Source organism: Hemicordylus capensis, chromosome 1, assembly GCF_027244095.1.
Source record: "Hemicordylus capensis ecotype Gifberg chromosome 1, rHemCap1.1.pri, whole genome shotgun sequence".
Classification (NCBI taxonomy): domain Eukaryota; kingdom Metazoa; phylum Chordata; class Lepidosauria; order Squamata; family Cordylidae; genus Hemicordylus; species Hemicordylus capensis.
This window is the reverse complement of record NC_069657.1, coordinates 153,236,549-153,498,269: the sequence shown is the minus strand read 5'-3', so window position 1 is coordinate 153,498,269 and position 261,721 is coordinate 153,236,549. Positions and strand designations below refer to the sequence as shown.

The following is a 261,721-nucleotide window of genomic DNA, read 5'->3' as shown; positions in this document are numbered from 1 at the left end:
AATTGCGCCGCCCCCGCCTATCGCCCTCCCGCCCAACCAGCTGCCCAAACCCAAGTTACCCACTGCAGCCCGTGGCAATCGGCCAGAAACAAAAAAAGAAAAAGGAAAAAAAAACCTCCAAGAAGAGGTGAAGGGCTTACAAAAACAGCTCCTCCCTGGGGTTAGCCTCTGCCCAGACTGCCGGTATGGACGCGAAGGACGCCTATTGCGTCATTAGCATCCATTGCAACAGTCTGGGCAGCAGCATAGCATAGAGAGGAGCTCTTTTTGCGAGCTCCTCACTTCCTCTTTGCAAACAGCTCTGGAAACTAGAACAACAATTAGAAAAAAATGTTACACTAAGCACTACAACAGAACCCTAACAAGACAAATAGTGACCAATAGTAACACCAAGCACAACACACAACCCAAACACAACACTACACAACAGATATACACAGCTTAGAACAGCGGCCACTGCCGGTCCCCACAATTCCCCCCCCCAAGAAAAAAATGATCACAACCAGTCCCCTACCCACAGCCAGGGGCAGGGGGGCCAAAAACCCGTTATTTGCGCACGTACCCACAGACTGGCAGAACAAAATGAGGGAGAAGGAAGAGCGGGGGGGGGAAGGGAGGTAAGAAGGAGAGACACAGGGACAAGGGAGAGGGGAGGGGGGGAAATGACGGAGGAGAGACAGACAGGGAGAAAGAAAGAAAAAACACCAGGGACACAAACAAACACAACAACAACAAAAAGAAAAAGAGATGAAGAACGCATAAAGGGGGGGGGAGGCTAGCGCCCATTATTATAATGGGCTTAAAAATACTAGTGCTGAAATAACAGGCGGGGAGGGCCAAGGAAACTGAAAGTGCTGAAAATCATTTGTCATAATGCTGAGGTATTTAAAATTCATGCAAGAAAGAAGCATGACCCTGTATGTGAAAGATTTCTGGACAATTATGCCGTAACAGGCTGTGCAGAAATTCAGATAACTTGCCCCACCCTTATGATCTCAGGTTGAAAATCCACAACTGTACACAGTTCAATGCAGGAGTGGTTCAGTTCTACTAGGGAGTGCATGGCTGGCAGTATGCAAGTCTCCCAGGAAAAGGCAAACACCTTCTCCACCATGCAGAAACCCTTATGACATACTTGCTGTGCTGGCAATAACCCAGGTAGACCTTGCATCCCTGTGGTTCACTGGGGCTGAAGCAATTTGCACATGTGTGCACTCTGAAAATTGGAGGCACTGAACCAACATACTCAGTCACCTAACTTGAAATCTTGTAGATGTTCCCCAAATCAAAATAGGTTTTATCCCAGGCAAGTAGGAGGACTGCTGCTGTGTGTTTGAAAAGAATGGATGTTAAAACTATCAAACATCTGTACATTGCACCCTACCTTTCAAGGCGTGCCATGTTTCTTGACCCACTGCTGTACCTCGTCTTATGTTATGTAAGCAGAGGAGTGTGCTACTAGAAGTAGAATGGAATGTTCCTCCCTTTTTGTTTTTTGTGTTTCAGTAAATTTACTCAGGAATAGGAACCACAGAGAACCTTTTGTGCAAATGTGTTTGAGAGGAAGAGCAGCAGCAGCAACAAACTTGAATCTAGGCCATTTCCTTCTGGCTTCAAGCAGTGCACTTCCACTCTTGGGGCCAAATGTGGGTTGTCACTTATGGCTTCTCATTTTCTCTATTGTTCCTGTCCTATTCCTGGCCTGTATACACTGCAGAAATGCAGTGGAGGAATAATGGAAGTCAGCCATACCACAACAATGAACTGCAAGAGAGGCGGTCCAGTGTAGACACACCTTGAGATTCCTGAATCTTACACAATCTGCTTCAGCCCCATTATACTCCCCTAAGTTTTATGGTGCCTTGGTGCAGCCTTCTCTCCTATCCTTTTCCCTTTCAGATCCTCCACTGGCTACTTGAGCTGCTTGTAGCCCTTCTAAGCAGAGCTATATGTCCCTTCAGCAGCAAATATGTTCCTCAATCTGTGTTGCCAAAATGACACATTTACACAAAAGTATTAGCTTTGCTGCACCTGCCAGTTATCTTCTAGATTTGTTCCCTTAAGACTGTTTTCCCCCTAGTTGGACTTACTCCCAATTTCAGAGCCTACTTCCAGAAGAAAATGATTTAAAACCACTTGGGAAGACATCTAAAGTGGAGAATCAGCACATAGAATAGGGGTTAAGCACCCTCCCTACACATTTCCCCTGCAATTTCTTCCTACCCCCATAATTACCTTACAAGCAAAATACGGGATGGAGAACCTGTATTTTTCTTGTAACATAATGTTGTCCTTTCCTCAGCTGTGTTTGTGAGTGTGTTTGGGTTCCTATTTCTCTTCTTGTCTGCTGTAACTCTGGGCCAAGCATTACCGCAAGCCATTACAGAACAGCCAAACCCTCTGATCTCCACCTCAGCTTGAAGCACTTTGGGGCCTGGTGAAGCCCTTACCAAAGCTCAGCAACATCCTCCATACCATTCATAAACTCTCTACCATTCCTGATCTAAGAACCTCCATGCTGCTGCTTCACTCTCTGTCACTTGACTTCCGCTGCACTCTTTCTTTTGGCAACTGCAACAAAAGTGATACAGTTGCTCCTCAAAGGGCCTCTGAACACATCCACATAATGTGAATTGCTCCACAGAAAAGACCAGAGAGTAGCAGTCAAAAAGTATAAGCAGTTCTCTGTTATAGAACCACAGAGCTGGAAGCAGGTACGGGCAATCCATTCCAATTCCCCTATCCATTCCAATCCACCACTGGTCTACACGAAGCAGACCACAGGGGGTTATTGTCAGTGCTAGTTGGCGCAGTGCAGATATCTGGAGGCCAGGACAATGTGTCCCAGCCTCTGGATATCCCTCAATGCACCACAAGAGTGGATATCCTTCAATGCATCATGGCTAGCCCTCCATGTACTGCTTTAGGCGCCCATCTCTGTGTCTGCTCAGGCTGCAAGCAGATACACAATCCCAGCAGCTGGGTTAAGGGTGTGCTCATGCCCTTAACCTTGGCTAACAGTCGGGCTATAGAATCAGGATTGGTGGTGAAGCAGTGCCAGGAAGCCTCGTGGATCCCAACCATTCTCATGGGTAGCCACAGCCACGCTTGGCTGCTTGTGAGACCAGCCTTATTGTCTCTTTTAATATCATTTACTGCTGAGAAATGTGTGCATGATCACAAAGCATTCCAATTCTCTCATTTCTTTACATTTCCTAATACAGATTCTTTCTGGGTCAGAGACACTGCAAGAGCCTGCTGTGCTGTTGGTATACTATATTGCATCACATTAACGTTTGCTCCCAAAATGAAATACTTTTGAATCTTTTATCCAATTTTTTTTTAAGGGCACATGTGTGGCATTTATTCTCATGTTCTTCTCAGCAAAGCAATGTGAAGTCATTAACATTCATGCCAATTAATGGAGCTACTGCTGAAAAGAAACCCAGCACCTGCAAGTAAAAGGAGGAGGTGACAATCAGTATATTTTTAAACAGTTCCCCCTTTGAAGTTTTGTGAGAATTTTAATTAGCAAGGTCACCCACTACAATACCCATGATAAAAACACAGCCAAGGCAGCTAGACTATTAATATTTAATCTTTGCATATATTTTAATGTTTGCAGAACTAGAGTATTAAGTATTGCAATATTTGCATTCATTCCAATAACATTCTTAAATGCCCATGTTAAAAGGAAAAGGAAAAAAATACCACAATGCTTTGTGTTGCTGTGCTTTAAGGATGAACTGCAGATGCTGCCTGTATTATTCTGCTCTGTTTAAGTTCTCTGATTTAGGTATTTCCTGCTTAGCTTGCTGGCAGAGGAGCTAAGGTATTATTGTAAAGATCGGCTTGCAAATTCTTAGATAGGTGCTATATAGCAGCTCAGATTTAGCACAATTTCTCTTACTGTCAAAATTGTGTTCTGTGACTTCCATATGACCATGTTTTAACTATCCATCACAACTGCAAAACCCATTATAACTTTCTAAACCTTGCCATCTTATACTGTATTTACCAGAATCCAAGACTAGCTTTTCCCCCCGATGGTCATCGATGTTAGAAACTGAGATGGGCCGTCTTACATTTAGGGTCCTCTTTCTTTTGGGTAAATAGAATAACCTATATTTAACCCATATTTTTAGGGGGTTGTCTTAAATGCAGGGTCATCTTCTATTCGGGTAAATGTGGTATTCATGCATGTATATAGCACTTAGCAATAGCAATAGCACTTACATTTATATACCGCTTTTATAGCCGGAGCTCTCTAAGCGGTTTACAATGATTTAGCATATTGCCCCCAACATTCTGGGTACTCATTTTACCGACCTCGGAAGGATGGAAGGCTGAGTCAACCTTGAGCCCCTGGTCAGGATTGATCTTGCAACCTTCTGGTTACAGGGCGGCAGTTTTACCACTGCGCCACCAGGGGCTCGTTATATATAGGAAAGATTAGCAGATTTCTTGGTACTCAGTTTGAGCTTTCTGAAACACCTGGCAATTTTTATGACATTGTACAATTATATTAAGATTTTCTATATGTATTTTCCTTGGACAGCCTCAAGATTTAAGGTTTATGCATGCAAGTTCATTGTGAAGATTTCCATACAACCTTTGGAGATTGACCCCTCCACCCATCCAATACTTTCCGATATGTGAAGTCACTGTACAAGCAAAAGAATACTTCCCTTGGGGGTTATTCACACTTGACTTCAGGGTCAACATTGAGTGAAGCCACTTCAAAGTACACTTGTGGCATTGAGGGAAGCAGCCTCTCTCCTCTGCTCTTAGTTTTCTTTTGAAACAAGTCCACATGGCATGTTCTGTGTTTTCCTTCTAGCCAATGGGAGGGGGAGAGCGAGAGAGCTCCTGCAGAGATAAATCTGCATTTCTGAAGAGAGCATGCCTCTTACCATGCTGATGATTCTACCTCAGGGCCTCTCCCTATTTGCTCCAGCTTTTCAGAAAACATTGCTTAAAACCAGCATTTTAAAAACTCTTAAAAAGTAGAATGCACTGATCCAGGCAGCTTCTAGGCTTGGTAGCACTCCTCCCTCCCTAGCAGCATGCGTGGTGACAGTGCAGCTCTGACATGCACCTGGCCTCCGTGCATGCAGCGGCCAGATGCATGCCAGAGCCGTGCTGCCACGCAGGCTGCTGGGGGAAGTGCCACCGAACCTAGAAGCTGCCTGGAGCAGCAGTACCACTGCTAAGGACCTGCTGATTTACTTTTAAAGGTGCCTCTCGCTGCCTCACTAGCACTCAAACAGCCAAACTGGTTCAAGCTGAACCACCGGAGTCTCAAACTGTTCCATTTCTTTCCATCATCCAATCTGACAGAATCTCCTCAGATTTAGATTATTTGTTCTGGTCCAGAATATCGGGAACATGCCTTTCACATTTTATAAAATGAAGCTCTTCGCACAATTACTACACCTTCTTTTGGGAGCTCCTCTTGGCCTGGAAGTAGAAGTTGAGATAAAACAATACCTGGCAGATATTCTACCTGGAAATCAAAATCCCTAAGTCGGGTGATCCATTTGACTATTCTTGGGGTTGCTCAACTTGATCCCCACTTAGTAAGTAAAGCAGATAGGGGCTGACTGAAAAGTAAATTTTCTGCCCCACAAGTAAGTCCTGAAGTGCTTCACCAACAAACATGCCAGAGCTTCTTTTTCAGAGACAGAATACATCTCCTCTGAAGCAGTAAGGCAACTATAACTTCCCTGTCCTGTTTTTGCTGGTCAAGACCACACAAACCATATTCAGAAGCATCAGTGGTTACAATAGTGTGCCTGTTGGTTTCAAAAAAAAGTGAGAGCAGGACTTTCAACAATGGCCAGTTTGATAGTCTGAAAACTAGCCTCGCATTATGCATCCCAACCTTCTTTCTTAAAAAAGAAGATGCTGTGGAGTAACTTTGGAGGCAAATTGCCTAACAAATTTGTAGTAATACTCTGAGACCTAAACATTATCAAAGTGCATCCTTGCTGTGTGCTTCCTGGATAGATTTCACCGAGTCTGTTTTGGGAAGTACGCCACTCCAAAATATTGTGTGACCTAAATATGTCACAGGGTGTGTGCAAAACAGATATTTCTCTGCAGAGATAGTAAGTCTGTGTTGTTGGAGACTTTCATAAGAGTTTGGTCAGTTTAGCATCATGCTCCTCAATGGTTTTGCCATACACTAAAATGTAATCCTGAAAGTGATGCCTTCTGTAGTCCCAAAAATTGCATACATCATTCGTTGAAATACTTAAGCTGCAGAGGCTAATCCAAAGGACAGTCTTATGCATTGAAAAAGACCCTCTGGGGTTATGAAGGCTGTGTATTTGCGGGAACCTCTGAGCAGAGGAATTTATGATAGGCCAAAGATAAGTCCAAAATTGTCTGAGGTCTCTTTCAGAGTAAGCAACATTTCACTAATATTGGGCAATGGATGCCAGTCCACTACCATGATGGAGTTCACATCTCTTAAATCCACAGACATTTTAAGTGTACCATTTGATTTCCACACAAGAACAATGGGAAGGACCCATTCTGATGAATCAACAGGCTCTATAAGTCCGCATGCTGTAGTCTTAAAACCTCCTCGCTAAGTGTTGGAGCACTACTATGGGTACATTCTTCACTTTGTGTTTTACATCTGAATTTTATGTTTGAAATGTATGGCTATGCCAGGAGTATCAGCAAAAACATCCAAGAAATTAGCAATCATATCAGCACATGGATACTCCATCTGTAATTTGGGTTCTTTATTATCTGGGTCTAACACTATCCAGATATCTTTGATGTTTCCAGCCCAATATTGAGACTCCTTTTTGTGATATGTACACTTTCCCTTCTGCAGTTCATCCTTTGCATTCCAGGACAACAGTGAAGTATCCATTTATGGCAATAGGGGAACTTCCATATCCCCATCGGTGGATGTCTGAAGGCTGTAGGTGCAGATCTTATGTAGTAAGCAGTTTCTTGTAAAGTAGATGTGAAATGATAATTTATGGAGAACCAGAATCCGCCATTATCTGCACTTCATAGCCATTAAGTTTTACTTGACAATGTGGAGAAGCAGGCTCTGTCACACTTAAAATGCTGTCAGGAAGTGGTTCATCTGCCTCATCCGTATCATATAGTGAATCAGTAATGGAGTGGACTGCAGACTTGCAACCCTTAGCAAAGTGTCCCATTTTCTTGAACCTGTTGCAAGTGACCATCCGTGCAGGGCAGAGAGCAAAGTTGGCTTTGTGGACAGAGTCTCCACATTGGTAGCATTGGTAGCTCTTCCTTTCCTAAGCTGTCACTTTCTGGGGCTTGATTTAGATTGAACAGCCTGGATTGCAGGAGGTTTGGTTTTGGAGTACCAAAGAGAGCCATTTGGCACAGTGAAGAGCATTTCCCACCCTCCTAGCTTCATCCAAGGTAAGTTTCCTTTCCGGTAGCAGTTTTTCGTAACAATCTGATTCCTGATCATTTCATCAGTAAAGTTGGCAAATTCACAGGTTACACTTAAAGTATGCAACACTACTACTACTACTACTTATACACCACTTTTCAACAAAAGCAGTTTACATAGAAAAGCAGTTTACATAGAAAAATAAATAATAAATAAAATGATTCCCCCCCCCGCCCAAAGGCTCACAATCTAAAAAGGCAGACACCAATAACAGCCACTGGAGGTGTTGTACCCCAACAAAGACTGCCCCCTTGTGGCCAGAAAAATATCATCAATAAATTGTAACAGGACAAAGTCAGGGTTTCTGGCCTCTTCTGGGGTTTACCACCGCCCCAATTCTTCCTGTAAAGCCCCACTAAAATGGAGGGTTCTATTTTTGAACCCCTGGACAAGCCTGGTCCATGTATAGGTCTTTCTAACCCTTTTTCGAGACTCCTCCCAATCAAAAGCAAATAATGGCTGGCTTTCTCTGGCCAGAGGTATAGAAAAAAACACATCCTTCAAGTCCAGTACCATAAAACATCAGTACTGCTCCCCTATAGATGTGAGTAAGGTGTAGGGGTTCATCATGGGGGCGTGCAATAGATGTGAGTAAGGTATAGGGGTTCATCATGGGGGCGTGCAAAGTCTGGGTAGCTGCATTGACCTCCCTTAGATCCTGTACCATTCACCACTCCCCATTGGACTTACTCACAGCTATTATCGCGGAGTTCCAAGCAGAGACACAAGGCACAAGAATGCCTTCTGTAAGAAAAGAATCTATTATGGGTTGCAGTCCTTCCCACCCTCCTTTTCAGAGGGAATACTGTTTAATCCTGACTGGCTGCGCCCCTGGCCGTAGCTTAACATGCATTGGTTGCACCCCTTCAGCTTTTCCCAGGATTCCTTCTTTAGCCCACACATCTGGGTTGGTTAATTTGAGTAAATCTTCTGGAAGGGAGATGGCGGGGTCTTCTTTTAAAATGCCCATCATGCCGGCTGCCATGCGCCAGCCTTCTGTCATGGGTACTGTCATAAAAATCCCTGTAGGGCTGAACTCTAATATAGCTCTCATTTGGCAGAGCATATTGCGTCCCATCAATGGAATAGGGGACTCTGGCACCCAGATTAATTCATGCTGTATCTCTTGGGAGCCTAATTTACATGCCATTGGTGTAAGGAGGGACCTCTCCATTTCCTTTCCTCCTATTCCAATGAGAGCTTTTGTTTCAGTCGTGGGACGTGCCCCACAGGTGTCTTTAAGGATCGAGTAGGTAGCCCCACTGTCCACTAAAAGTTGTTCCTCCTTGTTCCCCACTGTCATTTTAACCAGGGGCTCCTGGAGGCTTAAGAGCACCACCTGGTGACTCTGAGGGCCCCCGGTCCTCCCTCCAGGGCTTGGACCTGCCAAGCCGTAGGTGCCATATCCTGGACCTTGTTACATCAATGGGTAGGTTGGTCATGGGGAGTCCAGGCAATTCCCTGTCCCATGCCTCTGCCATTTCCACCTCTTCCTCTATTGCCCTCCAATCCTCTTCCTTCCCACTGAATCTGGGGGCAATTTCTTTTCCAATGTCCTTTTCCACAAGTATAGCAAGATCCAGTCCCTTAGTGGGGGCTTGAATTCCATCCTCCCCTGCTTGGATTTCCTCTTCCTCTGCCTCCCACATACATCACCTTTTCCTTCTTCCTCTTACTATCCTGTTCCTCCCCTCTCTAGGTAAAGGTTTTAATAGGCTGTATCCATCAGCTGGGCTAGAGGTACTGTTAACCCTCCTTCGACCTTCTGTAGCTTCTTCCTTATGTCTGGGGTGCTCTGACTGACAAAAGCCATTTTCAGGATATATGCCCCTTCATTTTGGGAGACATCTATCTGGGTATACTGACTAAAAGCCTTCTCCAGACATTCCAAAAATTCCCCAGGAGCCTCGTCTGAATTTTGATGGATTTGGTGCACCTTTGACATATTAATAGGTATGGGTATGCAGGTCTTAATTGTTTCCAAGATTATCTGCTGATAACCCTCTAAACTCTTCCTCCCTTCATCAGTATCTACATCCCAAGTGGGTCTATTCGGGGGGTACATCTGAGCGGCCAATTGGGAGTTCTAGTTCATCTGTCCCATTGCAATCTGGAGAGCCCTGGCCTCAACCAGTCTTCTTTCTCCTCCCGTGAGAAGGCTACAAGTCTGCCTTATATCTGACCATGTGGGGCTATGGGTCTCAAAAACCGACTCCCAAAGTTCCCCTGCTTTAAGGGGGTCCTCTCTCAGGGAAGGGGTATTCTGTTTCCAGTTCAAAAGATTGGCTGACGTAAAAGGTACATGGACCAGGACCCTTTGGCTGTCTGCATTTAGGTGATCCCTGAGGGGCATCTGAAGATGTGTCTTATGAAAAAAATTTCCCAACTGGGATTTTAGACCGCGTGTGTAAAGGACTCAAGCTCTGGGGAGGTTGGCCTTGAGGCGAAAGCTGAGGTGGGCTATCGGCGCTGGTAGCTGAGCTGGTGGCTGAGCCGTGGTAATAGAACACAGTGTCTTCAGACTGGTCACCCTCGCTATCCACACTTATGCCCTCCTCCTCCCTTTTCCCCATCCCCCTCTGGTCCAAACCTAGCCCCTCCCACCTTGGACGTCCAGTTCCGACGGTTGGGGCCGGTGGCGCCATAGGTGGAGGAGGCGGAGGCACAGCGGTAGACAAGGGGTGGTTTGTCTCACAGGGGAATACATAAGGGGGTGGATGAATGCCTTTCTTGGGGGGTGGCACCGACCCCATGGCAACCAGAGCAGTCTTCCGTAATCCACAGGCTTTTAACAAATCGTCCCGTGACCAAAGTTCCATAAAACTCTGAGCATATTGGTGCTCCTCATATTTATCCGTGTGGGTACAAAATAAAAGCAGCTGCAAAATTGTTTGGTAATCTATGGATCCTTCTGGGACCCATTTGGCCTCATTTTCTAACTCATAGTACAGTCAGGAATTTTGACAAAAATTAATCATCTTCTTTTTTCTCAATGGGTCTCCACCCATAAGAACCTGCCAGTTCTTCAAAACACACTCTAATGGGGTGCATGACTCCCCTCCTGATTTGCTCTGAGCTTTCCCCATCTCGGTGTGAGGCTTGGGACTCTAACCCTACAGCTGGGACTCCAACCCTATGAGTGGGACTCTAACCAGTGGGACTCTAACCCTGTGCACCTAGACTGTAATGGGACCCTAACCCTGCGATGTCTGTAGTGTCTAGGCTTGCACAACACTCACCTGTTCCTTGGGACTCCAACCCTTGCCTGCTTCTTTGTCACCAATGCCTTCCTTCTCTTTTGTCTGGCACACTGCTTGTGCCTCCACACAATGTGACGTCCCGCAAGATGCAGGTGTAGCCGGCTTGCGTCGATTTGGTCCGGATTCGCTGGGGATCCTTCCGCTCAGTGGGAGCCAGTGATGCCCTACTCCTGTGTAGGGAACGTGGCCCCAATCCGAGTCGCAGCACCAAGATTGTTGTACCCCAACAAAGATAGGTTCTTTACTGGGTCAGCTAGCCAAACATGTCACCAGTTGAGAAAGTTTTAAAAGGCTTTATTTTGCTCAATAGTAGCAAAAGGTCTTGGCAGCTATCGCTCAAATCCAAGACCCCGAACATACACAAGCATGACATATTTATAGCCTAGGGGTTACGTGCATAGGTACTGCCCCTTTCCTTTGTCTGGACTTTCTGTAAATTTCCAGCTAACTTCTGCACCTGTACTTAAGTGAATACCTCATCACCTTCTTATCTAGTCTCTCCTGGCCCTCCTTGGCACAGAAAAGCAATTCCTTATAAGGAATCCTAGGCCCCCTTTACACAGACAGAATATATGAAAGGTAACATGGCTTCGGTCTGGTTCAGGCCTACACCAGAGGTGGGCTGGGCTGGGGTTGAAGAGGGCAGTTGCTCTCCCCCCAGCTAAATATAAGAGAATCACCACTTTGAAAAGTGCCCCTTTGAGCAGGAGTCATGGGGTGCCGATGTGACATATTGACCAACAGATTCACCAAGCAGTTGGGATCTAGAGTGGAACTTGTAATGTTCAGCAATCACATTCAAGGAACTGTTGAAATGATCATCTAAGGCTTGAAGAGCAGCTTTATAAGGGTTGGCATCCCCTTCCAAGTTGGTAGGAAATGGCAAATCCTATATAATAAGATCCCTGGGTGTGCGCCTATGTCTCCGGTGTCTGCGCCCGTGTCTCCCTTGGGCGTTCTGGGCATGTGCGGAGCGCATGCCCAGAACGGCCGAGGGAGACACAGCCGCAGGCACCAGGCGGCCATGTTGGCCGGATGGCCGGCCCAGCTGCAGGAAGGCCGGAGGTGGAGGCCACGGGACCGGATGGACTGCAGGGAGGGCAGAGGCAGGAGGGCAGAGGCGGCAGCGGCGGAACCGGCCCTGCCGCGGGGAAAGCCGGCTGCGGGGAGGAGAGAAACGGCAGCGGCGGGTCCGGCCCGACCGCAGGAAAGGGAAAGGCGACGTCGGTGGGATCGGACCAGCCGCGGGGAGGGGAACTGCGGCAGCGGCGGGACCGGCCCGGCCGCAGGAAAGGGAGATGCGGCAGCGGCGGGTCCAGCCCAGCCACAGGAAAGGAAGAGACGGTGGCGACGGGACCAGACCCGACGCGGAAGGGAGAGAAACGGTGGCAGCAGGACCGGCCTACTAGTGCCCGTTATTTTAACGGGCTTAAAAATACTAGTGAGTATATATTCTTTGGCCTTCAGGGTGCAGACAGTGAAGCAATATAGCCTTCTGCTTTGCTGGAGTAAAATTACCTCCGTATAGTGTGGAGGTAATTGCAGAAATAGGACTTCCATTGTTTCCAGAGAAGATTAGATTATCCTGGGGTGGGCAAGGGTGTTGTATTCGTAGCATGGCTCAAATCCCACCACTGAATATTTATATACCACTTTTCAACAAAACATTCCAAAACAGTTTACATAGATATAAATACATAAAATGGTTCCCTGCCCCCAAAGGTCTCACAATCTAAAAAAGAAACCTAAGCAAGACCCCAGCAACAGCCACTGGAGGGATGCCATGCTGGGAATGGATCGGGCCAGTTGCTCTCACCCTGCTAAATAAAGAAAATCACCACATGTAAAATGTGCCTCTTTCCTCTGTTAGCAGGGGCATCCACGCTGCAGTGGGCATCCAGTGAACAACAGAGTCCAGGACTGATAAGGGAAGAGTACCTTCAAGGGTTGTGCCAGAAAGCTGGAGAAACATTTAGCAGCAGCAATAGTAGAATGCAGCAGTTCAGGCACACAGGCCCAGTAATACATTGAAAGGAAGATGAAGGAACATTCACAAGCTTTACAGGCTTACACACCCAAGTGGTTCAGAATCACATTGCCAAATGTTTTATAGCTGCTTCCCTTGTAAACACAAAGTAGTCTTATGTTGGTTGTTCCTTTCCCCCCTCCCTTTCCTTTCTGACTCCACCCCTCACATTCCCTACAGGATTCCCCCTGGGACAAGCTTCTAAAATAACAAAACATAAAAGATTACTAGATAGAATACAACATGGTTTCTTTTCATTTCTTCCAGTGCTTTTCAGTAAGGATCATCCTGATCTCCCACCATGGTTTTGACTTGCGTTTTGGGCGGTATACAAAGACTTGCGTTTTGGGCAGTATACAAATGTGATAAATAAATAAATAAAATAAGGGTTTCCTTCACTGGGTGAATGAACCGCATAAGTGCTTTTAGCATTCAGTGTTTTTTTATTTAACAAGTTCATTGACTTCAGGCTAAAGTTTCACCATTTCCCATCTGACTTGCAAAACCTACAAGACGATGGCAAGTCAGGCTGAACTGAAAGTAATTAAAGGAGCTTTGGGGAAAGTCAGGGAAAGTTGTTTTTTTTCTTCAAACACATCATTGCAAGGGAAAGAGCCCCAAATGCAAATGCCTTCTAAAAGCCATGATAAGATCTGATGTTTTTATCAGCACTTGAGGATGGTGGTTATAAAAGACTAAAATTTGTTGGCTACAGATAAGGGTTGATTCACTACAGTATGTTATTTAGCATCCTCCTAAGAACTAGAGTAAAGATAAAGTGTGCCATCAAGTCGATTTCAACTCCTGGCGCCCACAAAGCCCTGTGGTTGTCTTTGGTAGAATACAGGAGGGGTTTACCATTGTCTCCTCCCGTGCAGTATGATATGATGCCTTTCAGCATCTTCCTATGTCACTGCTGCATGATATAGATGTTCCCCATAGTCACTGGGAAACATACCAGTGGGGATTTGAACTGGCAACCTTCTGCTTGTTAGTCAAGCATTTCCCTTTTGCACCACGTAAGGTGACTACTCCTAAGAACTAGGGATGTGCAAAACATTTAGACATTGAAACATTTCAACTCAGAACTGACTCTTTCAAGTGTCTTGAGCTCAAAACAAAATGTCTTTTAATAAAGGGCCTGTTTTGAGCTCGGAATAAAACAATCCCATTTCTATTCTAAACATTTTAATGTTTCGAGCACCATTTTCCCTTGCTGATTGGTTTTCTGGAACTGGTTTCTGATTGGCTTGCAATCCTATGAAGGTTTGGGAAAAGGTTACAAATAGCCTACTTGCCCATTTCTTTTGTCAGTTGGATGGAAAGTAGCACCCATTATGCTCTACCACCCACCCCACTTTGGTGTCCCTAGGAGCTACCCATGGAGAACAATAGGGTGTTTCAAGTTTCCCCATTGTACCCAGTGGCTGAAACACTCAAATGTTTCGAGGTTCTGTCGGAAAAACCAGATCAACCGCTGTTTCCATGAAATGTTTCAGCAGTCTGCATGTTTTGTTTTAAGCTCCAAACAAAAGGCAGAATCTGTTTCGTGCACATCCCTACTAAGAACACGTTTACTATTTGTCTTTTGGATTATACATTCATGCCTGCCTGCCAGCCTACCATATGATTTGAGTTTTCCCCCTCCTGGCTTATCTCCCCCCTTCCCCTAATAGCATGGAGGGATTTGTCCAAGCTGCCCCCTCACACATGATCTAAATGCCAAATTAATTTGTTTGGTTAGAAGAAAGGGGAAAGTGCATTGGGAATAGGAGGGGGACATGCTTGTGCATGTCCCTATTTGAGTGGTAGGCAGGCTGGCTCTTTCACACCATCTGAACTGGCGCACTGTCTAATGGAAATAACGTTACTCGCAACTGCAGCCAAAAGTGGGATAAGTAATTTACACATCCATTTTTTACTCTGTCATGTTTCAAAGGGTCTGGGTTTTTTGCCACTCTGAAGTTCTGACTAAGATATTCAAGAGAGCTATCAACGCAGATTGCACCTTTAGCTGAAATAGTTCTTCCTTTGAGAAGAAAGGTGAAGCCAGTTGCCACAGGTACCTACATGTACCAAAAAGCTTTCCTACAACACAGCTTATCACAGCTCAGATTTATGCAATGTTACACTGGTTTTGCTTCTGTCTGGTATTTTAAATTTCCTTCCTCTGCAGCATCAGGATATGACACACCCAGAGACAGGATGGATCATGATGTGGACTTGAAATTCAATCAAATAACAGGTGTTCCCAACCTTTGGTCCCTAGATGTTGTTGGACTACAACTCCCATTATCCCCAGCCACAATGGCCAAGGCTGAGGATGATGGGAGCACAAATACATTGGAGGGTTTAGCTTCCAACATTTTCAGCAGTACGGAACTGGGTCTTATGAGGCTTCAGATGGAAAACAGCCAAAAAAAGAATCCATTTGGGAATGAAAATTCATAGCCAGATTTTCTCCTCCCGTGGAACTTGAAATTGATCGTGATAAATGTCCTTCAAAACATTTCCACCTTATTTTCAGAAGTGATGGTTGTAGTATATGGACTAGGATTAATATAACTTTTCCATATTAAGTATGGGTGAAGGCTTGACATTACCAAAAATGAAGAAGTACAACAAACTGGACGCCAGTTAATAGTTCATTAACCGGGGCTATCAGAGAAAAACAACTCTGTATTTCAGGTTTGAAACTTTCCTGCTAATGCTGTTTCATGCTGCAGATGGAAATATTCAGTTGTTCTGAAGCCTCTTGGAAGGAGATTCCTTGCAAGGCTGGCTCCAGATCTCTGGGATCTTCAGCAAACCAGAAAGTGACTGCCACCATCATACAAAGGCTATGGTCACAGAGGTGGCCTCAGGTATCAGCAGTGGACCCTTCTGAGGTTTCAGTGATGCCAGCCCTGGTACCCTGCCAGCTGCCCAGCTGTACCAGTCTGCATTCCCATAATAGATGTATTACTCCTAGGAAGAGACACCGTTAAGTAGAAAGAGCCACCCATAAGACACATGCTTTGAAAGACACATTTGATGTACTGTATAGTTATTGCTGTACATTTAGAAGTGGAGATCAAGGCCCAGAGAGTTCAGTTCAGGTCAACATTTCATTAATGTTGGTTGAAGGAAAGCAAACTCTTCTCACAAAATTCAAGTATGGTACACAAGTGAAAGGAATGGCAGCTATATTAGAGGACAGGATACAAAACTGAACATGGATCACAGTGTGATAGCATGGCACAAAAGACCAGTGAATGATACACAGACACTTATGTTATACCACACAAGGAGAGTAGTGGTTCTTCCAGATGTGGCTCAGAATCTAATGGAACTGGTGTTATAAACAGCTGGACATAGGTTTTATTTAATATCTGCTTGTTAAAAAATGTTAAAGTAGCTAAAATCCTGTCTAACACTGCCCATGTGCTCCCCTGTGTCAACCCCTCTGCTTTTAAAGCACAAGCACTCTTGTACAACTGCTCAGTTATTTTTGGCACAGGCTGCACGATCTTCAGGCACATTTATACAAGTGGAAAAGTCTGTTGCAGCAAGGCGAGAGATGTGAAAATCACTCCTCTTTCACATAAACTCAGCTGCACAAGAAGGCTTCATCACATGGACTCTAAAGGCTCTTTGCAAACGTGCAGCCCTTCTCCTATTGACTTTGGCGGCCAATATTTTACATGTATAACTTTATTTTATTATGCTATTTGTAACCAATTACATATTTACAGCTGTATTTCAGGTATTTATAGCTCTATATAGCTATAAATGATTTACAACTATATCTCACATACTCTTAATACCCAATATAATATTTATAACATTTATATTGATGTTATATTTTGGAAAATATAAAAGAGAACGTCTTCTTCATCATAAACCCCACCATTGAGGGTTTATGATGAACCCACATTGAGAACATCAGGAGAGGTTTGTCTGCAATTACCACCAGCTCGTCTGATGGCTACTTGGGGACGGGCCTTCTCCGCTGCTGCCCCGAAGCTTTGGAATGCACTCCCAGCTGAAATAAGAGCCTCCCCATTTCTGGCAACTTTTAAAAAGTTTTTTAAGACGCATTTGTTCACCCAGGCTTTTAATTAAATAATGTTTTAATAGCTTTAACACTGTTTTAAAATTTTAAATTGCTTTAATGTTTTAACTTTTTCAGTATAAAAAATGGCAGTATAAAAATGTTAGATAGATAGATAGATAGATATATTTTATGGTATATTGTTGTGGGGGGTATTTGTGTGAGTACACATACGTACACACATATACAACATGGTTTTTAACCTTATATTTATGTATATCTGTAGTAAATGTAATACTGAAACATTTACAGTATCTATATTATATGCATTTGCAAGCATATCTATATAGGAGTTAAGACAAAGTGGACTGTACTTATTCTAGATCTATATTTAAAGAAGATGTGATGCACTAGCTGTTCTACAGAAAAAGGTTTATGAATATGGATGTTGGAGGAACTATGAATGATTTGGTGGATGGTTGTAAGACATGAAGCTATTTTATAAATGTCCATTGTTGGTACTGACTGACATGCTGCACAAGGCTCCAGCAGCTTAGGGATGTAGTGTTTATGCATACCACACAATTGGGCAAATGCAGATGTGTGATAGAGGGCAATTAGTTCCAATGTCCCTCTATTCCACAACTGCATTTGTGAAATTGTACAGTCTTGTGCAAGAGCACTTTTGTGCATTTGTGCTAGGGGTGTGCGCGGACCAATGTTTACAGTTCAGTCCAAATTTGGACTGAACCGTGGGTCCACAAACTGGTTTGGCAGTTCAACTCAAATTAGTTCAGTGGCTTGAAGGCCAGTGAGGGCAGGGCTGGGGGTGGTAGCAGTTAAAGGTCTCTTTAAAAGTAAATTAGCAGATCCTTACTGGTGGTACCAAGCAGCTTACAGGTGCGGCAGCACTCCCCCCCCCCCCCCAGCAGCCCATGTGGTGGCGGCGTGGCTCTGGCATGCACCTGGCCACACATGTGTGCCTATTGTCACCACCCCGGTCCTGCCCTCACTGGCCCTCAAACCACCAAACTGGTTTTGGGCTGAACCACAGAATGAGCCGAACCGGTGTGCAGACTCATGATTCGTTCCGAATTTGGACCAAACCACACACATCAGTCTGTGCACACCCTTAAACTGCCCAAACACTTCATTCCTAGACTGATGAGGCCTTGTGCACTTATGCAGTATGTCTGCCAGTATATTGTATTATTCTGTTTTGATTGCCTGGGTCAGAAAGGTAGAACATGGTTGGAAATATTTCATATGTATTTGCATATTATGATTGAAATTTAATTTTTTAAAAATGTAAAGGCCAGTTCCATTCTAATTTCTGCAAGGAGGAGAATGATTTTTCTAAAACATGAGAGTAACACTATCATCAGAGTTGGAAAAATCTCAGCCACCTAGAAAGCTGATTTTGGCATTTAGGAACATGAAACATTTGTTCAGCCCTACCCAGGTCCAGTCCCTAAAAATTGATTCTAGCTTTTAAAACATTGATCCTGGTCCCTAAGAATTTGAAATATTATTTTCTAGTCCTGCATCCACTTGTTCTCTCTATGAACTTGATAGTACTTGGATATTAAAGGCATGGAGGAAGAAAAGAAAAAGCCAGCTGTATCAAGAGTAGATCGGAGCTGTTGTTCCTTTCGCTTTCAAGGAGTTGTTTTATCTCAGCACCCCAGCAGCAGAATAGTGGAGAAGCCATGTCAAATAAGAACTAAAAATGAGCGATGCCTATAAAAGAGAGATATCATGAGAATCTGCCATTTGGGAATAATGAAAGGCACGGGCAGCTCGAGCCGATTATGCAGCCTTACTAGAGGCCTGTCAGCTTTGATAACAAAGGCAGCCATCAATTCCTGTAAAAATGGCAACAGTGTGAATTGGAAATTCTGAAGCACCATTTAAGGTTGGAATGAGATTTTCTTCAGAATGCATTTGTCTGTGTGTTCCTGCTCACTTGAAAAGTACTGGGCACATCAGAAAGCGGAGCATGGAAAGTGCTGGGCTGGGGTTTTTATTATTATTATTTGCTTCTCCCTATTTCATTTCTAAATGCCAAGTTGTTGTTTTAATGAAAACAACAAGACACTTTGGTCCACAAAGGGACCATTTAAAACCAAAGCAGATATGCTTATTGAATTTCCTGGGAAAGCATCGCACACTACAATAGAGTCTTGATTTCTTAAAGGGAGTTTTATCATGTGACTAATGAAGGAAAGAATTTCAAAGTGGCTTTCCTTATACTCCTTTATTGACTTCACAGTACTTCTCTGTGCTTAACTGTTCGCATCTTCGCTGGGCATCTCAATGCCATTTAAGGCAAAACAACTGATCAATTAAGGAATCATATGTCTGAATTTAATGAGTGTCTCAGAAGTTTCCACACTGAGAGGGTAGTCAATGGTTGGAGACGCCTTCCAAGCAGAGTGGTGGTGGTCCTGTCAATTGAGTTAAAAATAATCCATAAAGTACAAGAAAGAATACTGGAAATATAAGTTTGGATTAAGTTGTATAAGAAAGGTTAAAAGAGAGAGATTGGGGGGAAATTGTTTGGTTTAGAAATGGCTCTCAGAAGACTTTGTTTTATTCTGATACCTACTGTACAAACTTTGGCTTCATAACTGATTCGTGACATTTTTTTTTAACCTAAGTGGATGAGCCAGCCCTTTGCTGCACCCTTCCTTTCCCATCCCATACACATGAGTTCCTTATGACTAATTTCCTCCCCCTCAGTCAGTAGCTTGGGTTCGTATCATTATCTGAACCACATACTACTTAATCAGTTTATTACAACAGGCAGAAGCAAAATTTAGCAATTCAATCCATGAATTCTGATCAGAAAGAGGAAAAGTTATATAAAACTCCTCAGACCTGCCTGGCATTTTTTGTAAAATAGAAGTATCTCGATAAAAGAGGCAACACAGGAGGACATAACCCATTGTCTCAACCTTCCCCACTTTGCCGTGGCAAATATGCTCAAAGTAGGTTATACTCTGGAATCTTTCCTCCAAGAGGGCAGGTGGCAGAACATTAAATTGAGCCAAAGTAAAGGTCCTATTAGCCACATGGCACAGCAGGAAGTAACTTGCCTAGTGAGCGAGAGGTTCCTGGTTCGAATCCATGCTGGTATGTTTCTCAGACTATGGGAATCACCTATATCGGGCAGCAGCGATATAGGAAGATGCTGAAAGGCATCATCTCATACTGTGTGGGAGATGGCAATGGTCAACCCCTTCTGTATTCTACCAAAGACAACCACAGGGCTCTGTGGGTGCCAGGAGTAGGCACTGACGCGACAGCACAACTTTACCTTTAAAGTTCCTATAAAAATTTGAGAATGTTATGTAAAAAAGATACCTTGCTGAGGCATATCCATTCCCTGTGCTCCCATAAAGTGGATAATTAAAAACCAAATTCAGATGTCTTTGTACCTCCATATCCCAGATACTTTGATTAATTATCAATCTGGCTTTACAATAGCCAAAGAATATTAGAGCGCTAGGCAGGAATCCATAAGACAAAAGCTTTTCATTCTACATTGCTGATTCTTGGAAAACACAGATTTATTTGATACAGAGGAGGGCTTCAACAAACACTGAAGAGCCACTTGGAATAACTAAAGATGGTATCTTAAAATATTTACACGTATTAAATAATTTCCAAGGAAAACCTTGAATCTGTTTGTCTATAACATTAACATTGCACTATGTGTGTTTTGTTGGATACTTTCCTCAATCAAATATATATAGGATCAGGATCAGGTCCTGGTTTGGGGGGAATCTCTGCAAAATTTACTCTGTATCCTCTAGAAGGCCCAAGGTTTGTGGCAGGGGCATAGCAAGGTTGGAGTGGGCCCAGAGACAAGATTTTAAAATGCCCCCCCCCTCAAAGTCCAGGGCCTCTGCACACACCAGGCCCTCAAGGATTTAAGTCTGATATTTCAAAATAAGTATGCTGCCTAGAAATACATTTCACTGAATACACAGGAGGTTTTTGATTGCAGGAGGTTTTTCACACGGGACTTTTAAAGCCCTTTAACACACATCTCCTCTGGAATGGAGGTGCTGCATTCACATGTTGGCCAGATTTACCCTGAAGTCCCTGCAAATTATTGGGGAGCAGTTCACCCACAAGAAAAATAAAATAAAATCACAACACATGCTTCACAGTTATCATTCAGACCTTCTGGGTTGCAAAACAACTTGAACATAAGTGCATTTATAAATGAATGAATGAATAAAATAAATATAATATTGTTTGTTCCAGAAGTTTTTATAATTTTCTGCCATGAAACAAGCCACTTATATAGGACTTTTAAAATAGTTTTTTAAGACAGCAAATTTTCCAAGCTGTTTTAAATTACATATTCAGAGACTTCTCAGTCTCTCCCCCTGCCTCATATCAAAGCCCTATGGCAAGCAGATCTCTATATATCCGGGGGGGGGGGGGGGGCTTGACCACAAAAAGGCGTTCATATTCTACCTGGCAAATGCTGGGCTGGGCAGAGGGTCTGCTGCAGAGAGCTGTGGGGGCCACTCTGCCTGCCTGCCTCCTTACTGCCTGCCTGCCTCCTTCCTTGCTTGCTTGCTTGGGGCCTCCCTGCAAGCCTACTCCAGTTCAGGCTTCACTGAGGCTTACATGGAGGCCTCCCTGGAAGCCCCGCCCACCCGCCGATCAGCTGAGAGGCGGGGAGAAAAGGAGCTCTTTGCAGCTTGTCTGCTGCTTCCATTGCGGGCCAGGAGAACAAGCAGGAGAGACCGCGAAGAGGGCAAGTGGCTGAGGGGCCTTGGGGCTGGGCAGGGAGCAATGGGGAGTCATGTGAGGTGTCTCTGGGGGGGGCCACAAGGCAGAGGGGCCCCCAGACAACTGTCTCCCCTTGCCTAATGGTAGTTCCGCCCATGGTTTGTGGTATAGTGTAGAAATTGAATTCTCCCTCCCTTCCCCTTTTATTTTTTTACTTTTTAGCTGAGCAGTGGAATCCAAGCCTGCTGCAACATGCCACCTGCCATTCAGACATTAGTGAGTACAGCGCCCCGGTTGCTGTGGGGAAAGCAGAGAGAAAGTCCCTCCCTGCCACTGTCACTCACCCCCTCTTGCAAGCCATTCACGCTTACCACACCATTTGTCTGAAGGGGGAAGTGCCAAAACCCTGATTGCCCGTCCTTTGGTGAGCAGCAACCTGGATTGTCTGAGGTTGCTGCTCACCAAGGCACTGGCCATCATGGTTACAATGCTTCACCCTTCAGACAAACAGCGTCATAACTGTGAGTGCCCAGCAGGAGGGGGTGAGTGACAGCGACAGGGCGGGACTTCCTCCCCATTTTCCCTGCTGTAACTGTGAGCACTGCTGAGCATACTAACATCTGAATAGGGCTCTGGTCTCCCCTTTTCCGCAGCACTCCTCTTGGTGCTAGGTGGCTTCATTTCTTACGTTTTAAACTTTGCAGCAGAGAGTGTAGAGCCATAAGCAGCCAGTGGCCATCTTGGTTGTGCAACAAAACCCTGATACCATATTATTTTGGATCATTGTGAAGAACTCCAGATAAGGGACCAGATAATGACCAGCAACTACTAAGAGTGCTGCTTCTCTTCTACCACTAGAAAGTGTTAAAAGAAAAGAAAAAGCTACTTAGCATCAAGAGAAGTGCTTGGGAAAGGGTACCCAGGGCAAGCATCAGCACTCCTCTGGGCAGGAGCACAGGACCTGCCCAAGAGTAACCTTGTGCTGATGCCAGAACAGAACGTATATTTCAGGTCAACTGCTTTGGGCCATGGGGGTGTGTGTATGTGGCTTTAAGATATTTAAACAGCACATAAAACTAACTCACTGTCATTTTTTTCATTTCCCTTAGTAAATAAAAGTCAAACTGGTTAAATGGGATTGCATTTGATTTAGGCTATCAGATTCTTCCCCCCGCCCCCCAAAAAAACCAACCCAATTTATTTATTTATTTTATTTTATTTTATATTTTATATCCTGCTCTTCCTCCAGGGAGCCCAGAGCGGTGTACTACATACTTAAGTTTCTCCTCACAAGAACCCTGTGAAGTAGGTTAGGCTGAGAGAGAAGTGACTGGCCCAGAGTCACCCAGCTAGTTTCATGGCTGAATGGGGATTTTTTGAACTCAGGTCTCCCCAGTCCTAGTCCAGCACTCTAACCACTACACCACACTGGCTCCGGGGCTATTGCTGCCTGGGCTAGCCCCACTGAACAGACCTTGAACTCTGCAAGTGCACAAGGCAGCCACTTGCAGGACATGGTTACCAATTGTGTTCAGAAGAGTGGAACTTCAAAATCAAAGAAAAAGGAGATAAGAGCAGTCGTCTATTCTCAATGGACTGAAATTTCTGGTAACTAGGCAAGTCCCAGCCCTCCCTCATCTAGAAGTAGCAGCTTCCATGATTAATTCATTGTACTGTCGTTGCATAGCTTCCATTAAGCTTTTACAGTTAACAGAAAATCTTCAAGGAGGAAACAAACCTCACAGCAAGAATTTAAAGCCAAAATCTACAAAATAAAGTTTGTTCTAGTATGTCCCTTTATCCTGTCTCTCAAGAGTGCATTCATTCCCTGTCTTTCAGGGAAATTTGAAAGGCCCTATTCTTCCTAATCCCAACTGGACTAGTTACATCACTTAACTAAATTAATATTTCTCTCTCATTTCGCTTTAATGGGAAGGGGGGGAGCCCAAACCCCAATTTTAGCAGAAACATGGGGCATTTCTCTTTAGTGTGTCATGTTTGCACTTCTAGAAAGTGAACTAGCTTGGACAGCTTTAAAAGGGGCTTAGACAAATTCATGGAGTACAGGTCTATCAATGTTTGGTGGCTATAGGCCACCTCCAGCCTCAGAGGCAAGATGACTCTAAATACCTGTTGCAGAGGAGCAACAGCAAGAGAGAGGGCATGCCCTCACCACTTGCCTGTGGGCTTCTCAGAGGCATCTAGTGGGCCACTGTGTAAAACAGGATGCTGGACCAGATAGGCTTTGGGCCGGATCCAGCAGGGCTGTTCTTTAAAAGTGTATCTACTTCTTTCTTTCTTTTTACTCTGCTTCCAGTTTTCCAACAGAAAAAGAATAAGGTATGTTTGATGATAAACTAAATATCATTGGAAACAAACTGCCTCCCAGTGCTGCTCTTGTGAAACAGTATCAGTGGTACCTCCTTTGGTTGCAATCAGCCAATTCCCCTGACATAGGGAAGTGGTGTAAAATCCAACGGCTAACCCTAACTGGCTTGAAAACACGACATACTTTGAAGCCGGTGAGGGTTAGCCGCTGGATTTTACACCACTTCCTCCTGCGCTCAAGCTTGCAGTCTGGAAAGCACTCAGTATTTTGGTGTTAAAAGGTCTGCAGGGAGCCTCCAGATTCCCTGCAGCGATGGGGCATTGAGCAGCTGAGGGGGCATGAATAGGGAAGGGGGAGTTATTTCAACTTCTTTCCCTCCCTCCAGAAGTCCTTTCCACTTAAAGGAATAGGTTACTGATGGTCAAATCGCCCTCAGGAACATATTCCTGCAAATGGAAAGGGCTTTTAAAAGAAAGGAGACGCTCAGCTCAGCTATACAATGTGCCATCACCACAGGGCCACTGGAGGATCCCTGCAGCCATTCATATACCATCCTAATGCCGCATATCATGTCAGCCACCATCTCCAAGGCAGAGCTTTCTGTCATGTCAATGTCTGTTGCACATGGTAGATTTTCAGTCTTCTCATAATGGCCTAACAATTCTTTCTTCCTTTCGTCTCCTTTGAGAAGATTTAGGATATGCTCCTCCACAACCAAAAAGCTGCTGATCCTCTGCAGTTGATTCATTCTCTCTTAATTTGAGGTATCTGTGTCCCAGTTAAAGAGACAAAATCTAGATTGATAGCAGGTTTGAGCCTCATACATGTGTGGGCTCTATCAAGGTTGTGAGGAGGCTTGCCTAAGCAGTAGGTATTTCCCCCACCACCACCTTTCCTTTTCTTTGTGTCGCCATTGCCAAAGGCAACAGTGGTGTGCTTCTTGGATGCTGGCAGCCACCATTTCCGCCACACACAATAGGACAAAAAACACCACAGCAGGTGTGTGTGTGTGTGTGTGTGTGTGTGTGTGTGTGTGTGTGTGTGAGAAATGGCAGCCAAGCCCAGTCCCAGGGGCCTGAGGGCAGGCAATGGTGGTCAGCAGCTACATGAGGATGTTCCTTTTCATATCAGCACCAGAAAATAGTAGTGGCAACCCTACGGCGACCCATCAGAGGTCAGATCACAACCAACTTCTGGGTCCCAACTCACTTGCTAAAGACCTCTGTAACAGATCATGGTTGTACCTCAAGTTGTTCTTAGAACACAGTCAAAAAGATAACAAATAGGCCTGTACACAGACTTAAAACTTGGAGTTGGGCCTGACCCAACCTTTTCTGACCCCACAAATGTCAGTTCAGAGTCCTTTGGACCCCTCTGAAAGTTGGGGTCATATTTAGGGATGGGGCTGGAGTTGGGACAATCAGGGGGAGGAAATTAAACCAACCATGGATACTCACTGTGAACCTGGAAGTAAAGTTACACAACACCCGAGGTTGCAGGGGAAGTGGTGTAACTATGGAGAATCCAAGGGGAAGTAATGTGACATTAAAGAATAGCACCAGAAACCTGGAGATCAGCTGGTGGCAGCTGCTTCGTGAGTAGAAAACAGGCAAGAAGAAGAAGAAGAAGAAATTATTTATTATTATTATTATTATTAATATGATGCATGAGCAGGTGGGCAGAAGATTGTACATACCCTCGCTCGACTGCATTCAGCAGTCTGAGTCCCTTTAATAATCTGCTCTTGGAGTGACTTAAGCATCACCCCCTTAAGACCAATATAGCAGAAGAATGGAACCCATACCCCCTGAATTTAACCACAATCCTATTAAGCTAATAGGCATTAGTGTAAGATCTTTCCCTGAGGAGCGTTTATTTCATTTTGTGGTTAACAGTTCTGTACTGTATTACAGCCTGCCCTTGCGGGGCTAAGAGCCTGCCTCTTTTCAAGTTGGCAGTTTTAAACTCTGCCTTCTATGGTTTCCTGCTCTTTTCTGTCATTAAGGAAGGTACTCCGGAGAACTTTCTTGTTTTTCCTGTATCCTAGGACTGGTGTTTGTAAGTTAAGAAGTGACTTGTCCTAGGAGGGAAGAAGAAAGTATAAGGAAGATTAAAGGTTATATAAGACATTAGAGGGCAGAGGAAATGACATCTCCCAAATAGGGATGTGTGGACCAGTTCGGCGGTTCGGTTCGGGGGTTCAAAATACCCCCCCCCCATTCTGTCGGACCAGAACAGGACCACCAGGTCTGGTCCAGCAGGTCCGCGAACTTTTTTAAAAAAAAAACATTTTAAGTGGATGAATTACCTGTAGCCCCTTCGGGGGGCTTGCTGAGGCCACGGGGGAGGTCCGCACGGGTTCCCTCTCCCCCCTGCGGCCGCAACTGGGTAAGTAAACCCTTTTCGACCCTCTCGGGCCACCAGAAGAGTGAACAGTCACCATTCATTCACTTTAAAAAAAAAATTTAAGTTCATGGACCAGTCCGGGTGGGGGGGTTCGGTGGGGGGCTGGACCGAACTGGCCTGGTTCCGTTCGAGGCCAATCCAGCCTCGAACCGAACCGGCCAGACAGTTCTGTGCACACCCCTACTCCCAAATTCCAAAATATTGCAGTCTGATTAGGAAAATGTGATAAAACCTATCTGTTTTGCCTGGCCTTTCAGGGTTTTTAAATACTTGTAATTGGTTTTAAAGTTGTAACCTGGTTTTCAGGGTTTTTTAATTGTTGTGATTGTTTAATTACAGTTTTATGATGTTTAAATTGTTAATTGTTGTTTTATACTGTTTATATACTGTTTTATACTGTTTATATACTGTTGTTTTATACTATTTATTGCTGTTTATAGCTGTCTCTCCTTCCAGCTGTCCTGCCAGCTTTTTGACCTTGGGGAGCACTGCCAACAATCCACATAGCTTTTCCCTGCTCCTCTGTAATGCCAGGTCAGTCCAAAATAAATCTGAACTCATCCATGATTTGATCATGGATGAAGGGGCCGACCTGGTATGTATTACCAAGATTTGGCTGGGGGAGGCTAGTGGTCCAGTTTGGTCCCAGCTTCTCCCTCCAGGATATTCTGTAGAGCAGCAGGTGAGCGGACGTGGGCGGGGAGGTGGAGTGGCTGTGGTCTATAAGGATAACATCTCCTTTACCAGGGTCCCTGTTAGGGTATCGGACCATATTGAATGCGTGTACTTGAGTTTGGGGACCAGAGATAGATTGGGACTTCTGTTGGTGTGCCGATCGCCCAGCTGCCCAGCGGAATCCCTTACTGAGCTCACGGACTTGGTTGTGGAACTCGCGTTGGAGTCTCCCAGACTCTTGGTGCTAGGGGACTCCAATGTTCATTTCGGGACCAATCTGTCCAGGGTAGCTCAGGAGTTCATAGCGGATATGACAACTATGGGCCTATCCCAAGTGGTCTCTGGACCAATGCATATTGCAGGTCACACACTTGATTTGGTATTTTACTCTGATCAGGGTGGTGTTCCATGGGTGGGGACTCCTGTGATTTCCCCACTGTCATGGATGGACCACCATCTGGTTAAGGTTGGACTTACAACCACTTCCCACCTCCGCAGGGGCAAGGGGCCCATTAGAATGGTCTGCCCGAAGAGGTTATTGGATCCACTAAGATTCCAAGAAGCCTTGGAGGGATTCAATGTTGGCTTTGCTGGTGATCCTGTTGATTCCCTGGTTGAGAATTGGAACAACTTGCTCACCAGGGCAGCAGACATGATTGCTCCCAAGCATCCCCTCCGACCCACTTCAAAATTGGCCCCTTGGTATACGGAAAATCTACGTGGGCTGAAGCGGCAAGGTAGGCGACTGGAGCACAAGTGTAGGAAGACTTGACTGGAATCTGACAGATTGCAACATAGAGCACATCTAAAGATCTATGCTCAGGCAGTACATGCGGCAAAGAGGTGGTTCTTTTCTGCCCATATTGCCTCTGCGAGTTCACGTCCAGCTGAGTTGTTCAGGGTTGTGAGGGGATTAGTATCTGCCCCTCCTCCCTTGAACCAGAATTTGGAGTCATCAGTTACCTGCTGTGATGTGTTTAAGAGTTTTTCGCAGATAAAATCTCTCGGATTCAGGCCAACCTAGATGGAAACTCCACAATTAATTTGATGTCTGAGCTGGAGGTGCCCAACAGCTCCTCTTATGTGATTCGACTGGATCGGTTTCAGTTTGTGACTCCTGAGGATGTGGACAAGCTGCTTGGAGTGGTGAAGCCTACCACTTGTTCTCTTGACCCTTGTCCAACATGGCTTGTTCTGTCTAGCAGGGAGGTTGTTGTGAACAGCCTGGTGGAAATCATAAATGCTTCTCTGAGGGAGGGCAGGATGCCTCCTTGTCTTAAGGAGGCAATAATTAGATCTCTTCTAAAGAAGCCTGCATTAGATCCCTCAGAGTTGAGCAATTATAGGCCTGTTTCCAACCTCCCATGGTTGGGCAAGGTAATTGAGAGGGCAGTGGCCTCTCAGCTCCAGGCGGTCTTGGAGGAAACTGATTATCTAGGTCCATTTCAAACTGGTTTTCGGGCGGACTATGGGGTGGAGACTGCTTTGGTCGGCCTAATAGATGATCTCCAATTGGGAATTGACAGAGGAAGTGTGACTCTGTTGGTCCTTTTGGATCTCTTGGCGGCTTTCGATACTATCGACCATAATATCCGTCTGGAACATCTGAAGGTGTTGGGGGTGGGAGGCACTGTTTTACAGTGGTTCTGCTCCTACCTCTCGGATAGGGGGCTGCCTTTGTACATAGTCCAGAAACTTCAGTTGGTTCAGAACGCGGCAGCCAGGTTGGTCTCTGGGTCATCTCGGAGAGACCATGTTACTCCTTTACTGATGGAGTTACACTGGCTGCCAATAGGTTCCCGGACAAAATACAAAGTGCTAGTTATACCTTACAAAGCCCTAAATGGCTTAGGCCCTGGGTATCTAAGAGAGCGTCTTCTTCATTATGAGCCCCACCGCCCATTGAGGTCATCTGAGGAGGTCCGTCTCCAGTTACCGTCAGCTCATTTGGTGGCTACACAGAAACGGGCCTTCTCGGTCGCTGCCCCAAGATTGTGGAATGCACTCCCTGCTGAGATACGATCCTCCTCATCTCCAGCAATTTTCAAAAAACACCTGAAAACCCATCTTTTCACCCAAGCTTTCTCAGCTTCCTAAATTCTGGGGGGTTTAATATCTGGTTTATTTTAAGATTAAAAACCCAATTTAGGGGTTTTTAATCACTGTAATTGTTTATTTTTTTTTAAATGTTTTTAAATTGTCAATTGTTATATTGTTTTTAATTTGTTTTAGCTCTTTACTGTTTTAGTGGTTTGTTTTAATTGTAAACCGCCCTGAGCCATTTTGGAAGGGTGGTATACAAATCAAATCATATCAATCAATATAATATTTGTTTTAATTGTTAACTGATTTTAAAGATATTGTTTTAATTGTAAACCGCCCTGAGCCATTTTGTAAGGGTGGTATAAAAATGAATGAATGAATGAATGAATGAATGAAAGCTGACTATGCTGTATCAGACCAAGGGTCATCTAGTCCAGCCGTCTGTCTCAAAACATGGCCAGCCAAAAGGCATGGGGAGCTCATAAGCAAGTAATCATAGTCACCTCCATTGCTTGCTCACAGCCTCTGGTAATCAAAGTTTATTCTAAACATAGATATTCCATTTTACCTGTCTTTAACAGAGTTGTACGTCAATTGAAAGACTGGAATCCTATCCAGTTCCAATCAAGTGCATTGGCTGGTCAGAGCACCAGGGGATGCCTGCATCGAATCAAGCCAATAATGCAGCCTGCTATCTGCTTGAACCAAAGAATCAGAGAGCTTACCTGGAGGCTTTACATACAGGGCTTCTACCCCGAATCTACTTCAGAGGAGAGTGTATGCATTCACATACCAGCCAAACTTACCCGAAGTCCCTTTGAGATTCTTGGACCCACTCCACACACAAATCGGACTTTGGGATGTGAATTGTAGCTTATCTTAATGTATTTCCTGGTTTTTAAAATGCTGGTTTTAAGCTACTTTTTCTGAAAACGTTGGAGCAAGTGGGGAGAGGCACTGATGTAGAATTATTAGCATGATAAGAGGAATGTTCTCTTTAGAAATGCAGATATCACTTTTTAGGAAGCTCTCTCTCTCTCTCCCCACCCCCAATTAGCTAGAAGGAAAACACGGATGCATGCCATATGAATTTGTAAAAACAAAAACCAAAAGCAGAGAGGAGTGGCTGCTTCCCTCAATGCCCACGAGTGTAGTTCGAAGGGGCTCCACTCGACATTTACCCTGAAGCATGAAGCCATGTGCAAATAACTCCTTAGAAGTTTTTCACAAGGAGCTTTTAAAGCCCTTTAACACACATCTCCTCCAGAACGGAGGGCATGTGTTCACATATCAGCCAGGTTTACCCCAAAGTCCCTGTGAGTTATCAGGGAGCAATTCACACACAATTCGGGTTTTTCACTGCACAGAGCGTAACCCAATTTATATCCAGGGTAAAAAAAATCCACTATTTGTGTCGGGTTTGGGGACACAATTAGAGTTCGCAGTAAAGCCCCCCCCCCCAGTAAACTCGTGGTAAAGCCTGCTGTGTGCAAAAGCCCCTGGCAGCAAGTGGTCGCTTTTTCTCTCTTTTAACTTGAAAAAGTTGCTGCCTCAATAGGTGGCAGGAGCAGCATTTTAAAACTCCACTTTCCTCCTTGACACCCGGCCAATAATGCTCTGGCAAAGGAAGCAACATCATTATATTTCCTTTCCCTGACACATAACTGGGTAAAATGGCGGGGGGAGCCATTTCTCCCAGTAATTCACCAAGAAAAAATACCCCACATCATGACATTGCATCCTTATCTGGAGCAATGTGCGCAGGTGCCAGGGAGGAAAGCAGAGCTTTTAAAACACTTCTGCTGCTGCCTATTGAGAAAAGCCCACTGGGCTGCCACCAAGGCGCTTTCCAGATTACCCAAAATGCTTCAGCATTGGGCAGCAAGCATTGAAACTGTAAATAAAGGCTGTTGTGCAAAGCCACCAACAGGGGGAGCAGTCTTGCGAAAACTCCACCGCAGGGGAATACAGCTATTCATTTGCGGTGCAAATGTGTTGTTATAGGACTGTAATGTGGCCAAAAAAAATTCAAAAGAAGGCATCAGAAATGTGAACATCACCTTGCTAACAGTGCAGGGACTGTGATGTCAAAACATAGACAGATCGGAAGCACACTTAATGGATAGTGTTCTAGTGTCCAATCTGAAAAGTGCCCAGGTAAGCACCCCACCAGGTACATGCACACACACTGAGCACTCTGATCCAATCTGGTACAGGGTCTATTGGACACCCTTCTATCAGATCAAATTAGGTTGGACCCTATCTGGAGATTTCTTCATCACACCAGATCCAATGAAAATCTGTCCAATAGGGCCTGCATTAAATCAGGTCTAATTACTGGCCTGCTCCAAAGCAAACCCTGAGTAGGGTTCTGAGTGCAGTGAGGCCACACTGATAGTGCCTTTACTGTGTTCCTTTCAAATGTAGTTCCTCCTCTCTCAGGTCATGCTCTGTGCAGGGGGTGGGGGATTAGTTCAGGCTGTTTCAAGCAGAGGTTGGCTGCACGTAGCCCCATGAAATGGCATCGTCAAACACTCCTGTCCCCCATCCCAATCCCTGGAGGAGGTCTGTATTTTTAAAGAAAAGCTTCCCTCAACAACAACAAAATAATATAGCAAGTGATGTTATGAATAAACTCATACACTAATATAGCAAGTGATGTTACGAATAAACTCAGGCATGCTAGTATGCACGCCTGTTATTTCAGTTGCAAAGCAGGAAGGAAGCCAGGCTCACACGGCAGCTCAAAGATTTGCTTTGAGCTGTGTTTTCATATTACGTCTGTCTTCACCCTGTGTCCTGTGGTTCCATTACATTGTTAACCCAGTGTAACACTCACAGAAAATCCCTGGCTCTGAGCAGCTTGGAGATTAATGTAAGGCAACCAGAACACTGTTCTAACCATGAAGCAGCAGTGCCACCTTAAGACATTTCACTGCAAAGTCAGTTATTTAGCAACACCACAAAAAGCAAGATTCACGGCTTTCTGGCTCACCAGAAATAATGGACTTAGTAGCTGGCAGGGCTATTTGACTAGTGAAATAGCAGGACGTGGGAAACCTGCTTGTTTTTTTCCAAGGAGAAGTAACACATCTGAACATGTTTTCCTGATCCATCTGGAGATGGTTGGGACTACTTACATAGACTCAAGGGATATTGTGATAACCTGTCCTGAGCAGGAGCTCAGAGTGTAGGCAGAAGACAGCCCCAAACTGCAGCTGAATCTCTTGGATTATGGTGAAGAGGGACTTGACTAAAGAGAGAACTGGAAAGTTCTACTTCTAACCAAGGAATGCAGCAGAGAGCTCAAGGTTGAGCACTTAAAGTGAACACATATATATGGTTAGCTAAAATACATGCCACTGTGCTCAGTGGGGTTTACTTCCAAGTACATATGCCAAGGATAGCAGCCTTAAAATGGCAGGAAATGCAGTGCCAGAGACTGAAGCTATTCACACACACACACACACACACACACACACACACACACACACACACACAGACTAAGGAAGCCCAGCCCAGTTTTTGGTGTATGTGTGTACCACCAGGAGCCTCGCGACACTGGTGGCACTGCTTAGCCTGGGTTTGGGGTGCGAGGGTGCCCAAAAGGTGGGCTAAATGCTCTTGTGTTGGTGCTGCATGGCTTCGTGTGGCACCTATACACAAGTAGCCTCCTGACCGGCAATGGGAGGCCCCCCAAATGCATGGTGCACTCATGCAATGCATTTTGGAAGCTACGGGGGGGTCTCCCAGCCCCCAAACCTCCCTGCTACTAGCAGAAGCCAGCAACTGTCTGGATGGCTGATCCGTCTGCGGGGGAGGTAAGCTTTTTGCAGCTTCCTCCCCTCCCCCCATCCAAGCCTATTCTCCGCTCATGAGAATGGGCTCACTATTTTGGAATGATGGCATTCAGAACACAATTTCTCAAAATCCCTGAGTTCATACTTAGCAGAATTTGGGAATATTTCATTCATTTTACTGGGCTGATTGGTACCCATTTACTTTCATTCTCACTCCTTTAAAAGCTCATTTTGGTAAATTAGTGCATTCTTTTCAGAGAGACACTTTTTTGTCAAGCCCAGTTTAGGGACTTCTTGTTTAATTTTGATCCGGCAATGATTATGTAATCCCTTGAAACATTTTAGATTCAAAGAATCTCTCATCCCTGCCAGCCCTTCCACTTTCCCAGTAAACTGTAGGGACAGTCTACAAGAAATGGACAACGTGTTTGGTAGTTCTCACTGATATGGTTTTAGTTCCATTTTCTAGCCAAACAATTCACTTCTCCAGCATGTCATCTAGTTATTGTGAGTCAGCCCATAGTTTACCAGGAGAGCAGAGGAGTTGGTAGGTTATGGATCCTGTATGTGGAACGGCCTTTGGAAACTGTTTGGAAGCTCCAGTTGGTGTAGAACACAGTTGGCCAATCTCTGTGGAGGCAACAGCGGGGGAACTGGTGCCACTGAACCTGCACTGGCTTCTTGTAACTGGCTTCTCTTTTTGGTCACCTTCATCCTTATATCTTATCCTAATTACAAATTTAATAGATTAAATTATCCAACATTCGGATGAACATGTTTGCTCACCTGTGAATGTTGGAGGAGATGTAACCTGAACCCAAACTTTTTATATGTCAATCCTGAATATTGCTAAGACATCATACAACTGACCTATGCAAAGTTGCAATCCTAAATTTTGAGCCAGACATGAGGCTGGAAAGCTCTGTTTGGAAAGCACATATCAGCTTGTTTTCTTAACATATACAACACCAGTAATGTTGTCTTTGACATTTACCCATTCTCTGCAGTTAACTTTACCATGCTGTTGTAATATTTCCCATTTAAACGCGGAAAGTACGACAAATGCCATGCCCAAGGCACACACCAAAGAGGGCAGTGAATGTCAAGATTAACAGCTCCCATAATTTTGCATGCCTTGCTGCTATTTGGCAGAGGGAGGGAGGAAAGCAAGAATCTTGATTTTATAAGATTGCAATGGCCGTGACATTTGAAAGGCAGAAAGAGAGATGCTGCACAGACTCCTGTCTTTCACCCCTCCCCACCTCCATTGTCATTAAGTAGAACAGAGGAATGTCTCATGCACATAAGCTGTTCAGACAACATGGGCTCCTTATGGCTGCAGTTATATGATTTTGTTTGAAGTGCTAATTAGGTCTGTTATTATAAGCCATCTATAAAATGACATAGTGGGGTAAATATATATATATTCAGAAAATCTGATCTCACTGAAAACTTGCTTACATAGAGTGCAGTGCCCCACAGATCCATGTGTCCCCAAGCCCATGCTGCTAATGAGCTTTCAGAGGCTCCGTCACTGCTAATGACTGACATCACTGGAGCAATGAGCCTTCCATTGGGAATAACAGGAGGCTCATCGCTACAGCAATGATGATGCCACTCTTCATAGTGACAGAGCCTCTGCGAGCTTGTTAGCAGCATGGGTGCAGTTCGGAGAGGCATGGGATGAGCCTGCACACCCTGCTTTTGGATCAGTGGGGCATGGTGCTATATGGAAACAACGGTTTTCAGTGAGACCAGGTTTACAGTTTGGAGAAGTTCACAGGTAACTATTGCCCTTTCTCACTGAAAGCCAAAACAGCACCTCTACTACTACTACTACTACTACTGTTAGGTGGTCCAAAATTGGGGCCCACATATACCCCACCCCTTGCACTCTCAAGGAGGCATGCAGTCTGGACCTGCCTTCCCACATGAGGGTCCCAGAGTGAGACAGTGTTCACCACTGTGGCTAGAAGCAGCACAAGGAGACTAGCCCAAAAAAGGGAGTGCTCTGTAGCTCCATGTTTCATAGAAGTCCTGAATTGGGCACCCTATCATCCTACAAAGGCTTGTTCCCTTCATTTGCCCTCCTGAGACCCCAAGGTCGGGCCGGACAGACATGACTCCCCTTTCACTCATTCACATAGTTGCACTCCTGAACTGGGCACTCAAGCCACTCAGTCATGCCTCCCAGACTATCAAAATGCCTAGAATCAACAAACCAATGTCCTTAAATTCAACATTTAGCCTCTGCCTTGAGGAAATCCCATCTTTAGATCTAATTCCTCCACTAGAGATCACTCTCTTTAAGCATTAATCCAGAAGGGCACTGATTTAGCATAGTCTTACCCACACAGAGCATCTTCCAACCTATAAAATAGTCTGCCAAAAGCCCCCCAAACTGCACAGTCTATGGAATTCATCCCAAAAGTTGTAACCCTCAGCTTTTTCATCACTGTACCCCACCTTCTCCACTGAGGATCTGGGCTCCGCTTCCTTCACGTCAAAACAGGTAAATGTAGGGAGTTTCCCTCTTCCCGCACTCCTGGGATCTCGCCCTTCTCTCTGATTCGCCCTTTCCAGGATGTCTGTGCAAGTGTGATGCTGCCAGGCTTGGTTAAGAGGGTCCTCCTTTTCCCTTGATCTAGCTGCTGGCCCTTAGTAGCCTTCGGTGTTCTGCACATGCTGGCCCCACTGACCTCTCCCTCCCCCCCCCCCGCCAAAGATGCTGTGTTGGGGAAGCAGAGTTCAGCCCCTGTATCCCCCCCTTCAATCAGGGGAAGTGCAGAGATCTCGGGAAGTGCAGAGATCCCAAGAAGTACGGGGATCCATTTGCTTCCCTTCCCCCTAGCTTTTCTCCCTGTCATCAGAATCATACTAGCTCAAATATCCACCATCTCTTCCCTTCCCATTTCCTTTCAGATAGCATTTAGAATCATAAGGGCATTTTCCAGATTATGAGATTTCCATTGGTTAGTGTTGCAAAGTGCAACAGTATTAGGTGGCAGCAGGAAACCGCGAGCACAATGTTTTTCAATACGTTTCTCAATGCATTGTGACAGGATTGTGGCCACTCAAATTGCCCACCACTGTAGCGGGTTTTCTGGGCAGAGGGTGTCCATATTCCACCAGAATCGCATTTACTGCCCACCTCCTTCTCAATTTTAGGCCAATGGGATCACAGAGCGAGAATGATGTGATGAAGTTGTTTTTCTCCCCTCTTGGTGCTTTCATGCAAAACTGCTACTAGGGGGAGCACCATGGTGGAAACTACAATCCCTTGATTGCCTCTGTATTAAGGAAACAGAAAGGGATTGTGCATTTGTGCAAGAACCCGAGCAAAAACAAAAATTAATTCATATATGGAAAGTGAATTTAGATATTGACAAATCCTTGAACTGAGGAATGAGCGCTCCACACCACATGGCACTGAGAACAGTTTTCAGGCTTGCTGGTGAATGATTCACACTGGCCTCCCTTGCAGTAGACAGCGGGGGGGGGGGAGTCCGTTGCCTTGCAGTAAACAAATGGGATTGCACAGAAGTAAACGATTGAGTTCAAAGAGCTTCCTCTTCAGTAAGTGGCCAGATCCGTGATTGTCCCCCAAAGCAGAACACAAAAGGAAGCAACAGTGGGAAAAGAGGAGGCAGGGGCGTTATGCCATACAAAAGCCGGGCTGGGAGAGCGATGGAGAAAGAGAGAGCAGGGAGCAGCCCACCGGGAGCTTGCCCTACCTTTGGAGAGTGTGCATGGGGGCCCCCATCTTGTTGTTCTTTGTCACAAGCCCCAGTGCGAAAACCCCAGTGCACACGCGCACACACACACCCGCCACCAAGCCCATCTAAGAGACCTCTAAGAAGAGAGGCTGCTTTTCTGGCCCCCTCTCTGAATGTGTGGATTGGGGAAGAGGGAGGCAGGCAGGCAGGAGATGGGGCTCTTTCCAGAGGCTGAACATGAACACACACACCCATTCCATGGCTCCTCTCCGCCCCAAGCTTGTCCCTCTCCCTTCTTCCTTCTGTCCCTGCCCGCCCACTCACTCCACAGAGCCTCGCTGCCTCCTTCTCTTTCCTTGCCCCAAAGCCGCATCCCGTCCCCCGGCTGCCTCCCCTCCTGCCTGAGCCCCACCTGGTCCCTTGGGGGTGGGGGGGTGCCAGCACTGGCAGCGGGGCAAGAAGGCGAAGGGAGGCAGCAGCGACTCTTGGGATCCAGCGGCAAGGGGGCAGAGGAAGCAAGCAAGGACAGGAGGGGCAAAGAACTGCCCACACGACACTACGTTGCAATGCACAAACTATGAACAAGCCTCCTAAACATGGGGGAATACAGCTACTTTCCGGCAACACATTTACCACGTTATAGGGCTGAAATGCATCCATAAAATTCGGAACAAGACATCGGAAATATGGACGGCACCCTGCTGATAGTGCAGCAACAGCAATATCAAAACACAGGCAATATGGAGGGGCACTTAGTGGACACATTGCAAACCTGTTGCCGGGAGTAATCTGGAAAACACCGTGGAGAGGTAAATCAGTGAGCCCAGGTGTGCCTCCATCAGAGAACCTGTGTCAAGTGGGAACTCTCTCCCACGAGCATTAAAGTCAAGCCTCTTATCCTGTATTCAGAAACGTTTTTATTTGGATTTAAGCCTGTAGTTGTGACTTTCTTGGGAAACGGTCTGTTGTATAGCCATGATCAAAGGTCCCACAAGGGGGAGAAGGCTCCCCACGTAACACTACTATTACTATACTGTTTATCCACAAAAAGTTTGCAAAGTGGTTTAAATATGAAGAAGAAGAAGAAGAAGAAGAAGAAGAAGAAGAAGAAGAAGAAGAAGAAGAAGAAGAAGAAGAAGAAGAAGGCTGTTCCCAAAGGGCTCACAATCTAAAAATAAACACAAGGGTGACACCAGCAACAACAGCCACTGGAGCAATGCTATGTTGAGGATGGATATGGCCAGTTGCTCACCCTCTGCTTAATATAATCAACTCTTTGAAAGGTGCCTCTTTGTCCATTAGCAGGGAGCAGTTTGCAAGATTATCTGGCCTGCCCCCCACCCCAACACACAAACACACACACACACTGAAGGAATGCAAGAGGGGGAAATGGGACCCTCGCACCTTCCTAATCATTTCACCCAACAATGGAGCATGCATTGACCACAAACCCTGATGTCCATGTCTTATGGGGTTATAAATGGGGTTTTATGCATGTAAGGTTTTTCCACACTTTTACATCAAACTTATGTCCAACACATGGTTGTGGGGGAAGCAGTCAGCATGCACCCTGCCCCTGGAGAGCATAACCAGTGAGAACAGTCTCATTCCTTCTTAAACATCCCCCAAACATGGGGCAGGAAAATAAATGAAAAGCTCTAAGTGGAGAGAAATTTACGCATTCTGCCAGGGAATACAGAAGGCAAATCATGGCTGATGTTAATCATGCTAATGTTGACCTTGTGTTTTGGGCAGCGAGTGTACATGCCCATATAAAAACAGCTGCTTCTCCAGAGACTTCATGGTGAGAAGCGAACAGAGAGCAATCATGTAAGGGAACAATGAGACATGTCATTCACCGATAAGAATAAGAATAACAAGAAGAAGAACTGTCATCATCATCGTTTACTGAATTTCTTTTAAGATGTTTTTATCCTGCCTTTGCATTCAAAAGAAAGCTCAAGGCAGCTTTAACTTATTTAAAAAGCAGCAGCTAACTCAAGATACAAACAATGTACATTTTCCAGCTCCCCCACCACCACACCCCACCCCTAATTCTTAACAGGTTTTCTCCACTGCAAATTTTGCCCAGATAAAAACGAGGTGGCCTTCTCTCCCCCTTACCACCTGCAGCTATATGATCAGCCTATTCAGGTTAGTGCTACTTATGCACATGCATTAAGACAGAGAGCAATTCTCTTAATGAATGTATGCTTCCTTGATAGGATTTAATTGGCGCCTAGCAGGAGATCTACACTTGCTAAAGAGGTAGAAAGTTCAAGGGAAAAGGAAAGCAGCAAAGAGTCATTACAAATTTAACCAGCTGTGTTAAAGCCTGAAAGTTTATAATTAAAAGCTTTGAAGAGCTCCAGTCAGACTCATTGAGTCATCAAAATTTAAAAGCGGAATGACTCGAATGTGGATGTTAACCAGCTCTTTAGCTAGAATGAAAGGAAAAGAAAAACAAGGCAGAGGGAGGGAGAGCATAGGAGGTTCTGATGGAGCTGCGTTATAACATTTTTAGAGTGGCTATGAATCGACATGCTTAATCTGAAGAGTAACATGGCAGGAGAGCATGCTGACAAAGAAACATGAATTGAAAATGGCTCCGGGTGCCATAAATGGGAATCACCTAGTCTGGTGATAGTGCTCCCTAGCTCACCTGACTCCCTGCGTTCACTGAGGCTAGGTGCCACCACCAAGCTGGGATTCTGGGGCAACTGAGGAAGTAGCCTGCCAAAGAGAAGTGTAATGTTTCTTGGGCAGGGACAGGGGGATGTCGGGGGAGGCCACCTGCTCAGCCAGTGGTGCATTCAGGGCACTGCTCTCCAGTAACAAAAGAGCTTATGCCTGCTGCTTCAGCTTGAGGAAGTTGCCAGAGCCCAAACTGTTCAAAAACAGGGTGCACACACATTCTGGACGCAGTCAGACAGGGCTTCTCAGCCTTGGGCTCCTAGCCGTTGTTGGACTTCCATCATCCCCAGCCACAATGGCCTTTGTAGTAGGTATGGAAGGGGAGGTTACCTGCTCAGCCAGCCGTGTACCTCATAACCTTGCTCTCCAGTTAGACTTCAAGAACAAGTCTTTTTTCCCCCCAAAGCATGAGAAGATCAACTCCTAAAGAACTCTGTTATGCACGTGGTGAGAAGGAACCCTCTCTCTCAGCTCCACACAATGCAGAGAGATAGAGACCAGACCCACAGAGGCCTCAAAGAGGGGAAAGAGAACCAACTCTTGCCAGCTCACTTGAAGCAAAATACCCATAAAAACCAGGCCTCCCCCAAGAGACTGTCGGTGGTGGAGGCATCAAGTGCAGGCACCCTGCCCTGCCATTGATTGCAGACCCACTGTCTGCCATGGCGCGCCCTATGTGTTTTCCCCCTTGCCAGTGCCGATCTCTGCCTCAGTGGCCCAGATCCCATCCCTCTCCCCATGCTCTGCACTGAACTCATCTTCCAGTGTGCACTGCCTTCTAGGCAGCCTGCACTGCTTTTTCTAGCTGCAGCATCCCAGCTGGCCTCTCTTCATTGTCTCTGCTTGCTTTCTAGCTCTCCTACTGTCATTGAAGCATCTGGGTAGCTAGGAGGGTGCAGTGACACCAGTGCATGGCGTGGTGCAAAAAGGGAGGTCAGATGGCATGTTGCCTTGGCCTCTAGCAGCAAAAGGTGGCAAGAAGCCACCCTGATTTTTAAAACGCACACCACAGGGAAAGAGCTGTGATCCTGAATCCAGTTGCGCAAGTGTTAGTCCTGCTGAAAACAGCAAGCATTAGGTGAGCATTTATACAAATATGATACGATGAGTATTTATATGCCTCTTTTCAACAGAAGTTCCCAAAGCGGTTTACATAGATATAAACAATCACACAGACAAACAAATAAAATGGCTCCCTGTCCCCAAAGGGCTCACAATCTAAACAAGAAACATAAGATAACCACCAGCAACAGCCACTGGAGGGATACTGTGCTGGGGATGGATAGGGCCAATTGCTCTCCCCCTGCTCAATAAAGAGAATCATTACTTTTAAAAGGTGCCTCTTTGCTCAGTTAGCAGGGGATGAAAGGATTGGGAATATTGCAGCAGAAGTCACTGGCTTAGTGAACAAGGGAACATCCCCACCTCTAATGGGAAAGGACTCTTTGGAAATTGTAGCTATGGAGACCTGGGTATTACTACTGAAGGGAGGGGAGCACAGCTTACTTCTCAAATCACAGCCTTTAAAATGTGGAGCCCTCAAAATTAAAAGCACTCAATAGGGCAAACCCAAAGAAACACTGAGAACCACAATCACAACTGTATTTGAAAAGCATGTCAGCGTTTGTCCAGTCTTCCTGTTCCTGGCAAGGCCTTCATGGGAACACACACACATACAACTGTGTTGTTTATCCCCCTTCAAAGAAAAATAAATTGTCTATGCAGCTGCAATCCTGGCTACTTCTGGCTTCAGCTCCAGTTCTCCTTTGCACCTGTGACCTTGTTCAAATTTGTGTTTCCTTTCCTGGTTCCTGACCTTGGCTTCTCATGGACTGCTCTCTGACCTGTTCTTGCTGACTTGCCCTCTATGGCTCCCCAGAGCTTTCACATCTCCTTTGACCAAAGGTGCTCTGATCCTGCCTGGACTTTGGAGGAGAGAAAGGCTTTCTCCCGACACAGTCAAGCCGAGCCACAAGAAACAACCTTGCAAAGGGAAAATAGCTTCCCCACACCCCCAGACTGCTGTGAGAAGAGACTTCTGTGACAAGATCCCTCCTTGGCCTCTCCAAGATAGGGCTGAGAGAGACTCCTGCCTGCAACCTTGGAGACGCTGCTACCAGTCTGTGTAGACAATACTGAGCTAGATGGACCAATGGTCTGACTCATTATATGGCAGCTTCCTATGTTCCCAAGTGAGAGGGGCAGACTTCCCGGCCCTTGCCCATTCCTCTATTGGCAGGGAACCTCGCTGGTTCCTTGCCTGGGTCTGTTACCCTGGAACATCTGCACTGATCCATAATGTTCATCACAGCCATGTGTGAACATGCCAAAGCCAGCACTGTGTTGCAAAGGTGACTATTGATTTTATTCTTCCATTAAAACTTTAGGTTTAAGCTAGGATCGACAACTGTTGAACCACCCTTTGTAGCCATCCTTTTAACAGGTTTTCGATTTTCAGCAAGTAGGTGATGGTGTTTAGCTTCATCCTGTGAAAAGTTTCACCTACCAGTTTCAGTATATCAGATCTCTGTAGAAAGCAGAGGAGCCATAGATAGATAGATAGATAGATAGATAGATAGATAGATAGATAGATAGATAGATAGATAGATACCCCCTGGCCAGCTGGCAACCTTAATCTAAGCATCAAATCTAGACTTAATGAGAGCTGTGGTCTGAGAGTCCATTCCGAACATCTTTCTCTTACTGTAGATAATTGGGAGTTTCAGTCAGAGGGGACCGGAAAGGGAGATCATGTTATTGTGATGCTGCCACGTCTAGAAATCCCAGGGATCTAAAGGCACAGTGGTGAACATGGCTGTGCATTAGATCGGCTCTCACTTGCTCTTTGTGGCTATGATGAAAATAACTCTGTTAAAGTGGGTCCTGTTGGTGTGGATATTATATTATACCCCATATCAGAATGAAAGTCTTCTTAAAATTTAGCAGAGGGACACCAGGGCCATATTCAATCAAAGACTAGGAAAAACCATGCAGAGCCGACATGAAATTGTTGGAGAGAAAAACATCTTCAGATAAAGCTTGCTCCCTTGAATTTAAATTTACTAGTAAAGCTTTTTGGAAGGTGTTTTCTCCTACTCTCCCTCACCCCCATAATCGTAATTATGCCTCTTGCTGCATTCAGGATTTTACTTGGGAGGGAGTAAAACATCACTAAATGTAGCAATCTGCTGCTTAGCAATTTTATTTATTTATTTATTAGAAATTCGTTCAAAAGAGGTGGTTGACATTATCTGCAGCCCTCCAGAGACAGGATGGCTGGGGGTCCACAAGGAGCCTTCAGTGCCCCTATGGTAAAGGCTTATTGCACAGTGAAGCAGCTGTGGAGGGGGAAGGGGAGGAGTTTTTGTGTGTCCCCCCCACCCTCCAAAAACCCTTTCTGCTTGTAAAATCTGTTCCTGAGGTGCATGCAGCCCTCTTTGAGAGGAAGGGAAGAGATGCAAAAAAGCCCCCCCCCCGCCATTCCCATCCACAGCCACTCAGCTACACAGGAAAGCTGCATGCAGACCCACAAGCTTCCTTCTATCACCAAAGGGCTGAGAATATCAGACACAGAGAGTTACGGTGTGGTTGTTTTTTTAAAGCACCTCCCCAAATCAAATTTCAAAAGTGATATTTGAAATTCAAAAGAAAAAAAATCAAAAGGTGGAAAATTTCATTTCAATTCTAATGAAAAGCAGAAGATATTATTTTCAGAGGCCTTAGAAGTTACATCTGGCCTGTTGGATATTAAACCTTAGTTTCTTTGGTCACTGATACAATTCTGGTTGATGGGGATTTGTTTTTGTGAAGCTATGGTTTCATTTTATCCAAGCAAAAAAAACCCCCAGAAATTAACTGGGCTATACAGTAATATAAAATGCTTGAGAGGGCTGTGTCTCTTTTATCATATGACTCTGGCAGGGTTTTATATGAAATTCTTAAAGGGTTCTTATATCAAACAAACGTATGTCTCATCCTTTGCCAACCTGATAGCACATTTGGCTGAATACGTTTTAGCACATTATAAATGTAGAAGGCATCATCTATGCTTCCTAGCCACAACACTAGCAATGTAGCCTCATTTCAAAACTTCTTTTGATATGTTTGACTGTGCGATTGGAACCAAGATTTAAAAGTAACCTAGTAAAAATCATCTAGTTTCAGGTTTGGAATATAGATGATGAAAGCAATGTATTATTGCTGTAAGGATGGTTCACACCGAGCTTGGCTTAGACTCAATGAGAAGTACCACCATCAGAAGACAGAGTCTAAGTTTTAGGCATATATTTCTTTAACAACCTCAGGCAAAGACAAGATCTTACTTAAGAACAAGTCTTTATTTCAGAACTCACCATAATTCAAGCTGAAAGCCACAAGAACAGTTTATCTCAACTGGTATGGGGGACCAAACACGCTTCTGTACAAAGATCTGTGAAAGGACCCCGTACTGTCCAATACAATTGTTTTTATAGTTTTTAATGATGATAGTGGTTTGCGTTTTCTGATTGGATCTTTACATACTTACATGACCTGCCACACAAGAATGTATGTGCCATGTCAATGTACTGGATGTTTGTGGTCACTTTTTTACTGCCTTTTTGCATCCATGTTGAAATATTCCATTACCCAACTACCTGTTTTTCACTTTTCAGCTCCAAACAACAAAACCTTTCTGGGCAAAAGCAGAAAAACATGGCCTAGCATCTTATAGTACTAGATCAGGCCTGTGCTAAAGTTTGGTCAAGCTAGCAACTCTCTTTTCAATAGCAACTGCCAAAATGCTTTCCAATAACCAGAAATTACACACTGTGCCTCCAACAATGGGGGCATAGCTCAGTGGTAGAGCATCTACTTTGCATGCAGAAGGTCCCAAGTTCAATTCCTGACAACTCTACATAGGACTCGGAAAGGCTCCTACCTGAAACCTTAAAAAGCTGCTGCCAGTCAGCGCTCAGTACTGAGAGCTAGATGGACCAGAGGTCTGACTCAGTACAGTGGTCCCTCGACTTACGTATTTAATCCATTCCAAACGCACGTTCGGAGGTTGAAATTTTCGTAAGTCGAAGAGCGCACCACGGAAGTCTGGAAACATTCGTAAGTCGAGGAAACCGCATCTAAAAATTCGTAGGTCGAGTAAGCTGAATCTAAACCGGCAACTACTTCCGGTCTTTTTTGTCGCTCGTAACTCGAAAACATCGGATGTCGAGTAATTCGTAGGTCGAGGGATTACTGTATAAGGCAGCTTCCTATATTCCTATGTTTACGAATATAAGAAAATGTTTACATGGCGTGCAATAAGCTGTTTATATATAAACATTTATACATGTTGGGCAGGTAGCAATGAAACACGCATGTAGGCAGAGAGTTCTAACACAATATCAGCATTACTGTCAGCCAGCCAGGTTTGAAAATGTAAGGTTGGATTCATTCTGCTCTCCATCACAATTGAAGCCGACTCTTTTCCAGACCTCTTGGCCTGCACTCCAGACAATGGCAGGGCAAGCCAGTTTTATAGCCTCTTCCCATGCATCTTTCCTGTGCTAAAAATATAGTTACCACTCCCACATGATGCCTTCGGGCACTAGAGCAGCACATGCATGCCCACTAACAGCAACAATGTCATCGCTGATTTTTTTCTGGTTTTTCATCTACCTAGCCCAGAGAGTACAATTCTGACCAGATGGCAAAAGTACAATGTCCTCTTGACTATGTATCTCAGCAGGCTGCAAAGGTGACATAAATAAATCGCCATTTGCCTCTGGAGCAATGCAGTCATGGGAGTCATCTGAAGTTAGTGGCAGTTTAAGGGTTCCCCCCCGCCCCGCCCCCACACACTTTAAAATATATCAGTAAGATCCCAGTAGAGTGTGTGAGTCATTCAGAGAACTATTTTGTTGTTCTGAGCTATTTTAATTAATCTATGTGAAGCTTGATATTTTAGTTTATATTTTTAAAAATTGATTGGAATATGTTTTATCAGTTTGTGATTCAAGTTGTACCTGCAATAAATAAATTCCATGGCAGTTTTGTGCATATATAAATTGGTGGTGTTACTTTTAAGAAATCTTTTCTTAGCAAATATATATTTTGCAGCCCCTGATGAAGACTTTTTCTAGAATGCATTGGGTACAATAAAACATTGGCACTCTGAGCAAATATGTTCAACATTTTGCTCTTCTTTTTTGACTGGGTTCCCCAATCCTCCCCAGTTTATGGTTCTGACATAATTAAATTGTTGCTGTTTGCCTCAAGAGCCATGAAGAAACGGAGGCCTTTCTGAGGAGGGGAAGGGGTTGCTTGCCCTGGGCCCTACATATGACAAACAAATACAATAAATATGGAGGGCGCCTCTTCCAAAGTATGGCTCAGTATTTGAAATTATCAGATTGGTCTTTCCATTCAAGGTAGTAAAAATATAACCCCAGGATCAAGAGTAGTATGTCTCTGAGCTGTTTCAAATGATACCAGCCCCAGTACACGTGAAGGAGGAGGAGGAGTGCTAAGAGTGTGCCCACTGGGATATCCTTCACAGACTCCCCGCATGCCTACCTGGAACATTCCTTCATCCCGTGTGGGAGCTGTTCATAAAAATTATTGATTCATTACATTTTTATACCGCCCCATCCAGAGGCTCTGGGCAGTGCCAGAAGCTCTAATCTAGCAAATGACCCAAAACATGTGCTCCAAATACTTGTTTAAACAAATATGTGTTTAAACAAGTATTTAGAGCACATGTTTTGGGGGGTCATCATTTGGATGAACAGCTGCCACATACAATTAAAAGACCATGCCAGGAAGGCACCAGGACATCTGTGGAGGATGTCCCAACAGGCACACTCTCAACACACACCCTTCTCCTCCACATGTGCAGGGACCAGTTTTGTTTGAACCAGCCCTTTGTCTTTCAATAATAAAATCTTAACACAATGTTACATTAATATTGATGTCTATACAAATTGTTTCTGAAAAGATTATATGCATGTCTAGCATTTTTTTTGAACTGAGGAAAAACTACCTTGACACAGGTGCAGTGCGGAGAAAGTGGGACAGGGGATCAAATGAACATTCTGCCCCCCTGGGCCTCGCAGAATCTTTTAAGAAGCCCCTGCATGGGGGTAGCCTGCTAATCCACTAGCTGTGCCATGCCTATGGCTAATGTCCTCCTGGTTTTTTGTTAAACATGGCCTGTGCAAAAGGGGATTGTCTGTAAGGTGTAGGAAGCGATGCAGGAACAAGGCCAGCCAATGCAGCACAATAGAGAGCAACCCTGTGGCCACTGGAGAAGCAAAGGGAGGCCGTTCCTTTTTGCAGCACAATTATTTACGAGGAGTGAAGTGTGCCATAAATGCAAGGATGTCAAGAAGCTGTTCAGACAGAGGAAGCTGCTCTTCTTCAGATGGCTACTCAGGGGAGAGCGAAATGTTTTTGCACCGCTAATTGCCTCATAAATTAGTTTTATTCTTGTGGCTGAGGCTAACCTCCTCATTTAAAGTACATAAAAGGACTTTCCGTGTGCTCCTTGTTTGGGTTCTGCAGCAGCTAAAAGGGCTGCTGTTGGGAACAGGGCAGAGGCCAAACTGGGGTGACCCCTCACACTACTGTGGCTATTTTAATATTTGGATGAGAATGAGCAGCGTACCTTTGTGAAGGCTGTGCTAACATTTACTCTGATCTATGTGGCACAGCAGGGAAGTAACTTGCCTAGGGAGCAAAAGGTTGCCGGTTCGAATCCCTGCTGGTATGTTTCCCAGACTACGGGAAACACCTATATCAGGCTGCAGCAATATAGGAAGATGCTGAAAGGCATCATCTCATCCTGCACGAGAGGAGGCAATGGTAAACCCCTCCTTTATTCTACTAAAGACAACTACAGGGCTCTGTGGTTGCCAGGAGTCGACACCGACTCAACAGCACAACTTTACCTTTATGAATGGAAAAGATGATGAAATTTGAGGCCTAAACAGGAGCAATCCCCTCCCTTCTCTCTCTCAACTGTAGCTGGAGGGTCTGATCCTGTAACTCAAGTGCACATCTGACTGCCAGTCTCCACTAGGAGGAGAGAAGTGAAAACACCCATACTTGATATTTACTAAGCCTAAACTGATATAGCAGGGGGGGCAAGTAGGGTTGCCTCATGTCCATGATTAGTCTGGGCAGTCCAGGAATCAAACATCCTGTCCAGGATGTAGGTAAGCCACAAAATGTTCAGGAATTTGAGCACAAAGTTTACTTTACTGGATTTTATCCATTTTTCTGGTGCTTATCTCCAGGCGTTGTAGCTACATGGTGTCAGTGTTTACACACTCCATATTCTTACCCTTTCTGTAGACACCAGTGCTGTTGACTAGGTTGGCTCAGTAAGCCTCTTCCCCTCCTTTCTGGATCATCTCTAGAGTTAGCGAGAGTGGTAGTAGGTCTCTGAGTTTAGATGTGAAGCATATGGACAAAGAAAGACCCCTTTTCTCAAGTGGCCTTGTTGGAGCCCCACCTCTCTCTAGAACTCTCCTTGCCTGTAGAAGCACCTGTTGTTTTATGAGGGCCCTTCCTAACCAACAGCAGGAAGTAATGCAAGAAGCAACAGGCCTTAAAACACAACTGTTCTTTATTGTTACAAAATGGCAGATGAAACTTTGAAGAAGCTACTGCTCCCAAAGCTGTATGAACTCCTAACCCACTCCTGTGTAAGGAATACAAGGGGGAAGTGTTCAAAAGAGCCGCCAAGCTCCACTGTCAAGCACTCTTTCCAATTCCAGTTTTTTAAAAAACTGAAGAGCTTGACCCACTCTCCCTGCCAAACCCCATCTGGCTCTCTACACTGCTGGAGAGGAGGAGAGCTGGTCTTGTGGTAGCAAGCATGACTTGTCCCCATAGCTAAGCAGGGTCTGCCCTGGTTGCATCTGAATGGGAGACTTGATGTGTGAGCACTGCAAGATCTTCCCCTCAGGGGATGAAGCCAAGTTCCCTCCCTGGCTTCTCCAAGATAGGGTTGAGAAAGACTCCTGCCTGCAGCCTTGGAGAAGCCACTGCCAGTCTGTGAAGACAATACTGAGCTAGATAGACCAATGGTCTGACTCAGTATATGGCAGTTTCCTATGTTCCTATGTGGAGAGCCTCAAGGGCTTTAAGATTGTGGGGCCCTTCCCATGATGATTGTGTTCAGGAATTATCTCTGGCAAATGAAAGGCCAAGATATTTTGCTATGAACCAGGAGATCCACAATTTCACTAGAAGCTTTAGTCAACCGTTATTATCTGCTGAGAGAATAATATTTGATTCCCCCCTCACATGGTCTCTGCAACATATGGGCCTACCTTACGGATCTCTTATAATGGGTCAGTTCAGGGCAGTGGCAGCTGGTGGTTCCTGGGACTGAGATGGGCATTAGGCAGGGCAGGTGATGGGTGGAGCCACAGGTAGTGAGAGGTGGAGCCAATTGTGGGCAGCTGCAGAGGTGGAGCCAGGACTAGGCGGGTGCCTTAGCAATAACTGGCAAAGTGCAGATTTGTAACTCATGAGTGAGATCAAAATACAAACACATCTCAATTGCTCAAAAGAGATACGAATAAATATGGAACACATCAGTTGCTTTATAGTGCTTAACAGGCCTACAGTAGTGTGTAGATTTGTATCTAACATGGCAGGATCAAACACAAAAATACACACACACACACAGAGGAAAAGAACCGTACAAGCCACAAGTAAAGCATAGATCAGCTACAAAAAGCTGCTTCTGTGGAGAGTAAATGCATTCTGAAGTCACCAGGGCAGCTCTGCCTGCCTAACTGTTTCAAAAATGAATACTACTAATAATAAATAAGAAAGAACTGATGCAGAGTAGTACAGTGGTTAGTGTACTGAACTATACTGGGGAAATCCAAGCTCAAATCCCCATTCAGCTATGAAACTCACTGGGTGACTTTGGGACAGTCACATCTCGTAGCATAACCTTCCTCATAGCACTTTTGAGAAGATAAATGTAACCATGTGCACCACTCTCGGCTTCTTGGAGGAAGCACAGGCTATAACATATGTAAAATTAAATAAAGCTATATAAGCCACAGGTGAAGCAGAGACCAGCCACAAAAGTGGAGAACAAATGCATTCTGAAGTTACAAGGGCAGCTATGGCTGCCTATTTTAAAAATGCATACATAAATCATAGAAAAATCACAAGTTTTTCTATTATGCTTGCTGCAGCTATCAACCATCTCCTGTAATTTAGAGGACACACTGATGCATGGGGGCACCCTCTCCCTACGTTATGCCTGCTGAACAGTGGGTGCCACTCTCTGCCCACCTTGGGTACCTACCACGTAGCTTGGGTGTCCAGCCTAGCAAGCAACAAATTGATTTTTAAATAGAGATCATTTCCTTAATCCTTGCCCAATGAACTATAACCACCAGTGGACATATTAATGTTACAGATATTTATCATTCATTCATTCTATACTGCTCTTCCAAAAATGGCTCAGGGTGGTTTACACAGAGAAATAATAAATAAATAAGATGGATCGCTGTCCCCATAGGGCTCACAATCTAAAAAGAAACACAAGATAGACACCTGTGCACAGCTGCCGTCAGGGTCACCATGCCCACCACGATGGACACCCGGTGGCAGCCCCCAGCAACCCATTTCTCCCCACCATATGTGGTGGTGGTGGCAGCAGCCTCCCTGAGGGAACTGCCTGGGATAGGCTGCCCTGCCTCCGCCACCACCAACTCTTCACACATGCAAGTTCCACTCTGATATAGTCTTACTCTGAGGAACGGCACAACTTAGCAATAGCAATAGCACTTACATTTATATACCGCTCTATAGCCGAAGCTCTCTAAGCGGTTTACAATGATTTAGCATATTGCCCCCAACATTTCTGGGTACTCATTTTACCGACCTCGGAAGGATGGAAGGCTGAGTCAACCTTGAGCCCCTGGTCAGGATCGAACTTGTAACCTTCTGGTTACAGGGCAGCAGTTTTACCACTGCGCCACCAGGGGCTCTTGACCCACACTGCACATATCTTTCCCTTTCTGACACTTGCATGTGTTTGCATAAACTGCTTCCTCTCAGTACATATGTATTTTCTTTTTCTGCTGCACACACAGCAGCGGCAGCAGCAGCAATGGTGGGGGCTAAGCGGTGGGGACAGGGCAGACTACCCCAAGCAGGCTGCTCTGAATCGTGTATGGAGAACACCTTGATGCCTATATAGGCTTTGACGTAAATCCCCCTGATGTCTGAATGAACACCCAGCCTTCCTGTGGTGAAGCAACCAACTGGGAAACCATTTTCTATGCTATGGTCCTTGAACCAAAAAGGGCTCATTTCTCTTGCTTTACAGTTGGCTGTCTCTAATGAGCATCTCAGTCCTGATCCTGATTCAATGGGATCAGCAGTTCCTGGTGCCCTCCAGGACAACTGTTTGTTTAGGGGAGGAGATGATTGAACCTCCCTGGCTTTGATGGTGACCAAAAATAGAAGAAAAACAACCCTTGGTGGAACTTCCTAACCTGTCAGTAACACACTGAGGCAAGTCTCACGATCAGTGAGACTCACTTGAATGGGGCTTGCAGGGAGAGCGGGCTTAGCCTGCTTTTCCCGCAGACAATCATTCCTGAAGCCCTAGATGGCCGGATTGGCCACTCACATGACTGCTGGCTCTGTCATGGAGCCGGCGGGGGCTGGGGGTCATATGGCTCCCAGAAGTTCCAGGATGCCCCGTGCAAGCACGGGGGCATCCTGGAGAGACCTCCAGGGCTGGGAGGTTGGCTTCAACCTCCCGGTGGGGGGTCTCCTTGTGTGTTGCCGTGGCATGGAGTCATGCTGCAGCAATACATGGTCAGAACGATAAGGTTTAAGGAGCGCTCACTCCGTTAACCTCGGCTAAGGGGAGGGGTACTTTGGGAGGTTTGCTGTCAGGAGCCGCGTGGCTCCCATGGCAGCAGACGATCAGCAAAAAGCAGGCTAGGCTCCCTTAGCCCGCTTTTTGCTGATCATAAGGATCTCCTCTCTCTCTCACACACAGACTCCAGAAAGGGAGAATCAGGGGAAGGTTTGTGGAAGCAGAGGAAGAGGGGATGCTCGCTTTATTACCTATCCTGATGCGAAGAAAGGGGAGCATGGATGCTCAGTGGAGACTATGGGATGTGAGCCGAGGTGAAGGAGCAGAGGGTTGCAATCCCCAAGATGGAGCCCAGAGAGTGTTCAGGTTGAAGGGTCTTGGCTGGCCAGTTTTATAGGGTAAGAGGGTGCTTTGTGTAAGGAGCCCTACATGCCGCAGAGGAGCTGCTCTGGGCTCATCATTACTTAGCGTTGTGGGTCTGAGAGAACAATAGATTTCAGGTTAGTCAGCCATTCGGAAATGGATATGGGATGTTGACTCTGGGGGATTTAGGATTATCCAAAAGGCATACTGAACTGGTGTCAACGTGGAGGTCAAGAGTGCAGGACCCATGTGGGGACATTCTATCATATGTGGTGCAGAGGCGTATCTAGGGAAAATAGCGCCTAGGGCAAGCACTGAAATTGCGCCCCCTGTCCAAACAGCTGACACCCATCTTTCAGATAACTTTACCATAATATCAGCTGAAAAATACAAGTCAATCTTGTTAATCTTTTAATATTTCAAAAACTATTTAGCAGTGGACGTAGCCAGACCAAAAAATGCTGGGAAACTACACATTTCAGTATGCTGGGGCTCATGAAATACCCCAAAACTCTGTGGAGGTGTTCTTGGAAAACTAAACAGAAGTGCCTGTCCAATTCTCTGCTATGCATTGTAGCATCACTATTATATAAGTTTTAAAAATCAATGGAGAATTCGACTTTTCCCAGATACTCTGAAAATAATTAAAGTAAACTGTGTCACTGCTTGGAATATATTCTAGTCTTTCAGAAAGACAGTTAAAATGAGAGAAAGAGAGCAAGAAACTCCCAGTGGGCCTTAATACTAAGGATTTCACACTGATTCAAAGACAAACTCACCATTAATAGCCATATTATTAAGACATCACATTTAACTCACTTATCACAAGAAGCAAAGTAAAAGCAAATCAATACAATCCTAGCTCATAAGCTTCAGCTCAGTATTCACAAGCCCTGATTCTCTGTACTTAGTGCCAAACTAAATATGTGTACAGTGACATATTATATATTTTTTAAAGAAATTACCTGCAGCCCCTTCAGGGGGTCTTCCTAAAGGCCATGTGTAGGGGGTCTGCAAAGGTCCCTCCTCCCCCTGCTGGCCTCTAGGGCCTCACAGGGACCATTTGATTATGTGCGGTGGCCGTTTTTTAAAAAAAAATTTAAATGGCCACTGAAAACAAAATGGCCACTGTGCATGCTCAAATGGCCTCTGCAAGGCCTGGCATGGCCGAGGGCCTCACAGAGCCCATTTGAGCATGCATGGTGGCCATTTTGTTTTCAGCAACCATTTTTTAATTTTTTTTTTTAATTTTTAAGAATGGCGCCCCCCTTCAAGTGGCGCCCGGGGCATGTGCCCTGCCTGCCCCACCCTAGATACGCCCCTGATGTGGTGGACTTGTAGTAAAGCACAACAATTCTGGGGGGAAATCCACTCTAAGATGAAAGAACTTTTGAAGATAAACTTTCCTTACTCACCTGAACTCTTTCGGTTAAATATGACTAAACCTTATGTACCTACTACTGTAAATACACAGAATTGTCTTTATACATGATTACTGCAGCCTGGATTCTTTATGCGGCTAATTGGAGGTTACAAGCAGTCCTGACCTTGGATGAATGGCTATGGAAATATGCCTCTATGGCTAAGATCACAGCTTATCTAAAGAATAACTCAGATGAATTATTTGCTCTAAATTGGGGACCTTTTATAAATTTTAATACAACATCTGGTCAATACCCACACCCAAGATTTGGGGTGTTTTTAGTACAAGTTTGATTAATTCATTGTTCTTCGTTCTCCGCAATATCTGATGTGAGGGGGAGAGCTGGCAAAGGAGGGAAGTTGAATCTTGGATTGTTTATATTAATTTTTGGATTGTTACTTAAAATTGGATTGTTACTTATAATTCCTGGAAGTTCAAGAGATGTATAAATGCTATTTTTATTTTTTGATAAACAAAAATTATTTGTGGTGGGGCAGGGGGGGAGTGCAGGATGTTTGAGTGAGTGAAGGGGGAGCCATGGCTGCCTTGCCCTGGAATTTCAAGAGCGCTAGAATCTCCATGGGGAAAGCTCTTTTGTAGTGGTGTGCACGGAACCACGGAAGCGCCGTCCGGCACTGAGGGGGGTCGAAGTTTAAGGGTGGGGGGGTAGTACTTGCCCCTCCCACCGCTCTTCCCCCTCCAGCGCTGTATTTAGAAGTGAAGTTTTGGGGGCGGCAGCATTCCTCCCTGCCGCCCCTGCCCCCGTCGTTGCCAGGAAGTAGTGTAAATTGCAGCATACATGTGTCCGTCGCGGCGCGCACGCGCACCTGTCGCTGCTGTGTGTGTGCACGCCGCATACATCACACGCACGCTGCGTGTGACATATGCGGCGCGTGCGCACACGGTGGCAACAGGCGTGGGCGCGCAGCGACGGGCTCATGCGTGCTGCTATTTACACTACTTCCTGGCAATGACGGGGGCAGGGAGGTACGATGCCACCCCCAAAACTTCACTTCTAAATACAGTGCCGGAGGGGGAAGAGCGGCGGGAGGGGCAAGTACTACCCCCCCCACCCTTAAAGTTCGACCCCCCTCAGTGCCAGACCGCCGGACCAGCCCGGTTCCGAACCGGTTCGGAGGCCTCCAACATGGCCTCCGGAACGCTTCGTGAACATCCCTACTCTTTTGGGGATGTTGGGGTGCCCGATCCAGGCCTCTAAAGTGCAGAGCTGCAGCTATGCTCCTTGCTAGCTAGTCTCCTCATGATGCTTCTAGCTGCAGTGATGAAAACTGTCTTATTCCTGGACCTCCTGTGGGCAGGCAATTCCGGACTTCCTTTAGGGGCACCAGGGGGCGGGGTGCACAGGTAACCCAATTCTGGACTTCCTAATCCCATGTATTCTGCCTTTCGTGGATGCAAAACAGATGTAAAAAACGGAGAGATGACATAGCCTAATAGCTAAAAGACTGAGCTATAAATCTGACAGTTCCCACTTCCTTTGCCTGGAACTCACTTGGCAATCAACTCAAACTCCACACATCCACTATCTGCAACATGGTGATAAAACTGACCTACCTTACAAGGATGTTGTAAGATTTACAATAATAATGTGTGTGAAGTGTTGTGAGCCCTTGACAGTACTATACAGATATGGTGCTATTAAATGGAATGAGATAAAAGTAGTAGCTCTTTGAAACATATCAGAAAAGAAACTGGCAGGTTCTATTTGTTACCACCAGTACATTTTGGTGATTAGTTTTCACGGAGGCATAAATTACTCCAATCCAGTGACTTTTTTATTAACCACTTTGCTCTACACATTGAAGAAAAACAGAAGAGGGGTTGCTAATTAAATGTTTATTGTTAAGGACTTTATATATTATACACTATAAGCCATTCTATCCATTAAACAAACCATTTAGCTCCCGTAAAGCTGCATTACTGTCTGTTATTAGGTTAATCAGCATTCATATCCAGCCACACTGCATTTCCATCTAATTGCCCTTACTTAAACTTGCTTCACATTTTTATTTAATTAAGCCCAAGCACCAGAATGGAATTAATTGGGATTCAATCAGAGAATATGATTGCACCCCTTTTAAGTCCACGGGCAATGCATTTGAGTCTTTTTACTAAAAGTGGTTACAGTTTCCTTCCCACACATAAACTTGATTTCACACTAAAAGCTAGTACAGGAAAGAAACCGCAACAGAGAGTGAGATCCAAGCAGTCTTTTCCCCGACCCCTTTTGCAAGGAAGTTATGCTGTTGCTCTGTTCCACCACTGCAGCAGGAAGGTTCCTTGTGCCCTAGCAACCATGAGCTACGGGAACAGTTTGTTTATTTAACACATTTTATACCGCCCAAAACGCAAGTTCTCTGAGTGGTTTACCAGTTGCAGTAGGCCTGTTTGGGGGAAGGATTGAGAGCCCTTTATAAAGGCAGCTGTTATAAAGCTGCTTCTCTCACAAACACAAAACAATCTTATACAGATTTGACTAAGACTTTATTCAGAAACAACCCAATTTTCTCTTTCTCCTTTCCCTCCCTTTTCCTTTCTGACTCCACCTCCCACACTTTTTACAGGATCCCCACTGGGGAAAACTTTTAAACAACAAAACATAAAGGATATTGAGCCCTTTCTCACAAACACTGAGAAAGGGCAAGAAGATTAGTGGGGAGGAAGCCTTAAAAAGCTTACTTCTCCACAGATGATCGAGGGCTCTCTCTTCGGTGGGCGGAGCGCCCGCCCAGATGATTACTGGCTGCTGCCGGTAGCTTGGGGGTGGGGGTCGGGGTGCTGAGATACATTGCCCCCCATTGCCCTGCCCTCCAGAGTGCCCATAATGCACCACACAAGTGCACGGTGCATTGTGGGATTCCCCCCTGCCTGGAGCAGACCAGGATCCCTGTAAGCAGCCACGGCTGGCAGACAATAACAGAAACAGGGTTAGGAAAGTGCTTGCTCTCCTAACCTCGTTTTAGAGGGTGGCTCCAGAGGCAGGTTTGCCACTGAGGTGCTGCTGGGATCAGGCCCGATCCTAGCAGTACACACGCACAGACAAAACTGGGCTGGGCTTGCCTTTGCATGTAAATAGCTTCACTGGATAGAACAGACTTCCTGTTTCCCTAGCAACCTCCCACAAATCTACATAAGTCAACCTCCCTCAACATCAGCAGCTTCCATCCTTTGGCGCATGGGGGTGCGGCTCAGTCCACATATTTGCATTCAACCAATGGATTGGCTGCTGCCTTTCCAAGCAGCAAAGGAAGCCGTTTCCGGTCCCTTCACTTTTGTTCTAAGAAAATTGGATTAATCACCCATTCCCATTTCACCTTCCCATTTGTTCATAAAGCATAAAGTAGTCATAAAGCACTGAGCCTGGACACATGTCCCCCTCCATGTCCAAGCCATGTGGGAATTCTCTCATTATCATTTGGGTCAAGCCTCCTACTTTGTACTCAATAAAGCAACTTATTTTATTTGCTATTTAAGCCTTTGATTGCGACTTCCTTGGGAAAAAACTGCCTGTTTTATAACCATGCTTTAAAGATCCCACAAGGGGAATAAAGGTTTCCCGTGTAATAACTCCTCTTGATCCTAACATCTTCTCTTCAATTGACTTGCCCAAAGGCTGCAGAGTCAGGAAAAGCAAGGTCTTCTGGCACTCCCCTTGAACATTCAGGCAGAAGACAAATACTGTGTAACTCAAAAGCATAACCCCTGAATTTTAAATCCTCATTGGCCTAACTAACTTCCTTTGTGTTTATTCAGTTACTCAAGATTCTATGTCTTTTTTTAATCAACTAAAAACCTGCCCTGATTAATCTTGCAGCAGATTTTACTATATTTCTTAAAGTATAAATATAATGTAAATACTGATGAAAGCTGCAGGTGACAAGTACCATCTTAAAAGAAGAAAAACATCTTAGTATGATGCCTGATAATCTAGAACATAAAAGCATACTTGCTTCAAAGCTATTTTTAATCATTTAAATTTGGGCAGATTTACTTGATTAATAAACAAATCAACTAAGATTTATTTAGTGGAATGACAGCCCTACATTAGAAGTTACATGGGAGGAAACCACACCATGGCTTCCCCACCACCACCCGCCTCCACTACTAGGAATCTTATGCTGATGTAGAAGAATCAAAATACATGTCCCCATGAAGCATCAGGCCATGCTGTAGAAAGGGGCCACTCTGCAATAGCTCCCATTTAGGGATGTGCACAAAACTGGTTTGCCCAGTTCGGTTCATATTCAAACCAGGTTTGAACTGGGAGAGGGAGGTTCAGTTTTGGTTCTGCTTGAACTCCCTCCAGTTAGGTTCGAATTTGAACTGGTTTGAATCTCCCAAAGTGGGTGGGGTGGTAGTTAGCACCCATGGGTGCCTACCACCCAACACCCAAAGCAATCGGACACTCGTACAATATTTTACAATTGGGGGGGAATATTTTTTCCTCATAGGGTATAATGGGACAAGAACCAGCCCATTATCCCCTATGTAGAGCACCTAGGGACACAAAAGTGGTGTGGTTGGTAGGCACCCAGTGGTGCCTACCACCCACCAAACCCCAAGGCAATCAGACACTCCTCCAATTATTGGTGAATTTTAAAATTATTTTTGAATTCCCCATAGGGAATAATGAGGATTCCAGCAAATGTATAGCTTCACGTTGGGGAGAAAGGGGTGGCCTATAGCAGAGTGTGGTGGGTGGTAGTTCCCAAGTGGGGGGTGGGTGGAGGAAGCTACCATAATTATTTCAAAGGAATTAGGCAAAGGGCTGATTTTTCAATGATTTTTGAATTTTACGCATCTTTAAGGTTTTTCTCCATAGAGAATAATGGAGGTTTCAGCAGCCCCATAACTGCACTTGGGGGGTACTGGGGTGGCCCAGAGCAAGTGGTAGTTTAGTGCACAGAGGGTGCCAACCACCCCCATGGTTTTGTTCTTTGAGATGTTCTGAGAGTAGATTCTCTGGTAGCAAATGAGATAATCCACTCCTTGGGCCCTAATACCCAGCACACTCTGCTCTAGGCCACCCCTCCCCTCCGACATGAAGCTATACATTCGCTGGAATCCTCGTTATTCCCTATGGGGAATTCAAAAATAATTTTATTCACCAATAATTGGAGGAGCATCCGATTGCCTTGGGGTTTGGTGGGTAGTAGATAACCCAGGGTGCCTACCACCCACCCCAATTTTTTGCCCCTAGGTGCTCCACATAGGGGATAATGGGCTGGTTCGAGTCCCATTATACCCTATGAGAAAAATAATTTAAAATATTTCAAAAATTCATTAAAAAATCATAGGAGTGTCCGATTGCTTCGGGGTTTGGGTGGTCGTTGGCACCTATGGGTGCTCCACAATAGGGAATAATGGGCTGGTTCAAATCACATTATACCCTATGAGAATAAAAATATTCAAAAATTTGTTTTAAAAAATTGTTCAACTGTCTGATTGCTATGGGGGTTGGGTGGTAGGCACTCATGGGTGTCAAGAACCACTCCACCCACTTTGGGAGGTTCAAATCGGTTTTAATTGAACCCCCCCCCCAGTTCGGTTCAAATTCAAACCATCGAACCGGTTTGCACTTCCCTACTCCCATTCCACAAGTATAGCATAATAAGAGGGTCAATATCCAAAGCAGTAACAAAAAGAATTCACGTTTGTATGCATTAGATTCCCAGGCATGTGATCAGACTGTTTCACCTCCAAACGTTTGTCACCTCATTCAGGCACTGACCAGACTGTTTCAGCTCAGCAAGTTTGCCACCTCTGGTGCCTTTGGATTAGACCTTGGGACTGGGTCCCAGAATTCTGATTTCCAGCCCATACTCTCACCCCATACTCCAGACAAGAAGAGAGGCACTGCTGCTTCCATAAACTCTTACTTGGCACATTACTTGTCTGCAGTGCAGAAGAAAACAATGCCAGAAACCAATGAGAAAGAGCATAAAAGAACAAGAAAGGTAGAAGAATTATGTAGGGCATTGCTTTCTCCTCTCTGGAGAAACACAGTGAAGTACTGCACTGCCCTTGGCTTAAGTGAATTGCATCCAGCTTCCTTCTTGGCCAAAATCAAAGGCCAGAGAGAACTTGATGAGAGATATTTGGTACAACTTCTTGTTTCTTACTGCTGCTAGGAGATGTCTCAGTAAATTTTAACCTTTTCTCCAAACCCCCATAGGATCCCCAAATCCTATGGAGGTTTTGGTGAAAGGTTAAAAATTTGTTTAATATCACCCGCTTGCCCATTTCTTTTGTGGGCTGGGTAGTAGGTAGCAGCCATCATGCCCTACCACACAACCCACTCTGGTGTCCCTAAGAGCTACCCATGGGGAACAATGGGCTGTTTTGTATTTCCCCATTGTTCCGTGTCCAGAACAAGCTGCACTCACAGAATGCACAGACGTTTTGCATTGTGCTTTTCAATGGATTTTGCAACCTTCTCTTGAAAAACACTGTAGCAGCATACAGTGAAAGTGGATCTGTCCTTCCCAACACATAACACACATTTTAAACAAAGTCCAAAAATGGCCAAAAAAGAATCACTGCCCCAGATTCCACTGCCAGCCACAGTGCCTGCTCTGCAGTAAGATCATCAGCAAGTTGCTCTCTCACACACAATTATCTCCTTACTTCCTAGCACTGCAAACAGCTGCCAAAGCAGCACCATTAGCAGCAAGCATAGTCATAAGTTCAGCTAGAGCAACATCAGCCACATTTTGTCTGAATACACCTTGCAATGCAGATTGCAGAGAAGACCAGAGCAGTAAATGAAGCACAAGTTTGTCTCAAGGCCAGACATGGAGCTCATCACAGCAATCACCAAGAAATATTACACACAAAGAGAAAGAGAGAGGTACCATTGTCCATTTCGCACCACAACACTATCTCAAAAAAGAAAACAAACCACAACTCAAGGCAGGCAGGTTAAGGGTTGTAGATCCATTTAGTGAGGCTCTTCTCATAATTAGTGAGAAGAGCCTCTATGGGGTTAGCGAGCAGGGTGGCAGTGAAATCAGGCTAGGCTCCCCTAGCCCAATTTCACCTGATCATGAGAATAGCCTCAGTATTTAGTATAGAAAAGGGTTAGGGGACATTGCGGGGGGGATTTTATTATTCAGGACTCTTGAGAGGTATTGGATTATAAGTGTGGGACTCCTTTTCCATTGCGACTTACTTTGAAGACCCAAATCAAGAAAGATGTTTTGGGTTTATAGCATATAAGAATCACTTTTATTCTGCTTTGGATTGATATGTATACTAAATTATTGTAAAATACCCATACATGAGTTTTAGGTGTGTAGAAATATTTCAAATAAAATTAAACAAACAAACAAACAAACAAACAAGTAAACAAGTAAATAAGTAAACAAGTAAATATATATGATTATTTGTTTTCTATGTATACTGTATTATATTGCAATTTTAGCTAAGTTATATTAAATATATATTGTCTACAGATCTTGTAGCATATAGAGGTTCATATACAGAACCAGTGTGGTGTGGTGGTTAGTGCTGAACCAGGACTGGGGAGACCTGAGTTCAAATCCCAATTCAGCCATGAAACTCATTGGGTGACCCTGGAACAGTCATATATCTCTCAGCCTAACCTACCTCACAGGGTTGTTGTAAGGATAACCATAACCATGTACTCTGGGCTCCTTGGAGCAGGATATAAATGTAAAACAAAATAAATTAAATTAAAAAAAATATTTTAGGTATCTGTGTTTTTCTTTTGGACGATAACATTGTTTTAAGTTATTTTTTAAATATCTGTTGTATTGGTGGAACCCATGTAGATCCTTATAATTATTGTGGCTTGCTTCTAAGTTAAACATCTCCCTTTTTGCCTCTCCCTCCATGCTTCAGGCAGGTCTTGCTGGGAACATGTGGTGGTTTGTTTTAATGCTTAAAAAAAACCCAAAAATCCAAGGGTGTGAAATGGCTTAATGGTTGTCACAAGGGTCAGAGAGGATACAGATGACCAAACTAAGCTCTCTTGCACTGGGGGAACTTGGTTTCCTGTATCATACTGGTAAATAAAGAGTTTTCTGATGGATATATAGGGCAAAACAGTTGCATAATCAATATGGGATTGAATTCCTTCCAGTTGAAGATAAAGTAGAAAGAAAACTTCCAGCATCAATTTACTTCATTTTTATGACATTTGCATTTGGGAGTGTGATTATACTGAATTGTCGTACTCAACTCAGCTCCCATCTCTATATGAAGACTTGGAAGAAGCTGGGGAAATCACCATGAACACTGGCCATTCATCAGCAGCAGCCCTACTGTCTTGCTGGCCTAGTGCTTTGCTGCTTATCACAAAACTGGCATGTTTCATGGCCTGGCAAAGATGTGTAGCCCCTAATTAGCACAAAAAGTCCAAGGAGAAGAGTCTGATCTTTAACCGCGGCAAGCTAATGACTCATAGGTGCTTGCTGAGCTGCTGCTCCTGCCCTTTTTATTTATAGCCCTGTAAATTGAACAGACAGTACAGGACTCAGGACAGACCGATTGCCAGTCACACTGCGGTTTCATTCTGCTGCTAATGAAGAAGAAGAGGGACATCGTGCCTTGCTAGAGGCTGTGATGCATTTGGTTTCAGACTCCAGTCATCCTGAGACAAAGCCACCAGCCCACCATCTGCAGCAATGTTAATTGATGGTCTCAGAGAAGGTCTTTCTGCCAAGGACATGCTGTTCAGAGAAGGTGGTGTCTCCATAACACTGGGGTGGGGGGCGGGGGTCATGTATTGATTGGGCAAACTTTGGCTGTTCCTTCATGACTTCTATGCATATAAAAGCCACATTAAAACACATTCATATACTAAAGTCAAGCTGCAAAGATATAGTGACCCTATTCAGCTGACACTGGAGTGAATTCATGACACACTGAAGCACCAAGAGACCTCTGGTCCCAGATGCTCTAGATCGGTAGAGCCTTGCTTTTTTTTATCCAGCCTTTTACTGAGGTAGAACAAACCAATGGTTTGTTCTACCCTGAAAGGTGATCATGTGTGCAGTCATCCCAGGTAGCTGGGCTTCCCAGCAGCCCGCCGCCATTTTTGGCAGCAAGCCAAAGCAGTGGCCACCCAGAGTGGAGCAGCTGCACTATTGAAAGCAGCCACTCTACGACTCCCACAATGCATTCCGAGAAGCGGTGGGACTTCCTCCTCCCGATCCCAGCTCAGGACTCCATCACCATGCCATTTGTGTGAGTACATGGTGCGGCGGAGTCTGAAAGGGCAGCCGCTAGTGTGCAGGGGAAGGTGCCTTCCTCCCAGCCCTTCCCCACCCTACAGCTAAGGTTGTGGGAGCAACCTTAGTGACTGACATCCTGAGAAACAGTATTTGCATAAGGAGCAAGGTTGTGTCAGTGCAAGATCACATGGTTGTGCTAAAAAAACAAACCCAAGAATTTGCACAACTGCACAAAAGCTCCACTTAAGAGAAATGAAACGTACCTGCAATTGTGCACTCTAGCTTGCTCAAGTAGCTACTGTAGTGCAACAGTTTTGTGCTAGAGCAACCTCCTTCCACACATGCTTTCCTGGTCAGGATATCAGCCACTACTTCTAAACCACTAGCTCCTTGTTCAGGACTTACTGAGCAGCAGCACATGACCCTTCCCATCAAAAAAGATTCCAAAATACATAACCCAAGACCATAAGTGCATCCACTTGATGTGAAACTCCTATGGGAAGATGAATTTAATTCTTACCTCATTGAATTTAATTCTTTCCTGGACTTGTAAGAAGTTGGCGAGGCCAAAATAAAGGCAACACCTTTTGTGCACTGAGATGTGGATTGAATAGACTCATGTGGCACCCAGCCCATCAGGGACTGTCTAGCAGTCTAAGAATCACTGCATCTTCTCACTGTCCAGCTTCAATGCTAATCCACTCAACTCACAGTCATGTGAATTGGCTCCTGATTTCATGAACATTTGCTCTAAGTCTGCAGTATATAAAATAATCTCAAGAGTAATTAATACATTTTAATTGCTCTTTTATCCATACAGCCAGAATAGTTAAACGCATGGTAAAAACGGATATCTTCTTTTTTCCTTGAAAGTGATCTTTCACGGGTGACATGGTGATCTGAGTCAGTGACTTGAAAACACATTCCAAGTAAACCTACAATAAAATCATAGATTTGCATAGGGTTGAGAGAACATAACATTCTTACATCCATTCACTGAAATAATTGATGTTTTTCCGCACTTTAGACACCCTGTGTAAACAAAAATTGTGTGTTGAATTAATGCATGTTGATTGGGGATTATGAGAATACTCAAGTAGGTAACATATAATGAATTGAAATTTGAGACAGAAATTGCCATTTATCTTTGTGGACTGCAATAGCCTACCAGTACGGGGCGACGGGGGGTGGGGTGGGGAGATAGGATCCTGACCCACTTCCCATTCCCATGGGTGGTGCAGGTAGGCTTGTCAACTTTGAACCAGTCTTTAACAGCTGCCTGACATGCTGTAAAAAGGTTCCTCTGCTAATTTCTGCATGTTAAAAAGGTACAAGAATAGGCCAGGCTAGGTTTCTTTCCCCTTAACCAATCAGCCACCCTAGCTGCAGGAGATCCATGACCTTGGAAGCAAGAGGGGGGGGTGGGTATACACTAGTTAGAAGCTTATACATGCAAAACATGTGCTCTGTTACTGAGTAATGGTCCCTCCAATCTAAGTTTTATAGCCAAGTTTTTTAGCCAAGTCTAGCATGGCTCATGGCATGGTGAGTGACAGGAAGTTTCTAACTCTGGAAGAGGTAAATGCTAGATAATAAATATTTGTGTTGGTTTGTGTGCCTGCTGTGATGATATGATTCAACAGTACTCGTGACATATCCAGAATGAGTTTTATGTTTTTATGGTCTTAATGGAATATTTTAATGTAATTTCATGGAATTTTATTGTAAACTGCCTTGGGATACGTTTTATGAAAGGCTATATATAAATAAAACCAACTGTGGAAGTGTCCAGCAGCTCCTCTTGTATGGTTAAATAGGATCAAATTCAATTTGTGACTCCCGAGGATGTGGAAAAGATACTTGGGACACTTTGCCTTACCACCTGTCCTCTTGACACTTGCCCAACATGGCTTATGTAATCTATCAGGGAGGTTATTGGAGAGGGTCTTGTTAAGATTAATGCTTTTCTGAGGGAAGGCAGAATGCATCCTTATCTCAAGGAGGCAATTATTAGACCAATTATTTTGAAGAAACCTGCATTGTATCCCTCAAAATAAGAAAAAAATAGGCCTGTCTCCAACCTCTCATGGCCTGGGCAAGGTGACTGAGAGGATGGTGACGACTCAGTTCCAGGATGTCTTGGAGGAAGTAGATTATCTGGACCCATTTCAAACTGGCTTTTGGGCAGGCTATGGGGGAGTATGAGACTGTTGATCCTTTTGGATCTCTTGGCAGCTTTTGATAACTTCAGCCATGGTATCCTTTAGGGGTGCCTGAAGGAGTTGTGAGTGGGAGGCATGGCTTTGCAGTGGTTCCGCTCCTATCTCTGGGGTAGGTTCCAGATGATGTCGCTTGGAGACTGTTGCTCTTCAAAACAAGAACTTTGGTATGGAGTCCTACAAGGTTCCATACTGTCTCCCTTTTTTTTTTTTTTTACAATTACATGAAACCTCTGGGAGATATCATCAGGAGATTTGGTGCAGGGTGTTCTCAATATGCTGATGAGATACAAATCTATTTCTCCATGTCAGCTTCATCAGGAAATGGCCTAACTTCCCTAAATGCCTGCCTGGAGGCAGCAAGGGGCTGGATGAGGGAAAACAAACTGTGGCTGAATCCAAGCAAGATGGAGGTACTCATTGTGGGAGGTTGAGATTTAGGAAGTGGTTTAGATCTGCCTGTTCTGGATGGGGTTGCACTCCTCCGAAAAGAGCAGGTACATAGTCTGGGGGTGCTTTTGGACCCAAACCTCTCCCTGATTTCTCAGATTGAGGCAGTGGCCACAAGTGCTTTTTATCAGCTTTGGCTGATTCACTAGCTACGTCCATTTCTGGAAATAAACAACCTTAAAAGAGTGGTGCATATGCTGGTAACATCTAGACTTGCCTACTGCAATGCACTCTACGTAGGACTGCCTTAGTTTGGAAACTGTAGTTAGTACAGAACTACATAGTTCAGAAACTGCAGTTCGTACAGAATGCAGCAGCCAGGTTGGTCTTCTGCCCGAAGAGATCATATTACATCCATTTTTAAAGAACTACACTGGCTGCCAATAAGTTTCCGGGCATAAATACAAAGTGATGGTCATTACCTAAAAAGCCCTAAATGGCTTGGGTCCAAGGTATTTAAAAGAATGCCTTCTTCTTCATCAACCCATCCACCTATTAAGATTATCTGAGGAGGTCCGGTTGTGGTTGCCACTGGCTCAGTGGGTGGCAACTCAAAACCGGGCCTTTTCAAGAATTGTCCTGGACTCTGGAAGACACTTCCCAATGAAATTAGACTTTCCCCTTCTCTGAATGTTTTTAAGAAGGACCTGAAAACATAGCTGGGCTTTTGGTTTATATTTTAAAGCTTCAGGTTTCAGAGTTTTTATTTGTAATTTTAAATTGTTTTAATTGTGTCAATGTTTTAAAGGTTTTTAGATTTTGAACCACGCAGGGACCTTTTTGTATGGGTTGGAATAGAAATGTAAGGAATAAATAAACAAGATGAGTTTGGAAACCCCGCTTTTCCAGGGTTCCAGATTGTGCTGAGAGGGGACGTAGGGGGGACCTTATTCACCAGGGATGTAGCTACAATTGAATACTGGGGGGGGGGATGACCCTTGGCTCCTCTGGGAGAGGGGATCCACCAGCTGAGTGACAACTTGCTCTCACCCTCTAGCTTCTCGAAAGAAGAATGAGCAAGGGCTCATCCTCATTTTTACCCCAGGACCCACTGCAACATTGCTATACCTGATACGCATTGTACACATTGGAAATGGAACTGATTATGCACAGATTGGAGGGCAGAGCCTGTTGCAGTGTGATCTTGCTCCCTCCTGTCTCTATGTTCATTCACCCTGGATGTGCTCTGAAACACAGCTACAGGGATGGCACAGCATTATGCTGAACCCTAAGCAAGCTAGCACATTATGCCTTAGGAGACTGGATCACAAGCAAAATGTTTCATGCACTTTCTAATCTTCACAGATCTGTGGTCTTATAAAGCTAAACCAAAATTTTATTTTTTTATGCAGGGAGGAGTATGTGCATGTGTATTAAACAATGCATGTTTTAGTATTTTTAAGAGTGAAATAAAAAAATAAAACAATACACGAGGAAATAGGATGACACAAATTATATTTGTGAACATTGCCAAGAGAAAAAAAACATGGGATAAATAAATCCATGTAGTACACGTCACTCAAAAGTGAAAGTCAAGAGTTCTCAATAAACCAGGTTCCTTTTTGTAAAATAAAGGAAATCCAGCCAAAATGTCAAGTGTTCTGCGAGTTACAGAGTCGAACTAAGTGGATGAAATAACAGAAGAAATAAGAATGTTTAAAGTACAGAGAATCAAAGTCATTGAATTATAGAGGAGATTAGAAAGCAGGAACAGCATCCAGCAAGCCCCAGGTAAAAAGATTCTATCAGCTATGGATAGACTACAGGTTAGTAGTACTATCTGCAAGGGAGAGTATTAGGCAGAAGATCTCAAAATAGAAGTGCTGTTTTACAAATATCCATCGGAAAAAATCCCCAGGCTTCCATGGCAACACCGCAATGGATGGAGAACAGCTTAATTTGTCTGTTTACCTGTGGGGCCCCAACACCAGAATGTGATTTCAGTAGTGGGGTTACACAAAGTAAGTAGTGGGGGACACAAAGGTTTCAGATGACAAGTTAGAGGGCCCAAAGTGATCTGCTTTTTTAGGCATTTGAATACGTTTTCATTAAAGAATCATAGAACAGAATTTTAGAGTTGGAAGGGACCTTTGTTCTCTAGATCATCTTCGTGCAGGAACCTTACCATCAAAACCTTGCCATAGTTGTGTAAAAGCATATCAGACCCATGCCGGGGTGGGGGTGGTACTTCTATACATTCTAACTAAACCCATCATGATGTAGTTTTACTTTTCACAATCTCATTATATCTATATGGATGGTACAGAATGGCCTGCCTATCCATGTGTTACAAAGCCAGTAACATTCTCACACTTCACAAGCCAACTGAAATACTCTCATTCCACCCCCTGGCCCATTTTGCAATAGGAACCATGCTAGAGATGAACTGGAATGTACAGATTCCATTTAGCAAAGATGCACCAGTAGCTCCCCTGCTGCCCCTCCTGGATTGTTATCCATTTCCCCTCTCTAAATTACTCCACTTTCTAGAGGAAGTTCCTCTTTTTCAAAAGGGTGCTTCATACAATTTTGGTGTGTGGGGAGGTGCGGGGGTGGGTGGGTGGGGGGAGTCATCTCCAAGAGAATGGGAAGCACCACCTCCAGAACATCAAGGGAGAATAGGACATGATGGCCCATTTTGTGATGCTTTGCATTTAAATAGCTCTTCTAATCCCAACACACTGCCCAGAACAGAACACTTTGAGGTTGATCTCTGTCCTGCAGAGCTTTAGGGCAGGTGAGGAACACTTCAGAAGGCCTTATCATTAACTGCTCACCTGGAGCAGAATGGTAGCACCTTGTTTAAAAATTGGGAAATTGCCCATATTTGATATTAGTTTCTTCTAAATCTATGAACAGTGCTATTAACCATGCTATTAACCTACATTAAACAGTGCTATTAACCTACATTAAATGTGGAGATCCACTATCCTGTAGCGTTTTTCCTTGAGGACAATATTTCACTTTTCTATCACCAGTGCAATTTGTCAGTAGTTACTGTGGTGCATGTTGCCAAAATGAGCATCCTGAGTTTCTCAAGCTATGGAATAATGAAGTCTGGAGATAACATGTGCCTATGCTGAATGTGTGTGCAATGAAATCCCACCAGGGAGTTTCAGCAATAGTTGGTCAAAGAGCCAAAAATGAAGATTAGTTCTTCAGCTGTTCTTTGCACCATCTGCTCAACAAGATCTAGTGTTTTTTCTATAAAGGCTTCAAGTCATTGAGCTATCAGTTGTGTGTATAAGCCAGTTTTTGTCCTGGTCCCAGACTCCCTCCAGAACAAAGAGGCTTTTGCCGCAGGCCTATGCAGACCCCGCCTTCAACTCCCCATGCTTCTTTCTGGATCCAGAAAGTTTCCAGTGATCTTTTTTTCTCCTAGTATCATTGTCTGAATGACTCATTTTTAAAATAGAGAAAGCCTAGCTTTCCTCTGCAAAACCTCTCCTTTAGGAGGCATTTCTCACATGGGATAGATCTGTAAAAGCTACCTAAACTTGCTCATCTGCTTTTTGCATTCTCATGTACTATCTACAACCTTAGCCTTCTTTTAGAGTTTGGGGTTTGAATGATATGGAACCAAACAACTTGAAAAATGTAATGCAGTGCTTCTGAAGAATAAAGAACTCTTGGCTTCTTCAGAATTCAGTGGGGCTCCTAAAGATAGTCTACACTTCACAAAAGATGCCTGAATACTTTACCAAAATGAAGCCACCATACTCAAAGTACACATTCATTTCATTGCAAGTCTAGTGACATGGACCTTTTATGAAAGGAATCTGCAGACCTGAACAGGGATCCATTCACTTTGCAGGGGACCTGAACGTTCCCTTTTACCTTAAAAAGATTCCTCCAACAAAGTGATCCTTTCCCCACTCTTCAGATATACAACACTAACTCCTCACTCATTTTTCTACCTTCACTTTCTCTCCTAACATGATACACTAAAAACCATTCAAATAAATTCCACAGTAGTAGTGGGACATGAAGGCTCATCCATACTTCAAAAAGTCAGACTGATGGGACACACATATTCAGGACTGAGAAGCCAGGAAGAGTTACTTGTAACTGAGGGATTAGCTAATCCAAAGGAAAAACACTCTTCTCCCTTCAGGACATCTGAGCAAGGCAGGATAGGAACTTTGCATTCTGTGCACTGCAAAAGCCAAAGCCTGCAAATGACAATCTCTGGCATGTGGTGATGTAGTGCATAAGTGGGGGAGATATTCATCATCTACTTCTGTAGGTACTTCTTATACTATTATCCTCATCCCCTCCTTGCTATGTATCAGAAAACAAGTCTTGCTAGTCAGAGCTGTATGTGCTTACTTTTGTTGGGTTGGGACAAGTAAGGGTACCACTACCACAGCAAACTCAAAAGCTTACAAGTTGTTCTAGTAAGTACTAATCTGCCTACTTTATATATTACTTATCCCTGCAATCAGGCTCTGTACCGGAGGACTGGAAAGTAGTGCATGTAACACCAATTTTCAAAAAGGGATCCAGGGGCAATCTGGGAAATTACAGGCCAGTTAGCTTAACGTCTGTTCTGGCCAAATTGATGGAAAGCATCCTTAAGGATAAAATTGTAAAGCACACAGAAGAACAGGCCCTGCTGGGAGTAAACCAGCATGGCTTCTGCAAACGTAAATCTTGCCTCACAAACCTTCTGGAGTTCTTTGAGAGTGTCAACAAGTGTGCGGATCAAAGTGATCCAGTTGACATAGTATACCTGGACTTCCAAAAAGCTTTTGACAAAGTTCTTCATCAAAGACTCCTAAGGACTTAGCAGTCATGGGATAAGGGGACAAGTACATGTGTGGATTGCTAACTGGCTGAAAGACAGGAAACAGAGGGTAGATATAAATGGAGAGTTTTCACAATGGAGGGAAGTAAGAAGTTGGGTCCCCCAGGGATCTGTACTGGGACGGGTGCTTTTTAATTTATTCATAAATGATCTAGAAGTAGGGGTAAGCAGCGAGATGGTCAAATTTGCAGATGATATCAAACTCTTTCAGGTAGTGAAATCCAAAATGGATTGTGAGGAGCTCCAAAAGGATCTCTCCAAACTGGGGGAGTGGGCGACAAAATGACAAATGCAGTTCAGTGTTGGCAAGTGTAAAGTGATAAACATTGGGACAAAAAACCCCAACCAAGTATAAGCTGATGGGATCTGAGCTGTCAGTGAGTGACCAGGAGAGGGATCCTGGGGTCATAGTGGACAGCTCGTTGAAAGTGTCCACTCAATGTATGGCAGCTGTGAAAAAGGCCATTTCCATTCTAGGGATCATTAGGAAGGGGATTGAAAATACAACGGCTAATATTATAATTTCCTTATACAAAACTAAGGTGTGACCACAGTTGGAGTACTGCATACAATTCTGGTCACCACATCTAAAAAAGGACATTGTAGAACTGGAAAAGGTGCAGAAGAGGGCAACCAAGATTATCAAGGGCCTAGAGTACCTTTCTTATGAGGCAAGATTACAACGCCTGGGGCTTTTTAGTTTAGAAAAAAGATGACTGTGGGGAGACATGATGGAGGTCGATAAAATCATGCATGGTGTAGAGAAAGTGGACAGAGAAAAAATCTCCCTCTCATATAACACTAGAATCAGAGTTCAGCTAGGCATATATTCTAATTTTAATAAAGCTGAAGCAGTTCAATCAAATTTTTATAAATATATATATTTCAGGTTCCTAGTTGTGTCCCTAAAGCAGTTCTCCGGCTCAAAGCAAGGTTGATTAAATTAGAGGCTAAGGCCTGGATCTGCATTTTTGAATATTGGTTCAAGCTTACATTTAACCCCACTGGATTAGCTCCCTTGGTATTGAAAGATATATACCATTCTTGTACTGTCAATTTTATCACGATATCCAACTTAAGCTTATTTCTCCTGAAATTACTTCATATCCAGGCTCCACTGATAAATTTTATTTGTCTATTCTTTTAGCAGATCAGAATCCAGTTAGGTCGTATAATGTTGCTAAATACTGTTATATTGCTAGCAATATTCGAGCTGAAGTTATCACTAATCAATTATTTGAGACTTTCTGAATCTGATTTATATATATTAGGTGCTTAGATATTTTATTTATTTTAGATTATTTTAAAATGTTTGTTTATCTTTTAATATCCAGTTTACTAGTACTGTTTTTCTTGGAGATTGATTGTATGATTCCTATCTTACTTTGGTCAATGACTGAAATAAAGACTTGACTCTAGAACCAGGGGTCATCCCATGAAATTGATTGCCAGGAAATTTAGGACCAACAAACGGAAGTACTTTTTCACACAACGCATAATCAACTTGTGGAATTATCTGCCACAAGATGTGGTGACAGCCAACCTGGATGGCTTTAAGAGGGGTTTGGATAACTTCATGGAGGAGAGGTCGATCATCGGCTACTAGTTGGAGGGCTGTAGGCCACCTCCAGCTTCAAAGGTAGGATGCCTCTGACTACTAGTTGCAGGTGAGTAACAGCAGAAGGGAGGGCATGCCCTCAACTCCTGCCTGTAGGCTTCCAGCGGCATCTGGTGGGCCACTGTGTGAAAGAGGATACTGGACTAGATGGACCTTGGGCCTGATCCAGCAGGGCTGTTCTTATGATCTTATTTTCCTTTCACTATCCCTACAACTAGACTAAATTTGGTCGAAATTGGTTAGGCAGCTCATAAGTTAGCTCATTTGCACCTCAAATGTTCATGCATCCGCCATCTTGAATTGGGGTGGATGACATCATCACAAACTATGTGTTTGAGGTGTCCCTATGTGTTCCTACAACTGTACCAAATTTGGTCCAAATTGGTTCCCACTTGTACTTCAAAGGCTCATGTGGCCACTGATTTGAATCAGAGCGGATGACATAATTACAAACTATGCCCTTAAATCATCTCTATGTGTCTCTCCACCTGTAGCAAATTTGGTTCAAATTGGTTAAGCAGTTCACAAGTTACCCAATTGCGCCTCAAATGTTCACACATCCACCATTTTGAATTGGGTAGATGACATCATCACAAACTACACCGTTGAGGTGTCCCTACAAGTATACCTGATTTGGTTCATATTGGTCCAGGCACTGCAAAGTTGATGGGGCAGGGGACATATACACACATGGACACACACACGGAATGCTGGGTGATCTCATATGTCTACTGAAAAGTAGGCTAAAAATGGTAACTCAAGAAACTCCGACCGCAACTTTGCAAACACTTCATCAGATGACACAAGATTAGTTCTCTCTGAAATCTAATCACTTCAAGGTGAGCTTCTTCAACAATTAAATGCTCTCATTCAGACTTTGCAACTGAAAGTCAATGAAATTCATATGAAGCTGTCCAACATAGTTCAATCAGCAGGCACTTCACTAGAACTAAGTACAACTATATGAACAATACTTGCAAAAGAATGAATCAAAGTATCTTTCCCATCTTGTAAATGTTGACAATTTTCTTCATAGAGGTTCCCTTCACTTTAGGGCTTTGCAGAGCATACTGAAGGATCTGACTTAATTACATTCATGACTAATTCGTTAAGTAGTGAACTGAAACTTGAAGAGGGAATCTATCCAACTATAGTTAATGCCTACCATGTTGGCTCAGTTCCCACCTAATCTAACACTCTCCCTAGGGACATCGTTAAGTTTCTGGACTTAAGAACTGAGAACAAGATTCTTCATGACTTTCACACAAGAGACTCTTTTTGTTTCCAAAATTCTCCCATATAAATTTCCCCAGCTATCTCACCTGAAACACTGGAGAGGGGGGGGAAGAAAAAAGAAAGGCAATGAAACCCATTATGGAATCCCTTTCTGTTGTGCAGATCAGATATCATTGGGGCTTTCCCCTTTCAGTCTGGAAGTTAAGGAATTACTCATTCAGCTAAAGACCTGGATGAAGGATATGGTCTTCTTAAGCTGTTAGGTCTGAATCCACATCCAAATGGTGCCTCAATTGTCAGGCTCAAAGGAGGAGGAAGAGAAACAGAGCCCAAAGACTAAGCAACCTTTATCTCAATTGGCACCACTCTGATAGCTGAGAATGTAGATGATCTGCAAGCTCTAGTAATGAAACTCAAGAAGCACAGTGAAAAAAAATGGAACTACGACTAAATGTAAAGAAGACTAAACTAATGACAACAGGTACAGCAACCAGCCTCAGAATTGATAATGAAGACATGGTGGATAGCTTCTGTGTTTTAGGATCAACCATCAACAGTAAAGGATCCAGTTGTCAAGAAATACGCTGCAGACTAGCACTTGGTAGGGTTGCAATGAAGACATTGGAAAGGATATTTAGATGCCGTGATGTGTCTATACCTACAAAAATTAGAATCGTTCGGACAATGGTTTTTCCCATGACACTCTATGGATGCGAAAGCTGGACTTTGAAGCAGCAAGATAGAAAAAGTATTGATGATTTGAACTTTGGTGCTGAAAACGTTTGAGGATACCATGGACAGCCAGGAAAACAACAAATGGATCATAGAACAAATCAAATCCAGAATTTTCACTCGAGGCACAAATGACCAGGCTCAAACTATCATATTTCGGACACATTATGCGAAGACCTAACTCCTTTGAGAAGTCCATAATGCTGGGGAAAGTTGAAGGAAAGAGAAGAGGATGACCAGCAGCAAGGTGGATGGACTCGATTACGACAGCAATGAATGCACCACTGAGAGACCTTAAAGGCCAGGTTGAAGACAGATAATTCTGGAAAGAATAATCTATCTGTAGTCACTAGGAGTCGACACCGAATTGACAGCACTTAATCAATCAATCAATCAATCAATCAATCACAATTACACATGGATTATATCAGTAATAGGCTTATTTACATAAATGGCTGACACGTGTGGGATCCCTGGCTTTCGGTACCTACCCACTTACTACTTTGTAGTGTTTAACCTTTTGCATAATTTCTATTATGAATATGCAACCTTACAATGTGTGACTGTTTGTAATGGTCAGGTTGACTGTTTTGTTGTGTTTGGAGTGGTTGTAAATGTTTCAAAGTTTAGTCTTAGACAGAAGTTCCATATCAGATTATCTATGTTAATGATGCTCTTCTACAAAACCTATGTCTTTGCTTAGCTCAGTCACTAATTGCCTCTTAGCCATTCCTTTGTGTATATGAACTCCCTTAAAACGTATTCAGTTAATTGTAACGGCTTGGGTACACCAGTGAAACTGGCCAGAGTGAAAAACACATTATGCATTTCAAATCCTGACACTGTTCCTTCAGGAAACACATACTTGCAAAACTGTTTCTTCAATACCTAATGTCAAATTTTCCTATGCAATGGAGGCTGTTCTCACTACTGGGCAAGCGGGGTGCCAGGTGGGCGGAAGGGCAGTGGGGAAGGCTGCAGAAGCTTGCCTTCCCCACAGACGATCTCCAAGGACTGTCTGGGTGTGCAGACTGGATGCCCAGATGGTCCGCCGCTGCTGCCCCAGAAATCCCACAATGTACCATACAAGTGCACGGTGCATTGTGAGAGAATTCCCCCAGTGACAGGTGAGCACCAGTGTTCCTTCTAACAGGGATTCCCAGATACTGTTGACTACAACTCCCAGAATCCCCAGCTGCAATGCCTTTTGCTTGGGGATTATGGAAGTTGTAGTCAACAACATCTGGGAATCCCTGTTAGAGGGAACACTGATGAGCGCCCGTCAGTGCTTCATTGCTGGCTGCAAGCAGCCGGCACTGGCAAACAATCAGGGAAACGTGGTTGAGAGAGCATTCACACCCTTAACCTCATTTACGAGGAGGGCTCCCTAGGCAGGTTTGCCAAGGCTCTTTAGGCTGGTTTGACACCTGCCTTGCGGAGGTTCTTATGGACAGCCAAGCCCAGGCTGGGTTCCTTAGTCTTACCAGCCTTAATATATTGCCTCTGGGATCTTTAAAGCTCAAGGAGTCACCATATTAATAACAAAAACTTCTTGTCCCCCTCAGCTAGACACAAATGGATGCTATATTCTTTTAGAAGGTTTTTTGGGGGGAAATTACTCTTACTGATTGGTACCATATATGCACCCAACTCTGGCTTACTCAAGTTTATCACTCCAATCCTTTAAAAAGTTATAGATTCTTCTGTGGGCAGACTTCAGGTCTCCAATGTATCTACTTTATCTCCCTGCCATCTTCCTCCTTTTGCACAGCAACTATCAAAATGTTCTTTAATGGACTCTTGGCATTGTGCTCATCCTACAGAACATGACCTCGCCTATTATTCTTCAAGACATAAGTTCTATTCCAGGATAGATTTAAATCATTTCTGCTGCACTTATACCCAACTTGCTTTAATTGATGACTGAATATTGTTGGACCATAACTGGACCTTAACCCCTCTTAAATTTGGCACACGCACACACACACAAACCCCCCACCAATCTGGAGGTTTAATAACACTCTTCTATATGACCCTGATTCTATAAAGACCCTATTAGCTTGAATCTCCAAGTACTTCTCCTTTGACAAGGAATGTGGAGTGTCCAGAGATTAAATGGGAAACTACAAAGGCTGACTTTCGAGGGTCATACATTAGCATTATCTCAAACCTAAAAAGGATAAAGGATCTGGAAACTCTGTATAAAAACAGAGGGGGTAGAAAAACTTACACTAAATTCCAAATGGCAAGAATCAAATTAGACCTCCTTGAAACTAATAGTTTACAGCAACTTGCCTACCTAAGACAAAACTATTTTGAAAGGAGCCTCATGGCCAATGTGTTTCTTGCTTGACGGGTCTAAAAAAGGGTATCCTCCAGAACTATTAAATTAATTAAACCATCTCACAGAAAGGACTAACTTCATATTGACATCTTACATATAATCACCAATTACTACAAGAAGCTCTATACATTGGATCTACCAGATCCCATTGCTATCTCAGCTTTTCTGAAAGAAAACTTACCTTTCCATTTCTCTCCAGAGCATGCCCAATAAATGGATAAGCATATAGAAACAGCAGAAATAGAAGAGATCTTCTCCAACCTAAAAGGAGACAAGGCTCCAGGAAAAGATGGCTTTACAACACCATTTTATAAGACACTCAAATCTGAGCTCTCTCCAATTTAGCTGACTTGTTTATTTTATTCTAAACTCTGGGACTATTTCTCCTTTTTGGAAAGAAACTGAAACCAAACAAAGGCTCTTCAAATCCCTCCTCTTACAGACCAATAGCCCTTATCAATCAGAAATTCTTCACAGCCTTGCTCACTTATTGACTCAGTACATTTATTGGGCACTGTGTTCACATCAACCAATCTGGATTTATCCCCAAAAGGAACTTATTTGATAATTTAAGACATACTTTAAATATTATTCAATATGCACATTTTACCAACACTCTGCTGATTGTACTTTCCCTCGATGCAGATTAAGTGTTTGATCACCTTGCACCGTTCTAGTTGATTCAACTTTTAACTAAAGCTAATGCTGGTCCTAAATTTATATCTGTTATTAACGTTCTGCATGCCATCCATACTCTTTTGAAGAAGTCCTTTGGCAACAAAGCTCAGATTGTCCCTCTTAATCCATATCTATTCACCCTCCTCCATTGCTGGGACAAATGGAAGAAGGCTCTTGCTCCTAACCCATATCCACTCTTTTTGGCCAGTCTCAGTTCTTACCTGCCAAACATACTAACTCCTTTGTGGCTTGTAAGCATCTCAAAATATTGTCGTATTTGTAAAATTACAAAATTATCTGATTTTAGTTCCCATGGTAAATTTCTTCCTTTTCAGCAATTTTTGGATAACTTTCAATGTCCTTCATTGCCTTGGTTTGAGTACTTACAGATCTAAAAAAAAACCCCTACATTACCTTCAAAGGAAAATTACCCTTATTGCACCCTCACCCCTTTGGGAAGTTTGTAACAGAAAATGAATATCCTCCTCCTGGCTCCCTGTCAAGGATTTATAGCTTCCTGGTGTCTTCTAGGTGGGACTTGGCTCCTTTACATATAAGTAAGTGGGAAAGTGACTTTGGTGCTCCTATTTCTGAAGTTGAATGAAAGATCTGGTCATTCTGGCCAAGATCTGGCCCTTACATCTTCTTCTTTGAACATCAAACAACATGCCATTAAGTTAATGACCAATGGCATATGCCCCCAAGGCTAACTATCAGTCATCTTCCCCAAGCTGACTCCAATCTCCTGGAAAAGCTGCGGGTGTAAACACTCTTTCTTCCACACCTGGTAGTCTTGTCCTTTTTAAAAAAAAAAAAAAAATCTGGATGAGAATACACCACCATATTAGCACTATTTTATCTTCTCAGATTCTCTTGGCTGCAGTCAATTTCCTCCTTGACCTACTTCCAATTATGTTGTCTACAGGAGGATAGAGGGGATTGTTTCCTTTACTCACTATAGCTGCAAGATTTATCTGTAAGTACTGGAAAAATAAAAATCATATTCCAATCAGTTCATTGTTTCCTAAAGTCTGGGACTTAATGATACAAGATAAAATATCCTCAGATTTAAAACATGACCCTTACTTGGCTAGCACACTTTATTCTAGATGGCAGCCTTTTTGGCTACATATCTTCCATGACATGGACCCAATTCATTCTGCTGCTGAACTCAATAGTATTGCCATTTAGGACTGAACTATCTTCCCTTTCCTTCTCATTATTACAACATATGGTACTTCATGTGTTCTGGGGTGGGTGGGGTTTAGGGTTCTGTTGTCACACTGGTTTATGTAACTGAACAATAATCAAAGGTTACACCTTTCACTGTTGTCTTTGTATCAGAAAATGACAAAAGTTTAAAAAAAGATAACTGAATGATGCAAAATTTCTCCCTCTACCTTTTAGAGTTTCCAATAAGGCACATTCAACTCCAGTAAAAAAGTTACAAGGTCCAAGAGCAACCCACAGATTTTACATTTGTATTTGCATTACAGCCAGACTAGCTTAATAGGAATCCGCTTTCTCTTGGGAATCCTAGAAGCTGTAGTTTTGCAGGCTACAGATCTTTCCCATAGAATTTATAACATCCTTCCTAACTACATTTCCAGGATTCTTTGGAAGGGAGCCATAACAGTTTAATTGGTATGAAAATGATCTACATTTGTACCATTCTGCAGATATTTTTCAACAGTAGGGGCGTGCCAAGTTTTTACCAGTCTTGAAAATAAAACGGGCCAGAGGTTTATTGCTTATTTGCACTATAAGGTATCTGCCTGTCCCACCATGGTCCCAGTCCTATCTTTTATACCCTTTCAATAACCTCAACACACAACTTGTGGAAGATCCAGGCCATATGGCATTTGTGTGCTTCTTTTTGTTAGCTATTTTCAGCTGAATCATACCATCTCTACTAAGCATATTTCTTCAGAAACAAAACTGAGAGCAGTGAAACAGACTTCTTTCCCTGTTGCAGCAACTGAAGAAAATTTAATGAAAGGCCTGAAAACAATAAGCTTATCCCCATTAGTTTTTAAGGCTATACCATTTTGCGCAGCATTGGAACACACCATCAATAAGGATACAATGAAGTACTGGATAGCCGCTTTTCCACACAAAAAAGGGGGCGGGGAAGAAAAGTGTCAGAAATAGGTTTGTAACATTTGCCTGAAAATAAACAAACACCCCCACCCAAAAGATACAATGGATTAGCACTAGTATCTAGGGAAGCAGTTGTTTAGGCATCACACCATTAATGACAATTATACTCTCTTTCTTTTAACAAAAAATCCACAGGGTTGGGTTTTATTTTTGTTGAATTTTGCATAAAAATAGATATTACACCTCAAAAAACCATATTCTTTTATTCTATATTTATTTATTTATAGATCCCTCCTAATATCACCTTTGAGGAGGAAGACAAATTGGGTTTACAAATGCATAAAAATAGAATTTTTGTGATAGGCTGTGAATGATATGAGGATAAAGATACGCCAACAGCAATCAACAATGCAGTAATTCACAACCTTCCACTGAGCTGGTTTGGGGAGTTTTGGAAAACAAAAGCCTCTGTGCTTTGGAATTTAAATAAATGGAAATTTGGCTGAAGGAAGGGAGTATCATCAATTCCAGAATGTACTAAGAAAAATAAGATTTTTAGCTTCATCGTTCTGTTGGAATGACTGGATTCATTCCAGGACAGACAGATGAACTCATTATTAACGTACTAGAAATCTACAACTAAGGCAAACACTTTTACTCCAAGCCCTTGGTTCCTTGTATGTACTGCTGAGCTAACTATGCAGTGAATCTGGATAGTGATTTATATCCATTACGCAAGAGTGGACCAGTTACTTTCCACGGAGTAAAAGAAAACTCACACCCTTGTATGGGTAGTAAAGAACTTTTGCACTCAAAACTCACTCATTCTCACAGATTTTACAAACCATTTCTAAAACAGCAAACTTCGCTTGATTTTTAAAATGGGTGTAAATTGGCTTATCATGCTTTGCTTAAAAGCAACATGCATTTTATAAGATTTTAGTAGTCCCATGTGTATTCTAGAGCAACAGGAGGTAGCCTGTCCTAGAAGAATCCCTTCAAGCCAAATACAATTTATAAAAAAAACTTAAAGAGGAACTTAAACAAATGAATCCAGCCATAAAAGGATCTGAAGAGCTCACTGGCTCCATCAGTAATTCAAGTAAAGTTTAAAAGCTTTAACAGGATTCCGTTGCTGGGAGAAAACAACCTGTGGCTATTGAGAGGAGCACTGTTCACTCTGAAAGCTGTCTAGCAACTTGCTTGCTTATAACAATACACTAAAACAACCAACAAAATAGAAGCAATAGAAGGAAGGAGGCAAGAAGAACCCAAATGTTAGACCAATGTATTAGGGTGCACATTCAGACACATAGGACACTGACCAAGTATGTTAGGCCTCATTGCTACCCTGCACTCCCCTGCAACTGTACATTGCAGGAGAAGATCAGTAGTGATGGGCAAGCTGTCTTCTAGTAAAGCTGGCCCTCCATTACTGGTCTTTTCATTGAGGAACTTATCTTCTGAGAGACCCCAGAATGCGATTCCCCAAAATACTGTTTGAAATGCACTGTATTAAAGGAGTACCATTTGCAAAGTGGCATTTTATATTGCAAGGACTGGAGTGGGAAGAGACCCAAGAGAAATGTTGATGTCAATCAGCTATTGTTCTTAATTAAGGTATTTATACATTTCATTTCCCTCTTCTTCCTCCCCATTCACCCTAATTTTATGAGCCACTTGCACTGACAAATAAATGTATAGGATGTGGTACAACAATTAATGCACCAGCAAATTGTTCACATATGGTGATTCTGCAAGCAAAGCTAGGACTCTTCACTGGTGGTGATTGCCAGAGGAGATGTTACTATTAGACCAGCAACAGCCACTGCTCTTATAATGCTGTTGCATAGGACAGAGCAAAAGAGTCATGGCAGGGGTGGCACTGGGATTAATCCACACAGCTGACCTTCTAGCATCTCTACTACAGAGCCAGCTACACTGATGCAGCCCTTATGGATTTGAGTAGAGCAGCAACTACATATAGCAGAACTTCAGCTAGCAAGTATCCTAACTGGATGGACCTGACAAGCGCTGGGTATCCCTATAGTTAGAGCAGTATGAACAAGTCACTGTGAACGGTTACAGTTACTCAGGATCTACAAGCACATTCACTAACAGCAGAAGGGATGAAGCAGATGAACTGGGCTGTGCTTGCAGAATTCTCCAAAAATATGTAGGAAAAAAACTTTCTTCTCCCCATATTATTGCTTTGCAGGTAGCTTTCCAACCCTTCCTTCCAGATCCAGCAGGATATAGATCCAGCTTCTGCCCATTCAACTAGTTCAGTGAAAGATAATTAGATAAGAAAGAAGTCAGTCATGTTTTACTTTTACTTCTTTTAAGGACAAAAATTAGCAGATGTCAATATAATATTTCAAACCACGTGTTTGAAGGAGCTTTGGATCAGGTGTAGCTTCTCATTTTTCTTTTGCATGTGCACTCACAGGTAACTTTCTTTGCATTTAAATGTAGAAAAAACAAATCACAGTTCTTGTTACATTTGCCGGAGGAAGAACACACGCACACACATTATATATAATCATAATTTGTGAACACTGTACACTAATATTTCTTTTCAATAGCATGACAGGCATTGGGCTTATGGCAGCAGGTTTTGAATAGGTACAGGGTCTGAAATCTGGGGGATGCCACGTAAGCAACCTTGGCCACAAGACAGGTTGACTACACCTTCCCACAAGGAAAACTTTATTGTGTAGTTTCAGGATAAATGGGACAGTCAGTAGTTCGCAGTTTACGATGCTGGACACACCCTAAATCCAATTCGCACAAGATTATTCAGTCACTTTGATGACCACCTTCTGAACACCAAAACAGTTCAAATCAAAAGGAAAAAGTACTTTTTTCAACCTGTCTTTCTTTATTACCTATATATTTGAGAACAACACTTTAAATTCAATGTACTTCTAAAACCTTGTTTTCTGTGAAGAACCCCACCTTTAGGCTTTTGTTCCTTTAAAATTATCTCTTTCATTTTTTTTAAAGTTTTTTGTTTTTTAGTTTTTCCCCAGGAGGGAAAAATGTAATTCTTGCTGCAGGGAAGATGACCTAGCAGCCTCAGGACCTCACTGCACTCGCTCTGTAAAATTCTCTGGGAATACTCCTCGGCATTGGTCAAGTTCTTTGTGCTGGAGCCAATCAGACTCTTTCACACCCATCAGCCATCCTTCATCCTGCCAGAGAGAAAAAAGAGAGAGAGAGAGAGAGAAGTGAGGTGCGGCGGAGAGAGAAGAGAAGAATTTGTATAGGAAATGTAACAGGAAACAGAAGGGATGACACATCTGCTAGATCACCAGACTTGACCTTGGATCAATAAGTTTCCAACCCTCCAACTTCCTGCCTATTTTGCTGTCCGTTTCATAAGCACAGGCCTTATCTTAAGAGGAAGCTATTAATTAGACTGCATAGGCTTAAAGGTCCAAGGCTGCCACACACTGACCATAATAGCTACAGTCAAACTGACTGCCTTTTGTTCTTTGTGAAACCACATGATTAGGTTTTTCAGCAATGCAGACAGGGTGGCCTTTCCTTGAGGTGAGGTAAGGCAATCATCTCAAGCCAGGGGCGTAGCTATAATTGAGCGAAAGGGTTCAAAGAACACGGGCCCCCAGCTCCCAAGGGCCCTCCAGCTCCATCCCTCCCTATTTCCTTCATTATCTCCCTCACTCTGGGGGGCCGCCAGAGAGAGGGATGAACACGGGCCCCCTCTCCCCCAGCTATGCCCCTGTCTCAGGCAGAGGATTTTTGGGGTGCCAGTGAGGTGAAAGGCGCCCTCCTGCCCCTGCTTTTAAAAAGGGATGGGGGAACATCTCACAGTGGAAGGGTCAGCATTTGGTGTTCGGCCTCATTTTTGGTCTGTGACCGTAAATAAGCTAAACTGAAACTGGTGTTTGGCCTCAGGCACATAGAGATCTTGAGCTGCCACGCAATGCACGTACAATACAAAACTGTTCATCCACAGCTCAGATTCAAAGTTCTCAAAATACTGGAAGCAAACTCTATGATTCTCTAGCCTAGGTTGTATTATGTGAGAACTACTCACAATTTCAATTTTCAAAACCTCCTCTATAATTCAGTGACTCCCAAAGCTGGATTCAAAGCAGAATGATTTGAAAAGCGGGGAGCGGGTATAATGAACAGGTAAGGTTGCATTTTGAAACCACTCACAGAAGGTGCCACATTAGCCTCACAAGAGGCTGACTGTCCAATTCACAGAGAGAAGTCCCGTAGTTCATCACTCCATTCTCACTTTGCATGGAGACGCTACTTAGTAGGTACGCCTAGGCTGCCTAATTACTAATCATTACTTTTAACACACACACACACACACACACACACACACACACACACACACACACTTGTATACCACCCAAAACGCAAGTCCCTGGGCGGTTTACAACAACTTAACTTGTAAAGCAAACTCCTCTTATTCCAGTTCTTGGAGCATCACTTAATATTTCATAGGAAGATTATCACAAAATGTCACTCTTGCAATTGACTTTAACCTCACCCCGCCCCCAGTTCTGACAAGCACATTAGCCAACGGCAGTGGTGTGCCAGTTCAGACCCCTGTCATCTTTCTTGTAGAAAAGAGACAATCATTCATTACCAGAATGAACTCCATCCCAGTCTAGACCTATGAGGGCATGCCATTGCAGGGCAGAAAGGGAGGGAAGGGGAGAGAGCAGGATTTTAAAACATGCAGGCTAATTTAATGTGCAAAGAAACACATTATGAAGTGTAATCAGCTAAGAAGAAATATCACTTCAAAATGCTCACTTTGGAAAGAGTTTGCTTTGGTGGGTGGGTGGGGTGGAAGCTCTACTATAGGAACACAATGCCATCTACTGGGCAGCTCTTTTGTAGCATCAAAACTTAAAGATGCTTAGGGCCAGATAATGTTTCATTCAGCCTGTCATTAACTGATGGGCATCAATGAACGGCATAAGCCAGGTGACGTTTTGATGCAAAAAAAGCAGCTGCAGGAGGCCTGCTTCCCCACTGGTGGAGTTTGATCGGATGTAAACATCACAGTTGACAATAAGCCTCTGTGCCAGGAATATCAGAAGCAACAGTCTGCAGCATTTGGACTGGTTTAGTTTTGCTTGAGGATGTGGATGGAGCACTTGGCGTTGTGAAGGCTATCACAAAACTTGCTGGACCCATACTCATCATGGCTGAAAGCCAGCAAGAGTGGGCTTGGTAGAACTTTGCTTAGGACCATCAGTGATTTATTGGAGGATGACAGGGTTTTACTAATGCGTAAGAGGGCAATGATCCAGCCATTCCTCAAGAATAAAACAAAAACTACATTATATAGAGATGGCAGCCAATTTTAGTGGGGGAGCTTAACTGATCAGAGCAATTATCATCATTCATGGATGAAACACCTTTCCTCAACCTTTTTCAGTCTGGGTTCTGGCCTGGCTATGAGACAGAGGTGGCATGGTGGCACTGGTGGATGATCTTCTGCAGGCTGACAAGGGAAATATGTTCCTATTTATCCTGTTAGAACTCTGAGCAAGCTATTGACACTGCAGATCATACTGGTTCTTCTGACTTCTACATCTAGTTGGAGTCTCCAGGCTGGTGCCCCAAGAGTTTGTTTTCTATCTAACTGCATCCAGAAGGCAATAATTAAAGAGGCTAGCTCAGCACTCTAGGAACCATGATCTGTTGGGCTAAGTGTTATTGAATTTGACTGTGTTCTCACAACTACAGGAATCGCAGTTAAAGATTTAATTGCAATAGCCGACCCCATGACATGAGAACTTCCAGCTACTTCCCACATGTATTACTTTATTTAAAACATGTATATACTATTTTTCCTGAGCTCAAGGTAGTACAGTACCACAATTTAAAATTGCAATAGCAATTAACAATAAAAATTAGTGTTCTCTCAACCATGAGGAGTGCAGTTAAAGAGCTAACTGCAATAGACTACCCCATGCACTCCCATGAAGTTGATGTGAGAACTCAGAATTTTCGGGCAATCCCAGTCAAACCACTGTGGTTAAACAGCATTTAATTGATCCTGGTTAATGCTTTCTAATCACAGTGGTTTGACTGGGATTGCCTGGAAATTCTGGGATACTCTCCAGTGTGTGAGCGTGTGTGTGAAAGAGAGAATGAATGACTACAAGAGCAAGTATTAAGTAAGCCTCAAGCTTTTCAAAGGGACATAGTCAAAACTGATGAGGGAAAATCTAGTTAGGAAGCTGGACTTAAGGCTTCTAAACTATAGGAAAACTGAAAATAAACTTTGGTATAGACTCTTACTAGATTATAGATGTCCACCAGTTATTCTTCCCTTGATCCAAGCCAGTTAGTTTGTGACTTGGGGAAAGTGGGGCTCTCTCGAGCATTGAGCAAATTAAGATATACAGTATTTACATATTATAGTAGTATTCTTTGAGGAGCTCAGACCAGCACATATGGGGTTATCCTGTTTCATCCTCACAACATTGCTTGTGATGTAGATGAAGCTGAGAATGTGACTGGGTCAAAGTCACAGACACATAATGAGTTTCATGGCAGGATGGAGATTTGAACTCAAATATTCCAGGCCCAAGTTTAATGCTACTATACAACACAGGATATGAAACAACAAGAATCCCACATCCTGCCTATACCTGCTCTTCAGGGTTGTCAAATGGAATCACCAGGACAACATCTCCAGACTTCAATGGTAGTTCATCACTATCAGTGGCTGCATAGTCGTGCATGGCTTGCACCTGCAAAGGAATGGCAACTCCAGTAAGGGATGGGGAGTACTCACTCCAACTCATCCACAAAGAGGGTTGTGACTCAGTTATATGCCCAAAAGGTAAATAGTTATCAACCAGCTGGCCCACCTCTTTCAACACCAAAGTGTATTTGAACCAGGGAAGCTAGGATGCTCACAGGATATAAATGGAGACAGAAATGGCTGTTTTATTTTGGTTCCTTAGCTGGGTTAATTTTTTTTAAAAGGAGGCCTGGAGTATACTAATCAGAGTATTTTCTCACCACCAGGCAAAGGGCTGTTGATGGAAAGGGAGCTGCACTCATGCAAGAACTCCTTTTGCTTGCTGAAGGACCCATTAAATGGGCATGACTCTCTTTCCACTCACAGAAGAAGCTTCCCATGATGGAGTGCCACTCCACCAAGACTAGGATCTGATGTATAGTCTTAAAAGAACACAAATGATTTTTATCTCTCATTTACACTCCAGTACACACTTAGGGAAACTTAATAGAAATGAGATACCATTCGTAATATGGTAACAACAACAGTGACCCACACAGCAAAGTTATTGCAAGGGTAACCGAGAAGATGTATGAGTTGCTTTGTGCATTTAGAAAAAGAGGTACATAAATGTAATGCATTAAATAATATCAAAAGCATTTTGCATACAAAGTGCTTTACCATTATCATCTCATTTTGTCCTCAACAACTCTGTGGTAGACTACTGTATTGTTTTTGGACAGTCCCAGATGAATGTTGGAAGAGCAACAGCCTTAAGAGAGACGCACAGCTGCTGTTAGGTCCATGGAAAAACTCAGCCATTATAAAGACCGGTGTATATAATTACATGCAAACTTAGGTCGACTACTTCTTGGTGGGAATTTTCTTTTAATATGTTGGGTTTTTGTTTTGCAAAACTTGCACACAACACTTGTAAGTCACTTTGAGCTTATGTTCATGGGAAAAAGCTGGGTATAAATTATCCAATGAATAAGAAAGATTAAGTTGAAACACATGTTAATTTGTCAAAGGCCATCCAGTTGGTAATATAGTAGAGAGATTAGTTTTGCATAGGCAAACCCAACACTCTATCAACTGCATTGCATGCAATGACAAGCAAGGACACTTCTGCATCTATTCAGGTGAGCCTAGCACATTTAGTTAATAGTCAGTACTCTTGCTTACTCTTTTAGCTACTGTTGTACTGGCACTATGCACAAATTAATGTTTCATGCCATGCACTGTGGGATGCACACTTGGCTAGGATCTTTATTCAGCTTCATCCTAGCCAGCCCCAGCCACCGCCACTGCCGCCGCCACCACCAACTTACCTTAAATAGGAAGCCAGGTGGCATGTCAGCCCTTTCAGAGGGGGCTCCACCCTCGACTGTTCCATTGACTGTGGCTGGGAAGGTCTCCACAACTACAGCAGGCAGAGAGCTCTAAGGAGGGCAGAGAAGGGAGATCAAGGACCCAAGTAAAAAAAGAGAAACATTTGCAACAGCAGCCCTTGCTTCAGAAAAATAAAAGCAAAAACAGACAAGGACCCACCAAGAATTTGATCTAGCTCACTGCAAGAATATCAGCAAGACATGGGTCCTTTACTCAATATCTTATTACGTGCCAGTGTTTATTTCCCCCTGCCATGGAGGTCATGGCTTAAGGCTCAGAAAAACAACCAAGGTTAAGAACACCATTCATGACAAGATAGGAATAAAAGGAAACAACAGAAGGTGGCAAATATTAGGGGGAAGCAGGTTATATAAAGTTGAGTGGAACAAACAGCAGGTTCTGCCACAAGGGGGTGAACAAGTATAGGGTTGTAGCGGTCAGCATGAATTCGATGTTTTTTCCTCCCTCTCTGGATCTGAATCTTAAAGTAGTATTTGTTTTCTTTTTGGATACCTCTAGCCCTCAGTATCATTCAGCACAACTAACAGCTCAAGAAGTGACCTTATTAGGGAAGCAATATTGTTGCCTCTAGCCAAATTGCTCAATGTGGCCGAGATGCAGAGAAAATGGAAGCTAAACTTCGGAGGGAGTGGTGGTGGTGGTGAGGAAGACTGCTTCGTTTGTAGGTTCTCTGCAATTTCAAAACCTTAGCCTTCATAACACACCTGGAGACTATCTGTCAGAGTAAGTAAGGGCTGTTTGTCTTTTGCTGATTAATTGGGACTGGAGGGTAAGGTTCAGTAAAGATATTCCTCCTAATTCAGACCGATTGCAACTGCTGCTGATGCATGTTTAATTGTTTACATGAAAGAGAACATTAACTTATGGAAAGCAACCCGGGATAATAGTTAAGGGCCTCTGTCCAATAATCAAAAGCAAGTCTGCCCTCTCCAGAAAAGATTCTGCCCACATGGCAGTACTTGAAGTGTAGAGGCCAGTGAATTCTAGCTTAAATGGATGCACATCTGCCAGTCCTAAAGGGGCACAATCCCATTTTGGTTTGTGCTGGCATGGGGGAGAACAAGACCCGCCCTCCACCCCATCCCTACATTCTTACTGAGGCAGATCCTGAGTCAGTTTCGGTTTTAGCTGCTCCAGCTCCAGCTGCTGTTTCTTTGCCAGCCACCTCAGCACCAGCAGAAGCGGCTTCTGTGGACTGCAACACAAAAGCCAGTTAAACTCCTGGAACTCCATTCCCAGGAGGTCATGTGCCTTTTAGAAAGACCGGTCCCATTTAGAGGGCTTGTCCATACTACTGAGTTTACTGCAGGGCACTGCTAAGTGGAGTTTGATGAACCACTTAGCTGAACTGCAGCCTCTCTACCACAAGCATATGGGTATCAGTCCCAGGCAATCCCAGTTCATGGGCTGGCATAATTCAAGTTGCACAACTTTGATGAGGAATAAAGGCCCCGGGGCTAGAATGTAACCTGAAATTCATTGAGCTAGTCCTTTATCATACCCTCAGGGTTGTCATCTATAGACTGAGCCCTTATGTATTAAAGCATTTTCACACATGAGGCCTAAAGGAGGCTCACCTTTGAGCATCACCTGCTATTTATGACAAGCTGGATTCATGTTGAACAAAGAGCAGAGTAAATGCAAACGTTTTAACCAATGAAGGCTTTGCATTCACACTGCAAAGCTGCCTGAAGCAACGGCTGCTTTAGATCACCATACTATGTGAAACACACCTTTGGTGTGTACTCCTGCTTTTTCCACTATATACAAGTCAAAAGCATATTAAGAAGACACCTATTTTCCACACGTTTACAGGAGATTTATTTTCATTGTTACTATTTCTTTTATTGTTCTGCAAATCTGCAGTATTTGTACCATTGTACTGCTTCAAAACGCACAATACCCCTTGATTAAAATATTTAGATGTGGGTGACTTACACATGAAACTCCTGCCAACAGTACTGGAGAAGAAAAACGCAAAGCTTTGAAGCCCTAGATTGACAAAACTTTTTTTACAGCAACAGAACCTGCCCTTTGGACATGGTATAATGAACTGATACCTAAGCATGGAGTTGTCTGTTCCAACTCAGCAGCAGGTAAAAGCAGAAAGTCAGATATGAAGGACAGGACAAGCACCAGCTAATTTAGCTGATAAGACTCAAATATGATGGCAAAAGGTATGAATTGGTGCAAAGGAAAGGCATTCTTCTCCCCTCTAGAAAGAATATTTATGCTATCAAAAGCTGCCACCATCTAACCATTAAAAGCAAAAAGGGCTAGAAAGGACCCTTCCACTTCCTTGACAAAAAGGGTGACAACGTAGTTTACAGAGCAAAAAGAATGAGAATATGGTTCCTTGAACCAAAGGGGCTCACAATCTAAGATAAACACAGGAGACATCAACTGCAGCCACTGGAAGGGCCCTGTGCTGGGCTGAACTATGCAAGTCTTCTCGCCTCCACTAAATATGAGAGAGAGACCACTTTAAAAGATGCCTCTTTGCCCAGTTAGCAAGGGCATTTGCTGTGTGTCGCTGGGAAAGGAAAGAACAGCTTCCAGATGTCCTACAAAACATTAAATGAATCCTTGTACATCTCAGTCCATCTGTTACTCTCCCTCTCAGCTCACTGATATGATCTCTTGAGCTCAAGGTAGCTGCATTCATTGGTCAGTCTGCGACTTTTTTTCTTTGAGCCTGCGGCTGTACAAAGGTTGCAAAATCTGATTCCCCACTTCCAGGCATTTGCTGAGCTCAGCCCAGATTGGATATTTGCATTTGACTGCTCTGGCTCTGAGAAACCCTGTAGTGATCAAGTGTCGTGGATGATCTGAGCTGAGTTTAGCATGCATTTGGCAGGAAGTTCCGGCTTTACGTGACCTTTTGCACCCACAGCTGTGTGGAGAGGAACAGCCAGCATAGCATCAACAGGCGAACACAGGAAATGAGCCTCCCCACTGACAGATTGCATATGTCACTTAAACTGCTTTTGGGTTTATTCCCCACTGTTGGCATGCATTGATTATAGACAAAAATGCAGTTTTAAATCCACTTGTGAGAGATTTTTAAAATTTGGTGGATATAAGGGTCTTAATTCAACCTTCCTGCATTTTAATATCACCTGTGTCTTTTTTCTGAAATGCATTTTTAGACTTCTACCCACAATTTTCCCTATGGGAATGCCTCCCGCCCCTGACCCCATTTAACCTTTACTCCCTGGAATGAAGTGTCTTTTTGGTCACTATTAAGAAGTATGGCTCCTTTATGCAATTCCTTCTCCTTTTCAATGGCCAAGGACAGCTCCAGCAAAAACATCTCTTCACCATACCCCGCCCTGCCAGTATCTGTGGGAACTGATAAGGGCAGGGAAAACCATTGTCAGTTTCACCAGGGGTTTCCCCCAGTCCTTCAAAAGGGAATGTATGATTTTACTATATATCAGTGTGTATCCTGTATACCATAACTTATGATATGCACAGTAATACTTCACTTAAAAGAAAAATCCAGCAGCTACCATATTTACCCAAATCCAAGATGAGGCTTCCCCTCAGTTTTTTTCTGTTAAATACAAGTGGATAGTCTTGAATTCTGAGTCCCCTTTTAAAAGTAAATACAGGTATAACCTGTATTTAACCTCTATGTTTTAAGGCACTCTCTTAAATTCAGAGTCACCTTCTATTCAGGTATATATGGTAATGACAAATTGGTGAAATGGACAAGAATCTCCTTGAAATCGCTGGCGAAACTGAAAAATTACACCTTTCTAGTGTAGCTGGAGACCAGAGAGGGATCAGGGAAAGAAATTGCGGTGAAGTGAGTGGCCAGATAAGTCCAAAAGTGGTGTAATATACCGTCAGGCTTCAACAATATGAGAGGCTTGTCTCCAAGCCCAGGAAACAGGATGTGCCAGTATCCAGAATAGGCGAGTGAGCAAAGGGCTCTTCTTTCACATTTGCTATAGTGGGTATGGTGACATTTAAATGTAACTTGCAAACAGTAGTCATGAGCATTAACTGAAGGGGGTAGAAGATGATCATTAAAGTGCTTGAAAATGTGTGTGTGATTTCAGTCTCTCTCACTTATGGTCTAAGAAATGAAAAGGGCCGGAAACAAATGGATTTCATCCTGCAACGGGTTGCCGAACTGCTTTCCCAGACAGCACTTCAAGAAGGTCTGGATGTTAACAGGACAATTCTGGGAACCTGATGCAAAGCAAAGGGAATTGGGCAAGTCTCCATTGTTACATGACATTGGGGCCAATACAAATAACTGCGAGAGAGACCTTCTGCCTAGAAACGCACACAAACACAGAACTCTAGATTACCAACATTATGCTTTTGCAAAGTCCTGCACACAAAGGCCACAGATTTTAGCCCGGTCTCCCCACTACTAAAGGAAGAACGCATGGAAGTCTAGTATTTAAAAGATGGTGCAAAACTGCTATTGAGCACCTAAATTATGGGTGAAGCCCAGCTTTTGTTATTTAAAAAGAAAGAGTTTCTATCTTTAAGAGCACTATACAGCATCATGAATACATGATGTCAAAGTAGGATATCAAGTAGCAAAGCAGGCAAGTCTACTCCTTGCACAGTGTTATATGTGCTATCCTGCAATCACTGTCCTCCTTTGTCTGCATACATACTTTCCAAGTCGCAAATCACCATTCCCCCTCCTCCACGTCTTTACATTTGGTCCAATGTGAATTATTTTGTTTATACATACATTTATATCCTGCACATCAATGCATTTATTTCTTACTTTCACAAAAGTAAGTTACACGCATCAGGATTGTGAGGAGTTTGCATACTTTACACCAGACTGAACCGGGTTTTGTTTTTTTTTGAAATGGAATTCATGATCCTGTAATCTATCTTCAGTACTTCACAAATCTGTAGTTTCAAATCACATTATCACAGCACTGAAGGGAGAGACTGAATCAAGTTCTGTAGCTGCCAAATCCTCTCATTTTGTAGAAGCATTATTCTCAGTAGGCAGAAAATGAAACAGGCATATACACAGAGAGTATTTTAGGGGATCTAGATGCCCACAGGTTAATGTCATGAAGCCCTTACAAGAACTAAGATAGTGTTAGTACCTCCTTCTGGAGTAAGTATGAAAGAAAAATGCTCAAATATTGCCCCTGAGGAAGATATTCTGTTAAAATACAAGGAGACTAGATTGTATTCAGTTAAAAATATTTCCTGCACCTATTAGCAGGTTAATTGCAGAGCCACAATTTTTCTTTTTCACATAAAAATTGATTCACCAGCTTTCCACCCTATATGAGCTGCTAAGGAAGTTTCTTTAAACTTCCTGCTTGCTTTTCTGGTTTTGGAGCATTAGATAAAGCTGCTCCAGATTTTAAACCAAGGTTAATGGGCAGGCTAGTCTATAGCCCAACATAATTTGTTTTCCACCTGATTCTGATATCAGGAAAAGAGTGGTGAACATGCACTGATTATAAACCAGGTCAAGGAATGGCATAACTGGAAGCTACACGCTGCAAGCTGAATATATATATATGAAAGCAGTCACTCTGTGCCTTTTCCATATAAGGTATCTTTACCATAAGCACATCACTTATTCTGATAGTGAGTGTTGCACTAAAAAAAGAAAAGAAAAATGCATTTTTCCTCAGTGCACTGTAAGAGCCAGAAACTGTGCATGCCCTTCTATTAAAAAGGGAAGGGGCAGTGGTATATTTGAATAAATTACATTTTATCCAGCCTTTCAGTAAAAGGCAGGATGATCACCAACATTCTCTTGGCTTCCCACCACATGCAACAGAACATAACACAATCCTTACTTCATTTCTTCCACGCCACACCCACTAGCAAAACTGCTCTAGAACAAATCATATGACTAGATGGTGGAAGGCGAACAAAACAGTCAGATTTCTTGCTATGAGAAACCTGGTCCCAATCTAGAAAGTAGAATGAACAAATACAGCAACAATATGTGAGCACCTTGTCAAATCCCACAGCCTTGGGAGTGAGCAATGGAAAACCAATGATGAAAGGCTACAGGACATTCCAAACCAAATTGTGACCAAGTATAAGGCTTTGCCAGTTCATATTTCAGAGAAATTGTATCGAAGGAGCTTCACGTTTGCCAAGAGGATGGTCGCTAAATTCTAATCCCACTGAAAAAGAAGGATGGCAACAGTAGGAGGAGCCTGCAGAGGAGACAGATTTGGCCCAGCTATAGTCCACACATTCCACAGTCATAGGCCTACAATCGCTGGTGTCCAGCAGCCAGGATAATTCCAAGCATATACAAATTTCAATACACTTTCACTTACTTGGCTGATCTCAGTCTCAGTGGGCTGGTCGGGCCAGTCCACCACGAACGCACTATCGCTAGTATTATCAGCAGGAAACTGATCCATAGATTGCATGCTGCTAGAGGGAGTCTTTTCAGGCTGATACATGGAATTTGAGGGAGGAAGGAGAGAGAAAGAGAGAGGTGGGAGGAGACGGCAGCGGGCATGGGGAGATACAAAAATGAGAACAGCATAGTGAGAAGTACAACAGCGGACAATGAAACAGTTCCAGGGTTAAAAGATCTGCTGGACAGGTAGGAGTCAAATGCTCTCTTACTTCTGGATAGATAATGAGAGGTAAAGGCAGCTGCAATGTTACCTGCATATTCAGTACTCTGGCAAAAGTCTGCCATTTGTTCACTGGGTGGTGCAACTTGGGGTTAAGATGGAGTTTAATTGGCTTCAGGCAGTAGAAATTGCAACTGCCTGAAGCAACTGCCAGCCCTGCTCCCCATTTGGTTTGTCAAGCCAGTACAATGACACCTGTAGACATCCTCCCTGCATTGGTTAAGTCACTATTGCTTTCTCCGTTATAGCTTTTATGCACTATGCACGTCTAACTCCACCCCACCCCAAGAGGCCCCTCCACTTTGGCAGCCATTCTCCTGCTGCAGGAAATGGGGATGCTTTTTACATTTGTTCACAACAACATCTGCTCTTATAAAAAAAGAAAAGTATACATATCAAAAGGGATTCCCTGAGTCTGCCAAGAAAGATCAGTCCACAGTGGACTATTATAGGAGCTTCAAGAGGCAAGAGCTACTAAACACTTTCATGAGCTGTGGTTTCCAGACACACAATGCACAAATGTATGGTAAATCTGAAACTACAAGCAGGGTTTGAGTTTGGCCTTACAATCATACCTGCTTATTTTGATTTATGCTATTCTGCAACACATGGGATAATAGTATGCCAGTATGTATTTGTGCTATTTTGCTCTGAATCTATGCTGTCTTGCGCTTCATCCCTACTACAAGCATGTATGCAAATAAATAAAACCCCTAGCTTTTCCCCTTGCTTCTTTAAACAGAACACCTGACTGAAGAAAAGCAAGGATCAAACAAATAGAATTTACCTATCTGTATTTATCAGCCTCCTTCATACAATACTCCCTATAACTTCTGGGTCCCTGAATGCAATGCATAGCTTGTTATTTGATTCTGATGTATTTTATAGATGATGAAAAGTTATATATTATTTTTCCAAAGCATACTTCCCCCAATTCGTAACTATTACTAGCCCCACTTTTATCATATGTAGCTCTCTCCAGGAGAAGGTCACTCTTAAGTCAGCATGGGGAGAAGAGCTAGTCTTTTGGTAGCAAGCATGAATTGTCCCCTTTGCTAAGCAGGGTCCACCCTGGTTTGCATTTGAATGGGAGACTGTAAGATATTCCCCTTAAGGGATGGGTCTGCTCTGAGAAGACCATCTGCATGCTTGCATGCAGAAGGTTCCTAGTTCCCTCTCTGGCATCTCCAAGATAGGGCTGAAAGAGACTCCTGCCTATATCCTTGGAGAAGCTGCTGCCAGTCTGTATAGACACTACTGAGCTAGATGGACCAATGGTCTGACTCGGTATAAGGCAGCCTCCTATGTTCCTATGACTAGGCAAGCTTATGGGTGCACAACTGATGCAGATGCACATTTATATGCACACCCTGCTCACAGCACAGTGCTCAGCTGGATCCCACTGAATTGGCCTTATGATGTGAATAGGGTGCATATTTTCATTTAGGTCTGCTAGTTGCTATATGCAGCTAGATCTGGATGGAGCCCTGTATCTATATATAATGGGCTGCACCCAGATTAAGACACCATGAGCAAAATACTTCCACTCACATACAGTTGGCAGGATTTTTGCTAATCCTCCCCTTCTTTCTGCAGCCCCCTATGCCCACTGTAAATATTTCCCTGAAGGTTGGAGGACCCTCAAGGACATATTTTCAGCAGTCTGTAGAGGAAGTGGACTAACAAAAAGCACCCCTCCCCATAAGTCTTATTCTGGATGCTGTCTAGTATCTCAATGTCCTAGTTCACATGTCTATCTATCTATCTATCTATCTATTTATTTGATTTCTATACCGCCCTTCCAAAAATGGCTCAGGGTAGTTTACACAGATTTGTGTCATGCGGAACATCTTTTAAAGCCAGGCTCTGAACAAAGCCTCTGAGCCTTGGGCATGCATGTTGCTCTTTCCTATCCCCATGTGAGTATCTGCTTCCCATCTGGATTAAAATAAACCAAGATTGGTTGTGATGTCTGAACTCACTGATCTTGGTTTATTCTAGCCTACCTTCTTCAGATAAATGGAGATCTCTAACTTTCTTCAAACCTTAGGAACATATTTCAGCTTATTTGAAGCAAGCTAGAATAAACTGAGATCAGTGCGTTTGGATATTACAACCAATCCTGATTTTATTTTAGCCTGGATGGGAAGTGGACGCTTGCGTGGGGAGGGGAGCAGAGGAAAATGTGTTCCCAAGGCCCAGAGAAGTCACATGGAGCTTGGTTTTAACAGAGGTCATGCATGATGCCTGAACCAGTCCAATGTCAGAGATATTGAAGGGTGTTTAAAGAAAGCAAATAATTCTTTAAAAATTGTTTGGACGTGCTTAAAAAGAACTACCTGAAATCAAGCAGATTAAATGCAGCAACAGCATCAGTCTGAATGAACACCTTTCACAAAGAACTGTTCAGTTTAAAACATCTATATTTTAAACTGAAAATTAAATTATTCATTTGGCCAAAAATCATTTTCGTCCTGATATTAGTGCAAGGCAATCATTACAACTTTAAAAACACAATGTAACCATTCCTTCAGCATTTAACAAGGACACATACAAGTATGTAAAGCAAAGCAGGATAATATAAAAGAGAGTGCTTCACCACAGAAGGCACATTAGATAAAAAGCTGCACATAAAGCACAAGTAAAACACTGGCAGTTAGGCAATATAAGCACCTGTATCAAACAGATAAACATATGATTAAGCATCACACCAAAATTAAAGCTGTGACAAATGGTGGCAAATTAAATAAACAGTATTCATTTCTACACTGCACAAACTTTGTGAATGTGCAAGAGAAGTCACACAACATTTGATAAGTCACTACCACAGCAGCTGAGACACTACAAAGCCCATGCAATCTCTCATCTGATCAGACTGCTGGAATCTGCAAAGAGGACAGAAAAGTGCCAGACAGGAGCACCTTATCAAATCACTTTTCAACAAGGTACAGAAAACACCTCAAAGTTCCCTACCACTTCCTGCTACTAATGGGTTACATAAGAACAGCCCTACTGAATAAGGCCCAAGGCCCATCCAGTCCAGCATCCCATTTCACACAGTGGCCCACCAAATGCCTCGGAGAAGCCCAAAAGGCAAGAGGTAAGGACATGTCCTCTCTTCTGCTGTTGTTTCCCTGCAACTGGTATTTAGAGGCACCTTGCCTCTGAAGCTGGAGGTGGCCAAGAAACACGAGATTAGTAGCCATTTATCAATGGCTGTCCTCCATGAATTTGTCTAAGCCCCTTTTAAAGCCATCCAAGCTAGTGGCCATCTCCACATCCCATGGCAGAGAATTCCATAGATTAATTACGTGCTGTGTGAAAAAGCACTTCCTTTTGTCATTCCTAAATTTCCTGGCCTTCAGTTTCATGGGATGAGCCCCGGTTCTAGTGTTGTCAGAGAAGGAGATAAATTTCTCTCTGTCCACTTTCTCTACTCCATGCATAATTGTATATATCTCTACCATGTCTCCCCATAGTTGCCTCTTTTCCAAACTAAAAAGACCCAGATGCTGGGGCTTTTGTTGACTGTGTATTTGGTGCATCATGGCCTTATGTGCAAACTTAAGATGTGTGAACTAGGGTTGCAAACATGAGTCATTAACCAGTTAAAACTTTAGTTGATTAAGTGTGGTGGCCAATTTTAATCAGGGAGGGCAAATTTTAGTTGGTGAGACGGAGTTCAGTGCATACTTATTTTTTTAGAATATTTTCCTTCTGCACATTACAGTTATAGGGAGTGAACAATATTAAAGATGGACTTTCTTTCCAACAGGAAGTGATACTGTTTATTAACTTGTATGTTAATTCGCACTTCCTTCGATATCTCAAAAAGGCACCCATATTGGTTTTGGTAATCTGCTAACATATTGAAATTTAATCCATTAATTGACAATTAATAATTATTTAAATCAGTGGACAGACCTAATTTCAGCATAGTTTAACCCTGCTATACATTCGCATATTTTTGGTTGAGAGAAACAATAAGATAATTCAAGGCAAGAAGGGAGATTCCTACACTGTTTTACCTACATCTAGTGGCTAGGAATCTAGTGCTATTCCATGCACTGTGTGAGGAAACAAATAGAAAAACCCATTTATTAAATATTTTATAAGTGAGTTGGAAGGGGAGAGGAAGACAGAAGAGAGCAAAGACAAAACCAGTGAGACTACTTGGGTTAGGGAAGACATATTTGGCTGCTTGAGACAGGGCTACTGTGATGGAGGAACAGGGGAAATCTAGACCCATTCACGTCTTTAAAAGGCCTCAGAGGCACCCAGTTGGCAGAGATAAGTAACCCAGGTGTGTACATTTAAAACATGTGACATATCCTCTTGTGGAGAAACAGAATTAATACAACAGACTACGAACACAAAGAACAAAGGTGACAATATGTTAGCAGACAACAGAGAGCAAGCAAAAACATACGTCTCAACATGCCCCATTCTGCAGAAAGCACAGAAGCTAAACAAATAAGCGGGTTGATCCTGATTAGTACTGCTTATGCCAACTGGTAGTAGTTCTCCAGAGTTTCAGAAAGAGGTCTTGCCCTACTTTAAAGATGCCACAGGTTGAACCTGGAGCCTTTTTCGTGTAAAGCATATATTCTGCCACTGAGTAATGGCTCTTCACCTATTTTATTTTATTTTTATGCTTCCCTTCTTCCAAGGACACACCACTGGAAGCTCATGCTTAACTGATTTATCCTAGCAGAATATCTGGGAGCACAAGATTAAATAAGGTAAGGTTCATTTCTTCAGAAGTGGTGAAGAGGTTCTCCGTTTCTGCTATAACTGAACCACAGCAGTAAAACAGCAATATAGGTATTGCATAGGAATTAATTGGGTGGCAGTTGAGAAGTATGCATGCTATACAGACACAGGCAAACGTTTTAGAGGTATGATGCAGCAACAGACTCCACTATTACGACAACAAGGTTTAAGCGTCAGTAAATGCCATTAACAATATTAAAAGTGTCAAAGCGCGAGAGATAGAGACTTCTGCTCACAGGTACCTAACAAAAGACAGAAGGTCATGGCTGAAACATACCTCTTTAGAACAATGCACAAAAGAGGTTGGGAATAAAGGTCAGGACAAGCTTTGCAGGACATTGACAGGGAAGACAGAACTCGCACATGCCAAGTGCCACATGGCAGAATTTATTACACTGAGGGTTGTATTAACATAAATCTTACCTCCCATAAATCCCAAGGCAAAGACTAAGCACCACAAAGAATAATAGGAATAATAAGAAGTTGAAATGTCATCATTTCAGCCAACATATAAAATGCAAAAATAAGCATATAAAGTGTCCATGTAGCAGTCAGGGGTTTTCTTCAATATAATTTAGTGGCAGACATTTAGTAGTATATTCAGTGACATTCAGGCATGTCAACAAACGATGTACTGAACCAATTATTTTGGAGGATCATTTCTGTGCTAATGTTCTTAGAGTATTAGTTTGCTACTAAATAAGTTAATAGTGTATCGGGTGACAGATTTATCTCACCAGGTTGTTTCTACAATGTCACATGGGGTGGGGGGGAATCCCTGTATAGCTGGGCTGTCTAAAGCAGGTCGAACATATAATTCATTCTGAGGATTCTTCATGATAGTCCACCATGTAATGATAGTTTTAGAATGCATTGTGCACTGGACAGCTTTGGAAAACCCACTTCCATGAAGCTTTCCCACAATACAGAATTAGCAAAAATTATGCATCAAAGACTAGAAAAAATGTGAGTCTCATCCGATTCCATCCAAGACAACATTAGCATAATGTGACCCGAGTTCAAATCCCCGTTCAGCTGGGTGATTCTGGGCCAGTCACTTCTCTCTCAGCCTAACCTACTTCACAGGGTTGTTGTGAGGAAAAACTGAAGTATGTAGTATACCACTCTGGGCTCCTTGGAGGAAGAGCGGGATATAAAAAATGTTTTTTAAAAAATAAAATCTACAGATTAATTTCTTTCTATTGTAGACAAATGAGGGTAAAAGGGATGCCCTGTTTGCCACAAATTCTCATAGCTGAGAGTTAGTCGTGTGCAATGCCTATGCCCTGGAAACCATGAACTCCTTAAGAGGTTGTAGGCCAGGCTGCACAGCTTTGGCCCTCCTGCAGATGTTGGACTAAAACTTCCATAATGTCAGACAATTGGTCACTATGGCTGGGGACGACGGGAACTGCAATCCAAAAACAGCAGGAAGGCTGAAGATATGCAGCCCTGTCCCAGGCAAACCACTCTCGGCTCGTCTCCCATACACTGATCTATCGTACAAGACTGAATTACTGCAATAATATATATGAAGCACTCTAAGAAATATTCTGCAAATACTAAACATTTTTATTAAACGTAGTGATCAAGGAGGTGTGAGAGGTGATCTGCGAGTACAGTCTCCAGGAGTCATTGTGAGCATACCCACACCCCTCTTCCCACCAGGGCTGAGAAGGTCCCTTTCATGAAACATTTCATGGATTCAAGGAATGGCAATGGTAAACCAACCTGGGCCGCAGGTGTGGGAGACTTCCCTACAGGGCTGTTATCTGGTTTAATGGGATCAAAATCCAGATCCAACAGGCTGGCTCCCTCCTGGAAAGGCCCAGGGGCATCAAACTACGCAGCATTAAGGGAAAAAAGCAGCACTCATTATTAATCCGATACAGGAGGTAGCTGGTATGCGGAAGGTGTTATCCAGGAGCTGAAGGTGCAAAATATGTATAAAACCTTATGGTACAAAAAACAAATGCTCACATGTGCCAACCTGACCACAATAAGCTCAACATCTTCTAAAAACATAGTAATGAAAACAGCATCAGCATTTCACATCATCTTTATCTAGCCTGAGCTAGTCTTCATGCTATTTTCCATCATATCTATCAAGCCCATAGCCCAGGGAATAAATAAGGGATTCTCTTCAGGTTTCAGTCATCCGTGACCTTTCTAAGCAGGGACCAGAGAATAAACTGCAATGCAGAATTCCGCCCCGCCAAGTCTTATTTAAAATCCTTGGGTATGTAACATTCAGTACCACTACTCAAGACACTTTAAAGAAGGGAGGTGTACTTTCAGTGGAAACCTCTATTTTAGTCTCATGTTCAACTGTAGCACCATAGTCAGAAATAAAGTAGATTCTTCTCTGCTTACAAAATTAGCTTTTACAATGTCTTCCTCAATCATTCCATCCAGACTCTAACATTTCCCATACTAGAATGTTCAACAGTAATAATAATGCAAATTGTATTGTATACCTTCCAAAGCTCAAAACCAACCCAATCAAGAAAGAGAAGTCTCAGCCACCAGTTTATACAATCTCATCAACTAAAAGCACTCTGCTGGGGTTATTCAAGAGCACCTTCATACACACTGCCTTTGTGGCAGCAGTACAAGAGTCCATGACAATACCATTCACATTTGGAAAAATGTCCTTATTTCTGCAGAATGCTTTACAGGCTATTCTTTTTTCTCAGCTGGCTGTTCTGACCAGAGATTTAATCAATGTTTTTACTATTATTCAAGCAATTCTTGAACCCAAGAATTTCATCGCTCTTCTGCACCAAACCAGGCAACAATGAACAGATTCCTGAAAATCTGGGATGTCCAATTAAAATATACATGTATCAGCCAATGGATGCTAGGCTTCAGGTATGTTAAGACCAAAGCCTTTCACATTTCCATGCAAAGATCTCTCTCTCTCTCTCTCTCTCTCTCTCTCACACACACACACACACACACACACACACACACACACACACCCTGGTTTCAAGAAAGAAAATCCCGGCCTCTTACTCTCCACACAACTGTTATTTCTACTTAACTCAACTTCATATGTTAACTCTACTTTCCTTATGTCTTTCATGAGCTTCCATAGATAGGAGAATGAGCTACCATTGCAAATGGTTCTGCATCTTACCATTCCTTCAACTCATAATCACGACTTGCCACCTAAAGAACTCTTGCGCAGGTTCCCATTGGAGCAAAAATTGAGATGCTGAGTCTTACCTGTCACTCAAGTGTCACCTGCGTCAGGTGTCCGAGTCCTCTTTTTGCTTGGTTTCCCCTCCCCACCTTCCATATCATTAGCTCAATTTTTAAAAAATCGAAACTTTCATGGGGGTACACAAAGGCCAGTGGCCAGAGTTTTCCAGTCATTTCTGCTCTAGGAATCAGTCTCACCAGCTGGAACCCCAGGCTCCTTAAGAATGCTGCTGTCTCCAGTTTCAGCTGTCCTGTGCTCTGAACAGGTTCTCCATGACGAAAATGCTCTGTTTACACATGTGGTTCTCTTTTTTTACACAGAAACGTACAATACAGAACATGGTGTAAGAGTTGTTGAGGCATGCTACAAGGAAAGGATAGGTATGGACAAGGAAGGAAGGTCGCTCAGTGGCCCACGGCTTTCTCAGATATCAAAGTCTACAGGGGATACAGCCAGAATTCCTGCACTGGGTATACTGCTTGATTCTCCTGTCAAAAAAGACCTATCAAGTGGCACTACCCTCATTTTGCTTCCCTTTTACTGCAAATAGCTCTTGCATAATCTCTGCTACTTCCTAGCTCCCAACAATGTTTCCTGTTACTGCTGTGCTCTTTCCTACAGGGGAGGACAAAAACCTGAAAGCAATGCTTAGCTGTATGCATTTAATTTGCAGCCATATAGTACTTATTGCCAGTCATTAAGGTCCAAGATAGACATGCCTTGGACCTCACAGGGGGGCCATGATTAGAATTTCCCATGGGATTTTAAAAACTATTATGAATTAGCATCCCCACGTGGCTGTTTTGAAAATCAGGGAAGTAGTGCTCTTATTGAGAGTTCGTAATTTCCCCCCTGGTCTAAACAACCCCCAACCTAAAGCTATTAGCTCAGAGGAAAAAAGCACCTTCATAGAGTTCTTTAGATCAGGGAAAGAGCAGAAAAGGTTAAGAATCCTCCCCGACAGCACCCTTGCCCTGATCTTCATGGCAGCCATGTGAGGGTGCCAATTCAAATAAAACTCACAGGAGATCCTGAACAGAGATCTTCAACAATACGAGTAATTTAACCCAAAGGACTAGTACTAACTGAAGTAGTTAATTTGTGCCTCAGTAGATTTGCTATCAGTTTTAGATAGCAGGTGAGGCCTTTGCTTTAGACCTTGTTCTCACTGAGGTAGATACAGGTTATTGGGGCTGTACTACTTCAGACTGCTAGTGGGGGCTCACTTAATTAAATGCTTCTCCATATAAAATCATTCTCTATGCATCAGAAACTAGCAGATTAGAAAGAATGCTAGGTACAAGCCCTTCTTTCCAGCATGCAAGACTAGTTCGGATTATATTCCTCCCAGCACAAACTGACCCACAGAATTAAAAAGGTGTGTGCTCTGAAAGCGCACACATTCTTATGTGTTTCCCAGATGTCCTGCTGTCCTCCTGATGGATTCCTTTATTGCAGAGGCAGGGGCAGGTCACACTCCTCTATTAGTATTTGGACCACATGTAGAGTTGTAGAGGTCTACACACCACATGTAGAGGTGTGCACAGACCAGTTCGTGGTCAAACTGGTCCACCGCAAACTGGGCCAGTTCAAGCAGTTCAGTTGCAAACCACTTAAAACCAGTTCACGCTGGTTCTTCAGTTCCACCAACCAAACTAGTTTGTGGCATGGCAGTTTGGTCCAGATTAGAACCAAACTGCCACAAATGGTCCACACACACACACACCTCTAGAGCACTGTCTTCAGATGAACCATTCCCTGTGGTAAATGGAATGCACCCGGAGGACAATGATTTCCAAAAACATGTAAGGACATTCTCACACACAGTGTATCCTCCTTTTTAATTGTATTGGCAGGTTCAGGAGGGAGAAATATCACCCACAGAGTACTATTTAAAGGGTTTTCCTATTCAGTTGATCATGTGAACCCCACCTGCAGTTGAAGTGGTATAGGCCAGATGTAGGTCGATGAGTTAAGAATGAGACTTCAGGCATTTTCAATAAATCAAAAGGTCTAAAAAATCCATTATAATTTGCAGGAAAAAGCCACAAGCAAGTGATTAGATTCCTAGCAAGTCCTGCTTACAGGGCTGGCTCAGGACATTTTGGCCCAAGAAGCAGGACATCCAGATGGCAACCCTTCCTCCCACCTAATAAGCATATAAATTAAATAAAAACTTGACAGGCTCAAGTGGTGTCCAAAGTCTACCATCCAAGGCAGTGACCTTGCAGTGCCTCGTGCTAGGGCTGGCCCTGCCTGACTGCATATCTTTTCCCCATTGGTTTTGTGGACACATCTTTTTTCCACAGGCATTCTCCCAAAAGGCCCTATAGTCTTCACATCCACATCCCAGAGGTCTCATGTCAAGTCTCACAAACGAAAAGTATGAAATTTTGCCCATGCACATTTCTTCCACCACCCACTTCGTGTACTACAGAGCAATTCTTCTGGTCCAGACTCTTTCTCTTGTCGTTCCTTTGTTCCTGATCCTTCTCTTCAGTCACTGACTCAGGAACTAGATGCTTATACTTCCACCTTTTCTGTCAAAATAGAGGTCAAACAGCTCTAAAAAGCTCTGTCACACTTCCTTTCCTTTATTGGTACTGGCTCATGTCTTTACGGTTGCTACTCTTTGGCCAGAGAGGAAAGCACACTTGTTGTTGTCCTGTTAATTTATTTCTGTTTAGACAAACTCAAGACTGCTATCTAACATTTACCAAAACCTAGTATTCGAAAAGTCAGCTAGCTAGGTGACATATGTCCCTTTCCCTTAGTGTCCTGCCCCAACAGGTAATCCTAATCCACCATCTACTGTTAGCTCTAGTCAACTCTCCATGTGAATCTGTTAGATGATCCCACAACCCTTGTAACCTGTGGCCTAAACTTGCCTTTTCTCCCAACTCCAGGCCCCTCGGGCAACGTTTCAGCCGTCGAACAGGAGGAAGAGGTAAAAGCCGCAGGCCACCGCGCTGAGGTAGGGAAGGAAGAGCGGAGTCAGGAAATAGAACTGCTAGAGGTGTCACTCAATGCTTGTTATGAATAATGAAAAAATTAAATATATATATATATACACATCTACATCACAGTGATGATGATTATGATGATGATATGAATTGTGGGCATGTAGCCAGAAAACTGGTCAGGCTGCTTTTCACCCTAGGGTTGATAACTGAAAGTTAGTGTTTTAGATTCTTCCAGGCAATAAATGACAATAGACTATTTTGCTTTCTATAATTTATCCAACTCTACAAGATTAACCAGAGAGGTCATGGAATTCTGAAGAACTAGTGGAGTTACTTAAAAAAAACCCCAAGCATTTTAAGAACAGGCCACAGGGCCAGGAATGAGCTGTCTGGAGATTGCACCCTAAAGAGTGATATAGCATCTAAAGTCATCTGCACAAAACCTATTTATTTTGCCGGTTTGTTCATTCCCCACAAGAACAAGCCACCAATTTCCAGTATTAGGGGAAAGGGTTAAGTAGATGCTTTTAAATCTGCACAGGTGCCTCAGACTGCTCCTGCAAGTGCCTTTAAAAGACACAGCCCCGATTCAGAAGTTTAAAAATCTCAGACACAAAGCAACCCCATCACCCATTAGGGTGAAATAAAGTATGAAGCAAGAAGTCCATGTTGCTGTCCAATCACCTGGAGAGAAACACACACACACACTCCTCCACCCTTTTTAAAGGGGAGAGAAATAATGTAAGCAGGACTTCCATCAGGCATTGGCATGGATGCTCCAGCTCATATAATGCTTCCTTTATGTGGTTGTGGTGACATGACCACTTTGCATGAAGGATTTTTAAAAAGATAAATGAAAACAGTGTTCTGTAAGGAGAATGCTCCCCCCACTCCACCCCCAAATTTATCTCTGTAGAAATTGGTTTGGTCTCTATGGCCTTAGCTGTTATAATGAAGACATGAAGTAGCATGGACTGTGATGGGGTCTCTCCACATACCCTGACTCCCTCTTTATTTTACTTTGGTCACAAGATTACAGTCCAGCAATATGGGATCCAAACTCACTGCCTCTTTTGCCTACTTCAAACCCAGATGGATCCTTACCTTCACTGAGCAGTTTTCATGGCCTGACACCTCTAATAAGGAACAGAAAAGTGGTAGAAGCGAGTAGGAGGAGGAGCAGGTAAGAGAGGGCAGGGAAGAAGGAGAAGCTAACCTGTGAGGGGGTTGTCACACTGATCTCTGGGACAAAATTGTCATCAAACAGGTTGATGATGTTCTCCTGCTTCATCTCCTTGGATGGAGTGAGTTTTGGAGGTGGCGGCACGGGAGGGCCTTTCCTCAACTGCATGCAAGCGAACACATGGCGACGGCACAGACAGCAACACCCAAAAAACCAGAGACAGGAACCAGGTTAGCAAAAAATAAACTACAAGTACAGGATCTAGAGGGGGGTCAAAGCAATAACACAAACAAGGGAGGAGGGGGGAACAATCACACTTCCAAAAGAAGGCTTCGCATCATTAGTTACACTTCAGTCGTGGGTAGGTCTCCCTTCTGCAGAGGAGAAGCGTAACACAATTAATATGCATAGGATATCTCATGCATACATAATTAGAGTCTGTGCAACCTTCTGGAGTACAAGGAGGAGTACTGGAGTACGCTCTACCACAAAAAGTTCAGAGGAGCCAGGGAAAAGAGCAGCAGCACTATTCTCGTAAGCAATACTTATCTGCATGTATGTAGAAAAGGAAAATACTCAAGGCAGTTTGACTTAGTCCTATAAAGGCATGCTCCCAACAATCCCAAAGCCAATATTTATGAGTGACACTGCATAAGCTTGACCACTTGCAATGGGTTTTCTGCAACCTAAACAACACTGCAATGAGAACCAAGAGTAACTGGGTCCATTTCTTTTGGAGTCTCGACATTTCTGTGTGATGATACAGATGTTACAAGATGCAAGTTGTCCTACTCTGGGCATCCTGATGTCCACATATTTCACTGAAGATTTAATTTTCTTTTAACATAATGCAGCACACATGGGGGTCACACTAACTAGATCAGAAATATCTCGAATTTCTCAGATTTTCACTCTGTATTGTACCTGCTAAGAAATTCTGGTTTAGCAGGAATAAGTCTCATTTCTAGGTAGAATAGTCCAGTCTTGGGAGATGTACCAGTATTTCCACTAATCTGAGGAAGAAGCATGCAATCTAAAATAAGACAAATAGACTTAATTTCCTCACATACCCTCTCCAAATACTGATGTATTTAAAGAGCTTTAAAAAACAATCAAAAACATACGTCCACTTTAGTACCAATCGATCCTTAACTTTTACCAGAGAAAAGAAGGATATGAATCTTTTGAACAAATGCATCCTTCTCCTATTGTGTCAAGTGAAGTCATTCTAGGCCTCTAAGGAGGAAACCAAGAACACACTTCCAACGTTTAGGCATGTACGTCCTCCATTATTATACATCCATTATTGTCATCACAGGCAGATTATCCAGCATTCAGGCAGTGCTGCTAACAACTATTCCTTTAGGGCTCCAAAGTGGTACAAAGACCATTCTACTCTCAAGACAAGTGATTTCTCATCTTTCCCCTCATGTTTTTCTGGATATATTTTATATTTATTCCCCTGACTTCTAGTGTTGTCGTTCTGCCTACAATTTATTTTATTTATTTTTTTGGTTAGTCATGGATTATATTCTTCAATTAAAATTGTTTAATTCCCTTCCTTTGTTCCACACAAAGCTCTTGAGAGAGGATTAATCTGTCTTTCCTTTTGCTATTTTAAAAATACAACATCCAGTATTGCTTTGTTTTAGTGATGGGTCATTCCTATAACTGAGCAGAGGACTGGACTGTAATATTTAACATTCCTTGCAGCTGCACAAATCAAAATTTTGTGGGCCAACAGGAGGGACAGAAACAGATGAGATTGCAGAGTGCAAAGTGTTTGGTTTTTTTAAAGCTCATTTTTGTCCATCTCTGATTTCACAATAAGAGAACAGGAAGTTTGCATTGTTCACAATTTATGCTATTTTTATTTGTGAGGGAGTGGGAAGGGGTGTGTGAGAGGAACCAATCACTGAAGTCAGTAAGGCTTAGTTGCAAGCCAATGTCTCAGCATTGCCAATTCTTCTTTCAAAAGCTCATCATGGAGCTCTCTGGATCTCACCTCTTTTTCAACACACCCAGTTTAGTAATTTACCTACAGTTATAAGCCTATGTTATAAAGGGTTTATTCAAAAGGTTAGAGTTGATCCAAACTCAAACATTGATTCAGAGGTTTTTTTCCAGTGAAACAGAACTAGAACCTAAACTCTTGACTGTCTTGAACTAAACATGTAAACACAAAAGACGGTAACCAATTCAAAAATCAGACACTCAAGACACTATTTGCGGGTGTGTGTGTGTGTGTGTGTGTGTGACTGCGATAGCTCCTCTTTGCTCCAGCTATATTTGAAGAAATTATTTCCCAGTGAGCCAGCTGAAAGATAAGCAGGATAGACTGGAAGGCAAGACCTAAGACTGGTGGTCTTCCTGGTGCTGGAGGCTTGCCCACCTGTAGGTCATTGTCTAGCAACAAGCCCTTAGTGTGGAAGAGTCTTCAACTGAGAAGTCCTTCGCACTGCAGTTCTTCCTTGCTGTCCTTCTACCATTCATCCTAAACACAGTACTTTCCTGTTACATGTATCTTGTTAAACCCTTTTTTAAAAAAAATACAGATTTAAAAATATTTTTTCTCGAGTGAAATACAGTCATCCCCAATGTGTTCATTGTATAGAGTTGTGTTACAAGCTCTATAATATTAAACATGGCATTTATTTAAAACATGCAAGTGTCTGAATTAGTTACCAACTGAACTGGGGAGTTAAAAATACTGATAAACCTCAAAAATACTGATAAACTTCTGGAACCAAAATCCAAATATTTGAGAGTTTGACACCCTATTTAAAAAAAAGTAGTCCTATAAGACTGATAGATTTTTCTTGCTTTGAACATGCCTTTGTCATTGTATGCTCACACTCCATTCAAATTTATTATGAGGAGATTGAACTGTCTTTCCTTTTGCTCTTTCAAAAATATCTAGTGTTTTCTGCCCTTTTGAATCTGCAAACTAATAAACCAGTGGTGAAGATTTGTTACAGTAATGAGGCTAAACATACATTGAAAGAGAACCACCACCAGCAGATGGCAGTGTTTGCCACCTATTTTCTGGCTATACATTACCTTGACCAGTAACTCCAGATATTATAGCAAAGATGCTGCTGAGTTACACCAGCGTTTTAAAGGATGTAGACTGGTGGCAATTTTTTCAGAAATAGAAATTAATGTGACAGAGGCATCATTGCTTATGATGTGTACACTCATCCAACTATTTCTGTGCATTTTGCAGGGCCTTATAGAAATTCAAAAACCTGCCTGAGCAGAGAGAAAAGAAATCTATGTATGTGTACACCATCGGCAGTGATGCTGCCATTATAGTATTTTCAGTTCTCTTAAATACTATCATCTATCTCCAACTAAGAACCACCATTCAGATGCACCAGCTCACAAGCAAGGAAAGAACCGCTTGCAAAACTATAGAGGCACAGATAACAAATACCTTTGAAGGGAAAGAGACAACTCAGCCTAGCCACCAGTTCCTCCCTTATTCAAGAATGCAAAAGTCCATCTAGCCATCATGAAAGCGACACGGGTAGCACCACTATTATTAGACCTCTCCACTCGTAGGGTGGGGCTGGAATTGATTGCCTAGTGTGTGCATATGTGGCAAAATCCCATAAATGGTAGATAGCCCCCAGTCAAATAATCAGTTACAATGCTCTTGCATTTATGTCCATACTAGGACCACTTTACAACATGAATTTATAATCGTGCTTCACCCACATACAGGAAACAACTTGCAGGATTGTTTGCTAACCACTACACTGATCCCAAACATACATCCCTGAAGCTTGAAAGAACCTCTCTCCAAAAGTGGTCAAAACAACTCCCTGTTTAAAGCTCAGTATGTCACTTCATCCTATACAAAAGCAATATCACTTTCAGATCTTACTCTACATCTAATGGCATGAGTTAAGGCAGAAGGAAAAGTTGGAGTGACATTAACAATACAGACCTTTTCACAGAGCTTGCTTTAAAAAAAAATTAAGTCTTTTTGGAGTCTAGTAAGCATAAATATCCACATGGGGGGAAGCTATTGAAAACTACTACTTATAGATATATTTACTTCTTAATGGTAATTTTGGAGATACCATATGACTATTTGCCTTGTAAGACTAGTCCATTTGAAAAGGTTAAGCATTCAGCCCCACCGCCTACCACAACATGCTTGGCCCTACACATACATGTCCAATGGAGACCCCTCTAAAATGGAAGGCGGTGGGGGGAGATAAATTGATCTAGAGACTAAGGGAGGTTCTAGATGGCACTTCCAGCAGTTACAGTAGTGCTGTACTAAAAAAAAAAAAAAAAAAGACTGACAGAACTAGCTGAAACAAAACCCCTGCAAAAGGGCCTTTTAGAGCTACCATAGTTGTTCTGAAGGGACAGCAGCTGTGCCATTTGCACTGATCCCATTAAGCTGCCTCAGTTAACAATATTGTCACCCCGATCGTGTAGATTGTGAGGGGCTAGTGCTCTAATTCCTTGTTCACAAAACACTATCATCCCAGTCCAGTTAGGGGCCATACTCACAAGGAAGCAGACTTCCATATGCATATCCATAGCTGGACACACACAGAGGTTCTGAGAGGTTTCTGCCCTTGATCCAACAGCCAGGGGTGTGCATACATAAGCCTTCTTTAAAAAAAAAAAAAAAGCCTGAATCCCACTGATCCACAGTTTGGAAAGGAGCCCACATCAGGAAGCACCTCAAGAGGCCATCATGGATAAGTTACCTTTCAGCCAGAATACCTACAACAGGGTCTTTTCACTGCTCCACACTTACGTTAAAACATGTGTCCAGAGACCTGCTATTGTGGCCTAACTCTTCTGAGAAGAGACTGGACATTTGTTGTCCACCAGGGAGATTACTCATAGAATAAATGAGATTACCCATTAGGATTACCACCACCACCCCTCCCCGCCGCACCCAAACAGGTCATTAAAAAAAACTTTTGATCATTAACACATATGTACACAGTCAGGTACTAACCCCATTTTCAGTGGTTTTGAACTTTGCTAGGAAATTCCTTCCTTCTTGAAGACAGTCCTTGTATACACTAAAGATTATGGAACTTACCCTGCATGTTCCACAGCTACAACTCAACAGCCAAGACTACCATTAACTGCTTTCAGCCAGCACAATGTTCTCAAAATACTGTTTGTAAGAACTAGAAAAAGAAGCTACCTTTTTCTTGCCAACATGGCCATGAAAATGGCCAAATAACAGCCATTCACACCATACATCTAACAAAATGGGCAAACAGGAATGAAATAATCAATTTTTTCAGGTCATTTTCTACATGGGAAAGCAATATCTTTAGGCCTGATTCACCCCTCTCTTTTCCTGTAGTATTCCCCCATCACAAAGCAGTAACTTCATCCCATCACAAAGCAGTAACTTCTTCCCCCATCACACTGCAGGCAGTGTGATGGGGGAAGAAGATTCCATCTCTGTGGTTCCAGTTCTCACAATTTCCAGTTGTGGGGTTGGCAACATTAGGACACACAGAAAACTCAGTATGTTTTCAGACACAAGTTTGATATGACCAGCATTATCATCATTCTGAAACTGCCAAACCACAGCTGCTTTCCTTGCATAATTTCTGTAGCTCTGTGACTGGGCTTCAGATTGTCATTGGTACACCTTTGAGTGAGAAGAAAGTCTGGTTCACTCTGCTTGTATGGAAATCATGGTTCCATTAATGTCCTGTATCACTAGTCTCAAGTTCATCCAGAGGTTGTGCATGCCAACACTAGTTTTCTTACCTTAAGCATGTCCCTTCTTGCTCTTATGTACAATCACGTACCAGAGATGTTACCCAAGAAAACCTGCTTAATCTTGCCCAGTATATACATGCAACTGTTGAAAAGGAACAGTTGTCCATTTCTAGAAGGATAAATTATGTTAAGCAAGAACATTAAAGAGAAAGAGACTGGATACTATGGCTGTCCCAGAACTGTTGAAGATCAACATCTACATATAGCAGCAGTAAAAGAAAACCTAATATGAAAGAAGTTGCCATACACATCCCCAAAGAAGACACAGCAGCAGCCCTCACTACCTGAGATGGAGACTTAGGGATGCCTCCCCCAGGTGTTTCCAAAGTAGATGGCTCTGGCTCATGGTTGATGGCCTTGATCTCAGGGCTAGTGATGGGAGTCCCATCTGGTGGAGACGAGGGGGTTTTGTTTGCTTTTGCAGGAGTACTGTCACTGCAGGGGGCAGGAGAGAGAGAGAGAGAGAAAGAAAGAGAATCATCATTTTAAACAAGCTCTTTAAAAACTATTGTTGCAGTATAGTTGTGCCTCTTTTCCTGTGTTGCCAGGGGCACTTTATTGTGCCACAGAGTGCATGTATGTGTGAACATAGGCATGCGTGCATGCACACACACATCTCCTTTCCAGAAAAGAACACATAATTTAAAGCTACAGGATTATTCACCTCCTAGACCACATCACTAGGTTCAGCATACTGGCAGTTATAGGATAAGGGATGGCGGGAATCAAAGTGAAGGATGAAGGATAGTTGAGCCACATTAACGGTACAATCTCTTTAATAGAGGGAAGTGTTACAAGCTAGAATTTTGACAATAAAGAATTCAACTTTGATTCAATACTGCATAAAAGTAAGCAGAGTTCCTAAGCAGGGATCCAAACTTTAACCTATGTAGGTGTCTTTCACCCTCCCACACAGAGAGGCTGTTCACACAAGCAGCCCTACCAGGTAGCCCAAGGTATTCCCCCATGCTGTTACCAAGGTAGAAGGGCACCAAGGTAGAAGGGCACAGACACAGAGCCAGGCACTTAGAGCACCTGACTTACAGCGGAATCCCCAATGCACCATGCTCCTCACATGGTTCATTGTAGGATTTCTGAAGACTGGGCTGCATTTCTCTGGCCTCCAGAACACCAAACTACTCGCTGCAACAGCAATCGTATGTGTGACGGAGTGGCATGGCATGAGGATCAGCAAGATCGGGGGGGGGGTAAGGTATACTCCTACCTTCCTCCCAGCCCTCTCTAGCCACCAGGGATTTGGGTTGTGTGAACAACCTTATTACTTTGCAATGTACAATAATTACTGCAAGCTCCAAATCATTAAAGTTATCAGGCAGCTGCAATGCTTATAAGCACACACCAAAAGATGGGGCATTAGACTTCATATTCAAACCACAACATAGACGATTCAAGAATTGAGGAGACAAACTGCATTGTACGACGCTATTCTTGGGACCCCAAATGGGTCCCCATATGCTCTTTTGTGATTTTTGTTCTTCGATGTTTTTGGAACTCCAGCAACAGAACAAGTTCTTACCTACAACTGAAAAACTAAGCACCCTTAACTAGGAAGGAAGGCTTTACTTAAACATACTTGGGACCTGGCTCTAAGAAGTCACCAATTGACTGATGGTGGAGATGCAAGAAAAAAATGGGCAATTAACACACATCCTCATCCATGCCTAACCTCTTCTGCCTTTTGTATCGCCTCAATTCTATCTCATTCAGTCAGATGCTAAACACAGTCCAAGGACATACAGGATACTAAGGCACAGAGTTATGAGAAGGAAGCAATTAAGGCAGAGGCGTAACTAGGGAAAACGGTGCCCGGGGCAAACACTGAAATGGCGCCCCCCCCCCCCAACATACTACATTATACGTAGGTTTTTCCTCACAAGCACCCGCCGCCGCCAAGTCAGGCCACTGACTGGCCACTAGGCGCCAGCAAAGCAATGGGGGGGGGGGCGGGCGGCGCAGAAGGGACCGCTCGTGGGGGAGGGGGCGCCGACGCGCTCCCTTGACTGCTGCAGTGCTGCTGCACTGAGCAGGAAACATTTGTATTAACAAAAAATTAAAAAAAATTAAAAAAAATTTTTTGTCATGGCGGCGCCCCCCACGTGACCAGAAAAGATGGTGCCCGGGGCACGTGCCCCCCCTGCCCCCCCTATAGTTACGCCTCTGAATTAAGGGCCTTGTCTAGTTCTATTCACACCTCATGAGTATCAGCCATGCTCAGGCTTACAACTGCAGAAGTGGGGAGTAAGTCCAGGCAGCCTGTTCATGCTTACAGCCCTGTTTGTCTGAAGAGGGAGGGACCATAAGCATGATGGCCGGTGCTTCCATGAGGTACAACCTGGACTGCCCAAGGTTGCAGCTCACAAAAGCCATCATGCTTATGGCACCTCCCCTTCAGACAAACAGGATCATAAGCGAGAAAAGGCCAGCTGGAAGATGTGAAAGAGGTGGGACTTCCTCACCACTTTTGCAGTAGGAAGCATGAGCGCAGCTGGAACTCATAATGTGTGAATAGGGTTACAAACTCTCTTAACTCAGTCACTCAGGAAGATCAGCCACCATGCAGGTTTTACTTAGCAAGCTAGTTAGTATATGAACACCCACAAGCACCCACCCAACCTCACATATCCAAGCTCCCCTTGAAGTCTACCTGTATATTACTGCTACCTACAGAAACAAATAAGACAAGGGTAATGGTAAAGCTGCAATCCTAAACACACTTTCCTGGGAATAAGTCTCACTGTAGGACTTACTTCTGAACAAACAGGCATAGGATTGTTCTGCATGTGTCCACCTCTTCCCAAATGAAAATTGACTTCTTCTGGCTAGGAAACACAACGGCCACCTTTGGATGTCATGGGAAACTCGAGGTTAACTCACCTCAGGATTGCCCCGTGACATCAAAATTATCAGAACTGCGGTTGCAGGACCAACCATGGTTCCAATCTCCCCCCCCCCAACTTCTAGATGAACCCTTGGTTTATAGTAACGTACACTTAACAAACCTAGGGTCTGAAGGCTCCAATCCAGATTGGGCAACTCATTAAGGGAAGAGTTAAAGGGGAAAGGGAGTTAGCTCCTCCCACCGCTTACATTCCATTGGCTGCCGCAAAAAGCCCATGCAGCCGATTCCCATCCCTTTGCAGTCTCCCCGACTGCAAATCCGAATTGTCTGAGAGCACGCCAGGGGACTCAGAGGCAAACTGCAGGTCCATTGGACCTGCAGTTAAAGGTATGTCTGAAGGCATCCAACGTGTTATTCTAGTCTCACAGCACACAAAGAAACAAAGAGTGTGGAGAGGGTATTTAATAAATTATTTTCCTATCACCTTTCGAGAAGGAAAAACATGAGGCCTAAACACTCATCTTAAGTGAAAGAAGATTATAGTTCCTTGCTCTTTCTTCCTTGTCCCTGTGCATCATCAGTCTTCCAAAAGCTTCAAGCACTTAAGACGGAAAATAAGGATTATATGGCAATGTGGCAGCCAGCTTTTAAAATTCTAACATTTTTTGGGAAAGGGAGGGCTGCAGGGGGAAGAAGCATAAGGACAGCAGTGGTGCTGTGATTTCACCTGGAGAAGACAAACTGCATTGTAAAAAAAGGAAGTATTCAACAAAATGTCTAGCTATATAGCAATTCTCCATACACACAAATCTGAGATATAAAAAAAGGTTAGCATTTTTTTTCCTCTTAATTGCTAATTAAAGACATTGTATGACTGGAAAAGGTGCAGAAGAAGGCAACCAAGGTGATCAGGAGCTTGAAGCACCTTCCTTATCAGGCAAGGCTACAATACCTGGGGCTATTTAGTTTAGAAAAAAGACAACTGCGGGGAAAGGTCTATAAAATCATGCATGGAGTGGAGAAAGTGGGAGAGGGATTTCTCTCCCTCTCTCAACACTAGAACCAGGGGTCATGGAATTCTCTGCCATGGGATGTGGTGATGACCACTAGCTTAGATGTTTTAAAAAGGGGCTTGAACAAATTAATGGAGGACAGGTCAAGGAGAGGAGAGCTGATCTTGTGGTAGCAAGCATGATTTGTCCCCTTAGCTAAGCAGGGTCTGCCCTGGCTGCAAATGAATGGGAGACTTGATGTGCGAGCACTGCAAGGTATTCCCCTTAGGGGATGGAGCCACTCTGGGAAGAGCAGAAGGTTCCAAGTTGCCTCCTTGACATCTCCAAGATAGAGCTGAGAGAGATTTCTGCCTGCAACCTTGGAGAAGCGGCTGCCATTCTGTGTAGACAATACTGAGCTAGATGGACCTATTGTCTGACTCAGAATATGGAAGCTTCCTATGTTCCTATCAATGGCTACTAATTTGGTGGCTATAGGCCACCTCCAGCCTAAGAGGCAAGATGCCTCTGAATACCAGTTGCAGGAGAGCAACAGCAGGAGAGAGGGCATGTCCTCACCTCTTGCCTGTGGGCTTCTCAAAGGTATCTGGTGGCCAATGTAGGAAATGGGATGTTGGACTAGATAGGCCTTGGGTTGGATCCAGCAGGGCTGTTCTTAATGCCATTGCCAGAGAGGACTACCAGGCCAAATGAACCAGAAATTATATTCAGAGCACTTATGAAGTGGAGTGGTTAAGGGGCATGAAATAGGACAAACCCACTTCCGATGTCAAAATATATTGCCACTTGTTCCTGATGGGGCATTAAAAAAGGAAAAGGAGAAAGTTTTTACCCTATCTGGAAGGGGCTTTATTTGCTCACTATGGCAAATAGCTGCTATTTGTCTTCTTAAGCAACTATCTTTAGTAAGTGTGTAAAGTAAATGCAAAGAAGTTATTTCTATTATCTTCCATTTATACTCTGGAAAGTGTAAAGATTTTTAATTTTGAAGCCTACTCCCCTCCCACAAAAAGCCAACCAGTACTTTTTTCCTTTGACAAACAAGATTAAAATCAATCTTTAAAAAAAATCTGGATTATTTACACACACTGAGAATTCCAAAACGATGCTAAAGACAGAGCAGAATGAATCAATCATGCAAGGAACTCCATTCCAGTCACCATGCTAACTATGTGCTATGCTGTTAGAACGCAGCCTGGCCTTTAGTTTTTTGCATCCTGATCAGAGCATATGGTGAATGCACCTCACCAAACGGATACCTGCTTATCTTTTTCCTCAGCCTGGAGAACAGTTTAGTTTTCTTTCTGTTGAGGACGGCACAGGTAAGTGATCTCCATTGCAACATGGGTCAACCAATGAGAAAGAAAAATGAAGGTTTTGTGCACATGCTAACAGTTACCATGAAGTTATGTATTGAAAGAGGATCTACAGGGTCATTTCCCATCATTAAGTAAGATAAACTTGGTCTAGACCCCAAAGAAGGCACATTGGATATTTCAAACAAACAAACATCCATCAAGTGTTATATAAATGTTCAGAGGATGGGCAGAAGGAGCAAGAGGGCTCCTTGCTTTTGCTCATATGGTATTTGTCATCATTTCTCTCTCCATTTCCTCCAATGTTATCTAAAGAAACATGGAGGGAAATGGCAGAGATTATGAAGAAAGGGGTTGAAAGAAACTAAGAAGCCATGCAGTCAACCAGGGCCCACCAAGACAATATCCATGAGTAAAGTGATCATTCAAAATACTTTGTATTGCATGATAGATTGTACCCCAGCCCACTTAAATAATACTTCAGCACCATGGGGACAGCTTTCCTGTAGGCTCATCCCTCAGAGCTGATGTAACATTTAGGCCCACAAATCACGTCTAACATGAAATCATCACCCCCAATCCAAGTTGGGCGACAGTTTTTGTTAAGGCTCCATGTGACTTGGGCCTTTAAATGTTATATTAGTACCATGGAATGAACCATGAAAGAGCAGCTCCATGAAACTGATGAAATCTTTAAATTATGGCTGAATGGCCACTGTATATGGACTGATGTGCCAGTCAATGTCAGTGCTCTTTTCAGCCTCTGAAAATACTTTGTGCAGGTATTGATCAAAGTCCTCAACACTCCAGCATTCACCACCTTTAAGGTGACCTTGCATGCTTTTTTTAAAAAACCATGATAGAGTCTATTAATAGTACCTCCACCAAATATATTTCCTGTTTTAAATATATATATACTTTATTGTCTTGCCCATATAGTATAACTGGTACAATATCACCTAGAGATATTCTCCCTTTTTCACCACCTCACATTTTTTTTCCTCATAAGATCCCTCCTTTGGCTTCAATAGGTGTAAACCACAGTCACGCTGGCAGGCTTCACAGCAACAGGACAACCTATTCTTGAAAATAAAGTAGTTGCTTAGAGTACATAAAGCCCCTTCCAAAGTAGTTCCTGAGAATGCTCTGTAGTGTGGACACTATGACTGTGCTGAACTTATGTTGAATCAAAGCAGTATGAGCAAAATGAGCTTGAGTTACAAATGGTCATATTAAATTGCTATCTCTCAGGCTGGATCAGTTCTAGGCTCATCTTTCTCTTCAATTGTGACACTATATATCTGGGGTGGTCTGTTTGCATATTATATAAATTAAGTTTATCTGAATCTGCCTCCTGTAATAGTTGATTTATATCTACAAATCAACTCCCCTCCCATTTTTCTTCCATCTTGTTCTTTTGATTTTAAGCGTTTTTTAAAAAAATCTATTTTAGTGTTGTCAAGGACTGTGTACATGGTCTATTACAACCATAATAGTCTTTTTCTGTCTTTATGACATAATTTAGCTCACTTTACTCATTGTCAGGGCTTTACATAAGAATCTAAGAATTGCCAGATTACTATCAGCTCGACAATTTCCCTAGTTATAAAACCTGAGAGAAAAAATGCATGTGAGAATAGCATTAAAGCAATAGGTTAACACAGAGATAAGGTCCCACACTAACTTCAATTTGCTTTCCTGCAGCATTGCAGTCAGACCACATTTATCGTTCCCTTAATGCCTATCTGGCACATTCATCTCATTACTGCTCACACAGCATGTGGGATTCTGAACAGCTGGGAGTCCAAGTTCCCAAATTGTCTCATCACTCATGCATTTGGGAGAAAGCCAGAGAGCATCTCATACAGCCAGTGAGGCCTACCTTCCCCTTAACTGTAAAAGCTTTGAGGGGAGAAATATATATTTCCCCAATTCTTTCCTCTTCTTGCTGCTAAGTTGTGTTGGTTTCCCCGAATAAAGTTCTAAGACACAGTTGATTTCTTTATAAACAACCCCAGAGCATATTGTTTGAAAAGTGGAAATGAACTCCTAGGTGATTCCCTCAAACTGTCTGAAAAAAACAGGAACTGGTGTATGGCTATTAACCTTGGCTGGGTAAATCCTTCAGCAACAGAAAAAAATCTGCTGCTTCTAAAAGCAAGAGTATCTGATTCATATAATATACTGTACAGCTTTTCTGACTCTGAATAGTGCAATTCAGATGTTACGTTCTACGTGCATACAGGTGTCTGTATGCATGTACATGCATTCATTTTAAAATGAAGCTTGATAGAAGCCACCTCAGATGCATACAGGATAGAGATAGAAAGTATAATATTGCACATGCATAGAACACAATGTGTGAATAACTGCACATGTGTTCAGATATGAACTATGTGTACTGATTGTACATGTGCTGGAACATGTGTGAAAAGGACTTGTGTGCTTTAGGTACAGACAGAAGTGTGGGGTGGAAATTTTTCAGCCCAAACATTTCCAAACGGAACATTTTCCCATATTTTTCTATAGGAAATTCTTCCATTTCTAAAATTTAATTGGCTAACATCCAGACTAGCACTGCACATGTGCAGCAGTGTAAGTTTGTTTGATTTGTTTGATTTGTTTCACTTGAGCAAAGGGACAATTTTTGTGGATCTCCCCTTCCCTCTGAAGCCTACAATGTGTCACACATAACCCACAGGGACATATTTTGATGATGCACAGTGTGCGTCAAAGGAGATGAGAGAAAATTGCCCCTTCCCCTGCTCAAGTGTCAGCTCATGTTGGTCACTGGCAATTTCAAGTCCGTAATTAATTTTTTTCAGGCAATTATCCCTCCAAAGTTTGTGAGACAGTATGTATATGTTTTATTGGTTTACTGAATGTCTATGTCTATATATTAGACCTGTGTGTCTGACTCCGACATAAATGTACAATTTCCCCAATACCACATTGGCAGGAGATTCCAGTAGGGTCAGTGCCAGACAGCACTTGCTATTCCCAGGGTGGGGGGAGCACTTCTCACTGGAATCAGAGGCTGTGAATTGGATGCCAGGAATTTGTGGGATCACCAGAAGAGTCTGAATGAGATGCCCAGAAGGTGTGCAGGGACACGTAGGAACTATAGTTCCCTCCAGTGCTTCCCCCATGGGGGAAAAGCACTGGGAGGACCTAGTTCCCATGTGTTCCTGGACACCTTCCTGGCAATCCATTCGTACCCTCTTGGTAATCCCGCGTACCTTCCAGCATCCCATCTGCCCCTTCCAGGCAATTCCTCATGCCATCCCAAAGTCCTATTTTCACCTTCTGATACCACTGAAAGGTCCCCCCCACACACACACACCCCAGGAATAGCAAGTAGCACCTGGCATTGACTGCACCAGCAGTACAGAATGCTGCATTTCTGTTGTGAGTCAGATTTTGAAACACAGTCCTAATAAAAATAATCCCAGGGGCATCTGGTGGGCCACTGTGTAAAAAAAGATGCTGGACTAGATAGGCCTTGAGCCTGATCCATCAGGGCTGTTCTTATTTCTTCAGTCAAAAGCTTTGAGAATTTCTTTCAGTATAACCTTTAAACCATGCTTAATATTTTAGTGATCCCATCCCACAATAAAATAGTTCAATTTAACTACTTGGCTACTTGAAAAACCTTTTGAGATGCAGTGTGAGAATTTAAAGCATGTTTTTACTAAATAAATTGGTCAAAGAACATGCCATATCAGTTCACAATCTATTCAGGGCATCAAAAAATTGCATTTTAAGATTTTCTGAGGGGGAAAAAATTAATTCAATGTTATGCAAATGAGGGGAATATATATATTTTAAAAATTCTCAGCAGCTACATGGGCTTCTCAGTGGAATGGGATAATACCTTCCATTTCTCTAATGGATATATTGAGAAACTGCTTGAGAATCCTTCAATTGTCACCTCCAGTCCTAATACATCAGGAGACCAGTGAGATGTTATCATGCATTTGGAAAAAAGCAAGATCAAGCTAGATCTTCATGCCTCTACTTTATTAGATTACTGTAGAGTTAAGCATATTCCCTGAGGACTTAGGACAGATAAAGAACCTAGCATGTTCCAACATAATGGTGATTTTGTCAAAATAAAATAAAAAGAATGGACTGCCATCTTAAACAAATGTCCATTGGATCTTAAAATTATCTTTATAGAAACTTCCCATCATGAGACTAAGGAGATAGAGACCCTTACTGATGACAAAATAGCCTCAAAGAAAACACTGACGTTGGGGAATCTGACATCAAATTTGAACAATTACAAAAAGATCTTATGTAATTTTCAGAAGAAATTAAATTTTAGTTTTAAAAATTTTTAAGAGACAAATCAGATTACGAGAATAACAGGATTGGTTAACAAAACAGACCAGATGTAATTTTTTTAAAAAAACAAAAACATAAGTTTCTTTTGCAGAATCAGATGACATATCAGATCTGTCCAATCATGATGAAGCGACTTCCTCTGTAGAAAATAGACCATTGCCTCGACGACCAGGGTCTGGTTCTTCGTCTTTTTTTTTTTTAAAGAGAAAACAAGAGAGGCACGTCCACAAAGAAGCATTTTTATCCAAACAGGGTCGGAAGAGGCCCCTAGGGTTTCCCAGCTCTCGAACCAGGAACAAAAGGAAACTTTGATTTATAATTCATCCAATGTGACTCTTACTTCGGCACAACATGCTATTTTAGAAAAAGGTTTGTCTTTCGTACCTACACCCAGATATGATCCCTTACAAATGTGAATACAGTTACATAGATTTATGCATTCTTTATGTCTTAGCAGTTTTTTAAAAGACTAGGACCTTGTAGCATTCTTTCTCATATTCCTTTTAGGTCTGCTTCCACATCATTCTGGACCTGAAGAAGTCCAAACACTAAAGTAACTGCTCTTGATGAGTTGCCAGACCATTTCAACCTTAATAAGGCCTTCTTTATTGGTGTTGCTTCAGAGTACAGACTATGTTGGTACTAACTTCATTGTGTCCATCAGATCACTATAAATATATACATCCATAGTCTGTGCTACTCTTCAGACAACATAGTCTGTGCTACTCTTCAATTCCAGAATTTACAACGGGAGTGCACCACTGGATTCTCTAAGGAATGGATTGATACCAGGATATCTGTTTATGTCCTAGGCATAGACAAGCTATTGCTGGGACCATAGAGTATACATATCCCTACCTATGGGAAACACCTATATTGGGCAGCAGCGATATAGGAAGATGCTGAAAGAGGCATCATCTCATGCTGCATGGGAGATGGCAATGGTAAACCCCTCCTGTATTCTACCAAAGACAACCACAGGCTCTGTAGTTGCCAGGAGTCAACACCGACTCAAAGGCATAACTTTACATTTACTTTTTGCTTTGTGGCAATACTGGCTTTATTTTTGAATTAATAATTCCTTATATATATTTATTGTATTATGAGTATGTTATATGTATTGTATTTCTAAATAATATATTTTTATAATTAGATCTATACATTTGGGTTCTTTTGTGTTTTGTCTTGGTAAATGCAAACCCAGTCACAGGTCTTTTTTTGGCTTCACTGTAAAGGAGTAGCCATCCAGGGCTCCAGAAGTGGCTAATTTATATTTGGGGTTGTTCTGGGCTAAACATATTCATCATGCCACTAATATTATTTTTCCTTCTATTATATTGTGGTGCTCTATAGCAATTTTTTTTTAAATTTGGAATGGCACTTTGGAGGAGCTTAATTAATTTCATAAATTGATTTATTCTAGAAATAAAAGTATTCAGTTTGACCTTCAGGCAGATCAATTTCAGGTTCATTTCTTGGATGTGTTGATTAAACACTCAGGATACAGAGAGGATACAGACCTCTCTTTATAGGAAAGCCACTGATTGTAACACTGTTCTTAGATTTGATAGTTATTACCCTAGGCATATTAGATATAATTGTCAGATTTTGCAGAATCTGACAGGTTACAGGTGGATCTACTTCAAGGAGTGTATCTTATCTCAGCCATACCTCAAGCCAGAACTAGAGCTGCTCGTCAACTGCTAGATTTATTGATACAGAATAAAACCAGATCTATATATAATATGAACCTTGTGAAGGCAGTTTTTAAGAACTGGCTTCTTGTTATCCATACCAGGAAAAACCTCAGCTACTAAATGTCTGTCAGTCTGCCATTAACAGCACAGGAGCAGGGCCAGGAAAGAGATGGCAACCATAACCGAAAAGTCCAGCCATTACAAAGTATAAGAGATGCTGTATGCTCTCTCTCTGCTTCCCCTACCCTTTGTACTGTCTCCCTCTTGCTGCCCCTCACATGCTACTCTACTAAAAATAGTTGTGTTTTTTACAACCCACACCAACTTCTTCCAAGTGGGTTCATGTTTTTCCATATTCAGTGCATTTTTAAAAGTGTATTTGTATGAGAAGATGCCACCTTTTACAGTGAGAGTCATGTCTACAATAGGACACAGAAAGAAAAGGACTGGGTGAGTCGGTTCTTGGGTTGGCATGATGAACGCAGTCAGAGATGGCAGATATGGTAACAATCAATGCAAAGAAGACCCTAGTCAAAATAATAAGCATACATCTGCACATACAGAGAGCTGTCCCACCTTCCCACAATGCAAAGAGATTCCCTAATATTCCTTGAGAAGCAGAAGCTGTCCCGTGCTTACTAACCTTGGCTGAGCTTTAATAGGATAGGTACCAGTTGCATGCTCTTTTTCTAGACTCACGAGGACATCGTTCAAGTTTTGGTTCAACTGAAACAAAAATTTTAAAGAAATATATAAACCAGGTAAGTTAAGGACCTGTGTAAGAACAAATAAGCAATTTGTTTAGTTAACCAAAGCTGAAACAAGGGCACAGCAAGGAAGATCTGAATCCAAGAGAGTAATTATGTGGAAATGTATAGCTTTCCAACTCTGCGGTAGCAGTTGAGGTTTGGTTGTCTCCTTCTTTATAAGGAAAGGCCACAATATTTGTGGCTTTTTTTAATTTATAAAAAGGGCGGCTAAGGGGGGAGACATAGTTCAGGCTTACTGAATTATGCATGTTGAGGGAAAAGTGGATAGAGGTGTTTTTCTTCCAGAACTCACAATACTAGAATCAGGGGTCATCCAATGAAACTGATTGGCAGGAGTTTTAGGACAGACAAAAGGAAGTACTTCTTTACACAATGCATAATTCATCAATGGAGGATTAGACACATTCATGGGAGACAAGTCTATCAGTGGCTCTTAATCATAATGCTATCTCTGAGGCAGTTTGCCTGTGAATACCAGTTGCAAGGAAACAGCAGCAGGAGGGGGCTATTGTAGTCTCCTGCTTGTGGGCTTCCCGGAGACAACCGGTTGTCCATGAAGGAAACCGGATGCGGATTAGACTGCCTTTCGGTCTAATCCAGCAGGGCTCTTCTTATGTAAAGATTAAAGGTCAATATTTTAAAAAGGAACACTCAGGAGTTCTTCTCAAAAATGCACAAGAATGCCAAGAGTCCCCAGAAGGGGGCCCTGCACTTAGGAAATGGCCTTGCATTCATTTGCAATTCTCCTATTCCATGGTCACATACATTGAATAAATAAAATATGAAACCAACATTTGACTTGCAGAAAACAGGTGCTACATGAGCGAAGTCTGTGTCTCATTTACAATACAAACTTAGCTCATGTTTCTTCTGTATCCTGGCTTTCTTCATCCAACACCCCTACAATCACAGACTTTTACTACTATGGGCCCTTGCGTTGAGACAGGGTTTTTCACTGGGAGTTAATGTGTTCCTTCTGCACTCTCTCTCTTTCTGCAGCCATGAACCTTGTCTGCTACTGCAGCCTTGGTTGCTATGGAACCACCGTTTGTCACAAAACAAGATTTTTGGCCAAACCGAGTGTTCGCTTTGTGGGAGGGAAGATTTCATTGATGCCAGCAGCCATGCATCTGCCGTGACAGTGATTCAGTTAACCTCCCTACCCCACCCACCCTCAGTTTTAATAAAATGCAGATCTCCCCTAAGGAAAAAAAGACTTTTCACACATATAACTTTTGCCAAAAGGGAAAGTGGGGGGGAAACAGAAACACAAAATCTTGTTGCCAAGGCTGTGCAATGCTTTATTTTGAAAAATGCTACAACACTGGAAAAAATGCATCCCTGCTAAACATAATGCTGATGTGCAGTCTGGTCATAGCACTCTTGTCTTTAAATAAAAAGCTGCCATGAACTATGTGATGGATGTTAAGGGGTGCCCACACATTGCTTTTGGCTAAGACCCAAACATGCTTATTCTGTACCTCAAACCTTGAGTGTCATGTGACAACTGTACACAACTCATGCCATTCTATGGTTTCCACTCTATTTTTCCTCTTCTGGAAGAGACTTTAACTGCCTTTAATTGCTGCATGAGTGATATTCAAAGGAACATCTTTAGGAATATTAATGCTGAAAACTGATTCAATCTGTTGAATTCTGTTTGTCATTAGTTTGGAACAACACATGCCAAACTTATGGGACAACATCCAGACTGTTGTTCACAATGAACAACTTCCAGACTAGGTTCCATTGAAATAAAAGGGACTTAAAACTAACTAGGAGTCTCATTGATTGCAGTGGTCCTTATTCATGACTAACTAACCTGATGTTGCCCATTGTAAGTGGGAGACAGTTGCTTCTTGCACTACAATTCTAGTGACAGAGGGATCCACCTGATGCTGCATTTTCTCTTTGCAGTGAAGTTTTACAATTGCTGAATTCTTGTAAAAATGAGAGGAACTAAACCAAAATCCTGTTACACCAGAGGACCTAGCCTTCAGGCCCAGAGCATCATTTGAAGTTATATGGCTGCCTATACACTGGCTGCCGATATGTTTCTGGGCAAAATACAAAGCTGGTTATTACCTTTAAAGCCCTGAACAGATTGGGTCCGAGATATCTTAGAGAATGCCTTCTTCTACATGAGCCCCACTGCACGTTAAGGTCATCTGAGGAGGTCCGTCTCCAGTTACCACCGGTTTGTTTGGTGGCGACTCAAGAGGCGGGCCTTGTCTGTAGCTGCTCCTGGGCTATGGAATGCACTTCCAGCAGAAATTTACAATCTTAATTCCTTACTAACCTTCAAGAGAGCCCTTAAATCTCATCTGTTTGTTCTGGCATTTCAGGGTTTTTAATTTGTTTTAATGCTAACCTCGTTTTCAGGGTTTTAATTGTTCTGATAGTTTAATTGTTTTTAAGATGCTTTAATTGTTAATTGGTGTTCATATTTCTGTTTTAATTGTTATTGGTTTTAATGGTTTCTGTTTTAATTGTAAACCGCCCTGAGCCATTTTGGAAGGGCGGTATAAAAATCAATCAATCAAACAAACAAACAAACAAATATGATACAATAACCTTGCTGAAGTTAAGCAGGTCTAAGTAGAGTCAGTAAGGTCATTCTCATGGCTGGCCAAAGCAGGGTACGAGCAGAAAAACCAGGGTAGAGAGGCTCATGTGGAACCATGGGATCCGCTCCTACTCTGCTACTCCAGATCAGGGCTACCCTATAGTTTTAACTTGGTCTTAACCAAGGTAAAGAGGGGGAAATCTCCTTCCCACATCACAGCCCCAATCATGTGCATGATGTGCGCAGCAGCTTCTGGAAGCCCAGCTCACTCTCCACCATTGAGTGCTGCTTATAGAGTGGCCAGAAAGCTGGGAGCTGATGCATTGAAATGGGCAGCCTCTCCACTGCCTGCACAATGCATTGTGGGATATTTGCACAGTAAGCCCTCATTTGTGTGGGGTAAGGGAGGTTGTGTGCTCTCCTTCCCCCCCAGCCCCAACAATATTGGTCATGAGAATGATCTTGGGGTCTGGATGAGATACTGCCTGAAAACCCTATATATGCTTTTTTGGAGGAATAGTGGGATATAAAGCAAAGAAAAAGATGCTAGGACACCATAACTACTGTCTTCCTGATCCTCTAGAACAGGCATCCCCAAACTGCAGCCCTCCAGATGTTGCTGAACTACAACTCCCAGCATCCCTAGACACAATTTTTTGTGGCTGGGTTTGTGGAAGTTGTAGTTCAGCAACATCTGGAGGGCCGCAGTTTGGGGACGCCTGCTGTAGAAGATCCATCACTCCATCTATGCCCCTTATGTGATCTACTGACTTTTGCATATAAAAATACTCTCCTTTTCCAACCCATTTCTATGTTTATTGCAATTAAGCCCTACAGTTTTGTACAATTTAAACAGGTGTGCATAATTTTCTTATTCTGTACTCATTATTTTGATCCCTAAATCTGATACTTCCCCAATGAGGAATTTTTGCAAAATTCAGGGAAGGAGAGAACGGTCACTCATTCTGCCCTCACAATATAGAGCATCTGGTTCTTATTCTATTCTCCTTATGCTAAGGGTATTGTGCTAGAAGCAGTACGAAAACTCACATATGCAAATATTTAATTTTCTGGAGCAACTGCATCACTATTTAAATATATGCACTGGAGATTAGAGCAAACAGCCATTAAGGACTGGTACCTATTTTACTTGCTAGAGAGTGAAAATGGATTTTCAAAGTTTGTCACGGTTGAACTTCTGAAAATAGAATAGAATTGGCCTGAGCCTCCAAAAATGTAAGACACATGAATTGGCTGATGGAACCCATCAGGCATAGGAAAAACTAGCCATGAAAAACTGAGGGAGCAGGAACACATGTAATGAGGACTATTCTATTATGTATATATCCTGCCTTTCTTCCTAAATGGAAATAAAGATGGCATGCATAGCATTTGCAGACTCCCTCCCATTCAGGCATTGTCTGGACCCAGACCTTATTTTAGTAAGGTTGCTGCATCATTTATCCCATCCCATACTTCCGTTAAAATGTGCCTCAATTGAAGACACTAATGAAATAAATGATGCTGAAATAAGCTGGGAATCATACCATTATCTCCAAGCACCATCCATTAACACAACTGCTCTTGTTACAGTAACTGAGAAAAGATACAGAGGAGAAGCCTTATCAATGATTCCCATCAAGAACAAGAATGCCATCCATTCTTACCTTGCCCATTTCCTTATGAAAGTTCTCTTCTAAGCCTGCAATACTCTGGAATGTGTTGACATAGAAACCAACACGACTGGCAAAAGAAACACAGTACAAGTTAATGAAGGCAAAGGCAGTAGCTCCACTGCTATCAACTCCATCCCATACATTTGTTAACAGGCTTCCATTTCATTCAGTCATATGTTTGCACAGCCATAGCGACAGCCAGGAGTGGACCATATGACTACCACTTGGCTAAGAAAAAGACAAAGACTGATGAATTAGTTGATCTTTCTCAGGATCCAGATCAAATCTCTTTAAAACTCGCCTCCTCGCAAAAAAATAAAAATAAAAATAATTTTTAAAAAATTAAAAACACATTGAACAAGATACCAAGCTGTATACTGTGCTCACCTATTCCATAGCGAAGGCAGTTCTTCCTGAAGATCAATGTTCATCTCCTCAAACACTTTCTGGGCTTTTACTAACTCTTCTTCAGCCTACAGTAGAGGGATGGAGCAATTATCAACAATGCCCATATGTGTTCACTCAGGGAAGGATTCACACAGGCTTGCTGCGTGTTCTGTAAATGGGTCGAGCCTAGAGACTTCCCAAATACTGAACACTAAATTATCAGATATATTGCACATGAGTCTTCCCTGATCCACCTCTATTGCAGATGGCTGGAATTCTCCCTCAGGGGAATGACCTACAGCTGATGCAGAAAAGTCCTTACAATCACTATGGAAGATATTCACAATGATCTCAAAGCAACTTTGGACCTGATTGTGGATGCTAAGGGAGCAGAAAGCACATTGCCTGTTCCTGTGCATTTTCGTAAGTGAGTTTTCACAGTTTCATGGTAGAATTCCAGGATCTTGATTCAGTACATTGCTCAGCTTCACACATGGAAAGAGAATTGCCAGTGTGGTGCTAGGCTTAATGTTTTAAGATCAAGGTACATTCTGGAGGTGGGGAGATCCAGGAGGTTTGTCTTAGAATACTGTGATGTGCTGAAGTTACAAGCAATCCCTTAAAATATGTGGCAACTTGCATTTCTGGGTGCTCTATAATGCTCCCCCCCGCCCCCGCGCTTAGGGAATATGACCAAGGGTCCACAATGGAATCCACCTCCCTCAGATTTCATAGTGGAGTCTTGGTCATCTTCTTTAAACTCTTAAGCGAGAGGACATCACAGAGCTCTCAGGAACGCAGGCTGCTCCTGGTAATGAAGAGTCATACACATCAAATGAAAATGTATATCCGTTATGTAGGATAAACCAATCATTTTTAAAGATTCCCAATCTCCAATCTTGATGGCTCCTTTATATTCCCAATCCTTCATCTCCCAGGCCCTCCTCCCCCAATATTGGTGAAAATTCTAATGTGCAGACATAAGACCAAAGTATATGAAAATACTTTGTAAATATATGCCGCTTTAAAAGGGGTTCCTATATTACTCATCCACCAATTCATCCCTAGTTCCTTTATACTCTTCACATATCTAGACTCAGGGGTAGGGACATGGCCCCAAGTACCACACATCCACCACCATTTGGAAATCTAACAAAGATTTTATGGGGACACATAAAATACCCAGCTCAATGTGAATCTAGACCTATAAATGGCCACCAACCCCCTCATGTAGTCAGAGCTAACAGAGAAGATTGAAAGAACAAAACATGCTGCAAATAGTGGTTTTTCCCCCACTACAAAAAAGTATGTTATAGACATTTCATTTAATGCAGCCTATAGTTTCACAATATGGGCACACAGTAAGTAGGACCCATGTTAAGTCAGTCATAACTAAGCTCCATTGAAATTAATGGGACTTAAGCTAATCACTGTACATCTCATTGATTTTAAAGGTGCTTAGTCATGACTAACTTAGTTTGGATCCTGTCCTGTGACCTTAGAGTCTTATCAGTTCAGTAGCTTGTCACAACAGGAGGAAACACAAGCAACTTGCTTAGACAACACCACAAGAGCAGGCATGTCACAAGACTGTAAGCCTCTATGAACTGCTTACAGAATGCACCCACCGTCACAGATTGGGCCTTTGGACACCTTTATCGTCAAATGAGGCCTGCATTGCCAAAACATACAAGGGAATTCCCAACCTCACTGAGCAGGCTGCCAGTATCAGAAACACTGCAGAATACAAAGCCAGGTTCTCTAAGTGAAGCATAGATTTTTAAGCTTTCATTAAGGAGGTATTTGTTGTAAGGCTACCTCGATGGCTTTTTAATTTATTCCTATTCTGGACAGATAGAAGGAAGGAAAGAAACATACATGTTGGTAAACATGTGGAAAAAAACAAATTAAGCTATTTTTAGGGAGAAGACTGATCATTAGTGGCCAGAATTAAGTAGCATGCTTGTGGTTTGGAGTTTATAGGCTAAGTGTCAAACCACTGACTTCTTGTATTAAACTGCTTCTATTCGCTTGGAGCAGAACTATTCATGTTTAACAACTCAAGGAACCCAAAAGCAATCTATGAGTGGTGTACTTTTTGCGACATCCCAATAAGATGACAAAGACACCCAAGGCAGCGTTCACTCTAAGACTACATGAAAAGGGACTCTAAGTCCAATCAAAATTCTATGGTTTTCTCGTGAGGACACTGCAGCCACTGAACCAGCTAGATAACATTGCCCAACCATGCAACCACTTCCATTAAGTGTTATTAAGTTGTGCTTTAGAAATAACACAAGGTGCTATACATTAAATAAAACTCAGGACAAACCTGTGCATTGGCCTTACAATGAACAAAGTTAGGCAGAAACAAGGGGAATAATAGGAAGGAAAGTGTTAAGAGTAACCCCTTTTCTCAGCCCAAACTATATGCTTATACGAATTATACAGTATACCACTTTTCAATGAAAGTCCCCACAGTTTACATAGAGATAGATAGATAGATAGATAGATAGATAGATAGATAGATAGATAGATAGATAGAATAAGATGGCTCCCTGTCCCCAAAGGGCTCTCAGTACCAGGTCTTTCCAGGACTACACTGGCATTACAGGGCCCAAAAAGAGCAACACATTTGACAATGGAAGGTGAGAGGAGGTTTGGTATCTGTGAAGGTTGGCAGTTTACTCAAACTGCCAACAGGTTTGGTATGCATATCCTAAGAAGTCTTCCCCAGGAAATTAATCACTAATACATTCCTCAACAGAGCAACCTCCCTATCCAAGTATAAAAGCCTCTATTTCCTACTACTAGTCAAACCAGCCCCCCAAATTAGAACATCATGATTAGATCAACCTCCAATGCTAGGCCTCACCCCCATAGTGAGCTCTGCCCCTAGGTAATCCAGTCTAGCTGAATCCTAAGCTCATTTGCCAGATTTCATTAGTACCCAGATCAAAGATTCACATTCTAGAAGGTAGAAGTTACTCAACCCTTCTGTGAAAAAAGCTTAGTCTCTAGGGCAGGCATCCCCAAACTGTGGCCCTCCAGATGTTGCTGAACTACAACTCCCAGCATCCCTAGACACAGGTTTTTGTGGCTGGGTATGCTGGAAGTTGTAGTTCAGCAACATCTGGAGGGCTGCAGTTTGGGGATGCCTGCTCTAGGGTATAAAACCCTCTCCCTAAACCAGGGGCATAACTATAATAGGGCAAGGGGAGACAGTTGTCTGGGGGCCCACTGCCTTGGGGGACCTCCCAGAGGCAAGTCACATGACTGACTCCCTCAGCTGCACACCCACCTGGGCTTCCTTCAGTTGCATTCATCCTCCGAAATTGATGTGAGTGTTAAGACCTGGAGCTACCAGAACAGCATGTCTTTCTCTAGTACCATTAAATGACTTGCATCATCCACAATTTACAAAACCTTTTAAAAAATAATTTAGGTTGATGTTCTATTGTGGCACATTGTGTGTGTGTGTGTTTACTATGCTTTTTGTTACCACTATTCAGCCTCATTTAAGATTTCTTTACTTCATGAGCTGAGCTTCAGTGAGGGGGGGGCATTTTAAAATCTTGTCTCTGGGCCCACTCCAACCTTGCTACGCCCCTGCCCTAAACTAAGTATACTGTTCAGTGTGCATGATTCCACCTTGTTCAGCAACACTCTGCAATCCTTGGTATTGGTTAGCCTTGCCTGTTAACCCCCCATTTGGATTTATCTTACTGTTCCCAAGAATTGAGGTTGCCCAAATTCTTGTTACTTAACCATCCACTCCACTGAAAGCCCAGACAGAGTGTACATTCTATGGATGAGTTTAAGAGATTCCCAAGCCCAAAGTTCTATGAGCTGAAATCACTATTTTCAGGCCCCTCAATTCCTCAAAAGCAAAGAACCCAGCTACCTGGAATTCCCCTTGCTGCAAAGATCTCCAACCTCATCACCCAACACGGCAGAACGGCAAGACAAGAGTAGATATAGCCCCTTCCCACAACTGCCCACTTTAGAAGAAGAAAGGAATCCCAATTCTATTTCTTTTTTCTATCTTTTATTAGTAAAGCAGAGCATCAAGAACCCCTAATTTTCCTCTCACCTATGTGTTATCATTTGTGGAGAGACAACTGCATTTAATCAACTGCTGCCTCCATGGGAGAAAAAATCCACACAGGTGTTTGCCCTTTGTAGTTTCTCCAACTACGCTCAAAAACTGGCTTAAAACCTCCAGAAAATCCCTATCCAGACTTCCGCCACTATCTGCCTAAGTTGCAATGAAACTGCGAGCCTAACCTTTGCACGTTCATCTCCTCACAAAGTCTAGTCTGCCTTCATGCCTCTCGCATTGTGTACAAGTGCTGCTAATTTAAGCCACGTTATAAACAGCTGCCTTGCATTAGTGTATTTTACCTATCCACTCCTTTTCTCCTATGTCTCTATTTGTTGTTCCCTGTGTCAATTAACTCCCCGCTTGTCTCAGAAACCATCTCCACATAGTGTTGCCATGTTAAGCAACTAGTTTAACACTAAAAAGACTTGCTAGGATTTGAATCTTTTAAAACTCTATGGTTATCCCATTCATTTCAATGAGTGTTATTGAATGCATTGCTTTTCTGTGTTGTTCTATCTGGAAGCGAGTTTGATCTATTAAAATTCCACATGTTAACACTTTGGTTCGCTAGCATTACAATTAGGTAGGTACCTATTCTATTGATTCCCCAAATGAGAATAAATAGTTGAATTATTAGTCAAATAAATGCTTAGTATTTTGCTTCAGAAGCTTGTTGCCTTCCCTTTGTATCATTCTCACATCCACGCTCAGGTTAGCCATTGCTGTGAAGGCCCTGTAGTATACACGTGCCTTGCCCTACGTGTCATAACAGAAGTTTGAATCTGCCCTGTTTCTTCATGCATAATTGCTAGCTCTGTGCCCCGTGCTTCAGGCCTGCTTTCCATACTATATTTTTACGGCACAAGAGCACTTGCACACACTTCTGAATCCTACAACTGAAAAAAGTAATTCCATTGTCAGGGAAACTTGCTGTTTGTCAGTATCAAAGCACCTGGCTCAGTTCACAGCTGAGCCAGGAAATATGGGTTTGCATCCAAGGAGGAAAAGCTACTTACTGGGCTGCATTGCTTCTTGCAAAAACTGTTTACTTATTCTGGAAATTGGATTTTTATTCAAGCATAATTCAGAAGCTCCTTTGGTTGGGGAGAAAATATCTAAATCTGAGCCCCCAAACTGATATTTGTACTGAAGCACATGCACTGTTTTAGTCAACTGCTTTATTTGAACCCGCAGTGTCTTTTACATTGCCTAGCACAGTGAACCCTTAAGAGTGTGTTTATTTTCCATGTCACTTTTTTAAAAAGTACAGTCCATTATGATCAAGCTACACCTTAAGTGGCACAGTGGGGAAATGCTTGACTAACAAGCAGAAGGTTGCCAGATCGAATACCCGCTGGTACTATATCAGGCAAAAGTGATATAGGAAGATGCTGAAAGGCATCATCTCATACTGCGCAGGAGGAGGCAATGGCAAACCCCTCCTGTATTCTACCAAAGAAAACCACAGGGCTCTGTGGGTGCCAGGAGTAGAAATTGACTTGACCGCACACTTTACTTTACCCTTGTATCACAAGATCCCTTTAACTACCTCTTCCTACCATTGGGATTCTCCTCAAGTTTTATCAAAAAGCTGGAATTACAATTTTTAGAAAAATCTGTGTGCAGATTTTAAAAATTGGACTAGGAAACTATTATTTGACAATGTCACAAAGGCCATATGCTTCACCCCAATTAAGAAAGTCCATATTCAGTAAGATGAAATGGTAGCTCATCTGATACAGGTGTACTTGGAGTAGGGACAAGAGATATACAGAGAACAGCTTGCTTACCACAGATGGTTTGACAGGCTGTTGTTCTGGGCATATTTCACAAAGCAAGCATCTGTTACTGTTAACCAGCATTTCTACAGGAATTTGCTGTCCCAAGCAGTTTCCATCTCTCTGCCCCTGATCAGCCTGAAAAACCTGAACACATTCCAGAAGGAAACAGGCTACTAGAGCAATAACTTTCTTTTGTTCTGTTCACTTTTAAGGTTAATCCATAAACACAGAGTCTAGGATCGGCCAGCGCATTTTAGTAGCCCCCTACAGAGGTCAACAGGCTTTAAAGTGGGCTTTCCCCACTTTGTTGTTTTTGCAAGTTCTATCTTTGCAGGTAATACTTTTTTGAGTGCCACCACCACCAGAGATGGTTGCAATGAATGAAGTCTTGCCCCTGCAGTAAGGATGAGGCTTCTACAGTTTATGTGGCCTCCTGAACTCTCCTTTGCTTTGCAGCCTCCTTGTCCAACCAGTGCCTCTTTTGAAGGAAATAATGTTTCTAGTTCTGGGTACTGCATTTTAAGAAGGATATCGATAAACTGAAATTGGTAAAGGGTCTGTAAACCAAGTCCTATGAGGAACAGGTGGAGGAGCTGTGTATGTTTAGCCTGGAAAAGTTAAGGTTAAAGGGGAACAGGATAGTCATCTTCAACTATCTGAAGGGGTGTCACACAGGAGGACTGGACTCATTCTCTCTTGCTCCTGAGGGCAGAACTAGAACCAATGGGCAGAAACGGCAAAGAAGCAGATTTAGACTTGATGGTATGAGGAATTTCCTAACTGTAAGAGCTGTTTCACCATGGAGGAATCTTCAATGGTGGCCTCTCCCTCTCTAGAGGTTTTCGTACATGCTGAGGCTATTCACACGAGTGTGCAAAACTGGGCTAAGGGAGCCCAGCCTGGTTTTGAACGCTCGTGTGAATAACCGGGATTGCGCATGAACGATCCCGGGGGCTACACAGTGGCAAAACCACCAAATTAGCCTCCTGCTAAAATGAGGTTAAGGGGGGAGGCGGGATCCCAGTAATGCACCACACACTCGTGCGCTGCATTACAGGGGCTCCGAGGGTGGAGTGACACATCGCAGCAGTCTGACCCTGGGAGCGTTAAGCTTAACCCTCTTTCCCTACAGACAGCCCAAGAGCTCTTCTCACCAATTGTGAGAAGAACTCCACTGTGAACTACCATTAGTCAAGGATGCTGTAACCATTTTTTGCTCTGAGCAAGAGGTTGAACAAGACGACCTCAAAGATCCCTTCCAACTCTAAAATTCTTATTATTCTTAGAACTGGCCTGCCATACAGTCATGCGGCAGTGCACTGTTTCCCCAACCATCTCACTGCTGACAGGAGGAGGCCAGTCATGCCATATTGTCAAGTACCATCAGTGGAACTCATACTAGTGGTTGAAAGGCACTGCTTTACAGTATCCAAAGACACATATAAAAGAAATTCAGTTTGTAAGCGACAGTTCATTCACAGATCAGTCAGGAGAGTAAAATTAGTTCCTCGAGAACTGACAAGAAATTTTGTTCCTTCCAGACAAGAGAATGAGCCTCCTGTCATTAAGGGCATTTGTTTCTCTTCCTCTGTTGCTCAGTCCCTCATTATCCAGCAGTTGCATAATTTAATCCATTCCACCACCACACAAGAATGTCTAGGAATGTAAGGCTGAAAGGGATCCGAGCAAAGAGCCTGAATCTTCCCTCCCCCATGGCAAGCTGATGTCCATTCATTTACTACAGAGTTCCTTCCCATAAGGCCTATGAATCTTAAGATTCTTGGAGGGATTCCATTTCATAGTCATCAATGTTACCCCAGCGATTACATAAAGCTTGAACTAGAGAAAATTTCATAATGCAAACAAGACAGAAGGGGCCTCCAAAAACATATGCAGAGGTCCTCCCAGTGCTTTCTCTAGAATCAGTTACAAAACCACATCGAGACACAGGACTTCAGAAAAAGCTGAACAATAAAATATAGTGAACAAATAGTCTAAATTGTGTTGGTCACAAAAGGTCCATGCATTTCCTATGCAATTCCAGCAAGGCAGATTGAAGATAATGAATTGCCTTTTCTTCGCCTCTGCTTGTCATGTGCTTAGACCAAAAATGGGGCAGGGAAGAGTTAATAGCACAGCAATATTCAATGTAAATGTCAATGGATTGAACAATCAATTCAAAAGGAGAAAATTCTATTTGAAATTGAAAAAAGAAAAAGCAGATATCATCTGCCTTCAAGAAACTCATATTAAGTCGAGTAATTGACGTTCTGTCATGTCAATTACAATTGACATTACAATTACTCAATTATTTTGTAATAGAGTAATGTCAATTTGTTGGACTGTAAATCTCTGCGACAAAGTTATGTGGCTTCCAGGGATACAAAAAAAATGGAGTGGTGATTTATGTCAAGAATTTGTCATGGACTGGAAGAACAAGTACAGGATACAGCTGGCAGATACATTATACTGAAGGTCCAAACTCAGCAACAACATAAAATCACAATAGCTTCAATTTATGCTACAAACGATAACGTCTGAATTATACGATCAATTTTTTCAGTCATTGCTGGAGATAGCTGAAGGGGAAGTCTTTGTGATGGGAGATTGGAATGCAGTTCTCTCATTAGCCCTTGATAAATCAGGACAACATAAGAACTCTGGCAAATTGCCAAGAAACATGTTGGACTATATGGCGCTTTTATCCTTAGAAGATAAAGGCGATACAAGCATCCTTTGGAAAAGGGCTATACCGTTTTCCCCCAACCCCATCAAACTTATTCCAGAATAGATATGTATATGATCACAAAGTCTACATTAACCAAGACTGATTGAGGTGGAAGCGGCTCTGTTTATGTATGCTGATCACAATCCATTAGTAATTAGACTTAACAGAGAAGACACTGGGCCAAGAAGGTGGAGATTGAAGAATCTTTTGTTACTGCAAGAAGAAGTTAAATTGAAGTGCCAATATGAATTAAAGAGTTTCTTCCAGAGAAATATGACATCAGAAGTCTCATTATTCTCAGTATGGGACTCCAGTAAAGCCTTTATGAGAGGACTGTTCATCTCAGAGGCTTCGAGGAGGAGGAAGAATCTGCAAAAGCAGGAGTCCTTATTAAAGGAGCTGAATCACTTAGAAACAATTCACAAGTTGAACCCTTTGAAGGATATATGGCAGAGTATAAAGGAGCTTCATAAACAAATTGAACTCATAGAAGCAAAGGAGACATATAAGAATATAGTTTATGCAAAACAAAAACATTGTGAGAAGGGTAATAAACCTGATAAACTACTGGTATACCAAGTGAGAAAAGAACAAGAGAAGAGAGTCATTACTTCCATATGGATCGGGGAAGAATTTGTTTCAAATACGGACAGAATGACTGACCAGTTTACAGATTATTACTCCAAAGGAGGAGGTTTCACAGTACTTGGAAAATCTACAGATATCAGAGTTTACGGACAGACAGGAAGAATTGCTTAATAAACCGATCTCTGGGGAGGAAACAAGAAAGGCAATATGGAGTTTAAAAAATAATACTGCTGGCCCAGACGGGTTTTCTTCAGTTTATTACAAGTATTTTCAAGAAATATTAATTTGCCCATTGACTCAGGTAATGAATGAAATACTACATTGCCATGCGTTGCCCTCCCCCAGCAAGAAGCATTTGTCTCTCTTATCTATAAGGAAGGGAAGGGAAGGATACAACTCGACCAGAATCATAAAGACCAATTTCTCTGTTAAATGTTCATTATAAACTCTTTGCGGTGATTTTGGCAGGAAGGTTGAAGGGCTTTCTGATTGATATAATACATCCGGATCAAACAGGATTTATACCAAAGAGACATATGAAAGACAACCTGAGATTTGTACTGAATGCAATAGCTGATATTTCAAAGAGGAAGAGTAAAGCAGTGATGATTTTCCTGGATGCAGAGAAAGCTTTTGATAATTTGGATTGGTCCTTTCTGTTTAAGGTTTTGGAAAGAATGAACTTTCATGGATTCAAAGTCAAATTTCCTTTCATGGATTCAAAGTATTGATCAGGAACAATCGGCAAAGATAACAGTGAATGGGATTATATCCAAAAAATGTGCCATTAACAAGGGTACCAAACAAGGGTGCCCTCTCTCCCCATTGCTGTTTATTTTGGCTCTTGAACCCCTGGCAAAGAAGATTTGGCAGGAGCAAAGAATTTATGGAATTAAGATGGCAAATCAAGAGCATAAAATAAAATTGTATGCTGATGATGTGGTTCTCACAATTACTCAACCAAAGGATTCTCTAGATACAATAATGGAGCATATAAACCAGTACAGCAGGATCTTGGGATATAAGATTAATAAAAACAAAACACAGATTACATGGAATTTGCCAGTTATGGTATGAATGTATTTGAAAGATAAGACTGGATTTCAGGCAACAGCAAAACTGATTAAATATTTGGGGATTAATTTAACAGGGAATAATAAAGACCTGTTCAAGAACAATTATCTTCCAGTGTGGAACCTCATCTTAGCAGACTTAAATAGGTGGAAAAAACTAAATCTTTCTTGGCTAGGGAAGATAGCATCACTTAAAATGAATATTTTACCAAGAATAAATTTTTTATTTCAAATCATTCCGTTTCAGATGGAAGATAAGATGTTGAATATGTGGCAGAGGCATATAAACTCCTTTATTTGGGTTTATAAGAAGTCAAGAATCAAGTTTAAGATTATGCAAGATGCAAAAGAACAGGGAGGATTGGCTGTCCCTAACTTGAAATTATACTACCATACCAGTTGTTTGACATGGATTTCGGATTGGATTAGAGAACCATAGGCCAATTATGGATATGGAGGGATCAGATCTTTCAGATGGGTTACATAAGTTTTTATGGACTAACATAAAAAGAAATGACCAGGACATAAAATCCCACACAATTAGAAATAGTCTGCTAAGTGTTTGGGACAAGTATAAGAAAAGGATCAGCCCGGATCGATCACCTTTGGCAACTATTTTAAATATTTTTTCCCATAAAGAAGAAAAATCTAATTAAGTCTGAACTTTGGAGAGAGAAGGCATATAATATGCAAAGCTTAACTACTGGAAAAGCAAGACTCAAAACTATTCAAACCCTCACTTTGGAATGGTCCGAGGAACCTTCATGGTTTCAATATTTGCAAATTAGTTCTATAGTGCAGAAAGAAATACAAAGACAAGGTGGTACATTACTCCTACAACCATTAGAAGGATGGACAGTAATTACTCGAGAGACAGTTGGAAATGTAAGAATCATGCGGGGACATTCTATCATATGTGGTGGACTTGTGGCAAAGCACAACAATTGGGGGGGGGGATCACTCTAAGATGCAATAAATTTTAAATATAAACTTTCCCTATTCACCTGAGCTTTTTTGTTAAATATGACTAAACCTTATATACCTACTAAACACACGGAGTTGTCTTTATATATGTTTACTGATTACTGCTGCCAGGATTCTCTATGCTGCCAATTGGAGGTCACAGGCAACCCCGACCTTGGATGAATGGCTACTAAAGCTATGGGAATATGCCTTGATGGTTAATATCACTGCTTATTTGCAGAATACCTCAGATGAAATATTTGCGTTAACCTGGAAACCTTTCATAAATTACAATTTAGCACAGGGTCAACATCCACACCCAAGATTTGGGTTTGGTTTTTTAAAAAAATATTAGCAATAGCACTAGCACTTACATTTATATACCGCTCTATAGCTGGAAGCTCTCTAAGCGGTTTACAATGATTTAGCATATTGCCCCCCAACATTCTGGGTACTCATTTTACCGACCTCAGAAGGATGGAAGGCTGAGTCAACCTTGAGTTGACTCAAAGTTGAGGGCTTATTAACACATTACATCTTTCTGTAATATCTGATGTGAGGGGGAAGGTTGGCAAAGGGTGGAAGCGGAATCCCGGATTGTCATATGTAACTGTGGGAAGTTCAAGAGATGATAATGTAATCATGTTAATTCTTTTTATTTTCTTATTAAATAAAAATATTATTTTTAAATAATGCTGTTTGTGGAGCTCCCAAACTGAAGGATTCCCAGGAATTACGGTGTAGGAGAGGAAGAGGAGAGGTACTGGGTTGGAGACTGGGATACACCTTACCTGGTTTTTCACAGAGAAAAGGTAGTTTTATGCTCTGACATTTTGTTCCTTCCAAAGGTCGTTTCAGAGTTCCACCTGTCTCAAGATATATCTCTACCTATGTTGTTTCCCAACCCTACATCCAATACTGAGAGAGCCTACCACTCCTTAGACGTTCGTAGAGCACTAACCTTCTATGTTGCTAGAACCAAATCATTCAGCAAATCTTATGTTCTGTTATGCTGGCCCCTTAAGGCTTACCAGTGTCCACACAGGAGATCTCCTCCTGGGTCAAAGAGGTAATTTTGGTTTCATGCCAGCTCACCACAAAACCCTTGCCATGTCCTGTCAGGGGTCACTTGACCAGGGCTGTGGCAACTTCTACAGATGTTTGTCATTGTAAACCATTGTTGCATGTCGGGACACTTCAGGCATTTCTGGTTTGACACTGAACGAGGCGGCAAGGACGTATGCTGCCACCCTGCACCAGCAATTTTGGCAAGAGCACCAGCATGGGAAACGTGGGGGAAACCCGCCTGGGGGAGAGGAGGGCAACCTCTCTGCCTTTTAAAGGTAAACCTCCCCCCGCCACTGAATGTCGGACTGTGCACATCCCTACCAGATAAGCCTAGCTCGCTATTATCCCAAGTGTGGTGCACAGAGACCACAACGAAAAAAGGAAGATGTCTTACTTGTAACTGTAGTTATACAACTCACCCTGCCTCCCCACTGCAGCCTGTGTGGACAATCTTTCTACTTTAGGTATACGGCAGTCGCTCAGATTGAGGGGGGAAGTAGGAACAACCATTAGGGGAAGCTCTTTTCCTGCTCTTTTCGTTTTGAGTAGAGGATCCAAACCGCAGCTCTGTGCAGGCGCAAACCGAAGTGTAATAGAACACTTGAAGAACTACAGAACATTGAAGAACTAGTTACAGGTAAGAATTAGAGGATGGGATGGAAGATCCAGTAGTGGCCCAGTGCCTCCTCCACACATCTCTCTTGTACAGCAACTAGGATCCAGCTGATGGGGCATGTGCGGGGGGGGGGGGGTAAGTTTTGGTCTTGGTGCCTCCGACATCTTGCAACAATCTATTTCAACTGTGTAGGAGCAGCTTCTGAACTCTTTCCAGTATATCATCTGTTTTTTGTCCAAACAAAGCCTCCACATCAAAAGGCATGTCTTTAATACAAAACCTGGCTTCCTGAGACAGCAAGGTGGAGCAAAGCCATGCATGACGCCTCAGATAAATTGCAGTAGCCATGGAACAAGAACCACATTCAGCACAGTGGTGGGAAGAATGAAGTTGTTGTTTAGCCACACTTAAATGCTAATTCAAAAAGACCAGAACTGCATCTTTCTGATCCTGCTGAAGTTGATTGAGAAAGGGTGCCAGTTTCTCCAAAATAAAAGTTGGTATTTGGCCCAGCAAGCTTGGTGGTTGGGCACTCGAACTAGCAGACTTGCAGTAGAATAAATTTTTTTGCCCATGGCATCCAATTTTTTGCCCTCTCTATGAGATGGAGCAGAAAGGAGACGTTGTCAAGTACAAGATTGGACAGACTTCACAACCACTGAAAGGGGTGCTTCATAAGAAAGGCAGTGTCCTTTTGTTGCACCCTACACATGTTATCTAATTTCCTAGAAGTTGCTGGTACCGACACTGATTTTTCTCAAGTTGTCTTCGTAACCTGAACAAGTAGCAGGGACATAGGAGTATGCAAATCTTATTGGATATGCTCAAAAATTGGGTCTTCAACAATGGTGGTTTGCTGGTGAACTTCTAGTCGAAGTGAAGAAGCTATACATAACAGTCGTTCTGCGTAATATTTTGACTCTTTGGGTGAAGCATCATCCAACTGATCCTTCCAGTTGTCTATTGGGAGGTAGTTGGAGATATTTTCAGGAGGCAGCTTGGTCTGCGAGATGTCCGAGTCCTCATCAGTTGACAATGATCCTCCAGTATGTGGTCATCCTGAGTAAGAGGATATGCATCTGCAAGAGGATGCAAGCCTATAGGTTTTGGGATAGGTTTAGAGATTACTTGGCTCGGTCCAGGATCAGATGGCATTGCAGTTGGTGCAATTGGGTGAACTGTCCTGGCAGACTTTGTTGAACTAGGCTTTATTGAACTGTGATGCCTCAGAGTTGCAGTTTGGCATAGGGATTGCGAGCGGCAAGGTGTTCTCGAGTGGGACCGAGACTTTGATCTAAAACAAGATCTGTGAGCATGACGTTCCCTAGTGGAGCAGCAAGAACCTACTTCCCAGTGCTTATAACAATAGTCCCTTTGCATCAGAGGATATTGCGGTAAGCAGCATTATGTAGGGAAATGAGACTTCAGAGCAAAGAATGCGTAGTAAGGGGCAAAGTGATGTCTAGGTCTGTAGTCCCTCATGCTTCCTCTGTTGTAATCACCCCTGTAGTTTGCTCTTCGTCCTGGGGAGTCGTTTCCATCCGGGGAAGATGAAGACCTGAAGATGAACAACTAAAGACCTTTTTATTTGTTAAGGCTTTTACTTTTTAAGGGCTGCCAGGTCTCTCAGCTCTCCAGCTTCTTTTCTTCTCTGTGGTGGTTGGTGGTTTTTTGTTTGTTTTATTTTTTGTGTTTTATGATTATACTGTTTAATTTTAAAGTTTTAAATGTGTGGGGCTTTTGAGTTTTATTGTATTTGAACTTTTTTAAACTGCCTAGGGATGCCTTATGAAAGGGGGTATAAAAACTGAACAACAACAACAAGAAGAAGAAGCTATCCTAGACCCTTGGATAAGGCCCAATAATTAAAGTACTAAATCCAATCAATAACATCTGGTAGACTGGGTGTAAATAGCATAATAATAACAATATAATAATAATCTGTTGTGCCTTGGTCTCTTTCTGTCAGGTGAGGAGTGATATCTGTCCCAAGAATGGCTTCTGAGCCTTTTGTCTGGACGGTATGGAAGGCTTGCGCTCCTACTACCAGTACCTTTATTATCATCATCATCTACATTTTTATATCCCGCTCTTCCTCCAAGGAGCCCAGAGTGGTGTACTACATACATAAGTTTCTCCTCACAACAAGCCTGTGAAATAGGTTAGGCTTAGAGAGAAGTGACTGGCCCAGAGTCATTCAGCACGTATCATAGCTAAATGGGAATTTGAACGCGGGTCTCCCCAGTCCTAGTCCAGCACTCTAACCACTACACCATGCTGGCTCTCTGTGAAAGGGGTGACTCACAAGAAGGGGGCAAATCACTCAGATCAGGCATATCAATGTGAACCAGTTAGGAATATACGTCAGAATGAGGAGGAGGTATGAAAGGTGATTCCAACAGCCTCTCCCTCTGACAGCATGGGCGGATGGAGGCGGCAATGGAACCTGCTTTTCAGGCTCAACTGGGGCTGGATCTATATGCTTCTTCTTAGGTTGCTGGTGGCTGTCAATAGCAGTAACAGATTTCTTTTTTGTCAGTTTTGAGGGAAGTTTTTTCTTTGCTTTCAGTACTGACATGCTGGGCGCCGAGGGTAAACTCCCGTGTCCTGGAGACAGTGCTTTGGACAGCTACTTTCTCGGTTCCAGTTATTTAAGAGCAGAGAGAATGGGAGTCAGAGCTGGAGCTCCTTCTGCAGCAGGGGCTGATGGCTCCACAGTCATGCTTGATTCCAATGTGTCACTTTAGGTCCTGTCACAGAACTAGAGATTTGGGCAGGAGCTGGAGCAGTATGGAGTCCGGGATCGCTTGCATCACCATAGATTGCCCCCTTGCTAAATTTTTGGAGGCTTAGAGAGAGCCTTCTTCTGTATGATCCCCATCACATGTTGAGGTCAACCAGAGATGTCCATCTCCAATTACCACTGGTACAGCTGGTGGCAACTCAGAACTGGGCCTTCTCTGTAGCTGCTCCAGGCTGGTGGAATGCACTCCCAGTAGATATCCATAGTTTGGGCTTATTGTTGGCCTTCAAGAGTACCCAAAAGACTTACTTGTTTGGCCTGGCCTTCCAAGGTTTTAAATTGTTCTTAAGTATTTTTAATTGGTTTTAAATGGCGCTGAACTGTTTTAAATTTTTTTTTTACATTGTTTTAAGCAGTTTGTTTTAAATGGTTTTTGTGTTTTTGTTTTTTACTTGTGCACCACCCAGAGCTCTTGGATGGGGCAGTATAGATATGTAATAAATGAATGAATGAATGAGTAGTCTTTTTTCCTACTATAAAAGTGTTAATCTGGAGAGCTGGTTCCCAAAGGTGGATAGTCTGATTACATTGGGCTTTTTTAGTGCAGCCTCAGCAAATGGAGCAGGAATCAGTATGATGTGATTTTTCCAAGCATGAAAGACAATGGATATGCCCATCAGAAGTTTGAATTTTGCAACACACTGAGTGCAACGCTTAAAAGTGACTTTTTTGGCCATGAAAAGGAGTCCAGGGTGGAAATGGGTGGGAGGGGCTCAAGTGAAAATAAAGCACAAAATTCAAAGACTGAAGTAAATGTGTGTCTTACTTACATGCACACGCGCGCACGCGCACACACACACACACACACACAGTAGACAGGCATGGGGAACAGAAAATTAAAGACAAAGCGTACAAATGCTGTAATATTAGTTCTACAGTTATGAGACTTATGAGGTAAAGCGAGGGGAGAGTTCCAAGGACACTGCTACTTTGCAGACGGCAAAAGACTGAGGGAGAAACAGTCACGAGGGAGAACTCTTTTCCCGTTCTTTTTTCCTTTTATGGTAGAGCTCTAGAAGGATCCAAATCGTGGTTCAGTGCAGGCACAAACCCAAGTGTGATGCACAGACCACGATGAAGAATCAGAGCTTTGTATGATAATGTTTATGACAGGTTTCTTAACAGAAGGATTCACAATCACTATAGAAACCCAGAGCTGAAGATAAGGCAGCTTAAAAACAAACATACATAAAATGTTATCAACTCCAAGATAAGAACCAAATACACAGCTTGGTTTGGTTAAAATAAGCCTCATTTTTTTTAAACCTGTACTGGCCTCTTGTGCATTCCAGTCTACAAAAACCATACTCATGGCTTCCAAGGAAAGGGGTGCCTAGAAAGGGTGCTTAGAGTGAACGCTGCCCGAGGATTAAGAGCACAGCAGAGAGCTTGTAACAGAAATAGCACATGCAGGATTAGAGAGCAAGGTAGGCGGGCTGTCACCTGGTTCCGCAGCAGATTAGTCTGAGCTACGAGATGCGCTTGTAGCTTCCCTTGGCACCACTGAGGAGCAGCTTTCTCAAGCAACGAGACAGGCTGGGTGAGAGCATTTTCAAAACAAAAACACAAGAAAACAGACAGATATTTCTTGATAATTACTTAGTTGTTTTTTTAAACAGTAAGAGTGTTATAGGGCCAGGCTGAGTCAACAACCTCTTGACAAACAGGAGATAAAGGAAGCATCAAGAGACAAGGCAAGGGTGAATCCTACACAGCATGCCAAGTCTAGCAGCCTTGCGATTCTACTCTCCACAGCATGTCAGAGAGCAGCAAGGCCAGCAGAGTTTACGAATACTCCAGCTGCAGAGAGCAACAGAGAAGAACAGATTAGTCATTTAGAAGGCAGCGAATTCCACCTTTGGAGGTTCCCCTGGGGCATCAGCATCTTTAAGGAAAGCCAAGTTTAGCAGACAACATTATTATTGCAGGCATGCAGATTACTCAGAATTTGCAGCACTTTATTTTGACACCATATTGTAACTCATCTGGCAGAGCATTCAACTGCTCTTTAAAGTGACCCTTAAGCTTTATTTTAACAGAAGACACTAGGGGAGAACACCAGAGACCAGACCAGTGCTGGTTCTTCTTTTGCTGAAGGATTAAGAGAAAATGTCACGCCAGCTGTACTTCTCCCTGCCTCACCAACAATGGAATGACTGGAGCTCTGGCAAGCCTATAACTAAAATAGAGCAATAAGGTAGAGTATGGGCTTTTAAGGAACACACTTGTTACAGAAAGGCAGAGAGGGATGCATTTTTCAAAGAGCTGAGGATGAATAACTTAGCATGATCTCCATTACACTTTGTTCATAGCACAAGCAAATATTCATTTAAATAGCTGACACTGAGGACTATTTAAGCACTATGGCAAGCCTTGACAAATTTTCTTTGGGATCTAGGAGCTGGCCCAAAAATGTAGGAGCCAAACAATGGACACTTAGTGACAGAAATTGGTGTGTGTGGGGGGGTGTAAATGGGCTTCTCTTTATCCCTTTTACCAGTAACAAACTTAGGACAGAAACATGGCTGCTTAATAAAGATTTTATTAAATAACTCTACCTCTGAATATCCTGGTATAGGCGCCACAGTTAAATTTTTAGGCATCATGGTTCCTTGGCGCCTGGGATTTGTCAAGCCCCGCACTATGGCTTTTGATTTACCTGAATCAACTCTATCATTTGAGTGGGTTTTCAACATACACATATGTAACTATTCTATTATTTATACAGAGAGAGCTCTAAATTCTCATTTTTATTTATCTGTTGTTCAACAAGCCCTAAGAAAACAAAATTAAATATTACATTTGATGTTAAACAATTACTGAAAAGGTTTGAAATTACAAACCAGAACTGGGCGGAATTTCATTCTCAATGCTTAAAATAAAGTGCTGCCAATTCACCATGAAGTTTAGAATTCTCATTCAGAAAGCAGATTAACCATTAGTTAGCTCTCAAACATATAAAATTATTTTAAATACCAAGTACACCTTATCTAAAATCCATTATTTTGCAAAACTGAAATCTTTGGTAAGCTAATAAGAAATTGGGGTCTTAACCATGATGTATACTAGGGCAGATTGTTGTGATGCTGTGACAAAAGAGGGGGAAATGTGCAAGCAAACTTATGTTGGTCCATGAGATTGACTGACATAGTGAGCTGCTCACCAATTTTGGCATCATTAATCTGTGTCATCTTCTTCTCCCACCCACCTTCCTTACAGAAAAAGAAGGTTTTAACCAATACACTCTTTCAGGGGCGTAACTATAATAGGGCAAGGGGAGACAGTTGTCTGGGGGCCCACTGCCTTGGGGGGCCCCCAGAGGCAAGTCACATGACTGACTCCCCCAGCCGTGCACCCGCCTGAGCCTCCTTCAGTTGTATTCATCCTCTGAAATTGATGTGAGTGTTAAGACCTGGAGCTACCAGAACAGCATGTCTTTCTCTAGTACTATTAAATGACTTGCATCATCCACAATTTACAAAATCTTACTATGCTTTTTGTTACCACTATTCAGCCTCATTTAAGATTTCTTTACTTCATGAGCTGAGCTTCAGTGAGGTGGAGGCCCATTTTAAAATCTTGTCTCTGGGCCCACTCCAACCTTGCTATGCCTCTGCACTCTTTGCTTCTTGCCCATATCCACTCTGCCTTTTCCATCAATCTCCAATTAAATAACTTAGAATAAAGATGAAGGCCAGTACACATTCAGGAATGCCAAAAGGTATAAATATTGGTGAATTCTCCACCAGTAATGAAATGTTTACTTCTTTCAGAGCAAAAGGAGCAGTGCATATGAAGAGGTGGTCAGTCAAAATATATTAAACCCTACCTTCTAAGTAGGATACTGATTTCATACTATGAAATCACCCCAGCTCACATCCACAACTTGCTTCTTCAGTAACTCCTGGACTGGCCTCAGGTGAAAGGGGAGAGAAGCTACATCTTCAAAGAAGATGAATGTACCCCTGCCTTGCACCTGAGATGATCCAGAACTTCAGAGCAATCAGCTCCACCTGGATGCTACAAAGCTGACCCCACCTAGGACATAATTTGCACCATCAGTGACACTATAAAAGCCCCAAATGCTTTGCCTATTGAGAAGCGGCAGGAGGAGTGGACCAGGAAAGGATGATTCTCATATTAATTATCTGCACTGAGACTGCAAGACCTCCCTTCTTTCATTGACTCCTTCATCTCAGCATAACCACATACACCTGTTTTGCCATGTGCATTGTCAATTTCAGCTTCTGTGCTTTTCTTAAAAAGAGAGAGAGAAAGAGAGGGAGAGTAGCCACGTCACATCTAACTAGGGCTCTTTACCTTGGCAATTTTGGTATCATCTTTCTTCTTTGCAGTCTGTAGAGATTCATAATGATGTCTGGCACTGTCATAATCCACAAGTTTCCTTCCCCGTTTAGCAATGCGAGACTGGAAAAAGGTTGGGAAGAAAGGAAGCAAGATCATTTCTGCATTTGAGGGCCATGTAATGCAATGAACAAATAATCTCTACAGTGTAACTTACATTCTGTTCTGTATGCCCCAACACTTACTCTCTGAACCAAGTTACGGAGAGACTTAAGCTGCAAGATGATGGGCTGAACAAAGGAAATTACTTCTCTTCTTCTCTGGGTATGTGGTGAAGTGCACATGACTGCTTTACTACATGCCCAGATCCCTGATGCACTGCACCACCATCACAGGTGCACAAAGGAGATTCTGATAAAAACAGAATCATCCTTCGGGCCATGTGGTGGTCAAAGTCACAAAAGTGCTTTACAAAATGTGCCAGAACTTCTGCTATTAAGTCACAGTTCCCCACCTAAAAAATTACTTTTAAACTAATGAGAACATAATGAAAGCCAGTTTTGCTTCTACTCTGCGAGTTCAAGCTGCACACAATAAAGTATGATGAGATATTTCTTCATCCTCCCGAGGGTAACTATCTTTCTGTATCATTGCCTGACTGTTGATCTAATATGAAAATAATTTCTATGAACTGTGAGTAGCTGTTCAGGTGTCCTTTCAATCTTGCAGCAATACAGTGTTATCCACATGTGGATTTCTAGGATGTGACAAAGGATAATTAACCTTCAATGCACTTTTACTCACACCAAGAATTAATGCACATTTTAAAAGGTAACTTTTCTTTGTTAAAGAAAAGGTAATATAAACATAGAAGTGTGGCATTTCTACTCGGCATGAATGTGCATAAAACCTTCTGGATCAAGCAAGAAATGAAAAGAAATTTTATGGGAGCTTCCTTAACAGGCCATAAGACAAGAAAATTATCTTTTACGATGAAAATTGTCCAAACAAAGAAGGATAACTAAAAACACGAGGGTCCTGTAATGTTAATTTCAAACACACACAAAAACCCCAGTGTTGTAACTGCTCCTTGTCATTCTGCCAAAGTAAAATCCTACTGAATTCTCTCCTATATGTTCAGATTTAACCACTGTCAAAGGAAGGTTAGTTTGTTCATTTTTCAGGTAGCAGTTAAATAATTCCAGCTGAGTTATTTAATTTTGGGCAGATATAAAGAGCTGTAGTTTCAAAGCAATGTTGCAGCAACTGGAAGAACACCAGAGGTCAGTACGCTTTTCCAGACTAAGACATCTCTAGAAGAAGCTGGGAAGCCTGAGAACATGACCTCAAACAAAACGCAGCAGGTTGTCCCTGACAAGCAGCAAAGTGTTTTAAGGTTTATTAAAGATGAAATTGTTGACATAAAAAGGAGGAGTTGCACTAAAACTTGGCAAGCATAAACCACACCAACAAGCAGTCAATGTGATGAAGAGTGATGAACTTGGATTCAGGAGACCTGGGTCAGCAGTGAAGCTTACTGGTTTGGCCTTAAGTAAGTCACTGGGGTTATTCACACAACCGCAGTCAGGTGGGGGGAGGCAGGATTCAACCTACTTTCCCCTAGTCAACTGCGCTGAGCCCCTGCAGTGCGCAAGCCACACGTCCACACAATCAGTGCTGCCAGGAGAAGCGCATATGACTCTTCGTGCTGCTCCTGGCAGCACTGGCAAACAGAGACTGGGACTCATTGTCCCAGCCTCCAGGACTCCCACCGTACACCACACGCCAAGCACAGTACACTGGGGGATTCCCCTAGGAGACAGGCGCTTAAGACGCCGACACACAATCTTTGGAGCCAGGGTTTGCACCCTTAACTTCAGCTAAGAGTCGGGCTGCGGCACTGAGTTCATCACCACAGCAGTGTTGGGATCCACGTGGATCCTGGCACTTCTCATGGGCAGGCAGGTCCAGGATTGGCTGCTTAAGCCTGGGCTTGGCTGCTCGTGAGATAGTACTTTACTGTCTCTTAACATTAACATCTCATTTGAACACTATCCAACTTTGTGAGATAACCTTATATACTCTGCCTTGGGCTCTTTTGAAGAAGGCAGATTACATGTGTGGTAAATAGATGCTATGATACAAGTGACAGAGACTGAAGGATATTCTCTTTTGCTGCATACCATAGAGATCAGAGACAGGGAGGGCAAAGGGCCACAGAAATTGTAGGATGCCACATAAAGAGGTTCCTTCCCCAAGAATGTCTGTCTCTTCCTTCAAATTTTCTAGCCCTCCCCATGCAAAGGTGGCCCACATTAATATCAGGAGGTAGCAGAACACAATTAAGAGGGAAGAGACATCCCACCGCAAGGTTTCTTAATCTTGGGCCCCCAGATGTTGTTGCCCCAGCCACAAAGGCCATGTCTGGGGATTCTGGGAGTTGTAGTCCAACAACATCTGGGGGCCCAAGTTTAAGAAACCCTGGCCTACTGCATTGATAGTGGTTGCCATATGAAATAATCACTTTTCTTTCTGAAATCGCAGGTGACATTTCCAGAACAGAACTGGAATGAAATATTGCATTTGCCAAGCCTAACAATAGACCATGCAACAGTTCAAGGGATTATGCAGTGTCCTCTCAAACACATGTGACTTTTGCTGTATCTATGCCTCATTGTATTCTCCTTCCCCCTCCTTTCCTGCCCTGCCAGACCAGCTATAGTTTCACGTATTCGTCCTAGATTAATTAGATTTCCAGTACAGCTCTGATGGAATTACTGGGCATCTTTCAAGAATTCCGCCAAATTAAAAACCAGGCTGGTTTCAGATGCTAAGGAAGCCTTTTCCTGCTGAGAATTTGGCCCAAGTCCATTAGAGCTACCAGAAAGACTTGCCTGTTAATTTCTAGGTCTGTGCAAAGCAGACCCTCTTTGATTTGGGGCCACATCAGTGCTCCAGAGGACTCCCCCTCCCAATCAGATTAAGCGCTTTGGGGGTTCCAAGTTGCTTCAGTCGGATTGCTTCGAACTGAACCAAAGCTTCAGTCTGCCATTCTCTGACGCCTGGTTGATTGACAGGGCAAGAGACTGGGCAGACTGTGCTTCGAGCGACCAGGGAGCAGCTGCTTCCATGGCTTCACTTTAAGAAGTGAAAGAAACAACCCTGCCCGAAGACGTTTTAAAATGAAGCCACGGAAGCAGCTGCGCTCTTGCCTCTAGGAGCACAGTCTGCCTGGTCTCTTGCCTAGTAAGGAAGCTAAAGCAGCGTCAGGAAGAGGAGAGGAACTGAAGCATGACCACTTTCACTCAATTTGCCCCAAATAGGCTGGCACTTCCATTCAAATATAGCTGGAGTAGGTCGAACCAGGCTGATTTGATTGACCACTGAAGCTTCTACTAATTTCAGGGGTATACATTCTGCTGCTGAAGTGTCTAACCAGGGGCGTAACTATAATAGGGCAAGAGGTGACAGTTGTCTGGGGGCCCACTGCCTTGGGGGGCTCCCCAGAGGCAATTCACATGACTGATTCCCTCAGCCGCACACCCACCTGGGCTTCCTTCAGTTGTATTCATCCTCCGAAATTGATGTGAGTGTTAAGACCAGGAGCTACCAAAACAGCATGTCTTTCTCTAGTACCATTAAATGACTTGCATCATCCACAATTTACAAAACCTTTTAAAAAAATAATTGCGGATGATGTTCTATTGTGGCACATAGGTGTTATATATATATTACTATGCTTTTTTTTACCATTATTTAGCCTCATTTAAGATTTATTTACTTCATGAGCTGAGCTTCAGTGGGCGGGGGGGGGCATTTTAAAATCTTGTCTCCGGGCCCACTCCAACCTTGCTACGCCCCTGTGTCTAGCACACTTCCCACAGCGTTGTGGAGAACTAGTCTTGTGGTAGCAAGCATGACTTGACCTCCTAGCTAAGCAGGGTCCACCCTGGATGCATATGAAAGGGAGACTAGAAGTATGAGCACTGTAAGATATTCCCCTTAGGGGAAGAGCAGAAGGTTTCAAGTTCCTGGTCTCGCTTCTCCAAGACAGGGCTGAGAGAGCCACTGCCAGTCTGTGAAGACAATACTGAGCTAGAGAGACCAATGGTCTGACTTAGTATATGGCACCTTCCTATCTTTTCCTATCCTATCTTATCTAACCCTGTTTCACTACAACTTAAAATTGTGCAATGGCAATTGCACAATGCTACATCCATTGGAAATAATGCATGTTACATCACATAACTACGATTGTGCAATTTTAAGTAGCAGCAAGAGAGGGCTGTTCGCAACACCATGGATGGTGTTTAGATACTTGCAGTGCCACAGGTGATACTGAACCGCCTGTGTTATGCTGTGCAGAATATAAGCCAGTGGCTTTTGGGAAAGGCAGCTGAGATCCTCTGCTGTTTGAGAGATAAATGCCTTTGCAAAATAATAATTGCATGAGACTTATTAGGTGAACATGGGCTAAGTCGTTCTCTCAGCCTAATCCACAGGGTTTTTGTGATGATAATAAAAAAGGATGATCCCCATGTACACTCTTTTCAGCAAATGCAATAAAGGAGAGAAAGAGATCATTAAAATTCAATGAATTTTAATCAATGAGCCCCTAGTGGCGCAGTGGTTAAAAAACAAAAACAAAAAACTGCCACCCTGTAACCAGAAGGTTACAAGTTCAATCCTGACCAGGGGCTCAAGGTTGACTCAGCCTTCCATCCTTCCGAGGTCGGTAAAATGAGTACCCAGAATGTTGGGGGGCAATATGCAAAATCATTGTAAACCGCTTAGAGAGCTCCGGCTATAGAGCGGTATATAAATGTAAGTGCTATTGCTATTGCTAATGAGAAAAAAAGGCCTCTAAACTGCAATCTTATACAAATCAACTTCAGAATGATCCCACTGAATTCAATGAAACTTACTTCTGAGTGAGTATACACAGGAATGAACTGAAAGTCTTTTTAGCAGCTCTATGAAATGTCTTTCTCCATATTTAAAGATCTCTTTGGAGGCCAAAGAATTAATGTAGTTTCTCTGTTTCCTTAATTTTACGATTAAAATTTTAAGATATTTGCAAAGCTCTCTCCAATGGTTTTGTGGCTGTTCCGAATTATAAATACTCCCACCAAATCAGCACAGACAATTAAAAATGCATATAGAACAAGATCATGATTTCATTTTGTTTTTCATCACTGGTAACCTTGAAGCAGCTACATGTTATATCCCAGCAATTTCCCTGATTTAACACATCATTGCTCCTAAAACTACAATTAGCTACGGTGGGAGCAAAAAAGAGATTTAGGTACAATATGGGTCTTTTCCCCATTGCAGTGAACGTTTTGGGAGATTTAAATCGAAGACACTACCCCACTCCTAACACCCTGATTCTATTCAAACAGACACAGACACACAGGTTGGTTTTAAGATTCAACACAGTGTTAGGGGATCCTTTCACAGATCTCTTGCAGACATGTAGTTTGACTCACAGTGCTTGGATAAAAATGAAACCTCAAAAAGAAGACATTCCAAGCAGAGGCGTATCTAGGGAAAATAACGCCTAGGGCAAGCACTGAAACTGCGCCCCCTGTCCAAACATCTGACACCCATCTTTCAGATAACTTTATCAGCTGAAAAATTAATATCAGGTGAAAAATAAAAGTTAAGCTCGTTAATCTGTTAATATTTCAAAAACTGTTTAGCAGTGGATGTAGCCAGACCAAAAAATGCTCGAAAACGACAAATTTCCATATGCTGGGGTCATGAAATACCCAAATACTATGTGGAGGTGTACTTGGAAAACTAAACAGAAGTGCCTGTCTAATTCTCTACTATGTATTGTAGCATCACAATTCCATAAGTTTTAAAAATAAATGGAGAATTTGACTTTCCCCAGATACTCTGAAAATAATTAAATAATGCAGAGTAAACTGTGTCACTGCTTGGAATATATTCTAGTATTTCAGAAAGACAGTTAAAATGAGAGAAAAAGAGTAAGAAACTCCCAGCGGGCCTTAATACTAAGGATTTCACACTGATTCAAAGACAAACTCACCATTAATAGCCATATTATTAAGACATCACATTTAACACACTTATCACAAGAAGCAAAGTAAGAGCAAATGAATACAATCCTAGCTCATAAGCTTCAACTCAGTATTCACAAGCCCTGATTCTCTGTACATAGTGCCAATCTGAATATGTGTACAGTGATTTATATTATATTAATTTTTTTAAAAAAAATTACCTGTAGCCCCTTCGGGGGGCTTCCTAAAGGCCAGGGGGGGCTGCAAAGGTCCCCTCTCTCCCACAATGGCCTCTAGGGCCTCACAGGGACCGTTTAAGCATGTGTGGTAGTCATTTAAAAAAATTTTTTTTTAAGAAAAATGGCCACTGGGGGGGGGAGGCCACCGCTCATGCTCAAATGGCCTCTGTGAGGCCTGGTATGGCCTAGGGCCTCACAGAGGCCATCTGAGCATGCACGGTGGCCATTTTGTTTTCAGCGGCCATTTAAATTTTTTTAATTTTTGAAAAATGGCAACCCCTTCACGTGATGCCCAGGGCATGTGCCCTGCCTGCCCTACCCTAGATACCCCCCTGATACCAAGTACCAGAGCAGAAACACAGTGGGGAAGGGACATTGTGACAGCCTTGGAAAGAAACAGCCAGTGAAATATCTTTCCAATTAAAAAGTTCATAAATACAAAACCTCAGCATTATTATGCCATTACCAGTGAATTCACAATTAATTCCAGATATCCATCAGAGCCCAGTTTTCCTTCTCTCAGACACTCATCTATTTAAGGTTGGTAATCAAGGATAGCAGAATTTTAGAGCTGGAAGGGATCTTAGAGGCTCTCCAGTCCAAGATCAGTTCAGGGCTCTGCTGCAGCATTCCTGACAGATGGCTGCCCAATCTGGAAGTCTCCAGCAAAGAAGGGCCCACACAGTTAGTGTCTTCACTGAAGGATGTATACCTACACACACTTTCTCCCTTATAATTCCACACAACCTCACTCTGGCCTACCTGAGTTTTCCCTGTGTAAAAAGTAAACAGAATGAGAGCTCCAAATTTAGGAGAAAGATACCTTTTGCCCACTACCAAGTTGTTGCCACTTAAGTTGTCCTACATTCTAAACTACTGCTAAAAAGTCAGGGTGTGCAGAACTGGTTCAAATCAGACCTAGTTCGATTCAAACTGGCCTGGCCCCCCAAAAGAGGGGGCTGATCCAAGTTTGAACCAAGACAGGCCTGGTTCAGACTGAACTGGTTCAGCTGATTCAAATGCCTTGCTTGTAAAGGGGAATCAAGTAAGGATTCAATTTTACAAGAAAAAGGGGATTCCTTACCTAAAAAGAGGTGGGGGGGGCAAGAGGGCACTTTTCCAGCTGTGGTAGCGGTAGCTCCTCTTGGTCCCGCTGGAGCTCCTACCCACCAGTGTGTGGTGCGTGGTGCATGGGGAGCACTGCCAGGGCTGAGAGGGGCTGCCACCGAGGCTGATAGAGGCCACTGCCACAGAGCCACTGCCACCATCAGGGACCCGCAGCCGGTAAGGTGCCCTCTCACCTGCCCCCAAACCCCGAGAGGAGAGCTGGTCTTGTGGTAGCAAGCATGACTTGTCCCCTTAGCTAAGCAGGGTCCGCCCTGGTTGCATACAAAAAGGAGATTAGAAGTGTGAGCACTGAAAGATATTCCCCTCAGGGGATGGAGCCACACTGGGAAGAGCAGAAGGTTTCACGTTCCCTCCCTGGCTTCTCCAAGATAGGGCTGAGAGAGATTCCTGCCTGCAACCTTAAAGAAGCCTCTGCCAGTCTTTGAAGACAATACTGAGCTAGATAGACCAATGGACTGACTCGGTATATGGCAGCTTCCTATGTTCCTTCCTATGTTCCCTTTTTAGGTAGGGAATCCTCCTTTGCTTATAAAGGTGAATCCTTGCCCGATGCCTTTAAAAGCAAAGCACTCAAACTGGGTCAACCCGGTTCAACAGTATGAACAAACCACGAACCAGCGGTTTGGTTCAAATTCGAACCACCATTGCTGGTTCTGTGAATACCCCTATTTCCAGAAAGCATTCAGATAGATGAACAGTTGCACAAATGAATGAATCTGTAGGGCAGGGATGGGGAACCTTGGCACTCCAGCTGGTTTTGGACTACAACTCCCATAATCCCCAGTCACAGAGGCCAATAGCTAGGGATTATGGGAATTGTAGGCCAACATCTGCAGGAGTGCCAAGGTTCCCCATCCCTGCTGTAGGGCATCAACAACAAAAATGCACCACAAGAGATGGTGTATGTAGTCATTTGAAACAGGGAGAGAAAAACTGTACAACTTTTGTACAAATATATAGTTACAAGAGAAAGGGCGGGAAGCTTGGTTTTGTGTCTTTGGAGATGCAGCAGAAGGGGATTAAATGGGGTATTTAATTTCACTGGGACAAAGCCATGCTACCTTTTCCATGTGGAAATATAGTTACAAGTGTTGTCATATGGCAAATACATTTCTTTTCTTTTTCAGCCTACTCAAAACTGTTTGATGCTTGAGAGAGGAAAGCTCACAGGATAGGATCCAACACTTGGGAGAAAACAGTTCTCAAGAAAGAGCTGCAACTCTATGAATACATAAAAAACTTTACCAGATGAAACCAGTCCCTCAAAGTGCATTGCCAGGAACAACAGATTCTTTGCTATTATGTTTCCTTAAACATAATAAAGTAGGGGTTGTTGAGGGATGGACAGAAAAATACAAGGAGCAGGTGTTTTCTACCTAAACACCAAAGGAAATCCTCATACAATGAAATGGGCCTGTAGCTCAGTGGTAAAGTATCTGTTTTGCCTGCAGTAGGTCCCAGATTCAATCCCTGGCATCAATTTTCAGGTAGGGCTGGAAAGGACTGCTGCCTGAAACCATGGAGAGTCGCTGCCACACAGTACTGAGGTGGATGGGCCAATGGTCTGACTTGGCATAAGGCAGCTTCCTATGAGACTAGGACTACTAGTAATTCCAAGACTGGGACCTAATTTTATCAGCAAAGTCTCATTTCTCCAGCACAGCCCAAAATCGGCAAGGAAAGATCCCACACAGACAGGTTCCCTTACAAAACTATTCCATGGCACACAGATCACTTTGGACTTCACATTTCACAAAAGGAATACAAACGATTAAGGATAGCACCATACTTTTATGTCTGGGAACTGGCCGAGGTAGGTGTCCATAGTCAGCAGTGCCTGATCTACTAGCTTCTGATGGAAGTCTGTCCACAGCAGGTCATTGTTCTAGAAGACAATACAAACATCTGTGACCAATCAGTAGCCACATTTATGCTGTTGCAAGGCTCCTCGTCTTTAAGCATTGTTTCACACATTATGCAGGGTATGCCATCAAGCATACACTTGACAGTGAGTTGCAGGCAATCCTGTCTCCCTGATAAGTGTACCTGTAATTGTCATGTTTACAGTTTTCATTTTTAGGTCTGTACTTGTAAAAGCACAAGGTAAAATCAAGCCAAAGTGCTGTATTTGTCCCATTGGTTTACTGGATAAACTGAAATACTTGATTTCAGCAGGAAAGGTTTTTTTTTTAAGCAAGAGGATTCAAAAGTGCACAACTTTGGCTGGATTTTGCCTAAGATACACGAAGGGGCCTAGACTCACCATACAGTGAACTCGTTGCCCTTTGTTGCACCCATGGAAACTTACCTTTCAGTAACTTGTATCATTTTAGATGGAATACAGCACTGCAAGAGAAGGTCCTACAACAAAGTACAGACAACTCCAACAGCCTAAAAACATTTGGGTAGGAACAAACCAAAGGAAGATAGCACAGCTAGGAAAAGTCACCTACAATCAGCAGCAGCTCAGTAGCAAGTCTGCCTCAAATGTGCAGGCAATTCAGCTCATGCAAACACAGTGAGAGGCAAAGAGAAGGATCACTATACTCCCGTTCCAAAACAGGCATTTGACAAAGAACAAGGGCAAAGGACCACCGGCAGCAGAGCGACTGCAGCAGACCCTGAAAGACGTTTCACATTCAGCAGGGCACAGCAGTGGGGTATGTAGGACTTGGGCAAATGCCCGTCTGCCATGGAGCTCAATGTGTAGCCTTGAGCTAGTTGGAATCCCACAGAATCCCATAGAGAGGATACAATGAGGTTTCAGTTACAAAGCATTCTGAAGAGCTAGGGCTGCTCGCTCCCAGCCCCAGGTGATCTATGCTGTGAGAAGTCTGAGGAATGCCGCTAGTGTCAGCTGCAGCTGGGAACTGTGCCTAGAGCGGCCACCTCTTTCTGGCAGAGATCCTACATCTTCAAAAGCTCCATTGACTCACAGCAATTCAACACTGTGGGATATCTGGCAGCCTTCTCCCTCCCCTGATCATCTTGCCACCACACCATTCGTGGGGGGGCACATGGGTGGTGGAGCCTGGGTCAGGCTCTGGCCATCTGGGAGAAGGCTGGTAGGCTCTTGCCTTTCCCCCAGCCCACTTCCTTGTGGTCATGTGAATGGCCTTTTAAAATACTACTTTAACCACATGGGCCACATGTAGAGAGGCAGTTTGGATGAATTGCGCCCCTGACTTCAAGCAATAGTGCACCCTCACAAAGGTCCAGCATTCCTTAATCATCTGAATTGGCCCATAGTTTGTTAGAGGCCATTCCATCATTACCAGCAGGGCCATTGTAAATGGTAGCTATATGGCCTCTCATTACAGCTCTTATCCATTTCCCCTGATAATTAGGCAGGGAGTGGTGGATTTCTTATCTTTAACAGGGAGAGAGCAACTGTCCCTTGCAACCCAGCATAGCATCTCTCCAGTAGCTTTTGCTGGAATCAGCTTTCATTTGTTAAGACTGAGAGTCTGCTTAGGACAGGAGACCATTTTCTCTTACCTTCTACTATGCAAAGCACTTTGAGAACTTTTTTTTTTATAACAGCATAATATTTTTTTAATATATCCACACAGTAGGGGTCGTTAGCAAATAGAATTTATATATTTTAGTACTCTATACTGCCCCTTTGGGGAAGCAAGTCAATTGATATTGTTTTGGCCATGCTATGCTTTTGTTGTTTTAACACAGAATACTTAAGATCACATAACAGACACACTATGGCCTAGAACCCACTATATCTAGATCAGTACATCTTTTTACCCAAACTATTATGGTATCACAAAAAATACATTATAATATACGAGTGATGGTAACTCATGACAATGGAATAGCACCTCACCTCTGCTATTTTGTTAGTATCATCTCTTCCCGGCCATTCGGGCTCATATACTTCTTGCAAACATTCTGTCAGTTTCTTGGAGGCCTCGTGCATTGCTTGGAGATAGAGAAGAAGGGCTCAGTTTTAAAGGACACTTCAATATCCCCCTATGTATCCTTCCCAAAGACAAGGAAACACTTCCACAAATACATCCCCTCACACAACTGCTGTTGGGTTTAACATTTTTTCCTCTCTCTCTTTTTAAAATAGGGCAATAGTAGAATGAAATAACACCTTTGTTTCAAAATGGGGTTTCTTTTTAAATGTCATCATTGCTTAAACATTTTTTTAAGGGGCCAATTTGCAGTTTTGAACATGAGATTCTTTTGCAGATTTGTCTTGCTGACATTAAAAAAAAGGAGATTGGGTTTTCCCTCTCTTTGTTTTACACAATTACAAAATATTAGGGGAAAATGTTGCAAGACCCTTTTGATGAACAGAATTAATCTGGGCAGGGTCTAGGTTTCAGGGGTCCCTTGGTGAAAAAGAGTGCTGGAGATCACATCAGGAGCAGGATGCTTGCTTGTTTGTCCAAACTCCCTCCGTCATCACAGGAATTGAGTTTTATAAAAGATGTCAATTCCCAGGTCATATTAAATGCCCCCAAGCCCAAATCCCTTCCCAACAAGAGCCCTAAGCACTTTGTGCACATTGTGTTCCTGTAGCATACACCCAAGGGATAAGAAGTTTCCATGCTATGCTGGAAGTAAACAGCAGTTGCCCTGATAGATGCTTGCTGACCTCCCTTGAATTTCCTACAAAAATTGTTTAGCTACATATCTTCTGCAGCTTCCTAAAATGCAGATACTGCCTCTTACTGATACAGTAGAAGGAAAACTTCACACATTCATTTGTTCACTCTCCTGGCAGTGCTTTATCTCATTCACATGATAGCAGAAGAGTCTAGAAATGCTATCATAGCTGTTTTTCCAGGTGTTACCTTTTACTGAAGCCAAGTATGTCCTGAGATCCTTCTGCAGCTTGGAGCCTTCTGACTGAAAAGAAAGTGAACAGAACTAATCATAAGACTGTACAACAGCAAAAACCAAAAAAACCCAAGAGTTTGTTTCCAGGTACAATTCAAAGTGCTGGTGTCTGTTTATAATATTTGTGTACCACCCTTTATAAAATATCAGGGCAATTTATAGTTTAAACCAAACAACAACTAAAAATCATGTAAAAACAAATTAAAATTACCATCAACCAAACTTTAAAATATCATAAACTAAAAGCCTGATAACACAGATGTGTTTTCAAAAGTCATTTAAAAACAAGCAGAGATGGGGAGGTTCTGATTTCATTTGGGAGTGTGTTCCAGAGCCCTGGCAACCCTAGAGAAGCCCTGGTTTGGGGTCACCACCATACACACTGTTGAAAACTGCAGCTGGACCTCCCCCAATGATCTTAATAGGTGGTGGGGTTCATGACAAAGAAGGCACTCTCTTAAATACCCTGGGCCCAAGCTATTCAGGGCAGGGCTTTATAGGTAATAACCAGCATTTTGTATAATTGGCTATAATTGGCAGCCAGTGTGGTTCTTTTAAAATAGGAGCAATGTGGTCTCTTCGGGTAGCCCTGGAGAGTAACCTGGGACTTATTCAAACATGGTTTCATGCTGTGGGGTGAAGCCACTTTGAATTACACTCGAGGCATCTGAGAGAAGCAGCCCCTCCCCTCTGCTCTTGGATTTGCTTTTGATGCAGGTTCGCATCGCATGCCTCCATGTTTTCCTTCTAGCCAATGGGGAGAGAAAGCGTGAGAGAGTGCACCTTGGATAGGAACACAATTATTCTACATCAGTGCCTCTCCCTATTTGCTCCAGCTTTTCAGGAAAACTCTTGAAATCAGTATTTTAAAATCCCGGTAATACATCAAAATAAGCTAGAATTCGGAAGACAAAGCCCAATTTGTGTGTGGAATGGGTCCATCTCGAATGGTCTTTGGGGTAAGTTTGGCTGGTGTGTGAACGCACACACTCTCTTCCAGAGGTGATTCGGGGTAACAGCCGTGTCTGTAAAAGCTCCTGGCTGCTGCATTCTGCACCAACTACAGTTTCCAGACTCTGTACAAAACCTTTTAAACCCCTAAATGGCTTGAAAAAAGAGTGCTTAAAGGACCTTCTTTCATTTAAAATCTGTCTGACCTCTCAGACAAACTTCAAAGGCCCTTCTCCAAGTGCCGTCAGCATCAGTTATTATTGGGGGGCAACCAGAGAGAAGGATGTTATGGCAATCTACTTTTGGAAGTTCCTTCATTATTTACATTTAGGTAAAAGTGAAGTGTGCCATCAAGTCGATTTTTGACTCCTGGCGCCTACAGAGCTCTGTGGTTTTCTTTTGGTAGAATACAGGAGGGGTTTATTATTATTATTACATTTATATCCTGCTCTTCCTCCAACGAGCCCTACATACTTGAATTTCTCTTTCACAACAACCCTGTGAAGTAGGTTAGGCTGAGAGAGAAGTGACTGACCCAGAGTCACCCAGCTAGTTTCATGGCTGAAAGGGGATTTGAACTTGGGTCTCCCTGGTCCTAGTCCAGCACTCTAACCACTACACCACGCCGCACAGTATGAGATGATGCCTTTCAGCATCTTCCTATATCACTGCTGCCCAATATAGTGCCAGTGGGGATTCAAACTGGCAACCTTCCATTTAGGCTTCAGATTACACCCGTTTTATTTTTTACAGCTTAGCTGAACTTCTACAGTTACTAGATTTATTTTGTTATCAACTGTGTTTTATTCATATTTATTTATGTATTGAAATGTTCTTATATACCACCTCCTCCAAAGATTCTAGGCGGTGGACAACAATACCAAACACAATTTAAAATATATATATAAAATAAAATTAATTAAAGGGCAAATGCCTGGCGAAACAGGTAGGTCTTAAGAATTTTTGTTTATTGCTTAGATTGTTTTATTTGTGTTAAATGCCAAACACATTTAACCCTCCAAAAGTGAAGTAGTAGACCATTTTTCTCCATTTTCAAAATCCTCTTTGGTGTAGCTTACTGCAGTATTCTACAAAAATAGACCAAAGAGAATGGAACTATCATCTGAAGATAGGATTTTACTTTGTGAGGTTTAAACGGCATAAAAACAATAGATAATGCCAACAAATGGGCATCTATTATTTCTCTACCTCGTGTATCTCCTAAAATTAATATCAAATCCACCATCTCTTTCACGTCTGTCCTCTGAGGTATGTGTGCTTCACTTAGTGCTAGGAGGAAAACAGTAGCTGCAAGTGTTTTATAGACATGGGGGAACAGTCACAATTGCCTCTTCATTCCAGAAGTCCTGCATACAGCTTGAAGTCATGTCTAACATTCAGTGAGGCTAATCATCCTGACTCTACTTAACTCCAACTAGACTGCAGACTCTTATGGCTAGTAGCACCATGTCCGGATACCACCATCTTTTTCTTTTTAGCTTAACACTCAGCCTGGGGAAGGTTTATGAAGAACTTGAAATCTTGCCTAAGGCTGTGTTATTCTGGTTGGTCCTAATAAAGATCTTACTAGAACTATAGTTTTTTGTAAACTTATTAAATATTTGGAGAATAGTCAGCATTTTTTAAAAGCATTCAGTCAATATCTGGAGAATATTCAATATCAAAATTTGCAGAAGAGACTCTTAAAGAGAAATTGGGGTGGCAACTTTTTCTTCAGCTCTAAAGACCTTCATTGTGAACCAATTTTTCAAGCTGCTTCATGAGTGCTAGGAGCTCTACAGCTGGACAGAAGCAAGCATAAGCAAAGAACACATCTCCAGACTTCACCCCAGAGCAGATTCCTTGAACCCAATAGAAGTATTTCAGAGCAAGGCTTTTGAGAACCATAACTTGAGCTTCAATTACTGCACCACCTTAGGTGCTAGGCAGCCCAGAAAGAGTCCCCAGTTTGAAACTGCAGCATGAATTCTTGTTAGGAGTGGATGTTTTTATAGACTGAGTGTTCAGATTTTATCATAATTTCAGGCACCATTCTGATAAAACATAGCTTCCTTTTTTTACACTCATTCAGGAGATGTGCATTATGAAGACAAAACCATCACCATTTCTGATGGTCACATGCTGGTTCCACTTTCACAGCTATATTTAACAATGGTCAGCTGGGACTCTAGAAATAGCAATGATTCTTCAAAGGAAGGATGCTGGAATGTGGGGTTGTCATGTCTCAGAGCAGACTTGCACGGGACAAAGCATTTCCATTTTCGTTTTATCTACAGGCTTTTAAAGGACATCTGCTTCAGAAGGTCTGCTCAGAGCAGATATTTCCCATCACTGTCCCTCTCTCCTCTGCATATGCACATCCTAAAAGTGTCTTCCGCTTGATCTTGATCTTGTGCAAAGGGCTACGCTGCTGCCTGTGCCCATTACAAGAGCCATACTTTATGCTACACAGGCAGTCCTTTTGGGATGTAGTCTCCCATGCCAGCTGTTGAGGTAGCAAAAACTTTTCAATAGGAAAGAAGTCTGTTGAAGAATTATTTGCTACTGTAACTATCCTGTTTTGTCCAAGCAACACTTCATGAAATGCAAGATTTTGTCAAACTTGGGCAGGAACAAGTCTGTCCAAAAAAGCCATTTTATTTATTTATATCTATGTACCTTGGGAACATTTGTTGAAAAGCTGTATATAAATAGAAACACACACACACACACACCCCAAAAAACAACTATTCAGTGTTGCTATCCTATGCACACCTACTGAACTCGGCAGGACTTCCCTCTGAAGTAAAACTGCACAGGATTGAGCTGCACAACATATCAGCTTCAGCAGGAACATGCACGAAGGTATCCTCTTTCTAGAGTCACTCTGGAGGATACTCCAACCAGCCCACTTTAATCACATGGGAAGAGCATAGTGCACACCCTCCACTCAGGAGTGTCATTGACTCTACAGGGGGTAGCTCATCTGAACCTCTATGTATGGTTCAACACTATTTTAAAAGTGTATTTGAACTTTAGAGGAGCGGTTCAAATGAAATCTCTCCCCAAAGTGATTAGGTGACAGCATGCCAAGCGGGGGGGGGGGATCGCAAAAGTGTGTACCGACACTCTTCTCCCTGTGTGATTAAAGGGGGCCTGTCAGTAGCATCCAAACTGGCCCCTAAACTATCTTTTTTAGAAAGTCAGTTTGAGCCAAGTTAACTATGCAATTGGGGCTTGTGTGTATTTATACATAAAACTGGATTCAGAAAAAGTGTTACAATATTAGCAAACTAATGATGTAATGAGGTGGGACTACATTTTTTTTTTGCATCCCAAATCAATAACTACAGCACAGAAAAAGTTACACAAGCTCTTGCATTGATACTCCAGTACTTCACCAATACATGCATGGAGTCATCTTACAAATTATTTGAGAGATAGGTAGATAAATGTGATTGACTTTTAGCTTAGTTACTGCAGAAATCTAGCCACTGGCAAATTCAGAACAAGACAAAAAATGGGTGACAGCAATGCTTAAAACATTTTGTCTTCTCTGCTCTATCACCACATTTTCAATCTCTAGGAACACAGACTTGGCCAAACAATATAATAAGTCTTTGTCCTACACGATAGTACCAATCGCTACCACCCTACCCCACCCTTGCACACATGATGGAGGAAATGGGCACCTAGATCAAAAATACTTAAACCAAGATCAAATATTCACAGAAGCACAGCTGAACAAATCATTCTGGCTGGAAAACCTATTTTACTCACTGCCATAAGATACAGGCCACTGGCTTATTTAGCTTTAAAAGGGGATTAAGACAAATTTAGGATAGGACCATTAGTGGCTATTCACTATGATGGCTATATGGAACTTCAAGGTTCAGAGGCAGGATGTCAACAAAGAACTAGTTGCTGGGGAGCAATAGTGGGGGAGAGCAATTCATATCCTGTCTGTGGGGTTCTCAAGCATCTGATCAGCCAGTGTGGGAAACAAGATACTGGATTAGATGGGCCTTTGGATGTTTTTATTATTTTTTTTAATATGTTAAAGGCAGTTTTGATTAAGCATCCCTGATCATGGTACCTATACTTATTCCACTTTTGCCTTTGTAAACAGGTTTGCAAACAAATAGCGTAAACAAATTTGCTTGGCAGCCTCAAACTTGTGTTTACACCACTAGACCCAGGACACAATACGAAGATATGGCCACCTTTTGGAAGCTAAGCAGGCCAGCATCTGGATGGGCGACCACCTAGGAACCCTGTCTGACATCCAAACTAGAGATGTGCAAGTCAGCTCGAGCTTGAACCAGTTCAATTTGAGGGCTTGACCTTGAATCGAACTGTGAGTGGTTTGGCACAAGGTCAAGCCATACCTGCTGGGCTGGTTCAGGCCTGGTTCAGGGGTGCCAGGCACATTAGAATTAGTTTAAAAGAAAAGTTGGACTCTCTACCACCGCCAGGTGTGGTGGCCCTGGGGGGTGCTGCTGCAGCTGCAGCTGCAGGAGTCTCTCTGGTGGCTTCCACTCTCCCCACCAGCCTCCCCACCTCCAGTCTCCATTGGGCCATTTCTGCCTGTTTCAGCCTTCTCTGAGTACACCGGGGCCATTTTTGATGCCACCATACATGCATGACAGGATATTTGCTTGGCGGCCTCAAAAATAGCCACCACACACCCATAGATGGCAGAAACAGCCTATAGGAGACTGGGCAGAAGCTGGCGGGGGAGACGAAGCTGATGGAGACCACCTCCTGCAGCCACAGCAGTACCTCTCTGGGGCCACTGAACCCAACAGTAGTGGTGAATCCGACTTTTTAAAAAAACTTAATTCAAACGTGTCTGGCACCCCCAAACCAGTTCAAATTTGAACTGAACCGGGCCCCAAGTTCAAGGGTGCAAAAACCGTACATGACTGGTCCAGTTTGGACTCAAACCAAACTAAGCAAACCAGTTTTGTGCACATCCCTAATCCAGAAGCACTGATGCTAATGAACCACTGGCACTTCTGAGGAGTTCAGCTAATTCAGGGGGACTGCTCAAGCAGAGGGGGCAGGGATTTCAACAACCATCTCTTCCCCCCAAAAGTGCTCTCTCCCACCCCAAAAACATGTTCCTAAGGGTTGCACAGCCCTCAAGGACATATTTTTGGGAGATACAGAGTGCTTCCAGGGGAAGGGGAAGTCATCAAAATCCCTGCCCTCATGCAAGCACCAGTGCAGCATTAGTTAGGAATGCTTCATAAGCACTGTTGCTACACCAATACTCCTTGCATAGCACCAGCTTCATTAGTCTGGTTGTCAACTCCTCCGTATACTGCCTATCTTGAGTTTCATGACAGGTCGGATATAAATTTAATAATTAAGTACTGCTCTCAAACCATCTTCAGTTCTCCTAAAATAGTATTGCCTGTCTTCCACTTAAACTAAGGAGAAAGTCCACATATTCGAACTGCTAACATCAGTCATTTCACAGCAAATTCCAACACAACCTCACAACACTATCTCCTAGCCCTATTATCCAAGGATAACAGCCAAAGCAAGAGGCAACATGTGACCTGCCATGTAGCAATTGTTTCTAGTAATTACACATACCATATTTACCCAAATCTAATACAAGGTTTTTTCCTAGTTCTAGCCTGTTAAATAATTGTGGGGGGAGGGGTGTCATCTTGGATTCAGAGTCCTATTTCTTTTGGGTAAATACAGGTATAACCTATATTTAACCCGGGGTGGGCAAATTTGTCCTTCCAGCAGTTATTGAACTACAACTCTCATCTTCCTCAGCTACAATAAGTTGTGGCTGGTGATGATGGGAGTTGTAGTTCAACAACAGCTGGAGGGGCAAGCTTGCCCACCCCCGATTCAACCTCAACCTTTTAAGGCATCATTCTGAGTCATCTTCTATTTAGGTAAATACAGCATTCAAGCTTAAGGCATTGCAACAATCACCATATAATTGCAGTGTAATATTGTTAATATGCAAACTTTCCCTCAGCCAGTATATGGCAAGTCACTGCAGACACAGGCAGACTGACAAAAAGGATGGGGGGGGGGGTCAAGCTAGAAACAGTGGTCCATGGCAGTAGTTTCAGGGTCCAAAAACTGCATTTTTGGTGGGTAGAAAATTGTAGAAAGTGTTTGTAAGTAGACATATAACCAGGTGCTTGCTATCTACTTAAAGCCATAAAAGTACATGAACCATAAACATGTCAGCCAGGCCCAACAGGCCATAAACAGCTTGCGACAGTCTTTTGAGACACGCATGTGCATAGGAATGAGGGGAAGACTAAACAGCAGAGCAGCTGCCATCATTCTTTCATTATGTAGCCATCACCCATAGCTGCTAACTGACGCAGAGGAAGCAGCCTTCTTCAGTCACTTGGATAGTGCTCCAATCCAGTATTTACAAAGAAGGGAAAGGAGCAGGAAGGAGAAGCTTTTTAAATCAATCTCAGCAGTGCTCTGTTTATTCCTGATAACAGGAGATCTGCTGCTTAGAAAAGGCATGGACATTTCCAGTCTAGCTCCCAATGCAGCTGTTTTGAGGAACCTCTATCCTTGCTAGAAATCTTCCACTCCTCTGTCACAAAAGCGGCACAATGCAGGGGACGGAAGTCTCCTTGAAGTCCTGGAGATCAAATAAGTCATTCCTTCAAGAGAGGCCGTCATGTTCTTCTCTGTCAGAAGGCTATACAGGTGGACCTCGCTATACGTGTTTCTGCTATTTGCATTTCCGCATATCCACGGTCCTCCAATTATCTGACCTCATTATCCGCGGATATGAAAGGGTCAAAACCCACATATCCACGGTTTCGAGATGGCAGATGTGACCACAGAGGTAATTTCCAGCTGCCATTTTATGACAAGGAGCCATTGTGCAGCTCAGTTGAACTAAAAACAGCAAAACAAAACAAAACAAAAAAACTCAGCAATTTTTTGCAGAAAAACTTGGGACTGGTGGGGGTGGGCATCATTGGATTGCTGAAGGCCCGCAGAGCACAGTAGGGCACTTTATTTTCCCCTTTTGAACTATTTTTTGCCATTTCCACTGCAATTATATGGCAATTGTTGCCAGGCGTGGCTCGTGAACTCTCCTCCGGGGGGGCGGGGGGGGGTCTTTAAGGTAAACGGAGCCGGTGCTCCGTGCCACCCAGCAGCCCCCGTGGCGGGGAATCGCCTCCACCACTCACCTGGCCGCTGGCGGGGGCTCACCTCCGCGGGAGCCAGGTGAGTGGCAGAGGCGATTCCCCGCCGCGGGGGCTGCTGGGCGGCACGGAGCACCGGCTCCATTTACCTTAAAGAACCCCCCCCCACCGGAGGCGCATTCACGAGCCACATCTGATTGTTGCAGTGACTTAATAAGCTTGAATACTGTATCTGCGGTTTCGGTATCTGTGGTAGTAGTAGAGAACGGAATCCCCGCAGATATTGAGTTCCACCTGTATTCATTTTTTGTTCTTTGCTGCTTGCAGCAGAGCAGCTACTAACTAGTGCAGAAGTCGCTATGCCCAACCACAACTCCCTTGAATGTAAAAAATCAGCTGGGAATTATTTCTCACACAAACATTTTCCCAAACCACCTTGTACAAGTTGGAATTTCTGCATATGCAGCACACCTGCTTTCTGCCTGCAAATGATGACCCCCCCCCAATAAGACAAGCTTTCAAACAGCTCCAGATGTAAGTACATACAAAAAATAGTGAAGAAATTGCTAGTTGCATTGGCAAACGCTGTGTAAAACATCTGAATTAGTTCTATAATAAGCATCCATTTGCATTTCAGATTATGCAGAGAATAAAGTAGAATATGCTTCTCATGTGAAAGTCAGTGTGGTTTTATGGACAGACTAGACTTGGTTTAAACCCTTGCCCAGCCTTGAATTTCATATAGGGAGTTCTTAGGCAAATCACTAAAGGGGTTTTGAGAAGATAAAGATCACCCTTTGTGTATTTTCAAACTGATACATGCTATAAAAATACAATAAAATAAAGTGTGATGACCCCATATGTGCTTTCTGAGCTTCTTGTTTATCAGGTGGTATACAAACATGTCAAATAGCTAAGACAGGAATCCTAAATATATGTTCTAGGGCAGTAGTTCCCAACCCGGGGGCCTCCAGATGTTGCCAAACTCCCATCAGCCCCAGCTTCAATTTATTGTGGCTGGGGATGATGGGAGTTGTAGCTCAGCAACATTTGGAGGCCCCCAGGTTGTGAACTAATGTTCTAGGCCATAAGTCCTATTGAACTCGATGGGCCTAGCATCTGACTGAAAATCCTTAGGATTACACTGAAAATATTTTGGAAAGGAGACATCCCTCATTTTCTTGATTTTCAAAAGTGAAATAACACATTGCATTGGGCACCTTGAACCCTCTTCCCCAGAACTGATTTAGATGATACAAAATTGCCAACACCTCCAGAAAAATAACTGTTCACGAGAATAGTCTACTCCTATGTTACCCTGCTAAAGCAAACCAACAGCCAACGCAAGACTACCCACTTCCTTTCCTGAGGGGAGAAAAATCACAACATCCCCTTTTCTATTCATGAAAAGGAAGAGGCAAGGCTCAAGTGATTTTGCTGGTCGCACATTCCACCACTCACAGAGAGATAAAATGATATTTAGCATCCATATATTGCTTTTCAGTACTTCACATGCATTATTTTAGTCAACCTAAACAGGTGGCCCTTGTTATCTGTGAAGATACCGTTCTCGTCTACAACCGCAGATAACAAAACCACAGATAATGAGACTTTGAGTGAATGCAAATTCAGTGGTTAGGTTCCTGGAAGTCCAAAAAAGAGCTTTGAAAGGCAGAAATAAAAGCAATAAAGTAGCATACCATGCTCTCCAGGTCTCCAGCAATGCCCCCCAAAAGCCCCAATTCCACCAATATTCCACAAAAATTTGCAAAGGGGGATTTTAAGAAAGAGCCACAAAATGGCCGTGTTCAGCAAAATGGTGACAGGAAACATCCCTGTAGATCATTTCTGGCCACCTAGTAGGAACCACGGATAGAAGAATTTCAACTATTTTTAGATCAGCAGATAACGAGGCCAGGTATACATGGCCTGACTGCGGATAACGAGGACCACCTCGTGACTATATTGGCAAGCCAATATAGTCACTGTTCCATGGATGCGCAAGGGAACAATAGTCTTGTATGACCATTAAGTTTCTGCCAGAAAGGAGTTCCGAAGTGAAAGCTAGTGTAGTATACAGTAGTTTCTGAAGATACTGAACTATGAAGTCCCAAACTCAAGTATTGTCTCTGCTATGAACTCACAAGCCAATCTTTCTCAGCCTCAGCAACCTCCCTTCCATGCGATATGGAAATAATACTGACTCACAACACCACTGTAAGGTAAGAAGTACAAGGATAATGTATGTGAAACATTCTAAAATGCACACTGTCATACATGCACAATGAATGGTTATTAAATAGCCTTCTTGGATCACAGCCTCCACTCTGCTGCATCGGCTCGCAATAACCAATTACATATACAAAAGGTAACAGCAGTTGTATCACTGCTTTTAATATACAGAAAGCTAGATTTCAAATGACTGCTCTCCATTTTTAATAGGAGGGCTAAAAGCCAATCAAAAGGGAAAAACTGAGGACAGGAATTCCCCTAAAGGCTTTCCTACTCCTCACTTTTAAAGTGACATGCTGCTTTTACCAAGCATCACTCTCATGGCACAACCTCAAAACAGTAGCAAAATACCTTTTCTCAGGAACACCACATACACACGCAGCAATTTTCACATTTCCCAAGAACTCTTATATTAGCAAACCTGGAATCAATTTTAAGGATTACCCATTCAGATCACATCCTTAGGAAAATGGGCATCCCAGAACATCTCATTGTTCTCATGAGAAACCTATACACAGGACAGGAACAGTGTTCCCTCTAAGGCATGTGCGTGTGCATGTGCTCACATGTTTTTTTATGTCCGCTCAGTTAGTTTTCGATCCCACTCAGGTTGAATCAGGAAGGCCCCACTCTGAATGCATGTGCGCGCACATTGCCTTGATACTGCCACCCAAAACAAAATTCACAAATGAAAAAATATTAGAGACAACACTGGACAGGAAGCCACAGTCCAGATGGAACATGGTGGAACAAGGGGCACAGTGAAAAAATTGGACAACTAAATGTAAAGAAGACTAAACTAATGACACACAGGTACAGCAACCAGCCTCAGAATTTTAATTTTTTTTTTAACATTTTATATCCCACTCTTCTTCCAAGGAGCCCAGAGCAGTGTACTACATACTTAGGTTTCTACTCACAACAACCCTGTGAAGTAGGTTAGGCTGAGAGAGAAGTGACTGGCCCAGAGTCACTCAGCAAGTATTATGGCTGAATGGGGATTTGAACTCGGGTCTCCCCAGGTTCATTGATAATGAAGACAATGAAATGGTGGGTAGCTTCTACCTTTTAGGACCAATCATCAACAGTAAAGGATCCAGCAGTCAAGAAATACACCACAGACTAGCACTTGGTAAGGCTGCAATGAAGGCCTTGGAAAGGATATTTAATGCTGTGATGTGTCTATACCTACAAAGATTAGAATCACTTGGACAATGGTTTTTCCCGTGACACTCTATGGATGTGAAAGCTGTACTTTGAAGAAGCAGGATAGGAAAAGTATTGATGCTTTTGAACTTTGGTGCTGGAGAAGACTTTTGACGATATCATGGACAGCCAGGAAAACAAGCAAATGGATCATAGAACAAATCAATCCAAAATTTTTACTTGAGGCACAAATGACCAGGCTCAAACTATCATACTTTGGACATATTATGTGAAGACCCAGCTCCCTTGAGAAGTCCATAATGCTGGGAGGTTGAAGGAAAGAAGAGAACGACCAGCAGCAAGGTGGATGGACTCAATTATGACAGCAATGAATGCAATGAACCTCTGATAGACCTAAAAGGCCAAATTGAAGACAGATCATCCTGGAGAGAATCTATCTATGTGGTCACTAAGAGTCAACACCGACTTGACAGCACTTAATCATTCAGGTCATGAGCTGCTTCACTTTGGCATGTCTGCTTTCATGAATGTTACAGGAGGGCCTCGTTTTCTGCGGGTTTGTTTTCCGCTGTTTCGCTTATTCACAGTTGACAAACATGTACCGGGTCTTGTTTTCCACAGTATAGGATTTCAGCTCTTCACAGTTTTTGTGGGCACGAGTTTTAGTTTCACTTTTGGCATGTGCCTTATATTAGTGTGGTTTGAGGGAGAAGTGTTGTGGGTTCTTAAGGAGTTGATGGTGGAGGTTGGAGAGTGTGTCTTGAAGGAGGCTGGAGTGTCTTTTTGGAGCTTCTGCTCAAGGTAAAGTCCAGGTCATCTTTTGGATTATTCCTCTGGGGGTGTATAGTTTCTACAATACTGTATTGGACAACACTATACTGTACTGTGCCTTACACTGAGTCATACCACTGGTCCAGCTAGATGTACTGTGTTGTCTACACAGACTGGCAGCAGCTTCTCCAAGGTTGCAGGCAGGAGCCCTGTCTGAAGAAGCTGCCAACCAAGAAAGAACAAGGACTAAGTTGGTTTTGGGGATCATTTCTGTAGTAGCTGGAGCAGCCAAGGTATAGTGCTGTATTCCTTACTTATTTGTGCTTCCCCCCGCCCCTGGATGCTTTTTGGGGACTTGGGAATTTTTCAAGGAACCTAACACCCAGATTCCCATAGACTCAAAGGGTTTTTTTAAATGCAGTTTATCCATTCTCAGTAGTAGCCAGGAACCTAACCCCTGCAGAAAACAAGGGCCTCCTGTATATATGTTTAAAGAACTACCTTTTTAAAAACAAGTTGTTCTGATAAGAACTAATCTGCCTACATTCCTTTTACTATCTCTACAACTGGACTAAATTTGGTTTAAATGGAGGTCCACAAGTTAGATCTCTTGCACCTCAAGTGTTCACGCTTCCACCATCTTGGATCGGGATGGATGACATCATTACAAACTATACCATTGAGGTGTCCCTGTGTCTCCATAGAGCTGTAGCAAATTTGAGCACAAATGTGATACAAGGAGAAAACAAGCAGGCAGGCAATGGTGAGCTTGGGGTTCGGCTTGAAATAGATTTCAGGGGAAAGGTCCCTAGAAATGTGAATAATCTTTAGCAGACAATGACAGCAGCTATATTTTGCAAGAACCTGTCTAAAGCAATCTGATCATGCAGGATAAATATGGTTTGTCAGTGTAACTTCCTTGTTTTAATACATTTGTGCAAATGTCCAGCTAACTGATTGAAATGTTTGAGCAAACGAAGACAAATGATGTAATTTCCTCTTTTGATAAGATAAGACTGTGTTCTGTACTTTGCAAGTGGTCTTTGGGGTCTGATCAGGTCTGTGACCTGCATGGGCTCTCTCTGACCCATTTTCAGCTGAAACGACCTTTGTATCAATAAAGCAATACTTGGATTATAACAAACACAGCTTGAAGACCACATTTTCTTCCACAGATAGGAACATAGGAAACTGCCATATACTGAGTCAGACCATTGGTCTATCGAGCTCAGTATTGTCTTCACAGACTGGCATAAAAATGTTGATATTATAATGCCCTTATACAAATCTGTGCTGCAGTCACATTTGCATACAGTTCTGGTCACCGTATCTTAAGAAGGACATTGTAGAACTGGAATAGGTGCAGAAGAGGCCAACCAAGATGATCAAGGGCCTAGAGCGCCTTCCTTATGCGGCAAAGCTACAACACCTGGGGCTTTTTAGCTTAGGAAAAACATGACTGCATCTATAAAATCATGCATGGTGTGGAGAGAGTGAAAAGAGAAATTTTGTCCCTCTCACATAACTCTATAACCAGGGGTCATCCCATGAAATTGATCGCCAGGAAATTTCGGACCAACAAATGGAAGTACTTTTTCCACACAACGCATAATCAACTTGTAGAATTATCTGCCACAAAATGTGGTGACAGCCAACAACCTGGATGGCTTTAGAAGGGGTTTGGATAACTTCATGGAAGAGAGGTCTATCATCGGCTACTAGTCGGAGGGCTATAGGCCACCTCCAGTCTCAAAGGCAGGATGCTGCTGAGTACCAGTTGCAGGGGAGTAACAGCAGGAGAGAGGGCATGCCCTCAACTCCTGCCTGTAGGATTCCAGTGGCATCTGGTGGGCCACTGTGAGAAACAGGATGCTGGACTAGATGGGCCTAGACCCAACAGGGTTGTTCTTATCAGCTCCGATCCTCCATTTTAGGATTGTTACAAACTGCAGACTACGGCACTTTTCCATCATGGCAATATTTTTTTTCCCCTCTTTCACCCTGCCCTTCTCTTTTTGTTGCTGCTTATTTTACTGAAAACCTAAAGTACTCTGGGAATTCAAAAGCTTGCTCATTACTTTTTTGATTTGTTAGTTCGTACTAAATAAAAGGTATTGTGCTAGTATATAGTTTTTGGATTTCATGGCTACTACAGCTTGTGTCTGTCATGGTAGAAGCAGCAGCTCACACTGAGATAGCAGTCCAAAGAACAGTAACTGAATACAGATCATCACAGGAAGAAGTCTCCTTCTGTGCACCCCCAGCCCCAGTTGTGCTGCTCGTCAGACCCCAGAGGCGCCTGAGACTACTGGAATGCTAGTACCCATGCCAAAAAAAAAAAAAAAAGCCATGTTCAGCATGTGTGTCACGTAGCAGAGTCTGTTTCTGAGCAAAGAAGGAGGGAGATCTCGTGCCATGGACAGAGTAAAAGGAAGCATGCTTGTAGTTCTCTGAATGGGCATACAAGGTAGAAGAAGATCCTCCCTCCCCATTCAGGAATAAGGGAGGGGAGGGTGGGGGACAGTACTGGGCAATGAAAGAGAAAGCTAATTTTGTATCCCTTCCATTTCTGCAGCAGACCTTGTGCCCAGAGTGACTCTACAGAAAGAGAACTCACATCTCAGGGCAAGTCAAAGACAGCTGCCTGTCTTCGCGTCACAGCAAACAATCAGTCCATTTTGCAATGGCCTTTGGATGCCTAGAAGCAGTTTCCAGCCTGCTCAGGACCCTAGCCTTGAATAAAGGAGGATCTCTTGCGGAACAGGATCTGCTTTCTTTCATACTTGGGCTTAATTCTAATTTCACATTATGGGAATAAGCCACTCGGGTCTCATTTTGCAGAGATGACCTAACTAGGTATAAGCAACGGGCTGGCAAAAGAACAAGTACTAGCAGGGCTGCCCACAAGATTTATGGGGCCTGGGGCAGGTGTGATGCTGGGCCCCCTCTGAAAAGATTCTACATGTGTGCACAGATGTTTTGGGGGGGGCAAATGTGACAGCTTTCATGCAGATGGTCCACGTGTGAGTATCCTTGCATGTAGCTCCTCCTTGCCCAGTTTATCATTGTTGGATCAGGGTCTACATTTTGCAATGCAATATCTTTTTTTTTTAATGGCAACTTTAAACAATACACCAAGAATTCTGTTGAATAATGGGGCAGAGATCAATGGTACGCATATGAGCGGAGGTGGGGAGGGCTTGCTTTGGGGGGGGGGGCTGAAGCAGATTGCTCCAGTTGCGCTGCCCCCCACCCAGCAGCCTTGAGTACTAGGCTATTTAGTAGTTATACTGGCTTGAGAAAGTATAGAGACCTTTAACAAACATGTGTACTCTTTAAGAAATGCACTTTCTATTGTTGTGAAACAGGAACTGTGCCCTTTTTAGATGGCACAGGAGCAACACCAAAAGCTGCTTAAAGGTATGGTTCCCCGACTATGGGAAACACCTATATCAGGCAGCAGTGATATAGGAAGATGCTGAAAGGCGTTATTTCATACTGCATGGGAGGAGGCAATGGTACATCCCTCCTATATTCTACCAGAGAAAACCACAGGGCTCTGTGGGCACCAGGAGTCGAAATCGACTTGACAGCACACTTTACTTTACCTTTTATTCAGCAATAACTCCATTTTCTCCCTCTCCTTCCCCTCCTTTTTCCTTCCTGACTCCTCCCCCACACTCCCTACAAAATCCCCCTTGGGACAAATGTACAAATAAACTGCAAAAGATTACTGAATAGAATTCAACAGAGGCATTCCTGGCTCCCCGGCTATCACATTATATAGTGCATTCAAGAGATGAAAAAGCCTGTGGGCCAATGCACTTCAGTATTCACCAACTTCTGTGTGCATACTTTTTGGCTTATGGATTTCCTGATGAGCTACAACCCTATTACTCATTCATCATTGATCAATGCAGAAGATAAAAATGGAAATGTTTCGGGGTTATTACATTTCCCCGGTACTCACATTTTCTTCTCTCAGCTAGCACTCCCATGGCTATTGCAAGTATTGTGTTGAATGCAGTTTCCCAAGTGTCATAGGCACCTGCTGGAGCAATGTTACTCTTCCCTTCTGTCATGCCTGAAGCCTCTTTCCTTTTTTTAAAATTTAATATAACGTGTTCAGAGACTATGCACTCCCACTTCGGTGCGCTACTACAGTACTGAAGTGTTCAAACTATTTTTGTTTTTATTTAAAAAAAACAAACTCAAGCAGTAGCCAGGCAAATGCCTCTCCTACACTGCTTGTTGCTTCAGAATTTTATGTGACAAACATCACATGACACACAAATAGATGGAGCAAAGTCCCACAATATTTTAAAATGAAAAGTAGCTGTTGGAGGCTACTATATTGAATGAAAGAGCAGAGTGGGAAGTGCAGGGTGGGGGGGGGAGACTTATTCCTTTCCCCCACCCCTGGGTTCCAGAATACGCCCTTTTTGTTTAAAAACAACAACAACCACCTGTTGAAGCTGTATTATGTCCATCTGCATGTAATGTGTAGATCATAAGAATGCAAGAGAAGCCCTGCTGGACCAGATCATAGGTTCATCCATTCTGCTTCCCACAGTGGCTAACCAGATATATGTGGGCTTTCTGAAAGTACAGTATGAAAGCTACAGCCATCCCACATTTTCTGCCCCCTAGCAGCTGGCATTCATAGGCATACTACTACTAAATGCAGAAGTCCATCTTGCCAATAGCCATCACAGCCAATAGAGTCCAATTCTACAAGAATTTGTTTCGTCCCCTTTTTAAACAATTTAATGGTCAAGCAGGGACTGGAACTCATGCCTCCACAGTTTACATCTGACACCATGTCCCTTACCAGATTTAGGATTGTTTCCTTCGTTGGATGTATATTCCTGCCCTGTGCAAAGCCAGCTCAGGTGGAGTGCTCATGCAGCCCAGTTTACAAAGCACAGCAGCGAGTAGGAACAGAAAGATAATAGGATCATGGGTACCCCACCATCCAATCCATTAGAATGGGATAGATATTTAATATAAACTAGTGCTGGATCACGGGAAGCATTAGTATGGTGTTAAGACTCAGGGTTATTTTTTATGATCTGCTAAGGCCCTCAGTGAATTTATTACTTAATCATATCCTATAACTCAATGAATTAATAATGGGTAAATTTTGCCACCAGATTAGCAATGCTGCACTTTTTAAAAAAATGTGTGAACGTGATGAACAAATGTACACAGATTTCAATCCCAGATCATCCATTCCCAACCAAACAATGTGGGTTATCAGTCCAATTGAGTTGGCACAAGCTTCTTTACCACACTGTTTGGATTACCAGGTCTTTTTGCCATTTCCCCACCATGCATCAAACATCTCCTGATTCCATCACCATTTCAAGGAAACACTAATCAAGGGTCAAAGAACATTCAGGGTTTTCAGTTCATTCCCTGTGTAGTTCTGTAAATCTAAAAGGTGCTTACCAGCTGCTTATTGAAGTTCTGCACACACTGCTCAAATTGCTCATCTTTCGTTTCATCAGCTTTGCCAAGTTTCTGGAGGACCTACACAAAAAGAGAACAAAAGGAGGATCTTTAAAACCACAGAGTCACAAGATTTAAACATTAAGCAACCGATATAGAGGCTGCCACTTCAGCATTACTCCAGTGGTAGAGCACTTACTTTATATGCAGAAGGCCCTACATTCAGTCTGACACTGTAACTGGCAAAGATCTCAGGTAGCAAAACTGTAAAAAAACCAAAAACCTAAATCTATCCATGGGACCTTGAAAAACCGCTACCAGTTACAGACAACAGTGCCCACAATGGTTTTGATTTAATATACAGCGGCTTCATATGTTACATGTTCATTGCATAACTTTGGAACGTGAAATAATAAGGCTGTCATCCTACAATCACTAAGGAGCAAGGCCCACTGAACACAATGCAACATACTGTCAAGTAAACATGCATAGGATTGTATTATACAGAAGCCCTATTTACACGTTATGTTCATTGTATATCTTGTACACAGGTACAGTTATTCACGTTATGTTGAATACAGGTACAGCAGTCAACTTCTATCTGCACCATGTATCTGAGGGGCCTGTACCCAGGTTCACTTTTAAAATAAACTCAAGTACCGTCATTCACACAAAAACCATGTATGACTGTGCTCTGGTAAGGACAAGGTTCTTTATTTGGTTGCTTCTAGGTCAGAGTATGTTTACAGGAGGGTAGCAAAATTTTTATTTATAGCAAGTAAGATTCGGTCTAGAATGGTGGAGGCACGAGATGCTGGGTTGTGTACTTCAGATTGACCGCTTCTGTCTGAATGGAATTGGTTATATGTGCGCTACTGAAGGTATTAATGTTTTGTCTATTTTAGGTTTTATGTATTTTGTCTGTTTTATGTATTTATTCTTGTTGTTTTTCTTTTTGTATGCTGGCCTTGGGCCGAAATAAACAATACTACTACTACTACTACTACTACTGTATGACTGTGCAATATATCTGTATACTCGTACCACTGAAACCTCATTCAGACATTATTAATGAGGAGACTGTACTCATGTGCAGCCTCCAGAAATGAGGTGGAAGTCCTGCCCAACGAGTCAGTCATTCTCCCCTACTGGGCAAGTCAGTCACATGTACAGCCTTCATCTGAAGAGGTGAAGCCTATAAGCATGATTGCACACCTTCCCATAGGCAGAAGACTGGGGTGCCTCACTCTCCCATCGATCACAGGAAAGCACACAATCATGCTTACAGGTTTCACCTCTTAAGACAAAGGCTGTAAGTGTGACTTACCTGCCTGGCAGGGTAGAATGACTGATGCCCTGGGTGGGACTTTTACCTCATTTTGGACTTTCACTGTATGCAAATACAGTCTCCATTAACAACATCTGAATGAGCCTGCAATGTCTGAACAGGGCTACAGTCTCCTCCTGTTCCCGAGCTCAGCCAGATAGGTGTCTCTCTCCTGTATCCCAGAGAAATTGTGCTATATTAGCAATCCGAAACCTCTAACTAATGTTACAATGCAGAACTTATGAGTTGTTCTTCAGCAACTAATTCTCTACAAACAGGAAAAGAAAAATGGATTAATGAAAGCAGTGAGCCAGCCCAGCCTACCCACACTGTGGCTCTGCAAGAAAGTGTGGTGGTGGTGGTGGTGGTGAACTACTTGAGCTACATTTCCTAGAAGAAACTCACTTGCCCAGCCCTTCACCAAATGCTTTTGGGAAGGAAGCAGAGAGACACGGGACACTGAAAAATCCAGATAACTGAAAAGGTAACCACTCCCGCAACAGAAACCTCAAAGCATCTCTTTCCACAAAAGAATACATCTGGAAGGAGAGGGTAACAACCCAGAGACATATAAGTTTTGGACAGAATTAAAATAAAATAATGATAATGATAATGATGTTTGGAGAGCAGACATGGCAAAAATTAATCCCGGTTCCAGCTAGGATTAGGAAAAGTTACTTGGGGAACTCTTATCATTCTGTCAACAGGAAGGTGTAGAATCACCATGGCAATCAGCCAGCCCCCACTTTGCACCATGAGACCTTTTGAAATGAAGTTGACCCACCATTCCAGGCACAGTGAGTTTTTATCAAGCCACTTTGTGTATCAGCCTTTCCCTTCTAACACTCTTTGTATTGAGTCAAGTGAGTGGCTGAGGGGGATACCTTGAACACAGTTCTGTTTCCTGCACAGCTAACTCAGGGTCACTCTAGCTTGAGTGACTGCAGGGGTGAAGTGACAGGGACACTCAACAGGAATTGCTGCAGCATGCGGCAACTGCTGTAGCAGTCAACACAGTACGATGGGCTTCTACACACCACTTAGATATACTGTACATATAAGACAGATATTGTACATGCCCACCTAGATATGCAATATGTTAATGCAACACACATATCTGTGCTATGCAGTTCTACTCATGAGGGAGCTAGGATTGGATGTGGCTGCTTGTGAAGTTAATAGTCTGCGACAAACCTAGTTTTTGTGCCAGGTAATATGTGAAATGTTCCTAAAATAATCTCCTCAGCAGTGCTCAGATAACCAAATAAAAGTTAAGGGCAGGGAGTAAAATTCACAAAACCTATCTCCCTACTCCTCCCACCATTAGCCAAATAACACCCCCATGGTTTATTTTTTTAAAGAAAAGTTGAAAAGGGCGAGGCCCCCTCTGCAATTCAAGCACAACTACTTTAGCAGTCCTGTCTAGAGAAAAATAGCAGACTGATCACAGAAAGTCTCTGCAGTCAATATAACAGCCCACGTTTCTTCAGGTGTAACAAAGACTGATAAGCAAACAGATCTAAGTAACAGCTACATGGGCCAACAGCATGCTTTGATTGAAAATAATCAATTTAGTATCTTCATTTGAATAGTTCTTGTAAGCTACCATCAGGACCTGTTGGGACTGAAAAGTGTGCACTCCGCCTTTCTCAAAGGCAATTCAAAGCAGCTTACAATAAACTGTTTTGACACAGGAGAGAATACGAAATACTTCCAATTCCACTTATACAAACTATACAAGTTAAAATGGAGAAATGCCTAATGAAAAAGCATGCGCACGCGCGCACACACACGCACACACACAGTGTAGGAAGGGTATTTGGTGTTACGTATTATTTACCATATCAAACATAATAAAATTAAATAATAAAGATTCCCTTAGGAAAGAGGGCTGTATACTCATTCACCACCCCCCATGTTGACAGATGCACAAAGGCCGACACCTTGTTTTGTTCATGAAAAGGCTTAAGGCATAGCTCACATCTCCCCTGTCCACTGTCCAGGCCTTGCTTATGGAAGCTGGCCTCACACTTGGAGAATACTTGGTTCACTGCATTGCAGTTAGAAATATATCAAACATCCAAGTCAACTCACACTATTGTTTTGAATTTAGTCATACATGCAGACCTGTGTGAACAGCAGATTCTCTGCAACACTACAAGCACCACAGAGCCTTAAGTTTCAGAATATCATCATAGCAGAGTGTACAAACACATTACTGAAGGCTAGCATTTAAGCACTGAGTGGGTGGCTAGCTAAGCATCATCCTCTGCAGAAATTGGAACTCTCCAAGCTCAGCCACTTTGGAGAAACAGGAGGCTATGTTAGCAGGGAATATGATATGTACTTGGCGACCAACTTATTTTTCCACCACGGCTGTTATAAGCCAATTTAGCCTTGGATGTAGTGGGAGTAAATGCTCCTGATCAAGATTTCATTTAGGTCTACTCCAGACTCGATGCTAGGCAAATATATAGACCTATATTCGCATATAAGTCTAGGAAGCTACTTTATAGAGTCAGACAACTGGTCCAGCTAGCTCTGTATTGTTTACAATGATTGGCAGCAGCTCTCCAGGGTATTTAAGAACATAACATAAGAACATAAGAACAGCCCTGCTAGATCAGGCCCAAGGCCCATCTAGTTCAGCATCCTCTTTCACACAGTGGCCCACCAGATGCCTCTGGAAGCCACAGGCAGGAGTTAAGGACATGCCCTCTCTCCTGCTGTTACTCCCCTGCAACTGGTACTCAGAGACATCCTGCCTTTGAGGCTGGAGGTGGCCTATAGCCCTCTGACTAGTAGCCTTTGGTAGACCTCTCCTCCACGAAGATAGATCTCTCCTCCATGAAGTCTTTCCTAGCCCTACCTAGATGCAGGGGTGCATATCCTAAAACATTTGAGGAGTTCCCCCCTCGTTTTACTCCATGCCAAACCCATATCTTCCTCCACCCGGCAAATAGGTTACGAGTTGTTCCTCAAGCTTTCCCTCTGTCTGCACCCTTCCTAGACATGCCAGAGACTGAACCCTGGATCTTCTGTATGCAAAGCAAGCATTCTACCACTGAGCCATGGCCTATTAATATGGCCAGGGGGTGCTCTTGAAATTTACAACTTACTACTAATGTGTAGACAGACTTAAAGGTGATTATTTATTTATCTGCTTTCTACAAAAAGCTTTTCTTTTCTAATCATATATCCTGCTCCAACATGGGGCTTACAGTGGTTTCCCATCCACAAGACTGACCAGGGACACTCCTGCTTAGATTCAGCATTATTGTAGCATCAGGTATTCCCGCACTATTAACTGCAACAAAGATGGTTTTATGTTTAACATAGACATGCATGTAAAATCCCAGCTCATGAATTACGGGGCTAGTAGGCAGAAATTATTATTTTCAAAATGGAATTCCAGAAAGTTCAAACACTCATTATACATAAATACATGTATGTAAGTCAGGACATAGCTTAAGCCCTAATGAAATCAGTACAGTTTAGGCAGCCCAACTCTGTGCTGTACAATGATTTAAAATAAAAGTTTCATGTAAAATTCTTTGTATAAAACAAAATCTGGTCAAATTCCAAAAGATCATGGCAAACTTTAACAGTTGGCAAGATGCTCTGGCCATGTCCATTATCAATAACCAATATTTCCCTTTAATTTATCTAGCATGAAATTCTGTGCACTGTTAGGGTGCTTAAATCCCATTGAAATCCCATTGAAATCAATGGGATTTAATGTTAGTCCAGATAATGAGTCAGACTGACCTGAAGAAGTGTTTTTTAAAAACCCTGATAAAACATTTTATTTCAACCTTCTACACCTCAGTACTGCTTTTATTCCTCAACATAAGTGAAAACTAGAGGATCCAGCGCAGAGGATCTGTGCCCCTAGTCCCCCCCTTCCCCCACCCCGCCCCTTTTTTGCTTGCGGCCGCTCCGGCCAGCTGCCTACCGGGGCCACTCACCTGTCTGCCAGCCATCTTCTCCCTGCCTCCCCCAGCGGCTAGCCTTTCATCAGGCCTCCGCTTCTCCCCACCCCCATGGTCCCCTGTCACTAATCGTGGCTCCATTCACTAATCGCAGTCCCCCATTTGTGGCCGCCCACCAGCTGGGCCCACTCGCCAGTTGCGGCGACTCCGGCCGGCTGCCTACTGGGGCCGCTCACCTGTCCACCAGCCACCCGTCTTCTCCCTGCCTCCCCCGGCAGCCGGCCATGCACCAGGCCACCACTTCTCCCCCGCCCATGTGGTCCTCCATCGCTAATCAGCAGCTCTCACAAGAGCTGCCACACACGGGATTAGCAACGGGTACGCCTTCTATAAATATATAGAAAAAGATTGCTGTAAAGATTTCATGCCCCCTCCTATTTTTTCCCTTTATGCAGCACATACTTAAGAATGTTGGAGTAATTTTACCCCAAATTGTACAGAAACTAAATTGACCAGCACCTGTTGTTCAGTGTCATTTTCCTGTGTATACAAATATCAATATTAAGATAATATCTTTGCTGCCAAAGGGAAATACCTAATAAAGGATTGGTTTTTTTATTGTTTATTCTTATACATCTGACATCATGCTCAGGGCAACTCCCTGCCTCCCCAATTTCTTATTTCTGCTGCTTTCTTTGGGGTACATTTGACCCACATACCAGGTTAGAACTAAGTATACTTTATATTGTGATGCACATCATAACTGTGCCAGCTTGTATTCACAGGGTTTGTTTAAATGCTGTTCTAGTGAATAACACTAAAATTGCAATGCAGTATACACTGTAAAGCAACACTCCTTTTCATACATTTTTATGTTCACTTAAAAGTGTTACTTAGTTACTAGCCTACCCACACAGAGCATCTGTGCGCTCTTTGGGACCGGCTGCTCCCTCCTGCCCCACTCTCTCTTGCCCTCCCTCCCCTTCCATTCCTCTCCTCCTCCCCGCCCCGCACTGTGCCTCTTACCTCAGCGGGTGGCAAAGAGGAAACCTCCTCCCAGGCGGCGAAGCCCCACCGTCCGTTTCCCAGACTGACATCTCGTCAGTCGCAGTCCTTTAGTTCCAGCACGACCATTACTGTTCTCAACTGTCAGAACTCTGAAAGTGGGCCACACGCTTCCCTCCTTTCAGAGTACCCGCGTGCAGCTACTGCACGCAGCCACACTACCTTCTGCCGCCAATGTTGCCTGCCCACTCCTCTCCCTCAGTCCCAGCAGTCTGTCGGGACCACCAGTTTTGGGACCAACGCACTTCCCTCCTTTCTGCTCTCCACCCTCTGGCGCTCCCAAAGCGGGCCAACCTCTTCCCTCCCTTCAGCCCACTCTCGGTACCTACTGCAACTGAACAATTCCAAGCCCCAACAGCCCCTAGCTTAGCACTGGTAGCGCTTGCCTTTTGGCCCCGCAGTCTCTCCCGCTGCCACCAAACTCCCTCAGTCCTTCAGTCTTGGCACTCCGAACATTTCCAAGCCCCAACAGCTCCAAATTTCTGCCCCTTTCCACTCCTCTAACTCAGTCCCAGCAGAGAGCCGCTGGACTGCGTTTCCCGCCCAACAATGCCGGGAACTCTCACAACCTCTCGCAAGAGTTCCACTGCCAAATCCAGGGCACGCATAAGCGAATTAAATTTATAGATTACTATGTGAAATAGCGAAGAGAATCTCCCTATTCTTTTTTCACAAACCATTTATGCCCCCCACCCCTGCATCCATACCCAACTTGGTCATGAAGCATGATCTACCATGAAAACCTCCATTTAAGTCCTCCAGTCAGCAGGCATGGCACAAAAGCAGCATAGAAGGACTTGCTAATGAACTATATCCCCAAACAGCAAATATGCTTGCTAGTTTAGATCTAAACATAAGCTTTACTAGACAATAGTGAGTAGAGACTTTGTAAGTATTTCCAGTCTTCATCTTTGTTTTAGTAACCATACATGCAAGATGATGCTATGCATTTTTACATAAAAACAAGTTCCTCTGGGTTCATTCTGGCTTACTCCCTATGAGTGCTGCTGTTTTATTGTTGTTTGAACTGGAGTTTGCCACTTTGAAGGCTGTTGAATGACAGTGGAAAAGAAGCATGGTCTTCTGCTGAACCTTGACTACAGAATTCAGGCATTGCAATTGAGCAGGTTTATTAAGAGGGCTCTATACAGCTCCCTACACAATCTCTAAACACAAGTCAGCAGCAAAGTTTCTCCCATACCAAGGCTGGATTTGGACATAATGGGGAACCAGAGGCAGAACAGCCAGAGGTCCCCAAACCTGAACGTCCGATTGTGGGTAAATGCAGTTTGGACCCTGACTCAACTCAAGGGTTCACTCACCGAACACCATTTTGAGCCCTTGGTTTGATATGAAGTTTGCTGCTCAGGCCTCCAGTTTGTGGCTGCCTCGATTAAATCTGAATTCAGTAATGGAGACAGCCTTCCCTGGGACCGGAATTGAGGGAAGGACGCTCCTCCTTCTCTCCATTCTCTGCTAACATCCAAATTCCAATAAGTAAGCGCATGCGAGGGGTGGAGGCAAACCGTGGGTCCACTGGACCCTCGGTTCTGTGTTATGTCCGAATTTGGCCAAAGAGAAAGCCGGGGAAACCTGGCTTGTATTTAAGGGGGCAGCAATACAGGTGGCAGAAGGGCTTCTCCATCTCAGACAGCTTTTAAAAGGGCTGTTAAGACACATTTGTTCATCCAGGCTTTTAACTGGACTTACAGAACTTATTGTTTTAAATTTTTAAGTTGCTTTAATGTTTTCATTTTAACATTTAAAACACCCTGTGTTTCATTGTAAACCACCTAGAGACACGAATTTTGGGCAGTATGTGTGTGTATCTCACTTTGGAATGAATTGTATACATAGGATTGCAGCGCAAGATTATTCCCTGGTTCCAAATTATTTCACACTCCTATACAAATTGTTATGATAAGGTATGGATACTGGCAATGACAGTTGATTACATATGCATGTGAGGAAGTGCGGCCCTAAAACTTCTCTTAGGTCACTATACATAATATTTAGCTCTAACACCATGCCAGGTGCTATATGCAAGTTCCACATTTTGGAGAAGATTCATAAGACAGTACTTAGAACTGTGTTTTGTATGGTATACTTAGATCAAAGGCACACTCCTACACTTTTCAAAAAAGCAAAGATTTAGTATCACTTTCTATCTGACATCTGTTATTCCATCCAGATTGTTCTTCAGCCAGTTGGAAGGAAGTTAATGCTCTCTCTCTCTCTCTTTCTTTCTCTCTCTCTCTCACACACACACACGCTTATAATCTTCATCAGGGTTGGAAACATCAGCAGGTGAAGTCAGCATCTACACAAGATTGACCTGTTGGATCGTTTTTCATTTGTTCCACCCCACAGGCTGAGAAGATTAAAGTTTAGCCACACATATTTAGAAAGTCCTTTCAGAGCAGTACAGCATTATCTGCCAAGGTTTAGAGTGCTGTGTCACTTCAACAGAGGCAAGGTGGGGGAGTTGAATCAGATTCACAAACTTATGGGTGTATCTGCTCCCATTATCCCTGGTCCCGTTTTGAAAGTTATATAGGCCAAATACCTAGGCATTCTCCAGATAGCATAAGCATGGAAAGGGAGTGTGTGCAGCTGGGCCGAGGGGGGGGGGGATGCAGATCTTATCAACAGGCCTTACTTGACCAATGCATATTCTGTTGCTCTAGAAGGGAGCCTGTATGCTTACAATTGTGTGAGGGTTCACTGCACATGATGCATAAGTTCCCTGGAGAAAAGCACAGCATATAGCATTTATTTATATCCTGCCGGGTCAATATAGGAAGATGCTGAAAGCATACTGCGCGGGAGGAGGCAATGGTAAACCCCTCCTGTATTCTACCAAAAGAAAACCACAAGGCTCTGTGGGTGCCAGGAGTCAAAATCAACTTGACGGCACACCTTACTTTTCTTCCATAGTGACAGCACACATGGGATTTCCAGGCAGCACATACTGCTTAGCTTCAGCAGAATCACCAAATGCTCCAGACCTGCTTTAGGGATGTGCACAAACCGAGGTTCATGCACTGGCTCAGCACTGAACCAGTTCAAATAAGGTCCAAACCAGTTCAGCATGCAGGGAGAGGAGCGGTGAGTATGATCTTTAAAAAAAATTTAAAAAAAGAGGAGAGCAGGTTCTTACCTGCTCTCTGCCACCATATGCTACTTCCTGCTACAACAGCGCTGCCCCCAAGAACCTGTGCAAGGTGCCAGCATGCACATGTGCACCTCAGTTTGTGCAGATCCCTAATCTCCTTAGCTTCAGCAAGGTTGACTGCTTTGTGTGCCCTTAGATCAATGATCTTCACTATTTTCAAGTGGGGGCTACTTTGGCAAAAAAACCTTCAATGTGTGAGTCATTTCCCAAAGCGCTGACCTCCACACAGTACCATACTTTTCTCAGTGCTGGGAGGGCCCTTTAAGGGAGATGGAGCCCTCTCAAGAGCTTTGGGAGGAAAGCGCTGGGAAGGGCTACACTTCCCAGCATGCCATGCACACCTTCCAAGATGGTGCAGGGGCTCAACAGGGCTCAATTCCCTTAAAGGAGCCCCTCCTGCTAGGCACTGGGCAAAGTTCAGCACTGCACAGTGGGAATAGTCACCTCCATATGATGCCAGGGGACTGTACAAAGTATTCAGCTTTGGCTGAAGCTTTGCACAGGCCCAACAAACAATTAGTGAAGGAGCTGCACTTTGGGCCCCCGGGGGCCTTACAATGAAGTACACTGCCTTCAATCATACTCTTAGGATCAGATGGCACAGAAAGAACAGTACATGTGTAGGCAAACAACTGAATGTGCATGGGACCCCGCTCCCCGCCCACCTTCCACACATGCTCACAAACCACACTTATGCCCATGGTTGCCAAATCACCCACCAGGATTGGCCTGGAATGTCCAGGAACTGAAACCAATCACCAGATGGCTACTGAAAGCAATCCTGGAGATTCTAATGGCTTGATGTTGTGAAAAATATTGGGAAAAGAAATCTCTTATGCCAGCTTCAGTCAGCAACCTTACTGACATTGCCTGCAGAATGCTCTGGTTTTTTCATTTGATGTATGCCTAGTGTATCAACCAGAATAGGACCTGTCCCTCAGACTCCAAGGCTACTCTAGGAGACTATGGACCAAGGGTCTAGAAAACTGTGTGTTCTAATATCACAATGAAAGAGCCAAATCAAACTCCTAGAGCACATTCTGGTAGCAGCGTTCCCTCTAAGGTGTGTGCATGTCCCTGTGCTCACAAGTTCGCTCATTTAAGTTTAGATCCCACTCAGGTTGAATCAGGAAGGCCCCATTCTGAATGCATGTGTGCACACAGTGCCTAGATACTCCCACCCAAAACAAATCTCATTCCGCACACAGATGAAAAAAATTAGAGAGAACACTGACTGGAAGCTTATCACAAATCCCGAGTCCACTGTGTCTCCTATATTAACATTTTAGCCTTCATGGCTATGGAGAAAAGATGTAGCAACTTTATCTAACCAAAGCTTAGATCAAGGACTAGGCAACACTTCCAGTGGAAGGGGGGCAAAGGTTTTCATGTGCTTTGTTTTTCTGGTGCCCTTTTCACAGACATTATGCACTTAATTGGTTCTCTTGGCAAGGTTAGCTCTGGAGGGGACAGGGGTTCTCCCTCACATACACACATTTCTTTCCGAATTATAATATGTGGAACACAGATTGCCCACCAATAAATGCACTTTGCCCCTTCTGTGCCCCCCTTCATACAGTGGTGCTGCCGTCTCTTGGAGAAACTGAATAGACCTATCTATTGAAAGTTATATAGGCCAAATACCTAGGCATTCTCCAGATAGCATAAGCATGGAAAGGGTAAAATACAAGAGGGATTTACCATTGCCTCCTCCCACGCAGTATGAGATGATGCCTTTCAGCATCTTCCTATATTGCTGCTGCCCGATATAGTGCCAGCAGGGATTTGAACCAGCAATCTTCTGCTCATTAGTCAAACATTTCCCCGCTGCGCCACTTAAGGTGACTATGCAGCCCTGAGGGACTCCATATAATACCGGTAGCTCCCGTTTTGAAGAGCAACCATCACTAAGCTCCACCATCTGGAATCTGCCTGAGAGATAGGAGTGGAACCACTGCAAAGCAGTGCCTCCTATCTCCCCCCCCCCCCGATTATCCTGAAGGATAGCATAGGCTGATTGTATCGAACACCGCCAAGAGCGCCAAAAGAACCAACAGAGTCACACTCCCTTCGTTGATTCCCTGGTAAAAGTCATCCATCAGGCCAACCAAGGCAACATTTTTTTTTGTGCTGTCAACTCTGCAGGTATGCTTATAGACTTCTTCAAAACTGTTACACTACTGTGAAATGTCAAACTCCTTGCATTGTGAATATTCACATTTACTGCAGCACATTGAAGCTTCCAGTTACTACTACTACCATACTTTAGATGTGGAAGGGCTCTCTGCACAAAACAGAAGTCACTCCAAACAATGCAGAGAAATTCAAAATCTACATAAAGTCTCTTTATAGGAAGTAATGCGGCAGATAGGTAGCTCTAAACAACAGCAGGTATCGTCTTATGGCTCCAACTCAGAGAAATGTGTTCACATACTAAACATAAATGGGGAGGAGGTGTTGGTTATTAACAAGAGGCAGCTCCCAACCCCTGGGACTCAGACTAGGACTAAAACCAAGACAGGGAGGGATAGTTCAGCCGACCTTCCTACAAACACATGTGTGTATCAAATCAGATCCAGACAGGGACTCGGCCTGAATACTTCGGTACGAAAACATTTGCTGAAGCAGCAGATGGCAAAGGATGATGTGCAAAAAAACCTCAGTAATGTGTCCATTTCAGCTGTTAACAATCTGTGAGCTCACAGGAGGACACCCATCCCCTAGAGAAGTGCAAGTGGTGATGAATTAGACCATTCCCATACAGCCACTGGCATTCTGCTGTTTCTCCCCACCCCCACCCCCACATATAACACCGCCATGCTTAATCCATCAGATCATTGCAAAGCCAGATAAGGTTAGTTAGAATGGAATCTTCAGGCTCTTTGTAGCTATTAATGGAGCAGATCTGCCCACGCAAAGATGGCTGATGGAAGGAACCTGACAAGTCAGTGTAGCACCCAGGATCAGCTCTAGCAAAAAAAAATTAAAAAAAAAAATGATGGCACTGGCAGGGATTGGCTGCTGGGGGGAAGTCAGTAAAAGAAAACCACACATACAGCAATGGCAACCTAAACGTATGCTCTGGTAGTATTTGGTTCATTGAATAACCGGCAGTCTTGTGCACTGTCCCACTCCACTTTGCACCCTTTATTTCCCCAGAAGTCTAGCTTCATGGAGCTCAACTTTTTAAACTCCAAAGATCAGCAATAAGATGCTGAACTTGGAATGGCTGTTAACATTTGAGAGAGGCTTGCCTGTTCTAGTGGGTTTTTTAAGTTGTAGATTTGGTTTTAATTGGGTCTAGTTTTAATTGAAGTTTATTCTTTTTATATTGTTTTATTTGTCTTATTGTTGTAAGCCACCCTGAGCAGTATTGCACTGGAGGGGTGGGATATACATATTCTATAATGTGAATGAACTTATACTCCTACTGTATATGAACTGATAGCTGAAATGAGATGTGGATTTCCATCTCCCAGATGTAAATCCAAAATGCTAGATGGCCAATTATATTTTTCAATTCTGCTACAGACTCCTGTAAAGCCAGCACATTCCCTCAAATGCTTACTATCTAGGACCAGCACCCATAGTACTAGAACCAAAGTCCAATCAGCAGAAATCCCATCCCTATAGATTCAAGGTGCTCAGCTGGTCCATATTCAGTCGATGATCCAAGCTGTCAATTCAGCAGCCATATATATGAAAACACAGACTGTCATCAAGCAGTAGTGTTCTGCACATGGGATTATCTGGATGGTTGTTTCTATGTCTGGGACAAAACTGTCCCTACTTGGACTGTAACAGAGTTATCTAGGTAAGGAAACAACTGATATGACAACATTTCACTTTGTAGAAACTTTGATGAGTTTCACCTTTAAAGAAGCAGAAAACTTGATTAGCCAACCAACAGTGCTAGCCCATGACATTTTGCTGCCTGAAACGGATTACTAAATGGCACCTCCTCCTTTTCCGACTATGCATGCCAGACTAGGGCTGAAATTCCATGCCCACTTACTTGGGAGTAAGCCCCGCTGAACAAAGTAGGACTTGCTCATTTATTTATAAATTTGTATCTTGCTCTTCCTTCAAGATGCCCAGAGTGATATGCATGGTTAGGTTTATCCTCACAACAACCCTGGGAGGTAAGTTAGGCTGAGAGAGAAGTGAGTGGCCCAGAGTCATTCAGTGAGCTGAATAGCTCATGGCTGAATAGGAATTTGAACTCAGGTCTCCCCAGTCCTAATCTAACCACTACACCACACTGAGAAGAGGCTGATCCCCTGCCTCTTCCCTCCAAAATGCCCTCTACCTACTGTGAGTCAGGAGTTTCTCCCAAGGGCTGCCCCAACAGTATTTAGGGCTCCAGCTGTTCCAGCTCAGGAGTCACAGTTACACTGCAGCAGAGGCCCAAAGGAATGAGGTATCTCCTTGCACTGCGTCCTATGTTCGACTACCACGACACAATAATTATAGGGTCAAGCTGTTCATTTTATGGATAGTGATGGAAGAACACAAATAGGTTCATTTATAGACATTTCCATTCAGATGCTTATCATATACAATAACAAAAAAAATCCACACCTGTCATAGGTTCTCTGGAAACCCCTATAGATTAATATAATGTTACTATATCACTATTTGTTTGGCCTCTATATTGTCATAGTATGTTCAGATACAATTACACAGTGGGAAGGTTCAGTGATAGAATGCTGACAAACAGTGCAGGTTCTGTAAGTGAAGTGAAAGATCTGTTGGGCTAAGAGAAGCATTACACACAGGCTAGATATATGCTGTTGACAGCTTGGGGAACAGGCAGGTAAATATGCTGGTGAGCCAGAGAGGTTCCATTCTTGGATCTCTAGTTAGATTTGGTGGATTGTGAAACTGTTTGCTGGTGAAAGGGAGGGATAAAATCTCTCACACAGAACTCATGGGAAACACATTCTCTGCTTTCTTAGTAGTTAAGTTATGCAAACTACGGCATGTTGTGCACATCTTTCCAAAAGCACAGAGTATGAACAACTGTTCTTTTGGCAGACACACCTAGCTGAAAAGTGGCTCAAAACTTTGACTCAAAACATAAGCTTTGTGAACGAGTTATAACAGAGCTGCATATCTTCTCTGGATATAAACTTTGTTAGGACTTCATTGGAGGAAGAAACATCAGTAACCTGCACTACATTGATAGCGGAGAATGCGGATGATCTGCAAGCTCTATTAGTGAAAGTCAAGGAGCACAGTGAAAAAATGGAACTGCAACTAAATGTAAAGAAGACTAAACTAATTACAATGGGTAAAACAATCAGCCTCAGAATTGATAATGAAGACGTGGTGGATAGCTTCTGCCTTTTAGGATCGACCATCAACAGTAAAGGATCCAGCCGTCAAGAAATATGCCGCAGACTAGCACTTGGTAGGGTTGCAATGAAGGCCTTGGGAAGGATATTTAGATGCCAGGACATGTCTATACCTACAAAGATTAGAACTGTTCCGACAATGGTTTTTCCCGTGACACTCTATGGATGCAAAAGCTGGACTATGAAGAAGTACTGACGCTTTTGAACTTTGCTGCCGGAGAAGACTTTTGAGGAAAAATCTTGGACAGCCAGGAAAATAAATGGATCATAGAACAAATCAATCCAGAATTTTCACTCGAGGCACAAATGACCAGGTTCAAACTATTATACTTCAGACACATTATGCGAAAATCCAGCTCCCTTGAGAAGTCCATAATGCTGAGAAGAGTTGAAAGAAAGAGAAGAAGAGGATGGCGAGCAGTAAGGTGGATGGACTCGATTACAACAGCAATAAATGCACCACTGCGAGACCTTAAAGGCCAAGTTGAAGACAATCATCCTGGTGAGAATCTATCTATGTGGTCGCTAAGAGCTGACACTGACTTGACAGCACTTAATCAATCAAGACTTTTTAATCACAATAACTGTGTATATAATCCCTGTGGATACTGTTCATGGGTGGGGGTGACTATCAAATCTAACTTCCAGATAAGCCAATTGCTTTCCTCCATAAATGTGGAAATTATAGTCTCATTTCTGTTCTCCAGCATCAACTTTATGTCAAGTTCCAGGCAACTGGATCTTCCCTCCTTCGACAAAGAAACCCCTATCGGATAGACTGTACCACATTTTAATCAATTAACTATATATCTGTTGTTATCAGCAACTTTTGCCCGCTAGTGCTGCTTTCCTATAACACACAGCATCTCTAGTAGGAGAAAGTAGGGATGTGCAAAACGTTTCGGGCACATAACGATCTGTGCCCGAAATGACCAATTTCGGGTGATTCGGAGCCAAACCAAATCACCCATGATGAGACCCAATAATTTTTGGACCCGAAACGAATCACCCCTGTTTCAGGTCCGAATTTTTCAGGTGCTTCGGGTCTCCTTTTTGTGCCCTAGAAAAGTGCCGGCCTTGTCTTCTTCTTCCCCCTCCGTTTTCAGTTTGACGTCTCTTTGAATTTCCCGCCTTTTTACCTCCATTGATTTCAATGAAGAAATTGCTTTCCTTTTACTTTAATTGAAAAGGTCCTGGGGCCAAAAGAGTGGGGTGGGGTGGTAGTGCCTAATGGGTGGAGGTTACTACCCCAATTGCAGAGGGATTGGGCAGAGGGCTGATTTTTGGTGAATCTCTGAAGTTTACGCGTCTTTAAGGTTTTCCCCCATTAAGTATAATGGAGGGTGTATCGCTTCACGTCGGGGGGAAAGGGGTGGCCTAGAGTGGTGTGGGGTTGGTGGTAGTGCCGGGTAGGGACAAGGAAGCTACGTGAATTTTTTCAAAGGATTTGGGCAGAGGGCTGATTTTTGGTTAATTGTTGAAGTTTATGCTTCTTTAAGGTTTTTCCTCATAAGTTATAATAGAACTGAGCTTTCAGCAGCCCCATAACTGCACTTGGGGGGTGCTGGGGTGGCCCAGAGTGAGTGGTGGTGTAGTGCACATAGGGTGCCAACCACCCCCATGGGTTTCTAACCCATGGCGTACAGGGTTCTGTTGTTTCCGAGATATTCTGAGTGTGGATTCTATGATAGCAAATGAGATTTTCAATGACACACCATGAATCCACTCTAATTTGCTTTCATAGAATCTAAACCTTAAAGACATGAACTTCAACAATTAACCAAAAATCAGCCCTCTGCCCAAATCCTTTGAAAAAATTCAGGTAGCTTCCTTGCCCCTACCCGGCACTACCACCAACCCCACACCGCTCTAGGCCACCCCTTTCCCCCCGACGTGAAGCGATACACCCCCCATTCTACCTAATGGGGGGAAACCTTAAAAACGCGTAAACTTCAGAAATTCACCAAAAATCAGCCCTCTGCCCAATCACTCTGCAATTGGGGTGGTAGCCTCCACCCATTAGGCACTACCACCCCACCCCACTCTTTTGGGACAGATCCCACTTTCTGCCCCCAATCTGCCCCAAAGACACTAAAACCTCAAAAAATCACCAAAAATCAGCCCTTTGCCCAATCCCCCTGAAATTTGGGTGGTAGCCTCCACCCATTGGGCACTACCACCCCACCCCACTCGTTTGGCCCCAGGACCCATTTTTCTTACCCGAATTGATTCGGATTCAGATTTGGGTAAATCCGAATCCAAACCGAATCGGGGGTGATTCAGATCATCATAATCTCTGGGAATTTTTAAGCTTCTAAACCTAAACATGTTGTTCACATGTTGGAAAGTTCTTGTCTCGTCTTAATCGGTTTCAAGAACTGGTAGTCTTGCTACAGTAAAATGTACTTCACACAATGCATTATTAGTGTATGGAATTTGCTGCTACACAAGTTCTGCTCAGGCACCCCAGCATGGGAAGAATCTCTCCACACGTACAGCATTTGTCTCTTCAGGAAAACACTGCAACTGTGAGCAGCAGGGGTGAGGTTTCAGAGCATGTCAGTCTGGGGGCAAGACTCATAAGCACACTCTTGAGGCACTGTATATGAGTACAGCATCCCCAGTTTTCAGTTTGGGATAATTTGTTTTTTGGACTACAGCTCCTATCATCTTCAGCCTTCAGCCAACTCCAAGGATGATGGGAGTTGTAGTCTAAAACCAAGATGCTACCCAAGGCTCCCAGTTTTGATAACATCTGAACAGGGCTACAGTGTTTTCAACAGTGACCAGTTTAGATGGGGGTTAGACAATTGTATAGATTATAGAAATCATGGTGGTCCATTAAACAAATTCCAAAGCCAGGTTTCTTAAAAGAAAAAAAGACCAACAAAATATGAATATGTGCTACAAAGTCATTGACAGGCTATCTTAGTTGGTCTTAAAAACCAGCTTTTGGATTCATGGACAATAGGTCTATCAACAGCTGTTCCGTGTTCAGATGCAGTAGGGATCAAGATTGTGATAGGACTATTGCCTTCATAAAACTAATTACTGTAAGTGTTTTATTCTTAGAAATTGTTTTGTTCTGTGAATTGTTTTTATTCTGTGAAAGTGTTTTAATTGTTATTTTATATTGTAATTTGGATTATGTACACTGGCTAATAAATAAGCAAGCCCTGCTTGCTAGCTTCGCAGAGACATCTGTTTGGCCACTGTGGGAAACTACATGCAGAACTAGATGGACCAGTGTTCCCTCTAACAGGGATTCCCAGATGTTGTTGACTACAACTCCCAGAATCCCCAAGCAAAAGCCATTACAGCTGGGGATTCTGGGAGTTGCAGTCAACAGCATCTGGGAATCCCTGTTAGAGGGAACACTGAGATGGACCCTGGTGTGATCCAGCAGGGCTCTTCTTTTCTTAAATAAAAAGCCTCATATACTTGCTCGGACAAATAACTTCAGGCAAATTCTTCTGATGTAGGCAAAAGAATAAACCATTTAAAATACTACTTCATTTATTTAATTTTTTTCTATGTAAACCACATTGTGAACTTTTACTGAAAACAAAATATCAATATCCATAGTAGTAGTTCTGCATATTAAGAGGCTGGGCACAATTCAGTACTGCATGCAGAGGATGATCCAAGGTCCCTTCCATTCATATGGAATACTGAATACACGGCAATCCCAGCCACACTTACTAGAAAGTCAATAGGACTTACTTCTGAGTAAACATTCTTAGGATTCCACTGCAATGGTGTTAATGAAAAAATTAATATCTATCAGACAAGCTAGGTATGTATCTCTGTGTCTAATAAGGTCAGGTTTGTTGTATCTCATTAGGAACCAAAGTGAGTTTCTTTACCTATGGTGTCTCTGATTTGTTCCTGGTTGCTGAAATGGGGGGGGGGTTTAAAATGTCTCCTTTCCAGCATGGACACAGGAAATCTGGAGGCATCAAGTAAAATACCATTATCAAGCCTATGAGCTTGTGTCAAATTGGGTTTCTAAATTAAGAACTGACATTTTCCCGAACCAATGTCAGTCCCTCAGGGAAGCCTCCATTACTAGGGCTCTTCACGTTGCCTCTAATTATAGCTTTTTAACTATGGAGAGTACAGACAGAAGAGGATTACGGGATGGTTCTGTCGCTTTCTATCCAGCCTTCTTGCATGCTCCATATGCAGGAGGCCTTCTGAAAAATCACTTGCCAAGAACATGTCGCCTTTTTAAAAGAAAGTATATTTTAAAAAGCACAACAATTCACCTGTCAACAAAACACAACAAATTGTTTCCAAACCAAGTTTGTAGAGAGAGGGGCTGAGATTCAAGCACACCTAAAAGCCAAGTTCCTAACCTGAAACAACACCACAGCATATCCCTGAAGCACAGAAGTGATGTTCTCATGACCGCTAACCAGGTAGGACAAGCATTCTACCCATCTTCAGGAGCTGTGCACACTCCCAATTTCTAGTAGTGTGTGAGTTAAAAACCAGGAGGAAGGGGGACACGAGGGCTCAGGCCCCAATACTTTGATAATATGCTGGGTAAAAGTACTGGGTAGGACGACACCATTGGAGCCTGGGCCTACCTACCAAACATTCACTTTCCCCTCCTCTGACCTAGCTTTTACCTCACACGTGACTGAAAATTGGGAGTGCGGTGTGCACAGCTCCCAAAGCTGTGTAGGTTGCTTGTCCTACCCAATTAATGGTCATGAGAAGAGCTCTAGAGGTTGTTTACCTTCTACACTTTGCTTTGGATTGGTTTGGACTATACATTTGAGCCAGCTGCCACCCACCACACAAACAGGGACATGCACGAGTATGCACTACTCTCCCTCCTGGTGCACATTTGCCCTTGTTTTACTCACGTGGGGAGACTCATCCAAACAGCCCCCTTGCACATGATCTAAATACTACATTAGAGTGGCACAGGTGAATCATCACCCCATGTGCACATGCGCGCACATACACACACAATTAGAAAAAGGGAAGGAGCACCAGGAGGAGGAGCAGGACATGCTCTTGCACATCTCTAATCACATATGGGCAGGAACCAGCTCAAATGTAGCATCCAAACTGGCCCTTTGTCGCTTCAGGAGGACATTATGACCTCTCTTCCCTTTGTTACAATTTTTCACTCTAGGGCGCATCTCCCCATGATTTCCATGCGCGCGCGCACACACACACACACACACACACACACACACACACACACTCTTAATGTGTCTTATGCAGGGATGAAAACAATAAAAACTTGGAGTATGTTTAGAGGCTGACTTGGGTCAAATTTGCTGCATCCCTCCTGTATTGCTACAGCATTCGCACAGAGGCTTAGAGAATGTTGTATTGCTTCTTTGAGGCAGAGGACTGACCACAAATCTCTATTATCTTCAAGAAATTACAGAGAAAGAGGGATAGCATGTATGTCCCAAACACCCACATGCATCTATATCCATGTTTTCAGCAAACATTTTAAGAACCCAGAAGAAACACAAAGAATCTGATCTCCTGCCCCATTTCCTTTCCTTCCTCTAGTAAGCCCAGTTACTGATTTGCTCACTTCTACTCTCCATAAAATGTTTCGAGTTCTCAGATAACAGAGGCCCGATTTAAAGCTCAGCAGGTTTTATTTTTGACAACACCAGGAAAGGGCTCAATTACCAAGCTTGGATATGAAGCCTTGTTTGCTCAGTTCTGGGTTCGAAGGGTGGCGACAGATGCTGAATATATTACATACAAGTGGACAAGAGCTGTCATTGCCGGATGGCTTGGACTGAGGCACAATGGAGAGCTTTCCCACTGCAACTCAATAGGAGCTCTGTTGAGATATCCCTAGTATAGCTTCTCTTTATTCTTGCTACTTCACTGGACAAATTCATTAGGGGTTTTTTTTTTTGTTGTTGTTTTTTAATGACATGCTTTGGAAACAATAGAAAAAGGATTATTTAAATTCACGCAAGAGAAGGGGTCAACTAAAGAGCTGAGCAGCTTCATGGCTATCTTGGAATGGGGTTCTAACACATGAAAGTTGAGAATTTGGGCAGAATGAGAGAGCAGACAGACACAGACCTGCAGGCAGGAGAAGGAGTCTGCTCCAGCTTCTCCAGCAAGTTTTTTAAAAAGAGTGGAAAACACTGGCTGACCTCCCAACAAACAACACCCTCGTGCTTTGGGAGAAGCACCAGTGTTGCATCAGTGCTTCCGAAGAGTTCCAGACTAAAGCTACACTGGTGCTTCTTGCGGGGTGGGGTTGATAACCAACCCTTTCCCCCGAAGCTTCTGTGCCACCCACCTTCGGGGATATTTGCGATCTGCAGGACAATATGTGCAATGGCCACGCACAGGGGCGTAACTAGGTTGGAGTGGGCCCTGAGACAAGATTCTTAAATGGGCCCTCCCGCCGAGAAATTTTATAATAATAATAATAATTCAATTTCTATACCGCCCTTCCAAAAATGGCTCAGGGCGGTTTACAAAGAGAAAAAGGTGCCTCTTTGCCCAGTAAGCAGGGGGCTTTTATTCTCACATTTCTGTCCTCATTCAAAACATACAAAAAACAGATGTACAAAATTGAGCAAATGAGAAAAGAAGAATTATATGGGAGTAAAACCTTTTTTTAAAGGAGTCAGGAAGCACATCTTTGGAGGCTCAAATGGATACCTTTCAGGCACAACTATTTCCAAGTCAAAAATTCCTTTTTCATATGGTGTATTTACAAAACCAAGGATTTGAGCTTGAAGTTCATCTAAGCGACTTCCAGTCTGCCAACAAGTTATACCCGGTGGTGGCTCTGTGGACAGCAGATGCAGCTCCCTTTTCAATCGTGAAGCTCTCTGCATTGTGCTCCGTTTTCGAAGTAGAGCTCTAAGAGCGGAGCCAAATGCCCACGCATGTGAAGAGGCCAAGTGTGTGCTGGGGGGGGGCAGCTCGGGGAGAGTGGGGCAGCTCGGGGAGAGTGACACCAGCATGTGCTGATAGCTGGAAAGAGCGCTGCAAGTACAGCAATGGCAAGCAAACGGAAGCAGAGCAGGATGGACCTGCTCTCCTTCATGTTGAAGGGACTGTGGAAGCCCACAGTTTTAAAGGGACTGTGCTGCCAAATCACATTTCGAGCACATCCTTAATGCAGAGGAAGAAGAGCAGGGAACACTTGAATCTAGGGCTCCCACCTCCTGATCCCATTAACAAACCATGGTTTCTTATGTCCAATTCAGCTAATGAGTACTTGCATCCCTTCCTTGAACAAGTCTCTCACTCATCAGATGGAAGAAAAGCAACATGTCTCTTTGGTAGCATGCCAAAAATGTTATGCCTGCTGTTCTGGATTTATAGAGTTACCAGGAATGCACCCAGGCCTTATTTTGGGTTAGGGGAGATTACAACACTTCCTAATGTAGCTCCAGGAATACCCAGATCCAATAGCAGAGAAAGAAAGACCAAACTTCTCATCACAGTCAGAACATTATAAATTAATACACTAACCCTATGCAAGGTCCCTATAACTTGGCATCAGAGCCAACTAACATAATCAAAAGTACATTAGGTAAAGAAATCCAATTCAAGGATGTGCCTGGATGACTAAACAAACAGTGATGTTGCCCCGAAATGAACTTGGATTCTCTGCCCCACAAGTAGTCTTATAAACCAGAGAAGCCACATTGTCTTGATAGACATCGTCTGACAGTACAGAATGTCCTTCACTGTGCTTACATAAGAAATCTAAGTGAAAGGAAGAGAAGGACATATCATTTGGAAGGAATACCCACAATACTTTAAAAAAGTATTTTAGGCTTACATAATTCCCAAGAGTCAAATACGGAGCGTTTTCCCAAGCAACAAAGGTCGTGAGAGCCTTTCAATCTGAGTCCTGTACTTAAGATGATATTTTCCCTCAGATTGCAGGGTGACCAACTTTTACCTTTGCCTATCTTTCTTTGCCATCCAAACACAAAAACATCTGATCCAGAGCAATAGTCACCCATGCATCACCTGCTTCCATTCAGAGTGATGCTCAGGTTAGGCTGCATCTGTCCCTGATCGCATCTTGACGTTAGCTAAAAGGAGTTGAGAGCCCATTCCAGGTTTCAGGGTGCTCTCAGCAAACTGACCTCTAAGGGCCCCGCCTAATGAGGAAGACAGTCACTCTGCCACCATCACACAAAAGCTGTGGGGCACAGAGGTGGTCTCAAGGATCAGTAGTGGGCACTTCTGAGGGTCATGGGCCCTTGGCAGCTGCCCAATAATGCCAACCCTAACACCGTCCCAGAAAGAACTGCCTCCAGTAAAAATGGCCAGAGAAGTTTGTAACTAGTTATGAGTGATGGGAAGCAGCCCTCTTCTTGATACAACAAAAGCAGACATATTCTGTTGCTAGGGAGGCTCTACATGCTGTCATCTTTACTGCACATCATTTACAGTGTGGGAAAAAGCAGTGCAGATCTCAGGATGTAGACTGGGGAATACCTCGTGGCTGAATTTTTGTTTCATCATGTGAAAACTGACCAGTTCATTTCAACCCTCCCAGTTACAGGTCGCTACCAACCCATCTAAATGAAGCCCAAACGTCCTTGAATATATGAAGCTGCCTTATACAGTCAGCCCATCTCACCTTATACCCTCTACTCTGGGTGGCACTGGCTCTTTAAGGTCACAGATGAAGGTCTCTCCAAACTCTGACGCTAGAGACCCTTTTAACTGGAAATGCATACAAGAAATGACCTTGTATGTGCAAAGCAAGCCGTTGATCCCTGAACTATATCCCCCCTCACTTCTTCCATCAAAATAACCAACCTTTCTACTTCAGAAATTAAGGTTCCGTTCATAGCTCCGCACCTAATGGCACAGCAGAGAAATGACTTGACTAGCAAGCCAGAGGTTGCTGGTCCGAATCTCTGTTGGTATGTTTCCCAGATTATGTGAAACACCTATATCAGGCAGCAGTGATATAGGAAGACGCTGAAAGTCATCATCTCATACTGCACAGGAGGAGGCAATGGCAAACCCCTCCTGTATTCTACCAAAGACAACTACAGGGTTCTCTGGGCACCAGGAGTCAACACCAGCTCAACAACACACTTTACCTTTATCATTGCTCTTACAAGAAGAGGCCCTCAATATATGTGGTGGGGAAGCAAAAATGCTCATGTATTCCCAGTTCATCTACAATTTAACATAGAATGCAGGCCTATAAATACATACATACACCCCCCAAAAAATCCCATCAGAAAAGGGAGGAAACAGTGTGAATGCAAGGCTATGGGCTATATTTTCATATATGTTGTAGCCTTCATCAAGAGTCCATTGTTGTCTACATTAACCAGCCCAAAGATCAACTCAGCTTATGGTAGAAGAGTGAAAGGCTTCCTTTACTATTAACTAGTACATGAAGCAGTGTCTATAAACTCCATTATTCTGAATAGGTGGCATATAAAAATCTCAACAGACCCTCTTCTATCTCCTAGGCCTTTTAAAGTCCCAGATAAAGAGTCCGATCATCAAGCAAAATGCTTTCAGTATATATTTGATGCTATTTGGCAGTCAGATGGACATATGCTCCCCTTCCAGTAAGAGGTGTAAATCCTTTATGTATCCACAAGAGGATGTGCAATAGACCATTGCTCAGGGACTCAATGACACACATGGTAAAGCCTTGCAAAGAACATGATGCTATTTAAATGTTGCCATCCATTCTCAAGATAGCTCTCAGGTTTCCTCCATTAAGAGGAACAGCCTACAATCGGTGTACTTGCTTCGAGCTATCTTCCGCCTCCCCCATTGTCTCTGCATGTTTTACATCTTATTGTCTCAGTACTTCAACAGCATGCAGTACATTACCAAATTCAAGATGCACTCTGTTGTGGAGGAAGTTAACAATGACTTTTTTGTGTATGTGTTTATCTAGAGGGAGCTATTATGGAATGAAGGCTTAAGGAGACTCTTGAATGTGTCTCAGGAGATGATTAATGGAGCAAAAAGCCTTCCATCTTTGAGTAACTGCTCCAAAACTAGGTCATGTGACCAAAAGGTTATTGCTACCTCATGTTCAATCATTGGCCTAAAGTACACAAGAGTACCAAGTCATAGTTAATTATCAGAGGGCTGGCATTCTAGAACAGCCACACTGGAGTAATCATGGGAACAAGGGAACCTCACTTTTCAAACTGAAATGGATACAGCTGTATGTGGCCCAACTGGTGTCTGGATTTCAGAGAGGAGACTGGACAACAAAAATACTGAATGATTTCCAAATTTACTTCAGAGTATTTCAAAATGGGCCCTGAATGTTACATTTCAATTCAGCTCTAAATGAACCTTTGCATTTCTTGTCAGAATTTATCTTCATTATGGACACTTTTTTAAAAAACTTTATTATTAAATACACACCATCAGCATCTAAAATTGGGCAGTAGAAAGTGGCTCCAAGTGTAAATGTCATAGGGTCTAAACTACTAGGACAAAACTGGAGATGTGTTGCTGTCAGTCAAATGCCCAGCGGAGATGTGTCGCTGTATCGGACACCATTGTCAGCTGTCGTCTTTAAAGCCAAGGGTCTATTCTCAGCCACCCCAGTTCCTGCCGTCATCATTAATAACCACAGGACCGTCAGCAACCATTACCATGTCCACTGCCAGATGCTGTCCCTGCACACATGATGACTCAAATTACAAACCTGAAGGTGCTTAAAATATATTTAAGGGTGGCTGATTGTGAGCTCACTCATGACATAAAGCAGGTGTGTGTGTGTTTGCTTGAAGGGCCAAATAGGCACAACTTAACACGCTAAGTGTCAAACTAGACATTACTTGAGCAGTACTGGAATCCCGTGATTACACTCCCTACATTTTTTTCTTTTATAGAAAGCAGCCATGGGGAGTCTGATTTGGATTAGTCACAATAGAGAGTGGAGGGCTTAACACTGGTGCCGTGTTCCTGCTCAAGTTCCCTCCCCTCCACACACAAAAGCTGTTCTTTGCCCAGATTGGCACAGTATGGAAAAACAGCTGGACAGGGTATTCAGCAGGAGCAACACACTACTACTACCACGGCAGGATAAAGGGTTACACCCTAGCATCATGGTCCCAATCAGGATCTCTGTGTCTGCTTTTTGTAGAAGAAAAGGAGTTCCAGTCATGAGATTCCAACATACTCTTAAAATAAGATCTAGTTTGGCCCCTAAGTGTGCTTAGAATTGCAGCCTTATATTGGACTAAGTTGACTTTCCTCCAAAGTATAGGATCACGCTTGTTGTGCCACTGAATTTCAACCCTTGCAGAGTGTTTGTCTGCTGAACATCTGAGGCTGTTATTCTTCATGTTCCATATACATGTGAATGAGAACATTGAAAAACATGCAAGTTGTATTTGCTGAAGGGTCAGAAGTAAAGGGAGCCTGGGAAAGTTCAGAGAATTCTGCTGGGTGACAACATCATGAATCGAAATAATAAAACAACCGAAATAGTTCAATAGTATGAAGTATAAGGTCATGTATTTGGGGAATGTAACATTTGTGTAAATGGCTGAGGGAATGTATCAGCAAAGAATTAGAGGAAGAAAAGCCTGAGTATCAGAGTTGATTGCATTTAGATTAATTATAGCCACATATATTACTTTGTTATTACAAAGTAAGACACTGAGTCAATGAGACAGGGAAGTGAAAGATACTGATGAAACCTTGCTTTAGAACTCAGTTTATTCTGTTCATTTATTGGTAGTATTCCTAGGCTGCTTTTCAACAAGCTTCAAAGTGGCATACGAGGGGTTTCCTAATGTTCCGCAGCCTGAATATGAAGGATTGGTGCCAGAGTCATCGTTTTCAAATCACAAGATATGCATGTCCTCATATGTTTACACATCCAGTTTCAGCTTCAGACATTAATTCTTTTGTTTAGCTAGAGCTCCTGAAAGTTGACCATGTCCAATGAAAGCAAAAAAAAAAAAATGGAAAATGTGGAAGGCAGAACTGTCATTAAGTATCTCCCCAAAAAAAGGGGTTACAGCCAAAGGACATTCATGAGGATACGGTGGCAACACTAAGGGAGAATGCCCCTTCATACAACACAGTCCAAAAAAAGGGAAGCTGAATTCAAGCGGGGTAGAAACAGCTTTGAGGATGACCTTTGGTGATGTTGTGAACCAAGAAACAATCAACAAAGAATTTATTCCCACGATCGCCCAAAAGCAGGTTAAGGGAGCCCAGCCCACTTTGGGAGGATCGTGTGATGCAACGGGAGCCGCGCAGCTCCCAGCAGCTAACCTCCATAACCACCCCTCCCCTTATACAAGGTTAGCGTAGCACGTGCAGCTTCGCGCCCCGGCACCTCATGAGGAGACTTCCACCAGGAGGCTGCAACAAGCCTCCCGAATTTGGGGGTCATCTTGGGACTTCCGGAAGCCGTGTGGCCCCCAATCCCCGCAGCCCCCACCAGCTCCATCCCATTAGCAGGCATGGGATGGAGGCATGGGATGGCATGGCACCAGTTTTTGGGGGATGCGGAGTGGCTGGTGTTTGTGGATTACCTACACAAGGGGCATACCATCACCAGTGCATATTATGCTACCCTGCCGAGGCGGCTGAGACAAGTTGAAAGTTAAACACCTAGGCATTGGGGAAATTGTCCAAAGGGGCACTTTTTTATCAGGACACTGAGCCAAGCCACATGTCAACAGTCGCCATGGCTTCAGTCCCTGACTGTGGGTCACTATTCCCTCTAAGGCATGCACATGTGTGCACGCTCACACATTTTCTGATATCCACTCAGTTAATTTTAGATTGCGCTCAGGTTGAATCAGGAAGGCCCCACTCTGAATTCATGTGTGCACACACTGCTTTGATACTGCTGCCCAGAAGGGGAGAAAAACTCATTCCACACACAGATGAAGAAAATTAGAGAGAACATGCTCAACCACTTCAGCACCCTCCTTATTCCCCAGATCTGGCCCTGTCAGACTATCATCTCCTTCCTAACCTCAAAAAACATTTGACTGGTGACACTGTTCCCTCTAAGGTGTGTGCACGCTCACAAGTTTTTTTATGTCCACTCAGTTCATTTTAGATCCCGCTCAGGTTGAATCAGGAAGGCCCCATTCTGAATGCAGGTGTGCACACACTGCCTTGATACTGCCACCCAGAACAAAACTCATTCCGCACAGAGATCGGAAAAATTAGAGGGACCACTGGCTGGTGCCCATTACCCTTCTGATGCTGAAGTCATTCATGCTGTAGAGGCTTATTATGACACACTGGGCAAGTCCTTCTATGCTGGTTGGATACAGGGGTTTAAAGCACCACTGCACAATGTGTGTGAACTTAGTAGGGGACTATGTTGAAAAGTAACCCCTATGTATTTCCACAGGTGGGTTCATTCATGGTCAGGCCACAAAAATAATGTAATGGCATATATCAACACAGGAGTAATATAGTCTCTTCTAGACAAACCTGGCTGCCACATTCTGGACCAACTGTAGTTTCTGGACTACATACAAAGGCAGCCCTACATAGAATGCATTGCAGTAATCCAGCCTAGAGGTTACCAACATATGTATCACAGTTTTGAGGTCGTTCATCTCAAGAAACGGACGCAGCTGGTATATCAGCCGACACTGATAACAAGCACCTCTGGCCACTGCCTCAAACTGGGACACCAGGGAGAGGTCTGGATCCAGAAGCACCCCCAGACTGCATATATGTGCCTTCTGGGGGAGCGTGACCCCATCCAGAACTGGCAGAACAAAATCGTCTCCCAAGTTCCGACCCCGCACATAGCTACCTCCGTCTTATCTGGATTCAGCCTCAGTTTGTCATCCCTCATCCAGCCCATTACTGCCTCCAGGTAGGAATTTAGGGAGGTTATGGTCTCATCAGCATATTGATAACATCCCTCACCAAATCTCCCGATGATCTCTCCCACCGGTTTCATGTAGATGTTGAACAACACTCCAGGTTATCAATGTTCTTTTTTAGAATGTGGTGCCCAGAACTGAACACAATATTCCAACCTGGGTTTGAACAGTACAGAATAGAGTGGAACTCTTACTTCTCATGATCTGATTGCTAGAATGCTAATCTGCTTCTTCAAGTGGCCACCTCGCCACTCCTCATTAGTGAGCCAGTCCTGAACCTCTGCAGCTCAAAAGGGATAGAGATTACTTTGTGTATGCTTGACATGAAATCAAAATTCTTTTTATTTCACTTGCAGTCAAGAGTTGGAAAACGACTTTTAGCTTTATTTGACTTACACAGATGAATTCATAACAAATGAATGCCCCATACAAATAAGACCCTGGGCAGTTCACAATATAAAACCATTAAAACATCAACATAATTAGAACAATTTAAAATACAATAAAAAATCTAAAACCGAAGCTTTAAAACTATGGACTGACTAAGCAGGTATGTTTTTAGGTCCCTCTTAAAAACATTCCAAGAAGGGGAAACTCTAATTTTGTTAGGAAGCACGTTCCAGAGTGACTCTAGAAAAGGCCTGGTTTCAAGTCGCCGCCAATCAAGCCAATGGCAACCGCAACCAGACCTCCCCAGATGATCTTAACAAGCAGTAATGAAGAAGGTGCTCTCTTAAATACCTCAGACCCTAGCCATTTAGGGCTTTATAGGTAATAACCAGCACTTTGTATTTCGCCAAGAAACGTATTGCTAGCCAGTGTAGTTCTTTTAAAATGGATGTAATATGATCTCTTCGGGCAACCCCGGAGACCAGCCTGGCTGCTGCATTCTGTACTAACTGCAGTTTCCGAACTGTGTACAAAGGCAGCCCAACATAGTAGTCAAGCCTGGATGTTACCAGCATATGTACCACTGTTTTTAAGGTCATTTATCTCCAGAAATGGACGGAGCTGGTGAATCAGCCAAAGCTGATAGAAAGCACTCCTGGCCACTGCCTCAACCTGAGAAATCAGAGAGAAGTTTGGGTCCAGAAGTACTCCCAGACTACGCACCCTGCTCTTTCTGGGGGAGTGCAACTCCATCCAGAACAGGCAGATCTAAATCACTTCCTCAGTCTCAACCTCTAGGGGTGTGTCCGAACCGGTCCGGAGACCATTCTAAAGAATGGCCGAACTGCCGGACTGGTTCGGGACCGGGCTGGTTCGGGTCCGGGTGGGGGGTATTTCTTTAAGGGCGGGAGGGCTTGCTTACCCCTCCCGCCTCTTTGCCCCCGCCAGAGGCCGTATTTAACAGAGTAACGGGGGCGCTGGAAACCAGCCGCCCCCCCCCCCGCCCCGAGCGGATTAGAGGAACTACCACTGCCGCCGCTGTCGCCCGCCCGCCAGCCCTCCCTCCCAGCTGCCCCCCCGCCCGCCCGCCCGAATCCTCACCCGATGGCTGCTTTAACCAAAGAGAGGAGCTCACGAAAAGAGCTCCTCTCGCTTTGAAATCCTGCAGGCGAGTGAAGGAGGCAGGCTTTGCGCGAGCACATGCGCGCGCCACAAAGCACACCGATCACCGGAGGCCCGGTCTACCCGCCGGGGAAAGGCCGGGTAGACCGGGCCTCCGGCAATCGGCGTACTTTGCGGCGTGCGCATGCGCGCATGCAAAGCCTGCCTCCTTCACTCGCCTGCAGGATTTCAAAGCGCGAGGAGCTCTGTTCGTGAGCTCCTCTCTTTGGTTAAAGCAGCCACATCGGGTGAGGACTCAGGCGGGCGGGCGGGGGGGCAGCTGGGAGGGAGGGCTGGCGGGCGGGCGACAGCGGCGGCAGTGGTAGTTCCTCTAATCCGCTCGGGGCGGGGGGGGCGGCGGGGGCGGCTGGTTTCCAGCGCCCCCATTATTCTGTTAAATACGGCCTCTGGCGGGGGCAAAGAGGCGGGAGGGGTAAGCAAGCCCTCCCCGCCCTAAAAGGAAGGCCCCCCTTCGGTGCCGGTCCGGACTGCTCCGGACCGTGCACATCCCTATCAACCTCCCACAATGAGTACCTCCATCTTGCTTGGATTTTAGTTTTCTTTTGCCCCAATCAAAAGAAAACCTTCCTTTCTCCCTGGAGTTTCAAGGCAGCTGCACATACACATTATATGCTCTTCCTCAATCAATTTTTTATTACAGCCATTGGCCAGCCAAAAGATAAAATCCAGAACAACAAATATAACTAATATACACAAATAGTGACTGATAGTTACACACAATAAAACAGTATACAATATGCTCTTCCTCTTGCTTCCTCTTGCTATACCAAGACTAAGGTGATGGTTTTCTTCATAAAGTGCTTTGTGGTAGATTGATTCATTCATCATATTCACAGTAAATGCGAGTGTGAAAAAGTGAAAGTGGGGTCATGAGAGTTCTTTAATTGAAAAAAATCTCATTTGCTATCATTGAATGAGAATTCACACCTCAGAAAATAAGGGAATAACATCCCTTCAGAAAAACTTCTGAGGTGTGAATTCTCATTCAATTATAGCAAATGAGATTTTTTTCAATTAAAGAACTCTCATGACCCCACTTTCACTTTTTCACACTCTCACTTACTATGAATATTGAATGAATCAATCTACCACACTGCACTTTATGAAGAAAAACCTCAGAAAATCAACAAAATCCAGCCCTCTGGCCAATCACTCTGAAAATGGGGACGGGTGGTAGCCTCCACCCATTAGGCACTATCTACCAACCCACCCCACCCTTTTGGGGCAGATACACTTTCTGCCCCCAAACTGCCCCAAAGACACAAAAACTTCAAAAATTCCCAAAAAATCAGCCCTTTGTCCAATCCCCCTTAAATTAGGGTGGTAGCCTCCACCCATTAGGCACTACCACCCCACCCCACTCTTCTGTCCCAGGCCCCACTTTCTGCCCCAAACTGCCCCAAAGACATGAAAACTTCAGAAATTCCCCAAAAATCACCCCTTTGCCCAATCCCCCTGAAATTGGGGTGGTAGTCTGCACCCATTAGGCACTACCACCCCACCTCACTCTTTTTGCCCAGATCCCATGCTATGCCCCCGAACTGCCCCAAAGTCACTAAAACTTCAAATATTCTCCAAAAATCAGCCCTTTGCCCAATCCCCCTGAAATTGGGGTGGTAGCTTCCACCCATTGGGCGCTACCACCCCACCCCAAAATTTTGCCCCTGGGCCCTTTCCCCCCCAAATTGATTTGGATTCGGGTTCGGGTTCAAATCCAAACCGAATCAAGGGTGATTTGGGTGGCCCATATTCGGGCACAAAACAGAACAGGGGTGATTCGGTTCGGGTCCCGAACCGAATCACCAAAAATCCGAATTGCACACCCCTGTCTTAAACTGAAGGGCATCACATGAATGTTTGATAAAATATGTAGAGCTTTTTATGGGTGTACCTTAAAAACAGTGGCTGATAGAGCAATTTTCAGAGGATGCTGCAAGAGGCTGTGTCCTCTCAAGCATCAAAGAATGCATGCGGAGGGAAGGGGGAGTGGTTTTTGCTGCTCTCCCCTGCCTCCATAAGTGCTCTTTGTGACTTCCAGAAATTTCTCCCCTAGAGCTACATGACCCTCAGAGACATATTTCTGGAAAGCACAAGTCCTTTCTAGAGGCTAGGGAGATAAACTAAAATTGCTCCTCCCTGCCCCTGTGCATGTGCTCTGCTGCTCAGGAAGGCTCTGGCTGAATTATGAGCAGCCTCTCCTTGCAAGGACGCAGCTCCTGCTGCATCCTCGAGACATTGCTCTGGATGTCCACCAGTGTGTGAAATGATCTAGAGCAGGCCTGCTCAACTTCAGCCCTCCTGCAGATGCTGTCCTACAACTCCCACAATCCCTGGCTATTGGCCACTGTGGCTAGGGATTATGGGAGTTGTAGTCCAAAAACAGCTGGGGGGCCTAAGTTGAGCAGGCCTGATCTAGAGTCTTCAGACTCCTGGTCATCCTAGTGCAGAAAGTCATTTGCATTTGGTTTACACTCTTGTGACCAGTGTTCCCTCTAACAAGGATTCCCAGATGTTGTTGACTACAACTCCCATAATCCCCAGCCAAAGGCCATTGCAGCTGGGGATGCTGGGAGATGTAGGGAACATCTGGGAATCCCTGTTAGAGGGAACAGTGCTTCCGACCCTCAATTACAATTGACGTTTCTCTTATGCACAATTTCCAACATTACTTCTCCTCACTAGCATCCTGAAAATATGGTAGCCAGAAAATGGCTACAAGTGTACATCATTAAATCATCCAAGATACATGCCTTGAAGTTAAGGTATGGCAAAGCTCCCAGATTCTTTTCTTCCATTTGCATTTCAAGACTTGTGTCTGACCATTACAAAAATGCACATCGGTAAACATTTTCTTGCTACATCTCTAAAAATGCTATCAGATCCAAGTAATATTTACATTTTTATCTTTCATCTTCCACCTGGAGACCGTGCTTAGAGCAGCTTATAATACAAAACAAAGTAACCAATACAGCACTGCAACACAAACTAGACAGAAGCAAGAAGTAATTTCATTCAAGGATGTAAACAGAAGTGATGTTGGAAGTGACCGTCGATATATGATAAATAGCAGGACTAATGTTATGCCAAAAAGGAGAAGGAAGAATCAATGCACAACCAAGAAAACAAACAGTGAAATAAGGAAGGAAAAGCCAGACGACAGTGAGTCTGGAAGGAGGGCAACATTGAGTTGGACCTTTACCTTTCAAATGCCCATGCATAATATAAGGTAACCCTATATTGTGTGCATTGAAGGAGGTATTCAGACTTATTGCTTACAATCTGATAACATTCAAAGCATCAACTTCTACCATAGACCCAGCAGGAATTAAATTACAGCCCCTGCCAAGTCCGAGATATGTTGATCACAAGACAACTTGCTGCCTTCCAACAGAAAGTGAAAGGGATAAACACTAAAGAGATTTGTGAAGCAAAACTTACCACTTTATTCAAGATTTGGGTTGACAGTTTAGTCAGAATTTGTCTACTTGGCATATAGCAGAAGGCGCCTGCCTTGTGCTCAATGCAAGTGTCTTAGAATGTCGCAGGCAGCTGCTGAAAAAAAGGCAAGCCTCAAGCTCATGCTGGATAGAAAAGCAGTTTTATTGTGCTGGGGTGGGGCAGAGGGAACCATGGAGGTTTGCAATCACATGAAGGCACAATCCATGTGAAGAAGCATCTCTGCATATGCAACTGTTACTTCTGTGATCACTGTGGCTCAAAAAACACCACCACAAAAAATCCACATTGTTTTCAAATGCAACAAGGAAACTCAGCAGTATCTCACACTGTATATGCATACACATGCACACATCTTTACCTACTTCTCATCTTTTCTGGGTTAGATTTTTATAGGGGAAGAGGAAATCTATCTATCTACCTCCCTCCATCTCAATAGGTGGCCAATGCCCCTACATCCAGAGCTAATGTGATACTGGAAAAAGACCAGGTTTCAAGTCACCACTCAACTATGAAGTTTACTGGATGACCTTGAACTTGCGCTCGCGCTCTCGCTCTCTCTCTCTGCCTGCCAGACTGTTTAAGGATAAAGGTGGGGGAAAGAAGAACCATGTACATTGCTCTGAGCTCCTTGGAGGCAGAGAGGGATAATGCAATAATGTGCATATACATTCTCCCACTTCTTTCTGCCATGCACTGAAAACAGTAAACAACTGCTCTGAGAAGCAGCAAATAAATGACTAATTGTTAAGCCAGTAGTGAAGTAATCAGAGTGATAGGAGATTGAGTTTAAAGTGTTATCCTCCAAGTTTAAAAAGTATGTGTGTGGGGTGGGGGGGGAGAATCCTCTCTGTGATCCGTAATGTGCTGTCTAAAAACCAATTGCAATCAGCTTTTTATGCATCTATGGTCAGGTCCATCCTCTTCCCAATAGGCCAAGCTGCCCATGCAGATTTGTGCTGCATTAAGCAACTGCAGCAGCTCCTTCCCCTCCCAGTCCTGTATGGCTAATGTTCAAAGCACGTGTTCACTCATACTACTGCCTTTTCCAACAGCATCACGTTCGCCTCAAACAAGCTGCTTTTATAAATACTAATTTTGGCCTGGTAGGATTTTTTAATCTAGTGAGTCATGATGGACGACCAGCAAATGTCCTTCTGCTGCCTGTATCCATGCTAGTTTTACAAAGAACTGATGAGCAAAATGTATAGTCACGTGACCCTACAATACTCTTCTGTGTGCACAGACTATGCCTTTCTGTAAACAGCAAGGGGAAGAAAATGCAGGCAGCACAAAGCACTGCATTTGGAAAGCAGAGGAAACCACACTGTCAAGAAGAGAGAGTGGATACACACAAAGTACATTGACAATTTGATACAGATATCAGCAAGAACAAGGCTGTCCTTTCACTTATGGCTGGAAAACCTCTGCACGTCTTAAGAATTTGATTATGACATCGGGAAGTTTGGTATTCTCCTCCCTGCCCCCATCCTTTCTGCTTTCTATTTCACTGCACTTCTATCTGGAATAAATATTAGTTCTTATTAGTGTTGTAAACATTCTATTTAATTTATCATATTTTTAAACCGCCTGATATGTACATCTCTAGGAGGTGTACTATTTACTCTCCTTTTCCTCAACAACCACATAACTTAACAGAGCCCCCCACAGTAATTACTGTTCAACTGGTATTCCTAACTTTTCCATTACACACACGCACACCCCTACCTGCCATATATTATCTTCCACACAGATGGGGAACCACCAGGCAAAGACAGACTGAGCCCTCAAAGGTCCCAAGCACCATTCCTTCTAAGGTGTGTGCACATGCTTTCTGATTCCACTCAATTTTAGATCCCACTCAGGTTGAATTAGGAAGGCCCCACTCTGTATGCATGTGCACACACAGTGCCTTGACACTGCCATCCAGAACAAAACTCATTCTGCAGAGAGATGAACAAAATAAGAGGGACCACTGGTCCCAAGCATCCAGACATTAAACAGGGGTCTACATCTTCCTATTGAAGTGCACACAAAACAGGACCTCCCTTCCACTCCAGCTAGGCATAGAGAGCCAGGACTAATGACTTCCAACTACCATTATATGGGACATAACACAGCAAGTAACTGTCATACACAGTCATTACATAGTAAATACCACCGCATCCATTTAGCATTAAATAAAAATCCCCATTATAACTGGGATTCCTTTAAATTTCAAACATGTTTTCAGAATTTGGTGAGGTGGTGTCAGCAAGCACTCAAAGTTAATAAATGCCATGTTTCTCCGTCTTTCATCCACCAGCAGTTCCTAGAAAATGCCCTTTTCCCACTGACTTCATCCTAGAGAAGGCAAGGGGTTGGGGGGGGGGCAATGTTCGCTCTAACAGAGATTCCCAGATGTTGTTGACTACAACTCCCACAACTCCAAGCGGTCTTTGAGGAAACAAACTGATTTTGAACTGTTTGAAACCCATCTCAAACTGGCTTTCGGGCAGGATATGGAGTGGAGACTGCCTTGGTCAGCCTGATGGAAGATCTCCAATTGAGAATTGGCAGAAGAAGTGTGATTCTGTTGGTCCTTTTGGATCACTCGCGGCTTTCGATACTATTGACCATAATATCCTCCTGAAACGTCTGAGGGGATTGGGGGTGGGAGGCACTGCTTTGCCGTGGTTCCGCTCCTACCTCATGGGCAGATTCCAGATGGTGTCCCTTGAAGACTGTTCTTCCAAATCTAAACTTTCCTATCGTGTCCCTCAGGGCTCCATATTGTCTCTGATGTTGTTTAACATCTACATGAAACCGCTGGGAGAGATCATCAGGAGGTTTGGTGCAGGGTGTTATCAATATGTTGATGACACCCAAATCTGTTTCTCCATGTCAACATCATTGGGAGAAGGCATAACCTCCCTAAATGCCTGCTGGGAAGCAGTAATGGGCTGGATGAGGGATAACCAACTGAGGCTGAATCTAGATAAGATGGAGGTGGGGTAGGAACTCAGGAGACTACTTTGATCTGCCAGTTCTGGATGGGGTCACACTCCCCCAGAAGGAACAGTTATGCAGTCTGGGGGTGTTTCTAGATCCAAACCTCTCCCTCGTACCCCAGGTGCTTTTTATCAGCTTCAGCTGATACACCAGCTGCATCCGTTTCTTGAGATGAACGACCTCAAAACTGAGGTTAACTATGCTGGTAACCTCTAGGCTGGATTACTGCAATGCGCTCTATGTAGGGCTGCTTTTGTACATAGTGTGGAAATTACAGTTGGTTCAGAATGTGGCATCCAGGTTGGTCTCTGTCTGAGTCATCTAGAAGAGACCATATTACTCCTGTGTTGAAAAGAACTACACTGGCTGCCGATACGTTTCCAGGCAAAATACAAGGTGCTAGTTATAACTTATAAAGCCATAAACAGCTTAGGCCCTGGGTATTTAAGAGAACGTCTTCTTCACCATGAGGCCCACCACCTGTTAAGATCATCTAGAGAGGTTCGCCTGCAGTTGCTGCCAACCTGTTTGGTAGCTACTCGGGGACGGGCCTTCTCCATTGCTTCCCCTGGATTTTGGAACGCACTTCCTGTTGAAATAAGAGCCTCCCCATTTCTGGCAACTTTTAAAAAGGCACTGAAGACACATTTATTCACCCAGGGTTTTAATTAGATTTATGGTTGTAAATATTTAATGTTGGTTTTAAATGATTTTAATGTTAACGATTTTAATTGTTTAATTATTTCTTGTTTACACAATCAGACAGGTGTTATTGACTGGTTTGTTTTATCCTGACATAGAGTCCTTCCCAAGGACCTGGGATGGCTGGATTTTATTGTCAATTGTTATAGATATCGTCGCAGAATATAGGCTGTTCCCAGTAAAGCTGCTTTTTGTAATTGGCTGATGGTGATTTCTGTGACCCCTATGGTGTTGAGGTGCTCTTCAAGGTCTTTTGGAACTGCACCCAGGGCGCCAACTACCACTGGGATTATTTGGGGCTTTTTCTGCCACAGCCTTTCAATTTCAGTTTGTAGATCTTTGTATTTGGTTATTTTTTTCGTTTTCTTTTTCTTCTATTCTGCTATCCCCTGGTATTGCTATGTCGATTATTTTGACTTGTTTTTCTTTCTTCTCGACTACAGTTATATCTGGTGTATTGTGTGGCAGATGTTTGTCTGTTTGTAGTCGGAAGTCCCATAATATTTTTACATCTTCATTTTCTACCACTTTTCAGTTTCATGGTCCCACCAATTTTTGGCTACAGGTAGCTTGTATTTTTTGCAGATGTTCCAGTGTATCATCCCTGCTACCTTGTCATGCCTTTGTTTGTAGTCAGTCTGTGCGATCTTTTTTACAACAGCTGATTAGGTGGTCCACTGTTTCATCTGCTTCTTTACAAAGGTGGCACTTGCTGTTTGTTGTTGATTTTTCAACTTTTGCTCTTATTGCATTTGTTCTTAGTGCCTGTTCTTGTGCAGCCAGTATTAAACCCTCTGTTTCTTTCTTCAAGTAACCATTCTTAAGCCATTGCCAGGTCTTGGTGATGTCTGATTTTCCACTTATATTGTGCAAATATTGATCATGCAGGGGCTTATTTTTCCACTTTTCTGCTCGGTTCTTGACTTGTTCTTTCCTGTAGGCCTGCTTTCTTTCATTGGTGTTGAATAGTTTCGCGTTATTGACCATTTAATTGTTTAATTTATTATTTACTATTTATTTTTTCATATATATATATATATATATATATATATATATATATATATATATATATAAAATATATTAAATATATTAAAATATATATTATATATAAAATTTATTATTGTTGTTTAATTTATTATTACTATTATTATTAATTCTATACCGCCCTTCAAAATTAATTCTATACCGCCCTTCATTAATTCTATACAGCCCTTCAAAAAAATGGCTCAGGGTGGTTTACACAGAGAAATAATAAATAAGTAAGATGGATCCCTGTCCCCAAAGGGCTCACAATCTAAAAAGAAATTTTAGAAAGAAAACTAAATCTAATTTTGTTTTGATTTTAGTTTTAATTGTTTAGATTTTAATTGTTAATTTTAATTGTTTTTGTTTTGATGTAGCCATTTTTGGAAGGGCAGTATATAAATCAAATGAATAGATAAATAAATAAATAATCCCCAGCCAGAGGCCACTGCAGCTGGTGATGCTGGGAGTTGTAGTGAACAACATCTGGGAATCTCTGTTAGAGGGAACATGGCTAGGGGTGAAAGGGGAACAAGAGCAGCCTGGTTCAGAAGACTTGATCTGGCATATATATATATATTACACACAACATTCGCATTTTGAAATGCATGACTTCTGCATAATTGTTTGTAAGTTCCAAGAAAACCTCAAAGCATCCAGTACACCCCAATAAATGGTGCTCACAATGAGAGAAGTTGATATAGCTATAGTTTACTTGTTAGATATATGAAATGAACATCATCCACAAACCCCTCATACTAAGGTTTGTGGACACGAAGCAAGATACCTCTTGGTCAGCCTAGGTGCCCATCTGACAAGTCATCACACAGCCACTGTATAAGAATCCAGTAAAAATTATATGAACAGAACAGCACCTCCATCTCTAATAAAACTTTAGAGGATGGAGAGGGTAGCAGAGTTGCATGTGGTATGCATCTTTCACTTCAGGGTAACTAAAAACCTGTCATTCGATATCAACCAGCAGTAGCTCCACATGTATCCTGCTCTCACTGCACTGCCATCACAAGCCGCTACAATGAAAAGATAAGCATATTCCTCACATTAGGTGCTGTCTACAGAAAACTAAAGACAATGTTCCACATCATGCACATTTTGAATGCCTGCCCAGATCTACACCCCCAGTTGACATAAGAACATCCCTGCATCCTGTTTCACACACTGGTCCACCAGATGTGATGCCTCTGGGAAGCCCACAGCAAGAGGTGAGGACATGCCCTCTCTCTTGCTGTTGTTCCCCTGCAACTAGTATTTAGAGTTCTCCAATGATGTAGTTGCAAATTCAGAAGTGCAGGCACTCTCCATGACAGCCCCCATGGCCATGCCCACCCCAACAGCCAGAGAAGCCGAGAAGTATCTGCACCTCCACTACACCCATGGAGTTTCTCCCATATTTTCCAAAAGCTTTGTAGCTTCTGCTACTGTGGCAGGTGCGGGCTTAAAAAATAAAACACACTTCCTTATTAATACAAAAGAAAATGAAAGCAGAGCTGTTTGTTTCTCAAATCTTGCACAAGTTTTGTAATACTATAGATCTATACATCATTTTAAAATACACTTGCAGAAAAGTGGTGTATTAGTATTGTTAAATAGGTCAGGATACAATCCTAAACTCATTTACTAGGGAATAAGCCACTGAACATTTCTGAGTAAACAGTCATAGGATTACACTGCACATGTGTTTGATATTGGTAGTGTGCTGGTGTACAACTGGGGCCTTAATTATATATTTATAGTCAAGAACCACAAGAAGTGACTGTGATATCTTGGCAAAGAGTACTGCAAGCAAGGCTCTACAGAACATGCTTTATTATTCAAGCACACAACACAAAAGAATAAGGGATGAGTCAGGTTGGGTAGTACTTTTCTGAACAAACTAAGGAAGCCTCAACAGTCCAAAACAAGCAAAAGCTATAGAACAATGCCCCTAGATGTCATTCACGTGAGAGACCTCTCTTGTGGTGCCTATGTATCTTCAGGAGCTGTATTGATGCAGAGAATTCCCAAACAATCCCTCTATCATCCAGTTTTAAGCGACGGGGGTGGGGGGTTTGTACCTTCTTCGCTACTTATTTATCAGTATGATGTACCAAAAGGACAATTTTGAACAAACAGAACGAGCCCCATCATCAAAGTGCAAGCGTCAAGGGGAGAGGGTGTACCTCCTTTATAATATTCTAGAAGAGTATTCCATATTCTTACAAAATTTAGGTATTAGCCCTCAAGATATTTCCTGAATATATCTGTTTAGACAACCCAGGTCACTGAAACATGTAACAAATCAGTGCCATAAAATGTTGTTATACAGTACTCAAGTTTTTTGCAAGCATGTCCCTGCAGGAAACAAGATCTGGGGTTTTTATGGTCAGGACACACATAGTGAAGCTTGCACAATGTTACAGCTTGTGAATAGTAATTATGTTTCTCTAACAATGTTCATCTAGAACTTCCTCTAAAGACCACAAGAAGTAGAATGTGAGGTGTTCTATCATTAGAAATGTGTTTGTTCTGCACATTTGAGTCTATTAGGTGCTCTTTTCTGGACAAAAATAATGGTGACAAGAACAGCTGATTACCTAGTCAGCATTGCATAGCAATTCTATCTATGCATTTCCACTAAAATAGTACAGGCATACCATCTTGCATCCAGAAATGGACGCAATATGCAAAGGCTGGACTGCAGCTATGTCTACATTTCTACCAGTGGCTCCCACAGATACCTGGTAGTATTTTCTGTACTCTTTCATGTAGAAATGGTGCGTAGTGAAGCCAGCCCAACATCTCTTTTAATTTAAATTGTGTAGTAGCACACACAAGATATAACACAACCAATCCATAGATTTGTGTTGGGACAAGACCTAGACCCAGAATGAGGGACATAGGCTCTGGGGTCTATGGAGGAGAAGAGGCGTTTCTAGGGAAAATAGCACCTAGGGCAAGCACTGAAATTGCGCCTCCTGTCCAAACTGACACCCATCTTTCAGATAACTTTATCATAATATCAGCTGAAAACTAAAAGTCTGAAGGTCACATACAAGTCACATATCTGAATATGTGTACACCGACATATTTTTTTTAAAATTACCTGTAGCCCCTTCAGGGGGCTTCCTAAAAGCCATGGGGGTGTCCTGCAAAGGTCCCCCACGACACGCTGGCCTCTAGAGCCTCACAGGGACCATTTGAGCATGTGCAGTGGCAATTTCTTAAAATAATTTTTTTTAAAGGCCACTGAAAACAAAATGGCCACTGCGCATGCTCAAATGGCCTCTGTGAGGCCTGGCATGGCCTAGGGCCTCACAGAGGCCATCTGAGCATGCATGGTGACCATTTTGTTTTTGGCAGCCATTAAAAAAAATTTAATTTTAAAAAATGGCACGCCCCTTCAAGTGGTGTCCAGGGCACGTGCCCTGCCTGCCCTACCCTAGATACGCCCCTGTGGAGGAGGAGGTATGATATTAGGAACTTCCTCGAGAAAGGAAGGAGAAATGTGGATTGATGTTAATGAGAATGAGCTACTATTATGCCGGCCAACACCTTTTTTCCTTCTAGCCCAGGTTTGATTTGCAAAGCTGCTCTCCCTTTATCCACTGGTCTTGCAAAACCCCAACTCCACAGTCTCAATATTGTAATAGTAGCCAGGATTTCACCTGTAGATGTTTTTACCATCGTCAATTTCGTTTTGTTTTTATGCAGTACTCCCCCGCCACTGTATCACACTCTCCTTGTCTGCAGAGCATTCAATACTTGCCAGCATGTCCTGGCTATGAGTAAAATATAGAGATGGGGTATGCGAGAGAGGGAATAGCAGTTACAATTTTTCTGGTACAAAAAAGATTAAACATGAGGCAAAATACTGGGAACAATATGGGAGGAACACAAGGCCAATTAAATCTAAATGACGACAATGTGTATGGATACATTTCCATGAAGACTCCTTGTTCTACTTTGACCCTTCTACTCATGCACACACAGCAGTTATTAATTTAATTATTCTCAGTTGTAAACTGCCAGTATTTTTTACTACATCAGGTAAAATTATAGTCACTTCCTAGCCAATTAAAGAATGTTGTCTAAACAAAAGAAATGCATAGTATCCAAGCCTTAACCCCCACCACACCTGACAGTCAATTCCCACAGTGCCACAGATTAGAAGGAGGGAGCCATCTCCTGAGCAACAGTGCTTTCACTCCCCAGAATTTTATTCCTGACAGGGCCTTGATGCATTTTTGTCTAAAATTTAAACTTCAAAATCTATTCCATGAAATATTAACAATTACATGATCCTAATATCCGATTATATGAAGGCAAATCTCTCTTTAAGTGAAGGCTAGTTGAAACTATGTAAACTGATACCACCGCTTTTAGTATTGGCAGGGTCTGCCCTTGAGAATGCTGCTGCAGGGTCCTGCTTTGGGACAGTGAGATGGCTTCAGCTCTGAGGAATGGGGAGGCAGAGTAGATAAGATAACCCCTTTAGGAGTATTTTGAAAAGACAAGCAGAAAACCAGGTGGCAAATAAGCATATCAAGAAAGCTAAGGGAAAGCCACAAGGGAACAGGTTTGTGAACAGCCACAAGTTGAAACTTACACAAGAGATGTAGCTATTCGAAGACTGAACAATGTTTTTGCAGGACCAAACAACTCTGATTGCCTATTAGAGGAGGGAGCTTTTGCGATGATCTGACACTGTAGCCATAAAGAACAAACAGAAATATAAATAGGGGAGAAACAAAACAAAATACAGTTGTCAGCTTTGCATGCAAGTGCTGCCTAAGAGAGAAGTTTAGTGACAGCTCGCATAAAATTACACAACAATGTTTGGTGCATTAATATTCTCAAAAGAGTTCTCAGAGGATATTTCTAGACATTGTGGTTTTTGCAGAAGTTATCAGTTTGGTCTAGGGGAGGGTGAGCAAACTTAAGGCTTCCAGGCACTACTCTTTTTTTTCCTTCTAGAACCAGAGATGTGGAGTGGACATTTCTCTATGAAAAACCCCAGCTATTTGGCATAAATGAATGAATGAACGAATTCTGGAGGATTTTCCCATTATTTTTCCATTTTTAAAATGTCATTGTCTGGCACCTGGATTAGCACTTTGCATGTAGCTCAGAAGGTACAGTAGCTCCCAGGCTTATCTGGAGCAGCTCTCCTGGCTTTCGGGCTTGCTCCTCTCTCCCTTTCCTTCCAGCCAGTACTGGATATCTGATTGGCTGGCTGAGTATGGCCATGACTGCACCATTTTTACTGTCTCTTTCTTTGGGTGCTCAAGCGCCTTTAGTTTCTCTCTTGATTTTTGTCCAGTTTATTGCCCTACAAACAAGCCGCTTGTGCTCCTCTCCTGCAGCAATTTTTTTCCTAGAATTCAGCAATGTTGATGTTAAAATTCCATATTTTATCAGTGTAAGTTTTTGTACAAGCTGCCATTTATTTTGTGACTAGCTCTGCTGACCCAAGCCACCAAGTTGTGTCTGACTCAGACTCTGCCTCCACAAGTCACAATTTTGTGCTGGTAGTTCCCACAGATGTGGGTTTTCTGGAATTTTTGAAGGAAAAGGTTCTGGAAAAAAATACCAATGCAATTGTTTCCTCATTTGCATTAATTTGCCAGCACGGTGTCGTGGTTAGAGTGCTGGACTAGGACCGGGGAGTTCAAATCCCCATTCAGCCATGATACTAGCTGAGTGACTCTGGGCCAGTCACTTCTCTCTCAGCCTAACCTAATTCATAGGGTTGTTGTGAGGAGAAACTTACGTATGTAGTACACCACTCTGGGCTCCTTGGAGGAAGAGCGGGATATAATATGTAAAAATAATAATAATAATTTTTAAATTAAAGAAATACACATTTTTCAGATATTCTAAATATATTGTGATCTGACTTGGCATGTTTGATCTATTTACAGTCAGCTCCACACCCACCATATTAATTTCCCACACTGTAAGTTGAAAAGCCAAGTATTTGAACCGAAGTATTTGATGCAGGGGAGAATCAATAAAGACACTTCCATTTAGCCGTTTGTTTCCATATGCTTTGCTATATGGAAGCAATTTCAAAACTTTATGTGGAAACACATTTTTATTGGAATAATCAATAACGTATGTACCCTATTGCACACTACCGAGGGATAATCTACCAAAGAACACTGGCCAGCATTCCATTCAGTGGAACACCATTGTTAGGACCCCGTCAGGGCTGCTGTGTCACATGAAGGGTAACAGTGATTATGTTGCACAATATACAGAGCAGGACAACAGCATTTGCATGGCTGCTCAACATTACTTCCCATTGTTTCCAACAGAATGATGCAAGCTTCATGGACATACTTCAGTGATACATGGTGGGCTTCAGAGGCAAGGGGAGATTAGCAAAAAATCGCCTCCTTCCCCCTCTCAAGAGACAGTACGGCAATAGTCTGGAACTCACACTGCTGCAAATGCAGTGTGCCACTGAGCTCTCCATTCTTATGGTTTTTCCTTGAAGAGGCAGATGCTGTAAACATGATGGTGCTTGTTTCCATGATCAGAATTGTGCTTACAGAATTTGCCTCTTCAGACAAAAATCATGAGTGTGGATATCATGGCAGCGTGAGGTTTCTCAGAACATCAGTGCTGGGCAGAGCCTGCTGGTACGCTCTCAGGTACATGTCAGCATCCTTTTTTCTAGAACATCTGAAGAGGGCTTATGAGCAGCCATTATGTTAGATATGCTGTTCACCTGTGTGGATTCCACATGTCCAATGCACTGTGCCATTATTTAATACCGTATGTTTGGTATCTACTGCCAAGTTTAGCACCTTATTATTACTTAATACATTTTATTTTATTTTATTATTTTTTTTACTTTGCGGATCTCACTGTATTAACACCAGGTTAAACCCTTATGACTGAAGAAAATAATCTGAAAACATGCAAGTGGTGCCTGATTACATCTCTGAAACCAAAAGCAGATGAAACATGGTTGAACTGGTCAGAGGAGAAGTTCATCACCCTCTGCAGAACTTTCTTCCTCCCCATTGCTAAGACAATTAGGCACAAAGAAAATATGTATGAATAATTCGGGTGGCAAAATTTCTTTTTCCTGGACTGAGGGCTTCGGAGTATTTTGTGGTAGCTGCAACTAGTTTATTGGAATAATCAAGAGTACAATAAGATATGTACTCCCTGGACTCTTTCAAAGCATCCTGCAAATCTGAATATGTTGGCTCTTAAATCATGGAGTTGATACTAGGAGCCTAGCACCACTGCTAGACCCATCAGTCTCTCCTAGATCAACACACGTAACTGAGATCACAGACTGCTATACACACAAGAACAAAAGAGACTTGCTGGATCAGACCAAAAGGTCCATCTGGGTCAGCTTTCTGGATTTCAACTATGGCCAGCCAAATGATTCTGGAAACCTTACAAGCAGAACATGGGATGGTTCAGACGATCCTCCTTGCATGATAAGAATATACACACACCATGAAACTGCATGTCCTCATCCCGCCTGCAACCTTAGAGAAACTGCCTCCAGTCTAGATAATACTGAGCTAGATGGACCAATGGTCTAACTCGGTATAAGGCAGCTTCCTATGTCCCAAATCTACTGCAAATCAACTTAACTGGGTGACTCCCGAGCTCCATAACACAGGATAGGGAGAAAAGGCCATCTATCCATGTTATTCAGATTCTCTATCGGCTATTCATAACTTTACATGAACATAAGGAAGCAATAGCCATCCTCCAGTTTAGAGTGTAAAATAATGCTAGTCTGCCCAGAATGACACAAATGCCAGTCCTTCTTTATCATGGTAGGTTTCACATGTCCCCCCCCCACCCCCGCTGAATGGTCAGGCCTGATACCACTGGGAAGACCACTTCCAATCCATATCAAGATGTGACCACGTTTCAGGGAAGAGGGAGAAAACAGCATGCATAATGACAGTTACTAGTCCGGAAGCCTCAGGAAGCTGAAAGCGTTGCTAGGCAACTGTGCTTTTTCCAGGCTTCTTGCAACAAGGAGCAACATTGACCTGGCTTTAGGCCTTTGCAGGCTTTAAAAAGGGAGAGAGCAAAAGAGAACAGGAGTTAGCACGGTCTCACAAGACATAAGGTAGCCAAACACAAAGGAGAACAGGACTCCTGTGCTTGTAATGGATGTACAAAAGAGATTTTTTGGCCACTGCAGCTGGTCATGCATAATGGGGGAAAGCTGCACCAACTGAAATTCCTTCTTCTCATAGCAGTTCAAACATACAGGATCTTTCCCTTCCTTTGTCCCCAGTGGCATGATCACTTACCCCAGGGGGGAAAAAATCGATAAGTCTTTGGGACACTGGATCTCCATGTCAAAGCATTGAGCTTTTGTGCCAGTCCTTCTAGGTCCTTCTTTTATGCTAATGCCTCTATGAAGATGTGGGGGCTATACTAACAGAAGTGTGCAATAAAATGGCTTGACAAGTCTTGGCACACTGAAGGTATTTATTTTGCAATGTAGTTTCCAAAAAGCCTTTCTACTCACTCAATCCCTTTTGAGTAGGATTGCCACTTTTTTCCCCTTTTCTTTTTTTGCTGGCTCTGCCCGAGTACACAATCTTGACACATACACATTTAAGTGAGACATTTCTTGCCATGTGTCTCTTTGCCAGCAAAGCTTCACTTGCTAATTTCATGTGTCAGGCTACAGGAACAGAACCAGTAAGGAGTAGGTAAAGCAGTGCAGGAGTTTAAAAGTTCAGAGCTAGGACCAGTGTGAAAGAATTCCTATTTTTAATTAAAAACATACAACAATCACAGGCGCCAACACTGGTTTCTAACATGGATCCTGCTCATGTTTTCATTCTGTCATAGACAAACTCTGTAGGTACCCGGAAGGCAAATTAAAATATTAACTGCCTAGTAACTAGGTAGCCAATAGGGCCAGAATAGCATCACTTAATTCAGCTTGCATCAATGTCACATTCCATGCCCTGTAACTTCACATCATCATAAGTCTCTGGTATTCAGGTAGGCATTTAGCATGGCTTAGTTAAACCCTATGTATAGCTAGCTGTAACCCTAGCAAGAGGCACAGAGAGCAAAAAATAGTGCAGTTTGCAATGACTCCATATCCCCGGCTCTCTTCTCCTTCTAAAGTAAAAGTAAAAACAGTCATATTAAACTGCTGTTGTATCCGGGAGGGAAAGTGTGAAAATTACATTAATGTGAAGGGATCGATTAGAAACAAAGAAGAAGAGCTCTAATTTGGCAAGAGCAGTAGAGCACAGGTGAAAAGCCATGGTATTCTGTGCAGATGAACAACAGGCCTAGCTTAGAAAGCCTAAGAAGAGGTTTCATGTACCTTCCTTCCCCTCTTTCCTTTTTTGAAAATTGGGGGGAGGCATCTTGATGCCTCATTAGCACCTCAATAATCTGCTGCCAAAGGCGACCACCTCACCACACAGAAGTACCTTGCTTCCAGGTACTTACAATTTGTATCCTCTACATTTCCCACCAGATCCTGTTTCCTGGGCCTGGAAACCTATCCTCATCCACCCTGAAGTCCTATGAGCAGCTACTATTTGCCATGTGTGATAAGGCAGTACCCTGTGAATACAATTCCATACTCTCCAACATTTCATAAGTGAAAGACAGAAGTCCCAAACATCATAGGTCCAGGTCATAGTCAGTGTGAGAACTCTAAAAAGGCTTTCCAGAAACTTCAATAAAATACCCCCCAAAGGGAAAAAAATCATAAATGAAAACATGGGCACTCTAGTTAATGCCTCTGTTCTCCTATCAAGGGCATCTGCTTGAGTGTTTTTCCATCCCAATATTACACCTACATTTACACTTTATCTTTGGAATGCATTGCCTCCAGATATTCTTATTACTGAATCCATTCCATTCTTTAAGAAGCACCTTGACAGATCTATTTTCACAGGCCTTTCCTAACAAGGCAATGTCTTGTGGATTTTACAGTGTACAGTGCCTTTTCCCCCAGCATAACCACATTAATTTTTTCTGAATGCTAAAGGCTCCAGCTGCCATCCTCAACAGCCTATCCACCACAGATCTGAACACGAGGGGGTTATCCTATAATATCTCACACTGAACAGTTTAAAATGAACCACACGAGCTGAAGTGTGTAAGCAGCAGACTGTCGTATATCATGTTTGAGTTTACACACACACACACCCCTCTAAGATTTAACTTCTAGAGACCAGATCATGGGATAGGGGCAAAATCTAAAGAATGGCAACCCTAGCAACACTTTTCAAATGCTTTCCCCAAAATGGAAATTGAGGCAGCGATAAACCTGTGACAGGTAGCAGAAAAAATGAGCACCATTTTTATTAACTAGGAACTACTCGAGGACATTGCAGTCAATGTTGAGCTGCAGTGTTCTTAAATAATGGATGTCATTGTGTTCCACTGGTCTGTGATGTTTAGGAAGACGAGAGAGAATTCATAAAGTAAAGGACATGTGGGATAAGAGACTTGGTTTTTATTCCACAATAACCTTCAGATCTTGTTAAGCCATCTAAAAAATGCATGAAAAGTGTTAATTGGTTAATAAGTCAGCTATTTCCTTTATCCTCAACACGTTTGTAGATAAGATCTGTGTTTAATGTGTTACCCAAACAGCAAATAGCTAATAGTAGTAACCTTTAGTAACCTCCTTGCTACTTTTAAACAATATTCTGCTTTGAAATCCTGAGATCACTTGGCATTTTCTAGACAAAACTTTTTCCAAAATAAGTTTTTTAAAAAAAAAGAATAAGATTCACAAATCTAACACCACAGTCTTGGTTAGAAATTTAAAGCATTTCCCCATGCTTTACGGCCTACCTCTCCTATGGCATTCAGACTTTCATGTTGTTAACCCTTCCGTGCTGTTTTCCCACCAAAAAAATCACCCACCGAGCCATTTACTATAATGCCACTCTCAAATTACTTCAGGTGGAGGGGGGAGGGCTTTCAGTGGGAAAATGACATGCAAGGGTTAAACACTTCCTACTTCCATGCTATCAAAACCAAGGTTCCCTATGGCTGCCGCTTTAGAGTAAATCAAGTTCACAATTAGACAATTCCATCGTTTGGTCCTCAGTCAACCTTTAAGTTAATTCTGCAAGACTGAGAAACATGTTTTGTGTTTAGAGACAGTCTACCTCAGACCAATAGAGAATTAAATGCATAAAGAGCAGTGAGATACAGGATATCAGTTATGGGATCTCAAGACTCTCAGGCAACTAAGGTAGTGGAACCATGAGATCAAAGGTCTCAAGCAGGTTTATGAGAATAAATACAAATACTGTAGGATTGCCATTCACATGCGTTCCCATTCCTCCTTGCTGACTGACCCAGAAGCCAGTTGACAAATGTCTGTGTTCCAGCTGCAGACAGAATTGTTTTGAAAACCAAGGAAGGTAGCAAATGGCATATGAAGGCTAGATGCAGAACTCCACCTCCTCATTACTCCATTCAATCCATTAAACAAAAACCGGATCCAGTTTTTTTAAAAAATGAAAGCTTCTTTTCTCCAAAGCAGTCAGATCATGAATTCAAATTGTTTGCAAAAGAGATCTAATGTTTCCAATATTCCCTCATCAGGGATACATTTCAGTTGCAAATGCTCATTTTATACATTTATGTATTGCTTCCATTGACTAAAATCAGGGGGTAACAGGGTTGCTCTGTTTGCCCCTTTCTTACGTGTAATGCAGCACAAGGCAAGCAAATGAGATCTTGCACAAAGTGAGCAGCTACTCCCTTAACAATGGTGTTTTTTGAAGATCAGAACCATGATTAGATATTTCTTGGCAGAAGAAGACATTTTCTCTTCCCCTCCCTGTGTGAATGCATATGAATACATTGGCTTCCAGTGAATTCAAGCAAGACAAATAAAAAGCAAGCAGCTTCAAACTCTCCATTCCCTGTGCTCCACTGACATCATAGAACATTTTAGATGCCTAGTTCTTTGTGTGGGTGGCATCCAAAGTCACTATATAGAGTAGACAATTCAATTTTTGCCTTTGTTGCATAAATAAAGGGGTATACTACATAAAGTGGACAACACAACAAATATTTATATACCGCTTTTCAACAAACGTTTCCCAAAGCAGTTTACACAGAAATAAAGTAAATAAATAAAATGGCTCCCTGTCCCCAAAGGGCTCACAATCTAAAACTGAAACATAAGATAGACACCAGCAACAGCCACTGGAGGGATGTTGTGCTGGGGATGAATAGTGCTTGGTTAGCAAGTGGAGGAGCTATTAGTCTAGCAGTAGTGTGTGTGTGTGTGTGTGTGTGTGTGTGTGTGTGTGTGTGTGTGTGTTGTTCCCTTGTTAAGCAGGGTCTGCCCTGGTTTACATTTGGATGGGTGACTACATGTGAGCACTGTCTGTCTCCCCTTAGAGCAGAGGTGGGGAACCTTGGCCCTTCAGCTGTTTTTGAACTACAACTCCCACCATCCCCAGCCATTGTGGCTGGGGATGATGGGAGTTGTAGTTCAAAAACAACTGGAGGGCCAACGTTCCCCACCCCTGCCTCTGAGGATGAAGCCATAGCCCAGAGGCGGAACATATGTTTGCATGCAGAACATCTAGCCTCAGTCCCTGGCATCTTCAGGTAGGGTGGCTGACTGCCTTGGAGAGGTACTGCCAGCGAGTGTAGAAAATACTGAGCTAGATGGACTAATGTTCTTATTTGATATAAGGCAGCTCCTATGTTCCTGCTTAAGTGGCTTCTACTCAGTCCTCATGCATCTCTGAACCTTACAGAGACATTATACTGAGTAGTAAAAGAAATGTCCAGGCATTCAACCATGACCAAAGATGACCACTTCCCAGCCACCCTTTTCAACATATGTTCTCTTTGGGGAAATTCCAAATTCTATACATAGTTATAAATTGGTAGCAGGTACTTTACATGAAGCCATCTGCATTGGGGAAATGAGTTGACTACCATGCCAGAGGCTGCTGGTTCGAATCCCAACTGGTATGTTTCCCAGACTAGGGGAAACACCTATATTGGGCAGCAGTGATATAGGAAGATGCTGAAAGGCATCACCTCATACTACGCGGGAGGAGGCAATGGTAAACCCCTCCTGTATTCTACCAAAGACTACCACAGGGTTCTGTGGTCACCAGGAGTCGACACCAACTCGATGGCATACTTTACCTTTACTTTACATGAGCAGAGAGTACCATTCAGTACACATATGCACAGTCACTGAGGAATTGTGTTGTGTCATGACAGATAGTGCCATTATAGTGACTTGGGGGGCGGGGATTAGAGGGTTGTGTACACCCCAGATTATATCAACCATGTTCAAACACTATATTAAGAGAGAAGCCTGTAGGCTGCTCACTCGGTCTCTGAACTCTAAAACAAGGCAAGGAACTCACCAACTTTAATAAAGAAAGGTCTCCTTTTATTCGTATAGTCATTTTATTCATATAGTCATTTTATTCGTACAGAGAGAATTCTCAGAACTACCTTATGTTGCTTCAGGACTGATGCACCCAGTTCTAATCCATGAATCAAGAATCAAGCTGATTCATCTTTTCAGACCTGTCCCCACCACCCCCATTCCTCTTCTTGGCAAAATCCATAGAAGTAGCACTCCAGAGAGATCATACATGCACCATTCATAACTGAAGAGAGGCACATTAAGTGTAGTGGGTTTTTAGGAAAGGTTGTTGTTGTTGTTATTATTATTATTAATTCAATTTCTATACTGCCCTTCCAAAAATGGCTCAGGGCCGTTTACACAGAGAAATAATAAATAAATAAATAAAATGGATCCCTGTCCCCAAAGGGCTCACAATCTAAAAACAAACATAAGATAGACACCAGCAGCAGACACTGGAGGTACTGTGCTGGGGGTGAATAGGGCCAGTTACTCTCCCCCTGCTAAATAAAGAGAATCACCACGTTAAAAGGTGCCTCTTTGCCAAGTTAGCAGGGGTTTATTAAAGAGTATTAAAGAGCCAGTTCAAACAAATAGTGACCGCTACATGCAATAATGTCATGGCCATAGCAAGAATACACCTACTCCAACATCAATAAAGGATGTGCCGACACTTATCTCAGCATGTCCTTTAATTGCGAGTGAGGCATGTTCATGGGAACTGCCCCCTGTATGCCCTACAAAACCCTTGTGTAACATGAGGACCAATTCTGATCAATAGCCCCCTACATGTGATTGAAGGGTGTGCCAAGATCACATCAGCACATCCTTTAGAGATGCGGTGGGCGCATTCTTGACGCAGCCCAACATTATTGCATGTAGCAGCCACTGTCCATTTGAATGGGCCCAAAGCTTACTCAAAACCTGCCACCTTCTATTAGGGCAAAACAGACTTTGAATAGAAAGGGCAGTTTGTCGTCCACCCTTTCAGAATTCTGAGTTCTTGCCTCCTATTTCCCAAGTCAGGGAAATTCACAATATGTGGTTACTTTTCTACAACATTTCATGTGGCATTAAGAAATAGGGAATATTAAGAAAAAGTAGTAAGGCTGCTGTTACTTATATCTTGCTGAGCAAGAGACTGGCCACAAAATCACAACAAAAGACAGCCATTTAACAATAACTGATACCAACCTCTTGGCAATTATGCTGCTCATTAATGATGTAAAAGTTAACTCACTATCCACCTCTCCAAAAATCTACCTGAAGATGTGGTTGATGTCCTTCTTCTAGTCCTCCTACACCACAGAAGCAATTCTAGATGTGAATGCCCTTCCTCCCACTATCCATCTTGCCCAATGCTTTCTTAAGAAGAGCAAAGCTACGAAAACAAAGAACAAGGCAGAAGCTACTGGTCAAGTTAGTTTAGAAAGATGCCCCACTATAGATGGAAAGTGTGACAGAAGGTGTGGCAAGTAATATAACAGAGTTTATTCTGGAATTGATCTATTCAGCCAGCCACTCCCATGCATATCTCAGAATACACTCAGAAGATCGGAACCCCAATATGTCAATAATTGCAGAATCACCCTAATAGGCAGCTTTGGTAGAAACATCAACCAAAGAGAAGCTGCAGTGATGTGGCAGGTATATCAGACACTGGATGACATCCAGATTAACGAAGCTCCAGTGCTGCAGGAAAAGCACCAGTGTAGCAGCACTGCTTCTGAAGTGTTCTAGACTATAATGTTGCATCATTGTTTGCAGGGGGGTTTCAATGACCTCCCCTTCCCCAAATGCACTCTATGCCACCCAAAAACATGTCCCTGAGGGCTGCACAACCCTCAGGGACATATTTTTGGGTGGCACAGAGTGTTCTCAAAAGAAAGAAAGGTTGTCAAAATTTGCACACACACCCATTGCTTGAGCAGTGAATCTGAGTTAGTAGAACTCTTCATAACCACCAGTGCTTCTCCCATAGTAGTGGTGCTTCACTAGTCTGAATATCAATCATTGGCCTCAAACCAAAACAAAGTCAAGACATTTTGCAACCTGAGTGTAAAAGACAGAGATATTTTGGTCCACAACAATATTCTAGGCTATTACAGCTTAAAGCTAACAAATAAAGTATGGGGATTACACAAGGTTTCAGCCTGAACAAATAAATGCTAAACCATCTCATTGTAACTTCATGAAATGAATCCCAGGATATTCTAGGAGAATACAGAAATTTATGGGGACTAAAAGATTAATAGTTTTTTTCTAGAGCCCCATTCACACATTACGGTGATGAAGCATACAGTCCATGTATGGTGTGTGGACATGCAGATCTGCACATATGTACAGTTATTTACACATTACTATAGTTACCTGAACCCAAGACTAGGTTTTTTTCCAAATTCTTTAATGTTAGAAATCAAGAGGTCATGTTAATCAGGGGGTCATGTTAAATTCCAAGTCCTCTTCCTTTTGGGTAAATATAAGTATTGCCTGTATTTAACCTCTATTTTTTAAGGGCCTCATCTTGTGGTAGCAAGCATGAATTCAGAATTCTCTTGTATTCGGGTAAATACAGTATGTTGAACACACATACACTGATACATTTTCTGTCTGAATCATGCATTTGATAATGACTGTACCCAAGTTCACTTAAAATTAACCCACATACAGTGATTCACACAATACATACATGTGTACACACATACAATGTAATGTCTGGATAGGGTTTAGATTGGGCGGTGGGAGAGGGCACACTGGAAAACCTGTCTCTTGCCAGATATCATGCCTTGTATCTGGGGACAAAGGAAAAACAGCTCTGTGGCATAAAGTCAAATATCAAGACATATTCTGACCCATTAGGCTCCATCATAACCCTCATGTTCTAGGTTACAATTTCAATGCATGCAGCATCTCAACATCACTCCACATGAGCCCATTCTAGGCACTTCACATCCCTTACAGCTGCACACTGCAGGGTAAGGTTGGGGGTGGTGGGCAAACTGTCTTGCAGCAAGGAAACTTATGTCATTTTTTTCCATAGAGGAATCCAGACAGAAGTTTGCAAGGAACAAATCAGCACCATCTGAGAGTCTGATTTTGTCAAGTGGATCACTGGCACTTATGATTCTTGTTGAAAACAACAACTGAAGACTCACCTTGCTATGCCATGTATCCTCTCTCATGATTCCATCTCTCAGTTTCTTGTATCATGTTGCCCCCACCCCACCCCTCCGCAGGCATCCGCTGCAAAGCAAACTGCCTTGCTTCCCACAAGGCTCCTGACCTACTATCTGAATTAGTGGAGTTGACACCTGTCCACAGGATAAATATAGCAGAGATATCTAACATATGTTGCACAGATCACTAAAAAAAAAAAAAAAAGCTGCCACCTGTTGATGATCTTTACTCACAGTTATCACTGTTACCCTGAGCTGCACCCAAAGGTTTTATCATCTAGTTCCAAGATCACACATCTGAATTATGGTTCATATTTCTAGCCAACAGAGAGAGAGAAATCTTCCAAAATAAGCCCATGTTAAACAAGCAACAATTCAGGATGCTGGGGAAGCAGTAAGGAGGGGAGAGTTTTTATTCAAAATAAAGATTTTAAAAAGAGGAATTTTTAATTAAAGAGATATTAAAGTTGGAAAAGCAGCATATGATTACTGGTGACATGAACATGTTACATAAGCTGTAAAGTTTAAGGAAACAAGATTTTAAAAATTCCATCTTGCTTATAAATAAAATATCTATACATTATATAATTATATAATATTTTACAGGAACGATTGCATTGGGAAACTGGAAAATTGTTGGCCAGTTTTGAAGCATCTAACATTAAAAAAATTAATCCTACAGTTAAAATATAATGTTTTAAAAGTTACTACTACCAAGAAATTGTAGAGCAATTTGGGTGGCTGTTCAAACATTTGTATACCACAGATAAATAATCAGAAGCTATTTTACAATTTCTCTCATGTCTTCATATGCCTAAATTATCTAAGGAGGATCTCCAGCTTTTACAAGCACCAGTCGCTTTGGATGAAAGTTGCAATGTTGGGCCTCAAGAATACACCTGGACTGGATGGTTTCCAAACTGCATATTATAAACTGTCAGTGCTGTTAGAACAATTATATTTGACTATTAAGGAATGCATGGGTAATATGCATGCCAGAATCTTGAGGGGAAAGCTAATACAATTGCTATTCCTAAGCCTAACAAAGATATGTAATGAATCCAGATTCCTACCCACCAATAGCACTTATTAATCAGGAGTTTAACATCAGGACAACTATTCTGCCCAAAAGAGAGTACAATTATTGTTTCTTATTCTGATGAAGATCAAACCAGTTTTATACCTGGTAGAAGGTTATCATCCGTGATTATTATTACTGAGGATATTTAAATGTACGAAGGAAGTATTAAATTTTGTTTAGATGCTCAAAAAGCATTTGATCAAATACTGACTTCAGTATTAGCAGTTGTCAATATTGCTGGGAATTGTTTGTCTTGGATAAAACTAGTGTACCTGTCTAAGGTGAGACTTATTATAAATAGATGTTCTTTAGAAGTTTATGACTTACAAAGGAAGCACTCAACAAGGCTATCCTGTATCTCCTGTTCTTTTCCCACTGTAGCCATTACTGTCCAAACTAATGAAGAAATTTGTGGTACTATAATTTAAGATCACTATGTACGCCAATATTGTCATGACTAATATACAAAGATCTTTTTCATTTGTGTTTGATGTCTTATCCTCCTTTAGTAATATTATTCTCCATTAGTAATATTTCTGGTTATAAGAAACTATGTTAAATCAGATTTAATTATTCAATTTAGGACAGGCAATAATTAACTAACAAAAAAATATGGAATAAAACCACTTCAGTTAGATATTTTAGATATAAGATGGAAAACTAGGAACAATATTACAAATCAGTCATGAGAAATGTAAAATCAAAGTTAAGGGACAGTTAGGTAAATGGTTAGGTCTCCCTCTTTCTTGGCTAGGGAAATCAAGATGAATGCTTCACCAAAGATACTGTTCCTTTTGATTAATTTTCCATTAACTTGTGAAAGAAGCCATACTAAGCACTGGCAAAAACTAGTTCTAGATTTGATTTGGCAAAATAAACATCCTCATGTAACCAAGGTAAAATTGTACAAACACTCCAATGGAATTAAATATTATATTGCTATATTATCACACTGTTAAATTAGCCTCTATTTCTGACATGCAGCACAATCTCTTATAGCAGTGGTTTTCAAACTGTGAGCCGAGGAACCTTGGAGTTCTATATTAAGATCAATAAAGAAAAACCAATTTGCCCACATCAACCAACCTTCCCCAGAAATTAGCAATTGTACAACAGTGGCCAGTGTGTTCAGAGGTTTACTTAGTTCACATGTGGCAACAGAGGGGCCAGGATTGTTGAGCCTGAGCCTTCTCAGGAATTGTGGGTACCCAGAATCCAGATTGCAATGCACAAAAGATTCCAGGGCAGATGCTTTGAGTTTCATCAGCACATTTGATGATATAGAACGTAAAAAAGGTAGACAGTTTCAGAATTACTGCCATAATTCTAAAACAGCAAGGTAGACAACTGGAGCGGAAGTGGAGAAAAACCCAACTAGAATCTGACAGATACAAAATAGAGCACATTTGAAGACCTATGCTCAGGCAGTACATGCAACAAATAAGTGATTCTATTCTTCCCACACTGCAGAAATGTTGCAGAAGCTCATGTCCAGCGGAGTTGTCTAGGATTGTGTGTTGTCTGGTATATACCTCTCCTCCCTTGCATCAGAATTTGGAACCATCAGTTACCCACTGTGGTTTTTAAATCACAGTGGGTAACTGATTTTGAGGTTTTGTGGCTAAAATCTCTCATATTTGGGCTGATGGACTCAGACTCGACAGTTACTGCAGAGTGTAATGCAGAGGTGTCCAGCAACTCCTCATGTCATTGTTAGGCTGGATCAGTTTCAGTTTGTGACTCGAGGATGGGGATCAGCTGCTTGGAATGGTGCAGCCTGCCACTTGTCCTCTTGTCAAACATGGCATAAGATGTTGCCTCAACATCTGTTAAAAGAGGTTGTTGTATAAGCCAGGTAAAGGTATAGTGTGCCGTCAAATCGATTTCAACTCCTGGCGCCCACAGAGCCCTGTGGTTTTCTTTTGGAGGGAGAGCAGGATGGCTTCCTGTCTTAAGGAGGCAATTAGACCACTTCTGAAGAAGCCTGCATTGGATCCCTCAGAGTTAAGCAACTATAGGCTTGTCTCCCCATGGCTGGGCATGGTAATTGAGAGGGTAGTAGTTTTCCAGCTCCAGGCAGTCTTGGAGGACATTGATTATCTAAACCCATTTCAAACTAGTTTTCAGGCAGACTATGGGGTGGAGATTGCCTTGGTTGGCCTAATGGATGATCTCCAATGGGAAATGAACAGAGGAAGTGTGACTGTTGGTCCTTTCAGATCTCTCGGTGGCTTTCGGTACCATCAACCATAGTATCATTCTGGACCATCTGAGGGGAGTGGGAGGCACTGCTTTGCAGTGGTTCTGCTCCTACTTCTCAGGCGGATTCCAGACAGTGTTGCTTGGAGACCATTATACTTCAAAAAGTGAACTTTTATATGGCATCCCCCAGGGCTCCATACTGCCTCCAGTACTCTAACATCTACATAAAACCACTGGAAGAGATCATTTGGAGATTTGGTACAGAGTGTTTACAATATGCTGATGACACCCATATCTTTTTCTCCATGTCAGAGCCATGGGGAAAAGGCATAACCTCTCTAAACACCCACCTGGAGGCAGTGATGGGCTGGATGAGGGATAACAAGCTCAGAATGAACCCAAATAAGATGGAGGTGCTTATTGTGCAGGGTTGGAACTCAAGAGACAATTTTGATCTGCCGGTTCTGGACAGGGTTACACTCCCCAAGAAGGAACAGGTACGCAGTCTGGGAGTGCTTCTGGATCCAAAGCAATCCCTGCTGTCAGGTTGAGGCAGTGACCGGAGGTGCTTTCTATCAGCTTCGGCCAATACTCCAGCTGCATCCGTTTCTTGAGATAAACGGCCTCAAAGCAGTTGTACATATGCTGTTAACATCCAGACTTGGCTACTGCAATGGGCTCAATGTGGGTCTGCCTTTGTATGTAGTCTGGAAACCGCAGTTGATGTAAAATGTAGCCTTCTCTGTTACCACCCCAGGACTTTGGCATGAGCTCCCTACTCCCCATCTCCGACAGCTTTTAAAAATACTTTAAATACAAATTTATTCATCCAAGCTTTTAACTGGAATTGTGGTTTAAACTGCTTTAATTGTTTAATTTGTTTTATGTTGTTGTGAACCACCCAGATACTCAAGACAGGGGCAGTGTACAAATAAATAAATACACACCTTAAATGCATGGAAGACATTCCCCTGTCTAAATCCTAACATGGGAAGGGATGAGGCAGATCTGTACTCAGATCCAGGTACACAAGCCAGCTGGTCACCCTGATGTTCTAACCCAATTACACTGAAAAAGGAGCAACTTACAGAAACACCCTTATCTTGCAACCCAATCCTATGCATATGCAAGTCCCACTGATTTCTGTGAGAATTACTTACAATTGAGGTATACATAGATTTCTAACCTTATTCTTTGTGGGAAGTTGCCCACAAGGCAAGATTATTAAATGGTTTTATTATTATTTTTCAGTAGCAGACAGCAATATTCTAGGTGAATGGTCCAGAAACAGACAATGCTGAAGTGCTGTCAAAGCAAAGGGGGCTTGGACCCAACTAGTGCCTCGACTGCATACCACTGGGGTCCCATGTAAGCCACTCTGAACATTGTAAAAGAACACCACACAACTCATTTCACAAAACAGTGAACATCTTAGTGTTGAAAGACATTTGATTCTTCCCATCAAATTCTTCCATTCTGATCCCTGGTTGGTGAAGGCAGAATCCTAAAACTGGTTTTCAATAGCAGAGCTTTACAGCTTCCACATAAGACCAGCATCTATAACACAGGTGGGACTTCTTTGCTTGTTTTTCAAGCAGTTGTTGAGGGCAGCTGGCATGAGTACGTGCAGAGTGTCCTGCATCGCCACTACTGATGAATCAGGGACTGTTCACTATGTATCTAGGCCACTGGAGAGCAAAGCTGACCCCGCCCCCAACATGAATTGTTTTCTAAATTAAGCACCACCCCTGCTCTTTTTAACCATGATAGACCATAGGTTGTTCTTAATTTAACTGGGAGGTTTGCTCACTCGCGTCAACCTTAGGAAAATCTCAACAAGTCACATGACAACCTAACGGCACAAGGCACAGATTCCAAAGAAATTTCTGAATCAATGGGAAGATGACCAGTTAAAAAGCGGGTCATGAACTTCCTTTTTCTTTGCATTCAGGCTGCAGGATGGGTCAATGCTGCATTCTCCACCCCATATTTGTTTTCTTTTTCTTGAACTAGAATTCTCTCATAGAAGGAAACTGAATCATGAAAAGGTTATTGCACATTTTCACAGAAAGCATTGCAATATTCTATTTGGGGGAGATAGCCACAGGCTAACATACAGGCTAACCTGCTTTGAGGATGGAGGATCCAGCCTCAGGATAGAGGGCTGAATGAAATAGCCCTCAGGCATGCTGCATCTCTACAAATGTTAGCCTTCTGCGAAAACTACATGCATTATTAAATACATCAGCATGTAATTAGAGATTTAATACCTCCTACCGCTGCACTGCAGTACCAATCCAAAACACAGCCCTGTGCCGCTGCTACTCATAAGTAGTCAAGCTTCTAATTACACACTGGCTGACATGACAGGCAGCCCTCCATTAACATTAGGGACCCGCCAGTGCTGCTGTGCAACTTGAAAGGCAGCCCCAATGGTGTAGCGTGACAGGGCTGCTGTAGATCAACTTAAAATCATTTCTAGGCAGTTGTGCAATGTTGTTTCCCATGGAAGGAGTCCTGCACAACTACCCAGAAGTGGTTTTAAGTCATTCCACAGCAGCCCCATCAGGCTACACCATTGCAGCTGCCTTTCACATTGTGCAGCAGTCCTGGCTGCTAGGTCGATGTAGGGCTGCCTGTCATGTCAGCCACTGACATTTAGCATCACATGTAACTGAGCCCAAAGTATCCAAACTGCCCAAATTCCTTGAGAAAAATATATTTTTAAAGATAGCACTTCCCCCATCTGCTGCTTTTAAATAAAAATTGGAAGACAGTTTCCGGGTGAAATGCAAGATTATTTGCAATAAGACCCATCCACCTCAGCCAACTGAAGCTGACAGAATTCTGCTGAATTAATTGTCAATCCATCATTCATGCTAATAGAACTTTGACTTGTTTTTATAGGTATTTTGGTGTTAGAATGTTACTGGAACAGGGAATATGTATATTCCCCATTTCAGAAGGTACAACTGTACCTTTCCTTCCAACAATATTAAGTGGCACATTCCCTCCCATTTGAAGCAAACAGTTCTCTTAAGAGCCTGAAAAAGTCAACTTCATCAACTTCAAGTTCAACCTAAATGTTGCAATAGGCCATGTATAACAGTTTTAAAAGTCAGAATACTTTTGTTTTGTTTTGTTTTGTTTTGTTTGAGGGAGGAGTTAAAATGTAGACTGCTGTCTGCTCGAATAAAACACTTTATATAGGTTTCTGATCAGGATATACAGACCCCTGGCTTAAGGTGTCAAACCTCGAGCTATGATGCAGACATTATATATTCAAGCAGCAGAAAAGAAGCAGGATGCTACTCCCCGGCCTGATCCAGGCAAGTTATTCCAAAGCAAAAGATCAAGGACCATTTGCTCCAAACTGCTGTAGAAGAGTGCAGCTGTGCCTTTCTTTTCAAGAGTAAGGTGACACTCTGCAGTGCATTGCAACTTGCCACATAGGCAAAGGGCTCTGCCATAAATAGACCTACCCCACTTAGAAACTTTACCCTAACCAACTTGGTCCAGGAGAGGCAGAAATAGAAGTGTTCCTCCATTGCCTATAGCTTCTCACACATTGGACCGGGCCCCGTTGTGATGCAGGGCACCTCCAAAGGAGAATGCCAGGAACTCTTGGGAGCAGCCACAGCTGTCCGGAGATAAGCAGTGAGTGATTGGGGAATTGCTCCTTCTCAGGAGTCTGCACATGCTCTCTCTTCAATCATGCCTCCAGTGCCCTTTCAGAAAGCAGAGCTCTGCTCCCACTAGATGCAGGTCAGGACTGGTGGAGGTGAATGAGGCAAGAGTCCCTGAGAAGGAGCTCAGCAGGCAATCAGGCTTTCCCTAATTTGCAGAGATCGGAATGTGTTGTCTTTCTCCACTGCCCTCCCTTGCACACAAACCCCTTCCTTTGCCTTATGTCTTTTCCCCCCTCCTAGACTGCAAGTTTGTGGGCAGGACATGGACAATGATAATTTTATGTTTTGTCCAATACCTTTTTTCTTAGATGAGTCAAAAATAATAACTAGAGATCCTGCCCCTCTGGACACTTTCTAAGAGCAGCTGAACAGGCCCCTTGGCCTCCTTCCCAAGCCTGCAAAGCCTGCCCACCAGAATAGGCATGTTCACCCTCAGAGGAACATAGGAAGCTGTCTTCTACCAAGCCAGACTGTTTGCCCATCTAGTATTGTCTACACTGACCGGCAGTGGCTCTCCAAAGTTTCAGGCAGGAGCCTTTCCCAGTCCTAGCTGGAGGCAGGTGGGGTTTAACCTGGGACCTTCAGCATGCAAGCAGATGCCCATCCCCTAAAGGGAGTGTCTTACAGCAGACAGTGCTCACATGTCATCACCCATCTAAATACAAACCAAGGCAAACCCATGGTAGCTATTATTTTTTACATTTATATCCCGCTCTTTCTCCAAGGAGCCCAGAGTGGTGTACTACATACTTGAGTTTCTCCTCACAACAACCCTGTGAAGTAGGTTAGGCTGAGAGAGAAGTGACTGGCCCAGAGTCACCCAGCTAGTATCATGGTTGAATGGGGATTTGAACTTGGGTCTCCCCGGTCCTAGTCCAGAACTCTAACCACTACACCACACTGGCTATGTATAGTATTAGTATGGTAACCCATGCCTGCTACCACAAGACGAGCTCTCCACTCCTCCCATAAGAGGATCCTCTACCAAGGGAGCACTGTTAACCCTCCTCAACACTGGAGCCAGGCAGTGATCCCTCTATGTCGTGCAGATGCTCACAAATTCTTTGATGTCCACTCAGCTGATTTTTGATCCCCCTCAGGTTGAATCAGGAAGGCCCCACTCTGCCTTGATACTGCTGCCCAGAACAAAACTCATTCTACAAGCAGATGAAAAAAAATTGACGGAACACTGAAAGCACGCCTCACTGCACATGGGGATCCCTGCATGGTCACACAATGGACAGACAATTACTGCTTCACGGTGGATGAGAAATTTAGGAGTCAATGCTTGATGGTGTGGGTTCTCAACCTCCAAATGTTGAGAAACTCCCATCATCTCTTGAGCCACTGTGGCTCAGGATGATGGGATTTGTAGTCCAACAACTTCTGGAGACCCAAGACTACAAACCCATGACTAGTGCATATACACAAGATCATATCCTGCAGATCTGCAGTATCAATGTTATGCTGGCAATATACCATGTTAAACAGTAGACGTATGAGATTATTTAGCTCCAAATATCTATCATTCACTGGCTCCCCATTCAACCAACACAAGTTTAGAACAGAATTTTAGAGTTGGAGGGGAGCTCTGAGGTCTTCTAATCAACTGCCTCACAATCCTAACCCCACACACAACAATGTACTGAAAGCATGGAGGGGATCCATCTTTTTAATGCAAATAACCTTTGGTGGAGGATGCAAGGAGGTGGCAAATTAGCAGGGGTGCCACCTCCCTAACTTGGCAAAGAGGCACCTTTTAAAGTGGTGATTATCTTTTATTTAGCAGGGGGAGAGTAATTGGCCCTCTCCACCCCCAACACAGTACTTCCAGTGACTGTTGCTGGTTTCTATTGTATGTTTCTTTTTAGATTGTGGGCCATTTGGGGACAGGGATCCATCTTATTTATTTATTATTTCTCTGTGTAAACTGCCCTGAGCCATTTTTGGAAGGCGGTATAGAAATCGAATGAACGGATGGATGAATAAGGAGGTGGAAAATTAAAGCATATCTACAACCCTTATGCAACCTTCTCATATGCATTTTTATTCAGAAGTAAATCCCATTGTTTTCAATGGGACTTACTCTCAAATAAATGTGTATTTATGTCCGATGGAAGGAGGATGTGCGCAGTCAGGCGAGCAGGGCCAGAGGAGGTGGCTGGGACCGCGCAGCAGGCAGCTGAAGGCACAAGGCAGACAGAGGTGGAAGCCCCATCCTCCGGGAAGAGAAAGCTCTGTAGCTCCTCCCGAGGCTCCCCAATGAAGGGTTCTTTGAACCTATTGGCACTATTACAGCTCAACCCCTGTAGAAGGCCAAAGGCTATTGGTCTAAGGGAGAAGAGTACATCTTATGGTAGCAAGCATGAATTGTCCCCTTTGTTAGGCAGTGACTGCCCTGGTTTGCATTTGAATGGGAGACTACAGGTGTGAGCACTGCAGGATATTCCCCTCAGGGGATGGGGCTGCTCTGGGAAGAGCATCTGCATGCACAAGGTTCCAAGTTCCCTCCCTGGCATCTCTAAGATAGGACAAGATTTATTTATTTTTTATAGCACAAGATTTTTTTTTTTTATTAACTACCAAAGCATACAGTACGTTGCCAGAGATTCCTGCCTGCAACCTTGGAGAAGCTGCTGCCAATCTGTGTAGACAACACTGAGCTAGATGGACCAATGGTCTGACTCTGTATAAAGCAGCTTCCTATGTTCCTAGTCCAAAAACACCTGGGGAACCAAGTGTGAGAACCCATTTCCACTCAATCATCATGATTCATGAGGGTGAATGAAAGGCGCTTGGCACATATATTTGGGGGGTACCCTTCAAGTAACTCATGTGGGAAACCATGTCTGCTTGCTTGCTTGCTGCAATTGGGGTGCAGTCCACCTGGCATCCGATCTAACTGAGAATAAGCCAATTTGTGTCTCAACGTAAAACAAGTACTGTAATCCGATTCAAACGTGGCTTTGCGTGCGGCACTTCCTGCGCCTCTGCTGACGGCGTCATGCAGCACGTCTGCGGGCCTTCACACAACCTGTGCGAGGAGGAGGAGCGCCGGCGGTGGTTGTCAGTTCTTGCAGCCACAGATGAAGGGCGGCGGGTGATGGGACCTCCAAGGTTTACCTGCCCGGCCTCTTTTGGCCGCAGCTGCAGACAGACTATGCTAATCTCCCAGAGAGCCGCAACCGAAAGCCGCTTTTAACAAAAGCCCCCCCTAGTGCTGCCTGACCTTTGCACGTCCGTCAGTCGGGAAAAGTGACAACTGCGGCCGGGAGGGGGGCGGGGGGGAGGAGAGGGTGGATTACAGGAGAACAGCCAGCCAGGTCGAGGGAGAGTCACAGCGAATGTCTGCTTTGCTTTCCCCGCATGCGCTGGAGTAGATCCTCCCCTTCAGAGAGCGCTTTCAAGCGGGGGGGGGGTTCACCCAGAGTCCGGCGAATCGGTGCTCAGATACCCCTGTTCTGCTAGTGCGGGCAAAGGTGCGCAGATACGGTCAGCATTTCCTACTGGCGTTTTCATAGCCCTTTGCCGGTGAATTTCCCGGGGAAGGGGAGAGCATTTGCAACTGAAACGACCCCACCTGGAGGAGGTTTGGCACGTGTGTTTAAGCGGGATGGAGGGGTGGGAGAGGGAAATCTCGCCCACACTTCGTCTGACGTTGCGTTAGCCTAGCGGATTTGTTTAACTCCCCGCTGCCCTCCCTTCTTTAACCCGTAGTGGCTCTACCGCTAGAACCCAAATATTATAGGCGTAAATGTAAGCTGTGGACACCCGCCAGGGGGCAATCGCAAAACACACCCTCCCTCTGGTCGATCCGTTCATAATCCCATCCCAAGGCCTGCCATATAGCTGGAGCTTCAGACCAAAACCGGTAGCGGGGGGTTCCTTTTGACCTTAAACAGCTATAAATAGCCACCATCCGCACGCACAGAATGCTCCGATTTCTCTCCCCGGAATACTTGCTGTGTTTCCAACGCCAGAGGGGAAACGCACCGCATAGCAACTGAATTTAGGCAGCACGGTATGGAGGCGAAAGGATCCTTCCCCCCACGCCCCCCAAAAAGGAAAACTAAAAATAGGGAAGGGGAAAAACATCTGCTGGGGAAGGCAAGCTTTTATATTGACACGTCCACTATAATGCACCGTAGCTGCTGCCCATAACCTTCGCTTCTCTGCCCCTCTGGCGTTTGCATCACCAATCCATTGAAATCTAACCGGGACTGCAGGAGAGGATCAATGATCGAAATAAACTCTCCCTTCCCGTACTGCCCCATCAAAGCCCACAGAGACGTTTCCTAGGCTGCAGTCCTACGCACGCTTCTTTAGCGAGAGTAAACACACACACAAGATCGAGAGCTGCCTGCGTTTTTCGTTTCTTTTCCTTCCTACTCCTGGTACTGCAGCCTGGGCGTCCAAAAGAGGCGGCGGCGGCGGCAGCGCAGGAGAAACAATGTGGCTAAGCTGTCAATGTCAGTGAACATAAGGAATCCTCAGCGGGAACAACCCTGGAGCGGGTGGCAGTCGGGGGAGAAGCCGGGACACGACATTGCATTGGACTGCACCACTCCCGCGTACATGCATACGTGCCTGCGCACCCGTTACACTCCGATCTTGCGCTGGCAAGCCTCCCCATTTTAAAATAAAAACCATGATGGCCCAGAAGACGCTCTGGACTAATAGGGCAATGCCCGTTTCCTTTCTCCGCTGACTGCTCCCTCCACCCAACCCTGCCCATTCTTTACCTTCTCTTGGGCCCTGGTGAGCTTCTTCTGCATATTGCTGGCTATTTTCCCTGCAGAGACTCCCTTGCCCATCTCAGCCATCTTGCCGTCCTTTTTAAACTGTGCGGTGGTAGTTCAATTAATCAGACCGGGAGGAAGGGGGGGAAAGACCAGGAGCGAAACAATGGCCATAGCCCTCTTCAAGAGCTGGGGGCCGGGAGGATACAGCCTTTTAAAGAGACAGTACCAGCAAGGAACGGCAGACGTCTTAAAGGGACAGTGCACGCTGCTTTAAGCTTCCCGTCTGTAAAATGGGATGTGAATACTCCTTACTACAAAAGAATCGAAGAAACAGATACATACACAATATTTTTACCATATATTCTGTCCTTTTGATTGTCATCTTCCCCTAAGCCAATGTGTATTTCCCTGACAACAATAAAATAAAGCTGACACCTGACAGATACTGTAAAAGTCATTTAGAAGCCAGAGGAATCTGGTTATCTGCACTTGTACAGTACTTTACAGGAAACATGACAAAAATAAAAATGCCTGCCCTGAGGAGATTCCCTGCCCTGTTACAGGTATAAAAGCAAAACACAAAAAAACCAAAAATCCCTGCCCTGAGGAGATTACAGTTTAAAATGAGATAGCGAGAGTGAAGAGTGGGAGGGGAGAGATGACAACTGGTAGGAGCATAGCAAGGTTGGAGTAGGCCCTGAGTCAAATAGTGCATATGGGCTTCTGGTCACCCGTTCCCCACCTCCTTCTCCCCCGCCCTTGTCTTTGCTGTAAGAGAACTTTAAGGACATGATTTAAAAGAAAACCACCTCAGCACGCCCTTTGTCTTGCTGCTGTGCAAATAATATCACACATGCCCCATACACGCAGATACTTTCACACATGCTTGTGCATATGCACTCTCCTGGCACAGAAAACATTTTAAAACACCTACTACAATCACCTCATATTTGTGCAACATCAACAATGTTTCTATCTTTCTTATTCATCCGTTCTCTCTCACACACATTACACACAGTCAAAGTTTTCCATGAGCAAACATAAGTCCTAGATTTTACCCCAGGATTTAGAGGCAAACTGAACCCTGTTGCTAGGGAATGTTGCAGGGGTGGGGGGGTGAGAAGAAGAGAAAAGGGGTGTTATGGGGTGTTTGCCCTGTTCTTCATGAGGAGAGCAGGATTCAAAAAGGGTCCCCAAGCACTTTTAATCAGCAGTCTCAGCTTTGTGTGCTGGGGCTGGGGGGGTGGGGTGGGGGTATCAGGCAGCATCCCTCCCTCCTCCTTTTAAGGCTAGCAGATGCTCAGTGACATTTCCCTGGCTGGCTGGCGCTCAGCAAACCATGGACAGCAGTTGCTAAGGTGTGCAAGTCTGAGGCCAGGACTGGGAGATCCAGGATCACACCAGGTAGACAGGAAGTCAAAAGGAGCCAAGAGCCAATAAACCGAACTTTTAGCATCTGAATTTCAACATAACAACTAAGACCTTGAACCTCCTGTCTAACCCCAGACAAGAAGAAGTTATCTTGTTTGTACATTTTTGACTACTGACCTGTTTTTGCCTGTAAACTGTTTCCTTTTATCCAGGCCTGCTCAACTTGGGCCCCCCAGCTGTTTTTGGACTACATCTCCCATAAGCCCCAGCCACAGGGGCCAATAGCCAGGGATTATGGGAGTTGTAGGCCAACATCTGCAGGAGGGCCGAAGTTGAGCAGGCCTGCTTTTATCAGTGGTGCTCTTACCCCTGGACTTCAGGGCTGAAGTCCAGGGCCTCCACACCACCTAGGGACCCCCAAATCCTCTTTAGTCTATCCTGGGTGGTGTGGTCACCATGCCATGCAGGGCAGCAGAGTATGATTGTGACCTGTGCCAGGTGCTTTAAAGACAGAGTGGGGGTGGGATGTGTGGGATGGGAATATGTTAAGTTGTATGTTGAAATGCTTCTGCTATTGCATATTTGCATAAATATACCTGTTTAATGAGAGCCACCTTTTTGGCGCAGTGGGGAAATGACTTGACTAGCAAGCCAGAGGTTGCCAGTTTGGGCAGCAGCGATTTAGTCAAAAACTGTGCTCTACTCAGGTTTGGGAGATGTGTGTGCTCCCAATTTTCGGTTGTGTGGAAGCAAGGTAGGAGGAAAACCTGGGTAGCTTTTCCTCCTACCTTGCTTCCACACAATCACTCCTACCCAGGTTTTCCTTCTACTTTGGTTCCACACAACCAAAACTTGGGAGCACACACAGCTCCCAAACCTGGGTAGAACACAGCTTTTGATTGTGTGAAACACCTCATACTCTTCTTCATCCACAACACAAGGCAACTTCAGCCTACAACCAATTTACTACACACCTGCACACGTCTTATTCATTATGAACCTCACCGCCCATTGAGATCATCAAGAGAGGTCCATCTGCATTTGCCACCGACTCGTCTGGTGGCTACTCAGGGATGGGCCTTCTCTGTTGCTGCCCTGAAGCTTTGGAATGTGTTCCCTGGTGAATTAAGAACCTCCCCATCTCTGACAATTTTTCAAAAGTATTTAAAGATGCATCTGTTCACCTAGGCTTTTAACTGATACTGTTTTGGTTGTTTTTAATGTTGTTTTAGAATATTGTTTAAAAACATTTAAATTGTTGTGTTTTAAATTCCTTGTTTTTATTTTTAACTGTTTTAATGTTGTTTTTATCTTATTGTAAACCGCCCAGAGACATAAGTTTTGGGTGATATAAAAATATGTAAAATAAATAAAACACACACACACACACACACACACACACACACACGGCTCACTAATGAGGTGTTGGCCTCAGGTGGTGACTTCAACATGGGTTGGTGAGTGTGGCGGTCAAATCCATGGTGAGGATTGTCCCAGCATGCCAAGAAGGCAAAGGGCCACAGGATGTGGAAAGCAGCACGTGTGTGCTTGTGAGCAAGGGAGACAGGGCTGGCCCAGCCTCCTGACTCCTGCACGTCCTTTGTGCCACCCTTCCTCAGCCTCTCCCAGCTTGTAGCTGATTCACTAGCTGGATGGCTTGCTTTCCCCCTCACTTTTTCACAAGGAAGGAAGGAATTTAACTAGTGAACCGGCTGCAAGCCAGGCGAGGTAGACTGGCCCCAGCCCTGACTCTGGTGTCGGCATGAGGAGCATGACCACCATCAAAGGTAATCACCTTGGCCGATGCTAGCGCTAGACTAGAGCCAGTGCTGCACACACCTACTTTGTACTTGTGCCCTCCTATTGACAGAACTGGGGAAGGAAATGTGCCTTCTTGAAGCTCCCATAACTCTGAAACACACACACACACACACACACAGACACACTTCTTACCTTGTAAGCCGATTGATGAAGCAAAACCTGATTATTCTGGACTGTTAACCAGTGATCTGCCTAACAAAAAAATGTCTGGCTAGTAGCAGCCACAACAATGTCATGCAGAAATGCTATACCATGATGTTTTTTGTTTGTTTTTCACTTTATTTTTATTAGTTTTCTACATATCACTGTGACTTCCAGTTCATCTTTCAACACAGTTATACTACAACATCCATATGATGTTTTAGTTTTTTATTTAGTTGTGTTTTGTATTTGGAGAAAACTCTAAATAAAAAATACTGCACCACTGGGATTTAAATTGAATTTAAAATTCAATTTAAAATCAAATATGAATGGAAATAGATTTCGGTGAACTTTTTGTGAGGAACAGAAGGTAGATATGTTTGTTTTTCATCTCACTGCTCCTGGTTACTGGTGGGGATTGTTGCCCAAGGACTTGGTTGAGGGTGTGAATTGAAAACACATCACTGAACTATGCTAAAGGAAAAGAATAAGACTAGCAAAACAAGAGCTGTGAGTCATCTATCTCAATGACAAATAGTGACAAATCATTCCAGGACTGTTGGGGCCCTGAAATGCAGGCAACATGTTTGAAACAGGGATTAGAAATGGGCAGGAATTCTCTTTCAGCATGAATCAGCTCCATTATTTCTTGATTCCTTGGTAGCTCAATTACACAGAATTTCTGGATCCACACTGAACAAGCTGGGGTCCCATGCATATGGACACACAATTGGCCATGACAATCCCTCCCTAGTGTATGTGAAATCACTGGCACAATACCTGCAGTGTGCACAATTCCACAGCCTGACCCACCAGCCAAGGTTGTGTGCATTTAACCCTGTTCATTATTATTTTTATTTAGAAAATTTATATAACACTTTTCAGCAAAGAAGATTCTCCAAGTGGTTTATATAGAACAAGGAATGAGAAAATGGTTCTCTATCTCAAATAGGCTCACAATCCAAAATGTGGCACAAGGGAAACACCAGCAGCAGTCACTGGAGTGATGCCATGCTGGGCTGAATAAGGCAATTGCTCTGCTTCAGTATATATGAACATGTGTTCATATTGCTCTCCTCTTGTTCAACAAAACTTTAAAGGTACCCTTTGCCCTGTTAGCAAGGGTACTGACTAGTATTAGCAAGGATACTGACTAGTGCCAATCAGTTGTATAAAATGGGATGTAGGGGGTCTGGATTTAATCATGTCCCCCCCCCCACCACCACTCTCCCCTTTATACAGCTGATTTGTGATATTCTGAGACTCTAACCAAGAAATTCGTAGTATTAGGTACATTCCAACAATAGGTGCATTTCTAGAACATTTCAAAACAAACGTGCTTTTGATGTGGTGTGCATTTGAAAGAAAAAGAAACCTGTTCATCAGATGTGGAGTGAAGATTTAGCTATTACCCTAAAACCTCCCAGTTTCTGGTTTAAGAACTGTATTCCAATAATTGGAGCACTTAAATGGAAAAAAAAATCGAATGTTCAGGTATCGTAATGTTTCTTATTTAACATGAAATGGCCCCTAAACATGCACTCCAAATACTTGTTTAAACAACAACTTCTCTTTGGGGCAGAACTGTGACTACACAAGCAACCCATTCATAGGTCATTTGGGATTAAAATAGGTTTGAGAAGTATCCCAGTATTCTCCATACCACTGCAAGGGATTTCAGGACACACATCTTAGATCATGTGGTATGGCAGCATGGAAGAACATAATATCTTGGGATCATGCTGATTTCAGTGGATTCCTCCATTGTGCACTGAAAACGAAAAACATTCCCATGAAGACCTGGATTTAGATTGAATTTCCTCTTTAAAAAATAATGATTTGTGAGTTTTTCAGCATACAATAACTACATTTTATTTTTCTCTAAAATCTGATAGGCTTCCATTCAAGCAAAAAGAAAATACTAATTTTGGAGAACAACCCATTCCCCACATGCAATCTTGGCATGCCTCTTCCTCCTTCACCTATGCTGGGACCAGTATTGTTTGAACCAGTCCAATATGTGAATATCTGTACCTGTGTAGAATTCTGTACATGTGTACACTATGCACAGATTGTTCAAGCACTGAACATAATGGCCGGCATTCAGAGCAAGGAAGCACTGGTAGAGCAAGAGAGCAGCCTAACAGAACTTCCCAGTGGGGACATATTTGGAGGTGGTGGAAGGCATGGAGGGTTTCCTGGGGAAGGAGAGGGCGTCAAAAGCTGCCACTTCCCTACGGCACTGGTGTAGTTTATTTATTTATTCATTCATCACATGTACTGTGTATTCTGCCCTATAAATAGCGCAGTTTACAATCCAATCAAACAACAACCAAAACCTAAAAATCATATAAACATACTAAAATGACCATCAATAAAACTTTAAAACATCATAAACTAAAAGTCTGATCAAATGGGTGTGCTTTCAAAAGTTGTTTAAAAACAACTAGAGATGCAGAGATTCTGATTTCATTTGGACCTGCTCTCCTCCATGTTAAAAGGGCTGTGTAAGCTTCCAGTTTTAAAGGGATGTGCTTGCGATTCAGACGTCGAATTGTGTTTTGAGCACATCCCTGCTGGGTGTCATCAGCTTACTGATAACACCCAGCACCAAATCTCTCCCTGCGGTTTCATGTACATGTTAAAAAGCACTGGAGATAGAATGGAGCCCTGTGGGATTCCGTACAATAGCTCTTGCTTTGAAGAGTAACAATCTCCAAGCCACACCATCCAGAATCTACCCAAAAGATTCTAATAGGGTGCTCTTTCACTGCATTGGCACTTCTTTGTTCTGAATGTCAGTCAATGTGTGAATGGACTGTACACAGTCAAGATATTACTGTATTGCTTCCTGACACAATCCGTAGCCCTTCGGCAAAAGAAGGAAGGCTGTAGATCTGCAAGAATCCTTCAGCAAGGGTTGTGTAACCCTCAGGAACAGATTTATACAAATGAACCAGGCTTTTAGAATAAGAGGAGAGACCCATAAATCACTCCCCTTACTTTTCCATGTCTACTCTGCTGCGCAAGCAAGACTTCAGTGCAGAGACACTCCTTCCGTCACCAGAGTGCTGCTGATCATGTTGGCCGCTGTATTTAGATCTGCCTCATTTGTCTAACACCACGTATATTAGCATTCGATATTTCATATGCTTTTTGCTCTGTCTTCCAACCAAATAACAGTTTGATCTGCCAGTTCAAAACATTGGTTGATTGCCAGTACTATTTCAGCAGAAGTTTTCAGATAAGTTTTTCCAGAACTCACAGAAGTTTTCCAGAACTCGTGTTTTGGATGGTGTAAAAATGTGATTGATTGATAAATAAATAAATAAATAATCTCCGCAAGTGGTAGAATTACTCATGACAGGCTACTAGTGAATCTGGGGTGTGGACTTGGCATTTGATAGTCCTCCTGAACTTTTGGCCTTTTATCTTCCTAGTGGCTCCTTCTTGACTGTCAGCTGCTTGCATTCCTGAGAGAATAATTATGTGGGGTGAGTCATGTGACATACATGAGTAACCTAGGCAAGATCTGATATCTGTTTTCTGCCTATATAGCTTGAAGTCTTTCCTAGGTTTAATTGTCTGACACTAATGAGCACTATCTGCTTCCAAAGATGACTTCACAGTGTTAGAGAAACATCAGCTACTCAGCAAAGCATATTTTTGAGCTACTTCTTTAGGCCTAGATCTTCATAAAGTAGGAAAATATAACTGGTGTCCGTTGAACAAGGATAAGGGAAGCAGGAATCCAATTTATCACGGAAACCAAAGACTGTTAAGGATTTGGGGGATCACTATATAGACCAATTATTTTCAAACTACTTCTGGCTTCAGGGCCAAATTACATGATGCATTAAATCTGTTGCTTGGCTTTTGCATGCTTTAGTATTTATGTGTTTAAAAATTATATCCTGCCTTCCTCTCACATAGATCCAAGGTGGCTTATATCAACTTTTAAAATAACAATAAAACATATATAATAAAACAATAAAATAAAACAAAACAATAAAACAATAAAAGTCATGAAAGCCAACTTAAAAATAAAAGATTAAAAACACACCAGATCAGAATAAAAGAAGCTACCAGCCTCTAAAACGAGAGGTGGGGGAACCTGTTGGAAAAGTCAGGTATTCTCTGACCAGCAAAATGGTAAGAGGAAGGGAGTCCATCAGCTCTCCCATGGGGAGGAAGCTCTAAAGGGTGGGGGTTGCCACTGAGAATCTTAGGGGCTTTGGGGGTTAAAAATAAATTTGGAAGATGCAGTCCAGATTTGGAGTGTGCAGTGGAGGGAAAGCTTTAGCCAGGGGCGGAGCCACCATTGGGCGAATCATGGGTTCAAAGAACCCAGTCCGCTGCCAATCAGGGGCAACACCTCATGGCCCTGACTCACACATGCCCCTGCGTCTGACGTCTGACGCTCCTGGCCGCTCTCCCGAATGGGGCCACAGGGACAGCATGTGTATTTGAAACCTCTCTCACACTCACACACAGGTTAACACACACCACACAGCTCACCCCTCTCCTCCCCAGCCAAAGTGCCCCTACCTCTCCAAGTTTCACACCCTACTCGTCCAATCCACCACCACTACCCTGCACGTTTCCACTGCAATCCTCTTTCATTTACCTTCCTTCAGTGCCCGCATCCTGCGCGGTTCCCAGCCGGGTGGTGCAGGCGAGTCGCAGGGGTGGGGGTGAGTGGGCTGTGTGCGTGCAAGTGTGATGTGCGTAGACACACGCAGAAAGGGGCTTGCAGCGAGCCCCACTTCTCCACCCCCAAACACCACTCCCTCTCTTCCTAGGCCAGCAACACTGCGTTCGCAGTGTGGCCAGAAGCGGCTGTCCCCTGCCTTTAAGCCCGGGAAGAGCTGCTCCTAGCTGCACTGCAAACACAGCCCTGGCCTGGCTCTAACGGCTGAACAGGGCCATGTGGCTCCGTTCGGGAGCCAGACCATGCTCCCTGCGTCTGATGTGGGGGCGTGGCTAGCCCCCGCCTCTGATGTCAGACACAGGGGCGGGGTGAGCAGGGCTGGTGCTGCAGCTAGGCACAGGCCACTCGCAGTCTGGCTCCGCCACTGGCTTTCGCCCTGTCATAGTCCTGAGGTGGATCACAATGCAGCAGGTTAAATACTCACTCTTCAGACCCCCTTTCCATGCACCATGGAATTGATCTTGATTCCCCCCCATGACTGCTAGCTATTTATTTCCTAGTTAGTTTATTCCATTTGTATACCACCTCATGCAAATTTCTCAAAGTGGTTTACAAATAAACATTAGAGGTTGTTTTAAAGGGCCAAACTCAGCATTTTATCGTTACTTGAACTATTTGTTCTCTACTTTGCTCAACAGAAGTAAATCCAATTCAGTCCAGTTATTTATTACAGTCTTTGATTAGTACAGTATTAACATGATATGTACCATACATAATACAAAACACTTCTCAACTCATGCATCTTAATAGTAAACAAACCATTATATTAACCAACTTCTATACATTAATGTTAAATCCCATCCCTAATTAGTTATCTAATCAATCGTTAATCAAGATTTGCTGATGGATTCGCAGGGCAAGAGAGCAACACTTAGCTACATTGTATGTGATGTTAAACGATTGGTCAGACAGTAAATATAAAATACAAGTTACAAATACAAATATGACAAATATTTATATATCGCTTTTCAACAAAAGCTACCAAAGCAGTGAACATAGATATAAATAAATAAGATGGCTCCCTGTCCCCTAAGGGCTCACAATCTAAAAAAGAAACTTAAGAGAGACACCAGCAGCAGCCACTGGAAGGATGTTGTGTTGGGAATGGAGAAGTTGCATCCCCACCATCACCAGGCAGCATCCTCTACAGTTTAAATGACTCCAGCAGAAGTCAAACTTTGACACACAACAATAAACAAGTAGTTTGAGGACAGTCAGGCTGTGGTATTAATGCAGCTTGTAATAACACCACCCACCACCCAAATTTTTACCAGTGAGAACTATGTGGAATTGAAGCCCTTTGTTCAACACACATCTCACCCTGGTGCCTCCGGTTGAGGCTATGTCCAGGACCACTTTTTACCAGCTGCAATTGATTCAACAACTCTGTCCGTTCCTTGAGGAAAATGCAAAGGCCCTCTTATCCCTGGACTTCCGGGCCAAAGTCTATGGCCTCCACACCTCCTGGGGGCCCCCAAATCCTTTTTAGTCTGTCCTGGGTGGTGTGGTCACATTTAAAATACTGTGGGGGGAGGTAGAGGGTGCCTCCAAAAGCCCTTAGGTCCAGGCTCCAAAATTACCTAGGTGCACCTCTGGGAGAATGAGAAGTACAACCTGGAGGTATACCAGCTGGTAACCTCCAAGGTGAACTACTGCAATGTGCTCTGAAAAGGGCTGCCTTTGTACGTAGTTCAGAAACTTCATTTACTTCAAAATGCGGCAGCCAGACTGGTCTCTGGGGTATCCCGAAGAGACCACATTATGCCTGTTCTTAAACAGTTGCGCTGGCTGCCGATAAGCTTCGGGCAAAGTACAAAGTGCTGGTTATTACGTTTAAATCCTTAAATGGCTTAGGTTCAGGTTACCTGAGAGAGCTTCCATGCATGCCATGGTCAGCATAGGGAGTAGTCAGCATGTTGTTGCTGACTGTGCTAATGGCCCCCGTGCATGCATGGAGGCCTGGTGCATGCCAGCGCTGCACCGCTGCTGCGCACGGGCTGCTGTGGGGAGCACCACTGCAGCAGTAAGCTGCCTGGAGTGGCAGTCATGCAGGTAAGGACCTGCTTATTTAATTTTAAAGGTGACGCTCACCGCCCCGCCCCCCACCCAGCACCACCCTTGAACCGCAGAACCAGTTTGTGGTTGGGCTGAATCAGAACGAACCGGTTCACAGAACCGTGAACAGTATTGAATCATAATGTTCAGACATTATATTTTACATGCCTTCATGTGTCTGCACACACGCACATGCTTTCATGTGAGTGATGGTTGTCTAGGGGCAACCCAAGGTATTGTGGCACCTGAGGTCCCATTTCAAAATTGATTCTTGCAGCTTTTGAGGGGGGCTTGCAAGCATTGTGATACTCCTTGCAAAGCTTGCAAGGTTCAAATCGGTCCTAAAGAGCTGCTCTGACAGAATCGGTGGGGGCATCTTGCCACCCTGCTGGTGCCCCAGTAATCTGCTGCCTGAGGTGACTGCCTCACCTTACCTCAGGAAAAGATCCTTGCCCCTCCCACCGTGTCATGGGTGCCTCTGCCCCCTCAGATGTAGGGCGGGGCATCACTTTGTCTTCACCTCAGGCAGCAAAATGTCTTGGGCCACCGCTGCATGCAACTAATGGGGGGAGAGGTGGGACCAACACATTCTATACATTCTGTTATCTGTGTAAGGCTGACCTATGAAAAGAGGTATCAAGAGTAGGAGAGCTAGAAGATCGAGTGGCCAGATGCTAACCCAGATACTCCAACTGCCATGTTAAAGTCTAGAGGCGATGAAAGAGAACATAGCAACAGCTTTCACATCCCTCTTCTCTAAAGGTCCTTTAAGAACATAAGAACAGCCCTGCTGGATGAGGCCCAGGGCCCATCCAGTCCACCATCCTGTTTCACACAGTGGCCCACCAGATGCTTCCGAGAAGCCCACACACAGGAGTTGAGGGCATGCCCTCTCTCCTGCTGTTGCTCCACTACAATTGATATCGAGAGACATCTGGCCTCTGAGACTGGAGGGGGCCCACAGCCCACCAGACTAGTAGCCATCGATAGACCTTTGTCTTATTGATATACCGTTGTCAAATCTTAGAATGTTTCTAAGCCACTTTTAAAGCCACTCAAGCTTGTGTCCATCACCACATTCCGTGGCAGAGAATGCCAGGGAGGAGATGCAAGGGAGGAGAGCTGGTCTTGTGGTAGCAAGCATGCCTTGCCCCCTTACCTAAGCAGAGTTTGCCCTAGTTGCATATCAATGGGAAACTTGATGTGTGAACACTGTAAGATATTCCCCTTAGGGGTTGGAGCCACTCTGGGAAGAGCATCTAGGTTCCAAGTTTCCTCCCTGGCTTCTCCAAGATAGAGCTGAAAGAGATTCCTGCCTGTAACCTTGGAGAAGCCTCTGCCAGTCTGTGTAGACAACACTGAGCTAGATGAACCAATAATCTGACTCAGTATATGGCAGCTTCCTGTGTTCCTAGAATTCCATAGATTAACTATGTGCTTTTTGAAAAAGAACCAAGTTCCTTTCTTTAGTCCTAAAATTCCCAGCCTTTAGTTTCATAGGATAACCGTTGGTTCTAGTGTCGTGAGAGAGGGAGAAAAATTTCTCTCCATCCACTCTCTCTACTTCATGCATAATTTTATACACCTCTATCATGTCTCCCTATAGTCGCTTCTTTTCCAAACTGAAAAGCCCCAGGTGCTGTAGCCTTGCCTGATAAGGAAGGTGCTCAGGGCCCCTGATCATCTTGGTTGCCCTCTTCTTCACCTTTTCCAGTTCTACAATGTCCTTCTTGAGATGCACTGAAGGCAGTACTCCAAATGTGGCTGTACCATAGATTTGTATAAGGGCATTATAATATTAGCATTTTTATTTTCAATCCCCTTCATAATGATTCCTAACATGGAATTAGCCTTTTTCACAGCTGCCGTGCACTGAGTCGACACTTTCAATGAGCTGTCAACCACAACCCCAAGATCCCTCTCCTGGTCAGTCACCGACAGCTCGGATCCCATCAGCATATATTTGAAGTTGGGGTTTTTCGTCCCAATGTGCATCACTTTGCAATTGCTCACATTGAACCGCATTTGCCATTTTGTCTCCCAGTCCCCCAGTTTGGAGATATCTTTTTGGAGCTCCTCACAATCTCTTTTGGATTTCACCACCCTAAATAGTTTGGTGTTATCTGTAAATCTGGCCATTTCACTGCTTACCCCAATTTCCCAGTACAGAGTCCTGGGGGGCCCCACTTCTTAATTCCCTCCATTGTGAAAACTGTCCATTTAGTCCCACCCTCTGTTTCCTGTCCTTCAACCAGTTCCCGGTCCACACACGAACCTGTCCCCTTACCCCATGACTGCTAAATTTACTCAAGAGCCTTTGGTGGGGAACTTTGTCAAAAGCTTTTTAGAAGTCCAAGTATACTATGTCAACCGGATTACCTTTGTCCACATGTCTGCTGTCTGCTAACACGCCCAGAGAACTCCAAAAGGTTAGTGAGGCAAGACTTGCCTTTCCAGAAGCCATGCTGGGTCTCCTTCAGCAAAGCCTGTTCTTCTGTATGTTTAACAATTTTGTCTTTAAGTATGCTTTCCATCAATTTATCTGGCAAAGAAGTTAAGATAACCAACCTGTAATTTCCAAGATGCCCCCTTGGATCCCTTTTTGAAAATCAGAGTTACATTAGCTATTTTCCAGTCCTCTAATACAGAGCCTGATTGTAGGGACAAGTTACATATTTTTGCTAGGAGATCAGCAATTTCACATCTGAGTTCCTTCAGAACTCTTGGGTGGATGCCACCTGGCCCTGGCGATTTGTTAATTTATAGTTTTTCAAAACTGTTTAGAACATGCTCTCTGTTCACCTCAAATTGGCCCAGTTCTTCAACCTCCAAGCCTGAGAAGCTCAGTTCTGGAGAGGGTATATGGTCAGTATCCTCTGCCATGAAGACAGATGCAAAGAACTCATTCAGCTTCTCTGCAATCTCCTTATCCTTCTTAATAATCCCTTTCACACCCTCATCATCTAAGGGTAAAACTGCCTCCCTTGCAGGTTTCCTTCTTCTGATATATTTAAAGAAGTTTTTGTTATTCCCCTTGACACTTCTAGCTATATACTCCTCAAACTTTCTTTTTGCATCCCTTATTGTCGTCTTGCATTTCCTTTGACAGAGTTTATTTTTTAAATTTACTTTACATGTATATCCCCCTATTCCTCCAAGGAGCCCAGATAGGAGTACATAGTTATGTTTATCCTCACAATAACCCTGTGACGTATGTTAAGCTGAGAGATATGTAACTGGTCCAGAGTCACCCAGTGAGTTTCATAGCTGAATGGGGATTTGAACTCAGGTCTCCCCAGTCCTAATCCAACACTCTAACCACTACTGTTCCTTTCTGTTTTCTTCATTTGGGCAGGCTTTCTAGTTTCTGAAGGAAGTCTTCTTCCCTTTTATAGCTTTCCTGACTCTACTTGTTAGACACACTGGTATCCTTCTGAACTTGGTGGTACCTTTCCTTCTTGACATATATTCCAACTGTGCTTTTAGTAATGTGGTTTTGAATATGTTCCATGCTTTCTGGGGTGATTTGACTCCTCTGACTTTCCCTTTCAGCTTCTTTTTTACCAGTCCCCTCATTTTTGAGAAGTTCCCTCTTCTGAAGTCCAACAGTGCTTCACTCGCATATAAGCTGAATTGGATCACACTATGTTCATTATTCCCCAATGGTTCTACAACTCTGATATCTCACACCAGGTCCTGGGCACCACACAGGATTAAATCCAAGGTTGCCTTCTCTCTGATTGCTTTCACAACCAACCGTTCTCCGGCACAGTCATTTAGCATGTCTAGAAATTTGGCCTCTCTGTCAATACCCGAGCAGCATTTGCCCAGTCGATGTGAGGGTAATTGAAGTCACACATTATTATAGCTCCTCCTCTTCTGCCTTCTCTCACTGGTTCTTCTGCCTTCTCTCACTAATTCACTCCCTGAGGATTTTATTGGTGGCCTATAACATGCAAGAGATAAAGCTTGGGAGAAGGGACCAATAAAGTGATGGGGAAGGAGGGTATCAATAAAGTGATAGGAGAAGGCCCTGAGGGCCTTTAAAAGCTTTGCTTTTAAAAAAAGACCCTTAAGCCACATCTGTTTTCTCAGTCTTTTAATTAAAATTAATTTTAAACCGTTGAATTGTTTTTATCCCGTGGAATTGTTTTAATTGATTCACTCAGTGAGTTGTTTTTAATTGTTTTTATTTTGTGAAACTGTTTTGTTTGTGTGTGTTTTAATTTTATATTGTAATTTGAATTACGTACCCCGCCTAGAGATGTATATATCCGGTGGTATATAAATAAGATAGATAAACAGAGAGATAAATTACTGTAAGTAATAAATTACTTATTTACTTGCTGTCTACAAGCAAGCTCTTACAAGCATATACAGTAGTCCTAGTCAGACATTAAGTTGCACCTGCATTCAGATGTCTTTGCAATGTGAATGACTGTACATGTTTTTGTGTGAATGACTATACCTGCATATAAAAATGAATCTGGTTCAGGTCCCTCAGATGCATGGTACAGATAGGAAGTATATTGCTGTTCAATAACTCTGCCTGCATACAGACCAGTGTGCACACCTGCCATGTGCCCTGGGGAGTGTTGAACTTAATGTATGAATAGAGCTAGTGTCTTGTGATTAGCAACAATAAAAATAATACAGAGTTACAATGTAAACTATAGCCACCTAATGGCACAGCAGGGAAATGACTTGACTAGCAAGCCAGAGGTTGCCAGTTCAAATCCCCGCTGGTGAAACACCAGCGATACAGGAAGATGCTGAAAGGCATAATCTCATACTGCTGGGGAGATGGCAATGGCAATCCCCTCCTGTATTCTACCAAAGAAAACCACAGGGCTCTGTGGTCGCCAGGAGTTGACACTGACTCAACTCGACGGCACTTTACCTTACAATGCAAGCTATCATTAGTGATGTTACATAGGAACTTAAGAAGAGCCTTGCTGGATCAAGCCCAAGGCCCATCTAGTCCAGCATCCTGCTTCCTACTAGATTGGCCCACCATGTGTCTTTTGGGAAGACCACAAACAGCAGATGAGGGCAGGGCATGCTCCTTTCCTGTCTTTGCTCCCCTGCAACTGGTATTCAAAACCTGGAAAGAGTATATAGCCATCAAGGTTAACAGCCATTAAAAGACTTGCCCTCCATACATTTGTCTAACTCTCTTTTTAGCGGGTGGCCATCACCACATCCTGTGGCAACAAATTATGTGCTGTGGGAAGAAGTACTGCCTTTGGGCTGTCATAAATGTCTTGCTAATCAGCTTCATGGGATGACCCTTGCTTCTTCAAAGGAGCGAAAGAGCTGATAGCAAAGGTTCATTTCACACCTGGCCATAAATAGTTTTAAAACAAATCACTGGCTGAAGAAGATCAAACTCTGTCTGCTGCTGCATTAAATATAAATATCTGTCAGCCCCTTACAATCATTCAGTTCTTATTCATCCCTCCACCCCACTCAAAATAACTATTGCTACATGCAAGAGCAGCTCCAGAGGGGGCAAGGAGGAGCAAGAGAGAGGAACAAGCACCCCCTCAGACAAGTAGTTTCCCCCCACCTGCAGTGCTTCTCCATTTCTGTTTCAGAATCTAACATGTGGGACATGGATTGCCCCACAGAAATACACTTTGTCCCTTCTGTGCCTTCCCTCAGGATATTTTCTGGTGCTGCCACTGCTACACAGAAGCTTCACTTCAGGGCCTACACCATTCAGTAGGCTTCATGACAAGATCTCAAAGGACAGTCAAAAAGGAGCCTGCATAGCATCATCATCATTAGGTGTTCTCGTTCTCTCTCTCTCTCTCTCTTTCTCTCTCTTTCTCTCTCTCTCTGCCTTCCAGGGATTCAAAGCATAACTTCCCAAAATGGGATTAATCCTCTTCTGTTCCTGTTCTGACTTCTACTTATCTGCCACTGTAATTCTGATATCTAAACACTGGGAAACGCTCTCTTTGAGCATATTGTTTACACAAGCCCCGAGTGCTAATGAAAGGGTATTTTCTTCTGCTTTGTCTCAAAAGGTCTCAGCCCTGCAAGGTTCTGCAAATATTTAGAACGGACTTGAAAGGCTTGCCAGAGTGCAGATTCTCTCTAGTTATAATTTGTGACTGACCCGAGATTTGCAGATAGCACAGGAGCCTGGTACATACTGAAATTAAGAACGCCTATTCTGCTCGGGGTGGTAGAGGCCAGTACAAAAATGTGCAGAGATTGTCATCCAAGTTAACCCCAAATATGCAACTGGGCTACAATTCTTGAATCTGCATGATATGCAAAATGACAGCCTGTGCCACGTAAACTTCAGACACCACCCCATGTGCTAGCATCATCCACCACAGAAAGATCAAAACTGCATCAGATTAATCATGCCTTCAAGCAGATTTCACATTATTTAACTAATGCTTAAACTAGCTTTCAGAACCATAGTAACTCCTGTGCCTGAATTAGCAGGTAACATGGATACTTCTAGGCATAGTCAGGCTTAGAATCCAACACAGCTCATTCTTGCACCTTTCCTTGGAGCTTGCAAAAGTGCAGAGGATGGTACTCTAGCAAGTACAATTGATGTCTTATCACATATCCCGTTGATGATTTGCTGTTGATTCAAACTGGGTTATTTTGTTTTTCTTTAAAATAAACCAGATAATGACAAAATATATCATAGAATCACAAGAATCATAGAATCACAGCTTTTTAGTGTTGGAAGGGACTTTAGAAGTCTTCTAGTCGAACACACACAGCCCGCTCATTGTAGGAGCATCCCTGACAGATGGCCATCCAGTCTCTGTATGAAAAATACAAAACACAAAAGAAAAGAAATATCAGCAGTAAGGAGGGGGTGTGGACGGAGCGCACATGTGCACGCGCATGCGCACACACACACACACACACACACGACAAGAAAGCCAATTCATCTTTAGGGATGCTTTTACACTTCTTCCTGCTATTTATGGTAACAGAAAGCAAAAGAAAGAGGTGAGAGGCATAAGGTTGCCAACTCTGACCGAATCTATCTATTCCAAGAGGGATTCCCCACCCCACCCCACTGCTTTTCACAACATCAAACCATTAAAACTAAATATAGAATCACAGAATGTTAGAGCTGGAAGGGACTTTGGACTTTGCTGTTTCCTGCCTCTGAAAACCCCCAATGTAGGAAAGTCTACCACTACATGTTACATTGTCAAACAGCTTTTACAGTTAGAAAAGTCTTCCTGAGGTCTAGCTTAAATCTGTTTTCTCATCATTTCAACCCACTGGTTCTAATCCTACCCTTGGAAGCAACAGAGGACAAATCTGTTCCTTCTATGTGGCAGCCCTTCAGATTGATGAAGAGAGCTATCATCAC

General features: G+C 43.2%; 1 protein-coding gene and 2 long non-coding RNA genes across 21 annotated transcripts; 2 read left to right on the top strand and 1 right to left on the bottom strand.

Moving 5' to 3' along the window:
• Nucleotides 1–3,358: 3,358 nt before the first annotated feature.
• On the top strand, nucleotides 3,359–13,137 carry LOC128340477 (uncharacterized). 3 transcript variants are annotated; one of them, XR_008313744.1, is made up of 3 exons: nucleotides 3,359–6,960; nucleotides 7,321–7,419; nucleotides 12,584–13,137. It is a non-coding gene; the product is annotated as an uncharacterized LOC128340477 (long non-coding RNA). The 3 variants fall into 3 exon arrangements; XR_008313743.1 differs by having other exon boundaries at nucleotides 3,359–7,419; nucleotides 13,007–13,137; XR_008313742.1 differs by having other exon boundaries at nucleotides 3,359–7,419.
• Nucleotides 13,138–80,529: 67,392 nt separating this feature from the next.
• On the bottom strand, nucleotides 80,530–244,465 carry BIN1 (bridging integrator 1). Of its 16 annotated transcripts, none has more exons than XM_053298977.1 (20): nucleotides 244,263–244,465; nucleotides 177,533–177,613; nucleotides 159,758–159,812; nucleotides 158,779–158,873; nucleotides 156,730–156,825; nucleotides 147,563–147,670; nucleotides 144,686–144,778; nucleotides 127,518–127,603; nucleotides 127,122–127,197; nucleotides 122,762–122,844; nucleotides 116,018–116,089; nucleotides 111,170–111,320; nucleotides 105,141–105,269; nucleotides 99,488–99,598; nucleotides 98,180–98,203; nucleotides 92,675–92,794; nucleotides 87,472–87,570; nucleotides 86,294–86,404; nucleotides 84,868–84,969; nucleotides 80,530–81,408 (listed from the first exon to the last, which is right to left on the bottom strand). In XM_053298977.1, exons 1-20 carry the CDS (start codon nucleotides 244,341–244,343, stop codon nucleotides 81,301–81,303), a joined length of 1,881 nt encoding a protein of 626 aa, XP_053154952.1. In that variant the 5' UTR covers nucleotides 244,344–244,465; the 3' UTR covers nucleotides 80,530–81,300. The 16 variants fall into 16 exon arrangements, with proteins under 16 accessions (XP_053154952.1, XP_053154971.1, XP_053154977.1 ...); XM_053298996.1 differs by having other exon boundaries at nucleotides 116,018–116,062; nucleotides 244,263–244,464; XM_053299002.1 differs by lacking the exon at nucleotides 244,263–244,465 and adding an exon at nucleotides 232,528–232,653.
• LOC128346140 (uncharacterized) lies at nucleotides 86,783–104,019 on the top strand. Of its 2 annotated transcripts, XR_008316803.1 has the most exons (4): nucleotides 86,783–87,098; nucleotides 97,654–97,725; nucleotides 100,502–100,627; nucleotides 103,868–104,019. It is a non-coding gene; the product is annotated as an uncharacterized LOC128346140 (long non-coding RNA). The 2 variants fall into 2 exon arrangements; XR_008316802.1 differs by lacking the exon at nucleotides 103,868–104,019 and having other exon boundaries at nucleotides 100,502–100,751.
• Nucleotides 244,466–261,721: the final 17,256 nt, after the last annotated feature.

What these genes read in the sequence shown, in the direction of transcription:
- BIN1 (XM_053298977.1), bottom strand. Translation starts at nt 244,343, where the DNA reads ATGGCTGAGATGGGCAAGGGAGTCTCTGCAGGGAAAATAGCCAGCAAT. An exon ending in CTCCCACACCTGCGGCCCAG is followed by an intron (nt 98,204 to 99,487) that starts GTTGGTTTACCA and finishes TGTGGTGCTTAG; the next exon opens with TCTTTGCCTTGGGATTTATG. An exon ending in CACCTGGCTTCCTATTTAAG is followed by an intron (nt 84,970 to 86,293) that starts GTAAGTTGGTGG and finishes ATTCCTTTGCAG; the next exon opens with GTGCAAGCCATGCACGACTA.